General features: G+C 42.4%; 4 protein-coding genes, 1 long non-coding RNA gene and 1 pseudogene across 12 annotated transcripts; 5 read left to right on the top strand and 1 right to left on the bottom strand.

Moving 5' to 3' along the window:
• Nucleotides 1-40,876: 40,876 nt before the first annotated feature.
• Nucleotides 40,877-70,426, top strand: Papolg (poly(A) polymerase gamma). Of its 2 annotated transcripts, XM_005070427.4 has the most exons (22): nt 40,877-41,004; nt 44,632-44,793; nt 45,540-45,606; nt 49,350-49,431; nt 49,651-49,760; nt 50,976-51,029; nt 52,799-52,910; nt 54,525-54,614; nt 55,256-55,394; nt 56,844-56,916; nt 57,585-57,705; nt 58,021-58,105; nt 58,785-58,838; nt 60,312-60,431; nt 63,669-63,778; nt 65,196-65,317; nt 65,529-65,698; nt 66,075-66,163; nt 66,241-66,461; nt 67,284-67,349; nt 67,523-67,579; nt 69,137-70,426. In XM_005070427.4, exons 1-22 carry the CDS (start codon nt 40,988-40,990, stop codon nt 69,257-69,259), a joined length of 2,244 nt encoding a protein of 747 aa, XP_005070484.1. In that variant the 5' UTR covers nt 40,877-40,987; the 3' UTR covers nt 69,260-70,426. The 2 variants fall into 2 exon arrangements, with proteins under 2 accessions (XP_005070484.1, XP_012969080.1); XM_013113626.3 differs by lacking the exon at nt 67,284-67,349.
• Nucleotides 70,427-80,206: 9,780 nt separating this feature from the next.
• LOC110340935 lies at nt 80,207-97,266 on the top strand. The gene is made up of 3 exons (XR_002382781.2): nt 80,207-80,610; nt 86,097-86,275; nt 96,353-97,266. It is a non-coding gene; the product is annotated as an uncharacterized LOC110340935 (long non-coding RNA).
• Nucleotides 97,267-152,958: 55,692 nt separating this feature from the next.
• On the top strand, nt 152,959-153,081 carry LOC121134725 (annotated as a pseudogene).
• Nucleotides 153,082-156,628: 3,547 nt separating this feature from the next.
• On the top strand, nt 156,629-193,403 carry Rel (REL proto-oncogene, NF-kB subunit). Of its 2 annotated transcripts, none has more exons than XM_040733217.1 (10): nt 156,629-156,731; nt 171,162-171,304; nt 175,927-176,075; nt 179,459-179,550; nt 182,395-182,535; nt 184,720-184,824; nt 184,930-185,142; nt 185,977-186,045; nt 186,158-186,226; nt 187,836-193,403. In XM_040733217.1, the coding sequence occupies exons 1-10, from the start codon at nt 156,716-156,718 to the stop codon at nt 188,600-188,602; spliced, it is 1,764 nt and encodes a 587-aa protein (XP_040589151.1). In that variant the 5' UTR covers nt 156,629-156,715; the 3' UTR covers nt 188,603-193,403. The 2 variants fall into 2 exon arrangements, with proteins under 2 accessions (XP_040589151.1, XP_012969026.1); XM_013113572.3 differs by lacking the exon at nt 156,629-156,731 and adding an exon at nt 160,550-160,919.
• Nucleotides 193,404-198,425: 5,022 nt separating this feature from the next.
• On the bottom strand, nt 198,426-267,167 carry Pus10 (pseudouridine synthase 10). Of its 5 annotated transcripts, none has more exons than XM_040733165.1 (19): nt 267,028-267,166; nt 266,128-266,206; nt 264,860-265,000; nt 257,701-257,949; nt 257,128-257,214; nt 234,571-234,605; nt 227,141-227,252; nt 224,261-224,322; nt 223,534-223,579; nt 221,745-221,809; nt 219,421-219,506; nt 218,282-218,407; nt 213,232-213,288; nt 212,169-212,245; nt 212,026-212,081; nt 210,343-210,460; nt 205,602-205,744; nt 201,595-201,694; nt 198,426-199,887 (listed from the first exon to the last, which is right to left on the bottom strand). In XM_040733165.1, the coding sequence occupies exons 3-19, from the start codon at nt 264,983-264,985 to the stop codon at nt 199,849-199,851; spliced, it is 1,584 nt and encodes a 527-aa protein (XP_040589099.1). In that variant the 5' UTR covers nt 264,986-265,000; nt 266,128-266,206; nt 267,028-267,166; the 3' UTR covers nt 198,426-199,848. The 5 variants fall into 5 exon arrangements, with proteins under 5 accessions (XP_040589099.1, XP_040589098.1, XP_040589097.1 ...); XM_040733164.1 differs by lacking the exon at nt 266,128-266,206 and adding an exon at nt 266,374-266,426 and having other exon boundaries at nt 267,028-267,149; XM_040733163.1 differs by lacking the exons at nt 266,128-266,206; nt 267,028-267,166 and adding exons at nt 266,374-266,426; nt 266,514-266,979.
• A 236-nt stretch (nt 267,168-267,403) lies between these two features.
• Pex13 (peroxisomal biogenesis factor 13) lies at nt 267,404-288,141 on the top strand. 2 transcript variants are annotated; one of them, XM_040733167.1, is made up of 4 exons: nt 267,404-267,750; nt 279,250-279,944; nt 286,265-286,390; nt 287,373-288,141. In XM_040733167.1, the coding sequence occupies exons 1-4, from the start codon at nt 267,404-267,406 to the stop codon at nt 287,669-287,671; spliced, it is 1,467 nt and encodes a 488-aa protein (XP_040589101.1). In that variant the 3' UTR covers nt 287,672-288,141. The 2 variants fall into 2 exon arrangements, with proteins under 2 accessions (XP_040589101.1, XP_040589102.1); XM_040733168.1 differs by lacking the exon at nt 267,404-267,750 and adding an exon at nt 267,817-268,146.
• The last annotated feature ends 217 nt before the right edge of the window (nt 288,142-288,358 follow it).

Here is a 288,358-nt window from a genome sequence, read left to right as displayed (position 1 = left end):
TAGTCACACACACACAGACACACAGACATAGTCACCCACACACACAGAGACAGAGACAGACACACAGACATAGTCACACACACACACACACAGAGACAGAGACAGACACACAGACATAGTCACACACACAGAGAGACAGAGACAGACACAGACACAGAGAGAGACAGAGACAGAGAGAGACAGAGACAGAGACAGAGAGAGACTGGGTCTGGCTGCCCAGCATGGATTTTGAAACCTCAAAGCTCTCCCCTAGCAACACATTTCTTCCAACAAGGCAGCATTGCCTAATCCTAACCCTTTCAAAGAGTTCTCCTTCCTGGTGACTAGCATTAAAATATATGAGCTAGCTGGACAGTGGTGGTGCACATCTTTAATCCCAGTGCTTGGGAGGTAGAGGCAGATGGATCTCCAAGTTTGAGGCCAGCCTGCTCTACATAGTGAGTTCCAGGACAGTCAGGGTTACTCAGAGAAAATATGTATCAATAAGAATAAATTAATCAATTAATTAAAAATGAGCCAAGGGGGAGGTCATTCTTATTAAAACTACCACATTCCACTCCCTGACCCCCACAGGCTTGTAACCATATCCTAATGCAACAATGCATTCAGCTCAACTGAAAAAGTCCCCATAGTCTTTCACAGTCTCAACACTGCTTGGGTTTGGGTCTTTCCATCAGCGCCTTCTCAGATGCCCCTTTGTTCCCGCGGTGTGGTTTGGCACTCTCTGTTCAGTGTTCACTCAGCGAGTCGGTCCCTTGTAGTTTGATGTCTTCAGTCCTCTCAGAGGTGAGTGTGATGACCTCTTCTCTCCCCCTTTTCCTTCTCCTGTCTGTCTGTCTCTTCAACAATTATGGAGATACACATTTTGCTTTTGGTTCATTTGGCGTCTCCACATAAGGACTGACCACCCAGGAGGTGAAGCTAGGATTGGCCCCTGACTGCCTCTTCCCATCCGGAGACACTGGGTGGACATACAGCTGTGGACTAATGAACCACAGAAGCCTCCCTCCCCCACTAAGCTCAAGACATCTGGGTCCCACACACTTCCTGGCTCTGTTTGGAGTCCTGTTTTTCCCAGACTCCATCTCCACTAGATAGCTTCACTCTGTTCTCTCATCCCAGACAGGATGGGCAGTTTGCCCTTCGTTGTGAGGAACCTCACGTAACGGAATGTAACATGACGCAGCAATAAACTGGGCACACTCAGTATCGGCTGACCCCGCCCTCCTGATATGATCTTATGTCTATGTCTTTTCTTTAACACAAGATAGCTAGCCTTCCCTCATCCACACTCCCCCACTCAGGAACAGACCTGGGGCTGTTCAGCTTGTTCCAATCACAGCCCTGAAGCCATCAGTCTGAGGAGACATATGGCCCCTCAACGTGGACACATTTTAAATGCCATATTCTGAAGGTCTTTGAAAGGTTTTGAAGAATAACTATTCATTTGAAGTTTATCTCTGTATATCTAGAAAACCTAACTAAAATAACTATAAGTTATGACTGTTATAGGTGACTATAATCTGCATTTAATCATACATTACATTTTAAAAGAGCTGTATAAAAACAATACCTAAACAACAGTAGAAATATACATATAACAAAATTGACCTTAAATTTATATCAATAAACCAAAATTCATATTAATGCAAAGTATTCATTTCTATATAATTTTCCCTTTCTTTTCTTTAGAAAGAGATTGACTATGGTCATTAACCATTTATAACCAACCCCATTTAAATTAGAGCAAATGTTTATAAATAATATTTTGGGAATGTGGGCGTAGTTCTCTCCAAACTGCTTCCTGCTGTTTGGGGGCATTATCAATCCCATGGGGATCCTGAGAAAACCCAGAAGCCTGGCCAATTCCTGGCTGCAGTGGTCTGTGATGCTGCACTGTTTCTAAGGTCGCTAGGTCTTTCCTAAGGTCACTGGCACAGTGGCAATGAGTCAATGCAGCTGAAACTAGGCAGAAACACTGAAATGTGTCACTAGGATCCTGCACAGGACTTCCCTGAGCTTCACTGTGATCTCCTTCCAAAGGCTCCATGTGACACACAAAGCGTAGCCCAAAGGATGGGAGTGGGCAGAAGGACCATGGGTCTGACTGAGTGTCGCACCTGCTGTGCGGCCTGCATCCGAGAATATAGCGAGGTGGTCGGGATAGATGACACAGAGCTGACAAGGCCTCATTTGCATCTGAGCTGACAAGGCCTAATTTGCATCTACACAGACACCTTTGGGGGTGGGGGCCTGCCAAAGCGGCAGGACAGTTCCCTGAAAAAACCTCTCTCTCTCTCTCTCTCTCTCTCTCTCTCTCTCTCTCTCTCTCTCTCTCTCTCTCTCTCTCTCTCTCTCTGACTGGCTCTGAGGGCTTAACTTGAATTTTTTGTTAAAATATTAACCGACTGACTGGATGTTTTTCTTGGCTATATCTAAATCGATTTAGGTAGTTTTTAACTGTTTGAAGGGATTTAAGTATCCCTTTAATCATATCCAAGGCAATTAGAACAGTTGCTTTTGTCAACATTCACGCATTTACATTTCACACTTCATACATACTGACGTGGCCACGTCCATACACACAGACCATGCATACATATCTCTCCTTGCCTAGGTTATGATTAGTTTGTTGAACTGAAACTTCTTTAACAGAACAACTCCAGTCAATCTTTGAATTAAAACAAAAGGTTGAAAAAGTCCTGTATGTCCCTCGTCATTTCTTCATTAGAGAAGTTTTGAGCTACACTCAGGGGCTACAGTCATACCCACTCCTTGTAATTCTGTAGATGCAAAGTGGAAAGGCCAGGCTTTTGCCAAAAGTTTTTAGAGATGACTCACAAAATTCAATAACCTACCCTATATAAATGTAACCAAACATTTTTATTTTATATACCTTTGTCTTTTTCTTTACTGAATACTAATACCTCATTTATTAACTGTTACTAGTTTATTTAATTTACCCATCTTTAATCTATCTTTCCATTGAGGATGACCCTCCAATCTACCCTCCAACTGAGGGCAACTTCTTATCTTAGGTTCCCTTTCTTTTTTGACCTTTGTTAGGTGAGGGCCTAGACATTTAATCCAATCCAACTTTCAACTGAGGGTTAATCATGGAGATATTAAATATTTTTAATAAAGCAGAGATTTCCCTTTTAGGAGGGGGAAACTCAGACTCTCCTGTTGGCAGCAGCCACTCCCAATGTATTTATTAGTGTTATAAAGGCGATGAATGGGGAGCTGCAGTGACTAACTGGCATCAAAAGGGTCGGAGGGGTTTTCCTCACCAGTGTCCATACTTCCCTTACCTGAGTTTGGCAATGTTTGGATCATTTTTATCATGGCGAGCATTTGTCGCGTCTGCTGCCTGGCCTGTGTCTGAGAACGTGCGGAGGGTGTCGGGGATTGACAACACAGAGACTCGTTCAACGATGTAAAGAAAACTTTAAGCAGGCTCCAAAAAGGTTCAAGAAAACTTCCTAAGAAAGGCTCCCACCAGAGAAGCGTCTGCTCTCTCCTCTACCCTGGCTGGTTCTGCTCTCACCCCAGAAACTGATCTGGGCGTGGCAGAAGAGGCGGTTAGTCTCTGGACAAGGTCGAGCTCAGGGTGGTTTCTGCGGGCAGGCCTTTTCCAGGAACTTAATGCCCCCAGGCATTGTATTGTTTTTAGTAAACATTGTCTTACAGCTGCCTACTCCCAGGCAGAAGGGGAAGTGGGTCTCTGCTCAAGGTCTGGTGTTCCCACAATTCACCCCTTTTTATTTTTAAATGAGGCACTCCTGGCTTAGGTCAAGTAGGGTCACCCTCCCTTTTCCGTCCTTGGGGGACCTTGAACCCCTGTCTTAGGCGGGAGGGGTCTTCCCCACAGGTGGCCCGTCATTAGAGCACCCCAACTTTAAATCATCTGTAACCAACCTTTATGGCTATCGGGATTGCCATGGGCTAGGCTAAGCAATACTTGGTTACGGATCTCTTGCCTCTGGAACAAGGCACGTTTGAGCCCGGCATAAAGCCAGAATGCCTACCGCCACTGCCACCATTTCCAGGACCCCCAACGACATAGTGCCTCTCCATCACCGTACCCATCACCAGATCTGGGCCATAACATTCTACCAGCCTTTGTCTGTTACAAGGGTAACATGTACGTGATTTACATTCTGTTACAAGGGTAACCCGCATGTGATTTACATTTACAATTTGATGAAGTTACAATTGTTTTAAGATCTGCTCAGGAAAGCATTTAGAAAGTGCACTTGCACAGATACATTAGGTACAATCATTGATGTTACACATGTAGCATTATGAAAAATATGAACAATAGGCTTGTTGCACTATCCACAGAGCACCAATTTGTTCCTGTGGTGATGTAGTTTGTTGATTTAACGTCAGCTGATTATGCGACTTGAGTCAAAGTCTCCTTTTTGTCGCATTAGGACAAGTTGCACCTCTCTAGAAAAATACACTGGCCTAGTCGTGATTCCAGAAACAGGAACCATCAAGTCTGATATTTCAAGTGACCATGTCCTGTTCAATTACTTAAAAGAGGCTTTTGCCCCTCATCACAGTCCATACCAATGTCCAAGTGTTTTAAATGGGTCCTTTTTTTTTTCTGTTGGCTTCACAATGAAAACTCATGGGTCTGGAAGGTTGATGCAGCAGGTCTGTTGAGAAACTGGAAATCTCGAACCGACTGTTTTCTTTCTTTCTTGGGCTCTAGATTCGATGACAGCAAGGGTCAGGAACACTGATTTAGGAGATCTCACTCAAACTGGCTTAGGTAGGCTCCCATGGTCTCAGGTCCAGTTTTTCTCTGCTCCATGTCGAAGCTTTTATTCTTTTCCTACAAGAAAACACAAACATGCCCTCGACCCCAAATTAGGGTCTTCTCCACTGTTTAGTGTATGGATGTCTCCATTTGACCTGAGCAATAGTTGCTCAAGTTCCATCATGCCAGAATCTGTCTGAAGCTCCCTGGCATTCACATTATAAAATTTTTAAATGAGGAGTGTATTATTTGATGAGTCATGTGGGGACTGGGGACATTATTTCCCCCTTTTTATTTTCTAAAAAAATTTTCTTTTTTGAACTGTTGAAGCTGAACTATAACAGTAGAAGGATTTGTCTACCCTCCTTGGTTAACTATCTAGGTAAATTGGGATTACTACTTAGATTATTTGTAGATGTCCATTAAAAAGGACATATCCATTAAATATTTTTCAAAAACTTCTGAAAATCACTCAAAGATTGTAAGCTATACTGTGTCCAAATAACTTTTGAAAATTATTTGAAGTCTGTGAGCAGTCTTTCCCAATCTAACCTGTAGAGCTCTCACTAGCTGACAAGGCCTCATTTGTATCTTAAATTTTTCTGTTAAAACATTAACAGACTGGCTGGATGTTTCTTTTGTCTATATTTTAAGCAATCTAGGTAGCTTCTTAACTATTTTTGAAGGGATTTAAGTATCCTTTTAATCATATAAGCAGTTTACACTCACGCATTCACAATCACATTTTATACATACCGGTGTGGCCACACCATACATTTAGAACATACATGTATCTTTTAGTCATCCTTTTTCCCTAGGTCATGATTAGTCTGTTGTAATGAAGCTTCCTTAATTGAAATCTATGTAAAAGAACAACTCCAGCCAATCCTTGAACTAAAAGGGTTAAAAAGTCCTGTATATTCTCTATCATTTCTCCATTTGAGCTACAGTCATGGGGTACAGCTGTACCTACTCCTTGTAACTCTGTAGATGCAAGGTGGAGAGGCCAAGCTTTTGGCCATAAGTTTTTAGAGATGACTCACAAAATAGAACTTAAAGGTAAACAAAAATTTTCATTCTATATACCTTTGTCTTTTTCTTTTTCTTTACTTAATACCAGTACCTCTTTACTGTTACAAATTTTTTTTCACCCATTTTTTTTTAAGTCAGGGTTTCTCTGTATTGTTTGAGGCTGTCAGTCCAGCCTGGCCTCGAACTCACAGAGATCCGCCTGCCTCTGCCTCCCCATGTGCTGGGATTAAAGGCGTGTGCCACCACCGCCCAGCTTGTTACCAATTTTTTTTTCTGTATTATTTGGAGGCTGTCTTGGAACTTGCTCTGTAAACCAGGCTGGCCTTGAACTCAAGAGATCTGCCTGCCTGTGTCTCCCGAGTACTGGGATTAAAGGCGTGTGCTGCCAACACCCGGCTATTTACCCATTTTTAATCCATTCTTTAACCCAGGATATTCCCTCATGCAAAAAGCCTTAAGATTTACACAATCCACCCTCCAATTGAGGGCAATCTCTCAGGGTCCCCTTACTTTCCTGACCTTTGTCAGGCGAAGGCCTGGAGATTTCATCCGGTACCCCTAGCTTGGTACCCCTTTTTAACACATCCACATAGCCTTACTGGCTAGCCTTTTAGATCTCTCAGTTCCCCTTTACTTTCCTGACCTCAGTGGATCAGGCGAAAGACTGGAGATTTTTTATTTTATTTCTTATTTTACCCTTTTTTTTATTTCTTTTTTTTTCTTTTTCTTTTTTTTTTTTTTTTTTTTTGAGACTGGGTTTCTCTCTATCCTTTTGGAGGCTGTCCTGGAACTTGCTCTATAGACCAGGATGGCCTCATTCCTTCCTATCTCTGCCTCCTGAGTGTTGGGATTAAAGGCGTATGCCACCAACACCTGGCTCTCTGAATATCATAGCAAACATCCTCCCAATCTGGGACATTTAAGCCTTCCCCAGTAATGAACCATGGGCTCCCTCATTCAATCCATTTTAAAAAGCCTGCCATGGTTGTAGTCCCCTGTTCTTCAAGCAACTTTTTTACATGATACTGTAATTTAAACTTCCAGGGACTATTTCCCATTGTTTCTTTTTCTATTTTTCTCCATCTGTCCCTAGCTGGCAAAAGGGATGACCCCGTCCACTTACCTCGCTTTCACGATCTCGGTGGGACCTCCAATTGTCGCGTCTGCTGCGTGGCCTGTGTCTGAGAACGTGCGGAGGGTGTCGGGGATTGACAACACAGAGACTCGTTCAACGATGTAAAGAAAACTTTAAGCAGGCTCCAAAAAGGTTCAAGAAAACTTCCTAAGAAAGGCTCCCACCAGAGAAGCGTCTGCTCTCTCCTCTACCCTGGCTGGTTCTGCTCTCACCCCAGAAACTGATCTGGGCGTGGCAGAAGAGGCGGTTAGTCTCTGGACAAGGTCGAGCTCAGGGTGGTTTCTGCGGGCAGGCCTTTTCCAGGAACTTAATGCCCCCAGGCATTGTATTGTTTTTAGTAAACATTGTCTTACAGCTGCCTACTCCCAGGCAGAAGGGGAAGTGGGTCTCTGCTCAAGGTCTGGTGTTCCCACAAGCATTCCTAGTGTCGGGAGCAGAGTCGGGGTCAACATGCCTGATGCACCGTTCGGGGACCCAAATAGGCTTCTCACTTCCTGGAGGGAAAACACAAACAGCCCCTCGGACCCTGGCTAGTAGGGGAGTGGGTGGCTGCCATTTTCCTGTAATCAAATCCTTCCATCTGACCCATCCCAAAGACTGGGAGGGTTTGTTCCAATGTCTCTCCATAGCAGACAAATTATTACTGTCTATGGTCAAAAAATTTAAAATATAAAGTATGGTGGATAACTGAATATTGGGGGAGGTAACAAACTCCCCCTTTTTTATTTTCTTAAAATACTGTTTGAGAGTGGCATGCATGCGCTCCACAATAGCCTGTCCGGTGGGGTTGTGGGGAATACCAAAAGAATGGACAATGTGATGTTCCCTGCAAAAGGCAGCAAAGCGATTGCTGGCATAGGCAGGGCCATTGTCCGTTTTTAGGGCATCTGGAACACCCATGTAGGCAAAGGCCTGCAGGCAATGAGAAATAACATCTTTAATCTTCTCTCCTGAGTGGAGAGAGGCAAAAATCAGTTTAGAATACATATCCACCGAGACATGCATGTATTTTAATTTCCCTGCCTGCGGCAGGTGAGTGACATCCATTTGCCAGAGATGGTTGGCCCTGAGGCCCCGGGGATTTACCCCCTCATTGGGAGAATTATGATAAGGGGCACAATCAGGGCACTGAGAGGTAATCTGTGTAGCTATGGATAAGGGGCACCCAGTGTGAAATTTAATGGAGCGGGCATTTAGATGATACCGCTCATGGAGCTGGTGGGCCAGCTGCTCCTGAGTAAATAAGACCCTAGGGCGGGTCAAGGAGTCAGCAATTTCATTGCCCTGAATTGTCGCACCTGCTGTGCGGCCTGCATCTGAGAATGTAGCAAGGTGGTCGGGATAGATGACACAGAGACTGGTCGGTTGCTTTAAGAAAACTTTATGCTTCCCAAGTCAGCTTAGGAGGAGACCCCAGTCCGCTTAGGAGAGAGAAGTCTCAGGAGAAGTCTCTCCAAGAAAAAAGAGCTTCCCTTTTTAAGGACTTTTGCCATCCATTTACATACCATTCTTTCCACTTCTCACCCTCCTGGCTGGTGGTTTAATCTCCGGCCCCAGAATCGGGGAGACACCACAGGGGGCAGGGACAGGAAGAGGCATCTAGCCGTAGGGGGTGTGACAGTCATGGTATTTCAGTGAGCAAGCCCTTATCTGAGCCCTATGAAGCTTTAAAGCACTGAATTGTTTTCAGTAAACATTACACAGATGCCTGCTCCCAGGCCGAAGGGGAAGTGGGTTTCTGCTCAAGGTCTGGTGTCCCCACAACTGAGCATTGCAGCTAAACCCAGATTTCAGTGAACTAGTATATAACATGCCATGCTATAATCATGTATCATATATACTGTAAAACAAAGTTTTCCAATAAAAAAATTAAACACGCAACCTTTATTCCTTACATTCCAGTGAACTTTCTTGCATATAGGCAGAGGTATGTCTACCCTCTCTTGAGTGCTATAAGATTAAAGTACAAACAAACTCTTTTACCTGGAGTAACACAGCCTTTGCCTGGTATAACATGATCTTTAAGGCCTGGTTGCTATTTTATCTGCCTCTTCTCTTTGAACCTTCTTCCCACAATGCTGAAGTGCTAGTAGTCTCCCATACCTGGTTCTTTACTTAGGATATTGCCCAAGCCCAGCATGCCATTTTCTTTCTTTGCCTGAGTAATGTCAGTCACCCCCTTCTACCTCATATCACACTCTCTAGGGGTTTCCTGTTGCACAACCTATATATTTTGAAAATGCCTTGACTTCAAAATTTAAGTCTAAGGATGTGTTATTTTGGAAAAGAGGCTCTGTTTTTGTTTCCACAGAACATGAAAAGCTTTGGATTCCTTTAAGACTTGTATGGTTTCATCAAGCAAGATCCCCTGAATCAATAACCCAGGTGATCCAGGATCCAAAACAGTTGAGACAATGCAGCATCACAGACCCCACCTTCCACATTCTATCAGATCGAAATGATCTATTTAAATTTTGAATCCATCAATGGACAGACTCCTGAAGACACACCCAGGGGCTGTGCTTTATTAATTGCTTAGGTCTCTGTGGGAACACCAGACCTTGTTCAGAGACCCACTTCCCCATCAGCCTGGGAGTAGGCAGCTGTAAGACAATGTTTACTAAAAACATGTTTACTAAAAACAATACAATGCCCGGGGCAATAAGTTCCTGAAAAGGGCGTGCCCACAGGAACTGCCCTGTCCTTGACCTTTTCCAAAGACTAACCACATCCTCAGACCCACCCATCCCCACCTCTGGTGTCAGGGTATATAATAACCAGCCAGAGTAGGAATAAGAGAGAGCCTTCTTGAGGAGCCTTCGGGTCTATGTGTTGTCAATCCCTGACATCCTCCGCACGTTCTCGGACACAGGCTACGCAGCAAGCGCGGCAGGTCACTTTTAATCCAATCCACCTGACCCTCCTGCCAAGCATTGGAGGCACACGCCTTTAATCTCAGCACTCAGGAGGCAGAGGCAGCCGGACTTCTGTGAGTTCAAGGCCATACATAGAGTGTTCAAGGACAGTCACAGAAAGACCTCGTCTAAAAAAAATCACTCCCGATCAGTGTTCACCATGGTTTATGAATGAGCTTTGGGAGCCCATTCCAAATAGAGGGATTGATGGGGGAAGTCCTGTGTGTATGTCAATAAAGCACTGTTGGCCAATAGGGAAGCAAGACAGGTGGGACTAGGAGTCGAGGAGGACTCTGGGTCGGAGAAACACAGAGAGTCAAGATGTAACCGCCATGGGGTAGGAAGCCCGGAAACTTCTCCGGTAAGAGAAATACTTAGATTAACAATTATGGGATAAATACTTAAGTCAGAGCTAGCCAGTAAGAAACAAGCAAGGCCAACAGCTTCATAATTAATATAGCCTCCTGTGTGTTCATTTGGGGACTACAACACGGCAGAGCCCAGGAGACTGGACGGGTGATAAACCAAAGTGGCTAGCAAGGAAAAGCCTCCCTTTACAAGGGATGCTCTCTCAGCTTGGACATATGGGGAAGGGCCTAAGTCCCACCCAGGATGAAATGACAGACTTTAGAGATTCCACCCTCCAAGGAGGGTCTCACCCTCCCTGGGAATGATGTGGGGATTGGGTGGGGGGCTGGAGGGCTGGTAGAGGGACAAGGGAAGAGGGGTGGGAGAGGAAGCTGGGACTGACATGTGAAACATTCACGTTTCTTTTATTTTTTTTTATTTATTTATTTAGGTTTTTCGAAACAGGGTTTCTCTGTATTGTTTTGGAGGCTGTCCTGGAACTTATTCTGTGTACCAGGCTGGCCTAGAACTCACAGAGATCTGCCTGCCTCTGCCTCCCCAGTGCTGGGATTAAAGGCATGTGCCACCAACGCCTCACTAACATTCACGTTTCTAATTTAAATAAAAACATATATTGAGAAAAAAATCACTCCCACATCAAATTTCATAATAGTCACAAATTTAATCCAAACATAGTAAGTAATATAAGTATAATTAAAAGAGAACTTTTGAGAAAATAAAATCTCCAAAATGTATTTGGATTTCACCAAGCTTCTACCTTGTTCCTTCTATGAGGGAAAAAAGTCTTTTCCTATTTGCCAAGGTATGAACCCTAGATACAAAGTTCCTTCTAGAACACAGAGTACTGAGAGTCTTTTTCTGAATTTCATTTACTGTGTGCAGAGAAGCAGTGTTTTATTGACTATTGTACATGTATACACTTGAGCATGTCAAGAAAATCCAACATTTTCAAGTTTACAGACTTTGGATTATGAAATCCTGTGCTGTTCTTGGTGTGTCCAAGAAGTTTTTGGATGTCCCTAAAAGTGGTATCACGGTGAATCTTGTTAATGAAACAGTAACAGAACAGAAATTAATTAGGTGTCGTGTAATTATCACTTTGACATTGCATAGAACATGTATGATAAAGGCAAGGAGTGCTGTAGGAATTAGAAGCAATTGAGGTTTTGTTCATATCCTTAAGCCTCAATAATCTGCACCCCATCAAACAGCACCAAAATAAAGTCCTGAGTAGCGCGCTAAAGGAAGCTTGTGGTAACCTAGTGAAGAAGTAACTAACTTGGAATAGTTTGCAAGTTTGAGTATTGACGGTCATACATGACACCTGCTGTTGAGAGCCGCCTGACATCGGGCTTCAGGGAATGCACAGGAGTGACGTACATGGCCTGGTAACTGAGAAACGAATGGAAGCAGACACTACTTGATCACTGTAAAAACCAATTTCATTCCATCTTTGCCCCCTTCTCGAGTTAACGTTTCTAGAATTATTTTTCAATTAAATATGTAAAACAGCCAAGTAGATGCTGAAACACTAGAATCAAGAATGTAAAGACAAAACTCTTCAGTGTCTCTGAAGCTATTCAGAAGTCACCTTTCAAGGTCTGCACACAGCGTCGGGCTGTTCCGGTGCTTCAGTAAAACACCACCATTACAAATATTCAGTCCATGAGGAAAAAGTTCTGTTTGTAACAGTCAGTTGCTATCATAGAAAGATTAATATTTAAGTAATGATTGAGGAGAGTAGTCGTGCAAGTATGTTGGGATATGAAGTAAATTACACAGACGATGTTCCTCAAAACATCATAACGAAAGGATTTTTGCGAGTAAAGGTGACAGGACAAAAGGGTGCCCTGCGTGACACCACGGCTCCCAGGGACACCAGGAAGAACGGAGACGTGCTGGCAAGGCGGGAACGATAAAGGAGAAAAGAGATTTTTGTTGCTGTTTTGGTTTGCTTTTGTTCTTTTGTTTTTTTCTTTTTGTTTGTTTGCTTGTTTTGTTTCTAATTTTTGTTTGGGAGGCTACTGCATGGGGCAGGAAAGGATGTGGGGGGACTGGGAAGTAAATGGAACTGGGGTACATGATGTGAAATTCCCAAAGATTCAATAAAGAAATTATGTTACATTTTAAAAAGAAATGAGAGAAATAGATGAGGCATAAACAGAGTAAGTAAATAGTAAATAATTCATAAGAAGCCAAAACATGTCGTCCTAGTTAGGATTACTATTGCTATGATGAAACACCAAGACCAAAAGCAAGTTGGGGAACTCAGTCCCCAAAACAAGCACTGACTTAATAGCCAATGGAATACACATTTCAGCAAACACGCAAGGGAGATATTCTCCATGGTTAACCAAATCCTGTGCTATCAAACATAACTCAACCAGTTTAACCAGGACTGGGTATAGATCAGTGAAAGAACATTTTCCTACAATGTTCCCTGGGTTCAATTCCCAGCACAGGAAAGAAAAAGTGGGGCTGGGCGTGGGACTGGGGTGTGGCCCATACACGGCATAGAGGGGCTTGGGGGTGGGACTGGGGGTGGGGTGTGGACCATAGGTGACATGGAGGGGCTGGGGGTGGGGTGTGGCCCATACATGGCATATTTTCTGGCTATAATGAAATTAACGTGAAAAATCAATAACAGAAAGACAACAGGAAAATATTCATGTACTTAGAAATTAAACAATGCACTTCAAAGAAATGCACCAGTAAAATAGGAAGTCAAGAAAAATGAAAAATATTTATGATGAATGAAAATAAAAGCACAATATATCTAGATAGACAGGATTTGATGAAAGTACTACTTGCATAAGAAAAATAATTGAGTCTCAGAAGCCTGGCTGGCTCGAATTCTTTTAATCTTCATACTGAAAGATACAGTCACAGGTTTTGGTGTGCATCATAGCTGAAACAAAGCCTTAAAGGAACTTAAAGTTAAAATAGATGTTTTTGTCAAATAGCTTTGAGGTGAAAAACCCAAGAGGACAATCTAAGTTTTAGAAAGGCGTGTAGTTGAGTGAGGCACTCTTTAAGGTCGGGGAACAAGAAAAAAGCAGCCCAATCATCATCGGCTGGCATGCCTTTCTTGCTAGGATTGGTTGATGACCAAAGGAGATGATGAATCCCTTGTGCCCATTTCTGCCTTCAAATTTTGATATAAAAATCTATTGATGAGTGGGTACGCACCCTAAAGATTTAAAGTAGAGCTGACTGTTTTTCAGCTATAAAAGTTTTAAGTTTGTGATTTCCTTAAGATTCCTTATAAAATTACCTTTCAAAACAAACAATAAAATGATTAGTATGATTAGTATTTTTCTTTGTAACTGCAAAGTGCATCCTGCCAGCAAAAGAGCTGACTGAGAAGAATGACCTGCCTTCATACTGAGTTAATGTGTAGCAAGCTACTTAGATGTAAATGTATGTGGGTTCTTGGGATGACTTTGCTTTAATCAGGTAAGGAAGATGAAACCTGTTTTTACCTGTATTCACTATAATTATTCATTTGAAAACTAGAATGTAAGTGTGGTGATATTTTGTTTGTGCTCTAACAAAGCTTGCCTGAAGAGCTAGCCGCTAGTTAACCATGGAGTCCAGGCAGTGGTGGCACACACCTTTGATCCCAGCACTTGGGATCTCAAGCCTTTGATCCCATAGTTGGGAAGCACGCGCCCTTAATCCCAGCACTGGGGAGGTGGAGATAGGAATGTAAGGTGGGTGGAGACAGACTCTCCACCCATTCAGTCTGAGGATTTGTAGAGACAGGAGCTCAGCTCTTTTCCGTCTGAGGATTTTGTAGATGTAAGAACTTTAGCGACCAGCTGCTTTACTTCTCTGATCTTTCAGCATTTACCCAGATCTCTGATTCTGGGTTTTTATTAAGACCAATTAGATTCGTGCCACATGTAACCACATTGTGATTTCTATATTGCCTTAAAGACGTCGGGATATATAAGCAGCAGAGGAAAAATGCCTGACACACAACAACAATAATAACAAAAGCCACAATAATATACACACCCACTCTAAAGAAAAGTAGATAGATTGTCTGTAAATACAGACTACCTTACTCTAAAATTTACATGGAAAAGCATCTCTAGAAACTTGGAATAACTCAAATAATTTTTGTTAATTTTTTTGAGAGAGGGCATAACCCAGGCCAAGCTCAGACACCCTGGGTAGCCAAGGATGACCTTAAATTTCTCGTCTCCTGCCTTCACCTCCCAAGGACTGGCATTGCCAATGCATCACAACACCTGACTCCAAACAAACTTAAATATTATTGCCATCTAGCTACAACAACCAAGAAATTCTGATACTGGTGGAGAGACAGACATAGAATCAATGAAGAGAATAGAACAGAGAATGCAGAAACAGACCTGGGCACATTTATGATTTGTGTCTAACATGTTCCCCCTAAGAATCATGTGTTAAAGCTGGGCTAGAAGCTGGTGAGTTATTGAGAGGAATCATGAAGGGCTTCAACCATCAGTGAATTAAAGCCCCTCTCTGGGGGCTGGAGAGATGGCTCAGCGGCTAAGAGCACTGACTGCTCTTCCAGAGGTCCTGAGTTCAATTCCCAGCACCCACATGGCAGCTCACAGCTGTCTATCACTCCACCTCTATTGCATCCAAGATCCTCATACAGAAATGCATGGATGCAAAATACCAATGCACATAAAATAAACAAGTCATCGAAAAAAGTTTTAGAAATCAATTTCTGAATCCGTATCAGAATGGGCCATTAGCAGAAGGTTTGGCAAAAGTAAGTTTGTTCCCTTCCTCAAATAGATTCTGCTTTCAGACCACATACTTCCCATTGCCCTCTCTTGTTCCCACATCCAATTTAAGTATCTCTCTCTGGTCGGCTTTTTGCCTCCATGCTCTCACACGTACATGTATAGGTGCATGCGCACATAGGGATTTGGATCTAGAATCCACACAGAAAGCATGTGATGCCGTTTCTCTGAACCCAGCTTATCTCACATTACAGTGCAACTCCAACTCCTTCCAGTTGAATAAATTTCCATTAGACAAAGGTATGTGTACCACATTTTTTTTTATTATGCTCACAGTGTTCTGCCTACATATAAGCCTGCAGGCCAGAAGAGGGCACCAGATCTCATTACAGATGGTTGTGAGCCACCATGTGGTTGCTGGGAATTGAACTCAGGACCTCTGGAAGAGCAGTCAGTACTCTTAACCTCTGAGCCATCTCTCCACTGCTGTACCTCATGTTCTTTATCCATTCATATGTTGTTGATGGATGCGTAAGCTGCTTCCAGATCTCGTTGTCAAGAATACAGCAGCAATAAACATAAATGTGCAAGTGTCCCTGCAGTGTGCCTATTTGGAGTCCTCTGAGAGCTTTCTCAGGAGAGGGACAGTTGAATCACACCTAGTCTAAACCTTTGCTGCCTTTCACAGTGGCTGCCCAGTTCACATACCCCCAGCAGTATGTAAGGACCGCCCCCCTTCTCCTTGTTGCTATTTGTTTTCTTGATGATAACCATTCTGACCAGATGGGATGGACTCTCAACATCATTTTAATTTCCTGGATGACTAAGGATGGTAAGCACTTTCTCAAGCATCTATTGGCCATTTGTGTGTTGTTGTTTGTTCGCCACAGAGTCTCACCCATCCCAGGCTGACCTCCAGCTTGCTGTGTAGCTGAAAGTGATGTTGGACTTCAAGGCCCCCTTCCTCCATCATTTGAGCACTGGGATAGTCCTGTGTCAACACACTGGTTTTATGTGGTGGTTGGGATCAAACTCAGGTCTCTCTTCTGTGTCTGGAAGTTTCTGCTGGAGAAGTCCTTCACCTCATTAGTTGGGTTAATTCCTAGGTATTTTTGAAGCAGGTGTAACTGGATTTTCTTTTCTGCCTGAGGAAGCTCATCATTGGTGTATAGGAAAGCTGCTGGTTTTTAGTTTTGTGTCCTGCTAGCTTACTGAAAGTATTAATTGGGCCTGAGAACTTGCTGGAGTGTTTAAACATAAGAGCATGTGTCTACAAACATAATTTAGCTTCTTCCTTTCCCATTTCTATTACCTTCATCTATTTTATTTCTTAGATTAGGTAACTGGAGACTGAAAGCATGTTTTTATATCTTAACTAAAGTACACATTGAATGATTTCATTACATGTAGAAGAGAATTGAATACTAAAATTGCGTATTAACCAATTTAGATTGCCTTGAAATTTTTGAAAATTCTTGGCTGAGTTCTAAAAGTTGCCTGTGGCCTACGGTTTGGTGAAAGAGCAAGAACCGAAAATTCCAAGACTTATTCTTAGCTCTAATCTCACAGAGTTCTTAGCTTTCCATGTACAAAGTGTCACTAATAATTTTAGTTTGCAAAGTACTTTCCTCAGGAGATTGTCATGATTTGAGTGCAATTAGCTAATTATACGTTTTCAAACATAAACTTCTCTTTTATGATCACTAGTGTCGGGATCGATGTAGTCTGGTTGTAGACCAGCACATGGGACTCCAGATAAGGCAAAGCCCATGGGGACAATCTCACTCAGGGGTCTTTGGGACAGCGCAGAATACTGCTGAGGCCACGTGGTCTGCATGCTTTCTTCTGTTTTGTAATATCGATTATTTTTTATTTTAAGTTTAAATAGCTTGTTTTACATGTCAATCCCAGTTCCCTCTCCCTCCCCTCCTCCTGCACTCCCCTTCCCCCCCCACCCTCCCACCTTATCGCCAATTCCTTCCACATAGGGGATATCTAGAGTCTGTCATTTCACTCAGGGTAGGGTCCAGGCACTCCCCTAAGAGTCCAGGCTGAAAGAGCATCCCTCTTTGTGTTATGGACACACGATGTCTGTTTGTATTCCAGGGATAAACACTGATCCACTGCTCAGGGCCCCATAGGTTGCCCAGGCCTCCTCACTGACACTCACATTTGGGGGGGTCTGGATCAGTCCCATGCTGGCCTCCCCGCTGTCGGTCTGAGGTTCAAGAGTTCTCCCTTGTTCAGATCAGCTGTCTCTGCTGGTTTTGCCAGCCCATTCTTTGCCAATTTGCTCATCGCTCCTCTCTCTCTGTCACTGGGTTCCTTGGGTTCAGTTCAGTGTTTAACTGTGGGTGTTTGCCTCTGCTTCCATCAGTCACTGGATGAAGGCTCCAGGATGGTTATAGACATCAAGTTCATTACCGGGAATGGGCATTCGAGGTGGTCTCTCCACTATTGCTTAGCTTGCCAGTTGGTGTCATCCCTTTAGATCACTAGAGGTCACACTGGTGCCTGATCTGTCTTCTAACCTATGATTCCCTCTTCCCCCATCCTACCCCCCCCACTCAACCTTCCTGTTCCCCCATGACTTACTCTCTCTTCCACTTCTCCCCCTCTCTTCTTCCCAGCTCCCACTCCCCCTGCCCCGACCCCTCGCCATGTTCCCCATCTGTTCAGAGGACTTGCCTCATTCCTCTTCTCTTGGGTACTATGCATATCTTTTAGGTTCTTTCCTGTTTCTCAGACTCTCTATCAGTGGAAGTGCAGACTGGCACTATCCTGATCCATGTCTAAAATCCATATATGAGTGAGTACATACCATGTTTGTCTTTTTGCGACTGGGTTACCTCACTCAGGATGGTTTCTTCCAGTGCTATCCATTTACCTGCGAATTTCAAGATTCCATTGTTTTTTTTCTGCTGAGTAATACTCCATTGTGTAAATGTACCACATTTTCTCTATCCACTCTTCCATTGAGGGGCATCTAGGTTGCTTCCAGGTTCTGGCTATTACAAATAATGCTGCTATAAACATAGTGGAGCAGATGCCCTTGTTGTATGAATTTGCCTCATTTGGATATATGCCTAAGAGTGAAATTGCTGAGTCTTGTGGTAGATTGATTCCCATTTTCCTGAGGAATCTCCATACTGCTTTCCAAAGTGGTTGTACCAGTTGGCACTCCCACCAGCAGTGGAGGAGTGTTCCCCTCTCCACATCCTCTCCAGCACAAATTGTCTTCGGTGTTTTTGATTTTAGCCATACTGACAGGAGTAAGATGGTATCTCAAAGTTGTTTTGATTTGCATTTCCCTGATGGCTAAGGATGTTGAGTACTTTCTTAAGTATCTCTTGGCCATTTTAGCCTCCTCTATTGAGAATTGTCTATTTAGTTCTGTACCCCACCTTTTATTTGGATCCTTTGGTGTTTTGGAGACTTGCTTCTTGAGTTCTTTGTAAATTTTGGAGATTAGCCCTCTGTCAGATGTGGGGTTAGTGAATATCTTTTCCCATTCTGTGGACTGCCTTTTTGTCTTGTTGACTGTGTCCTTTGCCTTTTAGTTTCAGGAGGTCCCATTTGTTAATTGTCGATCTCAGTGTCTGTGCCACTGGTGTTATGTTCAGGAAGTGGTCTCCTGTACCAACTCGTTGAAGAGTATCTCCCACTTTCTCTTCTAAAAGTTTCAGTGTGGCTGGATTTATGTTGAGATCTTTGATCCATTTGGACTTAAGTTTTGTACAAGGCGATAAGCATGGATCTATCTGCAGTCTTCTGCATACAGTACCCAGTTATGCCAGCACCATTTGTTGAAGATGCTTTCTTTTTTCTATTGTATAGTTTTAACTTCTTTGTCAAAAATCAAGTGTTCATAGGTGTGTGGGTTAAAATCAGGGGTTTCAATTCCATTCCATTGGTCTACCTGCCTATTTTTGTGCCAATACCAAGCTGTTTTCAGGATTATAGATATATAATAGAGCTTGAAGTCAGGTATGGCCTCCTGAAGTTCCTTTATTGTATAGGGTTGTTTTGGCTATCCTGGGCCTTTTGTTTTTCCATATTGATGCTGTAATGATAAACGGCACACTTACTGAGAGTAACACTAAGTATTTATTGTAGAAATTACTCACAAGAGACCAAACAAGTAACCCAGATGAACTGAGTAGTTTTCCGCCGCCGAACTGGAAGCCGAAAGCCGGAAAAAGAGACCAGGACTTCCGTTGTTAAGTCTTTTATACATTCCCCGTAACACCCTAGCCATGCCCAAAAGTGGGCCTGGCTAGTGACGTAGTTCACCGCCTATGTCCGAATACGTCTTTACATCCCCGTATACGTCTTTAGTCATGCCTAAAGTGGGTGTGGTTAGTGGTGTGGTAAACCGCTCTTTTATTACCTCATCTGTATGTGCCTCTAGTATGTCACATGGCTAATGGCGGCACATGGCTTCCCACTACACCATATAAAGTTGATTATTGTTCTTTCCAGGTCCTTGAAGAATTGTGATGGAATTTTGATAGGGATTGCATTGAATCTGTAGACTGCTTTTGGCAAGATTGCCATTTTTATTATGTTGATCCTACCAATCCAAGAGCATGGGAGATCTTTCCATTTTCTGGTATCCTCTTTGATTTCTTTCTTTAAAGACTCAAAGTTCTTGATATACAGGTCTTTCACTTCCTTGGTTAACATTATCCCCAGATATTTGATGCTGTTTATGGCTATTGTAAAGGGTGATGTTTCTCTGATTTCTTTCTCAGTCACTTCATCATCTGTATATAATAGGGCCACTGATTTTTTTTGAGTTTACCTTGTATCCTGCCACATTGCTGAAGGTGTTTATCAGCTCTAGGAGCTCCCTTGTGGAGTTTTTCGGGTCACTTATGTAAACTATCATATCATCTGCAAATAGTGAAAGTTTGGCTTCTTCTTTTCCTATTTGTATCCCCTTTATCTCCTTTTGTTGTCTTATTGCTGTAGCTAGGACTTCAAGTACAATATTGAAGAGGTATGGAGAGAGTGGACAGCCTTGTCTTATTCCTGATTTTAGAGGAATTGCTTTGAGTTTCTCTCAATTTAGCTTGATGTTAGCTGTTGGTTTACTGTATATTGCTTTTATTATATTCAGGTATGTTCCTGTTACCCCTGATCTCTCTACAACCTTTATGATGAAGAGGTGCTGGATTTTGTCAAAGGCTTTTTCAGCATCTAGTGAGATGATCATGTGGGTTTTTTTTCGCAGTTTGTTTATATGGCAGATTACATTGATAGATTTTCTAATGTTGAACCATCCCTGCATTCCTGGGATGAAGCCTACTTGATCATGGTGGATGATTTTTCTGATGTGTTCTTGAATTCGGTTTGCGAGTATTTTATTGAGTATTTTTGCATTGATGTTCATGAGGGAAATTGGTCTATAGTTCTCTTTCTTAGTTGTGTCTTTGTGTGGCTTGGGTATCAAGGTACTTGTAGCCTCATAAAAAGAGTTTGGCAGTGAGCCTCCTGCTTCTATTGTGTGGAATACTTTGGGGAGTATTGGAATTAGCTCTTCTTTGAATTTCTGGTAGAATTCTGCACTGAAGCCATCTGGGCCTGGGCTTTTTTGTTTGGGAGACTTTTGATGACTGCTTCTATTTCATTAGGGGTTATAGGTCTGTTTAGATTGTTTATCTGCTCTTGATTTAGTTTTGGCAAGTGATATCTATCCAGGAAATTGTCCATTTCCTTTAAATTTTCAAATTTTGTGGAGTACAGATTTTCAAAGTATGCCCTGATGATTCTCTGGATTTTCTCAGAGTCTGTTGTTATTTCCCCTTTTTCATTTCTGATTTTGTTAATTAGCATGCTCTCACTCTGTCTTTTGGTTAGTTTGGACAGAGGTTTGTTTATTTTGTTGATTTTCTCAAAGAACCAACTCTTTGTTTCATTGATTCTTCTCAATGTTTTCCTGTTTTCTACTTGATTGATTTCAGCCCTCAATGTGATTATTTCCTGGTGTTTGCTCCTCCTGGGTGAGTTTGCTTCTTTTTGTTGTAGAACATTCAGCTGTGCTATTAATTCTCTAGTGTGACTGTTCTCCAGTTTCTTCATGTGGGCACTTAGTGCTATGAACTTTCCTCTCAGCACTGCTTTCAAAGTGTCCCATAAGTTTGTGTGTGTTGTGTCTTCATTCTCATTGAAGTCTTTAATTTCTTTTTTTATTTCTTCCTTTACCCAGGGATGGTGCAATTGAGCATTGTCCAATTTCCATGAGTTTGTAGGGTTTCTGCAATTTGTGTTATTGTTGAATTCTAATTTTAATGCATGGTGGTCTGATAAGATACAGGGGGTTATTCCATTTTTTTTTTTGTATCTGTGGAGATTTGCTATGTTTCCTATTATGTGGTCAATTTTAGAGAAGGTTCCGTGTGGCGCCGAGAAGAAGGTATATCCCTTTGTATTTGGGTGGAATGTTCTATAGATGTCTGTTAAACCCAGTTGGGTCATAACTTCTATTATTTCTTTAGTTTCTTTGTTAAGTTTCTGTCTGGATGCCCTGTCTAGCAATGAGAGCGGAGTGTTGAAGTCTCCTACTATTAGTGTGTGAGATTTTATGTGCAATTTGAGCTTTAGTAATGTTTCTTTCACGAATGTAGGTGCCTTTGTATTTGGGGCATAGATGTTTAAAATTGAGACTTCATCTTGATGGACTTTTCCTTTGATGAATATGAAGTGTCCTTCATCTCTTTTGATTGATTTTAATTTGAAGTCTAGTTTGTTAGATATTAGGATTGCTACACCTGCTTGTTTCTTGGGACCATTTGATTGGAAGATCTTTTCCCAACCCTTTACTCTGAGATAACGTCTGTCTTTGATGTTGAGATGTGTTTCTTGTATTCAGCACAAGGAAGAGTTCTGTCTTCGTATCCATTCTGCTAGTCTGTGTCTTTTTATAGGCAAGTTGAGGCCGTTGACATTGAGGGATATTAATGACCATTGATTGATGATTCTTGTTTGTGTTTGATTTATTGTTAGTGAAGTTATTTTGTAGTTTCTCCTCCCTTTTTCTTTTGGTGTTTTGTAAAGTGGGATTATATATTGCCTGTGTCTTTGTGAGTATAGTTATCTTCCTTGGATCTAGGTTTTCCTTCTAGCACTTTCTGTAGAGCTGGATTCATGGATACGTATTGTTTAAATCTTGCTTTGTCATGGAATATTTTGTTTTCTCCATCTATGGTAATTGAAAGCTTTGCTGGATATAGTAGTCTGGGCTGGCATCCTTGTTCCCTTAGCATTTGTAGGACATCTATCCAGGATCTTCTGGCTTTCATCGTTTCCATTGAGAAGTCAGGTGTAATTCGGATAGGTCTGCCTTTATATGTTACTTGGCCTTTTTCTTTAGCTGCTCTTAATATTTTCTCTTTATTCTGTAGGTTTGATGTTTTGATTATTATATGGCGTGGTGACTTCTTTTTCTGGTCCAGCCTATTTGGTGTTCTGTAAGATTCTTGTATTTTCATAGGCATATCCTTCTTTAGGTTAAGGAAGTTTTCTTCTATGATTTTGTTGAATATGTTTTCTGTACCTTTGAGTTGTATTTCTTCACCTTCTTCTATACCTATTATTCTCAGGTTTGGCTTCTTCACGGTGTCCTATATTTCCTGGATATTTTGTGTTAGGGATTTGCTGGTTTTGAGATTTTCTTTGGTTGACGACCCTATATCCTCTAATGAGTCTTCAACACCTGAGATTCTCTCTTCTATCTCTTGTATTCTATTGGTGATACTTGCATCTGTAGTTCCTGATCGTTTACCCAGCTTTTCTATTTCTAGCATCCCCTCGTCTGTGTTTTCTTTATCGTTTCTATTTCAGCTTTCAACCCTTCAACTCTTTGAGTTGTTTCCTTCATTTTTTTGGTTGTTTTTTTCTTGGTGCTCTTTAGATTCTTGGAGAGATTTGTTTATTTCCCTAATTTCATGGATTTTTGTTTGTTTTTTCTTCTATTTCTTTAAGGGATTTCCTCGTTTCTTCTTTGAGGGTCTCCATCATCTTCATGAAATAATTTTTAAGGTCTGTCTCCTCTTCTTCATCTATGTAGTGCTTTTTCAGGTCTTGCTGGTGTTGGTTCCCTAGATTCTGGTGGAGTCATGTTGGTCTTTCTATTGCTGAGTGTGCTCTTATTCTGTCTTCTTCCCATCTCTTCTTCCAGTGGGTGCTGGTGGGGTCTTTCTGTCTCCACTGGTCTCCTTCCTTTCTGAAGCTGAAGCTGGGGATGCTGACAATGAAGCTTAAGCTGAAGCTGGGGTTGCCGGAGTTTGCGGCCTGGAAGGGCTGATGTCTTTCCTGTGTGGGCGGGTCTTCTGGATGCCAGGAGCAGCAGGGAAGATCGAGGGGATGGGTGTTGGGCAGGGGATGGGGAGTGTCCCCGCAGGAGACACAATCTCACCTGAAGCTGGGCTCAAGGGAGTTTGGGGCCTGGAAGAGCTGATATCTTTCCTGTGTGGCGGGTCTTCTGGATGCCAGGAGCGGCCCCTCGATTATTCTTTTGGCAGTTTTTACTGTTACTTTGTCAGTCATGCATGGGACAGATGTGATCATTCCTGGAAACCCCTTTTTTTCTTGAATATTTTCCCCTAAAATTCTTTGGGAGCTGATGCTTCTCAGGTTTCTTGTCTGGGGAGGCAGCTGTCACTCCAGACCCCGGGAGCTGTTCTGATTCAGTGCTGACAGAATCCGAGGCAGATCACCCCTGTTTCTGTAAATATACTTTAAACGATACTGTTATTCTTGCAAATGTCTACCTGTGTTTATCACCATATTTGGCCAAGCTAGCAAAATGATGTGCTGTTTTTGGTTTAAAGATGTTTAAAGATGTAAATGTTGGGGAAAACATGTCTAACTTACTTATTTTCGTGGAGGTTATCATTGGAGCATGGGAAAAACTTGTTTGTTGGTAGAGAAAAACAAGCTTGCTTTTGATGTATCAGTAAATAACTGGAGCTCTTGGGGGCCGAGCACTTGTGGGAAACTCATTTGGTGTCTGGACAGTTCATTTCTTTGTACCGATCCCTTACCCCATCTCAGGACCTAAACCCAGGCTGCAGTGGGACCATGGCACACTAGGGTAAAACACAGTATTGAAGCTAACTATTTCCTAAAAGTGACAGGTTTTTTAGAATTATTAATTTATTTAGTAACTTTATGAAATGAAGTATAAACTGAAACTAACTCAGATAAAAATAATAGCTTGGGGACTGTCAGGACGGCTCAGCTGGTCAAAGTGCTTGCTGTTAAGCCTGATGACCTGAGTCCAGTCCCTGCAATCCATGGAAGAAAGGGGAGAATCAGCTCTCAAAAGGTGTCTTTTGACTTCCAAGTGCATGCTGTTGCATGTGTGTGTGTGTGTGTGCGCGCATGCATGCACATGCGTGCGTCATGCGCATGCGCTCTACTCCGTGGCTCATGTGTGGAGGCTGGTGAACAACTTGTTGGAGTCAGTTTTCTCCTTCCACGATGAGGGTCACATGGCTCAAACTCATTTCACTAGCCCTTTAACATTATAATTAACATTGTACATCATGAGGAAGTAGGGGATGGGGAGCACATAGAAACACCGAAAAATCAGTATCTACATAAAACTGTAATTTCAACAATTATCAATATCCATTCCTCCTGTAAGTTTCCTTAGAGAATAGCCAATCAATTCACTACAAACACCATTAGATCTAACAAGAGATTCTGCCCCAGGGTACTATACTGACTGGTTTTAGTATGTAGGACAAAACTTGGGCCAAGTTGTAATCTAAGTGGGACTGATAGGAGGATGTGTTCAGGTGGACACTGGGTTCAAACAAGGTGTCTTTGTTTGCCTCTGGTAAGTTTCTTTCTTACTTCTTCATAATGTCTCTCAGATTGTTCTAGTCAGGGTTATCTAAAGCAACAGAATGGAATATATATATATTTGAATTATTAGCATGTCTCACAGGCTGTGGGTCAAGAAGTCCAACCATGAATGTCTCCTGATGGAAAGACCATCAATCCTATAGCTGTCCAGTCCACAAGACAGGACATCTCAGCAGTCCCAATCTGATGCTGGAGTCTCAGGAAGTACTAGAAAGCATTTGGTCTTTAGTCTACATTGGAATCTCAAAGAAGTAGGTTCTAATACTAGCCAAGGAACGCCCCACCAACAGAATAGACGAATACCATCAAGAGTGAGGCCAAGCCAAGGACCATGCTGGTATCTGCCGTTGGTTGCTGCCATGGGAGACGTCTGTAATCAGGGCTGCCACAGGAGACCATGTTGATGTCTGTGGTCCATGCTGCCATGGGGGACCATGTTGAGGTCCATGTTCTGTGCTGCAGCACCAGAGGCCATGAGGATGTCCAGTTACAGGCAAGGAAGCTTCTTTTGTAGTGGTATTGCTGACTGCAGACTCATAACTGAAAACGAGAGACATTGAAAGTTTCTGGTCAAAGCCGGGCGTTGGTGGCGCACGCCTTTAATCCCAGCACTTGGGAGGCAGAGGCAGGCGGATCTCTGTGAGTTCAAGGCCAGCCTGGTCTACAAAGCGAGTTCCAGGACAGCCTCCAAAGCCACAGAGAAACCCTGTCTCGAAAAACCAAAAAAAAAAAAAAAAAAAAAAAAAAAGAAAGTTTCTGGTCCCCCATCACCTCCCCAGAAAAGAAACAGCCCAGACAGGAAGCCTTTGAAGAGAGTCCTTAAAATTGTGATAAAGATGCTGAAGTGTAGCTCTTCACAGTGGACAGCTTCTGGCAGGGGTGGAGGTAGAGAAGGATTCTGTTTCCTTTAAGGGTCTGACCACAGGGAGCTTGACCACGCTCCAGTGAGAGTATGGGCAACACAAATTGGACTTGGTGTATTTTTTTTCATCTGGGTGGAGGACACCAGAGCGGGAGGATGGACTTGGGAGAAATGGGAAACAAGTGTGATCGGGGTTCATTGTATGAAATTCCCAAATAATCAGTAAAAGCATTGTGCAAGGAAAGAAAATTGAGGGCAAGCAGGCAAAAACCCAAAACTTCCTTCTTCCATTAAAAAAAATTTCCTCCTTCCAAAGCCTCCCCTGTAGCCCTCATTGCCCTCTTTCAGATTCATGTCCTCCTTCTTCACAACTGGTGCATGTGTGTGTGTGTGTGTGTGTGTGTGTGTGTGTGTGTGTGTGTGTGTGTGTGTGCGCGCGCGCGCGTGTGTGTGTGTGTGTGTGTGTGTGTGTGTGTGTGTGTGTGTGTGTGTGTGTGTGTATCCTGCTCCATCTGCATACTGTTCCTTGTATGTATGTTTTCAGGGCCGACCATCTATCCAGTCCTGGATAACCACCTGGTGTGTTTTCCCTTCTCCCACACTCTGCGTTCCTCAGTTTCCCATAGCTCTTTTGTGTAAGGTTGAGGCTCATGGGCCCCCCCCCCACACCGCTTTGGCAAGTCTACTGTTGTCCTTGCTCAGTTCAAGAGATTTTTGTGGGTATAGTTTCTGACATTACCAGGAGGGCAATCTCACAGCAAGATCCTGCATCCTCTAACTCTGAAAATCTTTCTGCACTCTTCCTGAGCATCAGGTGTGGGAGTGTTCTGCAGATGTATCCGTTAGAACTGGGATCCACAACTCTGCATTCTGATTGGGTTTTATTGCATTTTAATCATGTTTTTCTGTAATGCCTATTGTCTGTTGCATATCTTTTTAAATGTAGGCTGCTACCAGAAAGCGTGGCCCAGATTTAGGGCGGGCTGTCTGACCCTCAAATGATCTATATCTAAGGAGAGCATTTTCACTGCAAATGATCCTGTAAAGAAAACTTTTCCAACTGGAAAGTGTGGGAGAAAATAGGTCTAGTGTCTGTTAGCTCTACCTGAAGATATAGCAATTTCTGCTTAGAAGTAATTTTAAGCAATTACCCTCCTTCCTATCATGACATATCTTTTCTTGGAATGAATATGTAATAATAATCATGAAATATAACTGGACATCAGAGTTCATGATTGCAATCCAGTACTCTACAAGTAGAGACAGAATAATCACAAGGTCAAAGCCAGAGAGTTCCAGAGTGAGTTCAAGGCCATCTGGAGGTCCATGTGGTGAGTTTGAGGCTATCTTGGGCTACATAGGGAGATGCTCTATTAAAACAGAAATCTGGAGCCAACAAGATGGTTCAGCAGGCAAAGCTTCTAGATGCCAACCTGACAACCTTGGTGTCATTAAAGGCCCCATGTGATGGGAGGAGGGAACCAGCTCCTTGCAGCTGCTCTCTGACCTCTGCATGTGCACTGTGGTATACCCCCACGTACACATGCACACAATTGATAAATGAACACATGCAACTTTAAAAAGAAACCAGAAACATACTCATAGTAATAGATACAGAAAGGGGAATGCTTAGAACACACCCTGCCCCCAAATTCACAGTAACAAGGGAAAAGAGTGCTTAGAACACACCAAATTCTACAGTTGGTTGCTATAAGGAATTGATACATGTAACTGAGGCAGGCTACAGTTTTATAAAATTCTTTTTCTGGGTTTTAAATAATTTTTAAGCTCTTATGCTTATGAATTTGTTTTACCTGCACATAGATAGGTGTATCCTGTACACGCCTGGAGTTCACGAGGTCCGAGGATGGCATCGGGACCCTGGATCTGGAACTGGAAACTTGTGAGGCGCCGTGTAGTACTGGGTCCTCTCTGCAAGAGCAGCCAGAGCTCCTCAGTGCTGCACTGTCTCTCCAGCCATGATTCTTGTTTGAGACAGGGTCTTCTTATGTATCCATGGCGGGCCTCAAACTCACAGCAATCCTCCTGCCTTGACCTCCCAAGTGCTGGGATTACAAGTTGGAAAACACTTTTTGTTGTACTATGGTATAAGTAAATAGAAGGGTACAAGTTCTAAACATACAAGTAAATTTTAAAAATAGAAGAGCACATATATGTTACCAGAAATCAAGTCAAGAAATTATAATTGTAATCTGTGAAAACTAGTTCACAATTTAAAATAGGCCAGAGTAATGATTAGCGTCTGTCATAGTCACTGTTCTGTTGCTATGCAACGACACCATGGCCACGGCAACTCTTACAAAGGAAAGCATTTAATTAGGGCTGGCTTACAGTATTAAAGGTTTAGCCCAGTATTATTATTGTGGGAAGCAGGGTGGCATTCAGGCAGATATGGTGCTGGAGAAGTAGCTGAGAGTTCTGCATTCATTTCCACAGGCAGCAGGAAGAGAAACACCTGGCCTGACACGGGCTTTTGAAACCTCAAGGCTCACTTCTACACTTCCCCCAACAAGGCCACACCCCCTTTTCCTTTAACAAGACCATATCTCCTAGCCCTTCTCAAGTAGTGCTACTTCCTGGTAACTAAGCATCCAAACACATGAGCCTATGCAGGCCATTTTTATTCAAACCCCCACAATATAAAGTTATAATCTAAGACAGGGATAAGCTTGTTGGGATGATCAAAATTCTAAACACTTAAGATTCGTGCTTCTTGTTCAACTTGTCATGATTCAGTTAAACGCATTTTTTTAGGGGTTGGGGAAATGGTTCAGTGGTTAAGAGCATAGGGTGCTCTTTCAGAGAACCCAGGTTCAATTCTCAGTATGACATGATGGTTCAAAATCACTCATAATTCCTCTTCCAGGAGATCTGATGCCCTCCTCTGTCTACAGAGGGCACTAGGGCATGTAGGAGGTGCATAGACATACAGGCAAGCAAAACACTCATACATATAAAAATGAATAAAGAAATTGTTTTAATTTTTATTTGTTTATTTATTTATTTTGATTTTTCAAGACAGAGTTTGTCTCTGTATAGCCCTGGCTATCCTGGAACTCGATCTGTAGGCCAGACTGGCTTCTAATTCACAGAGACCTGTCTGCCTCTGCCTTCTGAGTGCAGGGATTAAATGTGTGCTCCACCAATGCCTGGCTTAAAAATGTTTTTGAAAGAGCTTTAAACTATGTGTAAATATACATGCAACATATTTTCTTTCTTTTGTAACTTGTTCGACACATTTGGGAAATTCTTCGGTGTTTTTTTACTATAGTTAAAAATCATTAATTTTTTGTTGCTAGTAATGTAACACAAATTCTGTTTGGTATTAATAATAAAAGCCCGGAGTCAGCTATCAGGCGTGAAAGCTGAAAGATCAGAGAAGCTAAACAGCCAGCTACTAGTTTTTATCTCTACTGAATCCTCAGACCATAGGGAAGATTCTGTCTGTAGGCATCCCCAGACTGACTACCTAGGATGCAATGAGCTCCTGTCTCCTCCTGATTTATATTTCTTTCTCTGCCTAGCCAAACCTCTTCCTGTCTCCACCTCCTTAGTGCTGGGATTAAAGGGATATGATGCTGGGGGCACCTTTGTGTGAGCTCTGTTTCTCTTTTAGTTGGATCACTTTCATGTAGCTCAGGGTGACCTGGAACCAGCAGAGGTCCATCTGCCTCTGCCTGCTGTGATTAAAGGTGTGTGCCACCATTTCCTGGCCTCAATAGCTAACTAGCATGGCCAGTTTTGCACTCTGGATCTTCAGACAAGCTTTATTTGTTAGGTCACAAACAAAATATCACCACACCACAGTTTTTAATAAACAAACATGAGCCTTATTGAGGGGAATACTTCATATCCAAACCCTAACAACCAGTTTTCCAAAGTGTCTAAGGAAATCAACTTCACAGACAAAGATGTGCTTTCATCCACAGTTTTCAGTACCTGGCCACTTGGTTCTCTTGTTTCTGGACCTGTGGCAGGAGGGTAAGAGAGAGGAAAAGTGTTCCCCTCCTGGCTGATGGGTGCAGAGGCAGCAAGGTGAGGCCAGAGGAAAGGTAGGTTCTTTCAGGGCACGCCTCCAGAAACTGACTTCCTTTAATGTAGGCTCCCACCCGCTCCTACCACCTCCCAACAACCTGTCAAATTATGAACCCGTTAATAAATTAATTCACTGATGGGACTGGAGCTCTAATGCTTCACTTTCCAGAACCCCACTTCTGAACTGTGAGTTATCCAGTCCCGTGTCTTCATGCAAGAGTCTTTGGGAACAGCCCTATTCAAACCATAACACCCTTATTGAAATTTCGCCACTCAGCTCACAAAAAAAAGTTCACTTGCTTGCTTTTCTGGTTCAGGATGCAATATAAAAGCTAGAATCATGGGTGGTAGAGAGCACGCCTTTAATCCCAGGTGATTCTAGCTTTCTAGCTTTTTTTCTCTTTTTTCTTTCTTTCTTTTCTTTTCTTTTCTTTTCTTTTCTTTTTTTCCGAGACAGGATTTCTCTGTATTGTTTTGGAGGCTGTCTTGGAACTCACTCTGTAGACCAGGCTGGCCTCGAACTTACAGAGATCCGCCTGCCTCTGCCTCCCGAGTGCTGCTCTAGAGAACCCCGACACACATGATGAAGGCAGTGAGGACAAGGGAGCAGAGGGCTATGCCCTCTCTGGGCCTGCCCCTCCCCAGCACTCCACATGTTTAGCAAGCCAGAAGCTCATCAAATCTGAAGCATTTTTTGAAATGCTTGGGTTTTTTTTTTTTTTGACACAGCCCCCTGTCTGGAGGTTTTAGGCTGTGGCTGAAATATCCCTACCCTAACCCTCTAATCACCTGGTCTGTCCAGTCACTGGTCCCATCCTGAAGTCACCTAATAGCATCCCAAGTTGCTTTTGAAGCATAAAATCAGGTATTGTAACTGAAAGGTGCCACTGTTATTAACCAAAGATACACCAACCACTTGGGAAAATTTAGGATATTTTAGGAGTGCTATGACAAAAACAACAGGAAAGCTAAATTTATTTCATACTAGACCAGACCATGTTCACTTGGTCTTCTTTCATCTAGAATAGTTCTTCAGTATTTCCTCCCCGTCCCCCAAAGAAGTTTCTCTCTTCCTTCCTTCTTTCCTTTCATCCATTCTTCCTTCCTTCCTCCCTTTCTTTCTTGGCTTTTTGGCTTTTGTTTGCTTGTTTTTCAAGATAGGTTTTCTCTGTGTAGCTCTGACTGTCCTGGAACTCGATTTGTAGACCAGGCTGACCTCAAACTCATACCCTGCCTCTGCCTCCTGAGTGCTGGGATTAAAGGCGTGTGCCACCCACACCTAGCAACATTTCTTTAAAATAGAGGCAATTACCAGGCAGTGGTGGCACACACCTTTAATCCCTGCACTCAGGAGGCAGAGGCAGGCAGATCTCTGTGGTCTACAGAGCGAATTCCAAGACAGGTTCCAAAGTTACATAGAAAATCCCTGTCTGAATAAACAAACATAAAAGGCAGTATGAAAAAGAATATCTTGCTATAGTAATCTAGACTGTACATTTTCAGAATGAAGGAAACTCACAGAAGCAATGTTATGTGTTTCTTGGTGCATGATATCAGGGGACGGACAATGTCAAATTTTCCCTTTACATTTAATGCCAGCTTTTCTTAAAGGCAGGTTCTTGCTATGTAACCCAGCCTAGCCTCCAACTCCCAGTGCCCCTGTGTCAGCCTCTGAGTGGTGGGATTATAAGGTGTATGCCACTACATTAGACTAGTAATGTTTATTTTAATAATTTGGTTAAGGTGGTAGGATCTTCCAGGCTTCTCAGTTACAAAACTATTTGTTTGTCTAATTTGAAACTGTTCTGAGGTTGTTTGGTTTTGCCTTTTGAAATGGGTCTAATCCTAAACGTATGCCAGGCTAGGTCTGAAACTTGTGTGGAACGTTCTGCCAGGGTGCTGCGACAGTTGGTCTTGGTAGTCTACTTGATTGCATCCACTGGAGAGATCTAAACGGGGTGGCACTTCTCACAGCAGTGCTGACAAAAGGACTTGTAAGAAGGAAACTTTACATTCTGCCCCGTTCCTGCCTTCCCGGATATTAGAAGCAACGTCCCTGGGATTCCAGCAGGGCTTGAAGACCAGCTCCCCAGGAATCCTCCAGGTCCTGAGGTCCAGATTTGGACTGCTGAGACATCCAGCCTTTTGGACTGCAACAGGTTCCTCAACTCTTTACAGTGAGCCAGACACCGTTGAACTACCCAGACTGCGTGCGATAAGCCAATTTAATGAACTCCCCCTACTACATGTACATTTATTCAATTAGTTGTTTCTTTAGAGAACTCTGAATAATACAGAGGCATAATGCCTGGCTCTATTTCTTGAATGCCACGTTTATGATATTTTTTCATAGCAATCTTAGTAGTAGTGTTTCAAGTTTCATTTTTGGTTTTTAATAGTACATAAAAATAGATTGATTATAATATATTATCATGGTAGCCAAGAATCTGGCTAGGTGTTTTAAAATTATTATTATTTTAGTGTTTAACTATTTAAAAAATATTTTTTGCCAGCATAGTCTACAGAGTGAGTTCTAGGACAGCCAGCGCTGAACAGAGACATCTTGCTCGAAAAATAAATATACAGAAAACAAATGTTCGTCCTTTTTTATGTTTTAAGCTTTATATGTTTTATTTTGTTTCCTGTCTTTTGTACTTACTAGGGCAATAAACAGCGAACGCTCATGGAAACAACGGGTGTCTTTGTCTCATTCCTAGCTTCCAGGAGGGAGGTTTTAATAATTTGCGTTTAGTGTATTTTGTAGCATGAATAATAACATTGCATCCCTCAGCTTTCTGTCACCATGACACACACCTGAGGCAGTTTATAAGGAGGGAAGATTCACCTTGGCTCATAGCTTCAGAATTTCAGTCTGTAGCTGCTTTGAACCTATGGCAAATACTACATTATGGTGGGAGCATGTGATAGACGAGACTCTTTGCTCCATGGAAGCCAGGAAGCAAAAAGAAGAAGCCAGGATCCCCACATGTTCAGTGGTATAACTTCTTTTATCTTTAAGGTTTTACTTTTTTAAAAATTTTTTAAAAGAAAAAGGACAAACAGCTGCAGAAAGACATTGGACTACAGAAAAAAACTTCTGAACTAAACCAACCGGTGTATTTCAAGGATGTTATGACCTCAGTCTGGAAACCAGGATATGTGTTACGTTGGGGAAGGGGTTTTGCCTTTGCTTCCACAGGAGAAGAAAAACTTTGGATCCCATCAAAATTCATCAAGATTGGATCTGAACAGAAGACACCTCAGGAGGAGGAAAGATGACAGCTCGTCTACAAGGTCATATTCTACTATGTGTAAGGAGACCTCGTAAAAGGAAAGAGAACTGTTTTGTTTTTGTCTTCACAGGAAAACTCAGCTCCAAACAGTGAAAAAAATACTGGATGCATGAATACCTGGAGAAGAATGGATAGCAACCCTGAGGACCATCAAACAAACAATAATCCACTGTGTGACATCAATGTCTAAATCTTTCTATCTTGTTCTTATAATATACATTTCTCTTTGCTTCTTAATATGCTTTAGTCCCAATTCATCTAACTGAAGCTGGCTTTGGAGTTGGATTGGCTCTCCTACTCTAAATCCAAGCATGTTGTTAAAATAAAATTCACAATTTCTGTATTATACCAAAGAGCCATTGATATAAGACAGAAGAAAACAAAACTAGGGACTGTCATCTGTTTATAATCGGTTCCATTTCTGAAAGTCTAATCTCCTTCATGTGTACCATCTTCCTTACTGGTGCCTTTCCCTTATGCATCCATATAAAAGCTGAAAATTTCTCCGTTAACATTAATGTTTGAGTTTTCCAGAGAACAAGCAATCTCTTAACAGCAATCCCTACTTCATCACCTCCACCTGATTCGACTGGATGCATCTGAACTGCCCCACATCATCGACTCCACCTGACAAGTACCATCCTGAAACCGGTTTGGGACCACATCACTCGACACAACTCCAGACCAAGGAACTGATACGGTGCACTTCCTACAATCTGGCCAGAGCTTCAGACAAGAGCTCCAATCAACATTAGAACTTCAGTCAAGAACTTCAATCAAGCATCTCCTGCCAAACAGAGACTATTTAACCTACTCAAGACTCTTGTTACACCAATATTTTCTTCCCACAGGTCCCATGAAATTGTCATCGTCCCATTTCAGCAGGAAGTAATTTTGAGAATTCTACAGCCCCTTTCCCTGCTGTTGATGTTACAGGATCGTTTACACTTGTTAATGTTAGTTTTCAATTATTTTAGGGTTGGGATTGGAAGGAGGTGTTCAGACTTGGGCATCTCTTTCAGATAAGTTTAGGATTTAGATGGGATAGATATGTTTAGTTTAGGGTATATGTAGATTATAACTTGCTTACCACCTTCTATGTATATATGTTGCATATGTTTGATCTTTGTATCAAGTTTAAATCTTTTATTTAGACTAAAAGAGGAATTTTAGGGGTGAGCCCACAATACTGTCCATGCCCCTCCACGAACACAGGTGAGGTTAAAAGGAAAGCAAGAGCAAAAGCTCTCTCTTGGAAGCGTGCTTCTGATCTCCTAGCTTGTGTGTAAGCACTTTCTCCTGTTAGTAAAAATATCTGTTTCCACATTGCATTGATTCACTTACAGGACTGGGCTTACAGGTGCAGAAGTTTAGTCCATTACCATATTGGTGCTGGAGAGGTAGCTGAGAGCTCTACATTTGGATCCATAGGCAGCAGAAAGAGAGACACTGGACCTGGCTTGAGCTTCTGAAACCTCAAAGCTCACCCCCAGTGACACACTTCCAACAAGGCCACACCTACTAATCCCAGTCTAGTAGTGCTTCTCCCTAATGGCCAAGCATTCAAATCTATGACCATGTGGTGTCGTCTTATTCAAACTCATCACACATGAGTATTATATTTACATCACTTCCATCCTCCCTCTTCCCCTCCAGTTTCTTCCATGTCTGCCCTACTCCCTCTCAAATTAAATCTCTTCTTTGTCGTTATTTTTTGTGATTTATTTTGTTTTGAATTTTTTGAGACAGGGTCTCTTTATGTAACCCTGTCTGTCCTGGAACTCACTATGTAGAGCAGGCTGGCCTGGAACTCAGACCTCTGCCTGCTTCTGCCTCCTGGATCCTGGGATTTTAAATGCATGTGCCAACACACCCAGCTCAACTTCTCCTTTAAATATTGTTACTTGCAGGCCTCTGAGTCTATTAGTGTTGCTCATATGTATATGTGTCAGAGCTGACCACTTGGGATTGGGTAACGTATCAAGGAGCTATCCCTGGAGAAGATATTTCTCTCTCCGAGAAGCCATTAATTTCCTGTAGTTTGCCACGTGTAATGGTATACACCTTCAATCTCAAAAAAAATTGACAGACCTTTGACTAAACTTGTTAAAAGAAAGAGAAAAAAGACACAAATCAATAAAAAAAATGTTCTTATAGCTCTTCATGTAGGCAGAGTCTTGTGTGATTTCCCTCACCAGTTGGCATGTCAACTGGTATTGTCAATATGCAGGTCTAGTTTAGGTTTTTTAGGTTTTATAGGTTGTGCTGTCATAGATAGAAAACACCCCACAGCAGACATCCTGGCCCTCTGGCTCTTAGAATCTTTCTGAATATTCCCGAGCCTTGAGTGTAGGGTTATGTTATAAATGCTGTCAGCCCACAGTCAGTTGTCTTCTGCATTTTGACCACTTGTGGATTTCTGTCCCATATGTGGAACCATGCCTGTATCTCATGGATAAAGCCAACTTGATCATAGTGGGTGATCTGTTTGAAATATGCCTGTACTCAACTTGTATTTTTGTTGTGTTTTGTCTTTTGTTTTGGTTTTTTTGAGACAGGGTTTCTCTGTGAAACAGTCCTGGAACTCATACTATAGACCAGTCTGGCCTTGAACTCACAAAGACCCAACTGTCTGCCTTCCAAGTGCTGGGATTAAAGGCCTGAGCCACAACTGCCTGGCAGTTTGCAAAGTATTTTTTCATCTATGTTCATCAGAGAAATTGGCTGTAGTTCTCTCTCTCTCTCTCTCTCTCTCTCTCTCTCTCTCTCTCTCTCTCTCTCTCTCTCTCTCTCTCTCTCTCTCTCCCTGTGTGTGTGTGTGTGTATTATCTGGTTTTGTTAATAAATTAGAATGGAGATTGTTTCCTTCAGTTCAGAAAACTGTGTCCAAAGTTGGAATAGTAACAAGCTCAAGCTTCTGGACTCTGAATTCTGAATGAAATTTCACCCTACCAATATATATAAGCTGATTTGATTCTCTGGTTGTGTAAAATTGCCATAGTCTTTGTAAAATACTTTAGAAATGTCTGATTTATTTAAAATGTTAGTTAAAATATTATAGAAAGTCTGGCAAAGGTGTGTGGTGATATATTATTTATAATTTGTTAAGGTTTGCCTGAGGATTCAGAAAAAGTCAGCTACAAGCCATAGAAGCCAGGCACACACCTTTAATCCCAGCAACCAGAAGCTAGGAGGTGGTGGTACACACCTTTAATCCTAGAACTCAGGATCAAGAGATAGACGAATCTCTGTGAGTTCAAGGCCACCCAGATGTAGACAAGAGTGAATCAGTCTAAAAGAGTAACAGATCACACACCTTTCATCCCAGCACTAGAGAGGTATAAAAGATAGAAGCAGTGTCTTCAGTGTTCAGTAGGAGGCATTCATTCTCCAGCCACACTGAAGACAGGAAGACAAGGAGGATAGGAAGACATTCAAGTCTCGGGATTCTCCAGTCATGCTGAGGAGAGGTCCGAGGCTTGGTGAAGAGCTCGTGTGTGGATCAGCCCTTTCAGCTTGAGCTTGAGGTGAGAGCTGGTGGCCAGGTGCTTTGCTTCTGTGATCTTCATCTTGAACCTCAGTATCTGTCTCTGGGTCTTTTATTTTTCATGTTACAAGGTATATTTTCACAATAGCTTTTGTGGGACCCAGAGTGGCAACTGTAGTTCTGAGGGTGGCTGTCTTTTTCTGCAATATGATCTATATTAGACCAAGCACCTGTATACCTGATTGAGTCAGGGAAATTAAAGTGATGAAACAACCAGCAACAATGTGTCAAGTGATTAGAAGAGGGCTGGTGGAAAGTGTAAATCCCTTCTTCCTCGTTAATCCCCAACTGCTAAACACAAACGGAAATTAACGTTATTGTATACTGAGCCCTGTGTCCTGTGGCTTCGTTTCAGGCCTGCTAAGAAAGAAAGTCAATCAAAGCAAGTGAGTTCACTTAGAACTGCGGGGCTGTGACTGGCAGCACACAGCCAACTGCTATTATCCTACCTGTTTCCAGGACCAGGTGAGCCCCGTAGTTAATTGTGGCTTCCATTTGGATAGAAGCATGATATGCACCTCCCTGTCCTCTGAATCTGTATGTTAACCCCATGAGTTCTGGCAGAGACATGGGGGAGTTTTTAAATTGGTGTAAAGACTTTTTCTGTCCTTCCATACACGTGGAGGAGGATGCTGAGTCCCCTGACTGAAGGGTTTAAGACATCTCCCTGGAAAGCTACCTTGCTTAGTTTGGTGCATCTCACATCTCAACTTACAGTGCAAAGCCTTTGCTAATGAAGCTAGGTTTTGTTTTGCTGGCCTTGAACACTAAGTAAATGAGCAGGACATGGAACTCCTGATCCTCCTGCCTCTAGCTCCTAAGTGCTGGAATTATGCACCCTTATGCCTGACGATAGCACGTCTTTTTAATTAAAAAAAATTATTCAGAGACCCCCTAGAACCTCACTTCACAAGCACAGACCATGCAAATGCAGAGATTTGATATTGAAGATCTTTTCAAGGGCAACTCTTTTACACAACAGGCTTTTGAGGGCTGTCAAGATGACTGAGCAGGCTAAAATGTCTGCCTGGTACCCTGAGTTCTATTTCTGGAACCCACATAAAGTTGGAAGGAGAGACTCCATTCCAAAAAGTTTTCTTCTGACCACCACACATGGACACATACAAATAATAAACATTCTTTTATTATTTTTCACATTTGCCTTATTTTCTGTAAATATTTTTTGATCACTAGAGGCTAGAGAGATGGTTCAGTGGCTTGAAGCATGTTCTGTCAGAGAAGAATTGCTAGAATCTATATGAGGCAGTTCACAACCAGCTAAAACTCCAGCTGCAGGGTGTCCCAAGCTTGCTTCTGGCCCCCAAGGGCTTCTGAATGCTTGTGTATATATCTTCATACAGACCCACATGCATACACATAATAAAGGTACAAACACTTCTAGGAAACAAAACCAAAAGGCTCTTGAATTGTCCAAATGATGTTCCTAGTTTTATATATTCTAGGAACAGGAAAGTAAACAAACACCTGTCCTGTTACTCCTCTGCACCAAATTGACTTTGAAAAAAAGAAAACACAGTAAATTGTGTGATGGAAGAGCACAGTTATCCCTTCACATCCTAAGGAGCTACTTGCAGGATCTCTTACTGGCTCCAACATGAGCAGGTTCAAGTCCCTTCTATAAAATGTCATCACAATTGTATATAACCTATAAACATCATCCCATATACTTTAAACTATCCACAGATAATTATGACGCCTTAAGCAATGTAAGATGCTATGTAAATGGGAATGATGACCAAGGAAAAAAGCCTAACATATTGAATATAACCTACGGAGCCCTCCTATACACTTTAAATAATCTCTCGATTATTCATAGTACCTTGGACAATGTAAATAACCTAGGGAAGCAGGGCATAGTAGCACACACCTCTAATCCCAGCATTTAGAAAGCAGAGACAGGGGCCGGGTGTTGGTGGTGCATGCCTTTAATCCCAGCACTGGGAAGGCAGAGGCGGGTAGATCTCTGTGAGTTGAGGCAGCCTAGTCCTGGAGCAAGTTCCAGGACAGCCTCCAACACAATACAGAGAAACCCTATCTCGGAAAGAAAGAAAGAAAGAAAGAGAGAGAGAGAGAGAGAGAGAGAGAGAGAGAGAGAGAGAGAGAGAGAGAGAGAGAGAGAGAAAGAAAGAAAGCAGAGATATGCAGATAGATCTCTGTGAGTTCAAGATCAGCCTTGTCTACAGAGTGAGTTCTAGGACAGTCAAGGATGCAGAGAAACCCTGTCTCAGAAAACACACACACACACACACACCACCACCACCAAAAATAGCTTAGGGAATGACAAAGAAGTGTGTGCATCATCTGTATAGATGGAATTTTATCTAGACTATTTTAAATATGAGGTTGGTTAATTCTGAAGATACAGTCTGTGGACATGGCAGCTCGACTACAATTGTACCAGCCACAGAGATGTCATTAGAAACCCAGGGATTTATGCTAAAATGCGGGCTGAATTAAGTGGGCAGTGATGTAAAGCTGAACCACAGGAGGCCATCTTTCTCCTTTGAGATGGTAGAAGGTGTCCTCCACCTTTCCCAGTGGAGAACGAGCAAAGCCACTTAATGACATGGCGGTAGATGAAGGAGGAGCTGAGGGGCCTTTAGGACTGGCTATGCTTGGGTGTCACTCTCTCTTCTGACTCTATCAATGGTGGCTGAATGTAGTAATGTTACGGTTGTGTAGCAAAGTGCTCTTATTAGACGTCAACATACTTTGAAAACCTTACAGTCGAGACTATCATTAGATAAGATGTTTACTGCCAGACACAAGGACCTAATTTTGATCCCTGAGACCCACATGGTAGAAAGTGAGAACAGACTCCTCTGGCTCCCACACGCAGGCTAAAATGAATGTAATTAATTTTTAAAAGGAAAAGTCCAAGGTTAAGCTAAACATTTATTTTAAAGTTCTAGAGGTCACAAAGCTAGCAAATAACAAATGCGGGTCTACTTGGAACCAATTCCCATTCTGGCTACCACTCAATCAATAGCTTCTGGAATAGATTTTGTCTTCTCATCACCTACTGAAATCTCCACTCTTCAAGTCCTTTTAATAAGCAGCATCTCGTCTTTTAGGAAGCTACTGGTGACTTTCTCACCATGTTTAGGTGGCCCTCTTTTGATCCCTGCATGACAACTGGACCCCACGTGTATGTTTGTTCTCATCCACTAGACAGCAAACTCTTGAAAGTAGGGATCTAGTTTTCTACAGTGCGTGACACATACTTCTGCAGCAGAAGAATACCTACCATTCATATCTGAAGTTTTCCTCCACTTATGATGGAGAAATTGTGAACTTGATGAGGTCAATTAATACATATTCTTTTGTGCATCAGAAAGAACCTGGAGCATGAGAAACTGACAGACAAGATTTTCAATAAGTGCTTTAAACTAATAAATGGACAATTCCTCCTTTCCTGAGTCACTTTCCCTGAACAAGCAAGTTTAATCCCTGAGGAAAAAGACTTATGGTTTGAAATTACTTTTATCCTTTGTCATTTTAAAATTGGTAAATTTCTACCTCGTTTTCATCCTCATAATCACAAAGAACATGGTTTTCACTATTTGAAAACGTGAGATCTGTGTGCGTGGGGGAGGGGGCGTGGGTCTTGGGTTTGCCCTTTAACTGGTAGCAATTACGTTCAGCCTCTCAGCTAAATGCCACAGAGTCGTAAATCGGGGCTTGGAGGTGCCACTGCGAGGAAGAAAGGAACACGTTAGACTAATTTATTTTATAAGCTTTCCTCCCTGAAATGATTGTGTTGAAGTCTCACATTATTGGGCGCGACGCTCTGGCGACAAAATCTTCACAGCTAGTGCTGACTGAGTCTGTGACTGGGATAATGGAAGAGCTAAAACGGTGCTAGAGGAAGCGGTGGTCTTTCCCGGGGGCTGTCATTGCAGAAACAAGCAAAGTCGCGGGGGTGTGACTGATGGACAGTCCCTCCGAAAGGGACGACCTGAGGTTCTGACGGACGCGCCGCGTTCGCGGCGGCGAGAGCGCTCGCTTGGGGCGGGCGGGCGGGCGTCTGGAGCCCCAGGCTGGGGGGGCGTGGCCGAGGGCGGGCCCGCGGCTCCGGGGGCGGGGCCGCAGCGGGCGAGAGGCAGCCTGGGAAGCCGCGCCATATTGGCGGCGTCCGCGCTGTATTGTCATAAATAGAGCCGGTTGTGTGGCGTTTCCACTGCTCGGTTGAATGCCTCGGCCGGAGTGAGCCGGGGAGCGAGCGGGCGGGCGGGCGGGAGAACGAGCGAGCCAGCCGGCGGGCGGGCGGGCGAGCCGCAGGCGAGCGACGGGAAGCGGACAGAGGAAGGAAGCGAGCGCAGCGACGGGACCCCGGCGCGGCGGCGGGCGCTCGCCGGCGCGGCGCAGGAAGCGATGAAAGAGATGTCTGCGTAAGTGGGGGCCCCGGCGGTTGAGGGCGGCGGGGAGAGCGGGGCGCGGAGGGGGGCGGCCCCCGGGCTCCCGGCCCCGCACAGCCCGGGGCCCGCCGCCCGCCGCCCCGCTAGGGCGCTTCCCCTGCCCGCGGCTCACCTGGCCGCCCGCGGGGCTCCGAGCCGCCCTCGCCCGCCCGCCCGCCCCTCAGGACGCCCCCGGAGCAGGGCGAGGGGGGAAAGGCGCGTGTGGCTGAGGGGAGAAACGGTCGGTCGCTCCCGTCCGAGCCCGTCCGCTGCCGGCTGCATTGGCGCAGACACCGTCCCTCCCGCTCCCCTCCTCCCGGCTGGACCGCTGTCCCCGGCTCCCCGGAGGCAGTGACCTGGCCCGGCCCGTAGGTTTGGGGTTGCTCCGTGCGCAGGGCTAAGCCGCTGCCCCGCTCCTCCGCAGACCCACGGTGTCTCCCGGGTGGTATCTCCTCCTGCTCGCACTTTGATAAGTCAGAAGCAGTTTCTGTACTTGGCGAGGATTGGCGAGAGCTATCTCGGCGTTTCGCCTTATCCGGAAATAATTCCAACATACAGAAAAATGCACAGGGAAACGAAGACACCATTTGCGTGGTCACCACCCATCTCTCCCAGAGAATGACATGGGGAGTGTGCTTACCTCTTTGATCTTTCTTCTTTCTTTACGAGAAGCCAAGCATTCCGATACAGCTGAAGGACTCGCCTATCCCTTCTCTGACTCCACGTCGCTCTCCCCAGACCCCGAAGTACTGAATTCGGTTGTTATTGTTGCTGTATTTTTAATGCTAATACTACATATTCTTGTGTCCATACCTATTTTGTACTTGTTTTAAACTGTTTGTAGGTGTTATCACAGCTTCTACTCTGCAGCCTGATTATTTAGAACATGTTCTCTCTGACCTTTCTCTGTTATTATTTTCATTTCTAGTTAATTCTTACTAACTCGTGTATTCCATATATAAACAACCCCAATGCAGTTCTTTTAGTGACTATTTTAGGTTATTTTTCTTTACAGACTGTCAATGAACATTCTATTTACATATATTATGTACCTGCAGTAAAATTTTTGTAAGGTTTTTACTTGTAAATGAAATTGATAGGTTGAAGGTTGTGGGGGTATTAATTTACTTCCCATTCTCCCACAAGAGAAATTTGGAACCCAGTAGAGTTCTAGGTAGCCAACTTTTTGAGGATTCAAGTGCAACAAGGAATTGTCAGAGCAGAAGTAGTTATGGAGGGGAGAATAGAGAGGTGGGGGAGACCTTGAGACCTGCCTCAGAGTTGCTGAGATTATGTAAAAATCCGTCTGTGTCATTTATTTATCATATACAAACATAGCCAAATACCCTTATCTCGCTTAGATATAGAAAACCAAATCTTCTGGGAGAAATGCAACTTGAAATAATTAATTGATGTTTTGTTCTACAGCAAGAAGAAAATGGGGAGAAATTAAAGTTGGTTTTGACACTCCCTTATTCATTAAGTCATTTCAAAGGTATACCAGCTGTTTGTTGAGATGAGGTTTCAAGCAGCCCAGGCTACCCATAATCTTGCTTCTGCTTCTGTCTCTGAACTGCTGGGATTAGGCTCTGTGCCACCAAACCTGGCTAAGCTCTTTTCTGTGTTATTCTTTTTCTCCCCACCTAACAAAATCTCCAGCTGAAGACCATATCTTAGTTTGTAGACTCAACTAATAATAAGCCACTGTTGTTTGGTTTTGGTGCAGAGATGGAACTTGGCTCTACACATACTAGATAAACACCATATCACTGAACTGTCTCTCCAGCTCCAAGCCAATGCTTTAAGGAGCTAGTACAAAAAGAGCTAACCTCTGTTGTGTTTTTGAGGTGTTTAAATTTTTGAATTGACACATTTGTACATAATTTATATAATCAATTTAAGATAATCTATGTACGTTTGCTGATCATACATTTACATGTGTAAATATGTACAGTGCAATTATTAATCACAGTTGCCCTACTGGGCTATAGAAGATTAGAAATTAATCCTAGAGTCATGCATAGTGGCATGCATTTTTAATCTCAGACCTGTGAGGAAAAGCAGGTGGGTCTCTAAATTGGAGGCCAACCTGGTCTACACATCGAGACTCTGAAGACATTCTATTGTCCAATTACACCTTTTTTTGATGAAAAGGTGTTATGTAGCCTAGATTCTCCTATTCCAACTTTCTCAATGAAGGGGCTTAGATTACTATGACTATTCTATTTATTAACCTCCCTCTATTCTTTTTTTTTTTTTGGTTTTTCGAGTTTTGGAGGCTGTCCTGGAACTCACTCTGTAGACCAGGCTGGCCTTGAACTCACAGAGAATCCACCTGCTCTGCCTCCCAAGTGCTGGGATTAAAAACCAGTGCCACTAACGCCCGGCTTGTTATTTCTTAGAAGGCTAATTTACTAAAGTTAAAAGACTGCCTTTAATTTATTCTTATTGTTATGATTAGTTTTTATGAAAAGATGAAGAAAAGTGGTTAGCAGGTTAGAGTGTATGCTCATTTTTACTTTTGCAATGACATTTACTCCACATGTTTTAGTCAAAGATGTAGTCAGAAATCTGTGGTGCTTTATTTAAGATTGTAATTTCCTACTGGCTAAGGTCTGTTAAAAGTCCTTTAAAATGTTGCTATTTAGGTGGGCAATGGTGACACACACCTTTAATCCCAGCACTTGGGAGGCAGAGGCAGATGGATCTCTGTGAGTTCGAGGCCAGTCTGGTCTACAAATTGAGTGCCAGAAGAGGCTCCAAAGCTACACAGAGAAGCCCTGTCTTAAAACTACCAAGAAAAAAAAAGTTGCTATTTAGTGTAATGAATTCAACAATTACTCAGTGTGAAAAGGTATGAATAAAAATCTAATATGAAGAGAATACTAACTATAGTCACAAAATATTAGAACTGTAAATTCTGGTTCAAGGAAAAGGTGTTAATGTAATTTCCCAAGGACTAGCCCAGCTGTGGGGTTTTTTTTTTTGTTGTTGTTGTTTTTGGTTTTGGTTTTTCGAAACAGGGTTTCTCTGTATTGTTTTGGAGCCTGTCCTGGAACTCGCTCAGTAGACCAGGCTTGGTCTCGAACTCACAGAGATCCACCTGCCTCTGCCTCCCAAGTGCTGGTGGGATTAAAGGCGTGTGCCACCACGGCCCGGCGTGATTTTTTTTTTAAAGGTTAGAGAATATCCTAAGGACCTTATGATGAAATGTTTTACTTATTGGAAAACCGTTGTTTTTACTGAGTGTCTTTCAAATGTTTGACTGCTTTTTAAAGATTCTGTAATCTAGATGGTACCTGACTCAGTCTGTGGAGTACAGCGGGGTAGCCCTGGCACTGGCTCTTTACATTTGAGCTGAGTGTTGTTCCATAGTTTTCTTGACACCCACACATACTGCTTTGGGCTTGAACCATGAAAGCTGGAGACTGTGTGAAAAGCCCTTCATGAAGATCAAATACCCACCTAACTCCACCCCCAGCCCCCCTTTTAAGTGATATGTCTGGTAATGTCCAGCAAACTGTTAAGGTAGCTTAAATAACCTGAGTGGATTGAGAGGTTCAGTGTATTGGTGTGAAACAATACTTAACATTTTTCCTCGGTTTCTTTTTTCTTGAACAGAAACACTATGCTGGACAGCCAGCATCAACAAAAGCATTATGGGATTACCTCTCCAATTAGTTTGGCATGTCCTAAAGAAATTGACCATATTTATACACAGAAATTAATTGATGCCATGAAACCATTTGGAGTATTTGAAGATGAGGAAGAACTGAACCACAGGTAGTCATTGAAACTACAAAATATTTTTACAGTATACTATTTAATCATTAACTCATACATGTTCAGTGCTTAATGATCCCTACCTCAGTGTATAAAAATGTCAAAAAAGAAAAGCCTTGGCTCTCTCGGAACTTAAATTTTTGATAGAAATTAGGAAGGAAGACTCAAATAAGCATTTAACGATGTTGCACATAAGTACTATAGATGTCTTTAGAGAAGCCTCAGTGAAAGAGAGATTTAAGGAAAATTTAAAGTTGGGAAAGGGGGCCATGTGGATATTTGAAATTTTAATAGTACCACTGCATTAGTTAAGTACTATTTCACAAATATTAGCCAGTAATTAACTTACCTATTTTAATTACACAAAAAACCATGAGTACCAGTGAGAGAGAATGTAGTTTCTATTACCACACTTCACTGATGTAATTCTCCAGAAAGGCAGAGGTAACAGTTCGGTTTGCTTCTGTAGCCTCATTGAAGGTAACTTAGTGATTTATGTTAGGTTTTTAATTTTTGAAGACAACTCAAAGACCAAAATTTTATCATCACATTTACCATGTCTGACACTCTTAGATTTCTCAGATGTGCTATATATCAACAGATGTGATAGCATTAGCACATATATAATGTGGATTTATTGTGGCATCATTACAAAGTTTCTACCTGTGTGTTTATTTCTTTAATATTAACATTTTTTTGGTTTTGTCTTAAAGTATCAATCTAACACCGCTCATCTTTTCTTATAGGCTGGTTGTTCTTGGTAAATTGAACAATTTAGTAAAAGAATGGATTTCCGACATTAGTGAAAGTAAGGTAAGATTAAAACTGGATAGAATTCATTGTTTCATATTTTAGCCATTCATTCTAACAATGATATATGAGTCAAACTATCTGAAGTACTTTAAAGTAGACTCTGTATTTGTGTTGAGTAGTAATTTTATACAATATATGAATGTCTACTTTGGTGTCTCTAGAAGGATGCTTTTTGCTTTGTTTGCAAAAGGCAGTTTTCTTTTTGTCTGCTGTGCAGAATAGTAGTAGTATGTGCCAGTTTGTGAGCAAATGAAACACAGGTTCAATTCATTAGTTTTAACTTTTATATCTTACAACTATATCAAAATCTTTAAGTAATTTTAAGTGAATATTGTAATTTTATAGCTCTCCATTTTTACAATAAGTTAGCCACTAGCTTCCATATTGAACAACAATAACAACAAAAACCAGGCTGTCTGGGAATAAAGTGGCCTAGACAATTGAATTTCTAAATAAATAAGATTTTACCCCAGTGATAGCCAATTATAGCTGCAACTCTATAAAAATGTCTAGTTTGACTCCAATGTACTGGGCTAGACTTTTCAGGTTGAGGTGATTTTACTTAAAAAATAAAACAAAACAGACTTTAGACTTCTTACAAAGTAACCCATCTGGCAACACTGGGCTTGCTTTTGAGTACAGCACAAAAAGGCTGGAATGAGATTGGGTTCCTGGTGCCTCATAACCCCCCCCCACACACACACACATACCTCTGTTTACTCTGACATAGTGCCTGCCATTTATTAGCTTCTGTGTTTCTTATGTGGAATTCTCTTCATTGCACTTGGTTGGCCCATCATACGTACAAGTTTGCAAATCCTAGTTTATGATTATGCAGTATTCTCCTCCTGTAACTTACCTCATCTATCTTCCTTTTTAGAAGGTTTTGGATTGTGAATTTTCTTTTTCTTTTTTTCCCCCAAGACAGAGTTTCTCTTTGTAGCCTTGGCAGTTCTGGAACTCACTCTGTAGACCAGGCTGACCTCAAACTCACAGAGATCCGCTTGCCTCTGCCTCCTGAGAGCTGGGATTAAAGGTGTGAGCCACCACTGCCTGGTTATGAAGTTTCTTTACTGTTTGATGTATATCATGGATATTTTACTGGGTGTACTAGGATGAGATATGGCATGTTCAGCTAGGTGGTAAAAGTTTATTAGTCAGTCGGCTTCTTATCACTATACCTAACTCCTGAGATAGACTGTTTAGGAAGAAAAGGTTAAGCCAGCATATAGTTTTGGAGCTTCAGATCCAAGTTCAGACAACCCTAAAGTTTTGAGCTAGTGGTGGTGATGGGAGGCAGGGGACAGCAAGCAGATGACAGTCACAGGACTGGAGTGGATGTCAGAGTAAATGTTACAAGTCCAACTAGGAAGCAGTCAGTAGCATCCTACATAACCTCCTTTGAAGGCACACTCCCTGTGACCTAAGAACCTCCTACCTCCCTGTCAGTCTAGCCTCCTTAAGATCCTTACTGCCTCCCAGTACTGCCAGGTACACTACTCAGATTCAACCACTCCACTCACCAGATGGCCCTGACTCTTGCAATCTAAGTGTTTTTGTTTATTCATATAATAGTCTTATCTCTCCCTTGCCGGGTACTCAGTTTAATGTGAATGTCTCAGTGTGTCTACTTACGAAGTCCTTTTCTGCCCTGGAGTCTACATGGACTTAGAAACTTTCTGTTAGCATTCTCATACATTGGATAAATCTGTAGGATTGGCTCTTTTAACATTATAAGGAAATGAACTTACATAAATCTGTAGGATTGGCTTTTTTTTTTTTTTTTTTTTTTTTTTTTTGGTTTTTCGAGATAAGGTTTCTCTGTGGCTTTGGAGGCTATCCTGGAACTCACTCTGTAGACCAGGCTGGCCTCGAACTCACAGAGATCCGCCTGCCTCTGCCTCCCGAGTGCTGGGATTAAAGGCGTGTGCCACCAACGCCCAGCTAGGATTGGCTCTTTTAACTTAATAAGGTAATGAACTTCTAAAGACTTAAGACTTTAGTCATTAAATTTAGCCTAATCATTGTTATTTACTTTTGTTGCCAAGACTGTCTGGCTCATTTCTGATATCTCAAAGAGGGTTACATCAGTAGCTATGAATATTGGATAAGTTAAGATTCTGGAGGTGATATGCTGGTCATGAATAATCAAAAAGTCAACTTTAGCATCTATCTAGTAGATAAAGTCATTGTATCAGTAATACACTTTCATTTATGCATATCCCAATCTGGGAAATAAATAACTGAAGGGTTGTTGAGATATTTCAGTCTAAAACACAGATAAAAATAATTTTAGTTAAGTTCTGTGGCTGTATAAAAATATACTATCAAAATATACTATCCTGTAATTCAGCATGCTACTTTCTCATAAAAAATGCAAGGATCATCCTTTTTCTTTTCTTTTTTGAGGCAGTGTCTCACTATGCCTCCCTGACTATTAATGGAATTATCTATTGTAGACAAGACTGGCCATAAACTCACACAAATCTGCCTGCCTCTGCCTTCCAGTGCTGGGATCAAAGGTGTTCACCACTATACTCAACAAGGATTTTCCTTTTTTTAACATAAAAGTTAAAAAATAATTTTTATATGTTCTGGCTTACTTATCCTTTTTATTAATGTAAGTCATTAATTTATTGACTCCTTTCTAGCTAGTTGTGAGACTCTTGAAACATTAAGATGCATTAAACAGAGAAAATAGTTGTCTTTGTTGTACAGATAATTTTATTCAGGTTAGTCACCTGAAATCTGGAACTATGGATTGCTAACAGTACAGACCCAGTTCTCACCTATGACAAATTTAATTATAGTTGAAGAGCTGAGAGTTGCTTACTAAAAAGATATCTCTGGAAAGAGAACTGAGCTGATAGAGTACTTGCCACACTGACAAGAAAACCTGAGTTCAAATCCCCGGAACTTGATTTTACAAAAGGGACATGGCACCACACTCCTGTAACCTCAGTGCTTACTAGAAATTACCAAATCAAGCTGGATGTGGGGGTGCAGGCCTATAATCCCAGCACTTGGGAGATGGAGACTGGAAGAATAGAAGCTCATTTGAAGCCAGTTGAGCTACAAGGAACCCTGCCTCAAACAAACACAAAAATGTCACCCATAAAACAGGAAGAAATAATGAAATAGAAGGGCTATCTATTAGCATAGGAAGAATGTTTAAGGCGTGCATATTAAGTAGATCAGAGTACAAGTGGAAATACCTGATAAACACTTGGAATTGGCTCTGAGGGAGGTTAAAAAGTAGTGTTTGTTTGTTCTTTCTTGACAGTTTCTATGTGTAGCCTGGCTGTCCTGGAACTTGCTCTGTAGACCAGACTGGCCTCAAACTCACAGATCTGCCTGCCTCTCTCTCTGCCTCCAGAGGCTGGGATTAAAGGCGTGAGCCATCACCCATCTGAAAAAAAAAAGAGCTTTTTATGACACAATTAAATTGAAGTCTTTTCATTAGCTTTCCTAAGGAGTGTCCATCAAGAACAGCCTCATTCTTGAGGAAGGTTGAAAAACTAATAGCAAGCAATTAAACATACTTGTTACAAAAACTAAAGAGAAGATGAGTTTGACCAAGATTTTGATAGTTGTGTTCCTTATAGGAACCTTAAAGTACTTTTATACATCTCTTGACCAAGATTGACAAATATATAGCATATTAGTTGTTCAGTGAAAGATTGTAAACATTTAGGTGCTCTTGATGCAAAATAAATGATTAAATGCCTTTTGCTTTATTTTAGAATCTCCCACCTTCTGTTGTGGCTACTGTTGGTGGTAAAATTTTCACATTTGGATCTTACAGGCTTGGAGTACACACTAAAGGTAACGGCTGTTTAGTTATATTCTAGTGATAAGAATTTTTAGTAAATTGTTGAAGTTGCTCACTTTGGTGAGTACAGAACATAGTTCCCATTATCTTACTGCTGTTAATAAACATTGTTAACATTATCTTATGCTCATCTCCCATACTTACTCTGTATTTATGTGAACTTTAATGAAAATATGTGATATCCTTCCTAAGAAATCACTTTATTTCTATAGGAGCTGATATTGATGCACTATGTGTAGCTCCAAGACATGTGGAGAGATCAGACTTTTTTCAGTCCTTCTTTGAAAAATTGAAACATCAAGATGGCATTAGGAATTTAAGAGTAAGTATCCTTTGGCATCGGATATTTTGAAGTTAGAAACAGCTGTAAAATCAAGGACTTGGGATTATTGGTATGCCTCTTCACTTGCTGTATCTTGGTAACATCACACATAGAAATTAGGAACATGGTTTATAATTCCTTGGATTGCTTTCATCTAAGACTCCATACCTGTAGCTCTTAGATATCAGTCAAGTAGCTGCCTGTGTGAGCCTTGGTTTTCTCATGTAGAAAACAGAGGTTTTGGTGATAACTCTCATGAGCTGTGTTTCAGGGTCTATGTGATAGTAGACTCAAACCACTTCCTATAATATCTGATAAACAATTGGTGTGCATCAAATTGTGGATGATAATGTGTTTAAGGTTCAGTTAATGACTCTATGGATATACAGCCCTTCATTTGGCAAGTAACATTTCCATACTAGCAATCTGTAACATACTGGCCTGTTTCTACCAGTATAATTTTGTATGTATGCATTTGCAGGTGTGTAGGGATGATCATATACTTATGTTTTGGTTATGGAGGCCACAGGACAACTTTGAGTTTCCTCCTCAAGAACATTGTCTACCTCCTGTAGACAGATTCTTCATTGGCCTAGAATCACCAGTTAGGGTAAACTTACTGGTCAGTGAGCCCTAGGGATCCTCCTGGCTCCTCCCACTGCACCATTCTGCTAGGCCCCATGTTTGCAGGTCAAGTACTGAGCTGAGCCAGCCCTTAGCATTCTTTTTTGATAGATTAGATAAGAGCTCTAAATAGTAAAAAAAATTAATGCTTCTGTAATTTTTTTAGGAGTCTCATGCACACACCATGCTCAAACTCATGTAGTCAGCAGTGACCTTGAGCTTTTGAGCCCCCCACTGCTGCTCTTGAGTACCAGGATAACAGGAGTGGGTCACCATACAATTTATACTTAATGCTTTCTGTAATAATCAATTTTCAGTTAAACCTCACAAATAGTACCCAGATGACAGTAGTTCTGCTTTCCAGTTTCTGACAGATATTCTTAACAGGACAAATTAAATAATAGGTGCAGAGACATTTGTGAGACCTAAATAACACAAGTTATAAAATAGAAGACTAAGCCTGCATATTAGACAAAATGCCTTTTACTTTTTGTACTTAATAAAATACAAATTAGAAGAAAAGATAACAGTATTTGCAGTTAGGAATGTTAAAGGACTAACCCATATGTTATTTTTCTTCCTCTTTTATAGGCTGTAGAAGATGCCTTTGTGCCTGTTATAAAATTTGAATTTGATGGTATTGAAGTAAGTAATGTTTTTTATTTGACAATTGAAATTTTTTACCTGTAAATTTTGTTTCAAAATCAGACTTGACTTTGGTTTTGATTTTGAGCTTGGGTTTTGAAATAATCTCTCTATGTAACTGTAGCTGACTTCCTGGGAATTAAAATTACAGATATGTATGTACCAGCTTACCTGGCACTGACCACATAGTTTAAAGAATTAAGTAGAAGTCCTTTCACCTTCTTTCCCATTTCTCTTGACCGCTCTCCATGGACAACAAACCAGCCTCCATCTCTCCCCTCGTGCTTTTGTACACAGCTGTCCTCATCCCACAGTCATCCAGAATAATTGCTCTGTTATAATTTTATTTGGAGCAGTGTTCTGCTTATACTATCTTAAACAGTTTTCAAAGCTCGGTACTGAGTGTACTGAATTACCCCCCCCCCCTTTTTTCTTTTCTTTTTTTTTTTTTTTTTGGCCCTATAGCATTTTTTTCCTCAGGGTTAGTGATGTTTTAGTTCTGTTAGTTCGGTTGCTATTCTTACGTCTAATTTAAACCCAGTCTTCTCCGGTCATCAGAGTCTCCTTTAAGCTAAGAGTCATCAGCGTCTTAAGAAAAAGTCACTGGGTCTTCTCACCTGTTCTCGTCTCAGCCAGCTGTTGCCCATCTTGGGGAACAGCTGGCATCTTGTTCTCTACCATCTTTCTGAAAGTTTCTATTCCTACTCTAGAATTTTCTTCTTTCTAGATATGGTACCATTTTACTGGAGCTCATCCATTGGATTCCTGAAAAAGAATTTTTTCTTTTTATCTTGCATGCTTAAAAATCCCTGAATTCATAATTTTGCTGAGTACGTCATTCTAGGTAGGAAATAATTTTTTACATATTTTAAGGCCTTTGTTGTTTTGTAGTTTCTGTGCTGTTGAAAAAATACACCATTTTTAGTCTGTCTTTGTATGTTTGACCATTTTTGTCTCTTGTTTAGTTGTTCTTATTTTGTCTTTATACTTGTAGAATTCACAATGATAATATGTTTTGATGTGTGTTTTTAACTGATGTGCTCTCACTGAGGTTTTTTTTTTTTTTTTTTGAATTTCCTACCTTGGTTTATACACACGTGTCTTTTTTCATGGAATCTTAACATTTGTCTGTTGAGCCTCCAGCTTTCTATAAATATAAACAAATAAAAAGCATGCACACACACACAAATTCTTCTTTCTCACTTATTAACCACATCTTCATATTTTTATTCTGCCTTTTGGTGTTTTCTTGTCTTTCAAGCTTTGTAATGATTTCCATTGCTCTATTTTTAATTAAAAATGCTTTTTGTAATTTTCTAAATGTTCTGTTAAATTTATGTATTTATTTGTAGCTACCTGTCCTTATTTCTTGAGTAAAATGTTTAAATCTGTTTTCTTAGGTTTCCTGGGTCTGTTGTCATCTGTCCACCTGCTATCTAGCTTCTGTGCCTTTTGCTGCTGTTTCTTTTGTCTCATTTTCCTATTAGGTCATGCCATAAAGTCAAAGCTAACTAGACCAAAACAAAGCAGATTTTTCCTATGCTTTAGTTGAGTTTCAAGAGGGAGTGAATGTAAACGTGTGTTGATCTTCCATCTTTATTTCCAGACTTTCAGTGATCTCCCTGCATTAGATCACTTTCATAGGACTTTTGATGTTTGGTTAGAATGTCCCAAACTAATAATTGAAGCTGTTTACGTTGTGAGTTGTAGCTGAGGAGAATGGAAAGTAATATTTGTCTCTTTTTTTCTTTTTTTACCTTTTTCCAAAGATTGATCTAGTCTTTGCAAGACTGGCAATACAAACCATATCAGATAATTTAGATCTAAGAGACGACTCTCGTCTAAGAAGCCTTGATATAAGGTGTATTCGCAGCTTAAATGGTAAGTTTCTAAAGAAATCTTAGATGCCTGCTTAAAACAATTAATAGAGCCTTTTTGTAGAATTTTAAATGGACTAATTTTAAGACTTAAGCAAACTAAGAATAGTTGTAGTATACCTCAGTTTTAGAGTACAAGCTTAGTGTATGAGAGACCTTGCATTCTATCCCAAATCCAAAAGATTTACACTCATAGTTTTCCTTATAAAAAATAGTATGATCACATTTAAACATCCTAAAAAAGCATCATTTATTTGAAAGATTAAGTTTAGAATTATAAACTGACTTTTTTCAGGAACCTGTAAACCTTTACCATTTATTGAGAATCCCAAAATACATTTGTTTATCTGGATCATGTCAATATTTACCATATCATAAATAAAAATTTTTAGAATATTTATAATTCATTAGGAATAAAACACATGATAATAATGTTTTTATATCTAAAATAGATTTTGTTTTCAGATTTCCTTATCTTCTATAGTCAGCCTGTTATCTAAAATATTATTTTTATTAAAATATAAAAAGACGTGGAATTACCTTTTCACATTAATATCCAGTGATCTGCTTCATGCCTTTTTGCCTTTGCCTGGTTTTTTGTTTGTTTGTTTGTTTGTTTTTTAACTATTGTACTCCGGTTATTTGGAAAATGTTAGTTCACAAAGTTATTTTTATCTTCCAAACCACATATTTCATTGTAAAGTGGTTTTTAAGTTTTATGATTAATTAATATTAGCACCAATTCTGTCACTAGTCTTTAAAGTATTAGAAGCTATCAGGTTCATAATAGCAGAGACAAGTGATTTATAACTAAAATAGCTTAAAATAAGTAGTGCCATTGTTTTCCTTGAAGCAATAAACTTACTTAGTTTATTTCTCAGAGATTATCTATTGACTATCCAGTGTGGAACCTTGTTTATTTGCCAGTTATAATTTCAGGTAACAGGATAATCCTTTAAAATAACAGATAATTTTAGCCTACAATTGAAATGATGGCACACTTCTCTTGTTTGTTTTTCTTAACTGTGGTAGTAGTGAAGATACATTGTGTACTTCTATACTGTGTTGCCACTGTCATGATTGGCTTAGAAGGTAACAGTAGTTTTAGGCTTCCTTGCCATTGCCCCATCAGTGCAAATGTTAACATTAACATACTGTGAAAATGACAAAGAAAGATGCAGTACTCTTATAAAGATAGATTTGACTTCACAGATTATTCAAGTTTGAGAGCAAGAGCCACTGCTTTATATGTGCTGAGCGCCACCATGCCCAGGTTATTTTATTCCCCCCCCAATGTAATAGCAAATTAAACTTCTCTGGGGAAAGGTTTGTATTGAAACAATAGCAGCTTTATAACTTGGAGACATTGTGATTAAATCAGATGTAGAAGAAACTGAAAAGGACCTAAGACCCATCTCTACTTCAGCAATGGATATCTTTACCCATGTACTTTAAATTCCTCAAAAGTGAAGGACCTTTTCATGTGTGTTTCAGCATTTTAAATGCATCCTGACTTATCCATATTTTTTAGCGTTTGATAGTTTGAAGGCTAAGAGACCATTTGAATTAACTGAGTTTTGTTCCTTAGTGAAAAAAATCAATGCTTTGTCTTTTTCAGGGTGTAGAGTTACTGATGAAATTTTGCACTTAGTGCCAAATAAAGAAACTTTTAGACTCACCCTAAGAGCAGTCAAATTATGGGCAAAACGTAAGTATCCCAAGTCTTTTATGTGTCTGTTTTAAAATTCTAATTTTCTGTTGCTAGTAATTGGAGCACATATAAAGACTCTGACCTTACTGATGCTATTGAGGGTTGATGGCCAATAAACTTGGAAAAGCTGTTTATTGGGTGTAATGTGTGACTTTCTGTAGATAGTTGTGTGTGTATAATAGAGGGAGGGAGGGAGGGGGGAGAGAGAGAGAGAGAGAGAGAGAGAGAGAGAGAGAGAGAGAGAGAGAGAGAGAGAGAGAGAGAGAGAGAGAGAGAATCAAATGGCTCAATAGATAGGAGCACTTGGGCTGAATTTGAATCTCTAGCACATGTGCAAAGGCAAGGCATGGTTGTGTGTGCCTGTAACCATAGCCTCAGCACTGCAGGACTAGAAACAGGAATGATTTCAGTAGCATTATCAATCAGGACAGTTGACACTAAAACAGGGAAATGAGATTATTATACATTAGGGGACAAAGCAAAAGAGCTAGAAGGAGAAACCAGCAGTTTCCTAACTGACTCTGAGCCTAGTGTGATGTTCTTATCATTTCAATTTTGTGCTCAGTCTTATGAATGAAGTTATTCAGTTGTATTTAAGCATAATAGATCTGAATAATAATAAGTGTTTGTTTTCATAGGTCGTGGTATTTATTCCAATATGCTGGGATTCCTTGGTGGAGTCTCCTGGGCAATGCTAGTTGCCAGAACCTGCCAACTGTACCCAAATGCAGCAGCTTCAACTTTAGTTCACAAGTTTTTTTTAGTTTTTTCCAAATGGTAAGTGTGTACTTTAACTAATTATTAATGTCTATAAATATGTAAAAAAAAAAATTTAAAGAACTGTAGTGAGGCGTAGTGGTTCATAGCTGTAATCCAGCAGTTGAAAGCCTTAAGCAGTAATATTGCCATACGTTTGAGGATACTGGGCTCTATAGTGTGTTCCAGTCCTGAGTATAGAGAAACAAACCTATTTCAAGAAAACAAACCTATGCATATATATTTTGTTTTGCATTCAGTATTTAATCTGAGACAATGAGACATCCAAATGACACTCTTTCTTCTCTTTTTCTAATTGAAATATAAAAGTTGTATGTGCTTATGAGGTGTCCATGATATTTTGATAGTTAATGTGCATAGTACATCAGATCAAGGTTAGCATGTGTGCCTCTTCAAACCTTTATCATTTCTTTATGGTTAACAGTCTTTTAGGCTTGTTGAAATTGTAATCATCCTACAGTTCAATAGAACACTAAAACTTCTCTAATATCAATTGACTGACATTTTCCTATCGTCTTCTCTACCCTGCTCTCCTAGTCTCTGCTAACTATTATTCTACTTTCACCTTCTATGAGATCAACATTTTTGATTGCTCATGTGAGGGAGATCCTGAAGAATTTTCTGTGCCTTGCCTATTTCTGTTAATGTAATGACCTCCAATACCATCCATGTCATCATGGGTGGCATAATTTTGTCTCCTGCCCCTACCAGTGTTTTGGAAAAAGGATTTCACTTTATAGCCCAGGCTTGTATACAACTTGCATCCCACTTGCCTCAACTTTACAAGTATTGAGCTCACAGATATGTACTACCACACCGAGTTTTGCCTCCTTTATTCTTCCCTTTTTTTACTTTATTTTATGTATTTGGATGTATGTTTTACCTGCATATATGGCTGTTTACCACTTGTGTACCTAGTGCCTGTAGAGGTCAGAAGAGGGCATCAGATCCCCTGAAACAGGAGTTACACACAATTGTGAGCTTTCCATGTGGGTGCTGGGAATTGAGCCTGGGTCCTCTGGATCAGCAACCCTAATTCCCTTTTAAATAACTCAGTAAGGCAGCACTGGAGGAGTTTGTGAATGTGAGCCTTACCTTAAGACTCTAACAGCCCCATAGATTTTGACTTTGTACATTAAGCTGGCCTGGTAAAATAGAGATGATTACATGCTTCATTCGTGTGCTGGTATTTTCAGCAAATGTTACTTATTGCTGTTATATCATCAGAGTCAAATCTTTGAAAACAGATGAGAAGGAAAGAACAAATTGAGGTACAAATTACATCTAACAAAGAACTGTTGCCCTTTCTGAAAAACTGCAATAAGCAGATTCTTCCTCTTATACTTTGTACTTTGCCATGTGAAAATTGAAACGGTTTAATACTTGTAATATTTCATATAACATCTGAAGTGAGAATCTTTGGGAATTAATTTACTTTATTCATGCTAGGGAATGGCCAAATCCTGTGCTCTTGAAGCAACCAGAAGAAAGCAACTTGAATTTGCCTGTCTGGGATCCTCGGGTATGAGAATTTACTATGGAGAAGGGGTGTTCTCTAGATCATAGTCTCATTAAGGATTATTCCTCTTCTTCCTACACTCCTCTCTTATGCAGCAATAGCTCTTTTCTTCCCTTTGCTGTGTATTTTGATGCAGATGATTTGAATTTCTAATATTGATCCAAATGTTATGTCATTAAAAATTGTTCACATGTGACCAGATAAGTGGATATATCAAAAACAGTACCATAACCCTTGTAAAAAAAATAGTGTCACAAGTATTTAAGTGCCGAAATATATAAAAATAATACTTGAAGTACAGTTTAAAACAGATTTATACTTCTCATAGCTTCCATTTTAATTTTTAAATTCCAATTTAATGAGAGTAGGCATTCATTCTCTATATATGGGAGATAATGTCTCTGTAGTTATGATATTGTATTTCCATAATTCTGAAAGACTTGCTTATATGATGCATCATTTGATGAGGAAAAATTAATTTCTTTAGAGTTTTGACAAACAAAAACATCTGTCTGCAGAAAGAAATGAAGTTCAGGAGATAAATACACTTCCTAGAATTGAGGGAATTTAGTATTAAATTTATATTTCATATTCTTCAGACTTTGGGGGGAAATGAAGTGAGGACTACTTAATTAGGAGAATAGATAATTATTTTGCTTCTGATTTCACAGGTAAATCCATCAGATAGATATCATCTTATGCCCATAATTACGCCTGCCTACCCACAACAGAATTCTACCTATAATGTGTCTACATCTACTCGAACAGTAATGGTAGAAGAATTTAAACAAGGTAAACATGTTTGGCCCCATTTTCCCTTACATATTCTCAAGTTTTTAGTTGACAGTTTTATTCTACACTGGAGCCATTGATTAGCAATTAGAATCCTATAATTTGTAAAACTTCAAATGCTTTCCAAAATAATAGTATTAAGGCCAAAATTTGAGCCAGTCTAGTATGGAATTTAGCTTTTGTGTTCTAAGAAACAACATAATGTGTTTACATTTCTAAGTCATTTGTTGGGCTAGATGGTTTGGGTAGGATGATATAAGTGCTGGTCATTTTTCAAAGTTAGACTTAGTTTCTAAAAACTTTGTTTTTGTTTAGGCCTTGCAGTTACAGATGAAATTCTTCAAGGGAAGTCAGATTGGTCCAAACTACTAGAGCCACCAAATTTCTTTCAAAAATACAGGTATTTAAACTTTTAAAATTTTTGTGTGTGTGTATCTAGGAAAAATGTAAACTTTTTGTTGTTTTTTTTGTTTTACACTTTTTATTTTGAAGGAGGCTAGTTTATGATTGAGTATGCATGCCATAGTACTCATGTGCAAGACAGAGGATAGTGTAACGGGAGTTAGATCTGCATGGGTCTTAGAGATCTAAGGCAAGTCATTAGGCCTGGTGACAAGCACCCTTTCCTTGTGAAACTCTCATTTTGTTTATTGAGACAGTCTCACTCTGTATTATGTAACCCAGATTGACCTGAAATTCATGGTGATTCTTCTGTCTCATCCTCACGAGTGTTAGAATTCTGTGTGTGAACCAACAGGTGTCCAATAGGAATTTAAATGTAGAAAACTAATGACGACAAATGACAGACTCAGATTCTCAAGCAAAGTAGAAAATTGGCTATTAGAAATCCTAAGTGGTGAGAGCACCCTCATTCTAGGAGTAGCTAGTCCAGCACCAGTGATATTTTTAAGTGAGTTAATTTTTAATTGTGGGGTTTACAGTTTTGTAAAAATAGAGTAGACTGTAATTTTCAGAAACTCTGTACATGTATTGTTTTGTGTATTGGGAAGAAAGAAAAATAGATGAAAATGTTTCTGGCTTTTTTTTCCTCCCTAATGACTGCTGCAAATCCCTTATAGACATTACATAGTATTGACTGCCAGTGCATCAACAGAAGAAAACCATCTAGAGTGGTAAGACTTTGTTTCAAGTTCTCTTACACACTGTCTGATGATAACAGTAGTCACATGGCTTTCATAATTAGTATGTTTTATTGGGGGCTGATGTCCATGAAGGAGCGTCAGGGATTAAGAAGTCAGTTGGAGGCCAGCCTGACCGCAGAGAAAGTGCCAGGATAGGCTCCAAAAAGCTATTGTTCCCTCAAGAACTCAAAGGGAAGACATTTTATATACCCTTTTAACTTAGGAGGAGATGGCACACATGTCAGCTGTAAGCTTCTGTCAATAGACAAACAGTAGTTTTGGTCAAGCTGCAGTGTATCTTTGTAGTGCATCTGAATCCATCCCCTCTGCTCTCAGGATATTCTCATTCCTGGGTCCACCGGGCAGAAGTTGTGCTACCAGTAATTTCTTACAGTCTGACTTGTCGCTTTAAGGTTTTTCTTTCTTTGGTAATTGAATTTCTTTATTGATTCAATATTTAATTTGTTTAGATAAGGAATCAGGAAATAATAGCTTATGACAAATTCAGTCTGTTACTTGCTAAGAGATCTTTTTGGTACACAGCCATCCTTCTTCATTAATATGTTGTTGAATGCTGCTCTCTGCTACATGGCAGAGAGACTATGCCGCTCAAAACCCTAAAGGATGCTCTGTGGTAGTGCTAAGAGAAAAGTCTACTTCTCATTTAGGTGACAGCACTGCAGTAACTCGATTGTAATATATCAGCTTTCATGAGTGCTTGAGAATATTCAGAAGTATTCTTGAAAGTATTCTAACTTAGTCATTAATAAATACATACCTAGCAGTCATATATCTTAAGTGAGAGAGAAAATTAAATTGTAAAAATCAGGTGAAACATTTTTCTAATATCTGATTTAAATTTAGTGACTTTGAAATGCAAAATACAGTATTTTGTGAAAATCAGTATGCTTATTTCAAAAATCATGTGCCTATGTTAACTTTTCTTGTCCATATTATTTAAAGGCAGTTTAGGATTTACACATAAAGATATGAAAGTAGAAATGATTGAAGACTACACTAAATGCAAGTTTTTGTTTATGCTCAAATCATTATTACTATTTTAGCCATAACCAAGTCTCGGTGTTTTAATAGCCAGAATTACGTTAACTTTAGATCATAAGGAGAAAGTCATTTAAATGTGGCATTTGCCTGTTTGATGTTGTATTTATTATCGTGTGAGAACGTCTGCTTGTGGCCCAGCATGTATATGGATGTACACCTCAGAAGTGATTCTCTCCTTCCACTGTTGGCCCCCGGTCTCACATTCCGGTCGTCAGGGTTATGTGCAAACACTTTGACCTGTTGACCATGCTGCTTCCCCAACTGCTATTTTTGAAACCCCTACTATAATTGGAATGCATTTTTAAGTGAACATACAGAACTTGGTAGTTGATATATTACTTGGTTTACTTGAGTATAGTCAGATTTGATATGGTTTCATAGAAATCTTGTTGTTTGTTGCAGGGTTGGATTAGTAGAATCTAAAATCCGTGTACTTGTTGGAAATTTGGAACGGAATGAGTTTATTACTCTTGCCCATGTGAATCCCCAGTCATTCCCTGGAAACAAAGAACATCATAAAGCGTAAGTTGTCCTTAAATAAGTGTCTTAAGTAATGTTATTTGACATATGCATTGTTACAGATGAGTTTTAAGACTGTTCTTAACAGACATTGATGGAGGAATGATATATGTTTTGAATATGAGTGACCATGTTTTATTATATAAGTACATGCTGCAGTCAATAGTAAACTTCAGCAGAAACTCCATAATAGTGTTAGGAACACCTTTTAAATATATGTTCAATGAGCCATTCTTTAGCGTAGAGTGTAGTCTTCCTTGCCAGTCTCCTGGGCCCTGCCACACTGTCTGAACCCCTAAATAACACACAGTACACTATATTAATAATAAAGCTGTTGGCCGTTTGTTTGGTTTCATACTGGCTATCTCTGACTTAAGTATTATCCCATAATTGTTAACCTGAGTATTTCTCTTACCGAAGAAAAGGGTCCGGACCTCTTACTCTGGAGGTCTACATGGTGTCTGACTCTGCCTCTCTTTCCCAGAATCCTCCTTGACTCCTAGTCCCACCTATCTTTCTTCCCTATTAGCCAACAGTGCTTTATTCAACAACCAATAAGAGAGTCAGATTTACAGAATGACATCTCCCATCATCTCCTCTTTTCTGTCTAAATAAAAAGAAAGGTTTTAACTTTAACATAGTCAAATTATATATAACAGAACAGTTATTAAGAACTATAGTTACAATATTTAGTCCATTAACATTTAGTAAGATTTAAAGAAAATATCATCTATCCTATCTTTGTGAGTCTAAAGTCTTATATGTAACTTATCCTTTATCATAACTAAGGAAAACTATAATTATAACTATATCTTCAACTCTATCAAAGACCACAGAAGGATAATATATAAACACTAGAATTGACAGAGACATCTTGCTACCTAGACAGTCATCCAAAGTTCCTCTGTAACATTGGGGCATCCATCTTCAGTCCATAGACCACAGTGTGTCTGGAAGTCTTCTCAGCAAAACAGAAAATTTCAAGTTGTCCATCTGTATTGGCAGTCTGTCAGTCATTTTTCTGTGTCCTGCAGAAAGTCTGGCAGACTCTTCCATGACTGTCCAAATTCAGTAGTGACTTTTCTGTGGGTCCTGCATGTCTAGATTATACAGCAACAGTCAAACAGTCTAGGCAAGAGCAGTTTCTTGCCCAGACTCTTCCATGACTGTCCAAATTCAGTAGTGACTTTTCTATGGGTCCTGCATGTCTAGATTATACAGCAACAGTCAAACAGTCTAGGCAAGAGCAGTTTCTTGCCCAAAGTGCTAATCTTGCCATGTTGAAAGCAAACTCCATAATGAGTCTCTTCGATGGTATGCTAGGAGCAGACATTTCTCAATGTCAAGAAAAACCCTAGACCATTTTAAATGTCCTTTTTTGAAGGTCTTTGAAATTTTGAAGGCTATTCTCAAATGTATTTCTGTATATCTAGAAAACCTAACATACCTAATATACCTAACTACAAATTCTGACTATCATAAGTAACTATCTATAGTCTGTATTTAATTATACATTATGTTTTAAAAGATCAGTATAAGCACAATAATTAATCAAGAGAAATATACATATCACAAAATTGACCTTGAATTTGTATCAGTGAAAAACCATACCAATATAAAGTATTTATTTCCATACCATAATCCCCTTTAACCTTTAAAAAGAGATTGGTTGTGACATTAACCAATTATAAGCAACCCCATTTAAATGAAAACAAAGATTTATAAACAATATTTGGGAATTTTGACGTTGTATATTTTAAACTGTTTCCTTTGATAGGGGGCACTGTCCATACCATGGGGATCATGACAAAACACAGAAACCTGTATTAAGTTTTTGTTTTTGTGGTCTGTAAGGCTGTATCATCTCAGTTGTCTCAGATGTTGGAACATCTGGGCCACTGCTTCCGGGGGTCTTGGTTTATCAAACCACAGAAGCCTGGAAGGAATCCACAGCTTTTTATTTTCTGTGGAAAGAGAAATAAAGTTATCTTTTTTAAAGTAACATATCCTTATACTTAAATTTTGAAGTCAAAGCATTTTTAAAAGATGTAAGTTGAATTAATTTACTAGTATATAATCAAGTGTACTTTAGTAGTTGTTTTTTTAGCAATCAAAAAACTAAAAAACACAATAGCATACAGTACCCAGACTCTCTGTATATTTTTTATCTTTATGTGGCTTATTTATCTATTTTTTTACATTTATTTATTTATTCATTTATTTATTTTTGAGACAGAGTTTCTCCGGAAATCCACCTGTCTCTGTCTCTGGGGCAAATCTTACCAGCGTATGCCACCACAGCTAGCTTCTTTTTTTTTTTTTATCACTATCCTGTTTCTTTTTCTCTCTCAAGCCTACATAATTTTTAAACACACTGTAAACCTTTAGAGGTTTTTTTTTTTCATTTGAATCTGACTTTATTGTAAAGTCTTATCTGTTAAAACCACAGCTGTTTAAACTGTAGTTTTTCCAAGATGGCAACGTAAGTTTACCATATTAGTCATGGAAGTCTCTGTTTGTCTCTAGCAAAACAGAGCCAACCTGAGAAAAATGCTGCTTACAAGAAGCCGTGCTTCTCTCTGTTCTTTTGTTTCTAAAATCCCTTTAAAGCTTTACGTGGAAATTCAGTCCCACTTCTGACACCATATGTAGAGTGTAGTCTTCCTTGCCATTCTCCTGGGCCCTGCCTCACTGTCTGAACCCCCAAATAACACACAGTACACTATATTAATTATAAAGCTGTTGGCTGTTTGCTCGTTTCTTACTGGCTATCTCTGACTTAAGTATTTAACCCATAATTTTTAATCTAAGTATTTCTCTCACCAGAGAAAAGGGTCCGGACCTCTTACTCTGGAGGTCTACATGGTGTCTGATTCTGCCTCTCTTTCCCAGAATCCTCCTTGACTCCTAGTCCCTACCTATCTTGCTTCCCTTTTAGCCAACAGTGCTTTATTCAACAACCAATAAGAGAGACAGTTTTACAGAATGATGACATCTCCCATCACTTCAGTACTATTTTTCTTTTAAAACAATACTAAGCAATACTCTTAGTATTGTTAAGAATACTAAGTATTAGTATTAACACTTAGTATTAGATGTGTTCTGAATATAGTTTTAAGAATGGGGCTGTATCACTAAAATCTACTAATAAGGCAGATAAATAGAAATTAAGTTTTGATTTTCCAGGAGCATTTGTTTGATTAAAAAACGTTAATGGAAACATTTTATTTTTCTTTATAGCAACAATTACGTATCAATGTGGTTCCTTGGGATAATTTTTCGGAGAGTAGAAAATGCAGAAAGTGTTAACATAGACTTGACATATGATATACAATCATTTACTGATACAGGTAAGGCTTCATAACCGTGGGACTTCTCAATCATGGTGCTTCTCAATCATGGCTGTAACTCAGTATCATCTGTTTAGGGTCTATCTGGAGATGATTTTTAGTTCCCAATTTGGTTAAATTAACCCATATTGTAGAAACTAGTGCTGCTATTTGGGGAAAGGGAAAAGAATGATGAAGCAATTTCCAAGATATAATAAGGGTGTTGTAGAGTAACAACAGGGTGCTGCTACCATTTGTTTCAGAGAGAGAGACACACACATACTTACAAATGTAGAAGATGTCTCTGCTAGTTGCAGTGCACTTTGTCCAGGGGACAGGAGTGAGGAGACTCCCTAGGTACTCCTAAATCACATAAATTTTGTACCATCTTAATGCATTTTTGTTTTAAAATAGAACTATACTTCACAGGTGACTTTCCTGTGTGTTTAGCCAGAGTTTGTAATCACAGTCCATAAAAATGAATGACTTTTAAGTTTTTTTATGTTAAATAATGATCAGTAGATAGAGATTTGCTGAGTGGGTTCCAAGATCAATAGAAAAAAGTTGCCCTTCATATCTAGCCTCAGCCACACCTCTCTGCAGTACCCATTGTAGACTGAGCTAGTGTTGGTCTGGAGTGGTATGCACACTCGTGCTGTTACTATTCGTGGCACATAAGAGTCTTCTAAATTCTTTTTAGCTGGTCCTCAGGTTTATCATGGTAATGTAGATTCCTATACTTCACCTTCAAACTACTGAATTGCATTCTGAGGAAGGAAACAGAATTACGATCAGAGGTCTCAAAATAGGAGGAAGCTGAGACACTCGCTAGACGTTTTTAAATATTCTTTTCCACACATAGACTCAAGTTCCCACAGTATTAAATAATATACCACATTTCACAGCATTTGCAGTGCAAATAACTTTTCTGCCTCTGTCTTCAATGGACTTAAAATCTAATTGTGTAGACACAAAATACTTTAATTTGTGTGATACTACAGCTGGTCTTCACAAGTTATGAAAAGCACTAGAGTAGAAATCTAGAGCCATATGTCTGTCCCCTGATGCTTTCTGCGACATTTCCCACCGATACACTGAAGATAGATTTGCAGAGGGCTACTGACCTCTGAACTTCTAGATCTGATGTGGACTATGATGATAACACAGTCTCAGAGTAGAAGGAGGACTTGAATTGCATTTAGATATTTGATGCAAGAATTAGGTGGCTGCTAATTATAAGAAAACTTTTAGAAGATATACACATAGAACCAGTCAATTCTTAAATAGTTCTGTGACACAGTGGAAGTATCTTAGAAATACTTGTTCCACAGGAGGGTGTGTGTTTAGTGGGAGATACGTGATCTATACATTTCAGAAAAGGAAAACAGCTTGTGGTTCAGAAAGAAATTTTCCCTTTAACATATTAACATTGTTACAGTGTACAGGCAGGCGAACAACATAAATATGCTAAAGGATGGAATGAAAATTGAAGCAACTCATGTAAAGAAAAAACAACTTCATCATTACTTACCTGCGGAGATTCTTCAAAAGAAGAAAAAGGTGGGTCTGTTCTAATTCCCTAGTATGGTTCCATTGAAAGAGTTGAGCTTGAAACCAAATTTGAACTTCACACCTCCTGCAAACCTATTGCGAAAGAAGGTGTAGACAGTCAGTCTGAAACCTCACCTTAAACAGAGACAAGTTGCTTTTGTGTGCTTCAGAATATTCTCATTTACTTTTGAAATCCTAACAGTGTCTTTCTCTTTGGCAGAGTCTCTCTGACGTAAGCCGGAGTTCAGGTGGGCTTCAGTCCAAAAGATCATCTCTGGATAGCAGTTGTCTGGATAGCTCCAGAGACACCGATAGTGGAACACCTTTTAATTCACCAGTGTCTACAAATAAGCCTTCCAATCCAGACAGCCCCACAGGAGAAGCAGAAAGGTGTGTGTCTAAACTGTCCTTCCAGGCTGTTATTGGAGGGTGACGAAAACTTTCCGTACCTTTCCTAAAAGTTCTCTTCATTGTTAAGAATTTCCTCTTACTAGCTCCTAGTTTCTTGTTTAGGAATACTCAACAGTGCATGTAGTGCTGCAGGAGTTGCCCCAGGATCAAAGCCTTGTGGAATTGTGCAGTACAGATGAATGTACAATTTTTCTACTTAAGTTTTTCCCTCTTGATTTTCCTGGCATTATCTGACTTTCTCTGTTTTTGTAAGATTGAGATACTAGAAAGAAGTAATCCTGAATGTTAAAGAAAGAGCTTTTAAACTCGATACTAGTGAAATAAATGAATAATGATAGTTTTATACTTTTGCTAGGAATAGTACTGAGCCTGCTACTGTAATTGTGGAGAAGCTGCCAGGTGTCCCCCCAGCTCAAGGGCTGTCTATTCCAGTCATTGGCGCAAGTAGGTATCTAAACTTTTATTAGGAGCAATTTTGTACATAAGTACTTGATTACTAAAATTGTTTTTGTACTTTGCAGAGGTTGACCCTACAGTAAAAGCTATATCCCCCCCATCTGTGTGCACCATTCCTACTGTAGTGGGACGGAACGTTATTCCTAGAGTCACAGCATCCCACAACCCTGTCCAGGGACAACCACATCTAAATGGACTATCCAATATAAGTAAGAATGTTACACCCAAAAGATCCCATTCACCACCTACCGATGGGACTTCTAAGAGGTTAAAAGACATAGAAAAGGTAAAGTTACGATTTTAATAATGATCACTCATTGATTTTTTTTTTAAGTTAAAATAATAGTAAAGCTAGTAACACGCCTTTAATACCAGCACTTGGGAGACAGAGGCAGACAGATCTCTGTGAGTTCAAGACCAGCCTGGACTACAAAGCGGAGTTCCAGGACAGCCAAGGCTACACAGAGAAACCCTGTCTCGATAAAAAAACAAAACAAAAAAAGTTTTCCTTAACTGTGTAAGTTTTCCACTGGGAGCTGTTCTGTTTGAAAAGAATATTTCAAACCCTTCAGGAATGATATTTGTTTTTTTGTTTGTTTGTTTGTTTGTTTTTGGTTTTTTGAGACAGGGTTTCTCTGTGGCTTTAGAGGCTGTCCTGGAACTTGCTTGGTAGTCCAGGCTGGTCTCAAACCCACAGAGATCCGCCTGCCTCTGCCTCCCAAGTGCTGGGATTAAAGGCGTGTGCCACCAACACCCGGCTAGGAATGATATTTGTTATTCATCTTGAATTCAAATTACTGATGTCTGAAAGTTTGCTTGATTGATATAAGTTTTTTATTTACATAAAAGTTAAGGAGTTGTGCTATTTTTTTCTGTTATGTAATAAGATACTTTATTAGCATCTGAATTGATCTAACCAAAAAGATCACTTAAATTGCATAAATCAAGGGTAGCAGTTAAACTCAATCTAATTTTAGTTGTAGTCAATTGAAATCATTAATTAAATTGTCATTTTTGATGACAGACTTATTAGTCTCCTGATTTATATTAATTGATATGGTCTTTACAGATATATAATAGCAACTCATTTTTATTGTTTATGTCTTAGTTTATTCGACTTGAGTCAGCATTTAAGGACTCCCAGGCTGCCGAGGATAGGAAAAGAAAACCAATGGTAAATACATTAATATCACACTCAGCATGTGAGCCTAAAGAGCATAAACTGTAAAAACGTACCATAGAAAGTATTTCTGAGTAGTCAGTTTTTTGGTTTTTATTTTAAGTAGGAATGTGTGTTGTAACTGATAAGAAAATTTAAACCTGTATTTTTAATTCTTTTATTTTTAGGATGCCATTGGTGGAGAATCTATGCCCATCCCAACTATTGATACATCACGTAAAAAGGTAATAGATGATGGTTGTAATAATTCTATAGGTAAAAATAAGTACAAAAAGTTATTAAAAAACTAAAACCAAGTCCAAGTATTTAGAGGACTGAGTGAGGCAGGAGGATTGCTTCAAGTTCAAAACTATCCAAAGCTGCAGAGTAAAACCCTGTCTCAATGAAACAACAAAATAACCTATGACCAGGAAAGTGTATGATTATGTCCCTGTTCTCAGAGACCAGCAGTGTTGTTGGGTAAGGACTGGAGATAACAAATAGTGTACAGTTCTGAATGGACATTCCTCAAGAGTCTAGATGAAGAAACAGGAAGACTAGTGACATACTTAGATTTCGGTCTGCTTTATCTGTCTGTGAACAAGACAGGGCTTTCTTACTAGTACCAAAGATAGCTTTTGCCATATATATTGCTTTCAGGGTTTAAGTTACTAGAGATCAGATATGTTAAGCATGAAAAGCCAATGAGCAAGTGTTGGAAAGGAGCTTCGTGCAGACCATGGGAAGCCCTTCCATTAGAGTGTACAAACAGATGGCTTCTTTTCACCCCTCCACAAAGGTAGTGCTTCCTCTGTCATCAACTGCTACCGTGCTGGGACGTGAGGAAGCAATGTCAGTTGCACAATTCACACCACAAGACTGCATTCATTACAAAAAGATACTGAATATGATACTGGATGGAAAATATTGGAGTGGATATTAAAATAGAAGAGTGAATTGAATGGCATGACTACACTTTAAAATATTTCAACTATAGCTAGGAATAGTGGGACATGCCTTTAATCCCAGCACTCAGGAGGTAGAGACAGGTAGATGTCTGAATTCCTGGAAAGCCAGGGCTACATAGAGAAACCTGTGTCAAAACAAAAACAAAAAACCATTCAAGTATAAAGGATAAGTAAGTAGAACAGTATAATGTCTGAAATTTAGTTATGCTAGATAAATCTTCATTGTCCTATTCTCTAGATATGTATGAATTTACCAATTAATTTACTTGGTTATGGTGTTGTGGGTTAGACTCAGAACCTCACGATGCCACACAAGTGGTCTACCACTGACCACACCCTTTGCATTAGCTATTAACAAGTTTATATTGTTTCTGTCACATAATACAAAACTGACTGAGGGGCATAGCTCTCAGGCACCAGTTCTTCTGCGTAATGCTCACTTTGACTTCACATTCCTAAGACTTCTCTTCAGTCACCATGCACTTGATATCGCTCAGGGGCACTGCCCAGTGTTGGGGAGGGTGGAGTTCTGTATGCATTTCTCAGCGGACTGAGTTAACACAGTCATCTCTCCAGAGCCCTCCTCATTGCTACCACTTCTGCTTCCCTACTCCTCGGGGTCTCAGTTTTGGCTGTTAAAAAAAGAGAGACCCAAGAGTAAGAAGTGCTTAGAATGAGTGGGGAAGGGGCTATGAGTGCACATGTGAACATTGGGGTGCAGGGCTTTGAAGGAAACGTCCAAGGAGAGTTTGATGGTTGACTCACTAGATGAGTCGTTATGGGGGGTGTGCATGTGTTCTGTACATACACATTTTCCTGTCTTTCTTTCAACAGAGACTGCCCAGTAAAGAACTGTCAGACTCATCATCTCCAGTTCCAGCAAGCAACATCCGTATCATCAAAAACTCCATCCGACTGACCCTTAATCGCAATAGCAGTGCCTCTTCACTTAGGTGAACTGCAGTCATACAGTGGCTGAGATGGCATGACAGTTACCCTTAGAGGGCATTCTCCCACTGATTGCCACAAACACTCTGAGGATCACCTGCTAGTAAATGTCACCTGCAGTATTATGGCTTTCATTTTAAGGTTTTACTGCCTTAACTTTTGATGTTTGTTTCTCTGTTACGGGAACCAGTTCTTGGCCACTTGGACTCTGATAAAACAAGTCCTGAACTGTTTTTTTTTATTTCTTTCTTTGTTTTTTTTAAGTCTTATGTTGTAATCACTGTATAGAGCTGAAAAAGTTAAAAACAAAACAAAAAAACCTGTCTTGTAATTTTCCAAATGTTTGTGTTTACTTTAGCATTGAAGCCACTTTGTGTAACCCAAGATGGATGAATGTGAGATAGCGTTTTTGCTTCCTTCATTTGTGTAGATGTCTATTTTGTTAATTTAAATTATTTTTTCCAGATTGGCACATAAATATTTAAACTATTTTTTGTACTTTTGTCCAGATGTTGCATAGTTACCCAGGGAGGATTAGTCCAGTGACTACATAAGAGTTGGGCACCATAAATTCTCTGTATTTTGCCTCCCATGGGGGCCTTCAAAATGCATCTTTATTAAAAATCAAACTATAACCAGGATACTGAAAGTCAGTATATGAATGGTGAAAATGTTACATATCTTACTATCTCATGACATTGTTGTTAGCTGATTGGTATTTTTTACAAAGAAAGAATTCATCCTACCATCAATGATAAGATACATAAAGTATGGCAGACTTGTATTTTTGAAGTATAAAATTAACTCAGCATGGTAATCTCTCACCACAACTCCCAACAGTCTCTTCATGGATTAGCATGCAGAATGAGCAGTGGATTTTATTGAAACCTCAAGGCATTTTTGAATGACATATGTTACCAACCATTAATTGGCTCAGGACCTTTGTAGTTTTTATTTAACTATATGAGTTGTCTTTTTTTACACTGCTTTTTTCAGTGCATTTCTTAATATTTTTTTAAGTTTCATGAATGCATGCTCAGTTTAAAAATCCACAACCATGTAATTCTTGTAATCTGTTGACTCCGTGTTTTGTAAATGAAGTCGTATGTATTTTCAGAGTATTTTTGTATGTACTGTAAGATATCATCTTTTCAAAGAGAAACTTGCAAACCTTTACTGTCTGTCTTTAATTTTTTAAATATACTTAATATATTTAAAATGGAAGTCAGAAGCATAGCCAGGGATGCTGGTACATACCACCATCTTCATAGGTCCAGAAGGGGGCAGTGCAGAGGAAATAGCCTGGCTGTGGTTTTCATGACACATGGGAAGTCATATACATATAGTCAGTAGAGAAACAGTCCATTGTCACTCGCAGACTTTACCACCGGTTTTAAATCCTTAAGTTGAGGTTGTCAGAGTGCTGTACCCTCCCTTTCCGCTCTGACCCTGAGGTGTCTGGAAGGCAAGTGCCTTGTTGAATGTATACAGTGAAGAGCAAGAGATGGAAAGAAAGGGTGGTTGCACTCTCTCTCACCCCTCTGTGTCACAGGCCAGGAGGAGCTGGCTACCTTGGCACAGCCATGCTCACAGTTAACCGTTTCCTGAATTCCCATGTTTGGGATTGGTTCTACAAATAGGCAGAATTAAAAAGCGCTATGAAAAGACTGAGGCCTGACCTTGAATCTAGAAAAATTACTTGGTGGGAGATTTAATTGAACCTTATTCCAAGAAAGAACAAGCCTGGCCCTGGCAGTATATTCATTTTTCCCTTAGGCTAAGGGTCCATTCAGCACAGCCAGTGGTTCAGTATCAGGGTTTACACAGAGGGACCTCATCAACCTGTCTGACAACTGAGGTATTGATTAGAAGGCTTTTGATATGGCAGCATCCAAAAGTTAGAGCTTCCTGTCCAGTGGGAAGGCATTTAGTACATTTCATTACCATAGTGATAGTCACCTGGTTCCAAGTAAAAAGGTTTGGAATTCAATGTTATGCCTGCTGTCTGTTTTCAAGTGTATGACTATCACTAGAAATGTATTTTATAAAAGCAAATAGCCTTCAGCATCTAGACGCATGTTCATTTAGTGACTAGCTCAGGAGACTGATGAAGGAAGACAGGTACCTAGGAGTTTCAGCTTTGAGAATTTAACCATTTGAGGAAGAAAGCACTTGGTTTAACACCTTGTGAAACCTGGGGGAGTACATTTTTAAAGTTTATTGATGCTTAAAATAAGGCTAATTTTGTCTGAAGACAACCATTCAGTAGTGTAAATAAAATGCTTACTAATTAGCAATTAACCGAAAATGGACAGGGTCATGTGGGCCAAGTCTCTTTCTTTACAACATCCCCCAAGATCTCACTTTATAACCCTGGCTGGCTTGAAACCTGCTGTGTAGACCATGTGGCTTACAGTGTGGGGTGACTCTCCTTCCTCAGCACGGTACCTGACTGTCCCTTGGTTTTGAACTAGGATTTCTAGCTGGAGTCATGAGTATCTGAGTAATCTTGGGAACTGTGTATAAGATGCTCTTTGTTCATTTTTCTAGTCAGGGGATGTTGGCTTTCATTGGTTTCTCAGAGTAGCTCATGCCCCCAAAAAGGAGGCTGGGGGTGGGAACCACCAGGATTTACCAGTCCTAGAATGTTTATAATTTACTCCATTTGCTTTTGCTGCAGTAGATTTCTGAATGTAATATGGCTCGTAACTAGTAAAATGGGCGGTGAGGACCTCAGAAACACTTGGTTTCTGTTTTGGGTGAAAGTTAATGTGGTTGGTATTTAGAAGAATGTTTACCATCAACTTTCCCATGTTATTAAGGTCACTCAGAATGCAGTAGCTTAGAATGATGGCCTTAAAGGGTATAGAAAAGTGAAACTATGTCCTCTGAGTTCTATAGCATGAAAGAATACTTGCTCCTCCAAGTTTGTTGTTTAGGTCAGAACTCACTAAGCATACCAACGAACACAAATGCTTTAATTTTTAAGCTATATGTATTTTATAAACAAATTTGTATATAAATCAACTAATTAATCATACAAAGCTTGGAAAGAAGTTGTGAAAATGATCAAAGGAAATCAGACTCGAAAATAAATATTTCCTTAGGATTTTCTAAAGGAATTCTATGAGGTCATATTCTTTCCAAGTTCTCTACTTTGGAAATAATCTAATAATTTTATATTTGAAATGAATTGAACACAGTTTTTTTATGTCTATCTGAAAAGTGCTGACATGAGTATTCCAACTTCTACTGAATTTGATAAGAGGCGTATACTGTTCAAATGGGCAACACCATGGGTAATATGCTGAGGATAGCTTGGGGTCATGGTTAGCATCTGCTGGTCCACATAAGCGAGGCCATTTGCCCAGTAACAAGCACAAGAGCCCTTGGGCCATTATGATGGTGTTGAGTTACACTGAGCATTTAAATGGCTTGTCTTTCTTGTGTGACTTTTACTTTTGCAAATTGTTCATTTCTGTTTGATTTATGAGTGTGAATGTGTAATGTGCATGTGAGTGCAGTGCCCACAGAGCCCAGAAGAGGGCGCCTGAAGATACCTGAAGCTGGAGTTACAGACTGCTGGTAGCTGCCCAGCTTGGGTGCTGGGAGCCAAACTTGGGTCCTCTGGAAGTGCAGCAAGCACCTCCTCACTGCTGAGCCTCCAAATTTGTTACAGTTTTAAACTATCACTTCTCAAGAAGACGCATAGAGTATCCTCACCAATGGTGCTACATCATGCCACGGTATTCTGTAAAGTGCCTGCAGCTGCTGCCCTTTTCTCGACAGCTGTGTGGTACGCTTCAGTTTTGTCTGACTTTGTAGTTGTACATATCAGCTTCCTTTGTCTGGAATAAGTAATCAAATAAACTTACTCTGATAAATGGGTGATGTTTGACATTATTTCATAATAGCTCAGAAGGACAAGAAGACTACATAGTTATTTCTCAAATTGACAGTCATTTAAGACTCAGGTTGTTTGAATAGAAAATGGTATCTACTAGCTACTTGATAAGAAAGCAAAGCTCAGACTCCGTTTGCTTCACACACAATCACCTGTTAGCAGTATTTATTAGCAAGCTGCAGTAGGATTTGCTCTGACTGTGGCGAAGGCCCAGCTTCCTGTCCTTTTGGATGGCCTTGTCCACACTTCCACCAAAGACTACTTGAGGCACCCGTGTCTGGTTGTAAACAGATGTGTCCAGTCATCAAGCCTTGGCTACCATCCCTAGAAGTACAAGTTAAAGGACTTCACATGCTCTTAAACGCGAACGATTCAAACTCCTGTAACACTCAGTTTCTCCTTTTGTTTACCATGACAGGATAGTTATGTATGGTGTTTTATCACAGCAATAGAAGACAAACTAAGACATGGCGTTTAGTCAAGATTCTTTCTGTAGAGATAGCAGAGATGCAGCCCGATTGATAGACTATCCCTAGCACAACCGTCAAGTACTTCACAAGACGGGCCTGGTGATACACACCTGCAGTTCTGTCACTAGACTACAGGACAGAGCATCAAAAGTTCAAAGTCAACCTTGGCTACATAGTTCCAGGCCAGCCTGAGCTACATCCTTGCCTCACAGGGTGAAAAACAACAGCCCTTCCTGTAGAGAAAGCTCAGAGAACGTTGAAGAGGAAAAATTGCGTCTTTGGTTTGCGAGAGAAGCCAAGATTTATTTTTAATATAGTACATTGAAGACAATGGATTAAGATGCAAAAAATCAAAATAGGCATTAGCATATGTTTTACAAACTTTAATGGTAACCCTTAGAGGTATGTTTCGTATTGTAAGTTAACACCTGTATATACACATATGTGAATATCTGCATATAAAATGTATGTGTAAGAATTTCTTAAGTTGGGGAAATAGCCTTCCTTACTATTGTAAGTCCTAGTTGTGATTTCACTGAGGTATTCTCACACCAGTCTTGAGTTGTAACTTACAGTTTGAATACACAGCACAAGAGGGCCTCCCAAAAGCTCATCTCAAGCTTGGGTCACTATTCTTTGTTCTGCAATGTACAACTGTTCAACAGTTCCAGAAAAGACACGTATGAAAAGGGAGACAGATCAAAGTGCAAAGACAGTCTTTTGTCACTAGGGAAAAAAAAATCTTTGCATCAATCATCAACAAGCAAAACATGAAAGCCAATAAGCAACAAAAATCATTAATTGGAACATTTTATAATTGGTCAGGTGGCATCAATCCTCAGAGTTGTAAGCATTTTGACAGATCGGATGGGATGGACAGGGATGGATTCTGACGCTTGGGAGCCAAGGAATACCACAGGTCACAGTAAGCATAGCAGCTCACAGCCTAGCTTCAGGGAAAGGCTTCCCTAGTGTATCAGCTCTGCTCTGGCAGGAGAGGGTTTCCCAGTTGGGGATATTTTCCCAATGTAGCAGTTTTGCTCTGCAGCAGAGAAGGTTTTCACCCAAACCTCATTCAAGAGATTTATTGGGAGGGAAGAATCCAGGCTGAACAGACACAGGGTTTATATAGGAATTCTTGGGGTGGGGAGAACAGGGACAGGACGGACAGGACTGTTTTTCCGGGGTGGGGATTGGTCAGATTTCAGTCCCTGAGTTCAGAATGGCTAAATCTCCTACTCAGGGATCAATTAGTTCTCCACAGGGTTAGGGTCAGATTTGGCTCTGGTTTCAGGGCCAAAGTGTGTTTCTTTCTCTGGTTCTTTTTAGCCTTTTGGCTCTAGTTTTAGGGCCAGGGTGCATTTCTTTCACTGACTCTGATTCCAGGGACAAAGTGTGTTTCTTTGACAATGGTTTTCACTTTAGGGTACATTTCTTTGGTTGTGGTTTCAGGGCCAAAGTGTGTTTCTTTCTCTGGTCCTTTTTAGCCTTTTGGCTCCAATTGTAGGGCCAGGGTGCATTTCTTTCACTGACTCTGATTCCAGGGACAAAGTATGTTTCTTTGGCACTGGCTACAGGGTCAGGGTACATTTCTTTGGTTCTGGTTACAGGGCCAAAGTGTGTTTCTTTGGCTCTGCTCAAGTAGTGTTTCTTTGGCTGGACCCTTTTCCCTACATGAGTGAGAAGAGGTTAAACTGAAGAACAGCATATTAAGATTTGCTCAAGTGAGAGGCAAATCTCATTGTACCCACATCTCAAACACCCCACCATGGAAAGTATTAATGCTCTAATTATAAAGGTGTCATTACTAAGCATTTCCACGGGTCCTTTACAACACAATCCTTATGACCCTAGGAGGCAGCACTGGGATTTTACAAATGAGGAAACAGGCCTGGGGAGACAACTTGACCATCTCCAGATGCCTGACTGCTGAGTAGCAGACTCTAGAAGTGTGAGGCCAAGTCTTGAGTATGGGACAAATTCCCTTCATGTTGCCCTGTCCCACTGGATCAGGGTTTGTTTTTAAACCTGGTCAGCAGCAATGATGGTTATGCTGAGCTAGCCTACTCTGCCACTAAAAGCTGTGTAACTGGATGCTTAGCTCCCCAGGGGTGTGTGTGTGTGTGTGTGTGTGTGTGTGTGTGTGTGTGTGTGTGTGTGTTTTCAGCTGGAAACACTTGTCTTTAAAACCTTGGAGTAGCTATGACATGAAAATATTCCAAAAAAGTCATCATGCCTCTCCATATCTCTAGAAACAGTTAATCTCCCAGATAACAGCTGCGTAGCATTGTTAGCCACCACACCATGTGGGAGCAGAGAGACAAAGGTTCCGGGGGCCCTGTCAGCAAAGAGACAGACATGCTTGCTTATGCTTTCCTTAAAGAATGAAGTTTTGAAGCTGGTAAGGTGGCTCAGTGGGTGACAGCACTTGCTGTAGAAGTGTGAGGGCCTGAGTTCAAATCCCCAGGACCCCCATGACACCAGCTGCAGCAGTGCACACCTGTGGTCCCAGTGCACGCGTCTGAGATGGTGACTCAGCTGCACTGAGCGACCCCTGTTTTGATGAGAGAACAATATAAGCAGTTTGGAGGCTCCTATAGCCACCCTGCCTTGGCCCAGATTCAGCTCTGCACTAGCTTGTGTGGAGGAAGCCATATGTATATGTCAATAAAGCACTGCTGGCCAATAGGAATCTAGATAGGTGGGACTAGAAGTCCAGGAGGATTCTGGGTAGGAGAAACACAGGAAGTCAAGATGTAACCACCATGGGGTAGGAAGCCCGGAAACTTCTCCAGTAAGAGATATACTTAGACTAACAATTATGGGGTAATTACTTAAGTCAGAGCAAGCCAGTAAGAAACAAGCAAGACCAACAGCTTCATAATTGATATAGCCTCCTGTGTGTTTACTTGGGACTGATGCGACTCTGGAACCAGGTGGGCGGGAAGGCGTCTCTCAAGGAAAAGCTTCCCTTTACAAATGGTGATCAGGGGCAGGATTGAATTTCCACGTAGAATGACCAAAGCTTTAAAGGAATTTTAGAAACAGAAGAATGGAGAGACACACACATTTTTGGTAGCAGCATTTTCTCAGGCAGGCTCTGTTTTGTTAGCAGCAAGCAGAGACTCGCGGCTGGCTTAAGTTAGTCTTCCTGACACGGCATTAAAACAAAAAAAAACCCAACAAGGTTGCTTTAAGAGACTCTGCTAACGATTGAAAGGTGTGTACGTACAGCTGGAAGTGGCAGCTTTTGCTGGATGTCAGCATGAAATCACGCTTACGCCCGCCATCTTGAAAAAAAAGGCAGTTTAAACTGCCGCGGTTTTAACAGATAAGACACGTGGCCAGAAAAACATAAAGATTTACAGTAAAGTCAGACTTGGATAAAGAAAAGCCTCTAAAGGTTTACAGTGTGTTTAAAAATATAGGATTGAGAGAGAAAAAGAATCGGGCATAGTGGTAAATAAATAGAAAAGCCGGGCGTTGGTGGCACACGCCTTTAATCCCAGCACTCGGGAGGCAGAGTAAGATTTGCTGTAGAGGCAGAGGCAGGCAGATTTCCAAAGAGAATCCCTGTCTCAGAGAAAAAGAAATAAAAGTAAAAGAAATACAGTAATAATAGATAAATAAATAAGCCACGTAAAGATGGAAAATACACAGAAAGTCTGGATACTGTATGCTATTGTGTTTTTCAGTTTTTTGATTGCTCAGGAAGGAACACTTGATTATAAATGCAGCTGAATTAATTCAACTTATATCTTTTAAAAATGCCTTGACTTCAAAATTTAAGTATAAGGATATGTTACTTGGAAAAGGAGTTTTAGTTTATGTTTCCACAGAAAATGAAAAGCTGAGGATTCCTTCCAGGCTTCTTTGGTTTGACGAACCAAGACCCCCAGAAGCAGTGGATCAGGTGTTCCAACAACTAAAACAGCTAGGATGATGCAGCTTTACAGACCACGAAAATAAGGACTTATACAAGTTTCTGAGTTTTGTCATGCTCCCCATGGTATAAACAGCGCCCCCTTCCAGCACAAAGCAGTTTGGAATGAGCGACATCCTAATTCCCATCTTGTTTATAACCTTTGTTTTCATTTATATGGGATTGTTTATAATTGGTTAATGATCACAACCAATCTCTTTTTAATGGTAAAAAGGGGAATTATGGTATGGGTATTGTTTTTCATTTATTGATACAAATTCAAGGTCAATTTTGTGATGTATATATTTCTCCTCTTGACTAAGTATTGTGCTTATACTGATCTTTTAAGACATAATGCATAATTGAATACAGACTATAGATAGCTACTTAAAATAGAATTTATAGTTAGGTAAGTTAGGTTTTCTAGATATACAGAAATGTATTTCAGATAGATAAACAGTCTTCAAACCTCTCAAAGACCTTCAGAAAATGGCATTTGAAATGGTTTAGGGTTTTTCATGACAATGAGAAATGTCTACTCCTGGCAGCACCAATTATGTCTGAGAGGAAGATGGGCATCGAAGAAACTCGTTATGGAGTCTGCTTTCAACATGGCAAGATTAGCCATTTGGGCAAGAAACTGCTCTTGCCTGTAATGCTTGACTGTTGCTGTATAAACTGGACATGCAGGACCCACAGGAAAGTGACTGCTGAACTCAGTCTTACAGGGTTCCTGCTTCATGGAAGAGTCTACGAGACTTTCTGCAGGACACAGAGAAATTACTGACAGACTGCTAATGCAGATGGACAGTTTTGAAATTTCCTGCCTTGCTGAGAAATCTTCTGGATACATTGTGGCCTATGGGCTGAAGATGGATGCCGCAACGTTACAGAGGAACTTCGGGTGACTGTCCAGGTAGCAAGATGTCTCTGTCAATCCTAGTGTTTATATATTATCCTTCTATGGTCTTTGATGGAGTTGAAGACAGATAGTTATAATTATAGTTTTCCTTAGTTATGATAAAAGATAAGCTACATATAGGACTTTGGACTCACAAGAATAGATGATATTTTCTTTAAATCTTGCTAAATGTTGATAGACAAAATATTGTAACTATGTTCTTACTTGATAACTGTTCTTTTATATATAATTTGACTATGTTAAAGTTAAGACCTTTCTTTTGTTTAAACAGAAAAGAGGAGATGTGGAGGAAGTCATATGTATATGTCAATAAAGCACTGCTGGCCAATAGGAATCTAGATAGGTGGGACTAGGAGTCCAGGAGGATTCTGGGAAGGAGAACACAGAGAGTCAAGATGTAACGCCATGGGGGTAGGAAGCCCGAAACTTCTCCAGTAAGAGATATACTTAGATTAACAATTATGGGGTAATTACTTAAGTCAGAGCTAGCCAGTAAGAAACAAGCAAGGCCAACAGCTTCATAATTAATATAGCCTCCTGTGTGTTTATTTGGGACTGATGCGGCTCTGGAATCAGGCTGGCGGGAAGGGTTCTTCAAGGAAAAGGTTTCCCTTTACAAGCTTGTTTCCTATGAAGCATTGTCCAAGCTACTTTATGTATCATGTCTCCACTTTCTCTTCTAGAAAGCAGTGGTTATAATAAAAGATCCTACTTCCAAAAGTAGCTCAATGAATTCAAAGAAGCAATCCAAAAGTTCCTGGCACATAGTAGAATTCAGCAAATCACTTTGTGGCCACATGAAGTGACAAGTGTCATGTACCATGAATGGCACTTGATGTAGAGATCCTGTCCTAGAAATCCATCCCAAGCTTCAAGAAACAAGGCCGACGCCTACATCCCCAGCCAGACTGAATACATTGCCACCTCCCATGAAATGCCCTTGCCTTGTGTAGTAAGAATTGTCTCTGGGAAGCTGGGGGTGTGTGGGAGGGAGCTATCCAACTTCTGCTTCCTCCCCTCCTCACAGGGCTCAAGGACAGACTAAGGTAGAAATCCACCGAGGTTCACTCTGGGGGAACCATGTGTTTATTAGGCTTACTTACAGAGCAGAAGACTGGGTGTCTGAAGGGAGCCATACTGGAAGGCTTACAGGAAGCGCGGGTGACAACTCTGCTATGGCTTGCAGACATGAAACCCCTCTCCCTAGTGCTTCCCAGCCCCTCCCCAAAGCCGTGTGCAATCGGGCTGAATTGCAAACACCTGGTTGGAGAGGATCCCAACCACCTCAGTCTTCTATGAAGGAACATTAATAGGCCGTGGTGACCTTTTGCCAAACGGGCACAGTTGAACTTATGAAGATGGTGGCGTTCGGCCTGGAGGATAGTCCCTGAACACCTTGGCACAAAGACCGTCTCAAAACAGCTGCTTTATTCGTAGGGGGGAAAAAGTGCAGGGATCCCTGAATTCTTATGAAGTTCCCTGAGCTGTTCCACACACACTGCAGCAGGTTAAGAGCCGATCAAACCCTCCTGTGGTAGTCCCGCACTCCTAAGGCCCCGCTGAGACAATGCTCCACCGTGTGCATTAAACATGTGTTTGTTGACACTCATTTCTGATGCAGCTCCGTGTGTGGGCAGCTATGCTTGAGGAGCGCTCGGCGGTGTGAAGCTACACCCATACCAGATGCACCTGCGTTTCCTTCCTCTGCCTCTCCTGGGCCTGGGGCAAGATGGTCTAACCCGGTTTCCAAGTCACTTCCTGCTCGAGCTTCAGAACACTTCAAAGAACTAAGTGCAGGTTCTTTCCAAATAGATTCGTTTCTTGAAACTCACCAACAAGTCAAACACCAGGAAAGTGGGGATTTCTGAACGCCACCCACTTGGACGGCAACTGGTATTTAGTAGTTTCAAATATTAAGAGAAGAAAAACGACCTTGCTAAGGCAGTATCTAATCTCCGGGAGCACAGGAAATGAGGGCGGCAAGTCTGATTGGCAAGGAGGCCCTGGGGTTGCACGAAGCAGCCGCTCCCTAGCAGGGCCCACTAGCACGCCTCCAGCCTGTCTCCAGCTGAGCACCCCAGGGAAAGCACCACTAAATTCCCTATGAATCCAGCAACCAATCAACTGCGCCATGGTCTCCAGGTGAGGGGGTGGGGAGGAGGGACGGAGAGGACGGAGGGTGTGGTAGGTTTGAGACTGCTGTGCTGCTGGGTGGGGCCAGCAGGGTTCAGCAGTTACCCAGCTTAGCTAGTCGTTCCATATATGTTTAGCATGAATGTTCTGGAAACTAGATAGTTTGGGAAGGTCCAGTTAAAAGTACTGGATGTGTTTGGCTGGAAATGTAATCAGAGCTCCACTTTCCATGAATGGCGGAGGGAAGCAGAGACACAGAGATTAAGATGAGGCTGCTGCTGTCATCCACCTAAGGGGCCGGGATTGGGGGTGGAGGGTTTGAGAGCTTTTGAAGGGGAAAGAATCAGCCAACAAAATGCGCGAGGATAGTTCCGTCATTCCATTAAGGACCTCTGAGGACATCAGAGGGACTGGAAAGAGAGGCTCCTTACTGCCACGGTGGTGTTTAAGTAGAGCTACCTGGCGCCCCCTTGTGGCGACATGCAACAGTTTGGGAGCCACGCTGGCCCAGCCTCATCCTTCCAGACCACTGCTCCTGGGTTCCCATCTCCTGAAAAGGATTCTGCTAAAGGAACCCTTGGCTGGGTGAGCCCTCACTGCAACCTGCAGTCAAGGGACAGTTCACCTGATTGGCCGTTTTGGGAATAGAGCTGAGCACACACAGACCTGCCACCAGGGCTCTCTCATCAGATCCTTCTGGCCACGCCCACAGTGGCTTCTCTGGACTTGCCAGGTGGGTGGGCTGTTCCAAGCTCCTGCTGCCATGTCTGTCCAGGAGTCGAAATAAACCCATCTTGTTGGATATTTGGTCTCAGCAGCAAGAAAGGGGGTTGGTTCAGTGTTAGCCTGAAGCTGACTTAAACTCAAGAAGAATGTTAATTCCTTCACATCAGAGTTGGCAAACTAAAATCACAGCTGCAGTAACATTTACAAAACGTAGACTTGCTGAGTGGGGTTGTGCGGTAGAGAGACAGAAGGTGAAGCCAAGGGCGGTGGCAGGGCATGGACAAGCTCAGACTTCCAGGTAAGCGGAGACAGAACACAGCCATGCTGGCAGGAACGAAGATATTCCAAAGAGACATTTGTGTTCCGTAGAATCCCTGTGGCCTTCAACCACCAAAGAGATGGTCCCCATAGGACTGGAATGTCCCCCCAGAAATCTCATGCTTGGCAAAAGAGGCTGATGGCTGGCACCTGCCAGAGGAGGAATTTGGTTCCTAGGAAGGTATTTCACTGCATTGTGACAACTTCTCAGACCGCTTTGCAAGAAAGACTGAAGCCCAGACAGTGACAGGCAGGACCACACTTCCACTGGGGCTGCTTAGTCATGTAACCCACATCACAGCGACGCATAAATCCTCGTGTCAGGACCCAGAAAATGGGCTTTGGGGGTCTCACTGGCCCTCACTCTTTGCTCCTCTTCCCAATGTGGCCATAACGATGGACCTCTTTTCTCTGCTTTTCACTAGTACTCTTTAATAACGATGGACTTCTTTTCTCTGCTTTTCACTAGTACTCTTTAATTGGCCTGTGGAGTGCAGATGGCCAAGCCCAGCCCAGCAGAGCTGCCAGAGCCCCAGTAACGGGAGGTTGAAAAGATGGAGTGAACAAAACAGCTGAATCTAAAGAGAGTTAGCAGCACTTGGATGCTGTAGAAGGGGTTGGGGGTACACTACAGCACCCGCCTACTATGTGTGAGGCTCTGGGTTTGATCCTCAGTACTGCAAAAAAAAAAAAAAAAGGAAATACTGCAGAGGTCAACTTAAATAAAACAGCAGCCACGTGACCTGGCATTTAGGTGGTCACTGGTGACCTGGCAGGAAGGCTGTGGAGGTGGGAGCTGTTCAGGGAATAAAGGTCACATTCTCAAGAATGGGGAGGACAGGAGGAGGGAGACCAAAGGTCACAGCTCAAGGTGGGAGGGAGGCTTCTTTTTAAACGAGATTTCTGGACATGACTTAAAGCTGAGGAGGGGCCTCAGACAGTTTGTGCACTTGTTGAGGGCTCAGCTCGGAAGAGGACCAGCAATGAGAGAAGGAGGGGAGAGAATGTGAACAGTTTCCAAGACTTGCCCAGTGATCTCCGGTGTTCGAGCCCCTGCACAATCTCCTGACTCACTCCTAACAGAGTATCACACAAGCAATAGCGTGTCACTTCTGATGTTAGATTATAAAGAGACTGTGGCTTCCAACCTTGACTTTCTGCCTTCCTCTCTCAGATCACCCTAGAAGGACTCACAGGAGTGACTTGCAAGAGTGCTTGACTGGGACTCTAATCACAGCTCGGCCGCTATCTTAGGCCCTGAAGGAAAGAAAAGGTGCCCTTTGGATATTTGAGCCAGGTCCTCAGGCAGGAATCTGATGTCCTGGCAAATAGCTGATTCGTAATCAACATTCAGGACATAATAATGCTGAAGATGCTGAGATTCTAAGTGAGCCGGGTAAAATGCCTAAAGAAGTCTGGGATCAGTGTCCCCCCCACTCTAATCCCAGCACCTGGGAGGCAGAAGTAGGGGGATCTCTGTGAGTTCGAAGTTAGCATGGTCTACAGAGGGAGTTCCAGGATAGCCATGGCTACACAGAGAAATCCAGTTTCAAAGAACAGCAATGACAAAAGAGACTCATTTTTAAAAGAGAAGTCTGGGATGGACATTCAAGGAGAAGGAGGGGTCCACTGAGTGTTCTGTGAACTCTGCCTCTGTCGTGACCCTTCCAGGGCTTGGCAAACCTAAGGCTCAAAGGACCAGGCACAGTGTCTGTGCCCCTGAAGTCTCATCCAGTCTCCAGTCTAAGCTGTGTGAATGTGCTGGTGATTCTGGGTTTCATCTCTCACCGGACTGACTTCAGACACGCTACCACTGGCATTGGAGATGTCTAGAGACCGCAGAAGCTTCACCTAGCAAAACAGTCTCTGGGTGTCAACCTCACATGAGTTATTCTCACAGTTGTCTCCATTCTGGCAAACAGAGACTGTACTATTTAGGACCAAAAATCACGGTACCCCATTCCCATAAAACACACACACACACACACACACACACACACACACACACACACACACACTCAGCATTCCCTGCTGAACTCCTCTAGAGCTCACACATATGTGGCTCCTCTGCTTTCAGCGCCGCCGTTACCTTTCCCTGGGATTGCTACAGTCCTACTCCCATGCCTGTCCCTTCAGCACAGAACAGAGATGTTCCTCAAATGTAAATCCAGTCAGTCCTCAGCAAACCATCAGGCAGAGTCCCTATGCTTCGGGGTGGGTCCATGCCTCCTCACTGTGGTCTACGGCCTCACAGAGTCCTGTTGCCCATCAGCCATTGCTCTGATCTTAAACAGCTTTCTAAAGAGATCCCTTCAGTGAGGTCCTTCACATGCCAAAGGCTTTCCCACTCGGAGAGCATGATGGTGTAGTGCTAGTGTATTCACAGGACTGTAGAGAATCGTACAAGATCTCCATCATTTCAGAAAGAAACCGCACTCTCAATCCTGCCTGCTTACCCAGTCCTGAGCAACCCGTGCTCTCCTGCAGAGACACCTGCCTTGGATTCTCTACACAAAGTCTCCCTCCTCAACACCCTCTCCTTGTGAGCCTTAGCACCCCCAGCCCATCAGGGATCCACTCAATCTGCGGCCCTTACTCTGTCTTCCACCAAAATCCACTGTGCCCAGATCTCTGTGTGGCCACGCCTTCCTGCTTTATGTTTATGCTGACGCATGGGCTGACTTCCACACAAGGTGCCTACCTGCCCTGCTGGTCCCCAAGGTGCTGCTGTGGTTTTCAAAGTCTGTAACGCTCGTGTAATATTGTGTTAGCTAGCACAGGCCACCTTGTGTCATAGACTTTTCTTCTCTGCTACTGAGGCTTGCACTCAGACCTCCTGTGAGCCCGTCAAACATTCTACCGCTAAGCTATGCTTTCTAGCAGTATTTTGTGTGTATTTGCCTATGTCCATTCTTGGAAGCTTTTTAAAATGTGCTGTGTCCCTTTCACCCATCCAGTATTGGCTCCAGAGGCAGAGGTTTGGGGTTTGGCTTTGATTTTCACTCTTCAGTCCCACCTGAAACAGATGCTGCCAGCAGGATCAGATGAATGGCAGAAATGGGATTTGAGCACACACCTGATAGACTTAAAACCTACCATTAACTACTAGACTATAAAAAAAATGTATAAAAGGAGGTAGAGGAGGGAAAGGCCCCAAACTCAGCTCAGTGCAGTAGCCGCTGCAGGGCATGGGTGCCCGACTGTGAGCCGCCACACGGGTTCATCACTGTAGCTTGTGACCACAGCCTCTGCAGTTTGTCTTGACTTGAGAACCATCATCTGACTGTCAACGTGAAGACAAGAATGGCTATGCCCTCACCTTCCAAGGGGCCATGCTGGCTCCAGAGCTCCCAACACCACTGGTGGGAGCCGCCTTCTTGACAACCTAAGAGCTTGGCTCCTGCATATCCCATATCCCTCCTGCAGGGCTCTCCCAGTCCCCAACGAAGAGTCTATGCCCAGGCCTTGCAGAGTGATGGGGTGTTTAGGATGGCACACCCCATGGCTTTCCACAAAGAGGGATCTTTAGGAAATGAGAAAGGGACAAATAAAGCTAGGTCCCCCAATGCCACACTGCTTGATGAGCCAATGCTGCCCTTGTTCATATAACCTGGGAACAAGAACATAGTTTTCAGGGCCCACACCCGACCCAGGTGGAAACAGCTTCATTTTGTGGCCCAAAGACTCCTGTTTAGGTTCTCTGAGTGTGAGCAGCTCGTCGTGAACCATCATGGGTTCAATCAAATTTTCCTTTCCACTACATACCCCACCCACCCCAAGAGTAATGACTTCTTCCACATCCCTTCTGGAGCACAGCTCTGAGGAGGAAAAAGAAGAGACGAGGAAACGAACAAAGCAAAACGTGACAGCCCCATGGGGGCAGTGATACCCTTGCCTGAAGTTTGGAGAGGAACAGGCAAGATTATTAAAATTGTAGTTTTTATGCCAGCCTGTCACTTGAGCATGAAGTGACAAGGTGACACCCTCCCCTGTAGGAACAGCTCGAGGGCAGGTGTCAGCTGCAGAAGCAAAAGCCAGTGTGCTCACGAAGGGAGACTTTGTACCACGCTTTGTTCTGACTCTGTTATAAATGCTCACCCATTTAGGGACCATTACTGACACTCAAAATTTTCAGCAAAGGAGACCCCATGCTGGGGTCACTGACTATAAGTAGTTTTGGCTAGAGTAGCACATGCCCATGTATGTAATTTGGGGCTGAAGGCAGTACCTGCTCTGTGACCCTTCCCACAGCCTACCCCTTCCTACTCAGGAGCGATGGGAGCCCATGCTACAGGGCACATGGGTTAGGCTTCCCCCTGGAGGCCCCCTCCTTCCTGCCTGTGTCCAGGGAGCTGTGTGTCCCTCCTGATTAGGCTCCTGGCATCTGTCCTCTCTTTGGTGCATTCATTCTTTCCAGACTTTTTTTTAACTTGCTTTCCACTTGTCACAAGGATTGTCTGCTGGGGGCGGAAACATCGCACATGAGCTAAAGGAGAACACGAGGCGCCGAGCAAGCCTCCAGTGTGGCGGTTGTCTTGTGGTTCCCGAGTTTCCTCCAAGGGAGATCTGATCTGTCGTGGCGCCCCGGCAGGGTTGGTGAGACATTCATCACTTCCTCCCTCAACAAAAGGTGAGAATAAGACATTCTTTTCCTCTCCTGGGCCCTGTGCTGACTCCAACAAGGGCTCCCGAGTACCCGTCCCAGCACCTGCAAGCCATCCTGGCCACCACACACAGGAATGCAGCTAGTTTACTCCCCTAAACTCTCTAGTATTCCCAGCTGCTCCCTACTATGCTGGAGGTGGTCTGATTTGTCCCCTGAGGGCCTGTTCCGGAAGCCTGATGTTCAGAGTGGGCATGTTTGGAGGCACTAGAACTGCTCAGGAGCCCATTGCCTAGTGGGAAGGAGCTGGGCAGCTGAGGGCACTGCCCCTGGAGTAGTTGATAGTCCTCATGGGAGTGCTGCTTCAAGCCAGCAAGCTGCGTCCTCATGCTGTCTGCCCTCCATCTTGCCACATGATCTCTCCTTCCTCATATGTTCCTGGTGTGCTGCCTTCTCTTTCATTCGAGGGATGTGTCCAGGGAGCAGGGTGTTGTCAGAGCTGGTGCCATGATACTTGGATTTTCAGCCTCCTAAGCTGTAAACCGTAGAATCCCCACCTCAGGTGTTTGGTTAGCATCAAGGAATTACTGTGCTCTGTGCAGGTCATGGAGTCTGCTAAGAATTGGAGAAAGGGGTCTTTAAGATAAACAGTTTTTAAACTCTGACATTGGGTGCTATAGCTCCAGTCACCCCTAAGTCACTGTGAAACGGAAGGTAGAGAGTCCCATGTGATCTCCAAAGCTGTTATCAGCTTTGTGACACTGGGTAAGACGACTAACAGCCTCGCTCTTCAGTTTCTCCTCTGTGCGGTGGAAATGATGGTTTCTTTCACAGGATTGTTAGAGAAAGGGGCCCTGGGGACCTTACAGTGTCTGGATGAGAAGAACGGCCTTTCCCTTCTAACCTCTTAAGTCTTCCTGTGAATTCATCTGGAGCAACGAGAGCTGTCCATGCTGAGTGGCTCAGGTGGAAGTTGGGCCTGGATCACACAGCACCTTAACAGAAACACAGTAACTCTGTGTCTCCTCAGAGCACCTTAACAGAAACATAGTAACTCTGTGTCTCCTCAGAGCAAGAGGCAGAGTAGACCCTTCCTTCTTTCCTTAGGGTGCTTGTGTCAAGTATTTTGTGATAGCAGCACTCAAGTTTAACTACTCCAAGACTTAGAGGAGGTCACGGGTGGCACTGAGCACTGAGGGAGACCGTTGTAGTGTGTGGTTCCCTCTGGTCTCCTCCAGACTTGGCTTGCCTCTGGTGACTGACTTCTTGTCCTTTGTAGGAAGGTGAAGGGCGTCTTTCAAAACTGCTGGCCTGCACTGAGGCCAAGAAGATGGGGTAGAGAACTTTATGCCCGTTTCTCCTTAGTTCCCTGTAGCTTAGAATTGGCCTCATCCCTGTGTGCCACAGTGACAGCCTGCTGCCCATCGCAGGGGCTACATGGGCCAGGAGCTTGCTTGTGAGGTGAGCTGCTCTCCAGTCTCTCCTGAGTCTAACCTCTCTGTACTAGCATCACCTAGCACATCTCAACTAGGCACATATTCCACGCCTCACACTGTATCAGGGACCAGGGCTGAACAAGATGTAGACATTTACAGCAGATGATGTGGGCATAAAACCTTAGAGAACAAAGATAAATAGTGTCACACCCCTCCAGTGTTGGGGTCTCAGGGAAGATGTCCCAGAGCTTGCCTGAGCTGAGTGTTGTGGAAAATAGGAAATCACAGAAGGAAACGTTACAAAGTAAAGAGCTGAGGTGAGGACAAGCTCTAGCTGTGTAGACTTTCTGGGTTCTCTTTCGTAGGATTGATTCCTTTGAAAGCCAACCTAGGGAGAGATTGGCTATGAATTGGGTACCATGTCAGATCCTGCAAGAGATCCAAAGGCAGCTAGAACAGGTCCCAGCTCTCCAGAGCAACAGAGTAACAAAAGCATGGTGTGGGGACTATGCACATGCCTTGTACCTATCCTCTGCTGACAACCAACGTCTACTTGGAGGAGAGGGATGGGGTCCTGGTGTCCAGTCATTGCCCTGGTACCTGGCAACTACTGACCAAGTCCAACCATCTTAGACCCTCAGCTTACAGCACTTCAGAGCTCTGCTTCTGGGAAGCCAGCTTCCTGGGAACATTTCACATGGCAGGGAGATCAGAGGTGGGCCAGAGAAGTTTCTTTTTCTGGCTGTCTCAGGTAGGATCCAAAGGCTATCATGTCACTTTGTCATAAAGTCAGCCTCTTCAAGGAGACTTGCGTTGCTTCAAGATACAGAACATCTCTGAAAACAGAAGAGGTGGTTCATGCTTGGCGGCCTGTTTATAAATGCTGTGGAATATTACTTTAAGATGTGTTACATTTGTCTATGTTGTGGGACACCTGTTTTAGTGATGCAAAGATGTGTTGCATTCTTTTGTACTGTGTTTGTTTAACTATGAAGCTATGCTACTTTGCCTGCCTGAAGCACCTTATTTGTCTAATAATAAAGCTCTGCACAGCCAATAGCTGGGCAAGAGAGGGATAGACAGGGCTGCCAGGCAGAGAAAATAAATAGACTGGAGAAGAGGAAAGAGCAAGATTAGAAGGAAGGAGAATGTCAGGGTCAGCCACCCAGCCACATAGCCAACATAGAGTAAGAAGGAAAGAAATTCATATAGAATAGAGAAAGATAAACGCCCAAAAGCAAAGGTAGACAGGATATTTTTAGTTAAGAAAAGCTGGCTAGAAACAAACCAAGCTAAGACCAGGCACTCAGAAGTAAGAATAAGTCTCCGTGTATTTATTTGGGAACCGGGTGGTGGGCACCCAAAGAACAAAGAGGAATCCCTGACATACAGCAGCTGCTGGTTTTCTTGGCATATGTTCTTCCTCCCACCGATGTGATAGCACTGAGCTTTGAGCTGGAGAGAGATGTGCACAGTGAGCTCATGAGAGCAGAGCGGATCCTACCCCAGCACACCTTGAGTCTGCCGGACTCTGAAAATAACTTTCTGTGATGGCCTACAAAAGTCATTGCGACGATGAACAGCCTTTCCCTAGAGTCCCTGAAGCCTTGTGGGGAACTCCTGTGGGAATACATTAGTAGCATGCAGAGACCAAGGCTCTGTGACTCTTTGAACCAGGCCGCCTTCCACTAGGTCTCATCCTGTCTCTGCCCACTGATCCCATACCCGTCCTGCTAGGCTCAACCAGAGCCGCTTCCTCCATTGTCTGATAGGTCAACCCTACACACAAACTCCTACCTGCACTATGACTTCTCAGGACACCACCTACCTCTCTTTCCTGGCCCCATCACTGTGACTGTTTCCCTCTAGACTATCAACTAAGCCAGGCAGTGGTGGCGCACACCTTTAATCCCACCACTTGAGAGGCAGAGGCAGGAGGATCTCTGTGAGTTCGAGGCCGGCCTGATCTACAGAGCGAGTTCCAGGATAGCTGGGACTACAAAGAGAAACTCAGTCTCTAAAAAGCAAAAAGCAACAACAACAAGAAAAAACAAAAGATTGTCAACTCCCTGAGTTCAGAATATCCTTAGGGGACAATGAAGGTGCTTGGTGTCAAGTAAATGAACCAAAAGAATACTGGGACAGGACAAAGTCTGGCGTCGGCCTTTAGGACACTTCTCCCCTTCTACCTCGGTCAGATGTGCTAAATGGCTGCTAGTTGACCTTTGCCTAGAGTTATCCACAGGATTATCATCCATCAGAGAAGAAACCCTTCCAGCTCTGAGAAGGAGGCTTCCATCCTGGGCACCACTCACTCTTCACAGTGCAAAAGTAAATAAACAAACAAACACCACCTCTACCTAAATGTCATCCAAAAGACCCTGCTGTCTTTGCTGAAGAAATAAGTACCTCTTCTTCAAGGCTGGTGATACAGGGACAGAACTCTGACTAATTTTAGCCTCACCCAGCTGCTGTCCACAAACTTTCAACACCCTGCTGCCTTTACGGCGTTTCAGGCAGAAGTGAACAGCAGTACAAAGCCTCCTAGGAGGAGCTGAGTTCGGGTTTGAGAAATACAAGGCTAATGGATAGCCTGGGTCACAGCCTGAGTCACAGTCTAAGATCCTGTCTCAAAAGAAAGGAAAAGAAAAGACTAGTCAAAGAACACACATTGAGTCCAAATATGATACATATAAATGTAACATTACAGTACAGACAGATGTCCCCGAGGAGAGACTTTGAGAACCTACACTGGGGGTGGGGGCGGTGTGAATCCATGGAGTAGATCAGGGAAGAGGTGACTGGAATCTAGGCACTGAGAAGAGTAAGTGGCAGGGGAGAGCTTGTTTCGGGACGGACAAGAAGAAGCAGTGTCTAGGGAAGGAGATGGGGGGTGGCTGGTATGGGTGGAGGGGTAGGAAGAGGCCGCTGTATCTGCTAGGAATTGTGATTAGCCAGTTAGTGTCTGTAAGAAAGAGTACATGAGATAAGCATTGAGTTCTCACCTAAAAGTTATCTAGATAGGAAAAGGCACCTTCGTCCCGGCTCTGTCTGCTGCCCTCTCTGCTACTTTTGTGCACGATCCATCTTTGGAGTCTTCCCATAGTCTCAAGACGATGACTGCAGTGTCACTTATCAGGTCCACTGTGGGAGCCTGCAAGCAACTCAGTCTCCATCTGGAGTCTATTCTGACTTACAAGACATTAGAGCTCAAGCTTGCATGCTCCAGGCTCCTTGAGAGCCGTGAGAAAGTTCAGATTAAGCCCATGGAAAAGAGCATATTATCTAACAAGCTTCTGATGCCAGCTGTAGGCACACAGATAGATAATGCAGTGGCTAGTAGGACCCACATGATAGAGAGTGACCCTGGCTGCTCCTCCATTCAAGGACTGTGCTGGGAGCTGGTTAACTGATTATACTGCTGTTTGTTCTGCTTTGCCTCCAGTCTGTATATAAAGCAGGTTCAAAAATAAACTCCTGGCTGTCTGGTGTGATAAAGGCATGGACCGGGCAGTGCTCCCAAATCTATCCTGAGTTTCTATCTCTTTCTTTATCTGCCATTTCTCAGTCCTCACGCCCCTACTCAGGTAACCCAGCTGACTCATTGGAGCAGGCTCTGACAGTCCATCTTCCAGGAAGAAGGAAGGGCAAAGAGGCAAAGGTGGAAAAACTCAATCTGTGTCAGACTTTTTCTAAAGGACTTGCCCCAGAAGCTCAGCTTAATAACTTCTATTTACATCTCATTGTCAAGAATAAAGTGTAACTGCTCAGTTTCTGGCCACAATTTGTGCCTAATGGGCAGGGATAACCTACGTCCAGCTGAAAAAGAACTGATCATTTTTTTTTTCGAGACAGGGTTTCTCTGTGGCTTTGGAGGGTATCCTGGAACTAGCTCTTATAGACCAGGCTGGTCTCAAACTCACAGAGATCCACCTGCCTCTGCCTCCCGAGTGCTGGGATTAAAGGTGTGCGCCACCAACGCCCAGCGACTAATCATTTTATAACTGACATTTCCTGAATTTTCTTAGTGGTGAATCAACTGATTATCAACACAGAAATTTAACAAGCTGAATTTATTAACCCAGCTTTCTGTTCATTTGCCTGAGAGGAATCAGAGCCAGCAGTGGAAGGAGCTTTAAGTGTTAGGGGAAGGGTTGATGGAACTATTGGTCATTCTTCGGCAGCAGGATGGGTGAGTGGAGAGAGCTAGCTGATAAATAGAAGCCAGTTTCCACAAGAATGAGAAACACAAGCTCTGGGATTTTAGTGTCCAAGGGGATCCTGGGGAACTTCCTGCAAGCAGAGGATGACTGTGCTTAAGAACATCTTCAAATGACCTATAATATATAATTTAATGTAAATACAATGTATATAGTTACTGTTATATACTGTGTAGCCAATAATGATAACAAAAATGTATGTACATGTTCAGTACAACTGCAATATATATCCAAATATTTTTGGTCTACAATGGATTGAATCCAGACACATAGAGAGCCAATTTACCCAATCCATGGTGTGTGTGTGTGTGTGTGTGTGTGTGTGTGTGTGTGTGTGTGTGTGTATTCTCTAAACAATCAACTCTACCAGTGTTGGGTATAAACATGGAAAGCAATTCTCCATCCATATTACCACAAGGTATTTTGGGAATGGGCATTTAGAGATCTTGATTCCCATCGTCTCAGCAGCTTGAAAGACAAAGGAAACGGGAGCGTATGGGTAAAGAAGAGCAGCGTGCTGCCTTTCTCAAATTTAAATATTTTGTTCTAGAAAGACGCCATTGTTTCTCATCGATTCGCGGTTTCGCCTGGGGGGGGGGATTGTCCCTGAGAGGATGTGTGGTGATGAGAAGTCACCAGCACGTCCCATGCTTGAGTAAACCGTCCACACACTGCACCACCCTGAAGTCTTGGCTTGCAGATTTTACAGCACTAGAGCTTCCCCTAAGATGCGTATGTCGATGGAGCGTGACTCTGTTGTTTGCTCTAAGACAGTCACTGACTTGGATCAAACCCAGCTTCTCTCAGTAAGCTTGTGACTCCTTGAGCCAATTTGAGTGATTTCACTTATGTCACCAGTAATGGAAAGGGGGGAACCTTCTCATGCATAGCTTTCAAGAGCTAAGTCATTCCTGATAGAAAACAAAGCATTTAGTGATTCACACAACCCTTTATAGGCAAAAAGATGCCTGAGTATATGACTGCCTGGTCCCTTTAATGTTATTTGTTCTCCTTGATGGAGCATGGACTGGACCCTCCAAAATGTCTCCCTCCATGCCACTTTGTCGGTTAATGGTCCTCAAAACTTGCTGCCACCTGCTTCTGCATTTAAATGACTGTTCCTCTGAATAGAGCAGTAGTTTTACCTAAATCTGATTCATGAAAAACAGCAGGAAGAGGAATCAGAGGTTTCCTGTATTTGGCATTTCCACTCAGACTTCCCATGGGATACTATATCAGTGCTTCTATCTACTCTTGGGGCCGCCAAACATTTCTGGGAGGGCATTTTGAAAAGGCATGACAGCAGAGAATGGTGTGTCCATTATGGACACAGGTTGAGATGGGCCCTACTCCACAGCAGCTGGGTACTAATTAATTGAGTATTTATAATGGACTATTATCTGTAGTCTACTAGCATAGAACATGGTAGTTCTTTACCAATTATCCATGTCCCTGAACCTCTTGGCACTCAGTTGCCATATCTGTAAATGGGGATGATAATGGCCTCCACACAGGGTTGGTGACGTAGCTCGGGTGTGGGACGCCTGTGTAGTGTGCACAAAGCCCTGGATTTAATTCCTGGCATGGAAGAAAACGATGCTAACTTCATGTAACTGAAGTCTTCATTATGACATTAACTACTCCCCATTCTCTTTCTCTGATTCCCCACCCCTGGGCCTAACCTTCCCTGATGTGAAACATGACCCTCCTCCTTCCTCTGACACACTTGAATTTCCCCTCCAGTGAGTCTTCTCTAGAAACCATCCCAGGTTGGTTTCCAGTTGCCCCAAGAGAAAGGCTTGTCACCCTGCGCCTACGGTACCTTAATTTGTCTTATATATCTCCTACCACACAAAACTTTAAGTGTCAGATTAGACGGCACTTCTTGAGCATAGAGCTTGTGTCTCTTGACCAATCACAGGGCACACGGTTTTGTTAAAAATTGGCAGAATCAAGGAATGAGTTGATGAATGAAAGACATAAGCTCACTGATTCCAACTGGTAGAAATCATATCAGTGGGGGGGGCATGCAAATGAATTAGCCTCAGAAAGGATCTTTGCCTTTAGAAACAGATACAGGGCCCAGCAGGCACATACTTCCCCTTTTAAAAGTAAGGTCATTTAATGCCAACAGCTCAAAAGCTACTTGTTTGGCTTAACTTCATTTCTATATACACGGTAGTAACTTTTATTGGGATAACAATACCAAGAAGTATCTTTAGGTATCTTTTTTTTCTTTTGCTTTATCAGAGGACAAACAGGAAGGGAAAACAGGAATTGAATCCCCTAGCTCGCAGTCATGTGCTTCGGTTTCTCAGAGACTTGGTTACAGTGAAGAGGTAAATGACATTTAGATGCGAAGTTAGTGACTTCGAATCTTAGTCCCTGGTGAAATAGGGTATTTCCATGAGGTGATCACTGCTCTAAATATGTCAATAATGTGTCGTCACCTGCTGAACAGAGCCCCATTACAAAGGAATTTCCCTAGGAGTCCTGGCTCAGCCACTTCCTTGCCCCCTAAGTGGTGTTTAATGCCTGGTATTTGTGAGATGTTCACAATCACCTGTTCTCTGCAAGGTACTGACCAAGGCATAATGGAAGAGACACGCTATCCCCGCAGAGGGGTCAGAGCACCCAAGGCACACAGACAAGCCTCATCAGAGGCATAGTTACGTAAGAGCTGGGCGCATGGGTGGAGGGTAACTGAGCCAGCAAGAGAGTGCAAGAGGTGAGCAGAAAGAAATATTCTTTGGGAAGTGAAGCCAAGGAAAATGAGGCAGGAGACCGTTGGTGGCCCAGGGCAGAGAGACGTAGGAAGACGAGGCAAAAGGATAGGCGGCGGTCAATGCTGTGAGCTGCTAGGAGGAACAAACAAACCAGGATGGAGGAGTAAACTTGGGGTAGAAAAGTCTCTTCCTCTGAGAGTATAGGCCGGTTTCTGGAGGAGAGACGCGTCAGGAGTTCCTGTGGAGACCGGCAGTGCTGGCACAAAATGTACTCTCTGGAACTGGCAGGGAGTTAGCACCCTGGGGACACCCTGGCTTCATCACCTGCAGAGCACAGTGAATGGCGCTGACCTGCAAGAGGAGGCTCATGTGTCCCAGCGGCCTGCTGCCTCCGTGTCCCTGTGTCCCAGCTGCCTCCTCCCTGTGTCCCAGCTGCCTGCTGCCTCCTCCATGTGTCCCAGCGGCCTGCTGCCTGCAGCAGCAGCAGGGGCAGTGGTGAGAATTACTATTGTTACAAGGGGATCCACCGAAAGGAAATGGGGAGAGGATGGTTTGGGGCCTGGAGGACACGGGACCAAAGGACGGTGAGCGAAAGAATCCAAAGCTGCTTAGAGGGGAAGCCAAGAGCAATGAGAGAAAGCTAGGGCCAGAGAGCAGTGATTCGGGACAGAGTGTCGTCGGTCACTCTGGACTTCACCTAGGCTTCGGCGGCCTGGAGGTGGAATCCCAGAAGCCTGAGGGTGGGACTCACAGTTCTAGTAGCAGCCCACCAATATTCACGTTCCTGAAGGTGGGTGGCTTTAACTTCAGGGATGCAGATGCAGAACCCGGGAGCATGTCTCTCATGGAGGAAGAGCGGGTGCGTGACAAACAACGGTTTTTCCCGAATCTGACTGCAGAATGCTTTGAGAGCCTCACGGCACCATATCTGCCAATCATTTCACTTGATGAGCCCGGTGGTCACGTGGTCTGCAGTGACAAGAGTACCTTAGAGCAGGGGTACTCGACCTCAGTGCTCTGGCTGTAAGGGCCAGGCCTGTATATTATGGGGTGTTTAACAGCATCTGACACTAAATGCCAATAGCAGCCCTGTCAGTCTCATCCAGCTGTGACCCTTGGCATTGCAAAATGCTCCCTCCCCCCCCCCCAGAGCAAAACTGTCCCTAAGTAAGAATCACTAACCTGGAAGGTCAGTTACAATCCCTGAGGAGAAGCAGACTGGTTTCCACATCTCACCATTACTTTACATCCAACTGTCACCATACCCCGTCACCATACCCCCCCCCCCGTTAGTTCTCCAAGGACCAGCTTCCTCGTTACAGACCCCACGGCTGCATCACCTCAACTGGCAAGGCAGAGCTAAAGGACTGCAAAAGGGACTCTTGAAAACAGAGCTGCAGAGTTGGAGAGCCGTTTCGTCTAAGAGCGGCTCCCAGTTCATGTCCCCTGACAGCTGCGACACCTGGGAAGCTGTTCTGGCGGCTGCTAATGCAAAATCATAAATGCCAACTACTGAAGTCCCTTCAGGCTAAGTGAGGGTTCCTGCAGTCACGCTTATATCCCTCTTGTGAGCCTCGTTCTTAGTACGTTTGTCCTCCACGCCCGACCCCTCCCTCCTAGCTCCCTGTGCTGGATAACCCCACAAGCGGCCGGCGCCCAGCCCAGTGGGCTCTTCTCTTGTTGGCAGCGCCTTAAGCTGTCCCTTGTTTCTTTTTCTCACAGGCTGTGAGAGATGAAACCATCCTGCTCTCTGAAAATCAGTAAAAGCTGGCCTGAGACTATGTAAAAGAAACCATTTCTGAGACCGTTTGGAAAATGAAATTGTGCTCTTTAAAATAGCCTTTCTTCAAATTCTTGTGACTTACTAAAAATGACCACTAACATATTCCGTTGGTTCCATTTTGGTTTTGGTCAGAGTTTCTTCTGAACTCATTTCACTGAGAACTTTGATGACATTTATCCTTCACTTCCTTTTTTTTTTTCTGTCCCCTTCTGGACTGAGGCTAAGGCATTGTGTCCCTCTTGGTACAGCAGCTTCTGTTTTTGACAGATGAGTTAAGGTGCAGAGACTGACTGAGTGGTGATCAATCATGGTTTCCTCTCAAGGTACTCTGATAATCAATGTGCCGGATTCTGTCTTGAGAATGCAAGACTCAGCTGGGGAGGCAACAAGCACAGTATGAACGTTACTGTGTCACCACGTTCCAAGCACTTTACAGACGTGAACTCACAATGTGTGGGGCAGGGCGTTATCTGGAATGACGGATCACGTGCAATGTCGTCCACGGCCACATGAACCATCCCTGAGTGGGCACAGCCAAGGTTTCATGAGCAAAGAGCATCTGGACTGAGCCTCTTGGATCACTGTGCTTCATATAGGCTAAGAGAGTCGTGCGTGTACTAACGTCTTTACTTGGTTTTGGTGTATGTGTACGCACACGCAGTATGTGCTCATGAACACACGTGTGGAGGTTTGAGGACAGTTTTTGGAGTCAGTTCTCCCCTTACACCTTGTTTGTGAGCATGTCTCTCTTGTTTCTTCCAACCTCCATATTCCATGTGATCTAGGGAATTCTCCCGTCTCCATCTCCAATCTTGCCATAAGAGTGTTAGGATTAAAGATTTAGACCACAGCATCCAACTTTGTCTTTTGCTTGTTTGTTAGTTTGTTTTGGGGGGTTGACTTTTGTTTTTGCTTTGTTTGTTTCTCAGTAACATGGGCTCCCTGGGTCAAACCTAGGTCTTCAGGCTTACACAATGGCAAGGGCCTTTATTCACAGAGCCCTCTCACTAGTCCCTCATGCACTCACATTTAAACTAACCCATTTCTGTGAATCTAAGTGTTGCCACGTGGCCGTGCTTTGACTGGTCTGGCGGCATCTTGTTTCTTGGTGGCTTCTGGAGTCTCCCCAACAGCACCCTTGTTCCTCAGTTTGACGTTTGCACCCAGGTATGTTTGGCCTTGCTTTAGACCAAAGCCGCTTTTACTGTCAACCAATGAGAGCAACACACGTTCACAGCATGCAGAGGGTTATCCCACAGCACACCACAGTGGACTAAAGCCGGATGTCAGCAATGTGAACGACAGACATCTTGCAAACTCTTGAAAGCTGAAAAACTCCGCTTTCTTGGGCTCCTTTTGTTTATTTTGTTCTGTTCTTATATGTATTTGTTTTATTTTATTATTATCCCTTAGATACCTGTTTGTTTTCCTTCCTTCCTTTAAGCTTACATGGCAATAGTATAAAATCTTTACACAGTTGGGTGGTGGTGGTGCATGCCTTTATTTTTTATTTTTATTGAGTTATACATTTTTCTCCACTCCCCTTCCATCCTTCCCTCTCCTTTTCCACCCACCCCACTCCCACCCCAACACTCCCAATTTACTCAGGAGATCTTGTCTTTTTCTCCTTACTAGGCAGATCCATGAATGTCTCTCTTAGGGTACCAAAGTCCTCTTTGGTACCTAGGTTCTCTGGCATTGTGGACTGTAGGCTGGTTGTCCTTTGCTTCATGTCTAATTTCACTTATGAGTGAGTATATCCTGTGTTTGTCTTCTGGGTTAAGATTATTTTCTAAATTCCAGGTAGAATGTGAGTGTCAAGGCGGTTTTGTCTTCTCTAGGAAAATAAAAAGATACATGCGCTTAGTCTAAACCCTAAGAATATTAGCAAGGCAAATCTCTACCCAGAGGAGAATGGTAGCAAAATTGTTTTCCACAGATGTAGGAATGTAGGAAGGTCCTTTGTATATCTGTGGAGGAGGAGCTGTGATCTAAGGGTGCTCTCTTGGGTGCTCTGTTTGTCGCTCCATTGTGGCAGGGCTAAGAGATTTTTTTTCCCAAGCCCCAGTGAGTGTGCAAATGGCCTAATACGTAAACGCAGCTGGTCAGGAGTGGGCGCTGAACTTCTCTACTTCTCTGAAGAAACTAAGGCTTAGAACAGAGGCTATGAATCCCAGGCACCCATGAGGATCACACGGAGGCCCTATGAAGATACCGTGCTGGCCCAGGCCTTTGGAGCTCATGTAGTCATCCTAGGAGTTTACCTGACTAACCAGATCCCATGCAACACTCTCACTGCTGACCACAACACATTTCAAGAACCACTGGCTTAGAACATCCCTCGTGAGCACGAGTAAGTGCTCCTCTTGGGCTTGGCATAAAGGCTGGGGCCACAGAGTTTAAGATGAAACAAAGCATGATGGGTCTTCTGAGAATGTAGGTTGCAGGCTTAAATGAAAAGAAGATCCATTGTTTTAGATAATGAAGATAAGAATAGCTGAGAGTTTTTGACATTTTCTCTGTACAGTGAACTAAGGTTTAATGTACATTATCTTACTTGGCATCTGGCCTGGGCAACAGGGTTGGTGTCTGATGTGTAGCCCAGAAGCCAGATCATGCTGAGAGGGAGTGTCACATCTTCCGCAGGCTGGGTGCTACCCGCATGCAAGGCCACACTGTCTCACAGGAAATACCTTCAGATCTGGACAAGCAGTCACTAGAGGCCTGAGCTCTGCCCCGCAGACCCTGCAGGAAACAGCTGAGAGAATGTGAGGGCAAGTGCTAACCATCGCCTCTCTCCACTGAAGAACTTGCGTATGAGGCAGTTTTCCAGCCCTCAACACAGCAGGAGCCCCTCAACACTTGGGGTCTTTGAGCAAGAGATGAACGTGATCTGGAGAGACATCTGGACAAAAGCATTTCTGCTGTCCCCAGACAGATTGAGGTTAAGGTTTGATCTGGGGCAATATGCAGGGGAGAAAAAAAACCAAAGTTAACAAAACAGATCTTTAAGGGTTTATTTTGTTCCCCCATTCTTCTTTTTTTCTGCCTCTCTCTTTGCCTCCCTCCCTCCCTCCCTCCCTCCTTCCCTCCCTCCCTCCCTTCCTTCATTTCTGTCTTTTTCTTTTCAAGACAGGGTTTCTTTGTTTAGCTCTGACTATCTTGGAACTCACTCTATAGACCAGGCTGGTTTGGAACTCAGGGACTCACCTGCCTCTGCCTCGAGTTCTGGAATTAAAGGTGTGCACCACCACGCTCACATTCTCTGCCAGTCAGGACCCCCCCTGAGTCACAGAAGGGACACTGGACACCTCGAGGAGGTTGAGTTAGCAGCTCCCGATGCAGGCAGACTGCATTTTCACAGCTTCCCAGTGCCGCTGGTGCTCCTGGCCTTCAGTTTATTCCCTTCTCTGTACACGGCAAGGCTGCCCGCATTTCATATTCTCTCGTCTTTTTTGTGTAACTGAAGCAAAAAAAGAAAAGAAAAATCAGGTGTGTGTGTGTGCGTGAGATCATTCAAAATCCAATGATAACAATGATACATGCCCTTTCCTGAACAGCAGCTATGAAGGGATAGGTTCCTTTTAGAAGTTACTGTAGCTACTGTACATATTATAGGATAGTATAATTTCTACAATAATAAAGAGCACCTTTTACCTGGTCCTTTATTATTAATTATTATTATTATTAATCTCTATCTGTACAGTAAGTGCTGCCTTGAGTTTAGAGTTGTGATAAATTATATTTCTTTTGATGATGCTTTGAATGTTACATAATGAAAACAATTGATTTAAAGCCGGGTATGTGACTAACACATGATGTCAGTACTGGGAGCCTCTGGCCGAAGGCGTGCCGTAAGTTCATGGACCACCTGATCTAAATAGTGCATTCTAAGTGGGCCTAGATTACAAAGTCTTTTTTATTTAAGCTATAACTATTCAAACTTGAAGAGATTTACAATTTTGAAGAGATTTACAATTTAAGAGATTTACAATTTAAGCTATAACTATTCAAACTTGAAGAGATTTACAATACTTCTGAGGTTGAATCTTACAGTGAATTGGTGAAAGCTCCTGAGGACATGGTGAATGTTAGTGACCTGTCAGCTTTATGGTTATAAAATCAGACTGATGAACAAGAAATATAAAGGTGCCGGGCATGGTGGCACACATCTTAAACCCATTATCCAGGAAGCAGAGGGAGGAGGATCTCTGTGAGATCGAGGTCAGCCTGGTCACACAGTGAGTTCCAGGACAACCATAACTACATAGCAAAACCCTGTCTCGAGAGTAGAGAGATGAGACAGAGAGATATAGAGACAGAGACACAGAGATGGAGAGACAGAAAGACACAGAGACAGAGACATAGGGACAGATAGACAGAAAGACACAGAGTCAGAGGCAGAGAGACATAGAGACACAGAGAAAGAAAGACACAGAGACAGAGACAGAAAGACACAGAGACACAGAGACAGAAAGACACAGAGACAGAGAGACAGAAAGACACAGAGACAGACAGAAAGACACAGAGTCAGAGACAGAGAGACACAGAGACAGAGAGATAGAGACAAAGAGACAGAAAGAGTCAGAGACAGAGAGACAAAGAGACAGAAAGAGTCAGAGACAGAGAGACATAGAGACATAGGGACACAGAGACAGAGATGGAGAGACAGAGTCAGAGACAGAGAGACAGAGTCAGAGACAGAGACAGAGAGACAAGCTCCCAGAGTGTACAACCATCCTAGATGGAGTAAAACTGCGAATAGCCAAGATTAGGAATGGGAGGTGTTTGGATGGCTTATGTTCCTGTGCCACACAGGGAGGACAAGAGTTGGGAAACTGCGCATGGTGGCACAGCATTGGGTGCATTTGTGTCACTGGTGGATGACAGTCACACATTAAAGGACAGACAGACTAGAGTTAAAGTAAGTCACTACACCAGGCAGTGGCACACTCCTTTAATCCCAGCACTGGGGAGGCAGAGGCAGGCAGATCTCTGAGTTCAAGGCCAGCCTGGTCTACAGAGCGAGTTCTAGGACACAGTGAAATCCTGTCTCAGAAAAAAAAGCCACTACAGTCAAAAACAGAACTTCAGAGACAAAATCTCCACAAACAATCGAGCAAATAACAATAACTAGAGCTTTCATAAATGTTTTAATTAATAATCTTGAAATTAAACTCAGGAATTACTTTACCCATCTCTACATGCAGGTGTTTATTGAAAAGAGGTCCCCTGTGTCATGGAGATTCTGCAGCCCTGGGTCCACAGGGCAGGGACACACACACACACACACACCACGTTCCAGCAGATCACAGACAGGGTGGATGTTGGGCTGGACCAACACATAACCCTGGTTCTGGCCTGGGTAGTTTCAGGGTTGGTCAGCTGCCAGCTCGCTCCTGTCTTTGCCACCAGTGTGGGCTCTCCAACAGTTTCCCTGGCGAGTTCATCCCTTGCAGTGATGAGCAAGGGGAGAGGCTGGTTTTCCCGCCTTCCTGCCTCAGGGCTGGCTCTCCCAGACCTACACCTTCAGGGCCAGCTCCTCTGTGTTGCCCAGGTGAGGTGTAGGGGCCGCTCTCCCGAGTGTGCAGCTGGTGAGGGGCAGGGACAGCCCTCCTGGCCTTATGACCCCAGGGCCAGGTCTCCCACCCTCCTCAGACGTGGTTGGGGGCAGTATCTCTCCCCAGCCCATGCTATCTCAAGACAGATGAGTATGGGGACAGCTCTCCCATGCTCACAACTTTGGGGCTGAGGATAACTTTTTTTTAATGTTTTTATACAATATATTTTGATCGTATTTGTTCCTCTCCCCCAGCTCATCCCAGACACTCCACCTCCCTACCCACACAAGTTTACGTTCATTCTCTCTCTTAAAACCAACAGAAGACAGAGTCCAACTTGTCTTATTGGACTGATCCAAGGAATTGCTTCTTAAGGAAGGACAGTGGACACGATCAGTCCTTGAAAGCTGATGTTTTCTGTGGCAAACCTCAGTTATTGCTTGTTTACCCTCAGAGGTGTGAAGACCGGGGCCATTCCTGCTACCCACCATCCACCATAGGCTCACACCCAGCAGCTCCTGGCTACCTGGTTGGTCATGCTAGGCGCATGGTGCTTCTGAGGTGCGTGCATTCCCAGAACAGAATATCATTGGTTCAGCTGATGGACACTAAGTGGTACCCAGGCTGAACAAATAATACCTCTGTAAGTGTGTGTATACTGTTGCATATGAATACACATTCCTCGTGAAAATACACTCTAGCAGGAGTCTTCAGTGCAAACTCCTTTTCCCACTTGCTCAGAAAAAAAAAACAAACCCTTATCTATTTGTTGCCTTTCTTTTTTTCTCATATCCATTGTCTAATCTGTTTAAGTTCTGTCAAACCATGCCCCGAGTCTTAACGTCTCTGTCCCCTGCTCTGGTCTAAGATGCGTTGTTCTCTTCCCTGTTGTATGTAGAGTGTCATTCTAACTGGTCTCCCCCTTGTTGCTCACAGTTTATCCTTGGCAGAGCAGACAGAGAGACCCTGTTGAAATACGAGCCAGCTCTTGTCATCCCCCAGCTTAGCCATGCAGTGGCTTCTCATCTTACTGAATCAAACTCCAACAGAAGGCTTCTTTGTTCTCCTGTCTGTAACTTTGCTTGTTGAGATTGGGGCTTACTACGTTGCTAGGCTGACCTCAGACAGGCTGGTGGTAACCTCTGGCCTCCTTTCCCTCAGGAGTGGGGACTATGGGATGTGCCACACCCTGGCCCACTTGCATTCTTCCGACCTCACCTTCAATCTTTCCAGGCTCATCTTTTTCTTGATTTGGTCACACTTGCCTACGCGCTGACCAGACATGTGACTACCTGTGGCCTTTACACTTGTCGTTTTCAAGATAGAGAATGTTTCTCCCTGTGTCAGTCTCTGACCCCTCACCTCTGACCCTGGCCACTGTATTCTGCACCCTTTATTTGTCTCTAGCATTTAACACCTCCACTACCACACATGTGTGAGCACACACATACACACAGACTTTGTTGCTGCTTATCTGGTTTATGGTTTATTTTCCCATGGACTAAACAAGATATGAGAGCAGGGCTTCTGCCATTTAGGTTCACTGGGCTTTCTTGGCACTTGAAGCAGAACTTGATTTTGATACAAGCTCTGGGGACACTGGGTTAGTGAATGACACTATCCCCACATACATTAAAAACAAAACAAATCTCCTTGGAGAGAAAAATCCTGAAGAAAATCCAAGAGGAACACATTTATTAGAAGGAGGAAATAGTTTTGGTTTCCTCTTTCGTTTCTGAAAGTAGTATTAACAGACTGGCCATGCGTGGTCCAGTCGTCCCTTCCAAATGCTTAGTACGCCTTCGTGGGAACACAGAGGAGAATGCCTTGGGGAAAGGGTAAGCAAGGGAACGAGAGGAAAAGAGAATGAAAGATCAAGGACTCCCTGGAATACGAGGGCCACAGAAACTGGGTTTGCCCTTGTCTCCTTGTCTCCTTGGCCTCAAGCAGGTCCCAAGAGGGCTCTTTGGCTGCCTCTGTTCTTGGGATCCTCCCATCATGGCTTCCTCGTATCCCACAAGTCCTCTGCCTGATTGCATCACAATGAACATCTTTAACATCTGTAACAGTGTCCTCATTAAAATTTCCCATCACTGGAGTTGGAAATGGGGCTCAGTTTCTACAGTACTTTCCTAGCAAGTAGCAAGCCCTGTCTGTATGCAACCCTAACACACCCAAACCACATGTGGTGGTGCACACCTGAAATTGCAGCACTGAGAGATGGCGGCAGGGAGAGCTGCATAGGAAGTTAGAGGATAGCATGGGTGGCTTGAAGGCGTCTCTAAGAAAGGTGTGTGTGTGTGTGTGTGTGTGTGTGTGTGTGTGTGTGTGAGAGAGAGAGAGAGAGAGAGACAGACAGACAGACAGACAGACAGACAGACAGACAGACCCATGAGTAAAGCGTTTGCCAAGTAAGCATGAGGACCTGAATTCCACCCCCAGAACACATGTGAAAAAGCCAGGCATGATGGTGTATGCTTGGAATCCCAGAGCTAGGAAGGCAGAGACAGATGCGTCCCAGGCTTCCCTGTCAGCCAGACTACCCCTCAAGCCCCAGACCAGTGGGACCCGCCTCAGAAACACAAGGTTGGGGCTGAGGAGGTCACTGTGTAAAACAAGAGGACCCAAGAACCGCTACAAAAGCCAGGCACGGCCGGGCGGTGGTGGCACACATCTTTAATCCCAGCACTCGGGAGGCAGAGGCAGGCGGATCTCTGTGAGTTCGAGGCCAGCCTGGTCTACAAGAGCTAGTTCCAGGACAGCCTCCAAAACAACACAGAGAAACCCTGTCTTGGAAAAAAAATAGCCAGATATGGCTGTACATGTCTGAGGTGGAGGCAGACAGACCATGTGAACTTGCTGTACAGCTATCTTAGCCTAAGCAGTGAGCTTCAGGTTCAATGAGAGACAATGTCTTCCTCTGGCCTTCACATGCATAAGTATGGTCACACCTGCACACATATGTCACACTCCTACATACACACACACTCACACACACACTCACACATACACACACTCATACTCCTACATGCACACACTCGCACACACTCACATATACACACTCACACACTCACACTCCTACACACACTCACACACACACTCACACATACACACACACACACACACCAAAATAAGGTGTTGGCTCTTCAGGAGCCAGACAGAGCCAAGGTTGACCTCTAGCCTCCATACACGTGCATATACATGAGCTGACACACACACATCCATTCCATCATTCAACAACACATTAAGAAGGAATAATACCTCATTTTTTTCAAGATGGCAGATAATACCCAGGCACAGTCCACCAGTCTCCAGAGTATAATCTGGGGGGAAATCTGAAAATCAGCCATTAGAACAGAAGACGACACTCTAAACAGTTGGTGGTGGGTGGGACAGGGTGGGGGGAGGGCGGGAGACCCATGTCTGGACAGTATCAACATTAGCAGAGGCAAAAGACAGGAAACCCCCTCCTCCTTTATTCTGGGTGCTCAGCACTGGGTACCAAACGCAGCAGTCAGAACAGAAGGGACAGCCTGTGTGAACCATTGTCTGCACACCCGGTCCGGGCATCCGAGGAGCTGGCGCGCAGGGAGGGGCAGGCACAACACTGCAGACAAGGGGCTCAGAATCAGAATCACACAGCACTGAGTGGCCAGAACCCCTGACGGAGGCCAAAGGCTACAGGACCACTCTCACACTCACCAAGCCTTGTGCAGCAATCCACAAGGTACTGAGTGCTACTTGGGGTCTGTGTTGGCGTTCCCTGCAGTGTGAGCACCTGAGACCCCATTGTGGAGCACAGCTCAGACTTCCCTGGCATTGGGGGTCTGATAGAGGGACTTGAAGCAGTGAGACAGGCTTCTAGGAGTCAGGGTAGGAACTCTATGTAGACTGCAGCAATTAAACTAGTCGGTTTCCACATCTTACTTCAGGAAAGGAAAGCTGGGGAAGCAGGAGTGGGCACTGAGTGCGACAGCACTAGAAGCGAATCTGCTTGGTAAGCCTTGCACACACTTTACTTACGCGGGCACGGTGTGAGCCCCTCCCCACCCCCCCCACCCCCAGCTTACGGCACAGAACCACACTGTGTCTCTGGTAAGAAGATGTCCTTGTTTTATCGTGTTGTTTGGGTTCGCTTCGCTTTGTGTTTTGTTTTACTTTGGATCGTGTGGTATAGGCTAGCTTCACATTTACTAGGTAGCCAAGGGTACCTTGCATTTCCCATCTTGCCCCACCTCCCAAGCGCCCCGGGGGATTATAGCCCTGCAGCTCCAGAGGCGCTAGGGACAGCACCCAGGGTCTGCCACCCGAGCTGTGTCTCCAGCCCCATTCCTATTTCCTGTTCCTCCATCCTCGGTTTCTAGGGACAACAATGAAATGTTTTGACATGTACAACACAGGGCCAGCTGGCTCCTCTGTCTACACCTTCCCTGCATTGAGAGGGCTTCTAACCTTCCCTGCATCGAGACCATTCCTGTGTGTGGTTCTGTTTTGTCTCTTTGAAGCAATCCTGCGCCTGCCGTTGAGGACAGGACCTAGACCTAGCTGACTCTGTCCCAGGCTTCACAGGGAGGTTAGACCACACGACAAGTTCTGTGGGGTCCTGTAAACAGGCTCATATGAAAATCAGCCCACCTTGGACCCCTTACAAGGAAACACAAAAGTCTCATTATTAGTTATTTGCATTTCATAAGTTTCTGCATGTTTGTAATATTGTTCGAAGCTTACTACGTGTGAAAGCCCATGGACCTGTGTGAATACTGTATGGTAGGTGAAATAATGTATCTGTACTAATTTTTCTCAGACCAAAAAAAAAAATCTGTGTTTCTGGCTACCACATACATTGTGATTTTTAAAAGGATTTTTTAGATGTATTTTGTTATTTCATGCATATAATTGTTTTGCCTACATGTGTGTATGGGCACCACAGCTGTGCCTGGTGTCCTCTGAGGTCAAAGCGGACATTGGATACCCTATGACAGGAATCACAGATGACCATGAGTCACCAGTGAAGGTTCTGGAAATGGAGCCTGAGTCCTCTGGGAGAGCAGCCTGTGCTCTCAATGGCTGAGCCATCTCCCTCATATATTGTGATTTTTACTGTCACACTTACTCTTTCATATTGAAGTTACTTCCTTCAATCATTTCCCAATAATAAAAATCATTATCTATTTGTCATTTCAGCACCTCTTGACAACGAAACACGGGGAGATTGTCATTAACTTAAAACTGTCTTTATATTTATGTGTATTTTTTTTTAAACAGAGCCTCATTATGTAGCCCTGGCAGGCCTGGAATTTGCCTGTATAGAGTAGGCTGTCCTTGAACTTGAACCCATTCTCCTGCTTCTGCCTGCCGAGCTCTGGAATGATGGGCACGTGTCACAATCCCCAGCTTTGTGTTAGTGTAAATGTTTTGGCTTGTTGGATTAATATTACAGAAAGCAAAAACCATTGCATAGAAAAGCAAATACAAAGGGATCTATGAGATTCTTAAAAGAATTACTCAACGCTTTCTTCCAAGTACACTTATTTTGACTTTCCAGAAATGTGGGCATGATATAAATGGATAAGAAACTTGTAAACATGTTGTATCAAGGGCTGAGGGTAGGGCTCAGTGGCAGAGCACTTACTTAGCATAGACGAGGCCTGCTGCTCCTGCAGAACTTTTAAAAGATAAAGTGGTGTTAGCACGGATGCTCACCATTGAGAAAACTCCCATGGTATGATTTCCCCAATATGGTAATTAAAAATCACCTAATTGAGAAAAGGAAGACACTGTGAGTTGAAGCGATCATATAGACTGCAGACCATTAAAGTAAGGACTCAAGATCAGGGGGCCAGGGAGATACTCAGCTAGCCTGAGTGAGTGCCACAGTCACTTGCTACCTTTGATGCACCCTGGCCAACAATCACAGATACAAGTTCCTGCTGGGTTTGGTGGTGCACACACTCAGGAAGCAGAGGCAGGAGGACCTCTGTGAGTTCAAGAGCGGTCTGGTTTACCTTGTGAGCTCCAAGAAAAAAACCCATCAAGTTTCTAGGAAGCTAAGGAGCTAACCCGGTCTAAGTGAGAATTAGGACCTTGAGTTCTGGCCATTTTCATCAAATTAGGGTTTAGAACCTGGTTAATGGGTGCTAACATGATCGGGGCTGCAAACAAACAAACAAAGAACAACAACAACAGGCCGCTTCTGAGTGAGGAAGCACTATTGTGGCCTGCCTTCAGTGGGCAGCAGAACTCTCTGACCTTAGCCCCCGGAACTCAGCGTTGCAGATGACACTGTCTCCCGTCTGTCCCACCTTTGGTTCACCAGTCTTCCTCATGCAGAGCAACTCTCCAGGCCGGATGTCTGTGCGGTTCAGGGAGAGGTGCTCAAGAGATCAACGGAGCCCTATACCCAAGGTTGGCCTGGGTCCCTTCCCTGCCTCCATCCTTCCCGAAGACTTTCAGCCCTGCAGCAGCTGAATACAAACCTTTCTGCCCTGCCAGGGACTGCCCTGAAGCCCAGTCTTCTTCCCCATCCTTCCGCAAGATCATCAGTAGTTTGTTCCTCCATAACTGCCCACTCAGGAGACTCTCTCCAGTACACTGCCCTACACACACACATACACACACAGGCACACACACACACCAGCACACACACATGCACACAGGCACACACACACACACACCAGCACACACTAGGACTCCTCTTCCTCCTCTCTGGCCTTTCACTTCCTCCTTGCAACAGGTTTAAAAGTGAGTTTCACTCAAGCGGCAGTCCTGACCTTCCTTCCTCTCTTCCCCGTCTAGGTCTCTAGCGTGACCTTGGGTTTTGTTCCCATAGCAGGAGGCCCTTGTGTCTCTGTCTTCACATATGCTGCTGGGGCTCTGTCTGGACAAATGTCTTCTAGTCATTTTCCTATCGCTTTGACACCCTTCTCTGAAGACAAAGCTTATGAGCTGACTGGGAGGTTGGGAGGCCACTCTAACTCCAGGGAGTCCAAAAGTCCCCCTTACACACACTTCTGGGTCTGGACATCTGTGGGCGGGGTGCATAGCTGGGGTGGGGAAATCTGACTTGGGGAGGGGAGTATTAGGAAGGCCAAGGGTGGCTGCAAACTCCCAGCTGTATTTTCCAATTCATTTTTATCAGTTTGATATACTGGTTCCTCACTGTACTCTAGTTCTGTTTTCCATTGGTTCCAAATCAGCCGAGGACAGACTGCTTGTACCCCACCCATCCCCCTCCCCCAAGCCCCACACAAAGCCCACACCAGGAGAGCACAAGGAGCAGGGACAGGGACACAGCTGTGGAGACCTGAGATGCTTCTGGGTGTCTAACTTCTAAGTACAGAATATTTACGTGAGACTGGTTGTGTAGGCTGGAGCAATGGAAATAGCCTGTGTTGTTTTGAAAGCCTCTAGGGCCTTCCTGAACCAAAGCTCCCAGGGCAGTCTCCCACACCAGGCACTGAGATTGTCATGAAATAACCCGTATCTTCTTGTGGAGGCACTGTTTATCCATACAGAGCACCTGTTCTCAAAACCCTTTTGCTAACTGCTTTTTAACTAAATTATATAGTTGTAGATTATAAGGGGTTTTTAAACATCCTTAGATTTGGCTAACTGGACCCCACACACCTCCTCATCACCTCTTCTGTGTCCTCCATCCCCATCCCTGGTTTTTTTTTTTTTGGTTTTTTTTTTTTTTTTTTGGTTTTTCGAGACAGGGTTTCTCTGTGGCTTTGGAGGCTGTGCTTGAACTCGCTTGGTAGTCCAGGCTGGTCTCGAACTCACAGAGATCCGCCTGCCTCTGCCTCCCGAGTGCTGGGATTAAAGGCGTGCGCCACCAACGCCCGGCTCTCCCCATCCCTATTTAAACCTTCAGTTCCTAGTGTTCTCTTCTCCCAGCCTTCAAATCATATGTCCTAGCATCCCTTGACCCCTTAAGAAATCTCATCCTGCCTTTCCCATTTCTAGTTTCTTGAACTCTACAACCTCTCCAAATTAAACACAGTCTATTCCATTGGTATACTTATTTACTTACTTTCCAGTACCATACTGTTTTTACTACTACGTCTCTGTGATATAACTTGAAGTCAGATATGGGGATACCTCAGGATTGCTTTGGCTATCCAGGGTGTCTTGTGCTTCCACGAGACTTTTAAGACTCATTTTTATTATTTCCATGAAGAATGTAACTGGGATTTCCCCCAGCTCTTGAATATATCTTCCAATTTTCCTTATTGGAAACTTAATCCCCCATATAATGTTTAAATGATATTTGAAAGACATGATATTGTAAATGAATCAGTCCATCAATAAATTAATAGATTGATGATGTAGCACATAAAAGTAGCTTGTTATAAACTGAAGCTCTTTCTGGCAAGTTTGTTATACCTCAGTATGTGATGCCCATGCCACACAGTGGAGATTCCCTCCCATTAGCAAGGCCCTCACTGGATGTAGCGCCTTAGCTTTGGATTTCCTAGATCCCAACTCTCCACATAAAAGTCTGGGCCTGCCAGTGCAAGTCCATAAGCCCAGGGCGGGAGGCACAGAGAAGGCAGATCTCTGGAGCTCTCTAGACAGGCAGTTCCAACCAAATCAATGAATTCTATGCTCAATGAAACTGGACTTACCCAATCAATAGGTCAATGGCAGACAGACAGACAGACAGACAGACAAGGTTGAAAGTGTCTGAGGAAGACATTTGATATCAGCTTCTGCCTCCATACGACACACATGCACATACATGTGCACTTACACACACAGAAGAAGAAAGTAATAAGGGTATCTGGATCTTCAATCCTAGTACTCAGGAGTCTGAGATAGGAACTCTGAAGTGAGTTTAAAGCCAAACTGTACTACAGGATAAACCTTACTCAAAGATGAGCTGGAGAGTTGACTCAGTGGTTAGGAAAACTTGTTCTTCAGAGGGTCCAGGTTTGATTCCCAGCACCCACATGGAGACTTACAACTGTCTAAATCCAGTCCCGGAAATCTGATGCCCTCGTCTGGACTCTATGGGTACTGCATGCATGTGGTCCACATACATACATACATACATACATACATACAAAACATCGATATTCATAAAATAATAGATAGATCTTATTTTAAAAAGGAAGAGAAAAACTTCTAAAGTTTGCAAGAGGCTAAAAAGTTCCAAATTTCCAGATGTGATATGGCAAATCTAGATAAAAATTAGCTTTTTACTAAAAAAAAAAATCCCTCAGCACATTGTGATGTTTATGAGTCAAGGTAACTTTAAATAATTTTCTTATTCTTTTGTGAATTTTTTGTTGTTTCTCTTTCCCTCAGACACTAATGGGGTCATGAGTCAGTGCCAGCTCTGTGTATAGGTTTCAGATGGTAGAGTGGTGTGACTTTTGACTATTCACCATTTGAACTCCTTCCCCTCCTTTGACATCTTGGCAGAAGTTAGAGTTCATCTCCTTTTTTATTTATTAAAATTTATTTTTCATTTTATATACCAACCTGTTCCCCCTCCCTCTCCTTCTCCCCCTACTCCTCATCCCATATCCACTCTTCAGAGGGGGTAAGGCCATCTTTAAGGAGTCAACAAAGTCCGGCATACCAAGTTGAGGCAGGACCAAGCACCCCCCCCCCATATCAAGGCTGAGCAAGGTATCCCACCATAGGAAGTGAGCTCCAAAATGCCAGTCATGGTTCTGGCATAAGTCCTGGTCCCACTGTCAGGGGCCCCCCAATAGATAAAGTCACATAACTGTCGCCCACATTCAGAGGGTCTAGTTTGGTCTTATTCAGGTTCCCCAACTGTCAGTCCATAGTCTATGAACTCCCTCAAGCTCAGGTCAGTTGTCTGTGTGGTTTTCCCCATCATGCTCTTGACCCCTCTTGTTCATATGATCTCCTCCTCCTTTTCTTCAACTGAACTCCAGGAGCTCAGGCCAGTGCTTGGCTGTGGGTCATTGTATCTACCTCTATCAGTTACTGGGTATAGGCTCTATAATGACAATTAGGGTAGTCACTAATCTTATTAAAGGGGAAGACCCATTCCAACACCCTCTCCACTATAGGTAGGAGTCTTAGCAGGAGTCATCCTTGTGGATTCCTGAGAATTTCTCTAGCACCAGGCTTCTCCCTAACCCTATAATGGCTCCCTCTATCAAGATATCTCTTTAATTGCTCTCCCCATCCATCCCTCCTCCAACTTGGTCTTCTGGATCTCTGTTGTTCCCATCACCCATCCCTTATCTTTTACACCCCTCCCCCAGTTTACCCAGGAGACCAGGAGATGGTTAACTATTTCTCCTTCCTGGGACCCTCTGTATGAGTCCCTTCTGTGGTTCTTTTTTCCCAGCTTCTCTGTGGTTGTGGATTGTAGCTGGTTATCCTTTGCTTTATGTCTAATATACATTTGTGAGTGAGTACATACTGTGTTTGTCCTTCTGGGTCTGGGTTGCCTCACTCAGGATGATTTTTTTTCTAGTTCCATCCATTTGCCTGCAAATTTTAAGTTGTCAATTTTTTTCTACTGAGTAGTACTCCATTGTGTAAATGTACCACATTTTCTCTATCCTCTCTTCAGTTGAGGGGCATCTAGGTTGCTTCCAGGTTCTGGCTATTACAAATAATGCTGCTATGAACATAGTGGAACAGATGTCCTTGTGGTATGGTTGAGCATTCTTTGGGTATATGCCCAAGAGTAGTATTGGTGGCTCTTGGGATAGATTGATTCCCAACTTTCTGAGATGCCACCAGCAATGGAGGTGTGTTCCCCTTTCTCCACATCCTCTCCAGCATAAACTGTCATTGGTGTTTTTTATTTAGCCATTCTGACAGGAGCAAGATGGTATCTCAGAGTTGTTTTGATTTGCATTTCCCCGATGACAAGGATGTTGAGCAATTCCTTAAGTGTCTTTTGTCCATTTGAGTTTTTTCTGTTGAGAATTCTGTTTAGAGCTGTACCCCACTTTTTAATTGGATTATTTGGTATTTTGGTGTCTAGTTTCTTGAGTTCTTTATATATTTTGGATATCAGCCCTCTGTCAGATGTGGGGTTGGTGAATCTCTTTTCCCATTCTGTGGGCTGCCATTTTGTCTTGTTGACTGTGTCATTTGCCTTACAGAAGCTTCTCAGTTTCAGGAGGTCCCATTTGTTGATTGCTGCTTTCACTGTCTGTGATACTGGTGTTGTGGTCAGGAAGCTGTCTCCTGTACCAATTTGTTCAAGGGTGCCTCCCAATTTCTTTTCTAAGAGGTTCAGTGTGGCTGAATTTATGTTGAGGTCTTTGATCCATTTGGACTTAAGTTTTGTGCATGGTGATAGACATGGATCTATTTGTAGTCTTCTACATGCCAGCATCCAGTTATGCCAGCACCATTTGTTGAAGATGCTTTCTTTTTTCCATTGTACAATTTTGGCTTCTTTGTCAAAAATCAGGTGTTCACAGGTGTGTGATTAGTTTCAGGGTCTTCAATCCTATTCCATTGATCTACATGTCTGTTTTTATGATAATACCAAGCTGTTTATATTACTGTAGTTCTACAGTAGAGCTTGAAGTCAGGGATGATGATGCCTTCAGAAGTTCCTTTATCGTACAGGGTTGTTGTGGCTATCCTGTTTTTCTTTTTTCATATAAAGTTGAGTATTGTTATTTCAAGGTCTGTGAAGAATTGTGTTGGGATTTTGATGGGGATTGCATTGAATCTGTAGATTGCTTTTGGTAAGACTGCCATTTGTACTATCTTGATTCTACCTATTCAAGAACATGAGAGATCATTCCATTTTCTGATATCTTCTTCAATTTCTTTCTTTCTTTTTTTTTTTTTTTTTGGTTTTTACGAGACAGGGTTTCTCTGTATTGTTTTGGAGGCTGTCGGTCCAGCCTGGCCTCGAACTCACAGGGATCCGCCTGCCTCTGCCTCCTGAGTGCTGGGATTGAAGGCGTGTGCCACCACCACCTGGCTCAATTTCTTTCTTTAAAGAGTTAAAGTTCTTGTCATACAGGTGTTTTGTTTGTTTGGTTAGAGTTACCCCCAAGATATTTTATGTTGTTTGTGGCTATTGTAAAATTTCTCTGATTTCTTTCTCAGCCCATTTATTATCTGTATATAGGAGGGCTACTGATTTTTTTTTAGTCTTGTATCCTGCCACATTACTGAAGGTGTTTATCAGCTGTAGAGTTTACTGGTAGAATTTAGGGGTCACTTATGTATACTATCATATCATCTGCAAATAGTGAAAGTTTGACTTCTTCCTGTCCAATTTGTATCCCCTTGATCTCCTTTTGTTGTCTTATTGCTGTAGCTAGAACTTCAAGTACTATATTGAATAGATATGAAGAGAATAGACAGCCTTGTCTTGTTCCTGATTTTAGTGGGATTGCTTTGAGTTTCTCTCCATTTTGTTTGATGTTAGCTGTCGGCTTTCTGTGTATTGTCTTGATATTTATGATTTAATAAAAATTTCCTGAAGGATCAGAATGCAAAGCCAGCCACACCACAGCCATAGAAATTGGGTGGTGGTGGTACACACCCTCATCCCAGGACTCAGGAGGCAGAGTCAGATGAATCTCTGTGTGTCCAAGACTACAAGAATGAATCAGTCCAAAAGAGTAACAGAGGTCACATTTTAATCCCAGCACTAGGGAGGTGGAGGACGGAATGATATGAGTGGGTGGAGAAAGGAATATAAGGTGGGAGGAGACAGGAATCAGAGAATGTGCCCTGAATATTCGTGGAAAGCATTGTCTCTGAGCATTCCTGGAGACAGGATCTCCATTTCAGCTGGGTAGAGGCAAGACTTAGCTGCTTTGATTTTCTGACCTGCAGCTTGAGCTCCAATATCTGTCTCTGGATTTTTATTATCCGTGCTACAGTATTTCACCTTTATTATGGTAAGCAATGTTCCTTGTATCCATGATCTCTCAAAGACATTTATCATGAATTGGATTTTGTCGAAAGCTTTTTCAGCATCTAATGAGATGATCATATGTCTTTTTTTCTTTCAATTTATTTATATAGTGAATAACATTAACAGATTTTTGTTTGTTGAATCATTCCTGCATCTCTGGGATGAAGTCTACTTGATCAAGGTGGATGATTTTTTTTATGTGTTCTTGGATCTAGTTTGTCAGTATTTTATTGAGTATTTTTTTCATCAGTGATCATGAGGGAAATTAGTCTGTAATTCTCCTTCTTAATTGTGTCTTTGTGTGGCTTGGGTATCAGGGTAATTGTAGCCTCATAAAAAGAGTTTGACAGTGTTCCTTCTGCTTCTATTATGTGGAGCAACTTGAGGAGTATTGGTATTAGATTTTTGAAATTTTGGTAGAATCTGCTATGAAACCATCTGACCCTGGACTTTTTTTGGTTGGGAGACTTTTGATGACTGCTTCTATTTCCTTGGGGATTATAGGTCTATTTAAATTGTTTATCTGGTCTTGGCTTAATTTTGGAATGTGGTACCTATACAGAAAATTGTCCATTTCTTTTAGTTCTCCAATTTTGTAGAAAATAGGTTTTCAAAGTATGACCAGTAATTCTCTGAATTTCCTCAATGTCTGTTGTTATGTTCCCCTTTTCATTTATGATTTTGTTAATTTGGACATTCTCTCTCTGTCTTTTGGTTAGTTTAGATAATGGGCTTGTCTATGTTGTTGATTTTGTCTTTGTTACACTGATTCTTTGTATTGTTCTTGAGAGATCCCAACTCAATATTTTTAGACCCCTAGTGACTAGCCCATTACAGAGTGACTTGCCCTTCTGCCCTCTCCTGAGAAACCTGAGACCTCAAGATAAACTTAAAAGATAGCCCTCCCTGATCCAGGAACTAGCTCACCACGTTCCTGCTCAATGTTTAACTGTACAATGCCCAAAGAATAATGCTTGTTTGAGATAACCTTCCTGTTAAGACATAAGCTATCATTTAGCTTCCTCATCCTTTATGATGTTTGCCTAACTCCCTGATTCGGCTTTTCCCTTTAAAAAACCCCCCGACTGCAGCTACTAGGGGTCGAACTCCTCTGCCCCTGTGAGGGTCATGAGCTCGGCCCCAGTGCACTGGTTCCCCGAATAAACCTCGTGTGCTTGCAGCAAGAACAGTCTCCCTTGAATTATTGGGGCGTCGGCTTATCCCGAGACTTGAGTGAGGGTTTCCCCATTCTGGGGGTCTTTCATTCTCTTTTATTGATTTCAGCCCTCCATTTGATTATTTCCTGTTTGATACTTTTTGTTCTAGAGCTTTCACTGTGTTGTTAAGTCACTAGTATAAGATTTCTCCAAGGTCTTATGTAGGCACTTAGTGCTATGAACTTTCCTCTTAGCACTGCTTTCATAGTTTCCCATAAGTTAGGGGATGTTGTGTTTTCATTTTCATTGAATTCTAGGAAATTTTTAATTTCTTTAGTTCTTCCTTGCCCCAGTGATGATTCAGTTGAATGCTGTTCAATTTCCATGAGTATGTAGCCTTTCTGCAATTAGTGTTGTTGAATTCTAACTTTAAGCCATGATGACATGATAAGATATAGGGTGTTTTCTATCTGTTGAGGTTTGCTTTGTTGCTGAATATATGGTCAACTTTAGAGAAGGTTCCCTGAAGTGCTAAGAAGAAGGTATATTCTTTTGTGTTTAGGTTGAATGTTCTGTGTGATAAACTCATTTGAGTTATAACATTTGTTAGTTTCCTTATTTCTCTGTTTAATTTCCAGCTGACAGACCTGTCCAGTGGTGAGAGTGGAGTGTTGAAGTCTTCCACTATTAGTGTGTTGTGTTTGATGTGTGATTTAAGCTCTAGTAATGTTTCTTTTACAAATGTGGGGGCCCTTGTATTTGGGGGATAGATGTTAAGAATTGAGATTTCATCTTGATGGATTTTCCCTGTGATGAATATGAAATGACCTTCTCCATCTCTTTCAATTAATTTTAGTTTGAAGTCTATTTTGTTAGATATTAGGATAGCTACACCAGCTTGTTTCTTGGGTCCACAACATTGGAAAATCTTTTTGCAACCCTTTAGTCTGAGGGAATGTCTGTCTTTGAGGTTGAGGTGTGTTTCTTGAAGGCAGCAAAATTTTGTTTTCTTATCCATTCTGAGAGCCTGTGTCTTTTTATAGGTCAATTGAGACCATTGATGTTAAAAGATGTCAATGATCAATGACTGTAAATTCCTGTTATATTTGGTTTTATTGGTTGTGGTGATAGTGTTTGTGTATTTTACTTCTTTGGGATTTACTGATGTAAGCTCATCTGTTGCCTGTGTCTTTGTGGATGCAGCTAACTTCCTTGGGTTGGAGTTTTCCATCTAGTAATTTCTGTAGGGCTGGATTTGTGGATATGTATTGTTTAAATCTGGTTTTATCATGGAATATCTTGTCTTCTCATCTATGGTTATTGAAAGCTTTGCTGGGTAAAGTAGTCTGGGTTGGCATCCGTGGTCTCTTGGTGTCTGTAGAATGCCTATCCCAGACATTCTGGCTTTCATTGTTTCCATAGGGAAGTCAGGTGTAATTCTGATGGGTCTGCCTTTATATGTTATTTGGCCTTTGACCTTTGCTGTTCTTAATATTCTTTCTATATCTGTATTTTTTAGTGATTTTATTATTATATGGTGAGGGGACTTTTTTTCCTCCAGTCTATTTAGTGTTCTGCAAGCTTCTTGTATCTTCAAAAGCATATCCTTCTTTATGTTGAAGAAGTTTTCTTCTATGATTTTGTTTAATATATTTTCTGTGTCTTTGAGCTGGACTTCTTCTTCTATTCCTACTATTCTTAGATTCAGTCTTTTTATGGTTTCCCAGATATCCTTCATGTTTTGTGTTAAGAATTTGTTGAATGTAACATTTTCTTTGACCAATGAATCTATTGTTCGTTCAATGCCTGAGATTCTGTCTTCCATCTCTTGCATTCTGTTGGTTATGCTTGCATCTGTAGTTCCTGTTCATTTTCCCAGATTTTCTATTTCCAGAATTCCCTCAGTTTGTGTTTTCTTTATTGCCTCTATTTCAGTTTTCAAGTCTTGGACTCATTTGTTTTTTCTTGGTTTTCTTGAAGGGATTTATTGTTTTCTTCCAATTTCTTGTTTGTCTTTTCCTCCATTTCTTTAAGGGGATTTTTCATATCTTCTTCAAGGGCATCCATCATCTACGCACAGTTACTTTTAAGATTGTTTTGTTCTGCTTCATCTGCGTTGGGATATTCAGGCCCTGCTGGTGTAGGACCACTAGTGTCTGGTGGTGACATACTGTAGTGTGTTATTACATTGTCTGTCGTCTGCCCATCTCTTCTTCCAGTCAGTTCAGGTGGAGCCTGCATCTCTGGTGACCCCTCTCCTCCATGTGCAGTTGGGGTCTCTTACTCGGGGTGCAGCTGAGGACTGTGGCTCTGATGATCACTGGTGAGGCAGGATGATTGGTGGAGCAGGTGGGGGTGACATGGGTAGGGCTCAGGCCTAGAGAGTGGAGCGCTCCAGTCAGGATGTCACTCGCCTGTCCCTTCAGGTGCGTGTGCAGGAGGTTACGGGTAAGGCTTCCATCTCCATTTATAGAGGCAGACAAGAGGCCGACGTAGTACTGTATGCCTATAACCTTAGTAATGGGGAAGAGGAAGCTGAATTAGCAACTCAAGGCCAGCCTGCCTCGAAAACAAACCGTTTCAAAAGAAGAGTAACACATCCTCCACTTTCTCAGCTTCCTTTGCAGCGGTATGAACAAGGCTCGGTTAGCGAGAAGCTGTGCTGATCTTTGAGTCAGGAGCTAGTGTTGCACAGTTAAGTTCAGTAGAGAATCCTCACGCTGCTGGGGATACCTGTACAGCTCAGCTGCCAGCAACAGATTCTCCTCTGAACTAGCTCATAGGTCACACCAGCTCATAGACAGGATTTCCAGTTGTCCCTGTAATTCCCCAGCTACCCATTGGGCTATATACAAATTCCTTCTTTGCTTAACTCTGGAAACCTTGGTTTCTGTGGCTCATAACTGAGGATCACAGCTGACTTAACTGGTTTAACTGCTGTTAACTGGCAGATTTACACACTTTCTAAGTTTCTTGGGTGTGGGGCTGTGCTTTGATAATTCTCTGCATTCTGTTAACCCCTTGGGCAGGAAAGTGGGAAAGGCTGCCAACTAGACCGAGAAAAATGCTTCTTGATTACTGGAATCATCATTTTATACTTAGCATAATTTTCTATACTTACTTAGCTGTAGATTTTTAAAAACCATATTGTCCATCTATACACTTATGAGGGAAGATATAAGCAAAACAACAAATTATTTTTTTGTTGTTGTTGTTTTTTGTTTTTCGAGACAGGGTTTCTCTGTATTGTTTTGGAGGCTGTCCTGGAACTCACTCTGTTGACCAGGCTGGCCTCGAACTCACAGAGATCTGCCTGCCTCTGCCTCCCGAGTGCTGGGATTAAAAGCGTGCGCCACCAACACCTGACAAAACAACAAATTATTAAGAGTTATTCAAAGCCAAGTCTTCTGAATCACTTTGTTTTCAAAGTTGAAAATGTTTGGTTTTGTTTTTTGAGACAGGTTTTCTCTGTGTAACAGCCTGACTGTCCTGGAACTCCCTCTGTAGAGCAGGCTGGCCTTGAACCTACAGAGATCCTCCTGCCTCTGTCTCCCAATGGGCAGGAGTAAAGGCATGAACCATCACCACCTAGTGAAAAGGAGTCTTTTTGGAGGGGGTTCAAGACAGGGTTTCTCTGTGACTTTGGAGGCTGTCCTGGAACTAGGTCTTGTAGACCAGGCTGGTCTTGAACTCACAGAGATCCGCCTGCCTCTGCCTCCTGACTAAAGGCATATGCCACCATCTCCCAGCCAAAAAATTTTTATTGATTATCATCCCCCCAAGAGATAGTTTATATACTATAATATATTCTGAATACAGATTTTCTATGTAAAGCCCTAACTTTGAATATTATCCCAAAAAACACTTTAAGCTTTTTGTATTTAAATAATTTCAGATGTGACTATGCTACAAAAATAGTACAAAGATGAGTCAGGCATGGTGACACTAATCTGTAAACCAAGGGTCTGGGAGGTAGAATCAGGAAAATTCAGATTTCCAGGTCATTACCGGCTGTATAAGAAGTTAGAGGCCGGCCTGAATTACATGAGACCAGTTCAAAAAAAAAAAGTGACAACACAAAGATTCCAGAACCCATGGTTATTAACAGAGAATCCCGGTGCTGTGTATGGGATACCTCCTCATAAATTGTTGGTCAGGAAGTCCTGAAGGTAGACCTTTATTTATTATAAAACAAAAAATAGGTTACTGTACTGCTCTTGACTAGACCTACATAGTAAGACCCTATTGAGAAGACAGCACATACTTTGGTTGCAGGACATAAAGAATTCATTCTGGAACTGAGCTAGAATCTTCCTCCCTCCTGGCCAGCTTTTTGTGATGCCAGAAGTTGTTCAGTAGGCTGTCAGAAGAGAAGAGGCATTAATGGCCTTAAATGGCCTTCCAACCATGGCTCTTGCATACTACAATACCAATAACAGGCAAGACATGCCCATCAGGCACTGGTGCATGATTATGAGGATAACTAGCCGCTTTCCGGTCAGATCTGAGACCTACTCCACAGGAGGGAGCTCATATCTTATGCTGTGGACACAACCAAAGCCCAGTGGATGAAGAAGTCATAGGCCCTAGGGGCAATCCTTTTGTTTTCCTTTTGCTAAATGATCATGTTCTTTTTACAACCAAAGGCAGTTAATGCAAGAGACTCATTGCTGGCCAAAGTACTGAGAACAAGTGTCCATTGAGAGGTCATCCCGCAATGAGATATCAGTTTTACTCCCTCCACAGCTCAGAGAGCATCGAGGAGGAAGGAGTAGAAAGGACGTAGAGCTGGATAATGGAGAGAGAGGAAACTGATGCTGTCTCCTGGGCACACTATGGCTGTTAGACTCTTGAACTCACAGCAGCTGCAGTTGCCTACAAACACTTACAAAGCTGGGCCTGCCAATAGTGTAACCACTGGGAAGTTGCCTATACCTCCAGGCATAGCCCCATACCCATGCCCACATGGGCAGCCCTGAATAAGCTCAGTGCGTCACAAACAGAAAGCCATGAAAGTGGGAAAGAGACTTTCTGGGGAGGGGTGTGGTTTGAATGTAACTGGCCCCCATAATCCCATAGGGCATGGCACTATTAGGAGGTGTGGCCTTGCTGGAGTAGGTGTGGCCTTTTTGGAGGAAGTGTCACTGTGGGGGTAGGCTTTGGGGTTTCCTATGCCCAATGTAACAGGTGACTTCCAGTGGCCTGCGTATCAAGTAGCACCCCGTCTGCCTGCATGCCACCATGTTCCCTGCCATATCATAATGGACTGAACTTCTGAAACTGTCAGCAAGTCACCCTAATTACATGTTTTCCTTGTAAGAGTTGCAAGGGTCATAGTGTCTCTTCACAGCAATAAAAATTCTAACTAAGACAGGATGGGAGGCAAAGTAAGTGGGATGGGGTAAGTATGATCAGAATGTATTATATACAGGTATGAAATTATCAAAGAGTAAATCTAGAAAATTCTAGGACCAAGAGTTTCTGTGTATGCATGTACCACTTAGTTTTCAGAAAGATCTTTGAGTTTGAGGACAGCCGGGTCTACATAGTGAATTCCAGGCCTGCTAGAGCTACATAATGACACACTGATTCAAAAAACATTTTTGAGGATCAGCAAGATGGCACAGTGGATAAAGGTGCTTGCCACCAACCTGATTTGATCTTTGAGACCCTCGTGCTGGAAGAAGAGCACTGTGGTAGTTTGAATATAATTGGCCCCCATAAGGAGTATCACTATCCGGAGGTGTGACTTTGTTGGAGTGGGGACGTCCTTGTTGGAGAAAGCGTGTCACTGTGGTCATGGGCTTTGAGGTTTCCTACACTCGGGATACTGCCCAGAGTCTCAGTTGACTTCCTGTTGTCTACAAGATGTAGGATTCTCAACTGCTACTCCAGCATCATGTCTGCCTGCATGCCACCATGCTCTTCACCATGATGATACTGGACTGAGCCTCTGAAAGTGTCAGTAAGCTACCCCAATTAAATATCGTCTTTATGAGTTGTTGTGATCATGTGTCTCTTCACAGCAATAAAAACCCTAACTAATACAAGAACCAGTTCCCCACAAGCTATCTCCTGACCACCTCGACATACCTACATGCAAACATACACACAAACAACAAATAAGTAAATCTAAAAAAAGAGATGTAACTCACATAACATAATAACTTCATAGTCCTAGTGCACTCTCAATTGTGCAACCTTCAACATGACCTGTTCCAGAACATTCCTATCACCCTCCAAGAAATCCCACATCCGTTAACAGCTGCTCTTGCTCTATATGCTCCAACCCCTACAATTGCAAATCAATTTCCTGTTCTATGATTGAACTTAACTCAGAATGGACTGTGTTCACCTCAGACAGTGTCACCCATTGTATCACCAAAGGCTTTGCTGTGCCACCTCTCTTCTGTCTCCAAGACCTTCTTATGCCACTGGGATCCAGTGTGCAAATTTTGATGCACACATACAGACAGGGACAACTCCATCAGAGTGTCCTTTGGCTGAGATGACTGTAACATGAGCTCCAGTTTCAGAAAATTTATAATGTGAAAGGAAATAAATCCACATCTTAGTAACAGTGAATACTGCAATAGAAGGTGGCTATTGGGAGTATTACAGTTTCATTGAATTTCATAAAAGGTTGTATATGATCAGTTAATCGCACTGTGTAATTTCTGGTGAGAGAGCTGGACCAATCAGCTGAAGAGATATGAGACTAGGAAATAGGGTCTATGGCCATACCACCCTGAATGTGCCCTATCTCATCTGGTCTTGGAAGCTAAGCAAGGTTGGGTCTGGTTAGTATTTGGATGGGAGAACTAGGAAATAGGACGGTAAAAAGTTGCCATCCCAAGGGTCAGTGACTATTGGTAATTTAGTTATAGACTCATTCTGCTCCTGTTCCTGAGCCTTCTTGGAGCAAAGACTAAACTACCTTTCAGTGATTACAACTCAGAAGAAGAGAGGTTGGGATGTAGAGGGAATAAACACAAACTTTGTGAGGTGAGGGCAGCTTGTTCTCAGTCCACACCTGATGAGAACTGATGTCCAGACTGCTGACTGTTCTGATGGCCCATTCTCCATCCATTGTTCCTTCCCTGTCCTGTGTTGGGCAGCTACAGTTACAGAGGCATTTCCTGCTTAGTAGTCTTCTCGAGAGACTTTTGGAGGGCCTGGTATTTCAGGGAGTTTGGAGGTAGGAAGAGCAATTAGACCAGGCATTTATCTGCCCTCACCCAATTCATCACTTGCCATCACTCTGCCCAGCCAGGACCAGTTTGGGCACTGGCTTCTTTCTTCTGCCTCCTTCCTGTTAGGCAACACCAACGCCTTGGCTAAGTTCTGGTAAGAGCTCCCACCTCTTGTTTCTCCCTCCTAGAACGCCCCAGGAACTGATTCCTGGATGCATGTCCTTGTTGGTAGTTCTAATGTTGTCCCCACCTTTGCAAAGTGTCCCCTTGTAAATTCTTTGACTCTTAACCTTTGAATGCACTATTAGCTTCCTGTTGAGGGCTCCCTCTTCCCCTCAGGAGTGGCTCACAGTAGCGTGGGCACCTCCTTTCCTCTCTGACCCTCCCCTGTGTCATGCACTCACATTGAGCCAGGCTCTTTTGCTGTAAAGACGAAGGTCTGCAGTTTTGGACAGCTAAGTGAAGTCCAGGGAAAGTTAGCAAAAACACAACCTGGTCTACAGGTCAAAGTGGTGTCTCACAATGCAATGTCCCACTGGCAGAGTTGAGAGTCTGAGACCCAAGATCATATCTATTTCTCAGATGGCTTGGAATTCAGAAGGTAAGGGTCACCACTCATGGCTTCCCTCAGACCCCAATGACTCCCCTCAGATTTAGATTTCCAACTTCATGCAATCATCTTGCCATTTTCAAATTGAACATATGCAAACCAAACCCATAATTTTTCTCTTCCAGCACCCAAACCTGGGTCATTTCCAATGTTCCATGTTTCATTTCTTTGTGTCGTTAGTCACATGGCTGGGCATAGCAGTGAACTAAAAATTGTTCTTCATACTGTCATCTTCACCCTTCTAGGAGAGAATTTTCAAATATTTTATATCTTTTTTAAAATTAATTTATTTTTAGGTTTTTTTCACAGTAGGGTTTCTCTGTAGCAATGGAGGCTATCCTGGAACTAGCTCTTGTAGACCATGCTGGTCTCAAACTCACAGAGATCCGCCTGCCTCTGCCTCCCAAGTGCTGGGATTAAAGGCGTGTGCCACCAAGACTTGGTCAAATATTTTATATCTTATCTGTGAACATTATCACTATAATTATACTCACCTCACTTCCCGTATCAATGAACTTATCAATAATCTGACAATCCCCACAGCTGAGCCCAGAGATTTTCTCATAGGTGATTGATTCTAGGTTCTGTCAGGCTGACACTCAATATTAACCATCACAATAACCTTTAGAAATAAGGTCCCTCTTACTCTCCAAAGCATTTGTCGTTCAGATTTGTGACAGTCAGTCTTCACTGTCAACTTGCTTAGATGTGGAATCACCTGAGGTAAACCTGTGGGCATGTCTGTGAGGGCCTTTCTATAGAGAGTCAACTGAAGAGAACAGACTCATGCTGAATGTGGGCAGCAGCATCCCATGACCCTGAACTCAACAAAGGATGAGTGAGCAAGCTGAATGCCATCATCCACCACTTCCTGTTTCCTGACTATATATGCAGTGTGACCAGCTGCCTCAGACTCCTGCCATAGCGCCTTTCCCATGGCAGACTATATTCTCAAACAAAACAAAACAACAAACACAGGCAAGAACTGGTCCTTGCCTCCCATTCCAACCCTGTCAGGAGCTAACCCATATTACCCATGGACTCCAAGCATATTGACTTCTCTGCCCCTGAAAACTCTTGACTCCATTCTACCTCAGGCCTTTTGTAGCCTTCAGCTCTCACAATTCCAGCCAGACCCTGGGTTTGATCTCCTTTTATTCCCTCAGGCTCTCCCTTAAAAATCAGTTGTGGAAAGCAGACTTTGCAATAGTTAGCAGGCCATCATGGTGTGTGGAGTACCAATGACAATTTTTGTAATTTCCTTCTGATGTCAGGAGCAGATTAAGGATCTGTCCCTGAAAAGACTTTTAGCTCCAGAGCAGAGAGTACATTCTGTATGGCTTCCTGCGGGGCTCTCAGAAGATGCTGGGGTTTTCACGGGGCCCCTGGTCAAGAGCTGTCATTTTCCTTGATATCTAATTGAAATTGTTTGGCTGCATTGCTTGTAGAAGGTCAAGTTGATTTCTTCCTCTCTAGGATTTGCAAATCAAATTCATTCCAGTTATGAAAGATGTATTTGAGAGGTGAGACAATAGGAATCAAAGTAGAATTTGAATGATTGGGGTACCCCCTTTTGTTTGGGAGCCTGAGAATTGGGTTTATCATGTCCTACCCCATCCTAGAACCTTGGTCAGTGAAAACCAAGTTTCTTGGATGATAGGGAAAAGGCCCAAATTTCCTTTGTGTGTGTGAGCATGTGTTGTGTGCCTGTGCCATATATGTGTGGATATGTGTACATATGTATGTGAAGGCCACAGGGTCTTTTTCATTGAGCTGGTGCTCAGCAAGTAGGCTAGGACAGCTGGCCAGCAAAACGAGGAGTCCCCTGTGCCCACCTCCTCAGCACTGAGATTACAGTGCACACCTCCATGCTCAGCTTTTTATGTGGCTCTAGGAGTCAAACTTGCATCCTTGTGCTTACAGAGCAAGCTCTTCATCAACTAAGCCACCCCCCACTGAGTCTCTCTGCTAATTCCTGCATTCAACACACATGTTACAAATGCTTTTTTTAATAAACCTCAACTCTGCTTCATATTGCTTTGCCCTGAAATTACTTTCTGTGTTGAGCCAAGAATCCTGGTTTGGCCTGAACAGAGGTCCACAGGGAAGAAGGAACCGCTTCAGGCTTCTGCAGGAGGCAGAGTGGAGAGTGTTGTTGCTGCAGACACCATGTGAAGCCTGGGTTCTAAAGCAGCAGCAACAATGGGATGGACACACTCACCAGCAGGACATGGGGCCAAATGAACAAGCTTCTCTCTTTGTCCTCAGGGCATCTGGGCTGCAGCTAGGTGCTGCTCACTCTCGGGGAGAGACTTCCCCTTCGGTGTTGTTTTCCTGGAAATGTCCTCATAGACCAGGCTATCCCAGAGATATATCTCTCAGTTGATACCAGAGCCAATCAAGTTGATTCCTAAATTTGAAGTAATCTTTGATGGCATCCTTGGCCTTAGATTGTCACAGTCCTTAAATACACAACTACAACTACTATACAGGGGTTCCTCTCTTGACCACTTTTAAAGGGGCCTACTTATTCTTCAGGGTTCTTATTGTCATCATCCTTAATGAGGTTGATTGACACAAACAGCTTCCACTAACTTGGCATACATAGGCTCATCATAGTTGGATGCAACAAAAAGGTAGGCTTGGCACTTATGAGGCTTTGGCAGCTCGTAAAGTCCATTGTACTGGGGCATCGTGGATGAGGGTGGTTTTCAGGCCTCTTTTAAAACAGTGTTAGCATCTCTTCCTCCTCCAGCAGAGTTTTCCTCTGTGTGTTAGATGGGGATGGTCCTCAGCACCTCCTCCAGCAATGATGCCATCTCCCTCCTTGGCACTGAATGATGGGGAAAGCCATGTCCAGCTTCTGCCTCTGCCTCTGTGACGTTGATAGCAGCAGGAGAGTGCTGATTGTTTTTTTAACTTTTTAAAAATTTCCTTCTGTAAATGGAACTCTAAAGTGGGTCTATGAGATGCACTGTTTAGATTTAATGATGAGAGAGATGAACTCAAGACTATGAACTCTCTGGGCCCGAGTAAGCAGTTTGTTGTCTCTTACATCCTTGCTTTGAGATGCATTCAGAAAAAGCATACAGTATCTTGCTGAACCAACCCCCTCCATCTTGGGATTGAAAGGCATCTTATTGTAAAGACAAACTATGTTCATTCCTGTTTATGGTAAGCCTCTGTTTCTCTAGGATTGGTCTATGCCCCATCTGTAACCTTCACTACACATGGTTCTGTATGTTCCAGAAATGGCAACCATGTTTTTGTTTCAAAAAGTCATTATGACCACTTTGTTATGACCATCTTGCAATTATATCTGTGCCGTGGGACACTCTCTTTGTATGCTGTGAAGATGTGTCTTTGCTAAGGCACATTCTGATTGGTTTTTAAAAAGAGATGAACAGCCAATTGCTAGCAAGACGAAGATAAGGCAGGACTTCCAGAGAAAGACAGGAACTTGGGGGAAGTATCTGAGAGGCAGGATTCTCCAGTGAGACACAGAGGAAGTAGGACATACAGTTTGAAAGAGAGGTAATAAGCCACAAAGTAGAATGGAGACTAATACAAAGGGGTTATTTAAGCTTTAAGAACAGGTTTGGAACAAGTCTAAGCTAAGGCCAAGCTTTCACAATTAATAACAAGTCTCCGTGTCATTATTCAGGAGGTGGTCGTCCGAACAAAGACCAGCTACATCTTTGTTTCAAAAGTTTGCTATGACCAACTTGTTTTGCCTATGCTCTGCTTCTGTAACCCCGCCTATTTGCCTTCTAAATCCTCCATTTGGAAACCCCCTTCCCCTGAGCTATAAAAGCCCTTATCTTCCCCTTGTCCAATGCGGACCTCTTGAATCCCACATTAGGGGGAGAAAGCCCATTACATGGATAAAAGAAGTGTGCTTTAGTTAATTTGGTCATGATGACTTGGGTCTGTGGTCTTTCTCCCCACATCTTTGGGATAAACACTCCCAGGAATTTTAGCTTTATCAGTTTAATCTCAGTCAGCAGAGATAGGAAACTAGATTCCAGGCCCAGGGGCTTGGTTCCCTTCTTGTGTCCCTTTAACTTTCCCTTTCTATGCTACCTCAGCTTCTGACAAAGGCAGGGGAGTCCACAATTTACCATTATGAAGACAAAGATGCCCAGATCACAACTAGCTAGAAACCCCAAAACACATCCCCAGGACCTTCTACCAGCCTCTCTTCAGTTCTCTGGCCCTTGTCATTTTGTGAATGAACTCAGGTGGGGCCCACAGAGCATAATGTAGAAGACAGGCAGACTTAGTCACAGAATAATATAAGACACCTCAGATATGGGAGTGAGCCACAGCCAAAGGGACCTTTATAAGAGAAACCACTCTCTATGCTAGAATGTACATGGGTCAACCTATGTTTTAAAATAGGCTTACAAGATTTTTTTTAAAAGCCCCTGTAACAGATAGCTCCCTGAGGAGCAAATGCTGTCTAGATGACTGACAGGCTCATTTGAATTAATTCTTATTGAAAGAGGTGACAGCAGTATATTTTTACCAGAAAGCCTCAAACTAGGTATCATATGGTCTTTGGATAATTTAGAATGTTGATTTCTCCACCTCACCCAGGGCCAGAGATAACCCATTATTTTGACCAAAAATCATTTGACAGAGAAGATTAAAAAGAAATAAAGAACTAAAAGAACAATAAAAATGAATCCATTGAAAAGCTACACTCTATAGGAGGGGGTAGCCTTCTCTTAAAGCACCTCAATAAAGCCTTGCTACCTTCCCCTTCCTCCCTCTGTCTAATCTATAGCTATCTTGTTATGTGATAGTTTAAATTTTAAGGATGGGAGCTGTTGTGATGTTTTCTCCCTTCTTCTATACCATGTTTCAAATTTCAAAGAGAGAAAATCTTATATGTATGCATTTATTTTTGTGTGGGGGGGAGGGTTGGATTTGAAGGGGCATCGTTGAGAGATAGTCCCATGTCCAAGGTAGCCCTTAACTCACTAAACTGAGACTGGCCTTGAACTCCTGGTCCTCTTGCCTCTAGCTCCCAAGGGATTACAGGCATTTCCTTGGAAGGGCAACAGTGATATGTCCCCTTTCCTTTTCTTATCGCTATTTTCATGTGCAAAATTGGTGTGTTAAATGCACAGGTGATGCTTGAAACTGAATGAAGGATGGGTCCATTTGAAAATAGCAGTCAAGCATGCTAATTTTTACTTAGCTATCTCCAACAGTCTTAGGGTTTCTGTTGCTGTGAAGAGACGCCATGACCACAGAAACTCTTATAAAGGAAAACATTTCATTGTGGTAGCTCACATACAGTTCAGAAGTTAGTCCATTATCAGTATGGTGGGACAGGGCAGTGTGCAGGCAGACACGGTGCTGACGCTAAGTGTTCGATATATTGCAGATAACAGGAAGTGCACTATCTCACTGAATGTGACTTGAACATATATGAGACTTCAAAGGCGCCCTCCACAATAGCACACTTCCTCCAACCAGGCCACACCCACTCCAACAAAACCACACGTCCTAATAGTGCCACTCCCTTTGGGGGCCATTTTCTTTCAAAACCATCACACATCAGAAACTAATATGCCAAACATTTGGAGTTTTTCTTATGGCAAATGTTGGAAAACGGTTGTTGGAAAAACTGATGTGTTACACAAACGAAGCAAAAGTAACTCAACAAGACAATTTCTTTTGTAAAGTGTGGGCCATATCCCCAAACCAAGCAAGAAAGAGAGAGAGAAGCAGCTCGCAAGACCTGTGTGGCCTTTCTCTTTTTTCCAGATGCAAGGGGGGAGCAGCCGTACTTCACTGGCTGAGGTCCTGACGGGCTATTCCAGGAGGAGAATGAGAATGGATAAGGAAGAGAATGCAGAGCTAACAATGTTATAAGCTTAAGTTAAGCTATTCAGGGTTTCCAGAAAGCCCCCTACTCCTGGTCAAACAGGCTTACCTAACGTAGGGCTAACAAAAGGGGATCTGAGAAAGGAGCCTAGAGCTGTAGCAGACAGCTGTTTTTTGTTTGCTTGCTCTTTAGTTTTCACTCTGTTTTTAGGAAAACAAATGACAGTACCTCTCAGTCCTCTAAGAACCACCCACATTCCAGAACCAGGTGCTCCCCCCACCCCCACCCCACCTTCAAGGACGCAGCACTAACTCCCTATGCGACCATCACATTTCCACCCTCACAACCATCTCTGTGTTTCCCATGCTCATGCTCCATACCCACCCCCAGAAAGCCCACTGTTCTTTGTGACCTGGTGTGCCACTGTTTCCATCCCCCACTCAGAGGCAGCCATTTTGTGTCCCCCTCCACCCAAATAAGACTCTTGTGTGCAGACTGTTTCGTGGTTTGGTTGTTGTGGCATTCCTTGCCCCTCTCCAACACCCTTTCATTGGTGCCGTAACTAGGATACGCTTTCTGACGCTTGTGCTCCTCTCCAGGGTCCGAGCCACACCGGTGACCTGCCCTTCTGCTCCGTGCGCAGCAGGCTCATCTTCCAGGTCACCCATCACTTGGCTCCATCTATCGCCTGCTCTCAGTTGATGCAAATGCTTCCCTGAGTCCAAAGTGAACGTTGACCCTTCCGCACACCTCTGGCGCCCTTAGAGGTAGACGTACCCCACCCATGGCCACAATTGACCCCGTTCACCTGCCCCACTCCCCACCCTTGGGTGAAACTTGGTTCTTGAGCGTTGTTTTTCACATTTTTATTTCACTCAAAAGCCTTGGTACCAGGCACCAAGTCTCCTAGGGGTATTAATTAGTCCCTGGCCTCAGGTGAGTGTGGTGTGTTTCCAGACTTGACTTTCCCTTGGGATGTCTTTTAGGAAGCCTCCAGCATCTCTACCTGGCACCCGACCTGAAGGACCCCAAATTTATCCACCTTTGCAGCCAAATTTGGCATCAGAGACTCTCTAGATAAGCAATCGGCACCCTAGATTCCAGTACTATTCAGAACCTTTATGAATACTGTGAGTGATGGAGGAAAGGGAAAGAGATTCCCCGTTCCCTGTTTATCTCTTCTCTGATCCAATCCGTTTGTTTTTGTCTGGTCTCCCTCTACCCCACTGGATAAACGTCCTGTCTTTAAGTTATCGTTGATGGATCTGTAAGTTTGATGCAAAGTGGGAGCCAGGAGCAGGACCGGGGGGGGATAGGAAAGGAGTAGGCCAGCTGCGCATGCACAAACCGGGCCCACACTCCTCGCTGACTGGTGCTTCTCTCAGTTCCCTCCTGTACTGAAAGGTTCAGGCATGGCCCGCCCTGTTACCTGGCAGAATGCACTCAGGCAGCAATCCTCTTAGCTAGAGCCAGGGCTCAACATTATTCTATCTCTAAGCCTTCTCTCAACAATATCCTATCTCCAAGCCTTCTCTCTGCTCTTCCTGCTCCCCCAGATGCCCTTCCCTTTAATTCAGTCATTCTGCTACCTTACCCTTTTACATCTCCCCTTTACCCTCCTGGCGCTCTCCTCCTCACCCACCTCTCCTCACAAGGCCCAGCTCAGGGACACATTACTCTGGACTCTCCCAGATGTCCCTGCCTCTGGCTGTGCTCTCCCTCTGTCTGCAGTAACCCTTCTCCTCCACCACACCCGGGGCCGTCTCGTCCTTCCTTTTCATCTCTTTTATTCATTCATCCGGTGCAGAAACCTCAGGCGTAGCCTGGATGAGTTCCCTTCCTAGGAACTCGGCCACTCTGAACCAAGCTGCTGATCTGACTCTCCTGAGGTATGTCTGCCTTCTCAGATGCTTCTCCCCTCCGCATGCGCTAACCAGTCCTCTTCTTGCTGATGCCATAAGTGCCTCTCCAGCTCCTAGAGCCTTCTACACCTCCCAAGGCGCCTGCCTGGACACTTGAGTTGCACGCAGCCCCACTGAGCCATCTCTGTGCTCGGTCCTGCAGTCTCCCAGCTATATGCTCCATCTTGGAACTTACAGAAACTCCCTTCAGTGGAGGTTTTTTGTTTTTGGTTTTTGGTTTTACGAGACAGGGTTTCTCTGTATTGTTTTGGAGGCTGTCGGTCCAGCTCGGCCTCGAACTCACAGAGATCCGCCTGCGGAGTTTTATTTTTTGACCCCCCTCTTTCTCCTTCTTGAACTACAAACAGCTTGGCCTCAGTAGAGATCAATGGCCAAAAATTGGCACACTTGATTTCCAAATTCTTACAAATCATAACAACTGCCACAACACAAACAAGTGATCCTCAAATCTCTTACATTTAAACTTGCTCTGCTCTACACTTCTCTAACTTCCTACTCTTAAAATCTGTTATCTCTGTGGCTTCTCTGTGCTCTTCTCTCAAAAACAATCTAAGACATGCTGTAAACTCTATCTCAAGATTTGTGAGTTCACTGGGTATGGTTTAAAATCTATAAACTCTAACAAAATTTGACTTTAAATTTATCACTGAAGACTGTAATCACACAAAAGTTTCTATTAATTACAAAAATGTTCAGCCTATAGCTCAGGCTTATTACTAACTAGCTCTTACAACTTAAATTAAGCCATTTCTATCATCTGTATTTTGCCGCATGGCTCATGGCTTTATATGTCCTCTAGTATCTTGTTTCCCTGGTGACAGTTTGCATCTCTCTTGACCCTGCCTTCTTCCTCCCAGTATTTTCAGTTTAGCCTTCCTGCCTAGCCTTATTCTGCCTTGCTATAGGCCAAATCAGCTTTATCATTAACCACTGAGAGCAATACATACTCACAGCATACAGAAGGGTTATCCCACAGCAAAAGGCATATAATTAAATAGTCTACACATAGGTGATGTTTATTTATTATAACATACTGTACATGTGATTCAGCTCATGTTTAGAATATACTGTATACATAATTTAGATTCAACTCATGTTTTAAAATGGATCTAAAAAATAGGTATTTTAAATAGCAACCACATGGTTGCTGGCCATCTTTACTAAGGTTGACGAGTATATGCCATGTGGTTTCACCATCTTAACATGACTACATAGTATAAAGCAGCAATTTTAAAAACTTCTGAGTCCTACTGAGCTCTCTGCTCACTATTGTATCTCCTTTTTAGACTAAGGAAGCACAAGTCTTCAAAATATTTTGGATTGGTATGGATTTTTGTATGATGATAAAATTTTAAGGTTATAAAGATCTACTCAGATTAACAAAGCTGACTAGAGACATACACATAACTAACATCTTTGCCAAATGTTCAACACCAGGATTCTAGAAAATTTACACAAATAACAACATATGTTTGATAAATAAGGTATGTTTGATAAATAAGGTTTATAAAATCCTAAGGTCTACTCAGGCTCACAGTAATATCTGTCTAGCTACTTTGTCTCTGCTCACTTTGCTAGGCTTTAGCTATTTAGACAAACTAAGCTGATGGGGGAATGTCCTTCTGTATATACATTTCTCTTATTGGTTGATGAATAAAACATTGTTTGGGCTGGGCGGTGGTGGCGCACGCCTTTAATCCCAGCACTCAGGAGGCAGAGGCAGGCGGATCTCTGTGAGTTCGAGGCTGAGCTGGACCGACAGCCTCCAAAAAAATACAGAGGAATCCTGTCTCATAAAACAAAACAAAACAAAACATTGTTTGGTCAATGAGGCAGGAAGATAGGCAGGACTAGGAGGCAAGGAGAATTCTGAGAAAGGTAGGCAGGAGAGCCTGCCAGAGACAGACGTGATGTAGCTGGCTTCCAGACATTCTCCGGTAAGCCAAGACCACTTGGAAATACATAGATTTATAGAAATGGGTTAATAATTAAGACAGAGCTAGCCAACAAGAAGCCCTAGACATCAGCCAACAGCTTTATAATTAATATAGCGTCTCTGTGTGTTCATTTGGGCTGAGGGTGGGGGGACCTGGCTGGAAAGAAACCACCAGCAACAAAAGGCACTGACACGTGGGGTGAGAATTTCCACATAAAACCTGACAAGAGCTTAAAAAGGGATTTTAAAAACAAAATAACAAAGTCAAGCACAGCTTCTTGGTAGCAGCATTTTTTCAGGTGAGCTCTGATTGCTAGAGACAAGCAGAGGCTCTTGGCTCCTTTAAGAGAGGCTTCCTGACTCCGCATAAGCAGCAAAAACCATATGGCTCTCTTAGCCATGCTGTTTAGCAGATTAAAGACTCATGGCCAGGAAAAGAGATATACAGTAAAGACTGATTCAGGTAAAGAAAAATCTCTAAAGGGTTTACGGTATGTTTAAAAATATACATAGGCTTGGGAGAGAAAAAAAGTATAACATGGTTAAAAAAGAAATAGAGTAGCTGGGTGTGGTGGCACACACCTTTAATCCCAGCACTCAGGAGGCAGAGGCAGGTGGATCTCTGTGAGTTCGAGGTCAGCTTGGTCTACAGAGTGAGTTCAAGGGCAGCCAAAGTCACACAGAGAAACCCTGTCTCAGAAAACAAAAACATAAAAAAGAAATAGAGTAATAAAAAAAGCCATGTAAAGATGGACAGTACACAAAGAGCTTGGATACTGTATGCTATTCTGTTGTCTTTGAATTGTTTGCTGAGGAAGGAGCAACCACTGCTAACAGACATTTGATTATAAATGCTGCTGGGCTAGTCCAACTTATTTTGAAAATGCCTTGAATTCTAAATTTAAGTCTCAGGACATGTTACTTTGGAAAAGAGATTTTCTTTTTGTATCCACAGAAAATGAAAGACTAATATATTTTGATCAAGCAAGACCCACTGAAGCAGTGGCCCAGGTACCCAACATCTAAAACAGCTGGGATGATGCAACCTTGCAGACCGCTACAGCCAGATTCGTGGTTTTTCTGATTCCCTTTCCTGTCTCCTCTCTGAGGGACTGGAAGGCTACCCCAGAACATTGTATCCATTAAACGTGGGCTTTTGCTAATTAGGTTTGATCTGGTCTAATTTGGATTGCTGCATTGGTGGAGAAGCTTATGGGGGTATAGAAACTTTTCAGAGATAAACTCATAGATGCTTTTAACCCAGACTCATTTTGGATTTTTCAGCCTTTACTATGTCTCAAAGGCATTAGTCAGCTGCCTTTCTACACTATGGATTTCAGTGTAGACTACAAACAGTGTTGATGTTAACATAGCTAAAACTTCTACCTCTTTTTGTAAACAACAACAAAAAAATGCATGTAAGCTTCAGGGAATCAACTTGGATTCACCTCTTGAAGGTCAAGTGGACTCCAGACAAGTACTCCTAAGTTTCCCTACCTGCCTCTTCCTGAAGATAGGGATCTCTCCCCTGTTGTGCCCACCATGAGACCGGAAAACCTCCAACAGCCAGCAACCCCTGACTATAAGAGCAAAAGGTTTTTAAATAAGAACCAAACCAGCTGGTTCCTCTCTCTATTGTGAAAGTAAGGCATCATCTTACAATTACAAGGTATTTTTAAAGGGGAAAAAGTAGAGGGGGGTTGTGAGAGCAAGCCTCAGTTTCCAGGGTTTCCATGGTTACAGAGATTTTACAATGTACAGATTTTCCATACAAGGTTATCATGAAACAGAGGGTATTGGACAAAGAAGGCAGTAACTGTCATCTGTTTAGGTAAGATTGATTAGCATGTCCTGTGGGCCAGGGGTTTACGACCAGCTGGCTATCCAGTTCCCAGTTCTCTTAAGACAATGGGGCAAGGGAAAATGTTTGGGCTTCCTTTTTTTTTCTGGGAGCTGTCTGTGGTCCCTGGTCATGTACTCTGTGGTTAGGGGGTCATTTACTAGCTAGCTGGAGTTCCTCCTTTTTCCTTGTCACAGCCTTAATTTTTATATCTCTTAGTTATTAATTTCTCATCACATCCCCCTTTCCTTGATCTTGGGGCTCCTCTCCACCAACTACCAGGACTGTGTAGTTTTATGTGTACACCCAGTATACAAATGGTCCCCTAACCTCCTTAACTTTACCTTCTGTCCCTAATCTGCATCTGTTTCAGCAGATTTCCAATCAGTTAAGGGCTGCAAACTCCTCCAATTTGGCCTGCATTTCCCTAGCCCCAGAAGGTCCCCCAGAGGCTGAACAGTGAAAACAGCCTGCCCTTCCCAGCCTTGGTCAGCCTTGGGTCTCCAAAGATGTCAGTTCCCCAAACAACAGAGAGCATTCTAAACAGTATTGCTCCATCGTTCCTACCACACCCACCATCCTTTTCCATCCTTTTATAATGGCCAAAAGGGAGGGATGCTGCTAGTCAATTAAGAACCATCCACATTCCAAAGCCAGATGCTCCCCGTTCCCCACCCCTGCTTTCAAGTCCCAAGCCCCCCCTCAGCTACATGAAGGGAGGAGTGTTTGGAGACCTTCGTGTGTTAGAAGTTGGGACAGGTGGTGAAGAGAGAAGACAGTAACAGGTGACCTGAAGCTAACTTCTTTGATTCACATATAAGAAGTTTACATTCTTCTATACCAGCGCCTGGAAATGAAGCTTTAATACTAAGCAAGCATTGTCTTTCAGGCCTAGCTTTCATAAGATGAATCTAGTGAACAGAAAGCCCGCAGGTAAATTCTGAGCTCCGGCCTTCAAAGCATCGATAGCAAGCAGTGGCGGCTGGAGGCTGGTAGAGGCAGGGAAAGCAAAAACAAAAGCAATAAACACAGAATACAGAAAGTTCACGCACTCGAAGAAGGCCAGTCAGAAACAAAATTATCATTCATACATTCACCTTAGCCCTACCAATTTCCTTCTTGGCTCCTATGTTTACAGCAAAACTTACGGATACACCAGAAAACATAGACTCATCTGTTATGGTGGAGGTTCCACCCAAGCCGCCTCCCTCATATCCCTCCAAACCCTGCTACATCTCAGAAAGCCTGCCAAATGATGGCCCCTCCCCCAGAGATGCTCAAGACTACTCCCATAGGGTATTAAACTGCCCCCCCAGAGAACAGACTCATGGTTTTTCCCGGCTCCCTTTCCTGTCTCCTCTCTGGGGGACCGGCAGGCCATCCGGGAGTGCTGTATCCAGTAACCGTGGGCTTTTCCTAATTTGGTTTGATTTGGTCTGATTTGGATTGCTGTGTCAGCAGAGAGGCTTATCAGGGTATAAAAACAGAAAGACAAACTTTCCAAACAACCAGAATCCGGTTGTTTTGCCCTGGACAGGAGTGAAAGGGTTCTGTAGTTGAATAATGAGAGGGGAATGATGATTGGCTATAGAGGGTTTTTGGGTGTCCAATACTCAGGAACACATCTGGAAAAGGTGTGTCAGATTGTGTCGTTTGAAGGAGAAGCAGGGGGTCCCTTCCCAGCAAGATAATACTCCCCAAAGTGGTAGGGTTTGGTGAGGTTGGTAGGTCTGTCCCCCTATCCTGACAATAGAGGAATGAGGAGTGGAGGGTCCCCAAAACTCTGTCAGGACCAAAACAGGCCCTGATTTCCAGAAGGTTGGAGATGGATCACTGTGGTGCTGTGATGACTACTCAAGACTCCCTGTCAGAGCAGTGGTCCAACCCAGGGATCCTAGGCCCCACAGTCATCCATGGCCAGACCCTAGGAGGTCAGCTGGAGGGTAATCTGGGCCTGATCACCCCACTCCAAGAAGGACATGGGGGCAGTCAGCACCTTAATGCCCTTCTTGATGGTACCTTGGACACAGTTCAGGTAGTTTACAAGGGTTGGGATGGGCTGATGCCCAATGACCCTCCTGAAATGGGCACCCAGAGGTTCTCAGGCCTTGAGAGCCAAGGAGCCGGGGAAGCTGCAGCCTGGCAGGAAGGCCTTAGGCAGCATCAGAAAGTTTTGTTTTCAGGCTTTTCGTCTCTCCCATGGTGCACCTTGCAGACCATAGCTAAGCAATGTTTTCCTGGTTTCTACTTGATTGATTTCAGCCCTCAATTTGATTATTTCCTGGCGTCTACTCCTTCTGAGTGAGTTTGCTTTTTTTTTGTTCTAGAGCATTCAGCTGTGCTATTAATTCTCTAGTATGACTGTTCTCCAGTTTCTTCATGTGGGCACTTAGTGCTATGAACTTTCTTCTCAGCATTGCTTTTAGAGTGTCCCATAAGCTTGGTTATATTGTGTCTTCATTCTCATTGAATTCCAGGAAGTCTTTAATCTCTTTTTTTATTTCTTCCTTTACCCAGGGATGGTGCAATTGTGCATTATTCGATTTCCATGAGTTTGTAGGGTTTCTGCGATTTGTGTTATTGTTGAATTCTATTTTAATGCATGGTGGTCTGATAAGATACAGGGGGTTATTCCATTTTTTTTGTATCTGTGGAGGTTTGCTATGTTCCCAATTATGTGGTCAATTTTAGAGAAGGTTCCATATGGCGCTGAGAAGAAGGTATATCCCTTTGTGTTTGGATGCAAAGTTCTATAAACGTCTGTTAAACCAAGTTGGGTCATAACTTCTATTTTAAGTTAACTTCTTTGTAAAGTTTCTGTCTGGAGGTCCTGTCTAGTGGTAAGAGCAGAGTGTTGAAGTCTCCTACTACCAGTGTGTGAGATTTTATGTGTGATTTGAGCTTTAGTAATGTTTCTTTCACGAATGTAGGTGCCTTTGTATTTGGGGCATAGATGTTCAGAATTGAGACTTCATCTTGATGGACTTTTCCTTTGATGAATATGACATGTCCTTCTTCATCGCTTTTGGTTGATTTTAATTTGAAGTCTAATTTGTTAGATATTAGGATTGCTACACCAGCTTGTTTCTTGGGTCTGTTTGATTGGAAAGTCTTTTCCCAACCCTTTACTCTGAGGTAATGTCTGTCTTTGACATTGAGATGTGTTTCTTGTATGCAGCAGAAGGATGGGTTCTGTTTTTGTTTCCATTCTGCTAGTCTGTGTCTTTTAATAGGCAAGTTGAGACCATTGACATTGAGGGATATTAATGACCATTGATTGATGATTCTTAATTTTTTTGAATTATTGGTAGTGGTGTTGTTGTGTGTAGGTTCTCCTCCCTTTTTCTTTTGGTGTTGGGGAAGTCCTGTGTATATGTCAATAAAGCACTGTTGGCCAATATGAAAGCAAGATAGGTGGGACTAAGAGAACAGGAGGACTCTGGGTAGGAGAAACACAGAGAGTCAAGATGTAACTGCCATAGGGATAAGAAGCCCGGAAACTTTGCTCCGGTAAGAGAAATACTTAGATTAACAATTATGGGATAAATACTTAAGTCAGAGCTAGCCAGTAAGAAAAAGCAAGGCTAACAGCTACATAATTAATACAGCGTCTTGTGTGTTATTTTGGGACTACAATGCAGCAGAGCCCATGCGACTGGTGGTAAAAAACCAAAGTGGCTAGCAAGGAAAAGCCTCCCTTTACATTTTGGTGTTTGGTAAAGTGGGATTACCTATTGCCTATGTCTTTGTGAGTGTAGTTATCTTTGTTGGGTCTAGGTTTTCCTTCCAGCACTTTCTGTAGGGCTGGATTCGTGGATATGTATCATTTCAATCTGGCTTTGTCATGGAATATTTTGTTTTCTCCATCTATGGTAATCTAAAGCTTTGCTGGATATAGTAGTCTGGGCTGGCATCCTTGTTCCCTTAGCATTTGTAGGGCATCTGTCCAGAGTCTTCTGGCTTTCATATTTTCCATTGAGAAGTCGGGTGTAATTCGGACAGGTCTGCATTTATATGTTACTTGGCCTTTTTCTTTAGCTGCTCTTAATAATTTCTCTTTATTCTGTAGGTTTGATGTTTTGATTATTATGTGATGAGGAGACTTCTTTTTCTGGTCCAGCCTATTTGGTGTTCTGTAAGATTCTTGTAGTTTCATAGGCATATCCTTCTTTAGGTTAGGGAACTTTTCTTCTATGATTTTGTTGAATATGTTTTCTGTACCTTTGAGCTGTATTTCTTCGCCTTCAAAACACATGTTTCCTCTAACTAGGTATAGATTTTTGACTATCAACTCCAGTATTCTGAGATTTAGATTAACCCTTTTGTTACAGATTTTACAGATTTTTAGTCATACCTAATACACTTACAAATCTTGAGGTAAGATTTATACCTTAGCAAATATTTTAGAGAGTTAAATCAAAACCAAAAGAGCATGAGATGAGTAGAAATAGTCCCTATTGGGAATAATCTGTCCCTTTATTTTATTTTGCTCTCCTTTCTGTATCATATAGTCAGGCAGCTCGCCTGATGTGGGACAGGGATTTTGTAGGAAACCCTACAAAATAAGCATGGGTGGGTCTAAAGGAGGGGGGAGCCATACCCCAACTCCAGAGCCAGCTTTTAATTGGAGTGGGACGGCATAAAACAACAGTTAATGCCACTTATTAACTAAAGGACACTGAAAAGACATGTGAATCCCTGTAAAACTGAATCCAGGAAGCAGAGAAGGAAGAAGACTTAGAGATAGGAAGACAGTGGACACTGCAGGATGGAGCTGAGTAGTGCACCAGTAAGAAAGGAATGTGTGTGGGGTGTGTGCACGCCGCCATCTGTCTACTCCTTTGCTTTCTTCCACTCCTGTTAGGTTTAGCTCCTGGCTTCCACTTTGCAACAAACTTACAGATTCATCAATGGTAACTTAAAAAATAGTACATTTACCCATTGTGTGTGGGGGAGACCAGGCAAAAATAAAAAGGGTTTGGAGAAGCAGGGCATTGGTGGCCCAGGCCTTTAATCCCAGCACTCGGGAGGCAGAGGCGGATCTCTGTGAGTTCAAGACCAGCTTGGTCTGCAGAGTGAGTTCCAGGACAACCTCCAAAGCCAAAGAGAAACCCTGTCTCAAAAAGGGGGGGAGCTTGGAGTAGAGGGATAGGGAATGGGAAATCTCTTTTCATTTATTGATTGCTCACAGTATTTGTAAAGGTTCTGAATAATATTGGGATTTAGGTTGCCATTAGGTGACCCTTTGGATTGATTATCTAAGGGGTATCAAGGCCAAACTTTATTGCAAAGTGAATAAATTTAGGGTCCTTCATGTTAGATGCCAGGTATAGAGGCTGAAGGTTTTCTAAGGGGGAGTGAGAGGGTATGGATTGTTCCCATGGATGAGAAGGGACTGGGAGGGAAAAAAATGTCACTGAAGTTTGTAGTCATGGGTGTCACCAGGACTCAAGGAGTGTAGCTGGGTTTTTCTTTGGACCACCAGCTCACAAATAACTACACAGAAACTATTTATTGACTATGAAAGCTTGGCCTTAGCTTAGGTCTGTCCCACTAGCTCTTATAACTTAAATCAACCTGCTTTTACTAATCTATGTTTTACCATGTGGATTTTACCTTTCAATTCTGTATGTCTGACTCCCTCCATGTCCTGCTGATGTTGTCTCCACACCTCAATTATCTCCTCCTCCTTTATCTGACTAAAAGTCCTACCTAGCTATTGGCCATTTAGTTTTTTTTTTATTACACCAATCACAGCGATACACTGTCACACGGAGTACAACAAGGGAGGACCAGAGGAATACAAGCCAATTCAGTCCGTCATTGTCACGCTCAGTAAGGGCCAGGGGCTTAGCCTGGCTAAGTCCAAGGAAAGACTCTGCACCTGGTAAAGGGTCTTTTGTGGAGTCCAGAAGGCAAGAAAGAAAACCAAGCTGGTGGGGGGATGGTCTTATCCGCAGGAAAGAGTTGGAGAATGGAGTCACAAAAGCCAGGAGGACTTAAAGGAGCTGTGGGATCACAGGCAGCTCCAAAGGGAAGGTGGGAGATGAGGTCAGGAAGGGCTCAACAGCCAGGTTTGGCCTAAGGAAACTGCAGGGTTGTGGTTCCAAGGGTGGGTGGGGATGGGGTCAGGTGAAGAGGGCCTTAAAGACTGTGGCTGGGGCACCTCCACGTCTAAGAGTACTAGAGGGGTTCTGGACACTCAGTGGTTACTTCCTCAGACTCAGAGAAACACGCAGATTACAGGGGAAACATACCCAATTGCCACTGATGGATGGGGTACCTAGAAATCAATGAGCCTGTTGTGGGTAGACTGCAGATGAGGGATAGGGTCCCAGTGCAGCTTAGACCCTGAGGGGGAACACAGGCACCAGGAGAGCCTACCCAAGTCACAGCTCTGAGGAGAAAAGTACCCTGGCAGTTGGGAGTCAAGGGAAACCACAAAGTCACACTGCAAAGAAACTTCACACAAGATACTTATTGGGAGGGAAGAACCCAGGAGGGTGGTTGCCTCTGCTCAGGCGAGAATCCGCCGGAACTGAGCAGAAGGCAACATTTATATGGGGTTCTTGGGGGCCAGAGCTTCCTAGGTGGGAGATTCCAGGGTAAGGATTGGTGGGATATTTGGGGGATGGGACTCAGGTCTACATATAAAAGCTCACTTGTTTCATTTATAGCTTGCACACATATTCTGAAGGTAATTTTATCCAGTATTTTTACTGTGACCCAGCACATGAAGTCAGGGTTGATTTTCCACTTGTTCCAACATATCAGCTAATGTATGACTTTCCACCCTGTAACCATGACAACAGGAGTGATGATATTCTAAAGAGACACTTGTACTCTTCCCTTTGGCCCTAGGACTATTTAAATGGATCCCAAGAATTTCTCTAAGAGTCTCAAGCTGGGAGGAGAAAAAGACTGAAGTTGGTGCCAGGTTAATGGGGAGCTCATCTCCTAGAAAGAGACTGCACACAGTTCTGGCATGTTGGCCCACCATGTAGGAGAGGCTGAAGCCCACACAATGACGGTGGGTAAGACTACACCTTGACTAGAATGGCTTAGTTATGAATCCCTCAGACCTCACACTAGAACCCAAACATGGACTGTTGGGAAGAGGGCTGGTTATGACCCTCCTTTGTTCTTTTTCCTAATATGCCCACACTGAAAAAAGTGTTTTGCTTTTCACTGTTTGTTTATTTATTTGGTCAGTTGAAGACAACTGAGTCCAGCTTGTAAGGGACTCTGCCAGGGTCCAGGCTGTGACTCTAGCAACTCAACAATACGAGACAGAGAATATTGACAGATGGATAAGGAGATTTCATCCAAATCTATCTTGATAGTCAGTGGATTTATTGGGGATACTTACAGGAGTATGGGTGAGTCAAAGGCTATACAACTGGGAAGTCACACATCTATTATCTATGTACCCTAATACTCTATACTGTCTACCAAGACCAACTGAGGCAGGAATCAGTGATTGAAATCTCATGGAAGGATCTTACAACTGTCCTTCCAGAAGGGAATGTTAACAGACACATTGCCATTGCCATAGGTTAGCTATCAACCATACTATGCTGCTCATTCTGTTGTCATGACTGTAGACAGGGTCTTCTGTAGAACTCTGTTGCAATTCTGCTTTGTGATAGCGATGGCCATGCCACACATGAAGGAAATAGTTATACAACATCAGCATTCAAAAGATTTTGCACCATTTTGGATTTTAGACTTTTGGATTGGCATTCTCAAATCTGTTCATTTAGTTTTGCGACCTTCATCACAATCAATTTTAAAGTACTCTCAGCACCCTATAAAGGAATGCCATGCTCATTATATTCACCAGTAGTCAATTCCTTTATGTCTCAATCCCTAAACAAACTACTCATCTACTTTTAGTCTTTATTAATTTGCTACTCCAAACATATGAACATACGAGCATTTTCCATGTCACTTATCTGCATATGCTTTGGCTGGTCTTAATTTTCTTTTCTTTACTCCCATCACATTTATTTATTTGTTGTTGGGGGTGTGCATGTGCAATGGAGGGCACATATGACACAGTGTGGGGTGACGATCAGAGGGACAACTGTGAATGTCAGCTCTCTCCCTCCACCACGTGGATCCCAGGACAGAATCACATCATCAGGGTTGGTGTCAGGTGCTTTTAACCACTGGGCTATCTCAGCTGTCTCTTAATTTTCCTTAATGTTCTTTCAGTACTTTGAAATGAGAACAGGAAAGTTAATCCAGGAGCTTAAGCCCTATAATGCTTTGACTTCTCTATATCCATCTTACCCATATTAAAATTTGGCTCACAGATATGGCCCAGTAGTTTCTTTTGACTATTCTAAGCCCATTGAACTGGTAACCTGTTGTGTGATATTTTGTGTGTGTTCTGACAAATAAAGCTTACTTGGAGTAAGAGACCAGAGCTAGCCACTAGTTAACCATAGAGGTTTGGAGGACTATAGGTAGAGATTCAGGCCGCGGTAAAGCCGGGTGAAGAGAGGGTCTCGGCTGAGAGGGAAGAGGTCTCTGGTGGCTGCTCCTCTGTGTCTCTGATCTTTCAGGTTGTTATGCTGATATCTGACTCGAGTTTTCATTGATAAGATTAATTATTTATACTTCAGCACCCAGTTCATAGGGTTCTTAAACTTCCCATTTTGTGGCTTTTGACAACTAAGTTGTGACACGTCAAGAATCACCTGAAATATCTGACACACTTTGTTGATAATACAAAAAAGGAAGACAATATGACAGAAAGAGAATTATCTATACGACTCCCCCTTGAGAAGTATGACACACTATGCAAACATTCATCTGTCATTTTTCTAGAACAAAGACTTTCCTTCGGAGTTACATGGCAACATCAATTAATTATTTGCTTTCATTATCGAAATAGGGCCTCTGACTGGAAACTACCAGTTTGCCTTGCTTGCTATAGCAATTATTATAATGACGTCTAATGAGCCCTTAGGTTCTTTCCCTACTTGCTAAAGAACAACAGGATTTAAACCACCTCTCCTATTGTTCTAGATCTCTATTGCTGCACAACAAATTACCCTACAGCTCATTGGCTTAAAACAACAACAGCCATCATGTGATACGCCTTTAGTGGGTCAGGAATTCAGGAAGAGCCCCAGTGGATCATTGGGCTTGGGATCTGTATTAATTGCCTTTCTTGTTGGGATGAAGGATTTATTCTGGCTGGTGGTCTAGGGGTATAGAGTTCATCCCGGCAGCAGAGGCGCAGCGGCTGGAGGAGCAGCTAGAGTCTGTCACTTGTTACTTCCTCACTTTTTAAGGTGACAGGAGCAGAAAGAGGGGGCGAAGCAAGACCAAGCTCCCACTCTCCAGCTCCGCCCTCCCCAGGCCCACCTCTTCCACACAGGCCCCACCGCCCAAATGTTCCACAGCCTCCTAAAACAGCTCCACCAGTCCTGGACCAAAGGTCCAAGCACATGAGCCTGGTGGGGCAGTTTACAGCCAACGTAGCAGGGTTTGTCATGTGGTCAGACGTGTCACCGCATGGAACGGAAGCACTCACAAAGCGGCTGCTACGGCGAGCCTCTCTCCTCCACACGTGACACTTTCCACATGGGCTAGCTCTGCTTCCTCACACACGGCTGAAACAGGTAGTGATACTTCTCACACAGGCTCGAGGCTCCAAGGCAGGGTCCAGATGAAGCAGAAAAGAGAGACAGGAAAATCATGGTAATGTGGGAAGGGAAAGGAGACCCTCATCCTGGAGTTGGGTTGAAGCCTCTTGTCAGCTAAGAAGCAAGACTTGCAGCACATGGAGATACTACCCCTTTGTGTGCAGGTAGTTTATGCTACAATAGTAACAAACGAGGCTTAAGGCATGGATGTAGGTGAACTTGGGTCAAGCCTCAGTCCCCCCACAGACATTTTTTGAGAATCTTAGCCAAGGCTTTGATGACAGTGAAGCTACTCACTGCCCCGCCTTCCTGTGTTCTAGGCTGTCACCTCTCAACTGCAAGCAATCCTGTCAAGTCTCAGGAACAACCCTCTGATCTCCTCCAGCTTATCTGGCAGTCCTTTAAAGATAACAGTTTGAAAATATGCGTTCAACTCTCTGGGTACTGAAGCAGCAAGAGTCATTTCTTCATTCTAAAACGATGCAGCCTGCCTTTCCTTTGGGGCGCGGCTGTCAAGGCCGGGTTCTCTTTAACGCCATTGACCACTAGTGAAGTAGGAAGCAGACATGACTAGTCACGATACATCTGGCAAATTGGTCAATTTAGAAAAAGCAAATTTAGAAATTTTGTTCTGAGGGGAGGGGTTCTGTAACCTGAAAAAAATGTACTTTTTTTCTTCTGTTTAAAACTATATTGAATCATTCTAGAATAGTGTCATGTAGCATATAAATTGTATTTGTACACATAAAGTACGATTTTAAATATTTAATGAAGATAATAGTTTCAAACAGGATGGCACTATTGTGAACTTCTTAGAGATGCCCATACTATGCTCTTGGTGTCTCATTTTCTTCTAGAGTGCCTTCTTCCTTTTATCCCTGATGCATAAAATCTATATTCAAAATGTCTTTTTGGTGGCACTTGCTTTTAAGCCCAGCATCTGAGGGCAGAAGTTGGTGTGTTCGGTGCCACCTAGATTTCCATAGTAAGTTCCTGACCAGCCAGTGCCACAGAGTGAGACCCTATCTCAATAAGCAAATAAATTTAAATGTCTTTTAATAAATTCCGACCCTGCTTCACGTTAGATTCTCCTTATTTTCTGTGTTAAAGCCAAGAATCTGACTTGACCTCAGTAGAAACCCCTAGAGATTAAACAAACTCCTCAGGCTGCTGTAGGTGTCAGGCTGCGTCTTCACTCCCACTGTCACTGACACAGGCTGCTGGGGAATTATAATCTAGCCTGAACTGTGCATAGCATGGCTTCTGCCATACTCCAACTGGTCAACTAGTCGATATGTTTAAGCCCAACTTCAAAGAAGGAAGCTATAAGTCTCCACTTCAAGGGAGAATGGTCAAGGAAGTTGCAGAAATATTTTTAAATTGCCTTTACCACGACCTCTGCCGACTACGTCCTCGGCCTGTGAAATAGTCCCTCTGGGAAAAGACCGCCCTTCTCCCTGTACTTCTGTATTTCTCCTCACTCCCGTGATCCCTTTACATGTTCAAACATTTAAGATTTCAGCTTTGAGTATTCTGTTTGGTTCTTATGTGTTCTCTACACAGTTCTTACACCGGGCCTGAGTGTTTCCTGCAGTTCTGGGCTGCTGTGCTGGGCTACTTCCTGTTTGGTTGACTTTTATTTCCTCCACTCTGTCAAAAGGCTTGGTCAAAGTTGTAAACTTCCATCGTGACATAGGAACTATGTTTATATTCAAATCTATCAGCAGTCTTGGGCAAGAGCAGGTGTATAGCAACTGTGAAGCATAATATAGGAAGTGAAAATTTAGATTCTGCCCCTATTGTTGGCATTGCTTTGTTTGGCTTTGCTTTGTTTTATTTTGTTGACACTGGGTCTCACTCTGGAGCTAAGACTGGCCTGGAATACTGTGCAGCCCAGGCTGGCCTTGAACTCATAGCAATTCTCCTGCTTCAGTCTCCCAAGTGCTGGAAAAATAGATGTTGCTCACCACCTGGATCTGTCTTACTATAGATAGAATTTGTCACGTGCGGTGAGTGCCTACAGTCTCAGCCCTGGGATACAGAAGTATGGGGACCTGGGGTTCAGGCCAACCTCAGCCACATAGCAAGTCTGCACCAGCTTGTACTGAGAGTCTGCCTTTAAAAAAAGATAGACAGCGGGGTATGGTGGCACACACCTTTAATCCCAGCACTCAGGAGGCAGAGGCAGGCAGATCTCCAAATTTAGGGCCAGCCTGGTCTAACACAGTGAGTTTCAGGACAGCCAGGGATACACAGAGAAACCTTGTCTTGAAAAACAAACAAAAAGCTAAAAAAGAAAGAGTTTAATGACCAGTTTAAAGAAATATATGTTTTAGAGGAGACCATGTCCTGGGAGTTCAGGGTCTCAGTAAATTACCTGCTCTGGGCTATTAGCTAGACCACTGAAGATCCAGCCCAAAGGCTGTTATCTGTCCCCCACACACATACCATGACACATACATGCATGCAAAAGAATACATTAAATGTAAATGTAAAAACCCTCAGACTCCTCCCAGATCTTTTCTGCTCTGAAGTCTCAAGCCAGTTAGCTTTATTTTTAACTAGTGATCTTCAGATGGCTCTTAGTTTATGCTGTTATAACAGAGTATTTGAGAATAGGACATTAAAGCCAGTTAGCTTTATTTTTAACTAGTGATCTTCAGATGGCTCTTAGTTTATGCTGTTATAACAGAGTATTTGAGAATAGGACATTAAAGCCAGTTAGCTTTATTTTTAACTAGTGATCTTCAGATGGCTCTTAGTTTATGCTGTTATAACAGAGTATTTGAGAATAGGACATTAAAAAGGACAAGAAGTTGTTTTCTCCCATGCTGGGGACTGGCTCTGTGGAGGACTACGATGCTGCAGCCATCATGGGCAGAGTGGCCTAAGAGAAGCCACCCTTTAGGCTCAAGCCCTTCCCAAAGGGTCCCAAGCCCATCCATGAGAGCCACCTCATGCCATAGTTACCTTTAAAGAACTCAACCTGCATTATTTTCATGGCCACGACAAAATGACTGAACACCAGCTTAAGGAATGAAGGACCTACCCTGCCCCACACTTTGAGGTTAAGGTCCATCATGGCAGCGAGGGTACCAGGGCAGCTGGTCACAGCATCTGTCGTCAGGAAACAGAGCGAGACAAAGGAGCCACTCTGCTTGATTTTGCTGTTTGGTTTCATTCAGTCTAGCACTAAATAACACTAAAGGTACACCTAGTCACTGATACACATGAGTATTTCCAGTACTTAGGAGGCAGGATTGTAATTTTGAGGTCAGCCTGAAACACACAATGAGACATTCATTGACTTGAATAAATAAATATGTTTACTATGAAAATACTATCTAGAATATGAAAAAAATAGATTTTTATATGAAAGCTATACATGACTTCGATTTTAGTTACATTAGATATCTAAACACAAACCCTTTCAATTTTAGACAATAATTTAGAAAGCCCAATCTCCATCCAGTTCATGATTTTCCATTCTTCCAATCTTTTCACTTAGTGGTCATTCAAAATCTTTGACCCAAGAGGAATTCCAGTGTCAGAATATTTTCCGTTTCCTAGAAGAGCTACCCTCCACCCAACTTCCCTTTTCGAGCTCTGTAGCACAACAGCAAGTATAAAACGTAAAGTACCATGTAGGAAAAAATATGTATACACTACTAGATTCATGATTATGCAAGTGAAAACTATGTTAGAATAATCTTAAACTATTACTCTTAGAAATAATCACATGGGAATGGGAACAAGGTTGACTCATTTTCTCTGCTTTAATATTTGGTTGGAATCTGGTATCTGAGTTGTATCTGTGGGCCTGGGTGGAAACAGGACATTGCACATTTTGTAAGATTTCAAAAAGGAAGACATACTATTATAATTTTTGTCTTTTTATTTTTTATCTTATATGTATGACTGTTTTGTCTGAATGTATGTATGTCTATGCAACAATTGTGTGTCTGATAACCAAGGAAGTCAGAAGGGGACGTCAGATCCCCTGGAACCAGAGTTACAGACGTGAGCCACCATGTGGGTGCTAGGAATCGGACCCAGATTCTTGAAAAGTAGCAAGTGCTACTAACTTCCGCCACTCCACCCCACCCCTTTTATTTCTTTTTTAGAAAGGGTCTTGTTATATAGTCTTGGCTTACCTGGATCTCAACATACAGATCAGGCTGGCTTGAGTTTGTAGTGATACACCTGCCTCTGCCTCATTCAGGCTGAAATTAGAGGCAAAAGCCACCAAACTAGTCTGTTTCCTCTCTTAAGAGTTAATCCAAATGGCACTACTAGTCATCTGGACAGGAAAATGCTCCTGAAAAAAACACCTGTTTGGGTCACTGAGACGGTTCAGTGGGTAACAGCATGAGGCTAAGCCTGAAGACCTGAGTCCCATGCCTGAGACCTAAACTGTGCAAGGAAGGAGCACACCCCCAGAGTTGTCTGCAAGGAAGGAACACACCCCCAGAGTTGTCTGCAAGGAAGGAGCACACCCCCAGAGTTGTCTGCAAGGAAGGAGCACACCCCCAGAGTTGTCTTCCGACCTCCACATGAACACTCTGTGTACACCACCTCTCATCCCTGCAAAACAAATAAAGATAATAAAATGGTTTTAAGTTGTCGGTTCTGCAAACTTACAGAAATATGGCACTGAGGTCTGAGAGATGGTTTAGCAGCCAAAAATGCTTACTCTTCTTCAGAGAACCAGGTTTGGTTCCCAGCACCCACACAACCACCAGAAACTCCAGTTCTAGGGAACCTAATACCCTCTCTGGTCTCTGAACAGAACAGATATAGACAAAGCTTCTAAGGTGTGTGTTATGGGAACTCATTCAGCCAATAGCTTTTGGGTAACCAGTACCTTCTGGGTATGGTCTGAGGTGCTACGGGGGGACCGAAGAGGTGTGCTCGATAAGTTGTGTGGTGTCAGAGAGCTGATGGACGATTCCTGTGCCTCCAGGGCAGAAGACAGAGGCTCTCTACCCTTATTGCTATTCATGAGTGTCCCCAGTAAATATCCGACATCCTTTTCTTCAGGTTCTTGTGGACTCCCACACTCCTGCCCATGGACCTGTGATATGTGAAGTAAGAGCTGGACTGAACAGAGCGAGGCACATCCTGCACCACAAGTTCAAGACTAGCTTGGGCCACAGTGAGTTTGAGGCTAGTTACATAGCAAGATTCTGTGCAGGGAGTGGGTAGAGGGAGACAAACGAAATGACTATGTGATCTAGAGTTATTTCCAACCTTCAAATTCAATTCTCTTCTATTGACGAATACCAGAGACATCATTTGACTTTATTACCACCAGTTCTGAAAAAACACTAATTGTAAGTCTAAAGAAATGACTGGATCTCATATTTCAGAAACTTCAGTTTGTTATTCCTGTTTTAGAAATCAGGGTAATGCCCTGTGCCATACTTGTAAGCAGAGCTATATACATAAAACTGGCTTGATCCTCTATGACTTACCTACTATAAACACAGAGACTGAAAAGACAGAAGTTTCAGGATGGTTTATGACTGCCTTTAGGAGTTCTCATGTACTCAAATTTCATTTCTCCGGGATGTCACTAACCTGATGTTTCAGTTCCTTTAACACAGGTGAGTGGGGCAGCTTCCTCAGAGTTGTGTCTTACCTTAGGGACTGTCCCTCCCCTTCAGTTTATGTTACAATGGTTGTATATGCCCTCTTTGTTGGACAGGAGAAGTTACAGACAAGACTGATGGCAGAATTGGGGTGATGCCACCCTCTGAATTATAATTTTTGAGGTAATCATATGCTGTATCAGAGCATTTCAGGTTAGAATCCTTGGACTACTGTTCAGTTCCTATCCCTAAATCTCTAAATCCATTTGGTCACCAAGGAGGACAACTTCTCTTTAGAGTCTTTCTTATCTTCCTTCTATTTGACTTTGACTTCATGTCTGTGGCTCACTCTGTTTCATTGCGCTGACTTCTGACGGGAGCTTTCCCTGCTACCTTACACCCAGCCTCCATGACACCACTCCCTGGCTTAAGAACGTGTCACATTTCTCTCTGTACACAACTTGCACTGTGGGTCTCAGTCCCACATAACTCAAGGTATAGGTCACATAAATCTGGCAACAGTAAAAGGTTTCTGACCATGCAACTACTTAAAATTAATCCAAACAAACTCATAAAGACTGTGATATATTTCTGGAGGTACTCACCAGCATTAGATCACATGAGCTCATTGCAGCCTTGTACCTGGAACACACATGTACAAGTTTCACTGACATGTGCTGTCACATCATGCCAAGCCAATGTCTGCAGTTGAAACTGTCTCTGATTTGAGATAATTGTGTCTTATAAATTGTGGTATTTTATGGTCGGTGCTGGTGGTCTTTAATCCCAGCACTTGGGAGGCAGAGGCAGGAGGATCTCTGTGAGCTACGAGGCCAGCCTGGTCTACAGAGAGTCCAGGACAACCTCCAAAGCAATACAGAGAAACCCTGTCTCAAAAAACAAAAAAAAAATGTGGTATTTTAATTGTATGAGTGAGGTTTGCTGTCTTTATAGAAACACAATAGAAACAAGGACTCAGCATGTAAGTGTCGAGTTAGCATATATTTGGAATGTATCATGCTGGAATGTTTGGTGTTTAAGAATGACTTTTCAGCGGGGCAGTGGTGGCGCATGCCTTTAATCCCAGCACTCAGGAGGCAGAGGCAGGCGGATTTCTGTGAGTTCGAGGCCAGGCTGGACCAACATCCTCCAAAACAATACAGAGAAACCCTGTCTCATAAAACCAAAAAAAAAAAAAATTAAAAACAAAAAAAGAATGACTTTTCAGCTAGACTAGTGGCACATATCTGTAACTCCAGTCTGTTTGAAAGGTGGAGGCAGGAAGATCAGTAATTAAAGGTCGCTTTCTGATACTTAATGAGTTTGAGGCCACCTGGGTTACACGAAACTCTGCTTAAAAACATTTTTATTTTGATGTTTGAGTTGATAACTTGAGTTTCATGTTTTTAAAAAGTTATTAAAGTAAGTTTGATCTGGCTTGGGATCAGAACTTCCAACAGGTTATGAAATGGTCCTAAACATGCTTCTGGTGTTTTTCTCTCTATTATTATGGAATACAGCATTTTCAGCATTGACAACTATAAAAACAAAATGTCTATTAACTTCGAAAAACACTGAAGATGTTCTACATACTGTGGTATCAAATATTCACCCAAGATTTTTACTTTGTCATTTTATTCTATTTTACTTTATTTAGAGACACAATCTAACACTGTAGCATAGACAGTATGAATTCACTATGTAGCTCGCTGTGGCTTCAAACTTGGTAACCCTCTGTGCTGAGACCACAACTGGACCAGAAACAGCTTTATGTAGTACACACGGTCCCCCAGCTCTCTATGTAGGTAAGTGTGGCCTTCAACTCCTGGGCCACCTGCCTCCACCTCCCAAGTGGTGAGATGACAGACTTGGGCTCACACAATAGGTAAGAATTATTTTAAAATAAGTTTCCTTGTCATTTGCTGTAATTAAAATGTTTGATTTATAAACCTAGGACAATGTTTGAATACCTAGAACAATAAGACCCTGTCTCAAAAAAAAAAAAAAAAAAGCAGCTCTTCCGATATGAAACAAACCAAAGTACTCTGTTGTTAATGGATTTTATCCTTATTTTCCTGTTTTTCCTAATACATACCCATAACAACCAATATCAGCTACTTTATCAAATGTAGCAGCTTGTCTTGGATTGTCTGCTGATTTCAGTCACTTAGGCCCTGCCATCTTGTTTCTCAGCCATGGCCTCAGGATACTGCCTCAGCAATGGAGTTGAATCTACAACATAACATCTACATTTTGGCTTATTAGTGTAAGGCAAAACAGAAGCATATCTGTCATCTAAAAGCCTCTGGCTAAGAACATGAAACATATCTCTACTGAAGAAACGTTGAGTACTTACCTGAGAGGGGAGAGACCATCATGGTGAAGGTGGTTTTCCCACCTGTGACTTCTCCAAATGTGGAAAACTCGACTGTGCAATTGTTATAGTGAGCAACTGTATCCAAACTCTCTCCTGTTAAATAAAATTAAAAGAAAACGTGAAATACAGAGTACAGCAGAGCAACTATCTATTGTTACGTGTAGAAATTTGGGGGAATAGACAGTTTGAGACCGGGTCTCACTATGTAACCCATGATGGTCTCAAACTCACTGGGTAGCACCCATCTGCCCTCAACACATGGCAATCCTGCCTAAGCCTCTCAAGTGAATACAAATGGCTTGGGAACATGTTAGCATTTTTTTCAGCCCATTCTATGTGCCAAGCATGTTCCTTATGGATCTTGCTCAGGTCTCATGGTAAGCCTACAGAGCAGTTATTGTATTACAACCCTGTTTACAGATGAGCAAACAGGCAGAGGTAAAATGGCACCCTTAAATGACCCGCAGCCAACAATCTCAATCTCACATAGGGTCAAAGTGAGTTTACAGAACCAAGATAACTCAAGAGACCTTTTATCCACAGCTTCCATTATGTACTGATAGTCTTACTTTGCCTGACTTTTTTTTTTTTTTTTGGTTTTTCAAGACTGGGTTTCTCTGTATTGTCTTGGAGGCTGTCCTGGAACTCGCTTTGTAGACCAGGCTGGCCTCGAACTCACAGAGATCCACCTGCCTCTGCCTCCCGAGTGCTGGGATTAAAGGCGTGCGCCACCAACGCCCGGCACTTTGCCTGACTTCTTATTGACCAAACACTCTTGTAACTTCCTTGAAAACAACTTGAACCCAGAAAGGAGTGCCTCAGGACTAGGGCATCAACCACATACTCTGCTCACACACAGAGAGCGTTTCTGATCAAACACAGATGCTTTCAGCTCTCAACTGATATTGGAAAAGAGATGTTACCTAGTTCAGATGTCAGGAAGCATGGGGAGTATGGCCCGCCATTTCCTCTCCATTCTTTCTTCGGTTCGGACTCTTTGATAGACAGCAATTAACCTGGTGCTCCCCAGTTACCTCCAAGTCCTTTCCCAAACCCCATTTGACCAACCCTTTCCATTTACCCTCCATTACCACAATTACCAGCTATGTTTTAAATTTTACATGCATTCCATAGTGGTAAAGACTAATAGTGTTACTACAGTTTTCATTGCTCATAGAATGTTTGCTTTTACTTATAATAAAGAGATAGCAATAAAATTTCATTGCCAATACTGCTACTGCAATTTTTATGGCTTTAAAACATAAAATGCTAACTAATATTTCTAAACATAAAGATACTTAGAAGATGGTCTCTGGAGATTTTGTAGAATGGCATGTTGACTATCATGCATGCCTCTAGTCTAAAGCAAAGCTTCTCAAGGTGAATTCTGAAGGACAATTTCCTAAGAAGTCAGGAAATAAGCTGTAGATCCCAGAGTTGCTCCTCTATCTACTGACTGGGAATTTCTGAGAGTGGAACCAAAGAATCTGCACATACAGTAACTTTCTGAAGTGATTTTAATAACTGCCAAATTTTAAACCAGTTTCAAACCATCCTGGATGTCTGGGAAATCTGTGACCAAGCTGTTGGCTGTCACAGTGATACAGGGTTATCCTTCCCTCAGAACTGGGGTGCTGAAGGCTGCTTGATGCTCTGCAAGGAACAGTCCAGTGCAGTAAGCACTGTGGAAATCTTCCAGTCTCTCACCATTCCTGTTCATGAAGGTGGGAAGACTTTTATAACAAATACAAGCATTGAACACAGCTCTCTTTACACATAAAGCAGCATATTTTGTCTGTGGGTTTATATATATATATTCGGAATTTCCCAGGAATGCAAGTACTTCATAAATTGAGTATTTTTACTTCAGAAGGATTTTAAGGTGTGAAAATTGCAAGTCCAGTATAACAACTTACAAATATCAGGATGGACAGGTTTCTCTTTAAACCCATAATGGCTTCCTCTATTATGGTATCTCTTTTCTTGCTCCCCTCTATTCTTCTCCTGACTCAATCTTCCTACTCCCTCCTGTCCTCCTCTCCCCTCCTCTTCTCCCCCTCTCTTTCTCTTAACTTCCTCTCCCCTCCCCCCCATGCTCCCAATTAGCTCAGGATATCTTGTCCCTTTCCCCTTCTTCGGGGGACAATGTATGTCTCTCTTAAGATCCTTATCTCCTGGCTTCTCTGGCAGCATGGATTGTAGGCTGGTACTCATTTGCTCTATGTCTAAATCTATATACGAGTGAGTACATACCATGTTTGTCTTTTTGTGACTGGGTTACTTCACCCAGGATGGTTTTTCCTAGTTCTATCTTCGAATTTCAAGATTCCATCGTTTTTTTTTTTCCCCTGAGTAGTACTCCATTGTGTAATGTACCACATTTTCTTTATCCATTCTTCAGTTGAGGGACATCTAGGTTGCTTCCAAGTTCTGGCTATTACAAATAATGCTGTTATGAACATAGCTGAACAGACATATTTGTTGTATGAATGTGCATCTTTTGGGTATATGCCTAAGAGTAAGATTGCTGGATCTTGTGGTAGATTGATTCCCATTTTCCTCAGGAATCTCCATACTGATTTCCAAAGTGAGTGTACGAGTTGGTACTCCCACCAGCAGTGGAGGAGTGTTCCTCTCTGTCTATATCCTCTCCAGCACAAACTATTGTTGGTGTTTTTTATTTTAGTCATTCTGACAGGAATAAGATGGTAAGGAAAAATGTTTTTTAGCTAATGAACATGCCTTAAATATAAAATAATTCTTTTAACTGGGTATCACTATAAGCCAACAAACCAGCCCTGACTGGTCTGAAACATACTATGTAGACCAGGCTGGCCTCAGACTCACAGAGATCTTCCTACCAAGTGCTGGGATTAAAGGGATAAAGCAACCACCATGCCTATATGCGCACACACACACACACACACACACACACACACACACACACACACACACTCATAATTCTTAACAGAGCAGTGAAGGATTCATAATTCAAGCAACAATCAAATCTAAGTAGCAAATGGATGTCTTCTGGATCTATGACTCCAGATAAAATACTAAAAGAATAAAAAGTAAAATTTTTCCATAAGATTTTTGTTGAAAGAACAAAAGACACAGCTGCCACCAAACTGAATAGATATTATAAGCAGGTTTCAGGATAAAATAAATCATAGATACCCATAGGCTCAGAACTGCAGTGAAGACTTTGCTGAAAACAAGTCAATGCGTGTGCAGGGATCACAGCTAGGAATCGATTATTTGGCAATACTGAAAATTTCAATGCATAAACATGGCATGTCTCTAGGAAGGAGTTACGGTAGGCAGAGGGGAGAGATCAAAAGCAGATGGCCCAGGACGGAGGCAGTAGCTAGGCTACAAAAGAGACTGGAAACTGTGCGTTTGGGCCCAAGGATGGTTTTAAATCACAAATATGGTGTGGCCTGGTGTGCATCCACACCAGTGACTCAGGCAGCAGTAGGTTTGAGTAGATTTTTAAAGGGACAGAAGTAAAAATACTTAGAACATTCCAGTTGTTCCGATGAGACATCACAAAGACTTCCCAATGACAGTGACAGTCAAAATGAAGAAGAGGGCTACTGCCATAGCTCAGTGGCAGGCTTGGCATGCTTAGCGTGTTTCCAGGTAGATCTAACCTAAAGTCCACCGATCACGTGCCCCAGGATAGCCATGGTGCAACCAAACACAAAATCATGGACACTTAAAACAGAATGAGGGTTTTTTTTGGTAAGTTTTTTTCTTTGCAACTTAACTATGCTGTTCTCATGTGTGAACTTTCTAGGTGACCATGTGTCATAACAATATCAGAAGACCAAACATTTCTCCGGCCTTAAGTGTAATCCCTACCGTGGAAAGAAAATAAAATTCATCGAAATAGGATAGATGGTGGGCGGATGTTGTAGGGTAGGCTGGAGGTAACAGTGAGTCAAACATGGCTCCTGGGCTGGAGAGTCATACCAGTGAGCAAAGCGATGACCCAACGAGCACAAGGAGCTGCGTCCGAGCCCCGAGAACCCACACAACGGCCTGATGTGGCAGTGACGTCTGAAGCAGCAGTCAGAGTAAAGACTACAGACACCAAGCAAAGGTCAGACACCAGTCTTTCGTCCTATTTCCAAAGCAGTTGTTCTCAACCCGTGGAGCTGGACCCCTCCAGATATTTACATTGCAATTCCTAACCGTAGCAAGATTACAGTTATGACGTAGCAACAAAGAAAGTGTTCTGGTTGGGGTCAGCACAACATGAGCAACTGTTGAGGGTCTCAGTGTTAGGAAGCACTGGTCTAAAGCCTTGTAGAGCCAAGTGAGAAGTCTGCTGGCTACCGAAGGGAGCTGCTAGTCCCCCCGGTTGCAGCAGGGGTCTGCCTGTGCAGCACCACCAGCATCGCTGACCTCCTGCCCAGCCCACCCTTCCCTGCACAATGAACGGCACCTGGGAAGGAAGTTTCCACCCCAGAGGCTGGCAGCACTTACCCACATCTACTTTTTGTTTGTTTGTCTCTCTCTTCTCCTCCTTCCCTGTTACTCTGTAGCACAGACCGGCCTCAAACTTCTGTTTCCTAATTTCTCTGGCATCCAAGGCACTGTTACTGTCCTAGTGTGCAGTAATAGGGAGGCAGACTGTGCCAACCCCACATAAATCTTTCACTTGTGACCCCATCTCTCCCCTGGCAAGGCTGCCTTAAAGGTGTTACATATTTGTTATGGGCATGCATGTCAGAAACATGGACAGATATGATTGTGTCTTTCTATAACGTCAGAATATATTGAGTACAGATAAATCCACAGCCTACATCAATTTTGTTGGCCCAAGTAGCTTCCAGCTGCTGGTTGGAGACCAGCTCTTTTATTTTAACCTCAGTTATTGGCATTAACTCTCAGGTCAGGTCAAACAATACATATGCGTGTGTATACACGCATATCTGGTTAAGCAATATAACAGGTTAAACCGTATCTAAGAAAGGGTAAAGAGGCTACAGAATTCAGAGCCAGGAAGCATACACAGGCACAAAGAAGAGATGGGAGATTGGACAACCAGTCCAACTGCAGGCTAGGGACAGCCTGAAAAGTGATATTCCACATCACAGAGAAAGGCAGAGCAGGCCCAGCCTGTTCTCCTCAACGTTGGTACTGTAATATGGAAGGTACCTGGGTCACTCCTGGAGGACAGCCAGTCAACACTCAGGGGGCTTGTACTAACTTGCTGAAACTGAGGTTGTTAGCGACAGCCCTGAGCATAATATAAATCCACACCCTGCAGCAGCTAGTACTCCATTTCCGTTTTCTTAACACTCTTCGAAAAGCTTACACCTACTACGTCCATCAGTCTCTCCTCAAACCTGCTTCAATTCACCTTTATGGTCACCATTTTTATAGCTCAGTTGTCAAGTCACAACTGACCTCCATTTTAAAAAATTATTTGATTGAGCTAACCTAGGCTAGCCTTGAACTTCAGACTCTCTGGCATCAGCCAGCCCAGTACTCTAGTTTGCCAAAATCAAGTTCATTAAAAAAAATCCTCAGCTGTTCCAATTTTCTGAGCCGGCCCTGACATCAAATACCTGACCTCCTTGTAGCATCTCCTCTGCACAAACACTCGTACAATCAAGGTCTCATTTCCATCACTACAACAGCCTAACTGCTCTACCTTCACCCAGGTAGCATACGCTAATAGTTTAACATGTCAGCCAGGGCAAAATCTCCAAATGTAAGTATACATCAGTTGCATGGTTAGATTTTTCCATAGCGATCATTGGCTCAGCTCAAGGATCACTTCCATACACTATCCCGTCTAGGAAACCCAAGCAATTTCTATTACTCCAGTCACCTTACTTTCTTTATAGAAATAAAGTAACAAAAATATTTATATATTTTTGAGACAGACTCCCCCATAGGCTTTGTAAATTCATTATAAGGTGAAGTCTGACCTTGAACCCCTTGGTACTCCTTCCTCTGTCTCCTGTGAGCTGGGACTATAGACACCTGTAACACCCAGTGCTAAAACTACCACATGCTGTTCTCTATAAACCCCCATGACTGGCAGCCTCCTTAAAAGCTCCAGGAGAATTTAAACCTCTCTTGGCTTCCAGATGTAGCTTCCTATTTACTTTTTCTTTAGGTAAAAACAATTAAGCAAGTAGAAAATATATTGTATGAATGTGTCTACATTAAGGCTGAAGTGTTCGTGTGTGTGTGTGTGTGTGTGTGTGTGTGTGTGTGTGTGTGTGTGTGTGTGTGTGTGTGTGCGCGCGCGCGCGCTGACTGGACATAAGTCACCCTACTAATTGCTTTTGCTGTTTTATCTTTGTTGTTTGCCTATGATTGTGTTTAATAAAAGAAAACAACTTCTATTTATACTATTTGTGAAGACACTTCTGAATTGACAGATTTTAATTGTTTCCCTAGGAGTGTCCTTCACTTTGGGGTACTTGTATGACAGGATGGCATATATTTTAATTATCTAATTAACTTTTTTGGCGTCCTTCCAAGTGCACGCATGCGTTCGGGCACACGTGGGGGTCAGAAGACAACTTTCCTAAGTTGGAAGTTGGTCCTCTTCCTTCCATGTGTTGAACTCAGGTTGTCTGGCTTGGTGGCAAGTGCAGATACCCCCTAAGCCATCTTGTCAGCATTCAGGATGCCATTTTTTTTTTTTAATTTCCCCTCCACACTTGTTTTAGTAAGTGACTGGGGAGCGCAGGAGGTGGAGCCAGTTAATCCCAGGTTACTTCTGAAGTTGAGACAATCCACCTGCCGCAGCCTCAGGACTGCGGGGAGTGCATTAAACTGGGCTGGGGAACCTTAAGCTTAAGTCGTGCACTCTCAAGTACCGACAGGCTACTTCTCCAGACCTCGATCGCATACAATGAAGACGGCACACCCCAGAGACCCGGCAGCCACGAGCAGCGGAGGCAAACCAAGACTCCGCCGGACCTGTCAACGCGTGCAAGTTCGGCCCCGGCCTCAGGTGGTGGGTATCTCGGTCAAATCTCTGGACGCCGCGCAAGCCCCTGGGGGCTGAGAACGCTTGGGACGTAAAAGACGTAAGGTCGACCCAGAGGGAAAATCAGACTGCGGGGGTCCCCGTATGCAAATCCACGCCCAGCAGCCGATCGCGGGCGCGGGCGCTTCCGCACTTCCTCCGAGGGCTCCCGGGCGGACGGCCGCGCTGCGGCGCGGGGGCGGAGATTTGCATGTGCGAAACAGGGAAGAGGGGGAACCACCGCTCCGGAAACCCCGGGCGGGCCTCGGGCGGCCGAGGACCCGCCTCCGGCCGCGCGACGTCACGGGCGCGCCCCGCGGCCCCGGGCGGCCAGCCGCCTTCTGAAGGCCCCCGGAGGAGGGGGATTTCTCCGGGGCCCCGCGGCTTGGCGCGCGCCCGCGCGCGTCCCCCGGGGGCCCCCCTCGCGCAAGCGCGCCGGGCGCCGGAGCGCCGGAGGGGAGCGGGAGCGCGCGCGTCCCGCCCGCCCCCGAGGCTCCGCCCCGCCCCGCCCCCGGTAGGCGGCGGCGCGAGTGACGCCAGCAGCGGGAAATCCCCGTTCCGCCGGCGGTGCGCCCCGCCCCCTGCCCCTGCCGCGGCATCCTGGCAGGGCGACGCCAGGACACCAGTGACCCGAGCGTGAAGACTCGGGGGTGGGAAGGTGTGAGCCGCAAAGCCACCGGGGGCCGGGAAAGGAGAGGAGGCCCGGGCGTGGGCAGAGGACTCGGGTCGGGCTGCCGAGGCTGCTCGCCTCCTGACTGACTGTCTGGCCGGCCGGCTGGCTCGTTGTCTGACTGTCTGGCCGGCAGAGTGGCTGACTGACTGACTGACTGACTGACTGACTGACTGACTGACTGACTGACTGACTGACTGTCTGGCCGGCCGGACGCTGGGAGCTGCCGCGGGCGGCGCGCGGAGCCGAGCCATGGCCTCGGGTGAGTACCGGGGTGAGCACCGGGGTGAGCACCGGGGGAGCACCGTCTGCGAGACCCGGGAAGGAGCTGTGGGAGGCCCGGTTTGGGGCTGGGACGTTCGTTCTGCCTTTCGAGTCGTCTCGTCTGGCAAACTGTCAGCCGTTTAAAAAGTTACCGCTCCGGGGTCTGCGAGCGACACCGAAGCGGCGCACGGTAGTGGGCCCGCTGGTGAGAGACAGCCAGCCCTTCCACTCCCCGCCGGCGTGGGGCTAGCGGGGTGGGCGCGATCGAGGAGGCGGACGTTTGAAGAGCGGCGTGGAGCCGCGGTGTACGAGCGAGAAGCCGAACCTCCGGCCTCGGGCGAGCGCTCCTCGCCCCGTTGTGTCCGTAGCTGGCCGCGCTGGGCTGACGGTCGCGCCGAGTGGCGTGTCCCCTCGTTCCGGGAGAAAACACGAGCTTCCCCCCGTAGAGCAGAAGGGCTTCCGCGTCTAGTTCGCGTCTCAGAGACGTCGGCTCGCAGCCTGCTCCAGCATTTTTGTTCGCGAGAGGGCGAGGCGAGTTTCCGACTGTGCTTTACAGTCAGTGGGAAAGTAGCGAGTGGGAGGGAAACGTGGTCACTCAGTGAGTGTCCTTGGAGGGAGCGCGTCGGGGAGAACGCGGACTGCGCGCTCGCTCTCCACGCACCGCAGCCGCGCCGTCGCGCCCGCCGGGCGATTCGTCCCGCAGCCCCCGGCGGCGGCGGCGGCTTTCCGGGCGGAGGGGACGGCAGCCACACCTTCGGCCCGGCGGGTGCGCACCCCGGTCTTGCCAGCGACCCCGAGGGTCACTGAGGAGCCGGCGGCCGGCGTCCAGCCGAGAAGAGGAAGTAGCAGGCTCGCTGAACGCCCGAGAGTTGAACAGAACAATGCCTTACCTCCTGCTGTAGGCCCTGAAGGAAGCCGGGTGTCTCACATGACACCTGACTTCAGTTTGTCTGTGGTTTGCATGGGAAAACAAGTGGAGTTTAAAATATTTCAACTTTCTCTTTACCCAGTTAAATGAACCCAGACTTTCAGGTAATCTTGCAAATTCGTAAATGGAACTCATGTTCATATTAAAAGTACAAAGAAGGCTCCAAATACTTCATTAACTCACTGTAACCAGAAAGAGATGTTGCAAGAGACTTGTAGGGTGGCAGGCTTTGTTAAATAAAACAGCTCTGCCTTCTACCTAACAGGATTTTAATGTAGTACATGAATGTAATACTTGAACTTTTTCAAAAGAAAAACCATTTATTACACAAAGTACTGTTAGACAGCCATGATTTTGAAGTGTCATACAATTGAAATTTGTCTAAGGATACATCTTTTGTGTTACTATACAAATGGTTCCCAAAATTAAACGGGGCAGTTTTTAAAGAAATGACAAGAATTTCAAAGTTGTGTTCAGGTTGTAGCTCTTGAGAGTGGGCTCGCTCAGCTTCTGTGAAGCCCTGGGTTCGATCCTCAGTACTGTCGGGAAAAAAACCAACAAACAAAAGAAAATAAATCTGTAAGTTGTAGTGTTGTTATCTTCTTGCTTTTTTCTTAATCAAGGGCTACACTAATTAGACTATTTAAAATACATCGTGTCATTTTAATTGTAATTTGGTTATTTGAAACCTGAAGGGAAAATATAGTTTAAAGGAGTCTGGGTACATTATCAGTTATAAAGGCCATATAGAGAAAAAATTATGAAATACATATAAAATCCCCATTCCATTAAGTTAAGAGCAACAAAATTTGCTCAATTTATCACTAATTTGGATTATTTTGTAGTGTAGTATTGAAAGCTTGAAAAGTATTCTTATTGATTATCAAGCATTTAAGACCATTTGTTCATTTCTCTCTAGATGCCATATGTAAATAGGTATGTGTAATTGAATATGTGGTGCCTATAGTGTAAAAGTATCATAGATCACAGTCGAATAAGCAGAATCATATAAATGCCACAAGTAAACAGGATTTTACATGATGTATCTAATTATTGTTCATGTAAATTAGCAAATTATGACTTCCTTTCTAGCCATTAAATTGATTTTCATTGTCCTTTTAAAAATACTGTGCTTTGATTCTAGCCTTTTGATATGATTAGTTGTAGTAGGCAAAATCATTATTCTTGTGATTCTATTCTATTTACTCTTATTTACTTTATGTCCATATTTAAAGCTTCTCATTATTTCTTAAAAAGAACAAAATGGGGGGCACAGATACCTTCTGTGGCACATATTGTGATTACTAATGATTAATATGTATGTCTTTGGTGAAATGTGCTTTAAATTTTAGAAAGTTTGTGTTTAGTCACATTTTTTCTTTAGTATTATTTTGCTGTATCACATAACAGGAAGCACAGACAAATTATTTTTGTAGACTGTACTACTCACCAACTTTCTGTATGTGAATTTCAAGATAACCTCTTTTTTTTCTCTAATAAAAGTGAATGCAGCTGAGAGACTGCTTACACTTTAATAATAGAGCTGGAAGTTAGGAGTGGTTAGCTAAAACAAATGACTTCCTTTTTTTTAAAAAGTAAGACTGCTCACAAATATTTCAGAAACGAAACACATGAAAAAGAGATAAAAGTGTTATCAAAATTAGTAATGCGCAACAAAGAGAATTAGTGGAGAAAATGACATGACGGGCAAAAGCACAGTTAGGAACACAGGGTGTGTGTGGTCTTTTTTCTCAAAAACAATTTAAGGGACTCAGAATGATTTTGTCTCAATTTTCTTCCATCTGTGTTCTCTGAATAATTGTGTTTATGAGCACATGATCTGAATATTGCAAATGAGAATACATTTATCCAAAAATAATTGTTCATGTGAAATTTGTATTTAACGGAATCTCTTGCATTTAAGTCTGAAATCGTAATAGAGATGATTTGATGCTGCCATGTATTTTTTATTCTAGGAAAGACTTTAAACATTACTTTGTCATTCTAGCAGGTAAAAACCTTAGGACTTGGTTTTTTCCTGTACCCATAGCAGTGAAACCTTGCTGCAAAGTGTTTCCTTCCTTTTGGTTTGCCTTGGGTAGATATGTCAGTTGAATGCCTCCTGCTTGAAAGTCAGCTGGGTATATTGAATATATGTATATGTGTGTTTGTGTGTGTGATGTTGGTTTGTTGTTGTTTTTTTTTTTTTTTTCAGATAGGGTTTCATGTAGCTCAGGATAGCTATGTAGCTATGATGACCTGATTCTCCTGCCTCAGCCTCCTGAGTACTAGAATTTCAGGTGTGAGTGACCGGGTCTGGCTTGAATTAGGTTTTGATGGACCTGTCAGGAAGAAAAAAGGATAACTTCTAGTTACTTTTTTTCCAGCATGAATAAAGATGATATTTGAGAGTGTATTAATATTAGATGTTTGCTCCTTTGGGTCCCAGGCAAAGTCTGTTACATAGGATTTCTATTAGACAGAGGCACTCTATTCACTGTTCTCAACTCTGGTTAGTATGACCATCATTTGTGTGCTCTTTTGTAATAATGAGGGAGTGATAATAGTTCAAAATAATACTTTGTTAAAGAAAGCAGTCAAAATCTAGCTTTAGAATGTTTTCTACGTTGTACTTGAATAAGCTTCCCTTGAATAAGCTTCCCTCCCTCCCTCCGCCTGCCTTCCTGCCTTCCTGCCTTCCTGCCTTCCTTCCTTCCTTCCTTCCTTCCTTCCTTCCTTCCTTCCTTCCTTCCTTCCTTTCTTTCTTTCTTTCTTTCTTTCTTTCTTTCTTTCTTGTGAGTGGAATAGAAAAAGAAATGACAACTAGCCCTGATTGTTTTGCCTGTTTTATTCATAATCTCATCTATACTTGGATCTGAACTTTGGGTTGCTTCCCTGAATAACTTCATTGTTGTTTTTACTTCCTTGTGTTTTAGAGAACTTGGTCTTTAGAGTATTTAGACTAAGTTAGAAGGCTTTTTCAGAAGTCTGTCTGGGCTTTAATCTTGAAGAACTGTGTTTCTCTTCAGATCTCTGTGAGGTTAGGGTATAACTTACAGTTTGGAAAAGCTACATAGGTGGTTTCTGACGTATAGCCCCAGGACTAACTTTATTCCAGAGACTACTTTGAATTTAAGTATTTGCCTTGTGTTCTTCAGGTAGCTTTATTGATTTTAGATTATAGGTTATAGGCTATAGCCATGTCTGTTGTTGTGATTTTATGCTTAACTACTTTTTTCTTGTTATATAAATAAAGTAATTGATTTATTCAAAACCTTAGTTGTAATTACATCTCTTCAATTTAATGTCTCCTATGACTTTTTTTCTTTCAACAAAAAGATTTCATGGAACAATTTTATTCTTTATCATTCTTTTCATCTCATCTGTCGTCATAGACCCAGAAGACATCCATTTGGTAGTCAGATTTGTTAGTTTCTTGGTTTATGACTTCTACACTGATATGTTATTAAAAATTGTTAGTATGCATATATATGTGTATGAGAGGGCATAGTGCTGCATTCCTTTAATCCTAGCACTTGGGAGGCAGAGGCAGGCAGAGCTCTGAATTCAAGGCCAGTCTGGTCTATTAAACAAGTTCCTGACCAGTGAGACTGTCTCAAAAGATAAACAAACAAAAAGGAATAGAATAATAATAATAATCTTTTTCTCAAAATTGCATACTATTTTCAAGTTTAGTTTTATCATCTCTAAAATAAGATAATAATACCAGTTCTCTTTATGAAGATTAAAGTTAAGAGGATCAGTGAGAAATACTTATGTGTATGTTTTAATTAGTGTATGTGCACTTAATTCTAACTTCTTATTCTAGCAATAACATTTTAGTGGATATGCCTATTTTATATATGATTCGAACAATTGATCTATTTTTAAAATTTCAGTGTAATTTCTTTTTAATTTTAAAATCTCATACTAGAATTAGAAAATAGAAATTAGTACATGATTAAATAGCAAATTAGTAAATAGTAAAAGAAAATGTAAATAGTAAAAATTAGTAAATAGTAAAAAGAAAAGTAAATAGGCTCAATGTTTTCAAAGAGCATTCCTTTTTGTCCAAGTGCACATGAAATCTTAAGTATATTGCAAGAATTTTAGCTGTAATTCAAAGGTTATTCTAGTCAGTATTAGCATTTACAGTGCAATTCAAAATATAGGGTTCAATCCTTGCTTTACACTGCCCTGGTTAAAAAAATTAAATTGTTTAGAAGCAATTTTGAAAACATTTCTGTGCTTTTAAAAGCTGTAGTGACTTTTAGTAATCTTGGTTAAGAGTATTTCTTTTCTCTAAGGTTCCCTGATTTATAATTTTCCCTTCTTCCTCTCCATTGAGGACTGCATTTTTGCATTTTTCATCTTCAAGAGGAATGGCATTGCAAATCAATATTGAGGAAGGACATGATTGGCTCACTGTGCTGATATACAATACAAACAATTTCATAGCAAGGAAGGTTTTAAAAGTCATAGATATGAACAGATATGAGAAGGCATGGAGGTGTAGTTCTAGTTCATACAAAGCAGTATTTTTTTCAGTTACAGAGGAATCTAATGAGGAAATGATTAATCATTTATACAGTACTTTAATTTTTGAATGACTGACACAAAAGAGCTTTGGGGTTTTAATCTCTCAACAGATGTTAATTTAAGGCATTAATAAGTAATACAATTTCTGCCATTCAGTAACTTGAAGAAGTAAAACATGTAGCATTACTTCAATAACAAAGCTGGGTGCGGTGGCAGAAATCTGTAGCCCTGGTACTTGGAACACAGAGTCTAGAAGATCAGAAGTTCAAGGAAAGCATCAAGCTAAGCATTGAGTTTGAGATCAGTCTAGGTTACATGAGATCCTGTCTCAAAAAAAGGAGGATGTAGCTCAATAGAGTAGCTGCCCAGTATTTGAAAGCCCTGGATATGATCCCCAGCATTGTGCAAAGCCCTATGATAGCGGAACCTGTAGTTTCAACACTTGTTCAAGGCCAGCCTAGGCTACAGAACAACTTAGAGGCCTGCCCTAAAATGAGATCCTGTCTCAAAAAATAAAGAACATGATAGTTAATCTTCCTTAAACTAATGTTCTTTGGAATAATTCTGTAAACAAAAATTCTATGATGGTTTACAGCATTGTTTCTCATCCTGTGGGGCCACGTATCAGATACCCTGCATATCAGATATTTACATTATGATTCATAATTATAGCAAAAATTACAGTTATGAAGTAGCAACAAAAATAGTGTTATGGTTGGGGATCCCTACAACATGAGGAACTGTGTTAAAGGGTCACAGCGTTAGGAAGTTTGAGAACCACCGATTTACAGGAAGGGAAAGTTATTTCCAACTGGGGGAATGTATATAAATCAGACTATAAATTCTGAAACTTGGTTTTTAGTGAGACTTGTTATCAATGAAGAGTTTCTTTTTTATTTGTTTTTTTAAGACAGGGTTTCTCTGTGTAGGCCTGGCTCTCATGGAATTCAACTCTGTAGACCTGGCTGGCCTCAGACTTGGAGATCCACCTATCTCCATGCTGGATTAAAGGAGTGCACCACCACCACCCAGCTCAATGAAGAGTTTGTGCAAGAGGAAAAATAAATATAAATGCATGATATTATATGACAATATTTAGGTAATTCTTACTACTTCAAGATATTTTAAAATAACATTTTCAACAACTAACTTTACATTTCTTTGTAATTCATAATTTCATAGATATACTCACTGTTTTAAAGAAATGCATAACTTGCTTTGAATGCCCCTACTATGTTTTTTATACTTCTTCAAAAAAGTTAACAACTACTGTTAATGATGTCATTCTATATCAATTTGCCACCAAAACACCTTTTAAAAAGTAGTGTGCTGGGATTTGTTTGACCTTTTAGTTCAACCACATAAATTCCTTAAGATGCCACTGAAAAAAATCATGTTGAATTTAACAGAATTGAAAAGAAATGCACATCCTCTTAAATAGTCTTACAGGAATACAAGATATAGCTGGGCAGTAGTGGCACATGCCTTTAATTCTAGCACTTGGGAGGCAGAGGCTGATAGATCTCTGAATTTGAGGTCAGCCTAGTCTACAGAGTGAGTTCCAGGATAGCCAGGGCTGTTAACACAGAGAAACCCTATCTGGAAAAAAAAAGTATAAATATTTAATATTGAGGTGTAAAGTTTACATATGCAATGATTTATAAATTGTGAGATACTCATTTGCTTATCTTTTTAGTAATTATTATGAACTTGATTGAATTAAAATCAAGTTCCCACCCGCTGACCCCGTTGGGTTTTTTTTGTTTGTTTGCGTTCTTTTGTTTTCAGTAGTACTGGGATTGAACCCAGGTCCTTAGGCCTGCTTTCTGTAGTTGACTAAGCAAATGAGTGATTAAATTTAGAACAAGAGGTCTGAATTAAATGAATAAAATTAGAGGTAGCAATAATTTATGAGTAACTCAAAGTAGAAACCACATAGCCACAAGTGATTGTGTGTGTGTGTGTGTGTGTGTAAGAGAGAGTGTGTGAACACTCACGCATGTTCCCATGCATAGGTGTGTATATATGTTCAAGTATGCATGTGTGTACCTTGGGTTATAGGTGGATTTTTCTTTAACGCCCACCTGTTCTGAGTAACTGACATGGAGACTTAATATAAATTATAAATGCTTGGCCGGTGTCCCAGGCTTATTACTGATTAGCTCTTACAATTTATACTAACCCATATGTCTTATCTAGGTTCTACCAAGTGGCTCATGGCTTGTTGCTACATCTGTGTCTGGCTGGTTATTACTGAGATTCCACCCTTCTTCCCAGTGTGGTCCCAATCTGGCTCTCCCACCCAGTCTCTTCCTGCTCAGCTATAGGCCAGTCAGGTCTTTATTAACCAATGAGAGTAACACATATTACAGTGTACAAAGACTGTTCCACAGCACTGGGTGTTAATTAACCTTGGTTCCCAGGAGTTGTCACCTTGTTCTTTGAGACAGGGTATTCACTGGATTCATTTTCCTTAGTTCATTTATTTGTTTTTAACTATAGTATAAAATATTAAAAAGAAAATTCAATAAATAAATAAAAACTTTTAAGTAACTCATCATAGTAGTTTTTCCACAATTGCTCTGTTTTATTGTTGTTACTCTCTTATATATATGTATTTATAGGAGAAAATCATGTGTATGTGTGTATGTAAGTAGTTTTTAAATTGATTATTTTCTCTTTCTTCAGTCTATCTACTACCATCAGAATTCTTTCTCTAGACTACTAATCTGATCTTGTGATTTCCCCAAATAAAAGCATTGATTGCTTTCCACATATAAAATGAAATCCATATTACTGAATGTGTTTGGACTTTCAGTTCTCTTTCTAAGAGTGGAATCGTACTCCACTTCCATTAGTGATTAATGCACCTTGTATAGACAGTTACTTCCCCTTTTCTAGAATGTCTTTTCACTCTTGTTTTGTTGCATTTTCCCCTCTTAAACTGTTAGATTCCTCTTTTGTTCTTATTATAATTTTCTTCAGAATTTTGTTAGTACTCTCCCCCTTTTTGTATGCTAATAATTGTGATGTTTGCCTCACTGTTGAATATAAAGTCCTTTAGAGTGGCAGTGATGGTGTGATAGTGCTGTCACTGTCTTCAAGACAGCATCTGAAGTAATCGTAGTGCCATTTATTGACTACCTCTTGTCTGTGTGACACTTGTTAAGAATTTAACACATATTTTACAGAGTATATTAATAATAAGATATAATTAACCAGGGTCTTGCCAGAATCTTTCTGAGTCTTGTTTTGTTTTGAGACTAGCACTTAGGAGACAGAAGCAGCCTCCTGCAAGTTCATGGTCAGTTGGATCTACATAGTAAATTCTAGAAGGAAAAGAAAATGGAAGTAGCTGGGTGGTATAGCCTTGTCCCATACTGTATTTCAAAGATTCATTGTTTCAACATTTCTCAAGATTGTTTGCATTCTAACAGGACAAGCCTTAGTGAAATGGATTTATGATTTGGGGAATTTATACTCTTAAAATAAAAATATGTAGTTACCTATCCTAACTTGTAAACACAGTTGTCTTTTTTGAACTTTTATTTCCATGCCTTGGCTAATTTTTAGAATGAAGATGCATATGTTTTTAAAGCTTTATTGATATACAATTAATTAATTGCAAGGTAATAATTATATATAAATTTTTTGAGTTTTAGTTTTTAAGACAAGATTTATTTATGACCAAGACTGATTAATTATTGTTATGCATAACTCTTATTCTCTATTTAAACCTGAACTTCATATTAGGACCCCAAAGATGGACTTTGGGGGTAGTCACTGGATCTTTTTAATCTACCCTTACTGGCCTGAAACTTTCTATCTATATAGAGCAGACTGGTCTTGAATTCACAGTCATCAGCCTATCTTTGCTTTTGAGACAGCTAATATTAAAGTCCTGACCCACACACTTGGAAATAAGTAAATAAATAAATAGATGTGTTTGTGTATGTTTATACATACATATATATGTGTATAAGCACATATATATATATACATATATATACCTTAACAGTAAAAATAAACATGTCCACCATCCTTCAAACTTTCTCATCTCCTGGCTTTAACCAAATAATGATCACCTTTACTTAATTATAGATTGGCTTGTGTATCCTACAGTTTCATATAAGTGGATCTTATAGTATGTATTTGTTTTAGATTAGCTTCTTCCACTCAACACAGTCACCTGATAGTTGTATGTATTAGTATTTTATCCTGAGGGTGCACATTTTTAATTACATTTGTTTTGGAAAGTAAATTATTTTATTTCATCTATATTATCTGTTACATTTTTTATGAGATGCGGATGGAACTGAGTTGAAAATTTAGTTGAGCCTGGAGTAACTTCTGGAACTTATTTTTGTACATTGTTTACAGATCCTTTGGTATTGCAGACTTGTGCATTTTAAGTTCTAATGAGTGTCTTATCACATACTTAGCGTCTAATTTAAAATAAAGCAGTGAAGTACATTTTACCCAGTTTCTTCACCTTTATTGGGAAGTGTTGGGAGAAAACCCTTCTAATTGGTCTTATGTGGTTATCTCAGAACTTAATACTGTTGTTAGCTATATGTATTAAGCAATAAAGCACTAATCAATTGTGTGCTAATACTACATAGGAGTTCAATTTGTGTGAGGGAAAAGGTATCATCCTCATCTAGTCTTTGATGGCTATATTTGAACTTTGGTGTATTTTTTTAAAATCCAAGTCATTAAAATACATTATATTGCTATTCTAATCTCATTGCGCTGTTCCTTTTAAATTTTCAGGTGGATATAATCCCTACGTAGAAATAATTGAACAGCCAAGACAGAGGGGGATGCGTTTTAGATACAAATGTGAAGGGCGATCAGCAGGCAGCATCCCTGGGGAGCACAGCACAGACAACAATCGGACATACCCGTCTATCCAGGTAAGGGTCTCACTTTTAGTGGCTCATATTTCACGATAGCAGTTCCATTAAGGGCTCAGTTTCTTTTTGTTTTCTGTTTTGTTTCGAGACAGGATTTTTCTGTGTGGTTCTGGCTGGCCTTGAATTCAAGAGATCCACTTTCTTCTGCCTCCCAAGTGCTGGGATTAAAGGGGTGAATCACCACCGCTTAGTGGAAGACTCAGTTTCTTAACAGTTACCTCCACAGTCTTTTGCCCCTCCCCTGTTTTTTTTTCTTGAACTTGCTTTGCATAACTAGATGTGTAGGGGGATCTCCTAAAAAATGTGGAATCTTTCCTACTATAGTTCATGTATTAATGTAACTGCAGTGATTCATGGTGTTTACTGTACACTGACAGCCTTGGATCTGATCTCTTTTGTAAACAAAGCTTTTAGTGAGGAAAAAACATTCTCTATGTAGTGGTGAGAAGGAATTATTGTATATGTTAAACATGGATTTGGAAACTCTAATTTTTTTTTGCAATCATTTAGTCTTGGGGCTATTAATAAGAAAAACTTTCCCCCTCCCTTTTCCTTACCTTTATTGGATATCTCCAGTACTCATCACTTTTTTCTCTGTGTGTGTGTGTGTGTGTGTGTCTAAGGTGTGTGTGTGTGTGTGTGTGTGTGTGTCTAAGGTGTGTGTGTGAATGCAGGCACTCTTGTACCTCAGTGCGCATGTGGATGTCAGGACAGCCTTGGGTGGGTTGGTGCTTTCTTTCCACCTTTTTGAGGCAGGGTGCCGTGTTGTTTTCTCATTTCATATGTCAGGCTACCTGGTCCACTAACTTCTCCTGTTTCTGCTTCCCATCTCCTGATAGCAGAGTTGGTATCACACGTGCTCAAGCTACTGGTCTTTCTATATTGTTTTTTGACAGACAGTCATAGGGACTGAACCTAATAATCTTAGGAATGCTAGGCAAGTATTCTACCACTGAGATACATCCCTAACCTGTGAAAGTAGTTTTTGATTGAAAATGAATTTGGCAAATGTACCAAAGTATGTTTATGCTATATGTATAAATTATATTTACTTGCCTTTTAATTTTTATAATTTATTTGTTCATGTTTGGTGTTTTGAAACAAAAATTACACTAGCCTATGCTATCTCAAAACTTGTAGCAATATTCCCTCTTGCCTCTGCTTCCTTTGTACTTGGATTATACACATGTGCAATCATGCCTGGCTGATTTTTATCATTTAGAGGCTGATTAAAAAGCTTAATGGTGAGTTGGTATGGTAGCACATGTTTGTTATTTACACATTTGGGAGGTAGAGACAGGCAGATCTTGAGCTTGAGAACTGCCTACACTACATAAGAAGTTCCAGGCCAATCTGGACTTTGAAAGCAAGACTTTGTCTCAACAAATAAATGAAAACAAAGTAAAAACTAGTCAGGGGGCCAGACAATGGTGGCTCATGCCTTTAATCCCAGCCCTTGGGAAGCAGAGGCAGGCGAATCTCAGTGAATCTGAGGCCAAGACGGGTCTACAAAGTGACAGCCAGTACTGTTACACAGAGAAACCCTGTCTCAAAAAACAACAACAAAAACTAGTCTGGGGCAATATTACCCACTGAAATTCCATCTAGTTGGGAGGCTGGGGTAGGAGAATTACTTGGGTCCAGAAACCAGTGTGGATAAATCATCTCAAAATACAGTTCGAAAAGTGGTTCTTAATCTTTCGTCATTAGACCTGAAATCACTGCTTTGTAACTAGCTTTTTAATACTTTGTTTTATTGAACCTAAGGAGAATTCAAAGTTAAAACATAAGTCAATTACTAAGTTACATACTGATTTCCAAATTTCTCTTTTTGTTTTAACTTATGTATAAATGCTGAAATTACACGTTAATGGGATGTCATGTAATGTTTGATACATGTATACATCATGTAATTCTTAAATCAGGTTAAACATGCTTAGCTGCTCAAACATTTATCATTACTGTGGAAACATTCAAATTCCTCCTAGGTATTTGAGACATACAGTGTATTTGTACACAGTCACCATATTGTATAACAGTGTGCCTAGAGCTTTTTGTCCTGTCTACTGTACAAACTGAAGTTTTTAAAAAGATTTTTTATTTTTATACATGTATGTGTATATATCTGTGAAAATGCATATTTGGGGGTGGAGAACCACATAGGCCTGAAGAGGGTATTGGATCCCCGGAAGCTGAAGTTGGAGGCAGTTGTGAACTGCCTGACATGGATGCTGGGATCTGAACTCTGGTCCTGTGGAAGACCATGGAGTGCTCTTCGTTGTTGACCTGTCACTCCAGTCCCATAACTCATGCTTTTAAGTCACATTTTTGACAACAGTATAGAGTAGGGTTTTCTAAGCTCTTTTAAGTATTCAAATGGAAGAGATGCATTGAAAAGTTAATTTAAAAATTCTATTCTTCCAATCTTGTGAGACATTTTAGCTCCTCATTAAAAAAGTTCCTAAATTTTATTTATAAATTCAGACAAAACATTCCAGACCAATGTGTCTTGCTCCTCATTCCCCTGCTCTCCTTCATTCTAGTTAACCTGGAAGTAATGCAGACATTTCCAAGCCCTGTTTTGCTGTTGGCAGTGATGTACAACCAGAAGCGCAGCCAGTCCTGCAAACTTGTCTTTTGATGAGATATTTCAAATATCTTTTGATGAGGTACCTTGGAGGAGATGGTGATCTTGCTGTTGCTCCTATTGAAGGTCACAACTCTCTGCCAAGATTCCCAGCTTTTCCTCTCACCTTTAATGTCCCTGAGGAACTGCTGGAACATAGTAGCACCCACGATTCTGTTTTCTATAGAGGGTGTGCTGTCAAGGGTGAATTTCAAAACCTGCTTTTTTCCACAAGTTTTTTTCCCCCATTGGCTATGTGTCCTCAAAGGACTGTTTTTCTGTTTTTGTTGTTGTTTGTTTTTAATTTTTGAACGTTTTAGAACTCCCACCGTGTGTGTGTGTGTGTGTGTGTGTGTGTGTGTGTGTGTGTGTGTGTGTAAGTAGAGGTCAGAGGGCAACTGGCCGGGTACTATGTGATATCCAGAGATTGCACTTCTTGGTGACAGTACCATCAAAGTAACCCTTAATTCTTTAATCATATAAATTTATGCATCAAAAACGTATGTATGATTGTATATTTTCTGCTCCAACAGGTCCTAAACTCTTTCCAGATTGAATTCTTTCTCTATCAGCCTATTTTTGTAGTTTTTGCCTCTCTTTCATCTAGAAAGGCAGTGTTTTTTTGTTATGTTTTTTTTTCTTTAGAAACAGAGTTTCTCTGTAGCTTTGGAGGTTGTTCTGGAACTCACTCTGTAGACCAGTCTGGCTTCGAACTCAGAGATCCAACTGCTTCTGCCTCCCGAGTGCTGGGATTAAAGGTGTGAGCCACCAACGCCCGGTTTACTATTCGTTTTTTAAAAGAGGAAAGTAGCAGTGGGTGGCTATGATCAGTATACATTGTATAAATAAACATATGAAACTTTCAAAGAATAAAATATAAAACATCCAGGCACAATGGAACATGTCTTTAATCTCAGAATTTGTGAGACAGAGGCAGGTGGGTCATATTTGTTTGCTATTATTTCCAGTGTGTCTTAAATAAGTTTTTTTCAAGGTATACTTATGGTATGACAGAGTAACTAAGAGCAAAGCACTAAAAAACTAACCTCTAAGCATTTCCTTGTGCTCTGTGGCTAAAATAAAATGTATCAATTTTCCAAACTGTGTTGGCACACACATTTAATCCCAGCACTCAGAAGGCAAAGGCAGGTGGATCTCTTGAGCTTGAGGCCAGCCTGGTCTACAAAGTGATTTCCAGGACGGCCAGGGCTACACAGAGAAACCTTGTTTGAAAAAAAAATAAACAAATAAAAAGGTATCAACTTAACTTTATTTATTTAGGATATCATATAGCTTAAGTGGACCTCAAACTTAGCATACAGCTGAGGAAGACCTTGCACTTCTAAAAATTGCTCTCTATTCTTGAGTATGGTTATTGTGGCACTGGGAATCACACCCAGGGCCTCATACATGCTAGGTAAGCATTCTTTCCACTGAGCTACATCCTCAACCTGTTTTGTGCTTGTTTTTGAGACAGGTTTCTCTGTGTAGCCCTTGCTGTCCTGGAACTCACTCTGTAGACCAGACTGGCCTTGAATTCCCAAAGATCTGCCTGCTTTTCCCTCTGCCCCTGCCTCTGCCTCTGCCTCCTGCATTCTGGGATTAAAGGTGTGTGTCACAATGCCCAGTGTGCTTATTTGTTTTAAAAGGAAAATTAATAGCCAGATGATAAAGCTAGATGAAATTAGGGGGAAAAAAAAGAAACATTTCAGGAGTTAAGAGATGTTTTTTTTTCTGCTAGTATTCTCTGGAAACTTTAATCTCAAGTAAACTGTTGAATATCTGAACTTTAGTCAGTGGTGGATAAGTTCTTTATATTTGTTTGCTTTTAAAACAGGGTATTATTGTATGTAGCCCTAGCTGGCACTGAACTTGTGCCAATTCTGCCTCAGCTTTTTAAATGCTGGCTCTACAGGTATATGCCACAGTACCTATCAAGTAGATCTGTTCTTAACAAGATATATTTATGGATTGTACAATTAATTTCCCCTTTCAGGTTATGAACTATTATGGAAAAGGAAAAGTGAGAATTACATTAGTAACAAAAAACGACCCATATAAACCTCATCCTCATGATTTAGTTGGAAAAGACTGCAGAGATGGCTACTATGAAGCAGAATTTGGACCAGAGCGTAGACCTCTGTTGTAAGTATACAGTCACAGAAATCTTTGGCAACAGGACAAGGGTATAATTTTAGTTCTTAGCAAAACCAGTTTCAGATTTAATTTACTATATATACATTAAAAATTTTAACTTTATTTTTCATCTGTTGGGGACATGCATGTGCTATGGGGTGCATGTGGAGGTCTGAGTTGGTCCTTTCCTCCACCATGTGGACTCTCAGAATTGAACTTGAGTCAGTAGGTGTGATTGTAAGGATTCAGGCATATGCTGGCCTGCCCCTTTCACCTGGCAGAATGCACTCAGGCCGCACACTGGTCAGCCCAGGGATCGTGGTTGCACAGTCTGCACACAGGTGCAAAGGACCCTTTAAAAGAAAGGCCCCACCCACTTGTGCTCGCTTTCTTGCTCCTTTCTTTCCCGCTCTCTTTCTGTTCTCCTGGGGCAGAGAGACAGGACTTTTCCTGTCTCCTCTTCTCTTCTGTCCCCCCCTCCCTCCCTCCTTTCCTCCCTCCCTCTCTCTCTCTCTGTCTCTCTCTCTCTGTCTCTCTGTCTCTCTGTCTCTCTGTCTCTCTCTCTCTCTCTCTCTCTCTCTCTCTCTGTCTCTTTACCTCTTTTCTCTTTCCTTCCCCCCTCCCTCCCCCTTTCTAATAAAACTGTTCATTAAGCTCTGTCTGCCTGGCATGTTTGTCCCTCCACCTCAGATACCCTGGCCTGCCGTGGAATCGCCACGGTCTCCCAAGCAAGGTCCTCTGGAGCTTTATCATAACAGTGATGGCAGATGCCTTTATCAGCAACCTCATATTTACATTTTTTAGTTTTTTACCATTGGCATTAGAGCTGGGTTTTTTGTTTTGTTTTGATTTTGATTTTTCAAGACAGGATTTCTTTGTATTGTTTTGGAGGCTGTCTTGGAACTTGCTCTATAGACCTCAGGCTGGGATTAAAGGCGTGCGCCACCAACACCCGGCGACAAGCTTGTTTTAATTCATAGTTTTCTGGCTGTTCTTCCATATGGCCCCTGTGTTTTCATCTTTGTCACACTAGTGCCTCTAACTTCTTTCTTTCTCACCCTGCACCTCTCTCTCTCTCTCTGGTATTTCAAAACAGGGTTTCTCTGTGTAGCCCTAGCTGCCCCTTGGACTCAGAAATCCACCTGCTTCTGCCTCTTGAGTTCTGAGACTAGTGGCGTGTATCTCTAACCTTCAGTTGGAAGAGTATTCTGTAGTTTGCTCCGCTCACAGTGCTCTTTCATAGGGCCGTTTCATGACCTGTTTCTTTCATCTTCCTAATCCAGCTCATATTATCACTTTCCACTGGAAGCCTGCCTGCCCACCTTGAATTGATCCCATTATATGCTCCTTCCCATAAAGTATGTTTACCTTCATAAAAGTTGTTATGATTCAGTTGAGTGTTTTTGCCTGTGATTATCTGGTGGTTCACCAGACTTGAGCTAGTGAGTTTTCTGTAAATGGCTAATAGCATCATATACTTTACAAGCCTTTTGGACTCTGTGTCCTACTCAACCCTGCTGTTGTGCAGGAAAGTGGCCACAAATGATTCATGAATGTATGGACATGTTTGTGTTTTAATACAAACTTTATTTGCAAGAAGAGCAGTATGCTGAATTTGGCCCATGAATTAGAGTTTGCCAATTGCCCATTCCAGACACTGAGGTTCCATGAAGGGAGAAATTGTGCATCTCCATTCCTCTCTAGAATTTTAATGCACAGTTGGAATTCCAAAGTGTGTTGAATGACTATGAAGGAATAAATGGGAGAATGAACCAAATACCCTAATGATTCTTGGCTTCCTTAAGTCAGAATTTTTTCCTGATTCCCTTCTTTTCTGTTTCTTCTAGTATTGGGTGTCATGAGTGCCGGACAAGTACTATACTACTGAGTTAATAATGACCTAGCTCTTGGAATTTTTAAGCTCCTGTTACTTTTAATAATCTATGTATAGCAGATGAGACTATTTAGATGAAACAGAGCTAAGTAGTGTACATTAGGTTGAAGAAGTCTTTAAAACCTTTTATTAGAGAAAAACTAAAAAACACACTAAGAATCTTTCAAAGAGACAATTATTTTGTTAAAGGATTTCAGGAAAGGATTTAGAATTCATAACTTATTTATTTTTGTTATTGGAGGTGGAGGAAGGAAATGGCAAAGTTATTTTAGGTGCTAATAAAGTCACAGGTGTGAGTGTCAAGCATGAAAGCATGAACATAAAAGCAGCATGAATGTGGAGTAAGGTGGTCCAGGCAGTCTCTGGCTGCAAGTGCTAAATGAAATGTGAAGAAATGGTGATGTTCTTATCATTGAGTTTTGCTTCCTTATTCACACCCACCCATCTTGAGTGATGTCATGGTTTTTCCATGTGGGAACAAGTATGACTGGTGGTGGTAGGGGAGTTCCCCTACCATCATCTGTATTACACATATGCAAATGAATAATATTTGTAGCTATTGAGAAGTTTTCCATAAATGACCTTTTGAAACTGTTGCTAAATATTGTTAGTATTAAACCTCTCTAATAAAAAGCACTTTACTTCTTTTATTGTAATCTTATAAAAGTGTATTTTATAATCTATGAAAAAACTTGAGGCCAGCCTAGAGTACACAGCAAGACACTATATAGCAGCTTGCAGTGATTTGATGTATTTGATGATACACTTTTCAGTGATGACCTAGGGAGGCAGCATAAACGAGCAGAGGAATCAAGTATAAGTGGAGAAACTACATAAATGGGGCCACAATAGACTCTGTGCCCCAGTGCTGTCAAACCTCTAAAATGTTCACAAAGCCAGGAATACCAATGTTCATCTCCAATTACCCAACTTTTAAGTTCCCTAATGCATACAATCTTTCAAAAATATAGTTAGCACTACTATAGGAGCAAGATATACTGTCTTTGCACCTCTTGATACACAAATTTTAGTGAATTGATCATGAATTTGTTTGGAAGGTGAAATTTTGATTTTTGGTGTTTTTTAAATGTTGATCTACTGGTATATTTGTGATATATAATTATAAAATAGTATATTTGAAAGTGGCATAGTACTATATATGCTTTTTTGGTTTGGTCTTTTGAGACAGTGTTTCCCATATTCTAGGCTATTCTCAAACTTGCTAGGTAACTGAGGATGGTCCACTTGCCTCCATCTCCCTAGTGCTGGGATTAAAGGCATGTGCCACCATGTGCTCTATTTTTCTATTGACAATTCTTTTAGACAGTCCTAGTATTTGTTATTCTTGTATCTTTATTATCACAATTAGAGTAGGATTCGAGATCTAGTAGCTGGATTTGACAGGAAGGTGACTTCCCAGTGTTGAATATGTTTGATTTCTGTCATATTTTTTGTTTAATTATGATTTGATTTTGAAAGTTTCATTTTTTGCTTTTAGTTTTCAAAATTTGGGTATTCGGTGCGTAAAGAAAAAAGAAGTGAAAGAAGCTATTATTTTAAGAATAAGTGCAGGAATCAATCCTTTCAGTGGTAAGTATTTTGTTATAATTTCTCCTATAATTTGGATATCAATAGACTGTGATTTCTATTTATAATTCTACTTGTTGACTTATATGTGGACCTGAGGAATCAAGTGTATTTAAGTAGACGGTGTCTTCGTTGTCTTTGAGGAAGCCTCCCCTTCTCCTTTCTTATTGATTATTTTGGCATAAAGTCTTCCTTTGTAGCTCTGACTGGTCTGTACTACATATTGCAGACCATCCCTGAACTCTGCAGTCCTCCCTCCTCCTCATCCTCCTAAGTGCTTGGATTGTAGGTGTGAGCCACCATGCCTGGCTAAAACAAATAAATGAAAGACTAAACCCTCGTCCAGGTGTTTTGGTTATTTTTGAATATGCTTTTTCCTTAGGCTACTGGTGGAACAAACAGTATTCGCTTTTCTTTCTGAGTGTTGAATGTGCACCATGTTATAACATACTTTCCTCCCTCACCCCCACAGTTGTTTTTGTTTTTTTTTTTAATAGAAATCTCACACAGCCCAGCTGACTTGAATTGCAGTTTTACTGAGGCTGGCCTTGCCCCTGCCTCTGCCTCCCAAATTCTGCCATTACAGGCATGCAACACCACACCTGGCCACTCACAACACGTTTTTAACTTCTTTAGTTTTATGTGTGAGTGTTTGGCTGCTTGTGCATGTGTGCCACATGTGCAACTGGTGCCTTGAAGGCCAGCAGAGGGCCGTGGGTCCCATGGAACGTGAGTTACAGATGCGTATGAGTCACCACATGGGTGCTGGGAATCAGACCCAGGTCCTGTACAAGAGCAACAAGTGCTCTTAAGCACTGAGGCCCCTCTCTAGCCTTTCAAAACATTTTTGTAGTATGCTTTTGTATTGGCAGAATATGCCTTGCTGTTGACTGTATTTCATTGGTAATAGCACTTACCAACCATTTTATTTTTAATTTATTGTTTTGGGGAACCGGCTGACTTCAGATGCCATACCTCCTCTCTCAAGTGGCCCTCCTGCTGGAATTAGAGGCATATACCACCATGCCTAGTTTAAGCATTTGGTTTTGTTGTTGTTGTTTTTAAGACAGAGTCTAATGTGTTCTGGACTGGTCTCAAACTCACTGTATAGCCAAGAATGACTTGAATTTTCTGATCCTCCTGCCTCCACCTCCCAGTACTGGGATCACCATCACACTTGATTATGCATTGCTGGAGATCGAACTCAAGGATTCTTTGTGTGCTAAACGAGCACTCTGCCAAGTGAGCTGCTTCCCTGGCCCCTTTAGCATTTCTTTTTTATGATACTATTGGGTATGGCATCTGGTACCTTCTAGCATTCTATATTGCTAAATAGATAAGTGATTGCTGAAGTGGATGCAGTTATCCTTAAAGTCTTTCTTCTAAAGTCCTGTGTAGTTACTTAAATAGTTTTGTTGGTCTAGGCATGGTAGAACACACATGTAATTCAAGCTACTTGAGATTGCACCCTCAAACTCACTATGTAGCCAAGGATAACCTTGTATTCTATCTGTGCCTTTAGTCACTCATTAATTGAGGAAATTTAATAAATTATATTATATGTAAACTTCTATCGTCAATGTTTAGTGAAAATACAAAGATGAAACAAACACACCCATTCTGAGCTCACAGAACTTTGCCTAATAGGATGGAAGTGGTACATGTTAATGGTGATCATGTAAGATAAAGACCTAAGTACAGATCATGCGCTATGCTGGCATGCAGAGAAGTACCTTCTCAGCATGGGTTATCAGTCTCATTGCTGCACCAGCCCTTTGTCATGGTCTGGGGTTGAACTCAGGACCTTGTGCTTGCAAGGTGGGCTCTTTACCAACAGCCATACTTTGACCTTTCTAGCTGTACAGGCATGCTTTTATAGACTCAGATGTTAGGCTTAAGAATGCTGATACTGCAATAAATTTCAATGTCAAGTAACTCCTGATACCGATTGACTGCCATTGTGTAAAATTATGTTTTTTTCCTGGTTGTTCTCTGTAAGACTGGGCAATTTGGTTGTTTTTCACAGGTAGCATTTTAATTTTAATACCAGTCTACTTCCCAAGTAAAATTTTCATGTAACAACGAATTTCATGCATTTTAAAATATGGCATATATTAGTAACAATTTATTGCTATAGGCCTAAAGTATCATTTCAAAGGCTGCAATATTTTATTTTAGAAATGAATTTTTTCAAAATCAATGAAATAAAGTCTTTTTTTACTGTAGTCTATGACAAGTTTTTATATTTTTCAGAACTATAAAAATGCCCACTGTATAGTTTGTTTTTAAGCATACTTGACTTACACTTAACTCTTAAGTAAGCTTACACCATCTGATGTCTGCCTCACATTTCACCTCTAAAGTGTTGGTACACAGTTAGTGTGGCCTCTGCCTCAAATGTCTTTTCTACCATTTAGCTGTGAAACTTTGGACAAATAATTTCCTCTCTTTAAAATCAATGTCCTACCTATAAAGACAGGGATGACAGTGAATCTTGCTAGATTTAGAAGGTAATTGCAGACTGGGCCAAGTACTATATTAAGTGAAGAATGCCTGTTTCCTGTTGTCTGTAACTTGTATCCAGAATTAAGACTTTTCATTTGTGGCTGTTTGCGAATCTGCCCTTAAGTTCCAGGTTCCTGGTACAGTTCTCTCTGAATATGTATCCTACCCTGTTAGGTAGTGACTGTGTGACGTGGAAGCTATTCTTGAGAGTGTGCACCATCCTAGTTTTGTGCAGATTTAGGTGTTGCTTGAGGTTCTTGGGCATTGTGGTCAGAGAGAAAGACTGCAGGATTTTGTATTATGTAATTGCCCTGTGTTCTAAAATCATGTTGTACTGTATAGTCCCTGAACAGCAGCTGCTGGACATTGAAGACTGCGACCTAAATGTGGTGAGGCTGTGTTTTCAAGTTTTCCTTCCTGATGAACATGGCAACTTGACAACTGCTCTTCCTCCCGTGGTTTCTAACCCAATTTATGACAACCGTAAGTGCTTTAATTTTCTTATGTCTGTAGTCTTAGCTTGATTTATTTACTTAATTGTTAAAAAAAGCTTTAAGCATTTTCTTAATTAGAAAAGGAGTATGTTAAATGAGTATGGTGGCTCACGTATGAGTATGTAGCAGTCAGAAGGCTGAGGCAGGAGGATAAAGCATTATGGGTCACACAGTGAGACCTTGTCTCAAGAAACAAGAAGCCAGGTGTGGTAGCATACACCTTTAATCCCAGCACTCGGGAGGCAGAGGCGGGCAGATCTCTGTGAGTTCAAGGCCAGCCTGGTCTACAGAGAGAGTTCCAGGATAGCTCCAAAACAATACAGAGAAACCGTGTCTCAAAAAAAAAAAAAAAAGAATAGTGAGTTCAAGACCATCTTGGGTTACGTGAGACACTGTCTAAAAAGACCAATAAAATAAAATAAAAAAAAATCCCAAAACTTTTCTCTCAGCAATGTACTTGAACCTTTTTCAGTCACATTTTTCCTTTTCTTTATTTTTTCTTTTTAAACAGTGCTGGCAATTGAATGCAGGACATTGGACATGTTGGGCAAGTGCTTTAACACTAGGCTATACCCCAGGCCCCACTTAAGTTTCCAATAGCTGCATATTCTCTTTTTACTTTTTGTTTTGTTTTTCAAGACGGAGTTTCTCTATGTAACAGCTCAGGCTGTCCTAGAACCCACTTTGTAGACCTGGCTGGACTCAAACTCACAGAGATTGCTTGCCTCTGCTTCATAAGTGCTGGAATTAAAGGCATGTGCCACCTTTCCTGGCACGTATTTTATATGACTATATATTAATTTTAAGAAATCATTACCCAGTTAAAGGGTATTGGGTTCATTTCTTTCTTGTTTTCTTTTTGTAAACAAATTATACTGAAATAAATATATTTATGTGGGCATTTTAAAGACATCTATCTATCGATCTATCTATCTGTAATGTATTCATGTGTAAGTGGAGGTCAGAAGACAACTTCCCTGGGATCAAACTCAAGATGTCAGGCTTGGCAGCAGACAAGCCTGTTATGTTACCCACTTAACATATCTCACTGGTTCCTGAATGTTCATATTTTATGCAAATATTTCTGGCATTTATTTTCAGAAGCACAAATTTTGACAGACACTGTATCAGAGGATATAGAAGTTTATTTGAAAAGATTGTAAAACTGTCCTCCAAAATATTTTGGCACACGCACTGACCAGGTGTGTGCTATACCTGTTTTGCATGTAGAATGCTGGTCCACAGGAGTATAGGGGTAGATCATTCTTATCAGAGAGCCTTGGGTGCCTTGGAGGAGTATTATAATAATACTGGGCACAAACATGAAAATGACATTGCCCTGGGGTTATAAGTAATAATATAAAAAGACTAGTTACAGTGTTCCCTTACAAGATTTGGGAGGCAGAGACAGGAGAATTGCTCATATTCAAAGGCCAGCTAGCATGGTGTACATAGCTTCAAAAACACAAAGAAACTGTCTCAAAAGAGGTGGAAATTGAGGACTAGCAAGTACCTAAGATTGCCCTCTGACCTTCACACATGTGCATGCTTACCTGTGCTTCACACACACCTGTACACAGACATACCTCAACACACATACAACACACACAAAAAATATTGTTTCTTTTAGCTGTACATTAAAATTTTTATCTATTTTCTAAATTATTTTCCTCAAATTTTTCTCCTTACAACATAATAAAATATAATACTTGTACTGGCTAGTTTTATGTCAACCTGACACAAGCTAAAATTTCTTTTGACACAGAGATACTCTCAATGAGAAATTGTCTCTGTAAGATCTGGCTGTAGACAGGCCTATAGGGCATTTTCCTAGTGATTCATGGGGGAGAGTCCAGCTCATTGTGGGGTTACCCAACCCTGGATTGGCAGTTCTGGGTTCTGTAAGAAAGCAGGCTGAGCAAGCCATGAGCAACAGGCCTGTAGTTAGCACTCCTCCATGGTCTCTGCATCAGCTCCTGCCTCTAGGTTCCTGCCCGCCCTGTGTGAGTTCCTGTCCTCACTGCTTTTGATGATGAACTCTTATATGGAACTGTGAGTGAAAATAAACCCTTTCCTCCCCAACTAGCTTTTGGTCATGGTGTTTCATCACAGCAATAGTAACAATAATTAGATAATACTGAGACACGTTTTTAAAAAAAACCTTTATATTTAGGTGCCCCAAATACTGCAGAATTAAGGATTTGTCGTGTGAACAAGAACTGTGGAAGTGTCAGGGGAGGAGATGAAATATTTCTACTTTGTGACAAAGTTCAGAAAGGTATTTACCAGTCTTGTTTCATTGAATCAGTAATATATTTTTATTAATATGTGTATTTTACCTTGTTTCCCCATTGTTATTATTCTTTGGCATCTTATTCACTAGATGATATAGAGGTTCGTTTTGTGTTGAATGACTGGGAAGCTAAAGGTATTTTTTCGCAAGCTGATGTACACCGCCAAGTAGCCATTGTTTTCAAGACTCCTCCATATTGCAAAGCAATATTGGAGCCTGTGACAGTGAAAATGCAGCTTCGGAGACCTTCTGACCAAGAAGTCAGCGAATCTATGGATTTCAGATACCTGCCAGATGAAAAAGGTGTGACACATTGGTAGTAATGTATATATAAGTGTATGTCTGTGTGTGTGTGTTTACATTGGAAACAAAGTCTTACGTATCCCATGCTGTCTCTGAATTCCCTGTGTAGCTAAGAATGAATGGTCCTCTTGCCTCCACCTCCTGACTATTGGGAGGACAAACATGTGCCCCTGTGCCCCCGCCTTATCATTTTAAATGGGGTGCTCAGGATTTGACTCGGGTTTTATACATACTAGCAAGTGCTGAGCCAACTGAGCTACATTCTCAGCTCAAAAGTAGATCATTTTCTTAAGCTGATCATCCTAGTAACTGCAAAATAAACATGAGTGCAGTTTTATATATTAATATTTTCTTTTCCCAGACATTTTCAGTTGTGTCATCGTCTTTGTTTTTGTTTTTTGTTTTTCTTGTTCTTTGTATTTCTTAGGAGGTTTGAATAATTTGAGAGTTCTTGAACTGTTGAATCATATTTTCTCCTAATACATGTAGTTTTGGATTTACTTTTTGTACTTATTATGTGTCCTTTTATCGGTGGAAAGTTTGTTAATCAGAAAGCGTATCTGTTTTGGTCTATATATTATCAGAACTTATTTTATTAGTTCATGTTGACTTATAGGTACTTTTAGGGTGAAAAACGACTATTTTAAGCTGCTTTTTTTTATTAGAAGAAAAGTGTCCTTACAGTTGGGATAGGCTTTACTGTACCATAATTCGCAGGTCTGTGTTACTCACAAATATTTGAAGCATTTCCATATGCAGGGGATGCATCGGCTCATGGTGGAGAGGGCAGAACCCATGATGATTCACTGCTTTCCTGCTTTCTTTTTTAATCAGATGCATATGGCAACAAATCAAAAAGACAAAAAACAACTCTACTTTTTCAGAAACTACTGCAAGATTGTGGTAAGAATGTTTTGGATTGATTTATTTTACTTGTTTTATTATGTTTAAAATTTTTAATTATAAACTATTTTTTCAAATTACATGTAATAATAGAAAAACTTTATCATGGCAGCTAACTTTCCTGAGAAACCCAGAACTGTCCCCCTGGGGCCAACTGGAGAAGGAAGATTCATCAAAAAAGGTATTTGATCCCTATTAAATACTGTTATTCCACTTTTTTAGGAATAAGGGCTTTTTAAATATTTTTGTTTCCTACAGATTTTCTCATGCTTTCAATATTGAATTGAGCTAGTCTTGTGCCTCTGAATATTAGGTTGGGAACTGATTATATTTATTGTTCAAGAAATTACATTTTGTTCATACACTGGTCTCTGAGTTAGCGCTTCTATTGCTGTGAAGAGACACCATGTTAACAGCAGCTCTAATAAAGGAAAACATTTAGTTGGGGATGGCTTACAGTTTCAGAAGTCTAGTCCATTATCTCCATTTTGTGTGCAGCAGACACAGTGCTGGAGAAAGAGCTGAGAGTTCTACATCTTGATCCACAGGCAGCAGCAGGAGACTGTGTGTCACACTGGGCATAGCTTGAGCTTATAAGACTCCTACAGTAACGCACTTCCTCCAACAAGGTCACACTCACTCCAACAAAGCCATACCTCTTAATAGTACCTCTCACTATGGGCCAAGTTTTCAAAACTTATGAGTCTATGGAACCATACCTATTCAAACCCCACAACTGATAATTTTACTAATTGCACTGTGTCATGGAAGAAATGATGTGGAGATAGTGGGCAAGTGTTTATAACAAGTTTCACTTGAACACAGCTGTACTCCTTTGGCTACATAGTGTCTCTTGTTACCTTTTTAATGGTGCTTCAGTAGGACCTCAGGCAGGCTGACCACTTACTGTCATACACAGTCCACGCCAGACCTAGACTCCCTTTCTTTCTTCTACTGAAACAACAGAGTTGAATAGTTCCAACAGAGGCTGCTCACCCCACCAATCTTAAAACTATCTGATCTTTGATAGAAGATATTTTATGAGCCCCTGACAAATTTTCCATCTTCTTTCCTTAAATTGGTACTTTATCCTGGTTTATATAGTACTTGTGTAATATGTCAATAAATATAGGGTTTTTTTTTTTTTTTTTTTTTGGTTTTTCGAGACAGGGTTTCTCTGTGGCTTTGGAGGCTGTCCTGGAACTAGCTCTTGTAGACCAGGCTGGCCTCGAACTCACAGAGATCCACCTGCCTCTGCCTCCCAAGTGCTGGGATTAAAGGCGTGCGCCACCAACGCCCAGCTAATAAATATAGTTTTATGATAGAAAATTTTATAGTACTTTAGGGTCATATCCTCATTAGTCCTAATAACTGTATTTTTCAGCTTTTCCTAATCAATGTCTTCTCCATCTCTCCATTTTCTCCTAAAAGTAGAGACTATAACATGATGTGGGCAGTTGGATACCTGTTTGCTGAAATTCCAATATTTATCTTCTATGTTTTAAAATGTACCTATGTGGCTCAAGAAGCTGTATTTTCATATTTAACCAGAAGAAAATTACACATACCAAGATAACTTTTAAAAATCATTTTCTTGTGTTTATAAAGCAATTTACATGTTATGAATTTAGTTTTGAATTCATGTAATAATTTTTGTGTTTTAAATTTTTTATTTGAAATATATAAGTTCCCTGGAAAATTTTTAGTGTGTTTTTATAATCTCAATTTAAAAATAATGCTTTACATTAATTTGTTCATCTTAATTTATGAAATATGTTTTTCTTCTACAGAATCAAACTTGTTTTCTCATGGTACACCTATGCCAGAAATGCCCAGGTCTTCAGGAGTTTCAAGTCAAGCCGAACCCTACTACTCTTCATCTGTGCCCATCTCAAGTGGATTGCCACATCACCCACCAGCCATAGCCTCAGTGGTCTCTCAGCCTTCAAGCTGGTCTTCAGTGAGCCACCCAACCTCACGCTCAGCCAGTACAAACACACTGAGTAGTTTCTCAGCAGGAGCACTTCCCTCTAACTCACAAAGTATCCTTCCATTCCTAGAAGGGTCTGGTGTGGGTGATTTAAATGCTTCCAGTGCTTGCCTTTATACTGACGACCTAGCTAGAATGGAAGCATTATCCATGTCACCAGCTGACTTATATAGTATTTCTGATGTCAACATGCTGTCTAATCGCCCTGTGAATGTGATGACAACCAGCAATGACAACATGGGGGACACTGATAATCCAAGACTTATGAGCATCAATCTTGAAAACCCCTCATGTAATTCAAGGTTAGACCAAAGAGACCTGAGACAACTACATCAGATGTCTTCTGCCAATATGTCAGCAGGCACCAGTTCTAATTCTGTTTTTGTTTCTCAGTCAGATGCATTTGATAGATCAAACTTCGGTTGTGTAGAAAATGGTCTGATAAATGAGCCTGGGCCATCAAATGATGCAAATACTCATAATTTTGTTCAGAGTAGTCAATATTCAAGTATTGACACTCTGCAAAGTGAGCAATTGAGTGATTCCTTTGCATATGGTTTTCTTTAAATGTAACCTATAGGACTTAAATCTAGGAAACTATTAAAACTTTAGGTGTATAGAATATAAAGAGAATGTTCAAAAGTAGAAACTTTAAAGAGCTGTACTGTTTCTTACTTTGAAAGATGCCTAAAGTACATGTGCTTGATGTGAATTGTTGTTTCATATCTCCTCAAGACAAGCTGTGTGTCTTTTGTAATGTATTAATGTACTAGTTAAATGAATTGATATTTGCTTTCAAGCAGATTTAAGGTAAAACATGTAATGGCTATGCCATTGGGAAATAAACTCATTATTATTGTTGAGGCCCCCAAAGTGACCCCTAAGGGGTTTTCTGGGGTTTCTTGGTATTTTTAGGTAGTGGTGTGTGTGTGTGTGTGTGTGTGTGTGTGTGTGTGTGTGTGTGTGAGAGAGAGAGAGAGAGAGAGAGAGAGAGAGAGAGAGAGAGCGCTGAAGTGAGATTTCAAGGGATGGAAGGTTTTTTTTCTATTTTATATAATTTAGACTCATACCTCTAAAGTTACCTATGGAATTAGCTGTGTATCTGTATTTTCAAGAAAAAGACATTTTCTTGAGCCTTTTCTTTATTAGAGTTCCTTAATATTACAAGTTCAAGGCCTGCCTGGGCTACATAGTCAGTTCAATACCAGCTTGGGCAGCTTATGGCAATTTTTTTTCTCAAAGATAAAAAAGACTAAGGTTGTGACTCAATGGTAGAGTTTGCTTAACGTTTCCAAGACCCTGTGTTCAACCCCCTGTAGAGGGAAAAAGAAAAAATAACAAAATTTAAGTTTTAGCTCAGTATGTTGAAGTCTGAGTTTTGAACTTTACCCCCAGACTTGCTTGTCCTTCAGTCTTACCAGTCCTGGAAATTGTCATGCTATGCTTCTAGTTACTTAGGTAAAAACCTTGATGTCGCCATTGCTTCTTCATCTTCCAAATGTGTCAACAGAGCAGCAAATCCAGAAGGTCTTTGCTCCGTGTATATCAGAAGCTAACCACCTCTTTTGAACTCGTTTGAGACAGGGTTTCACATCGCTCAAGCTGGCTTCAAACCTGCTATGTAGTCAAAGATGGCCTTGACCTTCAGATTCTCCTGCTTCTGCCTTGGAAGTGCTAGGTTTACAAATGTGCACCACCACTCCAAGTTTATGTGGTGTGGGGAACCAGTGATAGGTCTTTGCTTGGAGAAGTGCCTACCAATTGAGCTCCATGTCCAGATGAGACTAATTGTAGTAATTTTGTATTATTTGGCACTGATAGACACAACTGTTAGAAAGCTCAGCAGATGTTACACATACACTGACTTATTTCACTAAGGTACATCTACATCTGTGTTTAGCGTATTTTAAAATGATGTTTTATCTCCGGGTACTGTTTACTGATCACAAAACTCATTTTATAACTTACAATGCATTCAGCCATGTTTCCTCCTTTCTCCCTAGTTGCATTTGTATTTCACTTAGTTTTGAGGGGATGGGCCTTCCTTCCCAAACTCCACCTTGTGCACTACATCTTTCCCCCATTGCCAGTGTCCTCATGTTCCCACTTAGTTCATGCTTTCATCCTATAAACAGAACAAACGTCCTTTTGAGAATAAAAGGGTGAAAACATCCCCCAAAGTACCAAACCCTACCCGCACCATGCCCCTTCTTTCCACTCTTAACCTTTAAGTGCTGTGCCTCTGTCTTATCACCTCTGTGTCCCTCCTTCCCCGTCCATCTCTTGGTTTAGTTCCTACCCCTTGTCAAGTCCCAGGCCTTCTTTATCGGTGTTACTCTACATGTTTTTCCCGTCCACAGTCTGTTATCTATTGACCAGGTGTGTCTGCGATGGGCAGGGTCCTCGCAGTTCCTAACCCAGTTCTCAAGGGCTGTGTGCACTCTCACCAGGACCAGTGTCCGCTTTCTCTCCTGCTGCCTGAATGCTCGTGTAAATTTGCCTTCTCTTACACTCTTTCCTAATGGCATTACTGCTGACACCAGAGATAATTTAATGGAAGCTTCAGAGACATCCTTGATTGTCTTCTTCAACTCATACGTAGTCCTTTTGAGTCTGTCTACTAAAAGTCTCTTGCATTTGTCTCTTCTGTTACTGGAAAAGTTTTCATTCTTTTTCTCCAAAGGAAGTCTTTTCCATATGTTCAAGATTTTTTTTTAAATAGCTCATTCCACTTATACTTTGTAGTTGGAGCATGTTGCTTTCCCCCCTCAGGTCTCCATATATGTAACCCACTTTGTCTCTCTGCTCCTAACATTCTTACCTTTAACAGCTGACTTCTCTGCAGGGTTTGGTCCTGCTGCCACAGCTGAGGGGCAGCCTATCTGGGACTCCAGCACTTGACATAGACTCTGACATAATTGGTGCAAAATAAATGGTAGCTATTTGTTAGAGAGAGGACGATGATTATAAAATCGTGTTTGAGGACATAAGTTTTTAATGGGAAAGGTGCTTCACCCCAAAGAGAAAATGGTGATGCCAAGACAGCCTGTCTTATGAGATGCACTTCTCTTCTGTCTCCCTCTTCTTAAAACAATGCAAAGATTGGCCCATAGATTCATGATAGAGCACAGCCCTATATTTGATACCCAGAATTGCAACAACAACAACAAAATTAATTACAAAACAAAAGTCTAAATACCACCCTGAGGCCCTTTGAGACCCAAAGCAGCTCTCTTGGAAATGGTAGTACCAACAGTATCCAGTAGAAACCCTGCCCCTGCATGTGGCGGGTTAAATCTCAAGTACCCTGAGGTACCTACCCCTTGGTAGGTTACCCTGCACAGACATGTCAGTAGTCAGTATTTATGTAATAAACTATATGACATTTTGTTACTGTATATTATATAGTGTAGTGTGTTGTGTAGAAAACCAGAGGTGAATGAGATTCAACTCTTATTTTCAGAGATACTTGTTTTCTCATGAGTCACACATATAGCCAGCCACATAAATATGGACAAGCTTTAAAGTATAGTTTGGAGAACTTTTACTTATGTAAAAACCATGTAACCACCGTGTTTGAGACCCCAGGCTCTCATCAGTCCCTCCAAGCCACTACTCTGGTTCTTGTCATTAGAGCCTGCTGAGTTACTATCCTAAAAACCTTTACTTGGCTAATTGATTCTCTATTAAAAAGTCGAGTGTACAGAGTAACTGGGTTGTCGATTTGTCTTAATATGCTTTGGCATTTTTGGACAGACTCAGAAAAACTATATTTCCCATGGTGAGACTTGGAATTGGTGATACAGGCTGTCTTAATTGTATCCCTCTTATATCTTAATCATATATTGATAAATTATCATAAGCTACCAAACAGCATGGGAAAATACAAAGAAGAGAGACTGTTTTTAGTCAGTTAGCCTATATGGCTGTGGTGTTACTCACTTGTAATCACAGATACTCAGGCAGAAAGATCACAAGTTCAAGGCCTGCCCAGTCTATTGAGTAAGTTCAAGGGAACAACCTTGTGAGCACCTATCTTTAAAAAAAAAAGGCTCTGGATTGTAATTCAGTGGTAGACACCTTGCATGTACAGCCCTAAATCCAGTGTCCACCCCTAGAAAAACAAAAACCTGGCTCCTTGTCTTTCCCAGGCTGTGTGTTTTGAACTAACTAATGTCTGGGAAGAAACCCTGTAAATTACAAGTGTGAGTCAAAGACAGCAAACCAGCAGCTGTGCTTCTCACGTGGCCCCATTAGCCTACTGTCCAGACATTCCTAGCCACTTAATACCCACCAGAGAAACTCACTTACGGAGGAGTAAATATTTTGGGAGAACTATGATCTGGGTTTATCTTTAGACTAATGTTTACATTGCCAGATATGGAGATGCTTCTTTGTGCCTTATTCTCAGAGAAGACTTCTCATTGAGGGAAATATCAGTTACTGTCTTCACTTTTGAGAATTGTAAAGGTTGAGTTTTGAATTGGGAGTGCCTTGACTCAGGAGGCTGACTCTGCAAGATGTCAGGGTTGTTTTCAGAGGTTGGGTGTGCAAAGAAGAGGCTATGATGCTTTTGTATCCTATGTATGGAAAAGCCTGTGCTACCCTCCTAAGCCCAGCAGTGGGCTGAGGGATGAGATGGAAGCCTCTCTCAAGTTTATCCAGGTCCATCCCTTTAAGACATAGTCACATGAATATTTGAACTGAATATCAAGGCAGAATTTATAGCACAAAGTCAACAATGGATAAGGCCAAATCTCTAAAGTAATACCTAATTGCAAAAAAAATACCAAAAACCTACTCATGTCCTCACCATCTTTTTGCCATGTTTTGTTTTGTTTTGTTTTTCTAAACGGTTTCTCTGTGTAACAGCTCTGGCCATCCTGGAACTCACTATGTAGAACAGGCTGGCCTCAAATTCACAGAGATCCACCTGCCTCTGCCTCCAGAGTGCTGGGATTGATAGTACAGTGGTTAGTACTCTGCATTGTGTCCCACCATCTTTTTTAACAGACAAAACATAACTTTTTAATAAGTAACCATGCTCTTCTAAGCATGGCCCTAGGGCAGTTGCCTCCTGTTACCAGTTATTTAAAGGGGGTAGTGACTCAGGGTATGCAGGCTTGTCTTTTGGTTGTTTTTGTTGTTGTTGCTGTTTATTTATTTTCAGTACCCTGACTGGCCTGGAATGCACATAAGTCTACCTGCTTTTGCCTCCCTAATATCTCTAGGGTTGTTGTTTAAGCTTTTGGACCTTCAAAGAATCACAAAATTCATTGATACTTTGAGTTCACAATAATGTAACAGTTTTTAGAACTATTAGCAAATGTGTAAATTTTTGGTAAAATATAAAATTCATTTTGTGTCATTTTCTTCTTAAGCTTTTAAACCAAAATATGACTTCCCATGAGATGGAGTGAGATAAAGTTGGAGTACTTCAGGATAACTGTATGACATTCAGTCATCACTAGACTTCATTGCTGTTAGTGAACCAGCTGTGCTGATTCATGCCTGTAGCTTCAGCACTTGGGGCTGCGGCAGGAAGTACGCTTGAGGGTAGGACTCCAAGATCGACTTAGGCAACACTGGAGACCTCAATCAGCAGTCACCAATCAAAGCACTTTAAAATGCTGTTGGCCATGGTTAATGGATCCCAACAAAACAGTGAAACCTGTTGTTGTTTTGACCTTGAATTTAGTATCTACCTGCCTCTTCTTTCCAAGTACTGGGATTGTAGACATATGTCACCACACTGCATCTGGTTTAAAATAGTTAGATTTGAGGGGAAGGGAGAGGCGTATCATACTGAAATTGAACCCAGGGTCTCATACACTCTGAGTAAATGCTCTATCCCTGAGCTGTCTGCATTTGAAACTTATATGCTTGATGATGGATCAAGTTTAAGGCACTGATGAAATTATTTTTTTAAAGTTCTCAGATACTGTTTCCTAAGAATTTAAGCTTTGTATCAAGATGAAATATTTTTTTAAATGTCAAGATGCCTTTTATTGTACAAAATAGTCTGTTATTTTTGTAATATCTTTTGTATACTGTGATTTTTTTTCTTGGTGATGCAATAAATCATTTTCTAAAACTCCCATTATTTGTAATATTTTTGTTATACAGAGTAGTTTGGTGTTGTTGAAACATTAGGCATCTTATAAAGTGTTGTCTCAGCACCACATGCTTTTATCTGTAACTACCCTTTGGAATGGCAGTCTCAAGGAGCAATGCCTGTCTCAAAGGTCTCTTTTTTCAAGACAGAGTCTCACTATGTAGCTCAGCCTGTCCTGGAGTTCACTGTTTGAGGCTGGCCTCAAACTCACAGATAGCAGCCTGTTTCTGTTTCCTGAGTGCTAGGATTAAAGGCGTGGACCACTACACCTGGCTCTTCCCTCAAGGAACCTTTACCCCTACAAGGTAGAATTCTCAGGGTAGCAACCTGCTCAGACCAATACTAAAAAATAAAATAACATTAATAACAAGTTACCACCTCATTGAATAAAATGGAAATCCGAGTGAGATGTGTTAGTGACAAAATGCTGCTTTGTCTTGGTTCAATCCCCGATACCCCCAAAAACAAAACCAAGGCTACAACAATACAGCAAATGAATAAAGACAGAAGTGGGGTGCCAATCAATACATGTAAAAGGAGTGACAGAATTTGGCGGTTAGAACTCAGCAGTCAGTACTGAGTCAGGTGGAGATCATCAGTGGGTCCTGTCTGAAGAGTGAAGATTTGGGCTATCTACAAGGCACTGACTGCAGTGTGAGGGGAGGGACTCAGAGACTGAAGTAGCTGGCTAGACAACACTACCCAATGACCAACACTCAACCTTAATAACTGGAAAACTTGGGAACTGTCTGACACTGGTAAGACACAAGAAGAAAACATTTCTTCTGTGGCATTCTCACATGCCTAAATCTAATAAGGAAGAACCAGGCAAACTGGAGTTGAGGAGATGGTCTACTAAATAACTGGTCTGAAATCTTAAAACTGCTTCATGAATGTTGACATAACCACTGATTACCAAGTGTGATGACTCGATCATGAAGCCTGTGACAAATGGCAGTCTGAGTGAAGTCTTTGGGTTAGATAATGGTAGTCTATTAGTGCTAACTTCCTGGTATGGTGGGCGGGCATCCTGTGATTTACAAGCTGTCTTCCTGGAATTGCACACTGATGTATTTGAGATGGTGAGGCGTCACTGACTCAGCAACTCAGTGGGAAAGTTCCTTTGTACTTTCCTTAGTACTTTTAAGTCTGGAATTATTTTGAAATGAAAAAAATTAAGATATGAAAATAATTCTTTTTTCATAATAAAGAAGGTACTATGCTAGCTAGTTTTTATGTCAACTTGGTATAGGCTATCTGGGAAGAGGGAGACTCATTGAGAAATGTTTCCATAGGATCGTCCTGTGGGCAAGCTTGTGATGCAGTCTTGATTAATGACAGATGTGGGAGAAGCTAACCTGCTGTGGCAGTGGTCCCCCTGAGCCCATGGTCCTGGCTGCTGTATCAAAGCAGGCAGAGCAAGCCATGAGGAAGAAGCCAGTAAGCGGTGTTCCTCCTCGGCTTCTGCTCCAGTTCCTGCCTTGAGTTCCTGCCCTGACTTCCCTCAGTGATGGAAGTGTGAGGGAAACGAACCCTTTTTGTCACTAAGTTGAAAGGTAAGCAGGTACCATTTAAAAACCAATTCATGAAAGCTGTGGCCTTGAGTACAATACAGACACGCCGAGAGGCAAAGGAAGGAGGACCGTAAATTCAAGTCCAGTCTAAGCTATAACCTGAGACCCTATCTGCAGCGACCTACCTCACACAGCTTCCACACAGTAAATTTTCAGGTGTGGACTTAGAAACCAAAACTCAGGAAGACAAATAATCGTTGAGATGGCTAATGAGGAATACTGAGACATACCTTCCTGACAAGATGGCATGACTGTAGCAACGATCTCATGGCATCTGTAGTTGCCTGCATGTGTCGGAGAGGGCGTCATGGGGACCTGTCCCTCCCAGAAGAACTGCTGGCTGTCGACGGATACTCAAAGGGGCGTTGTCTTAAGGGTTGCTGCTTATGGATGTTCCACATCCATGACCACAAAAGTTGTCATCTCAGTCACAAATCAAAGACATGAAAGCAGAAAGGGGTCTCACAGGGAGAGGGTTTGTTGGGAATAGGAGGGAGGTAAGAAAGGTTGGGGGATCAGTGAGTGGTATACACCTTTAATCCCAGTACCCAAGAGGAAGAGGCAGGCAGATAAAATAAATTCCAGGATAGCCAGGCCTATATAGAGACCCTCCCTGTCTCAAACAATAAAAACAAAACAAAGGATGGGGTATGAGTTACCACTGTGTATTATGTGCATGTATGAATTTAATTAAAAAACACAAAGAATAAAGCTCCAAGTGATAAAAAAAAAAGAGGATTGCTGTTTTTCTCTTCGGAAATAGAAATTTAACTTATTTCCCTTAATTTATCTTGCAAAGGTAGCCAGTTACCCTACTAGGAAAATTCTCATTTATCAATTCTATTTTTTTCTTGATTTCTTCAACTCTTCAGAGTTGATTTTTTTCTAAGATAAACTACAGATTAAATTTGCAACCAAGAACAAAAGGCTCATTCTGCAAATGACAAACATGACTTCTAATTTAAACAAAGTGTGTAGAAGGGAAACCAAGGTAATGAAACACTGTGACCAAGGGAAGCAAACCTACAAGTCTTCCTAACCCTGTATCCCCAAGTCCCATGGACACCTAGAATAAGCATCTGCAGCAAGTCTACCCTTCAACAGGAAATAATTCATGAGACAGTTGGCTGGAAGTTACTGGAGCCATGTTTTGGATTCAAAGCTGAGCTAAAAGAAACAAAGGACTTTCCCTACATTATTTACACTTCTTTTGTAGCAAAATTTCATCAGAAGCTGAGAATTATTCACCAGAAGTCTTTAACTTTTAACTTTTTATCAGTTGCTATTCTCTTTACATTTTTCAGACAATGAAGATCCTTTGCTATTATTCACTTAGGATGAAACATGGTTTCAAAGCAGTAGGCTTCCCTTTTCATCTCAAGCAAAAACATTTCCCAACACAATATCTAAAATACATCTTTTTAATAATGCACTCTAATTTCACTCACCTCCCAGTCACTCCATATCTGCCCCTCACCCCTCCAGTGCCCCATCCCCAAATTAATTAAAAACAAAACCCCACCTTGCTCCTCTGTCTTTCCTGCCTCTCCAACACATCTTCATTTGTCCTGGTGGCATTGGGAGCTGCAGTGTGTCATGCAGTATATACCCTTTTGTCCCACAGCCCAACCTGCAAATGTTCATTGCAATGGGTCTCCAGTCTGGCTCAAAGCCTCTTGCACACCATCATCACTGGAACTCCTCTCAGACATCCTCCAGTACCCCGAGTCACGGAGATCCTGCAGGCGTTATTCACAGGAACAGTCCCTTCACACGCTCCAGCAGGTCTAGATGGGTGGATGTTACTGTGGGCCAACCCAAGGCCTGGGATGTGGGGCCTGGATGGTGGCTGAGCTGTCAGTTTGGGTCACTGGGGCCAAATCCCTCAGGCAAGAAATGGAGCAAGCTCTCCTACACTCATCCATTGGGGCCAGCTTTCCCCTGCCTATAGCAAGGGGTGGGACCATCTCTCCAGGGTGTGTGGTGGTGGTGGTGGTAGCTCGCTCATGAGGAGTGGGACCAGCTCTCCTGACAATGTACAGCGAGGGCCAGGCCACCTATTCCAGAGTCAGCTCAGCATGGCCCTTGAATTTCAACACACATGATTCCTAAGGCCTCAGACATCACAGACCCCAGCTGCAGCAGGACCACTGACCCAGACATGGTCCTCGGCAGCAGCCCATGCCTGGACATCACCATTGTCCCAGGGGGCAATACAGGCCACCCAGCTGCAGCAGGACCCTCAGACTAACGTACATCTTAAGAATCTGTGAATTGTGTGCAGAGAAACATGAAAAATCAAAACTATTCAAATCAATGTATCAAAAAAGAAAGAGGGGGAGGGAGGGAGAGAGGGAGGGAGAGTGCCAGATGTTAAAAATTACATTAAATCTAAATTTTATTGAGCTTCTCTTCTGGGAATTTTAATGGTTAATTCATCTTCTTTTGGTTCAATGTGTTGGGGGAAGTCCTGTGCATTTGTCAATAAAGTACTGTTGAGCCTATAGGGAACCAAGATAGGAGGGACTAGGAGTCCAGGAGAACTCTGGGAAGGAGAAACACAGAGAGTCGACATGTAACGTCATGAGGTAGGAGCCCGGAAACTCCTCCGGTAAGAGACATACTTAGATTAACAATTATGGGGTAACTACTTAAGTCAGAGCTAGCCAGTAAGAAATAAGCAAGGCCAACAGCTTCATAATTAATATAGCCTGCTGTGTGTTTATTTGGGACTGATACAGCTCTGGAACCAGGCTGGCGGAACGGCTCCTTCTCAAAGGAAAGCTTCTCTTAACATCAATGTGCTTAGGATTTCTCTTCATCATGTCACTCATTACAAATAGCAACTATACAAATCACATGAGACACACAGTAGCCATTTCTATACAAGTCACATGAGACACACATTAGCCATTTCTTGGGGAGCTGCTAGCTGTCTCCTGGCATTGCGCACCTCACTGTCACCCACAGGAACAACAGGTGCTCATGACAAGAGTTTATAGAAAGACCCTGGAAACACGACCCCAGTTCCAGACCTGGTTAACAGGAGTAACTGATAACTTAGGTGTCACTTAACTTTGACTCCTTGTTTTTGAAATTAGACATAATGTTAAATACACCTTCTTAAAATGTTTGAAGTTAGAAAGTAGTTGAAACACTGTAAAATATGTTTGTATTTGTTAAGCAATCTCACACTTTTGAATCTGTAACCCAGGGACAGAAGTTACTGAAGGCACTTATTTCACTATTTCACTTAAAGGATGTAGGAAAGTGTCCAGGCCAGTGGTTCTCAACCTCCCTAACACTGTGACCCTTTAATACAGTTCCTCATGTTATAGTGACCCCCCCAACCATAAAATTATTGCATTGCTACTTCATAACTGTAATTTTCTACTGTTATGAATTGCAGTGTAAATGTCTGATATGCAGGATATCTGATATGGGACCCCTATGGGGGTTGTGACCCACAGGTTGAGAATTATGGCTCTAGAGGTATGCCTCCAGCATTGTCACTGCCTTCGACAGGAGGCAAATACTGACAACTTTAGATTGTCACAATAGTAACTTGAGGTCATTAAGACTCATGAAAAATCACACCTTAAAGTACTTCCATGAATAACAGCTTGATGGTAACTGGGAAAAATATTAATATCAGATGTGCATGACATATTAGAATACCACAAAGACACTACTACGAGAGTCTAGTTGTAGCATTTATTCAGATGATCTGAAAAGTTGAGCACATCCCTTTAAAGGCATTGTGTCTCCTGTAGGAGACCTCGATGGTCTTAACACCATCTACCCCTGCACACTTCTCTAAGTGACAGAATCAAAACGGAAAATGGTCACATTATTCCTATTTTGGTTTTGTGGTCATGAGACAAGGAATGAAAAAACACAAGACATTCTAAGAACAACAGAACACAAAATATGCGTACAGATAGACCCTGAGATCTATGCATACACAGACCCTGAGATGTACTAGCTGTTACAGTGAGCTTTGGGACAGATCAACACAATCCAGGTCGTTCTGAAGATACTGTCATGGTGGGTAAGTCATCTTCCAGGGTATGCTGCCGTACGTGCATCATGTCAGGAAAACCCTCAGAGTTCAAGTGTGAGTGCTAGTCATCCAAAGCAGGTGGCCAGTCAACATCCACAGACTAAAAGGAAGAAAACAAGTCATTAAAACAGAAATTCTGACAAATGTTTCTGGGGACAGTTTTACTGTAATGCAAGAGAAATTATATTTGATAAGAGCAGCAACCCTGAAGGCCCATTTCTGAACTAACAGAGACACAATTACTACTACACCTCTTGACTCCTAAAAGAAGAAATTGAAAAGTCATAATGTCAGTTATGAGTAAAGTAGGAACAAATTCAAATTTGGGTAGCCACATTATTTTTTCTCTGATCGGTTTTTCATTGTATCATCTTCATATTTAACAAAATATAGTTATGCATCACTTAATGGTGGGAACACATTCTGAGAAATGTGTCATTAGGTGACTCCATCCATCACTGGGCAAACACCATAGTATACTTACTTAAACTAAGGTATGATGTCATTAGGTGACATCAACTAGTGGGACTGGTGTTAAGTAGGCCATGGCTCAAGCAAATGAGCACAGAAAGTCACTAAACTAAAACAGCCCCAAGTATCTTCTCATTTCAGAACTTTTGTTTCTCTTAAAATCCACTTCAAGCCAGCTGTCATGAAACATGGCTATAATCTCATCACTTCAGAGAGAAGATCAAGAGTTCAAGACTACATGAGACCCTGTCCCAAAACATCAAAACAACTAGATAAATCTGGTCAGTCTCTACTGCTACTTACTCCCACTTTGCCCCTCCAGATTCAAGTCACAGTAAGCTATCTGTTCTATATAATCTATATAACCACACCGTTTTCTCCTCCCTTTCCTCCCTCCAAACCCTCCCCTATAATCTTCCTTGTTCTTTCAAATTCATGGCCTCTATTGCCACTAATCGTTGCTAAATACACACATAAATGTATACACACACACCTCTAAACAGAACCTGCTCAGGTTGTGTAGTGTTATTTGTATATGTCTCTAGGACTGACCATTTGGTATTGGATAACCATTAAAAAAAAAAAAAGCAAATGTGCTTTGGCACCTTCTGTGACACTGAGCTGTCTCCTTATGACAGCCTCATGAGGCTCCTAAAATCTGGACAGTGGGCCCTGGCTGCCACAAGAGCCATGTCCTGGGAATACCTGTGTAGACCAGGTTGGCCTCGAGCTCAGAGATCCACCCACCTCTGTTTCTCAAGTGCTGGGATTCAAGCTGTGGATCCCCATGCCCAGCTCTAAAATTCTATATAAAACACAACCCTAGATTCAGAAGGATACATGAGGAAGTTAAAATGTATTTTCTTGTTTTCTTTAAGGGTCTAACCTGATACCATAGGTAAATTCATAAATGACAGTACCTGATTCCAATCAGTAAATCATATAATCCCCAGGCATCACAAATGGATCCTGCTTTGATGTTTGCTTGAAATAATTACAAAGGGAATTCTTCCCCGGGCTACACAGCTAGAGCGGGCTGGAGAGATGACTCAGTGGTTGAGAGCACCCACTGCTCTTCCAGAGGACCTGCGCTCCATTCCCAGCGCCCTCTTCTCAACTCCAGGAGCACCAGACACATGTGGTGCACAGTCATACATGCAGACAAAACATTCATACATACAAAAGAAAGTAAATCTTAAAACTCCAAAACAAAACAAAGAAACCATTGCATAAAAAATACCCATGGAGACTGGTAGTGCTATTTGGCTTAGTGTCAAAAGACCTAATCTGGCTGAATTTTATCTGCAGATGTGCACTCCCCCATGAAACACTTTACCTCCACATCTAGCTCAAGAATGTCTGCAGTCGCGTTCATCAGAGAGCCAATATTCGGCTTGGTTCTCCCAAAGTCTCCATGTACAAATTCTTTAATGTAGCTAGGTCTGTTAAGGAAAAGGCCATGCAGTACCAACTAGCTTGGCAAGTGGAAGGAAAAACAAATAGAATAAGAAACATTACACAATGGATGCCATTTCTAAACTCAGACTTGAGCTGCGTATCTCAGAGAATGAGCTGCATCTCACCAGCCTGGATTCCAGCGGCCTGGGTACCAGCATAGTAACCGGAACCTCTGTTTACATCAGACCCACCACGGCTTTGCCTTGCTTCAGGCAGGGCATCACGTCAGCCAGGCTACATGAACTTGACCTGTACCCTCCTGCTTCCACCTTCCAAGTGCTGAGATGGGAAGCCTTGGCACTCCCCACCCCAGCTTTGGTTTTCTCTTAGCTCGTCTCAAAATGCCAAGGTTTGGTACACATTAAATCAACTATATAGTTCAATGTCCTCTCCCCGCTTTTCTGAGACAGTATCTCACTGTGTAGACATAGCCTACAACTCATAGACCAGGCTGACTTCAAACTCAGAGATCCACCTGCCTCTGCCTGCTGAGTACTGGGATTAAAGGCATGCGCCGCCATGCTCAACCCAAAGCTTTTGTTTTTTTAACCTTTTTTTTTTAAATATCTGATCCCATTTTTCAATAATGGCAATTGGCATCTACCAAATGGTAAGTTTCCACAGGACCACACAGAAAGTGACCTCAACAACGTGGCCCCTGGTAACATACTGGCATCAAGACGGAAAGGAGAGTTGAATTTCTAATTTAGTCTTCTTTAAAATCAACTTATATTTATTATTTACACACGCATGTGTGTGTTGTGACTGTACACCATGCATGCATGACCGGCAGAGGTCAGAAAAGGGAGTGGGGTCCCTCCCTGAGGCTGCAGCTACAGGCAGTTGAGAAAAAGAGAATGAAGGTGGGTTTTTTTTGCTTGTTTGATTTTGTTTGCTTTTAGTCTTTCTGCATGTATGCTTCTAAATGTTTTGCCATGTACCCCAACCTGGCCGTGGAACCACTGTAGGATCCAGGCTGTCCTGAGCAGAGCAATCTAGGGCCACCACACCTGCTAAACTCTTATGGGTTGGTTTTAGCAACTTTGTGTTCTCTTCATAGGTTTCTATTTTGAAGACAATGGTTAGAGCTGGAATTTGTTCCTAATAAGATACTGTAGCCCTGACATTATCTGAAAAATACACATCTTTCCCATTTCACTAAGAAACAATAACAAAAACACTGCATTAGTAAAACAGAATTCAGCTTAGACAGTTAATGGCATTTGTGCAGGGAAACAAACGCATCCTCAAGCACTGGCTAGGAAGCAATGTAAAAACTTTCTTCACCTACTTACCCACTACGTGTTTTAACTCAAACAGAAGCCATACAATTATCCAGTAGCTTTCTTCCCCTGAATTCATAATTCCTCTTCAACTGCCATTCTGTTTCTCTGATTTTTAGAGAAAGCCAGTAATAAAGAAAGAAGCAGACCAAGGTGCCCCAGAGCAATGGGAAGGTGGGAACCGTTTGCATGCTGGCGGGTGACAATGGAGGCTAAGAGCCCGCTTCCAGGTGCCGAGCCACACGAGACTGAGAGCACGAGATGAACTGAGTGCATAAAGGGCGGACACTTCTATCAGAACCACACGGCATCTACTGCTTTACCAGTTCTTCTTGGCTAACATATTAAGTACATGTACGTAGCTGTTTCCAAAACTGTCTTAATGCGATTCAAAAGGTGTTAGCTTTTCCAAAAGACAAAGAACTTTTCTTCTTGGCATGTAAAATTAAAGGCAGGGTTAATTTTATTTTATTTTTTTTATAATCTAAAGCAGGGTGTGAAGCTCAATGCTGTGACACGTACTTAACATGTCAGACCCCAACAAAAAAATCAAAATAAACTTTAACACTTGTGATTTCTTTGAATTCCATCTACAGCAGCCAATGTGTACAAACAATAAAGATGAAATAAGCTGCCCACCAGAGTCTACACAAATCATCCCTGATTCAAACCGCAAAACTGAAAAGCTATCTGGAGTAATAGCCTGGTCAACCCAGGCCACTTCAAGGTGGCCTAAAGGAAAGGAAAGATGATTAAGAGGAGAGGCACACTAGTTACAGCAATGTGGTGACTAGCCCTCGACTCCTCCCACTCCGGAGAGGTTTGTGTTGTATACAGAACTATGTCACTACCTGCATACCAATTAGAAGAGATTTATCATTTCATTCCACTGGAACACACACACACACACACACACACACACACACACACACACACACACACACACGCTCACATGCTCACACACAGTTGGGAGGAGCAATAAGAAAACCAGGCATGGTGAGACATGCCTGTAATCCTAGCACCTGGAAGGCAGAGGCAGAATCTTGAGATCAGGAACAGCCTAGGAGTCACAGTGAGATGCAGTCCTAAAAGACAGTGAATACTGCACTAAGCCTGAGACACTGGCTCTCTGACACGCTCTATTCGAACCCTGGTTTGGGGCCCAGAGCCACAGGTTGGAACATGTTATAAACAAAGTACCCGCTTCAGCACAAGGTATTTAAAGCGTCCAGTTCCAATCTTTTCTATTTAAAATTTTGGAGTTTTGAACTCTGTCCTAACACTACATGTCATTACTTAAGTAGGTGATATGTAGTGTTCCGGTTGTGTTTTCCTTTTTTGGGGGGGGGGTTAAGACAGGGTTTCTCTGTATTGTTTTGGAGGCTGTCCTGGAACTCGCTCTGTAGACCAGGCTGACCTCAAACTCACACCTGCCTCTGCCTCCTGAGTGCTGGGATTAAAGGCGTGTGCCACCAACAACCATCTTTGGGTTGTGTTTTCACACAGGCCTATACATAGGCCTGCCTGGGAACATGGTGAGCACTTGTCTCAAATTTTCAAAACAGTAAAATACCCCTGTTTCCTTCTATCACCTATGTGTAATCAATTGGGGAAACACTTGAAATACTTTATGTGGTGATATCTCACTTGTACAAATAAAGCCTTTCTGAAGGTCAGAGAATGGAGCTCGTCACTAGCTAACCATAGAGGTCTGGAGGTCTGTACAGACAGACAGGAAGTGAGGTAGCTAGATGGAAACAGGATATAAGCATGGAGAAACAGGAACTCACTTGTCTGCTAAGACGCTAACGAGGTAAGGTGTGATGTGTCTTGCTCCTTCTCTCTGATCACTCAGCATTTTTCTCTATATCTGACTCCGGGTTTATATTAGGTAGACCAATTAAGAATTCCATTTACACTTAGAGGACCAAATAGGGTTATGAACATGTGACTTGCAAAATGTGTAAAGATAGCAAATGAATCAATTAAAAGTACTTTCTGAGTATATTATGTACTAAACAATGGGTAAGACACTGTAACAGAACTGTAAATTTTTGTTTGCAGTTTGTTTTTGTTTTTCAAGGCAGGGTTTCTCTGTGTAATAGCCCTAGCTGTCCTGGAACTTGCTCTGTAGACCAGGCTGGCCTTGAACTCAGATATCCTCCTGCCTCTGCCTCCCGAGTGTTGGGATAAAGGAGTACGCCACCATCACCCAACCAGAACTGTAAATTTTAAAAGTTGCCATTGAATTAACTGATGGACATTTCATGGTTTAAAACACTGTTTTGAAACACAAATGGGAAAACAGACATCAAACAAAAAAGTATTGATTCCAAAATATTAGATGAATACACACAAATCCTTTCCAGAATGTCCCAGACCACCAGAGGTGGCACAGGCCTGTAATCCCAGCACTTGAGAGGTGGAGGCAGGAGGATCAGGAGTTCAAGGCCAGCCTGGAGTACATGTGACCCCTGGGTTCACAAGAGCACATCTCTAACAAAGAGAAACATCTCAATCAACTGACCCTCTTTCCCGGGCAGCATTAACTACCAGGACCCCATTCTGGTTGGGTCTCTGCGATGCACAGGCAAAAGGATACGTTCCAGCTTGGGTCTTCAGATACAGACGGAAATGATGCTCATCCAGGTAGTGCGTCTCCATAGAATGAATGGCCCGAGTTCTCACAGCCAAAGGCCTTCGGTGAAGGACCCGGAGAGGTGTTTTCTGGTCAATCTTTAAGTCCTGGAGGAGGATATGGTGCAGTCACACAGCCACCCGGAGCTCACCACATTAGTTCCCATCACGTCAGAGCAGGATGGGGCCCAGACCCAGCTGCCCCTCCTTAGGCTCTAGCTCACCGTCTGAACACCACTACCCTATCACAGGAAGGGGATGATCCTGAGGGCACTTCTGCCCTGACATTTCACACATCAGCCAGGATTCTGGCTTAGGACTTTGCTAGAAGACAGCATTGTTACCTGTGTTTTCTAATGCCACAGGTGATTGCCGTGGAAGTGAGGGTTGTGGACTGGAGGAGAAGTAGCAGGCAGAGGCGGACCTGTCACTCGTGCATGCGGGAAGTGTGCGCATTTTACGAAGTGGCATGCACCTGTTTTGGGGTTTGCTGTACAATAGACTGTATCAGGGAAAAGTGCAGCAGTGCCAGCAAGATGCTTCCATATGTCGATTATAAATAAGTCTTCCAGTAGTTTTTAGCCCAGCTTTACGAAAATAATATTTGTACATATCTTCACAATTCATTTTTTTCAGTGATATAGACTGCTTTTTCTTATAATTACATCAAATTAGAGATTTCCCTACATATTAGGTGATATAAATTAAGAACTAGGGATTAATACTATAAAAGGTCAGCTATTTCAAACTTTTAAAAATAGATTTTAGACAAAGCAGACAAGTTGGCTCTTAAGAAGTCTGCAGTCTGTTGCTGGAACAGCTCCAGGTTTGCATGAGTGAGCAGCTGTGGCTCTGCTGAGGAGGGAAAGGCTCCTCCAGCCTGCATTCCCTTCTAGCACCAAGGAAGAACGAGTTGAGCAAGAGCACACTGGAAGGCACGCCTGACCCACAAGAGCAGGAGTCAACGGCCCCACCCCACTGTGATTTGATGATTCTACAATTCCTATGAGATGAGCTGTCTCTATGGGGCTTGACTTTTCTCCAGCCAAAAAGACAAATATTTTCAAGAATGAACTGTGGTGAAGAGTTATAATAATGTATATAGAGACTCAGAAACAGCCAGCCTTTAAATTAGCAGCTAAGGCCTTTAATCCCAGCACTCTGGAGGCACAGGCAGGTGAGTCTCTGTGAGTTTGAGGTCAGCCTGGTCTACAGAGTGAATCCCAGAACAGCTAGAGCTACATGGTAACACCTTGTCCAAAAAGAGAACAGATAGATAGATGGATGGATGGATGGATGGATGGATGGATGGATGGATGGATGAACAGACAGCCAAACAAACAAACAAACAAACAAGTAAACAAGTGAAGCTACCCAGTGAGAACTCCTTTCCGGGGACTGACTGTGAACCAATCACAAGAGTCATTAACACAGCACCCTCAGCACCCATGCCCATGTGTCATTAACACAGCACCCTCAGCACCCATGCCCATGTGTCCTTTTTGGTCTGCTTTTTAGATTACAAAAGGAAACCATTACACCCACTCTTAGCCCTTACTGTGTTACCCCACACTGCTGAATTTTCAGAAACACACACAAACACAGTTTTTCCTTAGAAGTAGCTGCCCTTTAAAAACAGGAGGCAAGCGGTGAGTCTGCAGCGCTTTTTGTTCTCAGAATAGAGAAGTAACTCAGCTTTTATCTCTAAGCCCATGGGAATTCTGTAAAGTGTAACAGTGTTACTAGAAACGAAGCAGGCCCCAGCAGTGCACCTGGGAGTGGTCTCTTACCACTTCCAATGTCCCCATCAAACCACCTTTCTACGTCACTTTTTAGTTAGGTATACAGCAATCCCCCGAACTGAGGCTTTTTTGCTATGTTTTTGCAGTGCTGGGAAACAAAACCAGGGCCTTGCACTAGGCAAGCACCCTGCCACTGAGCCGTATCCCCAGCCCTTGAATCCATTTTTAATGGATTCATTTTTCACTGAGCCTCCAATGCCAGCCCCCAAACCTATTCTTTTTAACAAATTTCTTTAATAAATTTAATACATTTCTTTTTTAACAGTATTCTAAATGATTTATACATCTGTATTTTTGGTGCATTTTTGGTGAGCAAACAAGTTTTTGTTTGGGTTTTTGACAGGATCTCACAATGAAGACTAGGCAGGCCTTGAACTCAGGGATCTATCTGTCCCTGCTTCCCAAGGTGTGCACCATTATATCCAGCTGATTTATACATCTATGAAGGAATACATGATTTACAAAAGTCCATAAATCTGTCTGCATTCTTAAAGGTATGTGTGTATTGCACCTACTTATCTGGGGCTGGAGATGTGGCTCATTTGGTCCAGTGCCTGAATAGCATGCCTGACACCCTTGGGCTCAGTGCCTAGCAGAGCACAGAAAACAGGTATAGTGACACACACCAGGAACCTAGCACTCAGCAGCCCTATGTAGGAGATTGGAAGTGCAGCACCATCCTTGGCTGCGCAGTGGAGTTTGAGGTCAGTCTGGGCTACATGACAACCTGCCTCAATTACACAAAACCAAACCCAAACTCTCTCCTGAAGGCCCTGGGCAGGAGCAGAGCACAAAGCCTGTGGAGGTGACAGGTGTCTTGGGGACAAATGAAGTGTGCTTTCCCTGCAGCACTCACACCCGTGACTTCGCTTGCGTCTGTGAGGCAGACTCAGACACTGCCTGTCTTCAACATTTTGATATGCATAGACACACTAACCCAACCTGGATTAAGGGAAGTCATAGCCCGCTTCCCGTTTTATTTTTGATAGCTACGAGATGCTTGTCCGTTCTACCACGAGCTCGTTCAAAGCTTTTGTTGGTTAGCTTGCTTGCTCTTTGAAGTCACAGTCCAGGCTGGCCCTGAAGTCACAGTCCAGGCTGGCCCTGAAGTCACAGTCCAGGCTGGCCCTGAAGTCACACCCTTTATGGGCCGGGCCACTGCACCCAGCTAACAGCGTTTTCTCTCCAGTTTTGACATTGTTGATTCTGCCTCTTTGAACTAAGTCAGAAAGCCTCCTGTCGTGCATCTCCTTACACGGGAGCCATGCCCCTGTGGTGAGGTTGTCAATAGAAGGTGTGGGGACATCAATACTGTCTTCCTTTTTACAGTCCTTGCCACTGCCTTCCAAGTCAAACACTTTCCATGTCTTCAACTCCCTCGCTCTTACTACACCCACCGTCTGCTTTACTGCTTTAAGGAAATGAAGTCATGTCATATATTACTTTGTCCTGGAGGTGGAACAGTCCTCCAAATGATGCTGGGCCATTTGGAGCTGTTCCTTTTCAACCATCTACTCAGACCCTTTATTCATATTTTTATCTATTCAGTACTATACTTTCCATGACAAAGTATCAATCTTATTTATGAAAACTTTGCCATATTGTTTTCTTTTTTTTTTTCTTTTCACAAGACAGGGTTTCTCTGTATTGTTTTGGAGGCTGTCGGTCATGCCCGGCCTCGAACTCACAGAGATCCGCCTGCCTCTGCCTCCCGAGTGCTGGGATTAAAGGCGTGTGCCACCACTGCCTGGCGCCATATTGTTTTCTACGTAGCCACACATACGTGTGTACACACAGCACATCTGAGTGCTGAAATCAGAGGCATTACCCACTGGTTAATCCTATAGCTTTCCCCTTAGCACTTGGGATAACAATTCCCCTATGTTAGCAGTATCACTGTACGTAATTTGGTTCTTTGCAACAGAGTCTTGCTATGCTTCCCAGGCTGGCCTCAAACTTGTGATCCTCCTGCCTGGTTCTTCTGAGCCACCACACCCCACTCTACTACATGATTTTAAAGATCCGGGTAGGAAAACTGTTATACGACCACTCACATCTGTGCTCATTTATGCTCACACAGTCCTTGCATTTGAATCCTCTCTCTCTCCCTGTCCCTCTGGTGTATGCACAGGACAGTAGGACCACAGGTGTCCTGTCTGTCACTAGCGCCTCCTGTCTCTGCCCACAGCTTTGGGGTTAAGGCACACACGGCCATGCCTGCTTCTAACATGGAGCTGAGGTGCAGACTCGGGTCCTCATGCTTGCACAGCAAGTGCTCTTACCCACTGAAACTAGTCTACAGAACAAGTGGGACCTTTACAGTGGCATGCTTACAAAATACATGTGCTTCACATAATTATTACATGATATTCACTCACATATGCAATTTTAGTATCAATTCTATTAAATACATGTTATTTTATATTAAACAGATAACCAAATAGAATAGTACTACTGCGTATTTTCTATGCGGTTGGTGCCATTTGAAATGCTTTGTACAATTGAACTAATTTAGTTTTTCTAACCTAATTTCACAGATGAAGCATAGAGGCTAAGGAGCTTGTCTGGAGTCGCACAACTACAAAATGCAGACCCAGGGTTTCCCGATGAATCTGTCTTCAGAGTCAGCAACATGACTTTTTCATGTTGCTCTGTGTAGGCCTGGCTGGACTTGAACTCAAAAGATCCACCTCCTCTGACTCGCTGGTTTTAAGGGCATGCGTCACCAGCCATCATCGAAACACTGCTTCTCCAAAGAGTTTGGTAGGCACCTGCACTCCGCCAGTGAACTGGAAAACCGGGATTCGAATGCGGGCGCAGTGGCTTGCTGGTAATAAACTAGAGCACAGTGGGCTTTGACATGCAGAAGGAAAATGAAACAAACAAAAGCCGCAGGTAAGGTACCTTCAGGTCGTCTAGAAATCCAATGTCCTTCCTCTGTATTGCTCTACTCGTCCATACAAGGGCACTGTAGGTTTTGGTCTTCTCTTCTTCACCCTCCTTCATGTACCCTAGCGCCTCTCTAAACACCAAGGACAAAGGAAAATTTGTCTCAACGCATGCAACACACATAACCCTTGTCCCAGACCTCGGCTCCCTCACAACAGCCTGGCGGAGGTGTAACTTACATACATTCCCCCACCCCAGTTACATGGCACACTCTATGCATTTTATTGTTTCTAGTATGATCTAACTCACGACACGTCCACTGCCCCCAGAAGGACCCTCCATACCCATCAGCACTTTCTTCCCTCTCTTTCCCAAGCCCAGGATGATCTCTCACTACCTGTCATTCTGTCTTTATCATTTCTCTGAACATTTCCTACCAGGTGTGATCCCAGAGTGGCGACTGCTTTCTGTCTAGTCATAGCACCGTCAAGGTCACGGCGCACCTGTGGTGCACTATGAGTCAGTGTTCCATACCTCTTCATTTTCAAGATAAACAAAACAAATCATACTACACTGGAGGATCCACTTTGCATGCTGTCAACCTCAGACCAAAAGTATTGTGTGCAAAAGCTCAAAACAGGGAACTGATAATTATCTTTTTTTAAATTTTAGTATATTGCTACAATTGTCCTGTTTCATTATTAGCTATTATTCTTTTATAGTTTATTTTCTTTAAAGCATTATCTTCATTTTATGTGTATGTGTGAGTGCTTACATGTATGTACGTGTGCCACATGAGTGCCTGGTAGTCTTGGAGGCCAGAAAAGGGAGTCGGATGCCCCAGAGCTGGAGTTACAGGTTGTGAGTCACCGTGTGTGCTGGACTGAACCCAGGTCCTCTGCAAGAACAGCCAGTGCTCTCTCTGGTCCTGACTTGTGCTCAGTTTTTTTTAGTCAAACCTTGTCGTCAATTACAGGAAAAGCATACTATTTATAGGATTCAGTATTATCTGCAGTCTCGGGTGTCTGCCGCAAGTCTTGAAACACATCTTTCAAGGATAAAAAGGGACAACAGTTTCACATTGTGTTTTTCTATAGAAACACAAGTGGTATCTAATTTTTTTTTTTTTTTTTGATATAACAGTCTTACATATCCCAGGCTGGCCTCCTTCTGGCACTGGCCTTCTAATTAGAATTACAGGCCTGTGCTACCACTGGCTACTTCTCTGCTTTGTGAAAGCACTACTATGAGCACCCATGTGTGACCTTTGGTTATGTACATTTTCATTTCTGTTGTAGATGTAGTTTCTGCCTACAAGCGGGACTGCCAGGCCACATGGGCAGCTCAGGTTTGAGTCTCTGGCAGACTATCCCAGCCATTCCCCCACTAGCCGAGCGCACGGCAGTTCCTCTGTGCCCTGGCCAGCACTCTCTACTTTATTGTTTACGATGGGTGCGGAGTGAACCCTCGGCTCACAGTAGCTCTGGCCTGCACGGTAAGTGTAAGATGCTGGGCACTATTTCATGTTCACGGGCTACCCAGACATCCTCCTTGAAGAAATGTCTACTTCATCATTTTCCCGTTTCTTAATTGGAGTCAGATTTTTTTTCTTAATATACCCTGTATGCAATTCCCTTACCAAATACATGTTCTCTGAAAACTTCCCTTTTGGAATCTCTCCCGCACGCCCAGCCTCACCTGGTGACAAGCTGCAAATCACGTACTTGGATTTTGTCAGATGATTTATTAATTTTCTGCAGCAGCAGAGAAAGAAAAACAATTGTCAACTCTAGCCCAGTCGCAGGGTTGCACAAACATGATGCCTCCACGTAAGCGTTTACCTGCTGGAGCTCCTTGACTTCTTGTGAAGTGAAATGCACTCTGTGAGGATTCAGCAGCTCCACTGCAAAAGGCCTTCCTGGCAGTGCACGCCCATCATGAAACAGAAATGTGTTGATGGAGTTAACATTTGGGCAAATGGAGGAGGTGTGAGAAAAGGGCTGGGCTCTAGAGGACTGAAAGTTTACTGACATGACTACATCTGGGGGAGGGAGAATGTGTGGAAAGAATACAGGGGCTTTTGGGGGACTAGAGCAGGAAGATTGCTAAACCCTGTACAGGCAGTATGTGAAAATGACTGCCTTCCCAGTGGTCCACAAACAAGCCTGTGGTAACTACAAAATAAAATTTAAGTAGCCACTAATTAAGTTGGTTACAATAATGGGACTAAGTTGTCACAGAGAGCAATGCCCAGACATAACAAGGTGAGATCCATTCTCCTAGTTAATCTACTACTGACATGGAACAATTGTGATCCCACAAGGGGAAGGAAGGACAAACATCAAACAGCTCAGAATTAATTCTCATTATCTTTCTTATAACTCAACAAGATAAAGCAGAGAGGGAAATGACGGCTGGAAGAGCAGAGTGATTTTGAAATAAAGACAGACACATTGAAAACTGGTAACTTCTAAGGTGTTCTTTCTTTATTTTTTGAGACAGGGTCTCTACATAGTCCTGCCTGTCCTGGAACTCGCTCTGTAGACCAGGCTGGCCTTGAACTCAGAGACCTGCCTGCGTCTGCCTCCTGAGGGACACATGGGCTACCACCAACTGGTCTGGAAAGTTCTTAAATGGGGTAACTAACAAATTTTGAGGGAAAAATATGTCCTAGTGCACATGCAAGTCCATTGCAGCTTAAGGCCTGTGAGAAGGAGGCCTCTGAAGAAGTGACTGCTGTTCAGACACAAATGGTAGTCTGCAGAGACAGCCACACGACCCACAGGCTCCCCCTCTGGAGCGGCCTGGGCTCTCCCACTGGCTCTAAGTGGCTCCAGTGAGCCTCTGCCTTGCAAGGGAGCAGCCCCAGCCACTTCTAGTCAGGTGGCGCTCCCGCCTTCTTACCATTTCCTAATGTTCTCACGTCTACATCTTCTCTCCCAGAGGATGAGAAATTAAAACCTGTAAGAAGCAAAACAAGAGAAGAAGGATGAGAGGCAGCAGCCATAGTCTACTCTTCCCCAACCACCGGCAGAAACCCAACTGTGTGGTCCCAGCAATCCATGGGAGGGGCTTCAAGGGATAATGATCACTCCATCTCTAATCTCAGTCTTGGCTAAAACAATAATGATAATAGTAAGTACTACTCATTATATGTCAGGTACTCGGGTAAAATTATACACATCATTTAATCTTATATCTTCATGAAGCATTAAATAAATATACTTCATAGATTTAGGCAATATTCCCAGGGTCAAACAATCTAGTGGCAGAGCTATATATTTCTGACGTCAAAGCCAGAGTTTAACTAGCATCCATCTCAAAGAAAGGCAAGGCTGGAAGGAAGATCCCACCTCCCTGACCACTGGATTATAGCAAAAACTTTGTCTTTTCTTTAAAGCAAGCAAGCAAAACAACAAGGGTAGTCATGTTAAAATTAAACTCCATGGAAAAAGAGTGAGAGAAGAAAGGTCTGACCTTTAAATAGCAAACTGATTATATAACCAAACCCAACATGGACCCATGTTAAAACCACTGTACAATCCAAGAAGAATTTATCATCACAGACCAAAAGCTGAGATGTCCAACAGGGAAAAGTTTCAAGGATCTACATAACAATGCACACAGATACAGATCAAACGGGAGACCTCATCACCACAGCAGACTTCAGCAGCTGTCACTCCAAGCGCTTTAAAACAGGTTGCCACTGGCACTGTTTTCATTTTCCTTCTAAGGAAAGTGAGACAGGCAGGACGCATCCATTGCCAAAAATCACACCACAGTAAGAAACGCAGGTCTGGTAGCAAGGCTGGTGGCTCAGGCATTCTGACACCAGAACTAGTCAACCCAGGTTACACAGGACCACCCAGCAGAGGGCTGAGAAGGGCTGGAGGGCTGAGAACCCTGGGTAGTCTGTACAATGACTCTGCTCAAAGAGGAAGGAGGCCAGCAGGGCTCTGTGCACAAAAGCATCAGAGTATTCATTCAGGATGCCTACTGTGGCAATACTGCTTGATGATAGAAAGACAGGGGTAGACAAGGTAGACACAGCCCCATATTCAGAGTCACCATTCCTGGCGAATTGGAGAGCATAACTTGACATGTAGACACAGGGCAGGAAACAAATGTAAGAACACCCCTGCACTATGAGCACAATTCTATGTTTTACCCTTTATTCTATTTCTTAGTATTACATGTGTATATGTGTGTATGTGTGATGTGTGTGAGTACGAACATGTTCTGTGGTGTACATGTGGAGGTCAGAGGACAATTTGTAGAGTCATTCTCTCCTTCCATCGTGTGGGAGCTGGGGACCAAACTCAGGCCATCAATCTTAACAACATTACCTTTTGTCACTGAGCATGTCACCAGCTCCCTTTTAGAAGTGCCTCAAGCTTGAAACCTAAGAAAACAGCTTGGGCCCTAGAGTAGAAATCATTTGTAGCAGAAAGACCTTAAAACTTTATAGAGCATATGATGAGGAAGAGCTGAAAAAAAGTCTTTAGTACCAGAGGATACACGCTTAAAATGTACTTTTCTGAACCTAAATTGTCACGGGTTTTAAGCATGTCCTTGAAGGAAAGGTCATGCCAAAAACAAAATGCAGAGCAATAATTATCTGGGACTGTTGAGTAGTTAACCTATACAGTGGCTCTCAGACCCAGGGAGGTGCCAGATGACTGAAGGTTCCAGAATACCAAGACACACAGCCTGGACTTCACCTTGTAACTCATCGTGCCCACAGGGAACTGACCCAACAAACACTTTAGTCAGTAAGTAAAGTAGTACATGTAGTATTAGGGAAAGACTTCTTAAACTCATTGATTTTCAGTACTTACTACTCATTCATTAACTACGGACTTAGTTAGCAAGCACCTAGGAGGCTGTGCCAGCTCAAAGCAAGGAGAGACAAGCTTGTGTGTCCTCCTGAGGAGCAGAATGGTTGTCATGAAAATAGCTGCTCACCTAGCTCTCAAACTCAAGGAGGCAACTGCTAAATTCATCTTCCCAGGGCCTACAGGTAGGGACCACTGGTCGGAAATAACATGTCACCCAGCTGAGAAATACGTCTGGCAAATGCTGTTATCAGTCAGGAACTCTGAACAAGCTTCTGCTACCCACCCCGCACATATGAGCAGTTAGCACCCTCCCAGAAGGCGGCTGCTCTTAATCAGTTTTCTCGGAGAACACATGGAGCATACAATCTGCTTTCCTCTCATGTGTTAGGGTTTTGTTGTTGTTTTGAGACAGGGTCTCACTGTGTAGCCCTGACTGTCCTGGAACTCAGAGATCACACTGCCTCTGCCTCTGCCTCCTGAGTGTTGGGATGAAAGGCGTGTGTGCCGCTGCCACCACCACCACCTGGCTTGTGTTTCGTTGTTTTGAGACAGCGTCTTGGTGAGCCCAGCCTGATGTCAAACTCACTATTTAGTAAGGATGACCTTAAACTTCTGGTTCTCCTGTCTCTACCTTCCAAGTACCAGGATTCTAGGCCTGCGCCACCATGCCTAACTTACTGGTGCTGGGAATCGATCCCGGGGCAACTGAGCTACATCTTCGGCTCACAGTTCGCCTTATTTTCAGTTGGGGGACAGTGTTGTCCCCTTCAAGAGGAAAATGACTACATATACCTTCATGAAAACCTGAAAGGGGAGTTTCAGAGCCTCCAGCAGTCCTTGAGCCCTGAAGAAGTGAGGGGCTTCTTCGGGACCTACAGAGTCCAAACTGAAGACCCCTGAATTCTCATGGAAAAGAAGTGAGGAAGTCCCCGCCCCAAATGAGCAAGACTTGTTTCTTTGGTACAGTGCTATGATGCAAAGCCAGAACCTAGTGCACGCTGGGCGATGCTTCGGCCCAACAGACGCTTTTACTCTGAGCTTATTTTAAGTAAGTAAAAGTTTATAACAAGTCCTTTTCCTAAAAAACTGGAAAATAGTAGGATTCTGTCACTTTTTTCTCTATTCGGAAAATAATTCATCGCAGCTAGGGAAACAGCTGAGTCACGTGCCTCCTGTATAAGCATGAGGAATCTAGTTCACCAACCCACACCATGTAAGCATGGAGAGCCTAGTTCACAACCCTGTACTGTGTAAGCACTAAGAGTCTAGTTCCCAGGCCCGGCACTGCGTAAGCACGGAGTGTCTAGCTGCAGGGACGGCTCCACAGTAAGAGCACTTGCTGCTCTTAGAACATCAGGTGGCTCACAAACACCCAGAACTCCAGCTCCAAGGGCCACAATGCTCTTATCCCCCATAAGCACAGCATTCATGTGCACACACCGCTACACACACATACATACACATTCATACACACACATACACACACACCTGTACGCACACATTCATACACACACATATGCACACAGATTCATATACACACATACACACACATTCATACACACACACATACACATTCATACACACACATACACACAGATTCATACACACACATACACACACACCTGTACGCACACATTCATACACACACATATACACACAGATTCATATACACACATACACACACATTCATACACACACACATACACATTCATACACACACATTCATACACACACATACACACACATTCATACACACACACATACACATTCATACACACACATACACACACATTCATACACACACATACACATTCATACACATACATACACACATTTATACACACACACATACACACTCACAAACACATATACATCGTTTTAAAAATAAAAATCTTAAAAAGAAGTGAAGTGTGACAACATGCATGTGTAGCCCTACCACTTGGTGGGTGTGGTGAACATAAGCAGAACCCTGGAGCTCACTGGCTAGCTAGCCAGTCCAGCCAACTTGGTGAGCTCCAAGTACAGGGTGGCCTTGTCTCACAAAATGAGGTGGAAAGCTGCTGAGGAAGACAGCCAACACTGACCTCTGACCGTTACATGCACCCCTATTTGCACACATCCACAGAAGAGAACAATTTGTATAACCCCTGGGGGCAGGTTCTGGAGAGACGGCAGTTAAGAGTGCAGTGCTCTCGAGAGGAGTTCTCAGCACTCACACGGTACAACTCGGCTCTCTGGAACTCCAGATGCATGGGCCCTAATGACACCTACACTCGTGCGCAAGTACCAGCACAGAAACATGAGAGAAATAATAAAGACAAGTAGAAAAGGAGAGCTCACCATGACAGACACTAAATCACGAAGGAGGTGTGGTTTAAAGTGATGCTTTCTTCCTAACAAGTCAGAAGGGACGGCCAGTGCTTGCCTAGGCCTTTGCTTGACTCTGGAGCGTGTGTCTGAGAAAGGCAGTGCCTGCTGTTCCATCAAAGACCTCTGTTGTGCTGGAAGCCCCACTGCAAAGGCTAACATTGCCCACTGCTGCAGCTTTTCTTTACAACAGACATCTTAGACCTTTTCCTTCCTCTCCCACATCCCACACAAGCCACAGACTCTAAGCTGCCTGACTTACAGGCCTGTTGAGACAGGAAGAACATAGGCTTCCCAGACCTGACTCATCCCATAAACATGGCTCATTAATAGGAAATTAAAACACACTTCACCCCACAAAACTTCTGTAAAATGGTTGTTCTTGATCTATTTTCTCTGGTCATGAACTTCATCCCAAATCACTCTGTAGGTTAGGGCAGAAAGAAGCCAGCTCTACTCTTGAACAAGCCCTGGGCATAAAAACCAGGGTTTCTTCGCAGTCCCCCCTAAGAATCTAAGGCTGAGGCATGCCAAGGTTAGGGCTTAGTGGGTTTGTCTAAAGCAGTCTTGGTTGTTCTGAGTTTCCCAGGAGACAGCAGTCACTGAGAAAGGACAGGTACCTTTGGGCATCTCCAAGCCTGAGCCCAAAAGCCCTGCATATGAAGGGTGCCCAGACTGGGGTATGACTGCCTAGAAGAATCTACTCATGAGTAACAGTGGATGTAGAACATGAGCACCGTAACACTTACTCTCTGCTTTGAATGCTGCCAGCAGGTGATCTGAAATTAATTCCTCCACCGAAGATTCCATTTTCCTTTCTCCATCAATTATCCAAGGGGTTTGTGGGAGATTTCTGGAATATTTATTATATCTGCCTGACAAAGAAATATCAGGTAGTTGGATTGAATGTTGTGATCAATATATTAGGATAAAAAGGGAATTAACTATTCAGTAAGTTTGCTATTCTACATCCTAAGATATAAAATGAGGACTAGCCTTTAACTAAGAAACAGACTAACTTGAGAAGGCATCACATAGACATGGAGATAATTAAATAAGATTTAACAGAATAGATAGTTTAGAAACATAAAAACAGTTTATCAAGCCGGGCGGTGGTGGCACACACCTTTAATCCCAGCACTCGGGAGGCAGAGGCAGGCGGATCTCTGTGAGTTCGAGGCCAGGCTGGACCAAAAGCCTCCAAAATAATACAGAGAAACCCTGTCTCGTAAGAACCAAAAAAAAAAAAACAAAAAAAACAAAAAAACAAAAACAAAAAACAAAAAACAAAAAAAACAGTTTATCAAATGAGTGACATGATTTAATAATTTGACTCACTAACTGGAAGAGTTACAAGATTTTGTGGAATACAATAATGACCACTAAAAACTTGCTTTTACAGATAACTAATAATACAATGGCCATTCGTGATGATGTATTACAGAAAAATAAGTTTGTGAAAAGTTTAAGAATTTGTAAGTTAAAAAAACAGCAACCCCAAAACCTTCCTCACACATTGTGACTCACTGCCTTATGAATAAAGTCACCACAAGAGAGCTGCTGCCCTTGCCTGAGGAGGCAGCCAAGATGACAGAGCAATTTCATTTAAGCTTTCACTAAGAAGCAACTATAACTTTTAAGACAAAACAAAAACGTGCCTGCTGTATAGCAATCAGGAAAGTTGATACAGCATTGTCCTTTTCTCTGGACAAAGCCAAGAGTTTAGTCAAGGAGAGTATAGTAACATTAGTTCTTTGAAGTCTGTTTTCCAGGTCACTGAACATCCTCTGCCTGGTTTTCTCTGCATCTGGCCATCAGTGGGAGAGCCAAGGCAGACGAGTCCAGGCAGGGGCTGACAGGGCATGTACACTCTAGAGGAGATAGTTACCAGCAACAAAAACAGCACCATGAGTACATTCAATTTCGAGGACAGTGGATACAGTCTTTGGTGACTTTGGAGGACAAGGAAACTGCCTGCAAAACAAAATAAATTTTATGGACACTAATACTGAGGAGTCGGCATTGTCCAAGAACTCAGAACTTGAGCCCCAAGCACTGTCCCCCTCACCACCTTCAAGTTGTAAAGCCAAAGGGGCATTCGGGTCTTCACTGCTCAAGTTTGACCGCTTTGTTTTAAAATCTTATTTATTGTTATGTGTGTGGATGTTTCACCTGCATGCATGCTCATGTACCACACATGTGCAGCGCTTATGGAGGCCAGAAGTGGTCACTGACCCTGGAAATTGAGTCTGGGTCCTCTGAAAGAGCAGCCAGTGCTCTTAATCGTGGAGCCATCTTCCAGTCCCTATCTATGCTGTTTATTTTGAGAAGGGTCTCATTCTGTATCCCAGGTTGGTCTGGAACTCACTGTGTTGCAGTCTGGCCACAATCTGCTTCAGCCTCCTGAAGCCTAGGATTGCAGGCATAAGCTACCACATCAGCTGTAGAGTACCCAACCTCCCCTCCCCTCTCTCTCTTTCAAGATTTTTTTCTATTATGCTGAGCAGTGGTGGCGCACGCCTTTAATCCCAGCACTCGGGAGGCAGAGGCAGGTGGATCTCTGTGAGTTTGAGGACGGTCTGGTCTAGAGAGTGAGTTCCAGGACAGCAGCTACACAGAGAAGCCTGGTCTCAAGAACCAAACACACAAAACGAAGATGTATTTTTATTACGTGTATAGCTATTTTGCCTGCATGCACATCTGTGCACCAGATGTGGGCCTGGGGCCCAAGGAGGCAGCCAACCACCATGTCGGCGCTGGGAACTGAACCCAGGTCTTTGCAACAAGCGTTTTTAACCACTGAGCGACACTCCAACCCCTAGAGCACTACTTCTAACGCACAGCAGCAGCACAAAGTCAATTGGGGCTTTGATGTTGCTCCTCAGGCAGGAGAGCTGATCTTCCCCAGAGACACTTTGTAGCAGCCTTCAGATGTAGAGGAAACCATTTTGTTCTCTCTGGCCATGTGCTGCTGTCTGGACTGAGCCTTCACTGCTTGGGTAAGGCTGGTCTATAGTGGGTAACTCCTCCCAGTTGTGGGCATCTGTCCTACTGTGGGGTATACTCCACTCCTTTCCCCCTTCTGCCTTTTCATTTCAACCATGACACAAAGCCAGGAAGACGTGGAAAGTTGGGGTTGCCATTTTCTTAGCTAAAGTACTTCAATTTGGGACAACAGGGAACAACAATTTATCCTCTATCCATCATTTGGGAATTTCCAAAGGCACAAACTGGAGGCTGCCTGTAAATTAAATTCTGATTTAACCCCAAACAGTGGATTGGAATGTTTCAGTGATTTCCTAAGATGCCTTAACAATGAAACCATTCAGAAACCCAAGAACTGGTCTTTATGCATCATGTCCTGCCTAGTGTCCACAGAGGTCAGAAGAGGGCATCAGATCCCTGGGACTAGGGTTATGGATGACTGGGAGCTGCTATGTGGATGCTGGAACTGGACCTGGTCTACCTCTCCAGGCCCTAGATAAATACTCACTACTTTTTAAATTAATGAAAATATTTCCATTATGAGACTCGTTTTTTTTTTTAGTTCATGAATGATAAGAGGCCCTCATCATGATGTCATTGCTTGATATTTATTCAAGGGTCTTCTAGAAGGAAAACTACAATAACTAGGGTTTCTTTTTAAAGCACTGATAATTAAAACATAAAGTTGATTGTGTTTCTACATATCTTAACAGCATATACTTTAGAAAAGGGAACTGAGGTCGACAGAAGCTGACAAGCTAAGTTCCAACTGTGACACAGACTGCTCTGAAGCCAGGACCCTGCTCTCCAGCCAGTGCTCTCCGCGCAAGCAAGGACACTCCCAAGCCTCTCCCCTGTCTTTCAGAGATGCCCACACTAGAAAGGATCAGATTTGGGATGCAGCAGGAACAGCTCTCGGCCCATGGGTCGCTAATTACTCAGTTGAAAACCCAGGCAAGGCAACTCCTTTTTTGGAAATCAAAATCTTCTCAGATTCAAAAGCTTGGGCTTTAGGCCCAGCTCAGCTCTGCCAGGTAAGCACTGACCAGCGAGTCACACTCTGGCCTCCTCCTTGGTAAGGTAAGGAAGTCAGGCTTGACTCGTAATGTTAATTTGATAAACATTTACCGAATACTGCCGCACGTCTGGGAGACAGCCAGGCTTGTCTGAGAGGCAATCCAGAGTACCCTTAGTATTCCCACAATGCTTCAGGGTTTCTATACTTACTTGAGGAAATCCTCTTCTTTTATCTTGTTCAAAGCTTTCAAAACGGCCATTCTGGTGAACACTGACTACACAGGGTGAAACAAAAGGAAGAAATTTGATCTAGAGCTGAAACACAACTGATTAGAGGGATTATATCATCCTACGTATTTAAAAATCAAGCATGTCAAGCTTAAGTGCTCGCGATGCTGGCCTGTGGCAGGCATGCCTCTCCAGGCAGATGAAGGCATCGGGAAGAAAGGAGTACTGAATACTTGTGGACAGCCTACTTTCTCCGTTTTGTTCAGCACTGTGTGCCAAAATCTTTTGTCAGGGTGTTTTATCAGAGCAGTAGGAAAAATAACTGAGGAAGTATCAGGGCCACTTATTGTGGGATATTTTGATCGTACTCTGACACTCATGAGACTGTCAATAGAGTTTGCTTTGAATCAGAGGGTGGAGCTACCCAGTAGCTGATCAAAATTAGCCAAAGAGGTTTTGGAGGACTGAGGCCATATAGAGAGACGCAGAAAGCAGAAGGGTGGGGCTTAGAAAGATCATCAGCCCTTTTAGATTGAAGGAGGAGAGAAAGGGGAGGTCACTGGTGACTTCTCTACTGCTTCTCTAATCACTCAGGTTCTTACCCGATATCCGACTCCAAGTTCTTATTGATAAAGAATAATTAGATAAGCCCTGCAGCCACTGCTGTGTGATGAATCTGTTGGAACTGTTTTGTGGGAGGAATGTGGAAGTTTGGAGCTTTGGATTAGAGAAGCTCTTGAATGCTCTAAGCAGACCTCAATGGTCCATTCTCATGGAGGTTAAAGACAAGGACACTGAGAAGTGGCAGCACTGGCCTGGTCATGAGGTGTCACAACGGGACAAAGTTTCCACCAGGAACTGCACTAGAGGCCATTCATTCTTCCCATGCAAGAATTCCAGAACAGTTGAATGTAGAGGCAATGGATCAAGTTGTTTGGCAGAGGAAATTTCAAAACATAACATTCTGAGAAAGCAGCTGTATTTATTAAAGAGACAAAGAGAAATCTCCTGGCCAGCCAGCACTGGGCCAATAGGAAAGGTTGAGAACAAAACCCCACCACTGGAGGTTCCATCTTGTGAAGACTCAAATTCATTTGAGGAAGTCAACCTAAACTGAAGAGGTTCTCAGCCCCTGGGAGGAGCTGGCAACGTACTTGTTACCCCAGGCCTGGGTACTTGTTACCCCAGGCCTGGCACCCAGGGACAGACTGGGCCAAAGGAGCCAGACTACAGCAGCCCACGCACATGGTACTTCTTGTAGGTATAGAAGATGCATGGTTAAGGAGGTCATGGAGCCCTGCTGCGTGGTTTCTGAGAACAGCTGAGGCTGGGAAATGTGTGGCAGAGCTGCAGTCCTGCAAAGAGGCCCCTGAATCGCTACAAGTTCCAGGACAAACTGGTTTATACAGCGAGTTCCAGGTGACCCTGAATGAGGCTACCTCAAAAGACCCAAAAGAATAAAAATTAATAAAATCTATTAACCAAATAGAGATATTTAAAGACCAGTTCTTAACACATTTCCAGTGCATACTCACTTTATTGGTAATTTTTTTTAAAGATTTATTTATTTATTTATTATGCATACAGTATTCTGTCTTCCTATCTGCCGGCCAGAAGAGGGCACCAGATCTCAATACAGATGGTTATAAGCCACCATGTGGTTGCTGGGAATTGAACTCAGGACCTTTGGAAGAGCAGTCAGTGCTCTTAACCTCTGAGCCATCTCTCCAGCCCCCACTTTATTGGTAATTTTAAGAAGTAAAATCTTTACCTGTTTGTTTTTGGCTGGTTTGAAACAATCTGGGCAAACTTCACCTCTGAAACAGAATTCAAGTTAAGATAAAAGTTTATCTGAGCATGCTTGGTGGTGCACACCTTTAATCCCAGCACTTGGGAGGCAGAATCAAGTGGATCTCTGCGAGTTCAAGGCTAGCCTAGTCTATCTACATAGTAATTTCCAGGACAGTCAGAGCTAAATAGTGAGGCCCTATCTTAAAAAAAAGGGGGGGGAGAAGAGGGGGAGGAGAAGAATGTTTAATGAGTTTATAATAGGTGAACACCATTCAAATACATTTTATATACGTATTTTTACATATTATCTGTGTGCATGTATATATATATATTTACATAGTATCCGTGTGTACACGTATATACGTATATTTACATATTATCTGTGTGCATGTATATATATATTTACATATTATCCGTGTGTACATGTATATACGTATATTTATATATTATCTGTGTGCATGTATATATGTATATTTACATAGTATCTGTGTGTGCATGTATATATGTATATTTAAATATTATCCTTGTACATGTACATTTGTTAGCTGCATTGGTTTCCCTGAGGACTCTTCTATGAGGGCACATTTTAAATCTGACACTCACGAGACCGAAAATGTCCACAAGAAAGAAAAACAACACTATCTTCATGAAAAAGAAAGCACTAACATAATTGACATAATTGACACTGTTTTTATTGAGCAACTTACAGGAAGTGGCAATCCTCAACTGTTTCTGGATGAGCAAAGACCACACTCACTTCAAACAAGCTCTAAAAATTATAAAGAACAGTTTTTAAATGAGCAAAAGGAAACTAACCGCTAACAGCTTATGAATGGAAATAGAAGTTAACTCCCAAAGGCTGGCTCAGAAAAGCTAAGGGAAACTAGAAACACTAATGCCCTCAAGCCTGCTTGCAGGCAACTCTGGGGGGGGGGGCTTTAGCTTTTGTTTGCTTTAACTTCTAAACCCAGTCACCAACAGGACTCAAAACTGGGCTGTGGTTCTGCTTTCTTTTTGAGATTGTAATGTAAGTCCAACACTTTAGTCCCTTTCCTCTGTCCAAGCCTCCCCAGCTATCCCTCCTTTAAACTAGGTTTTTAAATCAACTTATGCGGACAAATGCATAGATTACAATGAAGATAAATGTGAATTTAGAGAACTGGACAGAGATAACTAAAAATCCCAGAGAACTCCCTGACCATTACTGACCAGTTATTAGCAGGACAAAAACATTTTGTTCAAATCTTTAAGAATTCTAGATGAACCCTCTGTGTGTGTGTGTGTGTGTGTGTGTGTGTGTGTGTGTGTGTGTGTACACTTGTGGAGAAGTGTACATGGAGGCCAGAGGGTATCTTTTCCAGTCCCTCAGCATATTTTCTTCTGAGATGATGTGACTGTCTCTCACCAATCAGCCTGGCTGGCCAGCAAGCCCCAGAGATCCACCTCTGCTTGGCTTTTCCATGTTACTGGCAATCCTCACTCAGCTCCAAATGCTTGTGTGACAAACACCAGCTAAGCCATCTCCCCAGCCTTCAAGCTTATTCTTAAAGTACTCAAATTTGACTTTTAAAAACAGAACTCTTGCTGGGTGTTGGTGGCGCATGCCTTTAATCCCAGCACTCGGGAGGCAGAGGCAGGCAGATCTCTGTGAGTTCGAGGCCAGCCTGGTCTACAGAGTGAGTTCCAGGACAACCTCCAAAGCAATACAGAGAAACCCTGTCTTGGGGAAAAAACAAAAACAAAAAAACAGTGCTCTTAATTTGTGTTTCATCAAAAGTAATGCTTCAAAATTATAAAATAATCAAATAAAAGATGGTTTTCCAACCACACACCATCAGGGTGGAGCCATAAGCCAGCCATTCGGCATGTTTCTCACTAGCCATTCTTATTAGCTGTTTTGGGAAACTGCCCTGTTAATCTTACTTCAGATACCTTCCAGCTCTAAGAGCTGTGAGATACTAAAGAAAACATTTCTATTATTAAAAAATTGCTTCAACAAGCATTCTGTATGTGAATAATTTCATGTTATATACATCTTATCTCTGCAGAGAATATTCAAGATTTGCTACTGAAGAAAAAGCTGTACATGCCACATACCAGCTGTCTTATTAATTACCCTGAGCTCACTAAGTCCTTCGCTGATTATAATAAATGGCTTCTGTTTTGCTCCCTGTCCTAATACATAGAATAAAAATAAGATGAACCAAGTGTTTTCTACTAAAGAAAACCAGCAGGAATCTACTCAAACATCACTGGGTCTCTTGTTTCTCGCCTTCTGTTCCGTGACTCAGTATGTAAATTTTAAAGTTAGCTGCTTCAAAACTGAAATTTGAGGTAAGGGCAGCTTACATCAATGACTTCTCTAATTTCCAAAGTACTTTCATTACTTCGGTTCCTTTTCAGACCATCTGTGAGGTATTTTTACTCTTTATTCTTTCACTATTCAATTTAAAGAGCTTACCCTGCTAGTCGTAGCCCTTGAGAGAGGGAGGCAAAAGGGTCAGAGATTCTTAGCTACATAGTAAGTTCAAAGCCAGCCTGAGCTATGAGACCCTGTCTCAAAAAGCCAAAAGCATGAAAGGGATTATTTGTTCTAGGAAACTAAGTCCATAATTTAGGGTGGCTTTAAAGACCTTGAGTAGGGATATGTCTACATCTAACACTCAGGAAACTTCCTCTAGTGAGATGAGCAACGAGCCTGCACTACAGAAGTCTGACTTCAGACGAGCTGGGAACCGGCCCTGGTTTACACAGCTGGCTGAGCTGCCCCTGATTTCAACCCATTCCCACGACAGAGGCCTGGCCTTCTCCAGGACTGGAAACGTGGCCAGGTGCCCTAGTTTCAGAGGCTGCCCCTGCCTAGACACAGAAGGCCTTGAGATCCCATCGACTATTCTAGAATGAGCCCATCTTACTGTCATCTAATGCCTACTGCCTACATATTTTAAAGCAAGACTAGCCAGAGATAAACCAAAATCAAATAGTCTGGAGTTGATCTGACACTTGCTTAGCATTTTTTAAAAAGTGTGTGTGTGTGTAAGTCAAAGGACAACCTGTGGTAACCAGTTCTCTCCTTTCCCCAAGTGACCTCTTGAGCTCAGGTCATGAGGCTTTGTGGCAAGCACCTTTACCCACTGAGCCAGTTTTTAACACATTGCTGTACTTTCAACTAAACTACAAAAACTTCCAGGTGAAGATTTACATCTAACCTTTTTAAGGTCAATGTGTTGACATTATTTATCTTCTTAAGTATCCTGGATCACAAAGAGTAAAAATAAACAAGAGACCTTAACATCAATTTGGATAGTCCTAAATGAACATTTAAAGACTCAGCAGAGCCAGGCATGGGCGCACACCTTTAATTCCAGCACTCCGGAGGCAGAAGGACCACACAGCCACAGCAACATGGGTCAGGGCAGCCAGGGCTACCCAGAGAAACCCTGTCTTAAAAAACAAACAAACAAACCCAAAGTCTTAGGAGAGCCTTCCTGCAGCTATATAGAGAGGGGAGGCTTTTAGCTCACCAAGTGTCTACAATGACAAAGGGAGCCCAGGAACCCGAGATTAGCAGTGCCCAGGTCTCCTACCTTTCCGTCAGTGGGAACTCCCAGTTCCTCTGAAAACAGGGGGTGAGTTATCCATTTGTAGGCTTCTTTCAGCTGAACTACGTCGTTTCTTCCCGGAGTCAGACCCTGCTTTCTGAGTAACAGAAGAATGCATTCACGGACATGGAAAACATCATTGTTAGTGCTAAAGGAAAGGGATTATGCAATTATCTTACAACAATGAGTACCTAGTATGTACATGTCAGGCTCAATATCAGACAGGAGAAAGAACATCAAACAAAGTAAACAAGAATTCCTGTACTCTAGAGAGAGCAAAGAACTAAGTTTTCAGTGGCATGGGAGTCCACATTTGAAGATGCAATAATAAAAGCACATTAATTTATTTTCCTGAGCTGGAACCACCAAATTCCAAGATTCACACATTCTGGAAAGGTCACAAAAGACAAATTGTGTATTGCTTGGAAATGATAAAACTATCTACTGTAATAGTTATGTTCATGTTATAAATGTCTCTATCTCCCCCTTGCTGAAAATGGGGCTTACTTATGGGAAATGAAGTAAAAGCTGGACTCTCCCCACCTTACTGCTTAAGAAGAAACATTAAATTCTGAAGTGTGTACATTTGAAAATGTTCACCAGTGTAATATTACATAAATAAAATCTCACATTCTCCTAAAATCTACTTACGAGCCAATACCCTGGTTTTGATAAATGCCCATCATGAGCTAGCTTTTGTATGGAGCCTACAGTTGTAATAGAAAGGAATTGAGGAAATACACAGGACATCTCTCATATATATCACTAAAACTGTTGAACTTTGTTGAGAAACCCAATTGTTACTACCAAACTAACAAGCCTGTACATTAAAGTAATTAGAATACCTAACACCCTAATGGCTGGTTACAGGACTGCTTGTGGCAATAGAGAGGGCAGAATGCGGTCTTGAATCATCCCTTTTGTTTGTTTTTGTTGTTTTTCTGAGATAGGTTTCTCTGTGTAGCCCTGCTGTCCTGGAACTCGCTCTACAAGCCAGGCTGGCCTTGAACTCGGAGATCCGCCTGTCTCTGCCTCCGGAGTGCTGGGATTACAGGTGTGCACCATCATGACCAGTTTTGAGTCATTCCTTTTAATGTCTGGAGTTATTACCTACACACACTACCCCTTACAGTTTAATTCTGCAAGGCCAACTACAGGGAAGAAACAAAAAGTCTTTTGACTAATAGTTAAAATTAATTGATCTATAAGAAAAAAATATAAAAACTATTGTCCTGGTATAGCCACTGCTAAGTTGCCCATAAACTAATAAATAACCCCATACCCATGCAACAGAAAATAGTTTTTAGGAAATAAAGTGTATGATGTATATTATACACAGCTATATATCTATAGGTTTATAGATAGATAGATAGATAGATAGATAGATAGATAGGCAGACACACACATACAGAGCTACTGTTCCTCTAAAAATGCAAAAGAAAAAAACTTAGCCACCCATTCTATGTCCAGTTGAGACAATAACTTTGGTTATACCTAAAGTTGCTTTGGGGTTACAGTTTAACAATGAAATACACAGACAAATCTTACATTTGTCTACATTCAAGAGCTTATTCAAACAGTAAGTTTTATAAACTGTTTCTACTTCTCTGAATATCAGAAACATTTATTTACTTTATGTGCATGGGTATTTTTCTTGGAAACCAGAAAATTGTATGTCACTGGGTATTGGGACACAGGACTTTAAATACCAGTACTCAGGAAGCAGAAACAGAGGAGCTCTCTGAGTTCAAGGCCAGTTTGGTCTACATTTCCAGTTCTAGGACAGCCAGGACTACATGGAGAGACCCTGTGCCAAAATACAAAACAAACAAACAAACAAAAAACTTGAACCTAGGTCCCCTGCAAGAATAACAAGTGTTCTTTACCACTGAGTCAACTCTCCAGTCCACATTTAGATGTTTTAAAGGACTGTTTTGATATTGTGTCAAGAGTTTAATTACATTTGCATAAACTAGCATCAAAGTTGGAAGTGCATAAGAGAGTTTGTCTTTGAGAATGTGGTTAGGAGTGTGCACTGCTCTTGCACAGAGTTCAAGTTCAGTTCCAAGCCCCTACATTAGGGAGCTCACAACTGCCTGCAACTCTAATTCCAGGGGATATGATGTCCTCTTCTGGCCTCCAAGAGTACTGCATTCATGTGTACATACGTACACATACATAAATAATACATCTTTTTAAAAAGAAAATATATTAAACAATTTTTATTTATGTGTATGTTTCTTCTTTATGCATGTATGTGCACCATGAGTGCCTGGTGCCTGTGCAGGCCAGAGGAACTGGACTTATGGACGATATGAATTGTGTTTCTTGGAATCAAACTTGGATCCTTTGGAAGAACAACAAGTGTTCTTAACTGCTGGGCCATCTCTTCAGCCCCAGGAAAATATATTTTAAAGAATAAAAAGTAGAAACAGAAAAATAAACTATTTTAAAATTGCTTATAGATCCTAAAATCTAAAGAGCTGCACCAAAAGTCAATCCTGACAAGAGAAAAAAAAAAGAGCATCTTCAACAAATGGTGCTGGCATAACTGGAGGCTGGCATGTAGAAGAATGCAGATAGAAATATGTCTATCACCATACACAAAACTTAAGTCCAAATGGATCAAAGACCTCAACATAAATCCAGCCACACTGAACCTCTTAGAAGAGAAAGTGGGAGATACCAATGAAGGAATTGGTAGAGGCCACTTCCTGAACATAACACCAGTAGCACAGACACTGAGATCAACAATTAATAAATGGGACCTCCTGAAACTGAGAAACTTCTGGTAAGGCAAAGGACATAGTCAACAAGACAAAACGGCAGCCCACAAAATGGGAAAAGATATTCACCAGCCCCACATCTGACAGAGGGTTAATTTCCAAAATATACAAAGAACTCAAGAAGCTAGTCACCAAAACACCAAATAATCCAATTAAAAAGTGGGGTACAGGACTAAATAGGGAATTCAATAGAGGAATCTAAAATGGCTGAAAGACACTTAAGAAAGTACTCAACATCCTTAGCCATTAGGGAAATGCAAATCAAAACAACTCTGAGAAACCATCTTGTTCCTGTCAGGATGGCTAAAATCAAAAACACCAATGACAGTTTATGCTGGAGAGGATGTAGAGAAAGGGGAACACTCCTTCATTGCTGGTGTGAGTGCCGACTCGTATAGCCACTTTGGAAATCAGTATGGAGGGTCCTCAGGAAAATGGGAATCAGTCTACCACAAGATTCAGCAATTCCACTCTTAGGCATATACCCAAAAGATGCACATTCATACAACAAGGATGTCTGTTCCACTACGTTCATAGCAGCATTATTTGTAATAGCCAGAACTTGGAAGCAACCTAGATGATAGAGAAAATGTGGTTCATTTACTCAATGGAGTACTACTACTAGGTAACCCAGTCACAAAAAGACAAACATGGTATGTACTAACTCATATATGGATTTTAGACATAGAGCAAAGGATTACCAGCCTACAATCCACACTGCCAAAGAAGCTAGGAAACAAAGGGGATCCTATGAGAGACATACATGGCTACCCTGGAGAAGGGGAAAGGGACAATATCTCCTGAGCAAATTGGGAGTATGGGGAAAGGGGAGAGGGAGTTAGGAGAAAGAGAAGGGAAGAAGAGGAGGGGAGAGGAGGACATGAGGGAGCAGGAAGATTGAGTCAGGGGAAAATAGAGGAGAGCAAGAAAAGAGATACCATAATAGAGGGAGCCGTTATAGGTTTAAAGAGAAATCTAGCACTAAGGAAATGTCCAGGTATATACAAGGATGACCCCAACTAACAATCTAAGCAATAGTGGAGCGGTTACCCTAAGTGCCCTTCCCCAATAATGAGACTGATGACAACCTTAAATTCCAAAAGCAGACACCCACAGCTAAGCACTGAGCTGAACTCCTGGAAACCAGTTGCAGAGAGGGAGGAGTGATGAGCAAAGGGATCAAGACCAGGCTGGAGAAACCCACAGAAACAGCAGACCTGAACAAGTAGGAGCTCAGAGATCCCACCCAGTCTGACAGCTGGGGAACCAGCATAGGACCAAACCAGGCCCCCCAAATGTGGGCAATCTATGGGACTTTGGGAACCCATTCCACATAGAGGGATACCCTCTCAGCCTAGATACACGGGGGAAGGCCTAGGCCTTGCTCCAAATATGACAGACTTTGAAGATTCCCCATGGAAGACCTCACCCTCCCTGGGGTACAGAAAGGGGATGGGATAGGAGATTGGTGGGGGGCAGGGGAGGAGGGGAGTGAGAGGGAAATGCAATTGACATGTAAAACAAGATTGTTTCTAATTTAAATAAAAAAAGGAAAAAAGTCAATCCTGTTAAAACATTGTTCATTATACATTTAAAAAAGAATCTGCAATGCATTTAATCCCAACAGGGCAGGAGGATCTCTGTAGCACAAATAATAAAACCAAGAGACAGATATTGGAGTGAAAACTGAAGACCAGAGAAGAAAGCAGCCAGCCACTAGAGAGTTCTCACCTCTACCAATGCTCAGACAGAAAGTGCGATTCTGTCCTCAGATTGCATCTCCAGGCTGCACCTGTGTCCTCAGATCAGATGCCTAGACTGCAAGGAGCCCTGTCTCCTCCAGCCGTAGATTCCTCTCTCTCCCCAGCCATATCACTCCTGTCTCCACCTCCCTAGTGCTGGGTTCAAAGGTGTGAGCTCTGCTTCTCTATTAGACTGATTTACTCTCATAGACTTCCATCTGCCTCTGTCTCCTAAGTGCCAGCTGGAATTAAAGGTGTGACCACCACTATCTCCTAAGTGCCAGCTGGGATTAAAGGTGTGACCACCACTGCCCAGCTTCTATGGTTGTGCCAGCTGGGATTAAAGGTGTGACCACCTCTGTCTCCTAAGTGCCAGCTGGGATTAAAGGTGTGACCACCTCTATCTCCTAAGTGCCAGCTGGGATTAAAGGTGTGACCACCTCTATCTCCTAAGTGCCAGCTGGGATTAAAGGTGTGACCACCTCTATCTCCTAAGTGCCAGCTGGGATTAAAGGTGTGGCCACCTCTATCTCCTAAGTGCCAGCTGGGATTAAAGGTGTGGCCACCTCTATCTCCTATGTGCCAGCTGGGATTAAAGGTGTGACCACCTCTATCTCCTAAGTGCCAGCTGGGATTAAAGGTGTGGCCACCTCTATCTCCTAAGTGCCAGCTGGGATTAAAGGTGTGGCCACCTCTATCTCCTATGTGCCAGCTGGGATTAAAGGTGTGGCCACCTCTATCTCCTATGTGCCAGCTGGGATTAAAGGTGTGACCACCTCTATCTCCTAAGTGCCAGCTGGGATTAAAGGTGTGACCACCTCTATCTCCTAAGTGCCAGCTGGGATTAAAGCTTCTATGGCTGTGGCTAGCTTTGCACGCTCATCTTTGGGCAAGTTTTTTAGATCAGAAACAAAGTATCACCACAAATCTCTATGACTTCCAGGCATAGAGATCTTGTCTTAAAACAAACAAATAAGAAACCACACACAGAAAAGAAAACTGGTTTATATGAAGAATTTCTGAATTGGTAATTAGCTAAAAACCGTCCAAGCGCAGGTACTCTTCTCTTCCAAATTAAAACGCCAAAGTAAAGGCTTAATTGATAGCCCGAAAACCTTATTCATACATAGGGCAAAAAAAGAATGTTTACAATGTTAAGATTTTTGTTGGGTACTGGCGGCACACGCCTTTAATCCTACCATTTAGGAGGCAGCGGCAGGCAGATCTCTGTGAGTTTGAGGTCAGCCTGGTTTACAGAGTTCCAGGACAGCCAGGGCTACACAGAGAAGCTGTCTCAAAAAACCAAAACCAGAAAAAAAAGCTGTTAAGATTTTTAAACATGAAATTTGAATGTGGCTAATAACTTTTCTAGTATAATTTTGGACACATGTCTCCACAGAGGCCCTTGGCCTGTATCTGATTGTCCGTTAGAGGGGTTAGTGCTCCAGAAGCAAAGGTGGCCTTCTAAGACCCTTCCCTGGGTGGTCAGGTACCCAGAGGGGATGATGGGCTGCAGACTCTCACTCCAGACACAGCAGGCAGTCCAAAGGGAAGGGCTAGGACACTTGAGTCAGTTTCTTAACGGAAATTCCTGGTGATCTTTTCAACCTAAATGAGCTGAGGGTCCTGAAGGGAGGAAGAACAGCACCCTGCATTTTCTGTCCAGCATTCCCACCTGGACCAAGTTCTGGTGACTGAAACGCAGCTTGGAACAAACCCTTTGATGAGGAGTGAAAGCAACAACTCACAGCAACGTGCCTGAGAGGGAAGCACCCATTACATGGCATGGTCTCAGGACGGCACTCCTTTTCTAAAATATAGCATCAAAATGCGCCAGACCTATCGCGCAAGTCTTTGAAACTTAGAGACTAAGACCCATTAGACCTGCAGCCTTTGATAAATACACGGCTATTTTGCTTCTGAAAAGGGAAGATACAGAAATAATATACAGAACAAACAAAAGACTACGTTATGTTTTTCTGTAAGTCTCAGAACCACAGATGAGCTTCTAACACAGAAACCTAAATCTCCTGGGTTCTTCTCACCAAAGAACACAGGAACCTATGATCTTCGCAAAGGCACAAAATGCTTAGTTTTAAAAATCAAACAAAAACTCTGAAGATTTAACAGTTTTTTTTTACGTGCACTTGATTTGAACATCTGAGATGTTTACCGAATTTGACATGCATGTTTTTCTTCACTACAAAAATAGGTCATTTAGTTTCACAGTACCACCCCAAGAAAGCTGTGTATTATATATAGTATTCAATTTCACATTACAGTCCTAAAACCCAAAGATCTAAACTCCAAACCCTATTTGTTTTCTAAGACTTTCAGATAAGGGACTGATTGCTAATTTTTGCTTTCAGGTATTATCTGTAAACTCATTGTTATTCTGATGTAACCAGACTTTACTTTTCATGGCTTATCATCTAGTTTTATAATTTAGCTTCAAGTATAAATCTAAAATTTATTACCTGAGGATAATCTCCCAAACTACTTAAATGCCTAATGCTTGTTAATGTACATTTACAATCACTTTTAAAAGTCCCTCTTAAGGCCGGGCGGTGGTGGTGCTCGCTTTTAATCCCAGCACTCAGGAGGCAGAGGCAGGTGGATCTCTGTGAGTTCGAGGCCGGGCTGGACCGACAGCCTCCAAAACAATACAGAGAAACCCTGTCTCGTAAAAACCAAAAAAAAAAAAAAAAAAAAAATCCCTCTTAAAAGGCCACTGTGTAAGCAAACTGGACACTGTACATAATGAAAGCATTTACTGTACCAACTTCTCTAGCTGCTGAATTTACTCTAAAAGGGGGGTAACAGTAGTAAAAGTACTTGAAGAATCAGGTAGCTTATAATTAAATAATGGAAAAAACTCCCAACTTACCCCATTTCCTGTTTTACCAGCAACCATGCAGCATGCTGTAGGCAATTTAGTCACACCCAGAAAGAAGACAAAAGGAAAAGTACTCAGTAAAATGAAGTTCCAACATCGTTATCAAAGTCCTTCAATAATTTGCTATCAAACTCCTCTTATTAGGTCAGTACTGGACTCAGTGACCACAGGGTAAGATTTCAGCTGACTTGCAGGGGTCTAGGAATTCAAAGTAGCAAGACCTTGTGGTATAACATACCCAGCAAATGGGAGATAGAGACAAGGAGATCATGAGTTCAAGGCCAGCCCTGGCTATGTAACAAGTTTGAGGACAGTCTCAGTTACATAAGACCCTGTCTCAAACACAAACAGCCCAGAGTCACTAAGTATACACACAGCTTCTAAAACATAGGTTTGAATGGTCTGTGTTTTATTTTTTAATAACTCTATCTGACTCATCATTTTCATGCTTATTATGGTCAGGAGTTAAATGTAGTACTTCTACCTGCAACTCTCTCTGAAATACAATGAAAGCTAAGCAGATCAGAGAACGGGTAAATGAAAAAGTAGACATATAATAAAGCAAATATAGTAAAATAGTAATTATAGAATCTAATGTGGGTTGATGTTTCTTTTAACTTTTTCATGCACTTAAAAATTCTGTTACAGAAAACATTCTGGGAAGAATAATTAAAACTTGCAAAGAGTTGGGGACTGAAGAGATGGCTCAAGGATTATGAACATGGTCTGCTCTTGCAGAGAACCTGAGTCTGGTTCCCAGCACTCACATAGCACCTCACACCCACATTCCCTGTGGTTCCAAGTGATCCAGAGTCCTCTTCTGACCTCAACGGACACCAGGTATGCAATATGTACACATAGGCAAACACATAAACCTTCTTAAAATTCTTTTTTTAATCGCAGAATTCCTAAAATGGAGATATATTCCTGTTATGAGTAAATGATAATAATGCAAATCGCTTTGCATTGTAAATGTGTGACACAAAGATCTGTTTTCAACGACACTTCTCCAGCTTATAAACAAGGAATGCCTCGGCATATGACATTTTGTGAACATGTAGATCAACAAAATACCCAGTCTCTACTCTTACATATTACATAAAAGGCCAATCATTACCATTCACACCCTCTTCAAGCAGTTATGCATTGTGACACATATGCACTGCCCAAGCAGGTCACTAGACACTCCTAAACCATGAGACCTCAGAGACATTGCATGTCCTGACTTAGCCAAGTACCACAAAGTACTTGCTGGCTGAGAGGAAGTGCTTGGTATGCCTGATCAGTTGTTGGGTCTGCTCCCTCTCTAGTACCACCTGGTGTACTACAAGACCCCTTCATTTCTTCCACTTACTCAAACCTTTCCCACAGTGGGTGGGCACGGATCTAATGGACATTGTAATTTAGACTCCAGGATGACTAAAGGTCATGTCAAGCAGGCCTTGCTTAGCATACTGTTCCAGAACAAATGTGACTGAGATGGACAGGACTTTCAAGATTATAGAAATAATAGTGATTTCCCAAAGCTGAAGTGTCCTAGGTAATAATGCTACCCTGTCCTCTTTATAACAGGAGACCAATAATCGTATTTCTCTATACACATTATTAATATTTTTTCTGCAGGAATATTGAATTTATGAAACCATATATGCAACCCAGTAGGGATACTTAATATAGTTAATAAGCAGTATCTATTACACCGAGAGTGCAGGAATTCTATCTATCTAGGCCATCAAAGAGCCATTTTTGTTATCTTGAAATCTTATCTACAGTTTACAAACACTATAATTCTTATAAGTTTGCAGGATTTGGTCTATTCTTTCACAGCCCCAAACTGCTAAGGTAATTAATTCTGCAATCTCTCTCATTGGTCAAATCTGAACTATGGAAAACTTTCTTTTTGACACAATCTCAGACTCCTCTGCACTTCTGTTATTTTGAGAAAGGTTCTCACTGTGTAGCCCTAGCTGGCCTGGAACTCACCATGTAGACCAGGCTGGCCTCAAACTCCAGGGATCTGCTTGCTTCTGCCTCCAAAGTGTTGGGATTAAAGGTGTGCACTAGCACGCCTGGCTCCTCTGTATTTTTAGTGACCTTTTTGTTTCTTCTTTTGAGTTACTTCCAGGTGTTATCATCAGTATACAAAGTATTCTTTCTTGCTATGACTATAAAGTAGCAGAAAACTGGAGGCTGCCAAGCGAAACCAGATAGCCATATGTAGTACAAAACTAAATTAAAAGTCCTCAGTACCTCAGTTTTCCTTCCTAACCCTCTGCAGGCTCCCTGTTCAAACACACAGATGAGATAAAAGGCTGGATGGAAAGAAGTCAGTATTGCTCAATTACTCAGTTTTTCCACATGCTAATGACGCTCTGGGCCTGTTTCTGCCTGGGAAAAAGAAGCACACCTCTCCCTATCAGATCACCCAGGTAACTTCAATAAATGCTCTATTCTTTAGTCAGTTAGAAAAAATCCATTCTCGAGAGTAAGCAATTATATTCTTCTGCCCCAACAGAATCAAATGGCACTAAAGCTATCAAATTTAATCAAATTTGATACTAGCCACACAATTTAATCCTAGACTCAGTTTAACTTTATCTGACAATTCTAACTAGGCAAATCCTAAATAGGGAAGTTAACTAACTGCTTGCTGAGGTGTTGTATTCTCAGGTAACACACCCTAAATACTGCTGGGCATTCCTCGGGCTGGAATCCAGACTAAATATAAAGGAGCCGAGCACTGGTGTCCGCCCTCTGCTTCCTGACTGTGGATGCAGTGTGACCCCTGCTGTGCCGGCTTCCCCATCTTCCTGCCAGGAGTCTCCTACTAAGAATCTAATAGTGGAGAGGTTACCTTAAATGCCTTTCCTCTATAATGAGACTGATGACTACCTTAAAAGCCATCCTAGAGCCTTCTCCCAGTAGCTGATGGAAGCAGAAGCAGACACCCACAGCTAAGCACTGAGTCAAACTCATGAAATCCAGTTGTAGAGAGGGAGGACTGATGAGCAAAGGGGTCAAAACCATGTTGGGGAAACCCAGCGTTGTTTCTGATGACCTGAGTAAGTGGGAGTACACAGACCCCAATCTGACAGCTGGGAAATCAGCATAGGACTGAGCCGGGCCCCCTGAACATGGGAGGCCAGGGCAGTCTATGGGGCCTCTGGCAGTGGAACCAGTATTTATCCCTAGCGCATGAATGAGCTTTGGGAGCCCATCCCCTATGGAGGGATACTCTTTCTGCATAGATACATGGGGGAGGCCCTACCCTTACCCCAAATGATGTTAGACTTTGATGATGGCCCCGACATGGGAGGCCTTACCCTCCCTGGGGAGTAGAAGAAAGTTGAGATGGGAGATTGGAAGGGGGGAGTGGGAGGATGGGAGGGAGAGGGAACTGGGATTGGTATGTAAAATAAGATTGTTTTTAATAAAAAAAAAAGTGGTAAAGAATTACATGTACCAAAACATGTATCACAGGTGGGGAAATTTAGGACAAGAAAGTCCTAAATCCAGAGATCTGGGGGAGTGGGAGAGACGGTCTTGCTTGGATATGATCAAGCTACACTGCATACATGTGTGAAACTGTCAGTGAATAAATAAAAATATTCTAAAAAACAAAGTCATACATCCCAGAAAAAGGGCATGACTAACCTACTTTTTCATTTCTTTTTTTTTTAAAGAGATTTATTTATTATGTATACAGGGCTCTGCCTATGCCTGCACGCCAGAAGAGGGCACCAGATCTCATTACAGATGGTTGTGAGCCACCATGTGGTTGCTGGGAATTGAACTCAGGACCTCTGGAAGAGCAGTCGGTGCTCTTAGCCGCCGAGCCACCTCTCCAGCTTTTTCATTCTTATAGACATCTGGATCTGCAATTCCTCGCCTAGAAAAACAAACACTTGTACATAAGGTAGGCACTATAGCTCTGAATATCACAAATCACTTGCAAGGTAGCTTACTGTCTTCGGCACTTGGTATCTTAACCATAAGGTAAAAGGATCCAACATTTTGCGATTGGGGTATTTCGCTGGCATGCAGAAAGAGAAACCAGCCTCTGTCCATAGCAAACCCACAGAATGGAAGAGGACGAGGGAGTAGGATGACAACAAGCATAGCTGCACTAGTAACTAATAACATTGATGGGTCATATTTGAGGGCAGCAGTAAAGGACCCTTTGTCCTGTACTACACTCTAGTTTGGAGGAACTGTTAATCAGTGTGGAGAGTGCCCTCCAAATGGCGTAGTCCATGGCGCAGAGCCAAGAGGGTACTACTAAGGCTCCAGGAACTCTCATCACTAAGGTGGTGAGCTGGGGATACAAAGGCAGACAGGAACTTAGCTCCCAGGACCACTGTTCCCACACAGGGACATAGTGAGATTTCACACTACGGCAAATTTAAAAGAATCCCATGCAATAAATAGTGGCATGAGTCTACCTGTCTCCAGGAATGCTCACTGTGGATGGGAGTCAAGGGGGAAGATAGGAATTGAGCAAAGTGAAGATGCTTGGTAATAAATCAGTGATTGAAGCAAGAAACAGTGTGTTCCAGTGAGCACAGCTACTGGAGGTGAGGCAGAGGTCATGACTTGAAGAAGTGTTCTGGAGGAGGTTCCACCTCAAGCCCCTCCCCATCTCTCTCCACACCCTGCTGCATCTCAGAAAGCCCACCAAGTAATGGCCCCCTAGAGATGCTGAAGACCACTCCCACAGGGTATTTAAACTGCCCCCCAGAGAACAGACATGTGGTTTTCTTGGTCTCTCTTCTCCATCTCCTCTCTGGGGAGCAGGAAAATCATTCAGGAATGTTCTACTCACTAAACCTGGGCCTTTTCTAATTTGTTTTTGATTTGGTCTGATTTGGATTGCTGCATTGGCAGAGATGAAACTCTGCAGTAAGGAATGGGGCCACACTCACTGCTCTTTGCAGAGGACCCTGGTTCAATCCCCAGCACCCACATGGCAGCTCACAATCCTCTGTAACTCCAGTTCCAGGGGTCCAATGTCCTCTTGTGGCTGTCGTGGACACTGCATGTACACGGCGCGCGAGCACGCGCGCACACACACACACACACACACACAAACACTAAAAAAGTTCTTTTTTAAGATGTAAGGAAGACACAGACTAGCAAAACTTCCACACTAGCACACATGTGTGGGAGTTTGTAAATACTACCAGTGTCACTGAGACCCAGAGCTTTCTGAATTGTACACCTCTCCAACTCCTTTACATTAAAGATGGCACAAATACAGACTCCTCCTAGTGGGGAGTGACAACAGTTGTGTGAGCAGCTGCAGGCATTAAAAATACCTCTTGCGCTGAGCAGTGGTGGCGCACGCCTTTAATCCCAGCACTTGGGAGGCAGAGGCAGGAGAATCTCTGTGAGTTTGAGACCAAGCCTGGTCTACCAAGCAAGTTCCAGGACAGGCTCCAAAACAATACAGAGAAACCCTGTCTCAAAAAGAAAAAAAACAAAAAACCTCTTACTCACAGCTATTTTCCTAACACACACACACACACACACACACACACACACACACACACACACACACACACACACACCAGAGACACACACACAAATTTCCTTGCCCCAAAGTGGCCACTTACAGCACTTTAATAAGAAAAACCCTCCTCTTCTCTCTCCCCACCCAAGATTCCCTTCCTCACTCACTCCTCCCACCCCCAAGCCTGGTATAACCCTGATCATCTGTCCCATCAAGGCTTGCTCCTTACCTTGTATCTCAAGCATGGAAGGCAGAGAGAAGGCAGAGGGAGGGAGGCGAGCTCCTAGAAGTACGGCTTAGCCCCGCCCACTCCTGGCCCTCTTCCCCTTGCCTCCACTACCACTATCTGCCCCTTCTCTTCCCTCCCCAGTGCCTCTGACAACAGAGCTGTGGTGAAGCGACTGTAACAGACTAAGTCTAGGAGCTGCCTCTGGTGAACAACGTATGTTAGCCAGGCTTACAACACACCAAAGAAGCCAATGCAGCCAAGAACACCTTTAATCCCAGCACTTGGAGGTTGAGGCTAGTGCATCTCTGAGTTCAGGCCACCCAAGGTTACAAAGAGCGGTCCAGAACCACCACGCACCCCAATAAAACCATCCAGTGGGATGGAGAGCCAACTCAGTCACTGACATCCTGCCACATGAGGCCCTGAGCTTGGATCCCAGCACCTACATAAAAGCTAAGCATGGCAGTGCATGCACATAATTCCAGCCTTGGGGAAGCAGAGACAAGAGGATCCTTGGAGCTAAAGCAGCGAGCTCCAGGTGCAGTGAGCCACACTACAGATGCTAGTCTATGGTTTGGGGGGAAGGGAGAGACAGAGAGAGAGAAGACATTAAGACTTTAAGTTTCCCACTATGTTAGCAATAAAAACAGTATTAAAAGGCTAAATAAACACTGTCTTTCTAGGACACAGCAAGGACAGATCAACAGACTGAATGAATCTGCAAGGACAGATCTGCAGACAGAATGAATCTACAAAGTCAAATTAGGTTACAGTCTATTAACCAGTTAATAGACTGTGAGTTTTAAGGCTTTCCACTGTGCCTTCCAAAACTGCTGTTTGCTTAGCTCTAAAAGATTTGATTGGAAATAATTCCAAGAGTGGGGTGGGAGAAGAGGGCAATGTGAACACCTGTCAAGACCATTCACGAGCTATACCTCAGCGACTGAACTCAGGGAATTCTCTAGTAACATTAGCAAAGCCAACAGGTGTGGCTGGGATGTGCAAATATATTTTTCCCCTCAACCTGGTGCTGGAACACTAGCACCCTTACAAAATTTGGTGACCAAACATTTGTCCTAGGAGGCCTCAAGCACAGCACTATTTCAAGAAATCTTCCACAACCAACACAGGATAAGGCTGGCCTGTGACAGACAGCAACTTCCTTGGGGAAGTCCCCAACTCTTCCAGCCTATGGCTTTAGGAGTTTATGCCTTTCCCACAGGTCTGTCATCAAAAGACATGAGCAAGAATGACACCAACAGACGTGCTAATAGCACAGAAGGAGAAATCTCATGGGGCCTCAACCCTAGACAAAGAACACCAAGGAATGTTGAAAGCAGGAGAAAATTCTCTTTCCAGGAAAAAGCCTCCCAATTGGTTATCTAATACCAAGTGGTCCACCCTAAAACCATATGCATATAAATGATATATATATACATACATAGATACATATATATATATACATATATATATATGTAACAACAGTTGGAGGAAAAGAGGCTATTAATTTGAGAGAGAACAAGATAGGGGATACATGGGAAGAGTTGAGGGGAAGGGAAATGACATATATTAATTTCAAATGGACACTAGCTCACCTAAAGCAAACAGGGCCTGTGGACAAAAGCAGCCCCAATGAAGGAACCCAACCAAGTAGCTAGAACTTTAGGCTGCAGCTCCGCTCATGAGCATGCCCTGACACAACAAATAAAAATAGAGATGGTGGGTTTGCATATTCGAGTGCAAACAATGCACAGCAGGATAGTCTATTAAAAGACTGAAAGACGGACAGAAGATGAATGCATGCACCTGCAAAAGGTTTGTCTTGACACAAGCAAGAATCATCTGAAAGGAGTGAACCTCAGCTGAGATAAAACGTCTCCAAAAATACAGCTGTAGGAGGCAGGTGCAGTAACTCATTCAGGAGGCAGAGGCAGGTGGATCTCTGTGAGTTAGTTCTAGGCCAGTCTGGTCTATATATCGAGTTTCAGGACAACCAAGGTTATTACACAGAGAAACCCTATCTCATAAAACAGGAAAACAAAACAAAACAAAAAAGGATCTAGCTGTAGGGCGTTTTCATAATTAGTGATTGATGGGGGGGGCAGTCCATTGTGGATGGGGCCATCCCTGGGCTGTTGGTCCTGGGTTCTATAAGAAAGCAGACTGAGAAAGCCAGTAAGCAGCACCCTTCCATGGCCTCTGCACCGGCTCCTGCCTCCAGGATCCTGCCCTGCTTGAGCCCCTGTCCTGACTTCCTGCAGTGATGGACTGTGGATACAGAAGCATAAGCCAAACAAGCCCTTTCCTCCCCAACTTGCTTTTGGTCATGGTGATTTATCATAACAGTAACCCAAATAAGGTGTACATCTAGATCAGTGGTTCTCCAAAAGTTTGATTAAATGACCTGTCACATTCATAAAACTTTCTGAGAATCCCGAATACCTTCTTTAGACTAGCTATAACCATCATCAATTACCATATAAGTAAAAACCTCATTTTAAAAACACGTCTCATATAAATCACTAATAACACCAAATTCATTACCTGCCAACATTCTGCAAAGATGCACATTTCAAAAACAATTTAGTAACAACTAATACAATACTTAAGACAATCAATTAAAAGCCAATGGTATTAATAAGACTGGGACAGTCAGTCACAGGATAAATAAGTACGTGAGTGTTCAAGCACACATGTGTACACACACGCACGCACGCGCGCACACACACACACACACACACACACACACACACACACACACACACAACGTTCCTAATAACCAAATAGGAAATGTTACAGGAAAAGATAGATCCCACTAAAACTTTTTTCCCCACTAAAATTTCAACTAAGGTTTAAAACATATACACTCCCAAACACCAAAGACTAAATATTACACAATTGAGAGGAATAAACAAATTGAAAAAATACACAGAAAATTTCCCTAGACAAAAAGTTTTTATGAGAATTGTAAATTTAGCTGGGCACTGGTGGCGCACGCCTTTAGTCCCAGCACTCGGGAGGCAGAGTTCTAGGCTGGGCTGGACTGACAGCCTCCAAAACAATACAGAGAAGCCCTGTCTCGTAAAACCAAAAAAAAAAAAAAAAAAAAAAAAAAAAAAGAAAGAAAAGAAAAAGAAAACTAAATAGTTCCCATTACTTGGCAGGGAGAAGTAGGAGGATCAGGAGTTCAAGGTCAGTCTTGGCTGCATAGCAAGTTGCAGGGTAGACTTGAAAACTTGTTTAAAAAATAAAATTGGCTCAGCGGTTAAAAGCAATTGTTTGCGTTTGGAGAGTTTTAACTCCCAGAACCTGAATAGTACCTCGCAACCAATAGTAACTCCACTCCCAGGGGACCCAAAGCCCTTTTGTTATCTTTTCAGAAACAGACACACATTTGGTGCATAGACACACATGCACATAAAACATTCAATCACATAAGATACAAAAATAAATAATTTTGTTTTGTTTTTTTTAAAGACAGGGTTTCTGTGTCAAACAGTCATGACTATCCTGGAACTCACTCTGTAGTGAGTGAAACAGCCTCTGCCTCCCAAGTGCAGGGAATAAATAAAAATTTAAAAATAAAATAAAATAGCAGGCAAAAAATAAAAAAAAGATTTTGGTTAAAAATCAAATATAAGTAAATTAAACAAGATAATGTTTGCAAGTTGGTTAGAAAGTATTTTAAACTACAACACTCTGGGTTGGTGCAGGTATGAGATTACACATATTTGTAATCGGTTCCCTCCTTTTAAGAGGTCATTTGTAAACATTTACCATATTTTAAAATGTCTGCTACCTTTGATCCAGCATTTCTCAATGTAAAAAATTTTCAAACAAAAATAGAGATACATTAAGTTCTTTGTGCAATGACATTCACTTGAAAATTTCATTTGTAATAAAAACTGAAGGTGATCTAACTACCGGCTAATTAGTTAAATGAACTAATTTAAGGCACTATAATTTAACCATATGTGTGTGGTGATATCTCGCTTGTATAAATAAAGCCTGTCTGAAGGTCCGAGAATGGAGCTTGCCATTAACTAACCATAGAGGTCTGTAGGTCTGTACAGACAGACAGGAAGTGAGATGGCTGGGCAGAGACAGAATATAAGTGGGGAGAAACACGAACTCGCTCTCTTGTCTGCTGAGAGGAGGTAAGGTGTGCTGTGGCTTGCTCCTTCTCTCTGGTTTCTCAGCATTTTCCTCTGTATCTGACTCCGGGTTAATTAAGAACTCCATTTACATATGTGAACTCTGTACTGAAGACTGTCAATTTCTTGAAGGTGGCAACTTTCTAGAGCATGAATGTTCCATTAAAGCCCAAACTAAAGCACAGCATATCTATGTGCTTATGTACACAGCACAAGTGTAGAAGATAGACTAAAGGGTTACTCCAGAAGGTGGGAGGGAGGAAAGTTAGCTTCATACATTCCTGACTCACCTCTCTTTTCCAGTAAGCATGTACTTACTACTTTTATAGCCTAAAGAAAAAGTTCGCGTAATTTTATAAGTATTAACCATCATTTCATGAACTCAGTTATCCAAGTTATCTTGTATAACAGCACATCTCAGCTCATCATTAAATTCACTTATTAAACTAAACACTACACAGTACATTTGTCTGCAGACTACTAGAACCACCCTGTTACTGATTTGACTAGAGCAGAAAGGGTATTTGCCTAACTTGTTTTTCTTTTTTAAATTGTTTAGTGTATAGTCATTGTACAAAGTGATGATTCATAAATTTTGTTCAACTATTGTTTGTTTGTTTGTTTGTTTGTTTGGAGGGGAAGCAGGGTCTCTCTGTAGTCACGGCTGTCCTGAAACTTGTTATGTAAACAAGCTGGTCCATTCACATCTTCTAACACTCTTCCATGGAACTTTAGCTTCCTTTAGCTTCTTTTCTTTGGAAAAACAAACTACATTCAGAGTTTCTGAATAAGGGATGGGAGTGGGTTGGGAATGTGGCTTAGCTGACAGACTGTTTGTCTAGCTTGCTGGAGTTCTCCCTAAACCGGAGCACCACACAACTCAGCGATGGTGGTGTGTGCCTGTGGACCTACAACCCCAGCACTTGGGAGATGGGGGAAATCCAGATTGTGGGCTATCCTCTGCTACTTAGAATGCTCAAGGTCAGCCTAGGTGACAAGAGACTCTGTCTCTAAATTGATAAATAATCGGCTTTAAAGGACTCTCAAACAACAGACTCTTAAGACATTTTTAGAAACCATATAATTAACATGTTAAGTACAAATTTGTTTTTGTCTGCCCATTAAAAGACACCCCCGGTGACCTTTTCAATGGAATATATCAATGTATGTACTTCTTACATGTATTTAAAGACAGTGCGTTCTACTATTTTAAAATAATCTACGATTTACTTTCTTCAATTCAAGAGAACGGCTCCCCAATAATCTTTGTAAACCTCATCCCCAACTACACTAGCAACTTGAGCGCCATGATCTTGAGCGCACCATCTGCAAAATATAAAAAGCACCATAACCTCCTATACAGCACAGCTCTTTATTAAATAAGTTATTTCCCCAAAACAGTGGGTGTGATTACTGTGGAAGTTAGGTTACAGGCCAAGCTACTGATATCTGCACTTCCTGAATTTACTACAGGAATATACTGGAAATCTCTGACAATGCATTACCATGTACATGATGAAGCCATCTCCGCCCACTGAGGTTTGTGTACCTCCCAATGTGCTTCGCAGGGCCTTGCCTGCAGAGGCCCAGCACTGCGTTCAAGCTCTTTCCTATTTTACAGCAAGTGACCTAAGGCAAATTAAGCACCTTTTAGGAAACTGTGGCCCTTATATAATTGAAAAGTTAAACAAAAGTGCTCATTGTTTTTTAACACACATGCCCTCAATGTTTGTATAATAATTTAAAATAAAGATGCTTACTTATTTCTTCTTCCTCCTTTCTTCTTGTGATACTAGAGACTGAATCTAAGGCCTGACACCTAGTAGGCCAACCACTCCAGCACTGAGCTACAGTCAGGGTTTCACTAAGTTATTCAGGCTGTTTTTGAACTCATAATTTCCCTACCTCAGCTTTCTAAGTAGCTGAGATTACAGTCAAGTCTACCAGGGTTGGCTGTAATCTGCTTCTTTTGCTGTTTGTTATGCAGCCCTGGCTGGCCTGTGACTTGCTGTGTAGACCAAGCTGACATGCAACTTGCAGCAGAGGTGCAACCGCAGCTCCCCAAGTGCAAGGATTGCATGTGTCAACACACCCAGCCTTCTAAATGGCTTACTGAAGTCATTAAATAACAAAGGGGAACTTTGGGAGCCTTGTCTTTTCTGAATGTTTAGTTCTGGTTTTAGACAAAGCTTTAAGCAAGTAACATGATGAATATTTGAATTTAATCATAACTTTTGAGAAGGGAACAGCATCTACAGTGTTTCAAGCTATTAATGTTTGTCAAGGGATGCGCAGGTCAAAATAGGCAATGGTCCAGGCAAACCTAACCACACCTATCAGCAAAGCCTAACAGTAGGACATACCAGCTACTAGGGGAGGGGGGAAACGGGGGAGGGCAGAGGGAGGATTAGACAGAAGGAAAACAAGGAAAGATGACAAACAACATTAAGAATGTCTGAAAAAGCCATAAAGGGACATTATGTTTTGTGTTTATCTAAAATACATATGTATATATGTACATACATAAACCTGTGCATATAGATAGGGGTGACATTGCTACCCTTCAGGAATCACAGACTAAACCACATGTTGGTGGCGCAGGCCTTTAATCCCAGCACTCAGGAGGCAGAGGCAGGGGGATCTCTGTGAGTTCGAGACCAGCCTGGTCTACAGAGCTAGTTCTAGGACAGACTCTAATAAAGCTACACAGAGAAACTCTGTCTCAAAAAGAAAAAAAAAAAAAAAAAAAAAGAATCACAGACTATCTAACAAAAACCCCCATGCTAGAAATGGGAAACATCTACAAATTGTTGGTCAGTGAAGTCTAAGAGACCCCGCCAAACAATATAGGTTATTGTGTTGCCTCAGTTGCCTTCTAGAACTTGAAGGTAAGATCCTATTGTGAAGACAGCACAGTTTGGACACAGGACTTGGAGGAATCGAGCTGGAACTGCCCTGGACACCTCTTCCCTGGGGACTGGTTCTCATGGCATCCAACTGTACCATGCAAGGTGCCAAGAAAGAAAGGCACTCGACAGTCCTACACAGCTGTAAAACCTATGAGCCGCAACGACAAGCATGGCAAGATGGTGCAGGAGAGGCATTATCATCTGGGGGTAAGCAACACTGTCTAATAGGACTTGAGGTCTACTCATTGGAGGGAAGTCACGTCTGGTCTTGTAACCCTAGCAGACCACCTAGGTCACTGAACCTAGAGGAGAACACATTGCTGCCATTTTCCTAAGTCAATAGAATTTCTAATTATATTCTAAATACTTATCCTTATACCCACAGGTAAGTGTAGCTCACGCCCCTCTTCAAAGAAACTTCTTTTTGAAACAGACAGAGCTTACTTCCGAGACCCACACCTGGTCAAAATGCAGAGGATAAATGACCATGGGATGTCCAGCCTCCTGTATTGACAACACAACCCCTACAGGCTTAGGGAACATCACTGAAGGAAGGCTGGAGAACCAGGGCACCTGCTGCTACACAGTGTCCACTGGATCTGACACAATGCAGGCAGTATGGCCAGGAATAATTAGATAATTCCTTAGAGTTGGGAGTTGACTAGATCAAACTTCAAATTCTAACTCTATTATTATCAGCAATGTGACCTTGGGTTCAATGTCATCACAGTAATAAAAACGCAGCCTTCTTCAGGGGATGTGGTGGCTGGTTAAGACAGCACTACACAAACACCCAATAAGCGCTGTGGCTTACTTTATTAAGAAAGGAGTTTATCTTGCTGCTCCTGAAAAACATAGTACTTATGTAGCTATTTTATATGTGACCGAATCACTTTATAAATTCATATAAGTATAAATCATACACAACTTACTATCATTATTATACATGACTTTACAGAAGCAATCCTAACAGTTAGAATTAATCTAAAGCAAAGTCATTTTATCAGTCAAAATAAAAATATTTTTAAAAGATGGTTGGCATGACTTCTCTGTGTGACATGAAAATAGGAAGAGCCTAAATTAGAAGTTCCCCTTTTTGAAACAGTGCACTAGGCCACAGTCCTAAAAATTAATTTACCCCAAACCATCTCATAAGGATCCCCACAGTTGGTAAGTGGCCATGTGTAATATGATATATTCACTAGAGAAACTGTTTTAAGGGATTTACTTCATCCTGTTTTCCTTTAAAGTCTGTTATAATACCAATTCTTCCTATGACTTCTAAAGATGCTATGTGATAATTCACAGGGATAGGACCATGCAAATTCAAAGAGGAAATGTCACATTGTTAAGGGCTGTTCATGTTCCTAATGCAGCCTGCACATCCACAGTAGAAACCTTAGTAACCTCTTCCTTCTCGCTCTTCCTCCACCTAGACTAGCTGGAGACAGGCCAAGAAAAAAGACAAAACTAGAAAGTAAATGTGTGTGTGTATGTATTTATCTTTAAGCATTTAAAATACATGCTTGAATTTGCTTTCAACTGCACTCTGGGGTCCAATATATAGTATATTTCCATGATGGTCCAGCCCTACCTGACCACTGTTTGAGTTAGAACAAAGTACAATGACACATTGTGAAAACACCACAATGAAGTCTATTACTTTGTATACTTAAATAATAAAAACTATTTCAGATGGAATAGGGGATGGGAGCATGAAGATTTGAGGTGGCTGAGTTGAGGGAGGGATGGGGGGAGAGAGTAGGGAAAGAGATATCTTGGTAGAGGGAGCCATTATGGGGTTGGGAAGAAACCAGGTGCTAGGAAGTTCCTGGGAATCCACACGGCTGACCCCAGCTAAAACTCTTAGCAGTAGTGGAGAGGGTGCCTGAGCTGGCCTTCCCCTATAATCAGATTAGTGACTACCCTACTTGTCATCATAGAACCTACGTCCAGTAACTGATGGAAGCAGATGGAGTGATCCACAGCCAAGCACTGGGCTCAGCTCCTGGAGTTCAGTTAAAGAGGGATCATATGAGCAAGGGGGGCGGGGTCAAGATCATGACCGGGAAAACCACAGAGACAGCGGACCCAAGCTAGTGGGAAGCTCAAGGAGTCTGAACTGAAGACTGGGATCCTGCATGGAACCGAACTAAGCCCTCTGAATGTGGGTGACAGTTATGTGGCTTCAATGTGGGTAGCGGTTATGTGCCTTGATCTGCCAGGGGAACTGGTATAGAACCAGGACTTGTCCCGAGTGCATGAACTGGCTTTTTGGAACCTATTTACTATGGTGAGATGCCTTGCTCAGCCTTGATGCGGGGGGAGGGGCTTGGTCCTGCCCAAACTTGGTATGCTAGACAAAATTTTTAGACTCTCCAAGGGAGGCCTTGCCCTCTCTGAGGAGTGGATGGGGGTGAGTGGGATGGGTGGAAGGGGGGGGCAGGAGAAGGGGAGGGAGAGGGAACTGGGGTTGGTATGCAAAATGAAAAAAAATTTAATTTAAAAAAGTATTTTGAGAAGTTAAGAAAATGCACAGAGTCTCTTCCAGACATTCTCAACAGGCATGAATGCGCATGCGCACCTAGAGAGAATCTGACCAGGGCTGTGATAAGTCACAGTACATGACTAACATCTTCTAAAATAAACGCCATTAAAAGCTAAGGAGCCCTGTTCTAGATGACTAGCAAGGTTCCTAAAGACCTATAAGTCCATGACTCTTTTACTATTACTATATTTGAGTGTGTGTGTGTGTGTGTGCATGCGCGTATGCACACGCACGTGGGCATTTGTGCACGCCATGGTGTGCATGTTGAGGTCAAAGGACAGTGTGTGAGCGCTGGTTCTCTCCCTTCCGCCATGCAGGCCCCAGGGACTGACACAGGGACAGGTGTCAACCTGCTGAGTCACCCCTGGCTTCTTTATGACTCTTAACAGTGCAGAGCTGTATGTGCTGGAACACCTACAGGGCAAGCTCTTGGAATCGCATTGTATAGGAAGATGGATTTGGATGGCTGCATGAATGTACTTGTGTGCTATGAAGGTTTTTTAAAGGTGTAGCCTGTGACAGCGGACAAGAGCAGGAGAATGAGTTCACATCTCCTGTACCTATTTAAGAGGCCACCGGTGGCTGCATATGAATGTGAAATCCCCGTTCTGTGGGGCTAGGACAGGAGGCTGTCACCCTAGCCTCACATTCAATGAGAGATGAGCCTCAAGGCAGTGAGACAGCGACATCAGGCCTCCTCTGGCTTCTGAGCACTCACAGCTGTGTGCGGAAGGGGCTGTCAGTCAAGTGCTCACCACCACCAAAGCATGAGGACTTGATTTTGATCCCGTGTAATGCTGGCACGCAGTGGTGGCAACAGATTCCAGGAGCTCTGGCCAGCCAGTCAGCTTAGCCAAACAGGCAAAGTCCAGACCAGTCAGAGACCTCCTCTCGAGCTCCTGAAGAATTCCAAGGTTGACCTCTGGCCTCTACACACACACACACACACACACACTGCAGCCTGTAAACTTAAAATCCCTGGACCACAGATCTTGCAGAGATCAAAGTAAGTTCTAACCAACTAACTGAACCGCCGGCTTTGTATGCTGAGAGCTTCAGACTAAAGTGGACTTTGGTGTGCCATATGTCTAGAAGGAGTATCTGCCATATGAATTATAAGATGGAAAATGGAGAGAAAGGGAAAAATATACCTGCTGAATGAGAAGACAGCCGGCTCAAGTCTACACACACATTACAATCCTAAATGACTGGTTCTCTGTATTTGCAGTTGGAACTATGAACTAAACATAAGTAGAAAAACCACTGTTCTTTAGAATAAGCATAGACACTTGCAAAGGGGGAGGTTTTACTGAAGAATCCAATTCAGAGAAGTCCTAGGATCTGCAAATTCACACAAAACTGAGCATGCACTCCCTGTCTCTTTCCTTTGTCTGGATTAGTGCAGGGCATCGATGCAGAGCCCTAGAAAGCCCAGCCCTCACAACCCTGTCAGCCCTCTGAGTGACTCCAGGAGCTACACTAGGCCAGGTGAGGCTGCATTCTTAGGACAAAGGCATTCAGGTTTTTTTCCAGATCCTAAATGAGACCAATGGGTACAACCTAATAAGGAGTCCACAAACTTAAATAAAGCCAACTTTAAAAGATACTCATTTTTAAAATTTTAAGATAATTTCTTAAGCAAAAAGTGCTGCTACACAATTGGCATTTCCTGTAAAGCATGGAGAAAAGCAATAGAATATCTTGATATGACAAAATTCCAACCATCCCATACTGCACATTGAGAAGCAGGGTGTTTCATATGACCAGAATAACATTATGAGACAATATAATTCATTTAATTAGGTCACTAGGTGAGCAACGGGAAATGGATCAAACTGGTGGTACAATATCGCCCTCTGCTGGACACAACTGGTAAAGATTAACCTCAAAGAATTAGCAAGACAAGTTTAGCCTAACACTAGTCGGAGCATTCTTCCATTAGCAGTTCAGTGCTATGGAGTGGCTTTACAGAAGCCAATCGGGAAGGCAGAACAACAGCAAGTGGACTAAGGCTCACATCACAGGAAGGAACCCTGTACAGTGCTGCAGGCCCAGGACAAACACTTGTGATTGAGGTCACAGCTACAATGGGGAGTTGTTACTGTTTCATTAAACAGATGTGATCTGTGTATCTGACTGATTTCCAAACATTTGTGTTTATACCCACAGATCGCTGCTGCAGTCAACCTCAATAATGGAAGGAGATTTCTCCTTTGGGAGATGGTTATTGCAGCAACTCAACAGTAAGTGTCTGAGAATAACTCGACTGCTGTGGCACAGTGACCCAGGCTCAGCCAGAAACAGGACAGAAATCACACATTTACACTGCTCTTCCCTGCCAAGGCCTGGAAACATCATAGAGGAAAGACCACAGGGTGTAAAAGCCAGCAGAAAGGGGGACTATTGTGTAGCCATTTCCTCTAGATTGAAACATTCTCACAAAAGGGACAGACACTTTTGAGGCTCGTGTTCAAGCCTAGCAATATTTGAGCTCTAGTTCTTATGCATTTTAAGGAAAGAACTGACTCCTACAAGCTGTCCTGACTTCCACAGGCACACACATACCTGTGACATATGCTACACACACACCTGTGACACACTATACATACACACATACACCTGTGACATATGCTACACACACACCTGTGACATACACTATACATACACACATACACCTGTGACATATACTACACACATACCTGTGACATACATTATACATACACACATACACCTATGACATATGCTACACACACACATACACACACCTGTGGCATGCTATACACACATACAATAAATATTTTTTATTTTTATTTTTTTGTTTTTACGAGACAGGGTTTCTCTGTATTGTTTTGGAGGCTGTCGGTCCAGCCTGGCCTCGAACTCACAGAGAGAGATCCGCCTGCCTCTGCCTCCCGAGTGCTGCGATTAAAGGCGTGCGCCACCACCGCCCGGCAAATATTTTTTTAAAAACAGTAAACTTAACCAGGCGTTGAAGGCTCACGCCTTTAATCCCAGCACTAGGGAGACAGAGGCAGGTGGATCTCTGTGAGTTTGAGGCCAGCCTGGTCTGCAAAGCGAGTTTAAGAACAAGATCCAAAGCTAGATAGAGAAGTTCTATCTTCAAAATCAAAAAAGAAAAAAGAAAAAGAAAAACAGTAAACTCACAAGACTCGGGAAGCTCACAAAGTCACAAGACTCATGGGGTACCCAGCAGAGATCAGAAAAACAACAAACAAGTTTGGGAAGACAAGAGACTCTCAGGTAGAGCAGCTGGGTACAGGTTGCACAGGGAGTCCATGAGGCGACCTTCCTGAGTCACCATTCTTGCTGAGGTAGCTTTTTCAGTGACACAGTGTGGGGACACCAGACCTTGAGCACAGACCCACTTCCCCATGGCCTGGGAGAGTAGGCAGCTGTAAGACAATGTTTACTAAAAACAATACAATGCCCGCGGCAGTAAGTTCATGAAAAGGGCTGGCCCCCGGGAACCGCCCTGTCCTCGACCTTTTCCAAAGCAAAGACTATCCCCACCTTCAGACCCACCCACATCCACCTCTGGTGTCAGGGTATATAATAACCAGCCAGAGTAGGAATAAAGGAGAGCCTTCTTGAGGAGCCTTCTGGTCTCTGTGTCGTCAATCCTGACACCCTCGCCACATTCTCGGACACAGGCTGCGCATCGGGCGTGAGTCACCTATAAATAATCCCAATAAACTTCCTGGCTCACAATTATTCTTGCCTCCTTATCTGCACTGAAAAGATGCAGACTTACCAGGAGAGGTAATACAAAGTGTTAAAACAGCTGAAAAGATTTTACTTTCCTCATACAGACCTGCCAGGTGGTCACCCACCCTCAGTTTAATCTGTGTTAGAAAATTTGTCCTCTCGCTGGGCAGTGGTGGCGCACGCCTTTAATCCCAGCACTCGGGAGGCAGAGGCAGGCAGATCTCTGTGAGTTCGAGGCCAGGCTGAACCGACAGCCTCCAAAACAATACAGAGAAACCCTGTCTCGAAAAACCAAAAAAAAAAAAAAAAAAAAAAAAAAAAAAAGAAAACTTGTCCTCTCTGGCTAAATCCTCTGGGATGAGAATTACCTCCATCCCGAGTCTACCTTCTGAATATGAACCAGCCAACCGTCTCACTCGTCTTTATTTCTTCTCAAGCAGAAATCTAAGAGCAGGAGCAAACACAAGTGTCCCCTTTTCCTCACAGATGGGCTGAGACCCAACCATCATCTACACTGTACCCTTTGTATCATCCAATCAGCTCACTGTTTCTTTACCCAGTTCCCACCTACATCCCTGAGATGTCTCTGTCAATGTGTAAGCCTTTCCTTTACTGGGCAGCTGCTGTTTAAAGTCAAGCATAAGAAGCCACATTGATCTTATGATTTCATCTTTTTTGACTGTTCTTGTGAGTTAATTACAGCATTCAGCACGTGGGCCGCACTCTCCGCCCTGTGTCATGTAGCTCATAGGGAGGGTTCTCACCATACCTTCACTACAAGACACCATTCAGAGAGAGTGGGAAAGAGTTCTGATGCGCAGGGCACTCTCCCCTCGCCTCAGTGAGGCTTGTGGTCCCACGCGCAGGTGTCAGCAGGGGGCTTCCGCGATCTACCTTTGGAGATTAGGGTTTGGGAGGAAAGTCAAGGCCCAGCAGCTGTTGTCCACATCTTCCCGCAGCGGAGTGGCATGTGGCTGACCTTCAGCACGTTTAGCAGCACTGTCCTCCTTGGCACTAGCCATTCATTCAGCTCCTTTTGGACACAGACAGCCCAGCACAATCCAGCCGATCGCACCCAGGCCCTGCGGGTGTCCCAGCCACTGTTAGGAAGCTACCATGAGAAACAAGAGTGGTCCCCAGCAGGTACTGCCGCCTCCATGCTCTACCTCGTTCTTCCTCACGCTAGTGCCCACAGGTCACCCTGCAGCTCCTGGTCCAGGATCTTACCGAGGTTTGCAGGACGCTCGCCAGCTGTCCATTTTCATGTCTGCAACCACTGGGGAAGAGCCGTCAGAAGATCACGGGCGGCTGCAGTGATTTCAATCTATCTTGAATGCAGTTTACTAAACCAGATGCCTGAATCCACTTAGGAAAGCTTCACTTGGTGCAGCCTTCATTCTCCCTAAAATGGTCACTCAACTTTCTGGTTTTGAGAGAGATCACATTTCCCTGACAGAAAGGCCAGAAGCAAAGTAGAATTTCCAGAACTCGGCTTTCTCTCTACCATTTATCTGCAGTGTGCGAGCCTTCCAAACAGGCCTGTCCCCTGTCCCCTGTCCCCTGTCCCCTGTCCCTAACCTACACAGAAATCCCTTGGCAATTCTTGCGAGCTTCATTCGCTGAAGGGTCGAGTTTTCGGGTTGTTTAACAGATCCAGGCTTCCTTAAATCTGCATTAATGTGACTCTGTCATTTCCGGTTTTATGTTTTGTTTTGTCTTTTTTGTAACTGATCTCAACTTTGCAAAATAAACCTTGATTGTTCAATTTGAGAATCAGGCAACTCACAACACTTTAGTTTTTCAAAAGAAAAAAAAATGCCTCTTCTCCCCCCTCCTACTCTCAACAGGATCTTACTATATAACCTAAGACGAATTCATGATCCCCTTGTTGCAGACATACACTTCATTTCTCATTTTTACTCTTTCTAAATTACTCTTTCTTATGACATACTTTTCCCGCGTTGTCCAGGCTGGCCTCAAGTCATAGCAGCCACCCTGCCTCAGCTTCCCAAGTGCTACAAGCACAGGCATAAGTCACCATGCCTCCCAATTCTTTATGGGGATTCTCTCAAAACTTTCATTCATTAGAATAGTTTGGTTTGGACTAAAATCTGAATTTCTGCTTTCTCTGAACTTTCTAAGACTTACAACTTATCTTTTAACCCAGATGTTTATGCCAGTTTTTCTTGCATTGTTTGAAATTCACCTATCCAAAATGTATATCCCATGTCCTTCTCCCCCCTCTCAGGAACATAATTTTTTTTTTAATTCTTAATTTTGAGCTGGCAAGATGGTTCAGCAGGTAAAGGCAGACCCACATGGCAGAGAGACAAAATCAGTTACTACAAGTTGTCCTGACTTCTATTCCTGTGCGCACGTGCGCGCGCGCACACACACAAATTTTAAGAGTATTAATTTTTCAAACTGTAATCTTTGTAACAACAGCACCAGTGAATGTGGTTAGAATGAAAATTCCTAGGCCTCACCTGACTGAATACATACAAATGGTGCTTGGGAAATCCACCAGGTTGGGCTCACATTCCCGACAACCCTTCTGTCAGCCTCCTGAATACTGGGTTTTGAACAGAAGTCAGCATGCCTAGCTATGAATAAATCTTATACATGTTAAAAAGTTTAAGAACCAGTATTGTGGTGATTTGAAAGAAAATGGCTTCCATAGGAAACGGCGCCATTCGGAGGTGTGGCCTTGGAGAAGGTACGGCTTTGTAGGAGGAGGTGTGTCACTGTGGGGATAGGCTTTGGGTCTCCTGTGCTCAAGCTACTCTCAGTGGCACAGCTGCTTCTGCTGCCCGCAGATAAGATGTAGATTCTCAGCTCCCTCTCCAGCACCGAGTCCGCCTGCCTGCTTTCATGTCCCTCCACGATGATGGGCTAAACCTCTGAAACTGTTAACTGAGCTACCACAATTAAATGCTTTTCTCATAAGAGTTGCCATGGGTATGGTGTCTCTTCACAGCATTAGAAACCCCAACCAAGATCTAGGAGAAGAAGCTTAAATTGGAAAGTTCTCAAATTATGTACTTTTAGCTCGATGGTATTTTTATCAACCACATCTGGGGTCACATAACTGAAGGTGGAGGGGTTGCAAGAAAAAAAAAAACTGAGAACAAAAAATTACTTCAAAACCAACTGTGTAATGAATCTGAGGCATTTCTGACCATGCCTGCTCATGTGACAACATGCCTGCTCATGTGACAACATGCCTGCTCATGTGACAACATGCCTGCTCATGTGCCATCATGCAACTCTACTGCAACCTTGGTTCTGTACACACGGCTTGCCTAGGATGGCCTCAGACTCGCTCACCATTCAACTTTCATGCCAAGTGCCGAGGTGACAAGTGTGAGCCTCTATGTCCACTGACACCCTCATTTTTGCTTGGTTTTGGTTTTAGAAGTTAGGAATGCACAGCATACACTTCACACATGCTCTGAGTGTGCAAATGGCCTTACCTCTCTCACAGACAGCTGTGGTGGGAAGGAAACTGATAAAACCATGCTGGTGAATTCAAACCCAGAGGTTTCAACCTTTTGACACACCTATAAGAGAATTACAGATATGTAAACTTCCAAGCATCGATGAAATGTGGCTCTAATCATAAACTCCTCCCAGGAGATGACATTGCACAACTTCCCAATATTCGCCTAGGAGCTGGGGCTGAGGCTCAGAAGTGCTGCCTTGCCTAGCATGTGGCGAGTCACTCTCTAGCGCTGCCCAAGACAAAGGCAAACAAACAAAACTGCATCATTTGAGTGGAGCACTCTCCACGGACACCATGACACCAGCATTTGATAGTTCTCACACTACACAAGTGTCAGTTTCAGAACAGCATGCTGCGTGTCAGACAGTTCTTCTTAATTTTGCAATATGTGATATGACAATTTCAGAAGAGTTGGTATTTTCTAATTAAGAAGAGATTTAAGCGATCAGCTGGCACAGACCACGTTGAAATGGATGGTACTGTTTAGGAATGGTAGGCATAAGAATCCTAGTCTCTGCTCTATCATGAGGGGCAGATTGTTTACCTTTGCTATAAACTCTTTCTCACAGAACTCTTGAAGAATTCCTAAGCAAACATTGCACACACTCAAATCTGAAGGCTCAGAGACAATGTTCTCATCTTCTGTGGCAGAGGTCCCCTCCTCTCCATTTCCATTCAAATTATCCATTCCGTCTTCTTGAAGACGAATTTTCTTCAATGGTGGGTTTGGACCCTCCAAAATTAATTCATCTTTTTCAGTTTCTAGAAATTTCTGTAGATCATTGAACAACTCCTGAAAAGTTAAGAAAAAGGAGTAACATTTTAAAATGGCTTTGAAGTTCATAAGATGAAGTGTGAAAGTCAGCCAGGTGTGGCAACATGTGTCTCTCTTTTTTTTAATTCACAGTGAATGACCTTCCCAAAAGAACTACAAGCCAGATTTGTAAACTGCTGATGGAAACCTTCTACTTAATATTAGGGTTTTAGCTTTACTGATTTGTGAAATTCTTTTGGAAAAACATACACACATAAAGTAGGCATTTGATTGGTATGTGGATTAAATTCATCAATAATAAATTCAGTCATCAGTAACACACGGATGTCACATAAGAGATCAGCCTACCTCTGAGCTCTGGGATTAAAGGCCTGTACTGCCCCGCCTGGCAATGCCTGTCCTGGATGCCAGCCCTCTGGTCCCACTAGAGCACTTAGAGGCAGTGGCAGCAGAACCTTGTGAGTTCAAGCACCCTGGGCTACATAGTGAGCCCCGTCTCAAAACAAGGTATAGAGAGGATTATAACAGCACAAACTCACACAACATTGGTTTATAGGACTTCAGGAGTAACCAATTTACTGCGGCAGTGGCTTTCTAGGAAATCTGAGAGAATAACCTGTAGTAATGCATTATGATAGAAACACCTGTTACATTCTAAGAGACTGGAACTTTTGCTGGAACTCAGTCACTTCAGACTTTGAAGTCACTTCAGACTCCTGTCCTACTGTGTGCTCAGACTGTCTGTTTAACCTGCCTTTAAGGGAACAACCAACAACCAACCTCACTTGCGTTGGCTTTCCCAAGTAATCCTCTATCACATAAGCTAATGTACTCTCTTATACCCTTGACCTAAGAGCAATGCACATGGGTTTGCATGTGTATGATAATTATCTGCTAAAAACAGCTAAGAGCAGCCTTATAAAATGAATGCCCACCATAACGACCGAAGGCAGCATTCAGCCTGCTAGAGTTTGCTATCTGGGTCAGTTGGAATTAACTCCTTGTAAAATTGTGAAATATTACTGTAAAGTATTACTCATTCCTTCTCCATGTGATGATATCTATGCTGTCCAATAAAAGAAGTAGTTAGAGAGATGGTTCCGTGGTAAAGAGCATGGACTATTCTTCCAGAGGACCACTTCAGGTGGCTCACAACTGTGTAACTCCAGCCCCAGGGAATCCAATGCATCTGGCCTCCATAGGCACCCCCACACATGGCACATACTTACACACACACACACACACACACACACACGGCACACACTTACACACACAATTAAAAATAAAATTTAAAAATAAATTAAAAAATAAAGCGAACACAGCCCTTTGTTAAGAACAGATACATAAGGACAGACACAGAATTAGGGATAATACATTTACAAGACAGCTTTTGGGTGGGTACAGATTCTGGCTCACACACCAGAGAGACATAGAATGACAGAGACACAAGGAGAACAAAGTCAAGAATTCAAATCTGGGCTCCCTCTTGGTTAAATGACACCAAGGAGAAGAGCTCTAATTTCTGTCCTTACTGCAACACTAGTACGTTACTGGTGACTTTGAATTTATTATTAATGCATTCAACCCATACACTCATCAAATGCCTATCATATATATATTACATATGTGAATGTTTTTAAAAAAGAATTTCACGAATCGGTGAAGCAAAAGCTCTAAACTTAAGCAGAAAGTCTCCACCAACAAATTTACAAATCTGACTTGTAATTCTATTGGGAAGGTCATTAAGCTACTAATTCAAAAAACTAATTAAATTCTAATAATCACAACATAAAAATATAAACTGGGATGCAGATGAGCTTAGTGGTGGAATTCCTGTTTAGTGTGCATGAAGCCCTGGGTTCCACTTCCAACAACAAAGAAACAGAGACAGACAGACAGACAGACACATACACACAGGAAAGTACAAGCTAAGTTATTTAACACCTCACAGCACAGTGAATTAGCTAATGTGAAACCTCATCATTTAAAGATTGAACAAGATAATTTTTGTGACAATTTACCCAAATACATAGATGGCAGTGCTAAAATTTGGCACCATAATTACAACCCATTTATATGCATTAAGCCCTCTCCTATTTTTTGTCTAATCTCTGTAATTCCTTGTATTAGAATGCAAACACAAGTTTCCCCTTGAAAACACTCCAACACTTCTGCTACTCCCCCATCTAGAGCTAAGAATTTTCCCTGGGCTTCTTCCAAATCAGGCCAGTTTGACTGTTCAATTGTTGGATAAATCGTTTGAATTCAGTTAGACTATACTAACTTAAGAAAATGCTTTTCATTCAAACATTAAATTCATTTTGTTGACACATTAGCACTCCAGTTTTCACAAACAATCCACACGTACACACACACAAGTGTTGATTACTACCTAACACGAGTATAACACAGGATATACATGGGTGTGTTCACGTACAGCTATGTGACTGGAACAAAACAAGGGTTAAAACATTTCAAAAAAGCCTTCAAATATTTCATTTACATTTACTCACAAAGAATATTACGAGTCAGAGTTGCTGACAGTCCCCTCTACAAAATGTATTTTGAATCCAGTACATACATGCAGTGGGGCGTGCATGGAAAGGAAGACCACACAAAGCTGGAGTGAGCTGAGCATTTACACGCATGCAACTTTCACTGTGCGTACGACACGTCTGCCTTCCACTTGCTTTCACCCTCACGTACTAAATAAATAGATCATGTCCTTAACACCCGGGGAAGTGGGGCTTGTCACTGCCCCTGTACAGAGCAGTGAACTGAAGCCCTGCAGTGGTGAACCAAGAGTCAATCCACGTCTTCTAGCTCCAGTCCTGGGCTTTGGACCCAGACACACTGCTCGATTCCTAGTCTGCTCATTCAATAAATAGCTTCTCTATGCTTCAGCCGCTTCATCTGAAAACAGAGATGAACACTGCATGTACTTACAAAAGGTTAAACGAAAGCCTGACACATAGCAACACTAGACAAACACCAGGAATTATTGCTATTTTTAACATAGTAGAAACAACACAATGATATAGAAAATAACAGCAATTGCTGCAACATTTATTAGCAATTTTTAAAATAAACTGAGGAGGGGGTAACACATGCCTTTCATCCCAGCACTCAGGAGGCAGAGGCAGGTGGATCTCTGTGAGTTCAAGACCAGCCTGGTCTACAAGAGCGAGTTCCAGGACAGCCTCCAAAGGCATAGACAAACCCTGTCTCAAAAAAAAAAAAAAAATTGAGGATGTAGGTATAAATGTATACTTTTACACAGGAATACAATGATTTGCCTTTGAAAAGAATGTCACTGTTAGTATCAACCATATGTCAAGGAATATCCTAAACTTTATGTGAAGAGACTCTATTCAACAGCACAGCTCTCTGTGTACTAATGTAAATGTGGAAGACTCTGAAAGGTTCTTGTGCTACTAGTATCAGGAATAATGACTATGCTGAGCTTTTAAAGGCTCCCTGACACAGCCAGGTATCACACAATATTCCTGACAACGCAGACTACATGGTTGTGGATGGTGGGCCCTAGATTACACTGTCTTCATTTAAGCACACTCCGAGACACAAGCACAAAGTCATCAAAGGACACTTTGTCAGAACACATCCCTCCCCTTCACTGCGTGAAACAAGCGGTAGGCTGGGGACATGGGTTGGTGCCATGACTCGCTGGCATATGTGAAGACCTGGGTTCAATGCCCAGCACCAGAAGCATACATATGAACATACACATATCCATGGTAGCACACAGTGCAGGACAAGCAGCATGGCCTGTTGGGAAAAAGCACTTGGCACACAAGCCTACTAACCTGCTTGATCTCCCAGCGTCTATGGCGGAAGGAGAGAACTAACTTCCACATAGACATCTGTGTGAGCCAGCAGATACCCATGCTCATGCACATACACACCACACTCATAAATATGTACATACTCACAGAAATAACAGAAACAATGTAACTGTAAAAAAAGTGACCACACTCATTTCTATTTAAAAGAAGAAATCAGGACTATGACCCCCTCCTGTTCATAGCACTAATGTCAGGTAAGAAGCATTCATTATCTATTGTTACTTTGTTTAGATGACCTTCATAAAACGTCTGCACAAAGGGAACTCCTACAGCTGATAAACACCTTCAGCAAAGTGACAGGATACAAGATTAACTCAAAAAATTCAGTAGCCCTACTATGATTGATAAATGGACTGAGAAAGAAATCAGAGAAACACCACCCTTTATAATTGCCACAAACAACATAAAACATCTTGGGGTAACTCTAATCAAACAAGTGAAAGATATGTGTCACAAGAACTTTGTGAGTCTTTAAAGAAACAAATTAAAGAAGACACCAGAAAATGGACAGATCTCCCATGCTCTTGGATAGGTAGGATCAATATAGCAAAAATGGCAATCTTGTCAAAAGCAATCTATAGATTCAATGCATTTCCCCATCAAAATCCCAGCACAATTCTTCACAGACCTTGAAAGAACAATAATCAACTTTATATGGAAAAACAAAAGGCCCAGGATAACCAAAACAATGCTGTACAACAAAGGAGCTTTCTGGAGGCATCACCATCCTTGACTTCAAGCTCTACTATAGAGCTATAATCCTATAGAGCTATAGGCATGGTATTGCCACAAAAATAGACAGGTAGACCAATGGAATCGAATTGAAAATCCTGATATTAACCCATACACCTACGAACACCTGATTTTTGACAAAGAAGCTAAAATTATACAATGGAAAAAAGAAAGCATCTTCAACAAATGGTGCTGGCATAACTGGATGCTGGCATGTAGAAGACTGCAGATAGATTCATGTCTATCACCATACACAAAACTTAAGTCCAAATGGATCAAAGACCTCAACATAAATCCAGTCACACTGAACCTCTTAGAAGAGAAAGTGGGAGATACCATTGAAGGAATTGGTACAGGAGACTGCTTCCAGAACATAACACCAGTAGCACAAACACTGAGATCAACAATTAATAAATGGGACCTCCTGAAACTGAGAAGCTTCTGTAAGGCAAAGGATACAGTCAACAAGACAAAACAGCAGCCCACAGAATGGGAAAAGATATTCACCAACCCCACATCTGACAGAGGGCTGATCTCCAAATATACAAAGAACTCAAGAAGCTAGTCACCAAAACACCAAATAATCCAATTAAAAAGTGGGGTACAGAACTAAATAGAGAAGTCTCAATAGAAGAATCTAAAATGGCTGAGAGATACTTAAGAAAGTGCTCAACATCCTTAGCCATTAGGGAAATGTAAATCAAAGCAACTCTGAGACCATCTTGCTCCTGTCAGAATGTCTAAAATCAAAATCACCAATGACAGCTTATGCTGGAGAGGATGTGGAGAAAGAGGAACACTCCTCCACTGCTGGTGGGAGTGCAAACTTGTACAGTCACTTTGGAAATCAGTATGGCAGCTCCTCAGGAAAATGGGAATCAGTCTACCACAAGATCCAGCAATTCCACTCTTAGGCATATACCCAAAATATGCACATTCATACAACAAGGACACCTGTTCAACAATGTTCATAGTGGCATTATTTGTAATATTCAGAACCTGGAAGCAACCTAGATGCCCCTCAACTGAAGAATGGATAAAGAAAATGTGGTACATTTACACAATGGAGTACTACTCAGTGGAAAAAAATAATCTTGAAGTTCGAAGGCAAATGGATGGAACTAGAAGAAACCATCCTGAGTGAGGTAACCCAGTCACAAAAAGACAAACATGGTATGTACTAACTCATATATGGATTTTAGACATAGAGCAAAGGATTACCAGCCTACAATCTACACCACCAGAGAAGCTAGGAAACAAGGAGAACCCCAAGAGAGACATACATGGTCCCCCGGAGAAAGGGAAAGGGATTAGATCTCCTGAGCTAATTGGGAGGATAGGAGGAGGGGAGAGAGTTAGGAGAAAGGGAAGGGGAGAAGAGGAGGGGAGAGGAAGACATGAGGGAGCAGGAAGATTGAGTCAGGGGAAGAATAGAGGAGAGCAAGAAAAGAGATACTATAATAGAGGGAGCCATTATAGGTTTAAAGAGAAATCTGGCACTAAGGAAATGTCCGGAGATCTACAAGGATGACCCTCAACTAGCAATCTAAGATAGTGGAGAGGCTACCTTAAATGCCCTTCCCCAATAATGAGACTGATGACTACCTTAAATGCCATCTTAGGGCCTTCATCCAGTAGCTGATATAAGCAGAAGCAGACACTCACAGCTAACACTGAACTGAATTCCTGGAATCCAGTTGCAGAGAGGGAAGAGTGATGAGCAAAGGGGTCAAGATCATTCTGGAGAAACCCACAGAAACAGCTGACCTAAACAAGGGGGAGCCCATGGACCCCAGACTGACAGCTGAGAAACCAGCATAGGACTGTTCCAGACCCCCTGAAGGAGGATGTCAGTTTGGAGGTCTGGTTAATCTATGGGGCCTCTCTCAGTCTAGACACATGGGGGAGGGCTTAGGCCCTGCTCCAAATAATGGGACAGACTTTGAAGATTCCCCATGCAACTCTTCACCTTTCCTGGGGAGCAGAAAGGGATGGGATAGGGGGTCAGTGGGAGGCAGGGGAGGAGAGGAGGGAGAGGGAACTGGGACAGACATGTGAACAAGCTTGTTTCTAATTTAAATAAAAAAAGAAAAATGCATACACAAATAATGAATATAAAAAATTCCAACAAAGATCCCTCTATACTAACTATTAAATGGTAATGTAATAAAAAGCAACTATATTCATACATCAAATTTTTAAGGTAACTGCAGTTCCAAAATTACCTGAGTAGGAATTTTCCTTCTTTAGTGGAGTGATGGACCACTGTACTCAAAGCTAGTGACATTCACTCTAAACTATAAAAAGACATCCCTTAACTTAAAAAGAAATACCTTGGATGGGCGTTTGTAAGGCGCATGAAGATCCACACCACAGAGTCTGAAGATGCATCTGGGACAGGTACCAGAACTGAACAGCAACCGGGCCACATGCTTGCTCCCCTCAGTCAGTGGGAACATACTGAGCGATCACAGCTGGAAGAGAGAAAGGCAAACGAGCAGTTTCAGGGTTTTACTGCCAAATACAAATATGCCCTTAAGAAGAACTAGCTTTCCTTTGAAAACTGCTTGTTGTATCTATAGTCTAAACTACTAATGTGACTGAGCAGTGAGTTACAGGGCAGAAGAACAAAGAAGCCAAGCTCATTGTGGACATGATAGGAAGAACTTCCAGACAACTTTCAGATACCAGGCCTGGAGACCACGCAGGGTTGCCTGTGTAAATCTTCAAGAAAGTGCTTTAAAAAACAATCACAAAACTCCATGTGGCCAACTGTTTATTGAATCACTTAATGTCAAGTAAAGATTGAAAAGAATTACATAAGATGCATCCCTTGCCAGGTGTGGTGGCTCACACTTGTATTTCAGTATATAAGAGGCTGAGGCAAGCACCATGGGTTCAAGACCATCCTGGGCTTAATGCAGAAGCAAACGCAACCTGGGCTACAGAGTGAGAGTTTGGAGAGGAAGGGAGAAACAGAGAAAGAGAGAGGGGACAGGAAGGGAAAGGAGAGAAGGAGGGGTTGCTGTGGAATAACCCTTCTGTACATTGTGAGATGTACTGATTGGCTGATAAGTAGGCAGGGTTTTCAGGGCAGAGAGAATGCTGGGGAGAAGAAGGGAGGAGTCGGAGGAGACACCAAGAGATGCAGAGGGAGCACAGGAGGTAAATGAGCCTTGGGGCAGCACAGAGATGAATAGAAATAGGTTAATTTAAGTTACAAGAGCTAGATGAAATAAGCCTAAGCTATCAGGTGAGCATTTATAACTAATAACAGATTAATATAATATATAATAAATAAAATTATATGATAATGTTAATAATAACAGATTAATAGAAATAGGTTAAGTTACAAGAGCTAGCTAAAACAAGCCTAAGCTATGAGCTGAGCATTTATAATTAATAAGTCTCTGTGTGGTTATTTGGGAGCAGGCTGGCTGGAGAGAAAAGCCAACCTACAGAGAAACTTCAGTGTTAATTAACATCAAGCATTTGATTCAACACAGAATTAGCCTGTAACTCAAAAGGGAAACAAATGCACCTTCAAAAAAAAAAAAAGTCCATAAGCCCTTTAAAAGGTCACTTCACAGTGAAGCCTTACCTCTGGACTCACTTAACAATGTTCAAATTCAGGCTCTTCCTTTTGGCTTAAAGACTGAATGCTATTTCTCCATAGTTCACTAGAACAAAGGTATCATGCAAAGCCGATAAATAACAACCACAATATGTAGGCTCCACAGTCCCCAAACCTGCTGAGAATTGCCAAACCTCCTGTCCTGAGCGATCCGGTGAAGTGAGTGCGTTAATAATCAAAGTAAGAGCTGTAAAAGTTCTCAACCATTCTCACCTGACAATACTCCAGTGACTCCTCAAGCACGTTAACGTTAAACATACATGCACCTTAAATAAAGACGGTTATTTCATCGATGTGATCAGATGGCAGGGTTTTGTAAAAGGAAATGAGTTGTGGCCTGATATTGAACTCACCTTGGAAATCGAGCCCTGGGAAACACTTCTCACACTAAGTTTCCACTGCTAAGACTTTTTCTGTTTCTTTTACAGAATGAACTGAAAAGTTGCCAACAGAAGCCCCTCCCAGAATCTCTACAGGGGCCGACTCCCTTCTCCACAGGCCGTGCAACTGGCCTGGTCTCATCAAATGCAGAGAAAAGACCTTCTTTTTCTTCTTCTTTTTCAACAAAAGAAAAACAATAATAGAAAAAGGAAGGAAGAATAGAGCGCGGGGGAAAGGGCAACCCTGAAATGGTCTGAGATTCACACCACGAGTTCTTTTTAACTGCACGACCACATGCACAGGCGTGGTTCCTCGGACAGGGGCTGGGAGGGGAGGCATGGGAAACGCTCCCAGCCCTTAACTCTCTTTGCTAAGGTCGCAGAAACTTCCCACTCACTCCACCTGGCCAACACACCAACAGGATTCCAGCCACGCCTTTTTGGCACCCAGTCCCTAACCCCTCACCTCATACCTCCTCGGCCTTACCTTCCTTCTCCCAAGACGCTGGAGCCAAGATTTAACCCCTTTGGGCAGCAGGTGGGGTGGGGAAGACTAAAGACAGCGCACCTGCTGCGCCTAGCAGTTCTGTTCCCCCAAGGAAACGAGAGCTCTAGAACGAAAGTACCAGGCCTTCCGCGAAAGGAATGCGTGAAGCCCCCCGCCTCCCCCCGGTCTAGTTTACAGGAAGATCCGTAAGGCCGTCGGGCTCGCAGGTTTGCACTCTGGCTAGCTCCGGGAGCGCACAGCCGCCAGGGCTTCGCACAGCCGCCAGGGCTTCGCTGCGAGCCCTAAGGGTCAACCGGCCAAGAAGCCTCCGCGGGACTCGGCATCTAGGGAACATTAGCTGCTGCCAGAAGCGTCGATGAGCCCAAACTCTTTGAAAGCCAAACTAAGAGAACTGAGAAAGGAACGTGTCCTTCTCCCAGGAACCGAATGTCCCCCTCGCTCCCTCGAACGTCAGACGCTCAAACTAGCCCCAGCCCTTGGCCTGGTGCCAGAGGTGGGCGGGGTGGAGGGCTCGGCGCTCTGCCCATCGGGCCTGGCCAGCCAGGCGCTCCTTCCCGGAGCCGTCGCAGTCGCGGCCCGGAGCCGTAGCGGAGCAGGCGGAGAGATGGCGTCTCAGCCGCCGCGGCCCCCGAAGCCCTGGGAGACCCGCCGAGTTCCCGGGGCCGGCTCGGGCCCGGGCGCGGGCCCCGGCCCCGCTTTCCAGTGAGTGTGAAGCCTATGTGAAGCGGGGGACCGGGCGGCGGGGGGCGGTTGAAGCCGTTACGGGGAAGGGAGGCTCGCCCGCCACAGCCCCCGGGCGAGCGCGGAGCAGGGCTGCGGGGCTGCCGGCTGCCGGCGGTGCCAGCGCCGGGTCCCCGGGGCGCCCTGCGTGATTCACGGCTGTCGGCGCTTGAAAGGAAGGCGGCAGCTTCTTATGCGGGGGGCGCGGCAGCCTGACCCTCTCCAAGCTGCGAGCTTGGGGCCCGCGGCCCAGCGCGGCGACTCCGGGACTGCACGGACGCGGGATCGGGAGCAAAAGTCACTGGGAGAGCTGCTTAGAGCCGCTCCAGGAGTTGCCCGAACGCCCCAAAGGTCACTTTTACGCAACCTGGAACCCAAGTGTGTACCCTTGGCTTTCTTTTTTCCCCAGCATAAGCAGCTAACGTTTCGGGTTGAGAGTTGAAGACGACGACTCCACCACACAAATTCTACATCTGTGGGGTGGACTTTGTGTGCCCAATTGTGCGTGTTTGTGTGTCCAAGGCCTGTAAAGTTTTTATCTGTTTGCATTTAAACCGGTAACAAATGGGTCTGGAACTTTTAAGGGTTTGCAACAGAGCTGGAGTTTCGGCAACCTGTGTTTTCTCTCGGGTAGATAGACATCTTAATACAGGCGACGCGATTCCGGGTCACATTTGTACATATTGGAGCGCTTCTCTTCTGTTGGGAAATCTGGTGATCTTTTAAGGTGTGCTAAAACACTTGGACTCAGTAACTAATAGACACAAATAAAGTGGCAAACTGTATTTATCGCGTTCGCCAGAGCAACACCTTTACTGGTACTTTCATTAGAATACTTGTGTGTTCTTTGCTTTTGACAGCTATCCCGTCAAACTCCTCTCTTGGGTTTTGGGTTGTTTGGTGTGTGTGTGTGTGTGTGTGTGTGTGTGTGTGTGTGTGTGTGTGTGTGTGTGTGTGTGTGCAATACATTTCTGTACCTGTTTATATTATTTTACCTTTCGTATGCAAATACAAGTTATCCCAATTTATCTTGCATTTTTAAAACCAGACTGCCTGGTTTTCTTTTTTTTAATGTACTGTCCTGAAATTTTTATTATTTTAAGATTCCTATGTGAAAGTGAATTATTTTTAAAAGTTATACTTTTTGTCTTTATATCTGTTTTATAACAAGAAAATTTTGCACTGAAAAAAATTTTTATTGAAAACTTTCCATTCTATTCCTTTATAGGGAGATGGTTTTCTCTTTAAGGTTGTATATGATACAGTATTCAGTACCTAGAGTATTTAAGAATTCATTCATTTCCTTCCTTCCTTTCATCTTTCTTTCTTCCCAGACAAGTGTCTTGCTTGTGGAGCCCAGCCTAGCCTTGAAATCCCAGAGGTCTTCCTGCCTAAGCTTCCCAAGGGTTAGGATTTACAGGCAATTACCTTGACCTGTATTCTTCTTTAACTCAGAAAAGTTTGCAAGAGTTATAACTTTTACATTGTTTGAACACTGCCACAGTTCTTAAGCCAGTGGTTCTCAACCCTTCTAACGCTGTGACCCTTTAATACAGTTGTGGTGACCTCAACCAGAAAATTATTTTCGTTGCTACTTCATAACGAATTTTGCTGCTATTAGGAATCGTAATATTTTTGGGAAAGGAGTCGTGGCCCACAGTTTGAGAACCTCTGTATTAAAGAAGAAAAGCGTTTTTGGTTTGGTTTGGTTTTTCGAGACAGGGTTTCTCTACTTAGCCCTAGCTATCCTAGAACTAGTTCTGTAGACCAGGCTGGCTTCGAACTCACAGAGATCCACTTGCCTCAGACTCTGGAGTGCTGGAATTAAAGGCATGGGCCACCACCACCGCCAGACTCTTAAGTACTTTGAACTCTTTTTTATTATTTTATTTTTTTTAAGATTTATTATGCATACAGTATTCTGCCTGTATGTATGTCTGAGAAGAGGGCACCAGATCTCATTATAGAGGGTTGTGAGCCACCATGTGGTTGCTGGGAATTGAACTCAGGGTCTTTGGAAGAGCAGTCAGAGCTCTAAACCTCTGAGCCATCTCTCTCTATAGCCCCTACTTTGAACTTTACTCTTTGGTTACCAGGATGTCTGTAGACATCATCTCTTAACATCAAGAAGCCTAACTTTTCCCTGATTTTTTGTTTGTTTGTTTTCTGGTAGGTTGTTGTTGTTGTCATTGTTGTTTTGTGCTTTTTTTTTTTTGATAATTTCAATCACCCTTGTCTTATTCTTGCCTAAGAATGTCTTTTTCCCTTTACCCCCTGATGTCTGCTTTCACTGTTTTTCTGATTGTTTTGCTTTGTTTTGAGCTGTGAACTATTTTTAGGCCTCCTATGGTTTTCTTTGTGTTATTCTGAGTTGGAATCATAGGAATACTTAGATTTGACTTTGGTACCTTTAATGAATTTCAGAAAAATTTTGGATGGTTTTTTCTAGTTCTGTCCATTTGCCTGTGAATTTTAGGATGCCATTGTTTCTTACTGCTGAGTAGTACTCCATTGTGTAAATATGCCACATTTTCTTCATCCATTCTTTGGTTGAGGGGCATCTAGGTTATTTCCAAGTTCTGGCTGTTACAAGTAATGTTGCTATGAACATAGCTGAGCAAATGTCCTTGTGGTGTGAGTGTGCCTCCTTTGGGTATATGACCAACAATGGTATTGCAGGGTCTTGAGGTAGATTGATTCCTAATTTTCTGAGAAATCACCCTACTGATTTCCACAATGGCTGTACAAGTTTTCACTCCCACCAGCAATGGAGGAGTGTTCCCCTTTCTCCACATCCTCTCCCAAATAAGCTGTCATCAGTGGTTTTGATCTTAGCCATTCTGATCAGTGTAAGAAGGAATCTCAGAGTGGTTTTGATTTGCGTTTCCCTCATGACTAAGGAGGTTGAGCATTTCCTTAAGTGTCTTTCCACCATTTGAGGTTGTGCTGTTGAGAATTCTCTGTTTAGATATTTGCCCCATTTTTTAATTGGATTATTTGGTAGTTTGAGTCTGGTTTCTTGAGTTCTTTGTATATTTTGGAGATCAGCCTTCTGTCAGATGTGGGGTGGTTGGTGAAGATCTTTTCCCATTCTGTTTTTTTTTGGGGGGGGTTTCAAGACAGGGTTTCTCTGTAGCTTTGGAGGCTGTCCTGGAACTAGCTCTTGTAGACCAGGCTGGCCTCGAACTCAGAGAGATCCGCCTGTCTCTGCCTCCCAAGTGCTGAGATTAAAGGCGTGCGCCACCAACGCCCGGCCTTTTCCCATTCTGTAGGGAGCCATTTTGTCTTGTTGACCATGTTTTTTGCTTTACAGAAGTTTTTTAGTTTCAGGAGGTCCCATTTATTAACTGTTGCTCTCAGAGTCTGTGCTCCTAGTGTTCTAGTTAGAAAGTGGTCTCCTGTGCCCATGCATTCAAATGTATTTTCCACTTTCTCTCTATGATGTTCAGTGTAGATGGATTTATGTTGAGGTCTTTGATCCATTTCGACTTGAGTTTTGTGCATGGTGATAGATATGGATCTATTTGTATTCTACATGTCAACATCCAGTTATGTCAGTGCCATTTGTTGAAGATGCTTTCTTTTTTCCATTTTATATTTTTATCTTCTTTGTAAAAAAAAAATAGTTCTTCATAGGTGTGTGGGTTGATATCAGGGTCTTTGATTCGATTCCATTGATCCACCTGTCTGTTTTTATGCCATTACCAAGTTGTTTTCATTACTATAGCTTTATAATAGAGCTTGAAGTCTGGGATGGTGATGCCCCAGATGATCCTTTATTGTACAGGGTTATTTTGGCTATCCTGGTTTTTTTTGTTTTTCCAGATGAAGTTGAGTATTGTTCTTTTAAGGTCTGTGAAGAATTGTGCTGAGATTTTGATGGAGATTGCATTGAATCTGTAGATTGCTTTTGGTAGGATTGCCATTTTTACTATGTTGATCCTACCTATCCAAGAGCGTGGAAGATCTTTCCATTTTCTGGTATCTTCATTAATTTCTTTCTTTAAAGACTTAAAACTCCTGTCATACAGATCTTTCACTTGTTTGGTTAGAGTTACCCCAAGATATTTTATGTTATTTGTGGCTACTGTAAAAGGTGATGTTTCTCTGATTTCTTTCTCAGCCTGTCAGCCTGTTTATCATCTGTATATATGAGGGCTACTGGGTTTTTTTTTTTTTAGTTAATCTTGTATCCTGCTACATTACTGAAGGTGTTTGTCAGTTGTAGGAGCTCCCTAGTAGAATTTTGGGGGTCACTTATGTAAACTATCATATCATCTGCAAATAGTGAAAGTTTGACTTCCCTTCCAGTCCGTATCCCCTTGATGTCCTTTTGCTGTCTTATTGCTCTAGCTAGAACTTTGAGTACTATATTTGTAACATGTAGTTTTCCTCTGCCAGCCGCTTTGGTTCCCCCCCCCCCAGCCGCTTGGGCTCTGCCACATTTGCAGTCCCCAAATAACACAGGAGGCTATATTAATTATGAAGCTGTTGGCCGTTTGCTTGTTTCTTATTGGCTAACCCATAATTGTTAATCTAAGTATTTCTCTTACCAGAGAAAAGGGTCTGGACATCTTACTTCTCTGGCGGGCTACATTGTCTCTGCCGTGTCTCTCTTTCCCAGAATCCTCCTCAACTCCTAGTCCCACCTATCTTGCTTCCCTATTGGCCAACAGTGATTTATTGATATATACACAAGACTTCTCTATCATATATTGAATAGAGTGATATGGAGAGAGTGGACAGCCTTGTCTTGTTCCTGATTTCAGTGGGATCGAGTTTCTCTCCATTTAGTTTAATGTTGGCTATTGGATTACTTTATATTGCCTTTGCCTTTATTATGTTTAGGTATGTTCCTGTTATCTGTTATCTCTGATCTCTCCAAGACTTTGTTTGTTTGTTTGGTTGGTTGGTTTTCTGAGACAGCATTTCTCTATATTGGTTTTTTTTTTTTTTGGTTTTTTTTTTTTTTTTTTTTTTTGGTTTTTACGAGACAGGGTTTCTCTGTGTTGTTTTGGAGGCTGTGGGTCCAGCCTGGTCTCGAACTCACAGAGATCCGCCTGCCTCTGCCTCCCAAGTGCTGGGATTAAAGGCATGTGCCATCAACGCCTGGCTCTGTTCAAGACTTTTATCATGAAGGGGTGCTGAAATTTGTTGAAGGCTTTTTCAGCATCTAATGAGATGATCATTTTGTTGTTGTTGTTGTTTTGTTTTGTTTTTTCTTTCAGTTTGCTTCTATGGTGGATTACATTGATGGATTTTTGTATGTTGAACCATCCCTGCATCTCTGGGATCATTGAACATTTTAAAATAGATATACTGTTGTATCACTGATTGTCTTAAATATATAGAATTTTTGCTTTGGGCTATTAAATTGTTTTTCCTTTAACATTATTTTCATTACTGATTTTTGTTAACCTGGTGTCTTTAGTTTTTGTTTTTTCTTTATTTTTTACTATATGTTTATGGCATTGCTAAAATTTGAAATTTTAGAATTTTACTTTCTTTCACATTTTTCTCTCTGCGCAGTAGTTTTCTTGCTTCTACTTGTGTGCAGGCCTTGTACCCAATTCCACGGAAAAATCATATGTAAAAACAGTGGATTAAGCCGGGCGGTGGTGGCGCACGCCTTTAATCCCAGCACTCGGGAGGCAGAGGCAGGCGGATCTCTGTGAGTTCGAGGCCGGGCTGGACCGATAGCCTCCTAAACAATACAGAGAAACCCTGTCTCGTAAAAACCAAAAAAAAAACCAAAAAAACAAAAAACAAAAAAGAAAAACTGGATTAGACCAAAGATACTACGTGTTGACTGTGGAAGTTAATTTGTTTCCTGGGCTCTGTGTGTGTGTGTGTGTTTACATTTTCTTACATATAAACAATTCATCTTGATCATATACATACACCTGCTCCCCACACCCAGGCACCTGCCACACACACCTCCCATCTCCACATCTTTTTGTAAACAACTGAGCACTGAGCACTGCCTATTGGAATGTTGGCTGGACCTTGTGCAGGTTCTGTGCAGCTGCAATAAGTTGCATTGTGATGGCCATGTCATGTCCAAAGGACAGCATTTCACTGCATCTCTCCCCCCCCCACCTCCTACCCCATGTTGCCTACATTTGTAGAGGAAGGGTTAATAGAGATGTCCCATTTATTGCTGAGGAATCAGTAGTCACTGATTCTCACTTTAAGCAGTTAAGGGTCTCTGCTCTTGACCACTGCAGAGACTAGCTTCTCTGGCCAGGGGTGGGAAGCCCTATGTGTAAACACAAGTGTTTAGAAGGTAATTTACAATGTGTCTATTTAGCAAAGCAACAGTATCAGGTGTGTGTCTGTGTGTTTGTCTGCTCCCTCCCAGGCCTTTGATCTGACTAGTCATGGACTTTTCCAGATTTATAGTACAGACATGAATTCCTTCCTGTGTAGAAGAGCTCTAAGGCCGCTCATCCAGTCCACAAGTGATTGATGACCCTTGCCATTGTTTTATTATTGGGTGCGTCTTGCCTAGCAGGTTAGTATTGTAGCATGCAAGGCCGCTGCTGGGCAACACCACTGACGGGTTTCCTCCCCCACCACCCCCACCCCATGACCTGCACACCATCTTGTGCACAGAAGCTATTGAGCTGGGAAAAGTTTTTTTTTTTTTTTTGGTTTTTTTTTTTTTGGTTTTTCGAGACAGGGTTTCTCTGTGGCTTTGGATGCTATCCTGGAACTCACTTTGTAGACCAGGCTGGCCTCGAACTCACAGAGATCCACCTGCCTCTACCTCCCGAGTGCTGGGATTAAAGGCGTGCGCCACCAACGCCCGGCGAAAAGTTTTTCTTAATTTTTTTTTGTTTTTTGTTTTTTTGTTTTTCAGACAGGGTTTCTCTGTATTGTTTTGGAGGCTGTCCTGGAACTCGCTCTGTAGACCAGGCTGGCCTCGAACTCACAGAGATCCACCTGCCTCTACCTCCCAAGTGCTGGGATTAAAGGCGTGCGCCACCAACGCCCGGCTGGGAAAAGTTTTTAAGAGAGTTACAGCTTGATTTCTACATAACCTGCAATCAAAATGTGCTGCTCTTTAGCAATAGGATTTTACTATCTAGTTCTGGAAGGCAACCAAGAATAATGGCAATAACCTGTGTTGTTCTGGGAAGGTATGTGACTTTCTTAAAAAAAAAAGTTGACAGCAAATTTTGTAGTATCTTTTTTGGCACCAAGGACCCGCCTCTTAGCCTCCACGAACTAATTGCACTTGAGTAGAGCACTTCATTTTGTTATCTCTAGTTTCCTGGCTCACCTTGTGGCTCCTGACACAGAGGTCAGTAGGCCCACATGCAGCGTCAGCGTCCGCCACACTGTGTCCTGTTTGGGTTCTGCTCCCTGAGTGTCTAAACGCACCAGCCCTTCCCTGTGCTTTTTCTTGGGAGCAGAGCTGCCGGTCAGAGCCTACATGTGAGGTTTGTTCTGTGGCTCTTCTCAAGTTCCGTTTCCTTTTTAAAATGTTGGATTCAGTTACTTGTTTGTTTCTTTAGTAAAGTTTCTATTAACTTGTTTATAATGTTAAGTCAAAACTTTATCCTGGCTTCAGATTTTACCATTTTGTAATTAGACATAAAATATTTGCTGTAGACAAAGATCATGTGTGAATGAGGAAATGCACATCCAAACTACCACATGTGTGGAGACCAGACCACCACTTTGGGGGTCAGTTTTCTCTCCCACTGAGGCTCTAGGGATCTAGCTGATATCATCAGGCTTGCAAGGCAACATTTTTATACACTGAGATATCTTGCTAGCCCTGATTGTCCTACTTTAGAATAGACTGGAAAGAACAAGTCAAATGTAATCTGTAAGCTAATTAAATTTTTTATTCAAAAACCAGTTTTAAAAGATATTTCCCCCAAAAAAACAGACATCCTAAGGGAGCTGGAGAGATAGCTCAGCACTTAAGAATATTTGCTGCTTTTGCAGAGGGCCCAACCCAGGCTTGGTGCCTTGCAACCACATGGCATGTCATAACCCTCTGTAACTCAACACCCTCTATGGGCCTCTATGGGCACTGAATGCACCTAATACATATACAGACAGACAGACAAAACATCCATCCACATTAAGTAAAAATAAATGTTTTTTAAAGACATTTGACTCTTCCAACTCAATAATAAAGATAAATAATAAAGACAGTGATAAAAAGCTCATTTAATTGTGAAGAAAGTGAGCTGGTGAGGTAAGCTTAGTGGGTAAAAATGCCTCTCATCAAGCCTGATGACTTGAGGGCATCCTGGGGCCCACATGGGGGAGAGGACATAGTGCTCACAGGCTGTCCTCTGACCTCCATATTCACGCCATGGCATGTGCTGTTCCCTGTGTTCACACACAGAACAAGTAAATTAAAAAAGCTAGGTGAGGCAAGTATGTAGCTGATTCTACTGGTAAGATTTTAAAGTGACCAAAAGGATATAAAAAGATGCATCCAGCCGGGCGGTGGTGGCGCACGCCTTTAATCCCAGCACTCGGGAGACAGAGGCAGGTGGATCTCTGTGAGTTCGAGACCAGCCTGGACTACAAGAGCTAGTTCCAGGACAGCCTCCAAAGCTACAGAGAAACTCTGTCTCGAAAAACCAAAAAAAAAAAAAAAAAAAAAAAAAAAAAAAAAGATGCATCCAGAGAAATGCAAATCAGAGCCACTGTGAAACTGGATGAGGTGGCACATGCCTGTAACCCAGCACTTAGGAGCTGAAGCAAGATGAGACGTTCAAGGTCATCCTTGGGTTTGTGGTGCATTTGAGACCAGCATAGTTACATGAGACTCTGTCTCAGAACAAACAAAAGAGCCACAGAGAGATGTCACCCCTCAGTCACTAAGTGGACTACTTAACAATGCCATTAACAAGAATGTGGGGGATCCATAATCTTCGAGCACTGCTGGTGGGAACGTAAAGGTATGGTATGGTTGCTTCAGGAACTAGTCGGGCAGTTCCTGCAAAGGCAAAATACAATATTCAGTGTAGAACCCAGCAATTCACCATGAGTACAGACCCGAGAGATACAAAAATGTCTTACAAACCTTGCACATAGTCTTCATTAGTATCATTACTCAAAAGAGTCAAAGCATGGAAACAGCCCAGATGTCCCCCAACTGATGTATATGAGCAAATATACTTTGGCTATAATGAATAATAAATGTTCAAAATTCTGAAGCTTCGTAAGTAATGACATAATGCCACAAGTAAAAAATTTTATATCTGACATCAGGTGATAAACTGAGGTTATATGGAACATATACCTATAATTCAAGCACTTGAGAGGCTGAAACAGAGGTATCATGAGTTTGAAGTCAAGCTAGACAAGTCCTAAGCCAGCCTGTAGTAAATAGTGAGATCTTTTCTCAAAAAATAAATGAATTAAAAATTAAGTAGATATACTCAGATGAGAGGATGTCATAAGTTCAAGGCCAGCACTGCAAAAACTGTCTCAGAAACAGACAAAAACTACAAGCAACCCAAAACTTTTGTATGACGTTACCATCAGATTATGAGTATAGAAGTGTACAAAACACAAGTGTAATTCATGTTTGACTTGAATCATCCCAATGACCTCACTATATGAATGCACATGTTCCAAAATGTCAGATCTGAAATGCTTCTGCTGTGAGGCATGTTGGGGAAGAGGTGCTCATACATTCTCCAGTGGGTGAGCCTTGGAGACATGCTGAAGGGGAAGAGTCAAGTCACAAAACACACGTACTCTGAGACTACCATAGACCAGAGTTCATTTAGAACCTCATATGTGTGCATGTATGACTGGAAGATCTGTCGTCCCAGCTGAAGTGGAGTAAAGCGGCATTCAAGCTTATGTCACCTCTCATACTGTGAGCATATGCCCATTTAATAGTCTGTTTAGTTCTGGAGTTTTCACAGTAACAGTTGATTTCACTGTTTAAAATGGCTCCCAAGTATAGTTCTGTCTAATATTCCAAAGTACAAAATGGCTGTGATAGGCTTTAGTAAAGAAAAGATGTGGATTAGATTTGTTATTGTGCTGATGACTGTGAGTTATGGATACATTAACTGTATATCTTTAGCAGAGATGCACATAAGGCAAGTATATGTACTAATTGGATGATGAAAACATGACTTGAACAGGCATGGTGGCACATGCATTTAGTCCTTGTACTAGAGAGGCCAGCAGCTACACAGTGACTGCTGTAGGCCAGAATGGGCTATCTCAAACAAGCAAACAAAGTGATCTGACGCCTACAGGAACCTATACTCCCAGGAGTAATGATAGGTATTGATACAGTTCATAGATCTCTTAAGGCTACAGCTACCTCAGTAGCTGGAATCAACTCTGTAGGAAATATCTGGGACAGACAAGGCCATAGAGACACAGTGGGTCTGGGTTTAGCAAAGGTTAGCGGTAGGAGAGAGACAGGAAGTCACTAGTGAGTATATAATATTTTAAAATTAGCAGCATGGCCAGCGATAGGCTTCATTGTGTTTTCAAATGTGTTGTTATCATTTGTCCTCATTCTCATTGCCCTCCCTGTGAATTTAGGATATCTGGAGGTAATGAAAGCGTTACAAAATAAAATGCAATATGATAATATAACTGGAAATATTTTTTAAAAATATGAACATTGAATTTTATATTAAATGGGTGAGTGGATAGTAACTGAATTTTACTTCAAAATCGTTAAAACATTTCTGAGAAATGAATTAGTTTTTAATACTAATTGAAAAATAGATTATATGAAACTTAGTTTTCAGTGATGGGTTAGTGGCATGATTTGGTCTGAAATGTATTTTTCCTGAGAAATTTATTCTGAGATAGTTAGGGGTAATGCATCAAGTTTAGAAGTTAATTTCAGATGTTTCAAGAATTTGTGGACAAGAGAGAAAAAGTAACTATTACAAGATCACAGTAGTTATTGAATCTACTTAAAATATGTAACTATTCTGCCAAGTTTTTTTTCTGTTTAATTTTCTTTAAAAGATTGGAGGAAACTAACCACAGCATTGAGAGCATACTTCTGTCATAGGCTTGCTTAGTCTTCTTTACTATGCTGGTTGTAATAGAAAACAAAAAAATGTTCTGTGGACACTAGATGTATTTAAGCATGACACAGTCAAAAAGCAATAAAAACTGGTGCCCATGGAGATGAGAAGAGGGTGTTTGAGTCCCTGTCACTCCAGTTATTGGAGTTGTAGATGGTTGTGAGCTGCCATGTGGGTGTTGGAAACAATCTGCTCCTCTGGAAGAGCAGCCAGAGCTCTTAACTGCTGAGCCATCTCCCCAGCACCCAGTATGCAGACTTTAAAAGTCAGTAAGCATCATATACTAAACACATTTTTTAATTAAAAAATACATTTTAAAAAAAGAATTTTCACAAGTTATATATAATTCAAAAGAAATGGAAATTCTAAAACAAAAATAAGTAGTCATAATTAAAACCTAGTATTTAAGTAACTCAGACATCTTTTTGTGTTTTAGATCTGCTGATTTGGGCCCTACTTTATTGACAAGACCTGGCCAACCAACACTTACCAGAGTGCCCCCACCTATTCTTCCCAGGCCGTCCCAGCAGACGGGGAGCAGCAGCGTAAACACTTTCAGACCTGCTTACAGTTCATTTTCTTCTGGATACGGAGCCTATGGAAATTCATTTTATGGGAGCTATAGCCCTTACAGTTATGGATATAATGGTTTGGGCTTTAACCGCCTCCGTGTAGACGATCTCCCACCCAGCAGATTTGTTCAGCAGGCTGAAGAGAGCAGCAGAGGTGCATTCCAGTCCATTGAGAGCATCGTGCATGCGTTCGCCTCTGTCAGCATGATGATGGACGCCACCTTCTCAGCTGTCTACAACAGCTTCAGGGCTGTATTGGATGTAGCAAATCACTTTTCCCGGTTAAAAATACACTTCACAAAGGTTTTTTCTGCCTTCGCATTAGTTAGGACTATAAGATACCTGTACAGACGGCTGCAGTGGATGATGGGTTTTAGAAGAGGCTCTGAGAGCGAGGACCTGTGGGAGGAAAGTGAAAGAACTGTGGCCCGCCTTGGTGCCGAGGACCAAGCAGCGAATTCTGCAAAATCCTGGCCAATATTCCTCTTCTTTGCTGTTATCCTTGGTGGTCCTTATCTCATCTGGAAACTCCTGTCTGTACACAATGATGAAGTAACAGGTAAGAATAATTAAATGAGCCAGGCATGGTGGCTCACGCCTTTGATTCCAGCACTCAGGAGGCAGAGGCAGGAGGAGCTCTGTGAGTTCAAGGCCAGCCTGGTCTACAGAGTGAGTTCCAGGGCAGCCAGGACTATACAGAGAAACCCTATCTCAAAAGAAAAACAAAACAGAAAAAGACGAATTAAACATCAAAACCATGTAACACTCTCAAACTTCAAGAATGGATTTATTAAATCAGCATTCCTTATTCATTTGCGTTTGCTATTTTAATGCAATTATACTTTTAGTTAGCAGCTTCAGACTAGAAGAGGGATACTTATGTTACAAGGCAGGCTTGCTGGTTAATGTATTCCGTTTAATAGTACAAAGTAACCTAACTTGTTTACAGAGTACTGGACATGGTGGTGTGGAAACATAAAGATCCAAAGAGCATAATCCCTATTTTGCTAAAATATTATTGAAGGAAAGTCATTAAGGCAATATCAGGCAATTTTAATAAGACAAAAAAAAGGGGGGGAGGTCTAGTAAGGCAGAAGCAAATCTCTGTGTAGCTAGCTGACTGTTAAACCCATAGTCTGTCAGCTAGCAAAGAATTCTATAAGAATAAAGCCAACATTTTGGCCATGATAACTAGGAAGAAATGGCATCAGAGTTAGCTTTTTGATAGCTTTTTATTCTTGTAGGGATGTAGCCCACTGGCATTCGTGAAGTTTAACGTTAAGTCTATAGTTCCACCAAAAAAGAAAAAGGAAAAAAGGACTCTCAAACCAAATACAAGCAAGTGGAACAGCTTGAACAAAACTGCATGGCTGAAGATCTAAGACCTGGCTAATGGTTGTCTTTATACGCAGAATGAAAGGATAATTAGAATTAAAGGCTTATAGTTAGAGAAAGCTTAATTGCTGTTATGAAACTCAACTTTCATTTAGTAAGGAATTGGTGATTTTTTTTAATTGGTAGTTTTTGTGTTGAGTATTTGTAACATAGTTTTCTAAAGAGTTCAGACTGAGGATTGGAGGTATAAGTGTTTGCTTGCTTACAAGTATATGTAGGCTCTAGATCTAGGTCAGAGAGAGAGAGAGAGAGAGAGAGGAGGAGAGAGGGAGAAGAGGAGAGAGAGAGAGATCGATCCAGGTTGAAGCAAAAATAAATGGTAAGTTCATAAAGGTTGGGTTATACAACATCTAGTAACCTGTTTGGCACATTAAAAAAAAAGGCTTAATACTTACTAATTCGAGAAGTTCAATTAGATTTAATGAAAGAGATTGAAAACCTAAGTCAGGGTATGTGAGAAGCAGGACGAATACAGTGGATTCAGTTGCTGATTAGATGTGGTTTATAGAGTGAAGAAGGAAACAAAATCCCATAGACTTTTAACTTGAGTTATTATGGGTATTTTATTAATTAAACAAGCATTTGCTGAATACCTAATACAGGACGATGATAGTTGTAGAAAACAGAGATGTGAAGCACATTCTGTGGCAATGTGGTGAGAGGCAATAAACATGCAGTAAGTCAGAAAACAGTAAGTGTCGTAGGAAAGAAAAATAATCAAGAAGGTTTGGGGAGCTATGGAGGAAAGAAGGGAGAGGGGTTATAGTCCTGCAAATATTCAAGAAGGGGAAAGAGGGGAGCAGAGTAGCCCTCCAGCTACTGGAGAAAAGTTTGAAACAGTAAAGTGTCAAAGGTCTTGTTTTGTTTTTTTGGTTTTTCGAGACAGGGTTTCCCTGTATTGTTTTGGAGGCTGTCCTGGAACTTGCTCTTGTAGACCAGGCTGGCCTCGAACTCACAGAGATCCGCCTGCCTCTGCCTCCCGAGTGCTGGGATTAAAGGTGTGCGCCACCAAGGCCTGGCAGCATCAAAGGTCTTAAGTGGCAATGTGCCTAACATGATAGATGAGCAGCAGGGTCAGTGTGACTGGCAATGCAGAGCAGCAAGAAATGAAGAGGAAGAAGCCGTGGTTGGGCTTAAGTTGAGACACTCGAGTGGAGCTTGACAAAGTTTGAGAAGGGTGTGTTTGAGTCAGAGTCTTGTTCTGTAGCCTAGACTTTAAACTTGCAGTACTCCTCCTGCCTCAGCCTACCAAGTGCTCAGATTACAGATCTGAGTCACTATAGTGGGTTGCAGAAAGCTTTTTTAAAGGAAAATGGGTGTGGGTGGAGAACACACACACACACACACGTACTCGCACACAGACACACACATGGGCGCGGCGTGCACGCACACACACTCAAGACCTTGCATGCACTTGCAGTAGTCATCCATTAAACTGCATTTTTAGCCTTGCTGTATCTAGAAGTTAGATCTCCAGGGACTGTGGTGGCACACACCTTTAATAGCAGTACTCTGGAGATAAAGGCAGTCAGGCAGATCTATGTAGCTTGTTACAGGCTAGCCAGGGATCTATATTAAGATCCTGACTCAAAAAGAAGCAAAGGGAAGTTAGATCTCATGGTGTTGTAGGCCAAAGGAAAGAGGTAAAACAGCATGGTGATATCCATGCCATACAATCTCAGCACTGGGAGGAAGGCAGGAAGACTGATGGAAGTTTGAGGCCAGCTTGGCCTGCGTAACAAATTCAACACCACCCAGAGCTGCAAAATAAGACCCAGTCCCAAAAAAAGAAGGAAGGAATGAAGAGGTAGAAAAGGAGTGATTATAGATTAGGGATGGTTGAGGAATTACATGATGAAGCCTTTTATAGGAAAGAAGAAAAATTTGGCACAAAGAACCAGGTAAAAAGAATAAGGGTTTCTGAGATAGATGATGGATGGATGGATGGATGGATGGATGGATGGATGGATGGATGGATGGATGGATGGATTTATTTCTGAGCAACAAAACTGAGGAAATGTGGTTCTTATATTCAGTTCCCTGTTCTTATCCACAAATAGGCCTCTGCTGGTCCTCACAGTTCCCGCTGCTGTTGGCATGCAACTTAAAATTAGTGTTTATAATTTTCAGTAATTAGAAAAAAGAATGTTTTTTAAAATCAGAAGAGAGCCTGGGAAGATGGCCAAGTCGGCAAAGTGCCTGCTGCACAAACAGGAGGACTTAAGTTTGGATTGCCAGCACCCTTGTGTGTGTGACACTAGCTCTGGGGTGGGTAGACACAGCCAGATCCCTGGCCTGATCCCTGCCTGTCCAGTCTGTGAGCTCCACAGATAGAGGAGGCACCCAGTGTCAACTCCTGACCTACACACTCACTCCCGCCACCACCCCTCTCTCTCATGAACACATGGATGGCACACATTTTTTAAAAATCTGAATAATTTTGGCATGTAAAGATTATAGGAAATCCAGATGTCAGTATCTATTAATAAAGTTTTATTGAAATGTAGCCATAGTTATACATTGCTGTGACTGATTTTGTGTTGAAACAGCAGAGTAGCTTGTAGAAAGTTTATGTGGTACTGTAATTACTTCACACTTCTGGTCTGTATGCTACAAATCTCCAAAATTCAGTTACACTTCAGTAGCTTATAGAGTGCCACATACATTGTTACACTATTGTGGGGGTTTGAAAGAGAATGGCCCCCATAGGCTCACAGATTTGAATACATGGTCACCAGAAATGGCACTATTTGAAAGCTTAGAAGGTGTGACCTTGTTAGAATAGGTGTGACCTTGTTGGAGGAAGTGTTTCACTAGGGCTGGGCCTTGAGTCTTCACAAGCCCAAGCCAGGCCCAGTGGCTCTCTCTTTTTGTTGCCTGTGGATCCAGATGTAGAACTGTAAGTTACATGTCTGCCTGTGTGCGGCCACACTCCCTGTCATGAGGATAATAGACTAAACCTCTGAAACTGTAAGGTCATGGAGTCTCTTCATAGCAGTAGAACAAGACAGCTATAGCATCTTACGGTGGTGGTGGGGAGGAATGAAACCTACACCCTCAAGCGTGCCAGGCTAGTACTCTACATCAGAGCAACATCTCATACTACATTTCATGATGTTATACAAATTGCACACAAGAACAGAAGAGGAACAGTCACTTTTGAGAGTTTAGAGAAACAGTACAGTAAGTGTTGATAGTACTGTTTATTATGTAGTAGTAGCACAATAGCTGTGTTAAATGAATACATGTACCCGACTGAACAGTATTCACAGAAATCGATCAACATATAGAAAACTGAAGATGGAACTCCTAACAGAAAATTTTCTTACAAAAGAAAAAAAAAAAGAAATAGCAGCTACAACCAGGGTTTCCTTTGTTAGCCAGTAAAGGAAGTCTTTATTGATAATTATTGCAACAGCCAAAGATGTTTATCCAGAGACAGTAAGTTGGTTTGTGACTTGTTAGCCTGCCAAGGAGAACAGTTTCTTTAACTTTGAGAATGATGTAAAAAACAATGAAGAGTGGCATGTAGTCTAGTGTCAGAGCTTGGTGTGCTCTGGTGGCAGACCTCACCTCCTCCCAAAACAAGGAAAGGGCTCATGAGAACCCAGTAGATCCTGATACTTCTCTGTCACTTGAGGAGACAGTGGCAAATTTGAGGCAATGATGTAGTTGGCCACTGTGAATAACCTGTACGACTATTTTTAGAATAGAAAGCACTAATTTATTACCACCTGATGTAGACTCTACTAAGATACAGTGAAACTGGTGATAAAAATGTAAGTGGGGTCTAAAACTGTCTCGTTAAACAAAACTTCTTACAAACCTTTCAGAAACAAGTGTTTAAGGGTAGGACTCTTCATCAATTTACCCAGCGACAGAACACTTACTAGATATTACTGAGCCCGTAGTTTCAGTGGTAACCTTTCATCACTTATGATAATAACCGTTGTCAGTTATATCAGGTTGTGTCAAAGTTGGTGGGAACAGGAGAGATGGTGCAGCAGTTAAGAGCACTCGCGCTCACTCCAGCACCCACACTGTGGCTCACAGGGCCATCCTCTGGCCTTGCTGGCACCACAGACACACACAGACACACGCACAGACAAACGCGCACACACAGACACGCGCACACACACATACACACACAGACGCACACATACAGACACACACACAGACGCACAGACACGCACACATACAGACACACACACACATACAGACGCACACATACAGACACACAGACGCACACACACACACGCACACACACAGAGACACGCACGCGCACACACACACATGCACACACACACACACACACACAAGTAACTCTTTTCAAAGGATTTTTTAAGTAGAAGATAGAAATCCTGACTTTGTCTTGTTAGTTTTTTTGTCTTGTTTTAACATTTGGCAGGATCTCATGTACATAATAAAAGTTGGAAGACCAGGGGGGTCACCAGGAATGGGAGAGGACAAGAGGATAAGGGGCACATATGATCAAAATACATTTAAGAAATTTATGAAAATGTCACAATGATGTTCATTATTATCTGCGGTTAATATATGCTAATGAAAATGTTAAAATTAGTGGGATTTCCCCTCCCATACAGGTTTCAAAGTTCAAACCACGATGCCAAAGTTAGTTTTGGACTTCCAAATGCAAAGGAAATATCCATATTTCAGAGTGTCTTTAACTGTGTAATTGAAGACACTTATTTGTCACATGGAGGATTAGTCCACAGTGTGCTAACGTGGTTCACAGCATGATTGGATACTCTGTTAATCTCCCAGGAAATGAATATGCTTAATCAGACTTGGATGCCCACGGATTGTACCTCAAATCTTACTACCAGCTAGGGTTCACAGGTGAATATTTGCAGTTGAACCCAAAATAAATGAAATATTATCTTCCCCCAAATTATTCCTTTCTTGTTGATAGACATGTACTGATTTTTAAAGGTTTTTTATTTGAATTTTGTCTCAAAAAAAAATAAAACTTTTTCTTTTCTTTTTTTTTTTTTTTTTGGTTTTTTGAGACAGGGTTTCTCTGTATTGTTTTGGAGGCTGTCCTGGAACTCACTCTGTAGAACAGGCTGGCCTCGAACTCTCAGAGATCCGCCTGCCTCTGCCTCCCGAGTGCTGGGATTAAAGGCGTGCACCGCCAATGCCCGGCTAAAACTTTTTCTTTTCTTTCTTGTTATATAGTATCCAGGAAACTTCCCTCCTGGCCTTTAAAATCTAAAATGTACACTACTGACCCTCTACAGGGAAAAGAAAAAACAAATTGTCAACCCCTGACTGAAAGTAAGAGTTTAAGAAAAGGTAAAGGTTTGTAAAGATTCACTTAGCTTCATGTTTGTTGCGGGATTTACTTTGGAAGGGAGACCTGTCCACTTGGCAAATGAATTTGTGCAGTCTACAAGCCATAGCCCATGACTGTTGGTCTGCACTTTGCAAACTTTATTAACTGAATCTTAATTTGGTTTATAGATAGCATCAGCTGGGCAAATGGTGAGGACGACCATGTAGTTGCTAGAGCAGAGTACGATTTTAACGCCGCGTCTGATGAAGAGATTTCTTTCCGTGCTGGGGATATGCTAAACCTAGCTCTTAAAGGTAACAAATCATGGACACGTTGTAATTATCTTCCACTTTTAATACTTGTAAAGGGAGTATTGCAAACTGAGACACACAACCTTACCACTTAACTTGCAAATGGTTACTAGAGTTTCACTTTTCTCTGGTGTGTGTGTGTGTGTGTGTGTGTGTGTGTGTCTGTGTCTGCGTGCGTGTCGTGTTTTGGTTGTTTGTTTGTTTGGTTGATTTTTGCAGAGAGGAGATTGAGACAGAGCATCTCCTATTGTAACCCAGGCGGATCTGGAACTCACTAATTAGCCCAGGCTGGCCTTAAACTCAGAGCAGTCCTCCTCTCTCAGCCTTCCAAGAGCTAGAATCACAGGTGTTAACCTCCACTTTCCCCATTACCTTCGTGTCCCTTCCCACCCCTGCTTATCCACCTTGTTAGTCCCAACTAGTCCCCTCCTAATATTATGCAGTAAGACCCTGTGTCAAAAACCAAGCAAAGTCTGAGTCCAGGCTTCCTCAAACTTGTCATCCCCCTGCCTCATCCTCCTGAGTACTTGCAGGTGTGTAGCATCATGCAAGAATCAACTTTGATGTTAATTTCCAGCTCTTGAGAGAACTGATTCTCCTTCCCGACTAAATGAACCAACAGATAGAAACTTAATGTTCCTCAGGGTAGGACTTCTTAGTAAGTATTATAACACTTGTGTTTTACTTCGCAATATACTTATTGCTTTGCACCACTGTGCTTTTCAGGATGGAACTGAAGCTAGGCACACCTGTAGTCGCTGCTACTGGGAGGATGGCCAGCCTGGGCACTGAGATTCCATCTCTTGTTTAAAGAAAAATGAGTCTAGAATGGTTCTGTGGGCTGGAGTTTGCTTTGGGGTGTGCATGAACACACTGCTTGTTTATGTATCTCACTGTGAGACTTGGATTTTGTTTAGTATATTTTGTCATTAATACTCTGTTAGACTCCAAAGGATAGTTACAAGCTGTCTTTCTCTTTCTTCAGAACGACAGCCCAAAGTGCGTGGTTGGCTTCTGGCTAGTCTTGATGGTCAAACAACAGGACTGATACCTGCAAATTATGTCAAAATTCTGGGTAAAAGAAGAGGCAGAAAAACAATAGAATCGAGTAAAATACCCAAGCAGCAACAATCTTTTACCAACCCAGCGTTAATGAAAGGAGTCACTACTGCCAACTCTTTGCATGAACAGGAAGCTGCCTTTGAATCTGTTTTTGCTGAAACTAGTAAGGTTGCAGGTGCACCTGATTCTACAGGGAAAAATGGAGAGAAACAAGATCTTTGATATCGTTCATGTTTGCATGCAGGTGAATAATACTTTAGAGTACTTTTAAAAATTATTTCTTACAGAAAAATTAATTTGCAGTTGAATGAAAGCATTTGCTCATGGCTGTCCCAGGCATTTTTGCTGCTAAAAGTTATTTAGTCACACTAGTATGCTGGGTTAGTGATCTGGCTACACTTGACCATTTATTAGACCATGAGGACATGTGTTCCACCTAGCTTTTAGATTATGGAGATTTTTGTCAGTTTCATCTTATCTAAATCCCTAAGCTTATTGGAACAGTAAAGTTGATGAACACTAGAATACACAAGTTGCCTCAGAAGGGATCGTTAATGCTTTTTAAAGCTCTGAGTTAATTGATTTGAAATCTTCAAAAATTGAGTGATAACATCTACTTACAAGAACAGGCAAAAAGACTGAATTTTTATAACCTTTTAATAAACTAAATAATAAAAATGTCTTGATCTGTATGATGTTCAGTGTTGGATTTACTTTAGGTGATAGGCTTCTACCTGCAAACAATTGATACTGTTAACTTTTATTGTACTCATAAAAATTTATTGTTTAAAGGTCCCTGGGAGCACTATGAAGGAGAATATTCTAGAACAAGCGTTCCTTAAACTCTTTCAATATAACTAGTTTTCATCCTAAGTAAATCAGAGTATATAGATTTTATTTCTTTTCCTC

This window comes from Mesocricetus auratus, unplaced genomic scaffold (genome assembly GCF_017639785.1).
Source record: "Mesocricetus auratus isolate SY011 unplaced genomic scaffold, BCM_Maur_2.0 Super-Scaffold_100029, whole genome shotgun sequence".
NCBI classification, from domain to species: domain Eukaryota; kingdom Metazoa; phylum Chordata; class Mammalia; order Rodentia; family Cricetidae; genus Mesocricetus; species Mesocricetus auratus.
The sequence above is the reverse complement of the archived record's forward strand: the minus strand, read 5'-3'. Positions and strand labels throughout refer to the sequence as shown.

Coding starts and splice junctions, on each gene's coding strand:
- Papolg (XM_005070427.4), top strand. Junction 58,839..60,311: donor GAAGAAAACCATCTAGAGTG/GTAAGACTTTGT, acceptor TGTTTGTTGCAG/GGTTGGATTAGTAGAATCTA. Junction 67,580..69,136: donor TTGATACATCACGTAAAAAG/GTAATAGATGAT, acceptor TTCTTTCAACAG/AGACTGCCCAGTAAAGAACT.
- Rel (XM_040733217.1), top strand. Junction 179,551..182,394: donor AGGAATCAATCCTTTCAGTG/GTAAGTATTTTG, acceptor TGTACTGTATAG/TCCCTGAACAGCAGCTGCTG. Junction 184,825..184,929: donor TTGTGACAAAGTTCAGAAAG/GTATTTACCAGT, acceptor CTTATTCACTAG/ATGATATAGAGGTTCGTTTT.
- Pus10 (XM_040733162.1), bottom strand. CDS start 264,985: ATGTTCCCACTGACTGAGGGGAGCAAGCATGTGGCCCGGTTGCTGTTC. Junction 257,950..264,859: donor CTTACAAACGCCCATCCAAG/GTATTTCTTTTT, acceptor TTAACTTTTCAG/GAGTTGTTCAATGATCTACA. Junction 212,246..213,231: donor CGTGAGAACATTAGGAAATG/GTAAGAAGGCGG, acceptor GTGCACTGCCAG/GAAGGCCTTTTGCAGTGGAG.
- Pex13 (XM_040733167.1), top strand. CDS start 267,404: ATGAGCCCAAACTCTTTGAAAGCCAAACTAAGAGAACTGAGAAAGGAA. Junction 267,751..279,249: donor GGCCCCGGCCCCGCTTTCCA/GTGAGTGTGAAG, acceptor TTTGTGTTTTAG/ATCTGCTGATTTGGGCCCTA. Junction 286,391..287,372: donor GCTAAACCTAGCTCTTAAAG/GTAACAAATCAT, acceptor CTCTTTCTTCAG/AACGACAGCCCAAAGTGCGT.